Source organism: Callorhinchus milii, unplaced genomic scaffold (genome assembly GCF_018977255.1).
Source record: "Callorhinchus milii isolate IMCB2004 unplaced genomic scaffold, IMCB_Cmil_1.0 Scaffold11, whole genome shotgun sequence".
Classification (NCBI taxonomy): Eukaryota; Metazoa; Chordata; class Chondrichthyes; order Chimaeriformes; family Callorhinchidae; genus Callorhinchus; species Callorhinchus milii.
In genome coordinates this window covers 10129625-10416986 of record NW_024704752.1, presented here as the reverse complement: position 1 = coordinate 10416986, position 287362 = coordinate 10129625, and the positions used below count along the sequence as shown (strand labels likewise).

The 287362-nt window shown below is 42.0% G+C and overlaps 14 protein-coding genes and 2 non-coding genes across 24 annotated transcripts in view; 10 read left to right on the top strand and 6 right to left on the bottom strand.

Moving 5' to 3' along the window:
* Positions 1–229: 229 nt before the first annotated feature.
* Positions 230–5281, bottom strand: LOC103186179 (probable G-protein coupled receptor 148). Its single transcript, XM_007905059.2, has 2 exons — positions 5223–5281; positions 230–2180 (listed from the first exon to the last, which is right to left on the bottom strand). The coding sequence occupies exon 2, from the start codon at positions 1850–1852 to the stop codon at positions 794–796; it is 1059 nt and encodes a 352-aa protein (XP_007903250.2). The 5' UTR covers positions 1853–2180; positions 5223–5281; the 3' UTR covers positions 230–793.
* Positions 5282–5487: 206 nt separating this feature from the next.
* klhl6 (kelch-like family member 6) lies at positions 5488–17522 on the bottom strand. Its single transcript, XM_007905141.2, has 7 exons — positions 17217–17522; positions 14015–14180; positions 13118–13567; positions 10999–11236; positions 9212–9414; positions 8510–8723; positions 5488–6260 (listed from the first exon to the last, which is right to left on the bottom strand). The coding sequence occupies exons 1-7, from the start codon at positions 17474–17476 to the stop codon at positions 5959–5961; spliced, it is 1833 nt and encodes a 610-aa protein (XP_007903332.1). The 5' UTR covers positions 17477–17522; the 3' UTR covers positions 5488–5958.
* A 5158-nt stretch (positions 17523–22680) lies between these two features.
* klhl24a (kelch-like family member 24a) lies at positions 22681–38112 on the top strand. Of its 2 annotated transcripts, XM_042339127.1 has the most exons (8): positions 22681–22796; positions 26153–26234; positions 26896–27863; positions 28889–29073; positions 30765–30883; positions 34586–34774; positions 35194–35382; positions 36182–38112. In XM_042339127.1, exons 3-8 carry the CDS (start codon positions 26944–26946, stop codon positions 36377–36379), a joined length of 1800 nt encoding a protein of 599 aa, XP_042195061.1. In that variant the 5' UTR covers positions 22681–22796; positions 26153–26234; positions 26896–26943; the 3' UTR covers positions 36380–38112. The 2 variants fall into 2 exon arrangements, with proteins under 2 accessions (XP_042195061.1, XP_042195060.1); XM_042339126.1 differs by lacking the exon at positions 26153–26234.
* A 6864-nt stretch (positions 38113–44976) lies between these two features.
* yeats2 (YEATS domain containing 2) lies at positions 44977–97942 on the top strand. Of its 4 annotated transcripts, XM_042339112.1 has the most exons (31): positions 44977–45337; positions 47798–47875; positions 47968–48095; positions 50491–50588; positions 51754–51846; positions 52615–52869; positions 53725–53843; positions 55391–55552; positions 55913–56024; positions 57167–57211; positions 58007–58277; positions 58665–58916; positions 59619–59777; positions 61295–61398; positions 66066–66173; positions 73417–73584; positions 74178–74433; positions 81155–81316; positions 82458–82573; positions 82969–83127; positions 85877–86086; positions 86298–86577; positions 87246–87395; positions 88405–88513; positions 89293–89369; positions 91376–91455; positions 91993–92194; positions 92434–92660; positions 93598–93672; positions 95442–95515; positions 97353–97942. In XM_042339112.1, exons 3-31 carry the CDS (start codon positions 47996–47998, stop codon positions 97477–97479), a joined length of 4350 nt encoding a protein of 1449 aa, XP_042195046.1. In that variant the 5' UTR covers positions 44977–45337; positions 47798–47875; positions 47968–47995; the 3' UTR covers positions 97480–97942. The 4 variants fall into 4 exon arrangements, with proteins under 4 accessions (XP_042195046.1, XP_042195047.1, XP_042195045.1 ...); XM_042339113.1 differs by lacking the exon at positions 47798–47875 and having other exon boundaries at positions 91379–91455; XM_042339111.1 differs by lacking the exon at positions 47798–47875.
* Positions 97943–109702: 11760 nt separating this feature from the next.
* Positions 109703–119534, bottom strand: map6d1 (MAP6 domain containing 1). Its single transcript, XM_007904638.2, has 3 exons — positions 118931–119534; positions 113766–113991; positions 109703–111041 (listed from the first exon to the last, which is right to left on the bottom strand). The coding sequence occupies exons 1-3, from the start codon at positions 119488–119490 to the stop codon at positions 110958–110960; spliced, it is 870 nt and encodes a 289-aa protein (XP_007902829.1). The 5' UTR covers positions 119491–119534; the 3' UTR covers positions 109703–110957.
* A 10728-nt stretch (positions 119535–130262) lies between these two features.
* LOC103176201 (G-protein coupled receptor 55-like) lies at positions 130263–132157 on the top strand. The gene is made up of 2 exons (XM_007889609.1): positions 130263–130443; positions 131187–132157. The coding sequence occupies exons 1-2, from the start codon at positions 130263–130265 to the stop codon at positions 132155–132157; spliced, it is 1152 nt and encodes a 383-aa protein (XP_007887800.1).
* Positions 132158–136888: 4731 nt separating this feature from the next.
* LOC103176200 (NACHT, LRR and PYD domains-containing protein 3-like) lies at positions 136889–147230 on the bottom strand. The gene is made up of 11 exons (XM_007889608.2): positions 147185–147230; positions 146444–146581; positions 145674–145715; positions 143457–145257; positions 142985–143071; positions 141936–142022; positions 140795–140965; positions 140374–140544; positions 139837–140007; positions 137910–138080; positions 136889–137335 (listed from the first exon to the last, which is right to left on the bottom strand). Exons 1-11 carry the CDS (start codon positions 147192–147194, stop codon positions 137167–137169), a joined length of 3018 nt encoding a protein of 1005 aa, XP_007887799.1. The 5' UTR covers positions 147195–147230; the 3' UTR covers positions 136889–137166.
* Positions 147231–153184: 5954 nt separating this feature from the next.
* inpp5d (inositol polyphosphate-5-phosphatase D) lies at positions 153185–195412 on the top strand. Of its 3 annotated transcripts, XM_007904490.2 has the most exons (28): positions 153185–153381; positions 165995–166058; positions 169228–169372; positions 171727–171886; positions 172904–173044; positions 173520–173601; positions 174183–174263; positions 175449–175526; positions 176755–176878; positions 177364–177470; positions 178014–178116; positions 179062–179258; positions 179441–179558; positions 179780–179876; positions 180608–180746; positions 181396–181504; positions 182269–182357; positions 183079–183160; positions 184345–184434; positions 186089–186202; positions 187014–187093; positions 187986–188073; positions 188565–188714; positions 189202–189298; positions 189603–189713; positions 190817–191107; positions 192020–192641; positions 193701–195412. In XM_007904490.2, exons 1-28 carry the CDS (start codon positions 153248–153250, stop codon positions 193701–193703), a joined length of 3696 nt encoding a protein of 1231 aa, XP_007902681.1. In that variant the 5' UTR covers positions 153185–153247; the 3' UTR covers positions 193704–195412. The 3 variants fall into 3 exon arrangements, with proteins under 3 accessions (XP_007902681.1, XP_042195049.1, XP_042195050.1); XM_042339115.1 differs by lacking the exon at positions 193701–195412 and having other exon boundaries at positions 192020–192878; XM_042339116.1 differs by lacking the exons at positions 190817–191107; positions 193701–195412 and having other exon boundaries at positions 192020–192878.
* Positions 195413–198515: 3103 nt separating this feature from the next.
* Positions 198516–203719, top strand: LOC103185753. The gene is made up of 6 exons (XM_007904437.2): positions 198516–198624; positions 199615–199699; positions 200120–200225; positions 200345–200418; positions 201275–201526; positions 202150–203719. Exons 1-6 carry the CDS (start codon positions 198549–198551, stop codon positions 203150–203152), a joined length of 1596 nt encoding a protein of 531 aa, XP_007902628.1. The 5' UTR covers positions 198516–198548; the 3' UTR covers positions 203153–203719.
* A 1819-nt stretch (positions 203720–205538) lies between these two features.
* Positions 205539–221945, top strand: LOC103185652 (autophagy-related protein 16-1). 2 transcript variants are annotated; one of them, XM_007904305.2, is made up of 18 exons: positions 205539–205666; positions 206602–206695; positions 207810–207915; positions 208576–208649; positions 209577–209828; positions 210259–210324; positions 210909–210995; positions 211157–211207; positions 211681–211783; positions 213038–213143; positions 214724–214794; positions 215469–215540; positions 216987–217107; positions 217438–217543; positions 217721–217870; positions 218353–218400; positions 218515–218616; positions 219436–221945. In XM_007904305.2, exons 1-18 carry the CDS (start codon positions 205555–205557, stop codon positions 219527–219529), a joined length of 1815 nt encoding a protein of 604 aa, XP_007902496.1. In that variant the 5' UTR covers positions 205539–205554; the 3' UTR covers positions 219530–221945. The 2 variants fall into 2 exon arrangements, with proteins under 2 accessions (XP_007902496.1, XP_007902539.1); XM_007904348.2 differs by lacking the exon at positions 205539–205666 and adding an exon at positions 207382–207608 and having other exon boundaries at positions 206648–206695.
* Positions 211944–212215, top strand: LOC121849918. Its single transcript, XR_006085405.1, has one exon.
* LOC121849917 lies at positions 213759–214038 on the top strand. The gene has a single exon (XR_006085404.1).
* Positions 221946–224189: 2244 nt separating the features above from the next.
* Positions 224190–237149, top strand: LOC103185595 (S-antigen visual arrestin). The gene is made up of 16 exons (XM_007904213.2): positions 224190–224243; positions 225903–225977; positions 226155–226215; positions 226359–226403; positions 227368–227564; positions 228341–228400; positions 228952–229019; positions 229262–229397; positions 230441–230525; positions 231781–231853; positions 232024–232161; positions 232638–232715; positions 233032–233055; positions 233321–233367; positions 234011–234020; positions 237014–237149. Exons 2-16 carry the CDS (start codon positions 225909–225911, stop codon positions 237093–237095), a joined length of 1173 nt encoding a protein of 390 aa, XP_007902404.2. The 5' UTR covers positions 224190–224243; positions 225903–225908; the 3' UTR covers positions 237096–237149.
* Positions 237150–240882: 3733 nt separating this feature from the next.
* LOC103176199 (S-arrestin-like) lies at positions 240883–251840 on the bottom strand. The gene is made up of 15 exons (XM_042339246.1): positions 251724–251840; positions 251082–251142; positions 250331–250375; positions 249414–249613; positions 249265–249324; positions 248657–248730; positions 248302–248437; positions 247739–247823; positions 246538–246610; positions 245052–245189; positions 244431–244508; positions 243194–243217; positions 241835–241893; positions 241523–241529; positions 240883–240973 (listed from the first exon to the last, which is right to left on the bottom strand). Exons 1-15 carry the CDS (start codon positions 251838–251840, stop codon positions 240883–240885), a joined length of 1248 nt encoding a protein of 415 aa, XP_042195180.1.
* Positions 251841–259195: 7355 nt separating this feature from the next.
* Positions 259196–263662, bottom strand: LOC103176198 (otolin-1-like). Its single transcript, XM_007889605.2, has 3 exons — positions 263416–263662; positions 260380–260388; positions 259196–260094 (listed from the first exon to the last, which is right to left on the bottom strand). The coding sequence occupies exons 1-3, from the start codon at positions 263660–263662 to the stop codon at positions 259196–259198; spliced, it is 1155 nt and encodes a 384-aa protein (XP_007887796.2).
* An 11189-nt stretch (positions 263663–274851) lies between these two features.
* LOC103185510 (sterile alpha motif domain-containing protein 7) overlaps positions 274852–287362 on the top strand; it is a 27691-nt gene continuing 15180 nt past the window's right edge. The window contains exons 1-3 of one of the 2 annotated variants that reach the window (XM_042339123.1): positions 274852–274995; positions 278566–278657; positions 282376–282515. In XM_042339123.1, the coding sequence (XP_042195057.1) occupies positions 278586–278657; positions 282376–282515 (212 nt within the window). In that variant the 5' untranslated portion in view covers positions 274852–274995; positions 278566–278585. Of the gene's footprint in view, positions 274996–278565; positions 278658–282375; positions 282516–287362 lie in introns of those variants that run through there. The other variant, XM_042339124.1, reaches the window with a different exon arrangement.

Sequence of the window (287362 nt, the reverse complement as noted above, 5' to 3'; positions counted from 1 at the left end):
ATGGAGTTAATGGACATCACATAAAACCCAGCACTCCCAGTAATTGACGTGACGTGTTGGATTTGCTCTCTCTACTGGAGGAAGCACAGCTCGGTAAGTAAAGGTCGCAATTTAACAAGGGATAACGATTCTTCTTGCAGGTACTGTCTCTATAATGAAGGTGAACATATGGTATCATTGACATGTGTAACAGACCCAAGGCTAGTGCGGGGTTCAGAGGACAATTTCGTTCTTCAAAAGCTTTTTATTTAAACCTTTCACAAACAGTACAGTCATCCAAGCGCAAGAATCAAACGAGACATCAAATGCATGATCAACTTTACAACCAGTCACATACGCAGGGAATTAACCTAAGTACTGGCACTCTTCAACAAGAGGTAACTAGGAAGTCCCATCACCCAATTGGCAACAGAGACAACTGCCAACGCCTCTTCCTACATGAAAAGGGAATAGGAGTGCATAGGTCTCTCAGCTTTCCCATTAGTTCCCATTTAAAACCATTGTAATGACTACCCAACTCATAGCGATTACAACAGCGAGACAGAGGCGACAGGAAATATCCTTTGCACGTGGAGTGGCGGAGATACAGCACTATCTAACTTTGCAAGAAAAATAGTTGACGTATACTGTATATAAACAAAAAAAAGGAAACGGACATATCATCTTGACAACCGAAAAAAACTCAAGCAGGTTTGGGCAATAATCTTTCCACCTGAAGTCCTCAAACAGATCTTCAAGGCTGTTCCAAACTTCGGGTCAGCCATACGATGAGGGGATAGCTTAATGATCAGCTCTATTGAGAATCCCCATGGCCTGAAATGTACCATGCGTTCATTGAACGCACACTATGTTGTTTTACCAAGAATGACCTCTTGATTCTCTTTGCTATGTCTCTGTATCTCAGCCCATACAAGTAAGGGCATAACATCCGTGGCAGCATCATGAAGACTTCACTGTTAACAGAGCTCAGCCATACTCTTGTACGGTCATCAAGTCTGTTTTTCTTGTTGATCATTAACTCAATGGCAAAAAATAAACCAGGTGCAAAGTAGAGAAAGAACAAAGTAGTGTGAATCAACAATGTTACTCGCGCCCTGGAGTACAGGTTGTCCCAAATCCCCGATCTCTTTGTGTTATAGTAGAGCATGACATAACAATAGATTATCACTGCTAAACACACCAAAGCACCACTTACCAGGAAGATGTGAATGCTTATTACCAACCCATTGCCAAGGGTTTTCGAATCCAGGGCTAGAGGCAGGAGGCATGATTGATGGTTCATCTCAGGGTAGGATTCAACCACCAGGATTACTACTAGGAGAAAGATTGGATAAACCGAGGCAACCACCCAAATAACAATCAAAAGTTTTATGGTCCTTGAAGGGGGCATGAGTGAAATGTAACGAAGAGGCAAGCTAACAGCCAGGAAGGTATCAATAGCCATGAGTGTGATGGTGAGGATAGCACTACAATAACATATGGTTAGAGCTGCAATGAAGAAGTCACAAAGCAACATTGGCATATGCCAGTGAGCTCCATTGCTAATAGACACACAAGAATTCAAGCATAGGAAAACAAGATCTGAAAGCATGAGGTTGGCTAGGAGCAGATATCTTGTCTCCTGCCGAAATTTATTCTTCAACAAAATGATGAAAATTATCAAGGGGTTGACTAATAATGCACCAATGAGGCACACAGCTACAGAAATGAGCAAAAACTCTAGATGCCAGTCAGACAAGTCTTCAATGGCGTCATCACAGTCATTACTGTCCGCATTTGAAATCACAATATCCCCTGATAAAGTAGATATGCTTTCTGTTACGTGCGGCACACCAATTCGCCGAAGTATCATCCTACTGCTGGTCAAGTGAAACAGACGCTGGTTAGAGTCAACATTTGCCTTCGAAATTGATGCAATCTAAATCCCTGTTATTATTAAAATTATCTTCTGCACAGTTTACAATCACTCCAGTTAATGTCGTGGACTTGAGTCACGAAAGCAAACTGCAGTCATCTGTGATGATAGGTTTTCCAAATGATTCAGTTATAGGTCCGTCAATACTTGCTCCTTGTTCATTCTTCCCAAACTCTAAAGCACATCTGCTGACCAATACCAAGCTTCAGACTACATCATGGGAACAGACTATGTAGTCTTCCAATCCATCTTTATACTCTGCATTCTGTAAATAAACAGTGAAATGAATGTATGTAGAACTGGCACAAATAACTATCAAAGCCTGTACTTCTGTGAGGTTTTCAAGATTTTCCTACTCAGATCCATTCTCAGGGGTAACATTTGCCTGAATATTCTGGTGGACCTTAAAGATCCCATGGCATCATTTGAAAAGAAGAAGCTGTTTGTCCCTGTGTCCTGGCCCACAATTGGTCATTTATGGCTGTTTGTGGGACATTGCTGGGTGCAACTTGGCTGGCACATTTTGGCTGCCACAAATCGGCACTGATAGCTTTTCATTAATACCATAGAATAAAGCTGTAAACTCAATTTGACCTACCCACTTGGCTTGTTCTCATTGCCCTTCCCTCTAACTATAATCATATAAATCTCTACTTTCTAACATGAATTTCTAACATGAAGTGGTTGTGGATAGATTGTGTAACTGTTGGAACAGTGCATGAGTTGTACTGTTACAGAAGTGTACAATGTAAAATCCTTAATTTGATTGATGGAGTGGGCTAATGGATCAATTGACCCAGTCCTGTTCTTATGGCCACAAAACAATATCACATTCAGCATTATTTTTCTTTATTAAGCAATCCCATTAAGAAAAATCACAAAAATCTCTCCAATATTTCAAGTGAGGACTCATCAGGGATCAATACATGATTACTTTATTTTGAATGGTAGCTAAATGGCTTTTGAGTTGTAACCTCCTGGTATTGACTAATTTTGTCAAAAAGCAGCTTTACATACCTGAATATTTAATAATCAACTATTTGCCTTTTATGTCTTTGCCAATAAAAATCAATTGAATCTCCATGTATTTCTTGTTTCAATATACATTACTTTGTACCCGTACATCAATTCCCCCCCACCCACCCCCACCATTCCCAATCCCTAAGAAACTCCTGTTGTTAACTGCTGTTTCACATCCCTCTACCAGTCCAACATTTTCAAATTTCCTTCTGCCCCCTTCAAAACTGCTGTTATTAATCCTTAAAAAACTACACTCTCATCTTCACAACTCTTCAGTTATCACTCCCTCTCCAACACTGCCTTTCCAAGATGCTGGAATGCATTGTTTTCATACAGCTTCACTTCTCTTCCACCACTATCTGTATAAGTCCTTCCTATCTAGCTTCCACCCCACCAACAGTACAGAGGCAGAAATGGTCAAAGACACAAATTATATCCGCTCTATATGAATCCAGACCTTGTCCTCCTCAACTTCTCCACTGCTTTTGACAACTTCAACTCTCAACTTCCTTTAAAATCTTTCATCTGTGCTTCTATAAAGTCTGTTTTCTCCAGCTCTGCTACAGTGCTTGCTTCTGCTACTACCCTAACCCAGCCGTGTCTTTCATCCACATTTTTGTCATCTCTAGATTTGACTTTTCCCATGGCCCCCTCACCAGCCTCCCTAGCTCTGGCGTCCACAAGCGCTAGATCATCACAGCTCACCTTGATACTGTTTTATAATGTTCTCAAAGCATTTTCCCTACTGTCAGTATTAGGCTGACTGATCTATACTTTCTAGGCTCTTGTTTCACTCTTGTTTCTGAACATCGTTAAAACACTCCTATCTTGAAATACGGCCAAAGCACCAGAGCTTTTTAAAGTTCAGACATATCTAGTTTTTTCAAACATATTTTAAGTGTACATGAAATAAGTTTGGATTCTCACTCACCTCACTGAGCACAGCCAACAGTAAAATACATTTAGATGTCAACTCTGTGTTAATGTAGTTTGGAACAATCCGCTGATGGTACTGAAGCTCTATCAGTAAACATTACTGTTGTTGACTCATTGGAAAATGTATTGATAACACCAATATCAGCAGAACTAAATAAGCACCATAGTAACTTACCCACCAAACAATATAAAATGATCAAGGCACAGAGGAAGGTTAACATCACTGAGAAGCACGACTGAGGGATGATTCAGTTGTTTAAAGGCGCAATTTGGTTGGCCAATGAATTAATCTTAAATTAATTAATTTTTATTACACAAAAACACAATAACCACAAGTGGTCATTGACGCTAAATCAATTCTGATTTTTAAAGGTCATTCACTAAACAATTAACGGATGAAGATTTAGGGAGGTATAATGAAAGAACCAAGGTAAAGAATTCTTGAATTGCTGAAAGCTCCACTGGGAAACTAGCATTGTCGAGGTGAGCTCTGCTCAATGACTTCCTTTTGTGCTGAAATTATTATAATTCTAAAGTATTTTTGTGTTCCTGAGACTTGCAAATTAATGCTATATTAGTACTTATCTATTAATACCTTTCCTATTTAAGTCTGTGTTCCTGTAGATGTAAAGTCAACAACACATTTATATAATGAGGATATTTAAAACGTAGCTCTGCTTTACTGAGCTGCTGGTTCTTTGGGATTCATCACATTTACAGAACAGGTAGCAAAGACATAAAAGAACAGTGCATGTGCAAACTTATGCATGCAGAGTGGCTTCAAGATTTTTATATTCTACCAGACTATCACTGATCTCTCTCTGCATGGAGGTGAAACAGCGCCCAATACAATGGATGGCAAGTGTATTGGCTGTGAATAACATGAGACAGAATGAGAAGGAATGAGAAGAGACTATTGTAAAACCCTGGCATAAATCCTATCCATTCTACTTGGGGAGAAGTGGGGGAGGGAGGGAGGGTATTGTATAGATAATCTGAGTCCCAAAGGGTAATCAGTCAAAAATTCCAGAATGCCACTTATCTTAATATCACTGGTGAATGATGAAAAATATTCATGGCCCTGGGAAGTGTTTGGGAAGAATGAGCAATGAACAATAGATCAACCATATCTTATGGCTGATGTTCTCGTTGGATTTCACTTTTTGTCTGGTAAATTATGTTTCATTTCTTGCTTATTAAAACTGTTGTTCTGATTTCCTGAAAACCCTATAGGTTAAAAATAAACTTTTTAAACCAATATCAAACTTTATTTGGGAAAATCTGGTGAATGACTCTGCTTTAAACAGCAAGGTCCATGGCATATATTGTTTCAATGGCAGTGTTGACATACATTGTGTTGTACCAAACACATCTCCCCCTTGTCACAGTGTCAACTCTTTTGGTGAACTCTTGTTCTTGTATTCGTTTGGAATTAAATAACACATTATGTTGCTACCAATATCTCCAATGGAAGATTGTGGGTTCAAGCCCCATGTCGGGACCAATAGCTCACAGTCTAAATTGACACTTCAGTGCAGTGCTGGGGTAGGGTTGTATTTTCAGGGCTTTCCTCTCTCAGATGAGGTCGCGTCTGGCTGTTCAGGTGCATGTTACAGATCCCATGGAACTATTTGAAAAGAGAAGAGAGTTTCTCCCAGTAGCCAACAGTCTTCCAGATAAAATGGTCATTCACTTCATGGCTTTTTGTAGGAGATTACCGTGTGCCAATCGGCTGCTGCATCTGCCCAAAAATATATAGTCACTACACTTTAAAATAATTACCAGTTAAGCCCATTGAGACATTAAAGGCAAAATATCAAATGCAAGAATTATTATTTCACAGTTTCCCAATATCTATCCTCAATTTTGCACAATATTCTAGTTTCCAAATACTCAGAGGGCGAATGAATGTTTTTTTTCCAACTAAGCCTCAGGGTTTGCAGCCAGTTCACGGGATACAATATCGTCATGATATCAAAATGTTTCTGAACATATCGGCTGGCTGTGGTGTTAGAACATTCAAATGATGAAGCCCCTTCAAAGGAAAGCCTCTAAGTAAGTGCGTGAAATGTTAATGATCTTAACTGTCAAACAGAGACAGCTCCAGGTACGATGCGTCTAATGTGGGTGTAGGATTTCCTTATGGTAACACTGCCATGGTGTGAGACTCCCCGAGGCAGGACACATTCCTCAGTCAGTTTCTGCTGCTCCGTGTCCCAGCACAACACTGTGGCAATAACTTCGTTCTTTTCATCACGACCCCCTGTGATAAACAGTTTGTTGTTACATGCAGCAATTCCACAGCTGGCTCGTTCATGACCAAATTGTGTGACAAGTGTCCAGAAGTCCTCTTTAGGGCTGTAGCAGTAAAGAGCTTTCATTGCACCACCTGTGAAGAACAAGAGAAAATCCTTAAGTCCTATCTCAAGATCCTCCTTTTAGACTGTGCCTTTCCCCCCTCCTGCCCTCCTGCCCTCCACTCTCCCAACCCCAAGCTCGGGTCTGAAACAGTGATTGTCCAGTGCCTTGGGACGTTCTCCCGATGTGAAAGTGGTTATACAAATGTAATTTTGTTGTTACACTGGATCAGGACCTAATGATGCATAACATTGAACAGGACAGCCCAAGGAGGGAGCTGCTCTCCCCGAAAAGGGTGCGAAAACCACCATTCCTATATATTTCACATATGCGCAGTTGTAAACAGTGAAATATATACTGTACATCCATGCCATGACTTCACACCCCCAATTTCTGATCTGTAAACTTAATTCCATTCTCCAGAATCCTGACTTCCACATGCTTTACCTTGCAGGTATCCATCTCCAAAATTCCATACTTCCCACCAAAGTTCCCACTACCTATTTCATTGTAAACCTATATTAGTGACTCAGACCAAGGTTGTTAAAGAGGGAAGAGACCTTTATGAAAGAGCCAACTTCTTCATGAAAAGCTTTAGCAATTTTTTTTGTAGAAAGATAAACAGCAAAACCATGTGTCAATTTCATCATGCTAATTTACTTTTTCTCATTTTTACTCCAGAGACAACAAATCTCAATAATGTGCGACTAAGAGTTGATTTAGGGACAGTACAACAACAACAAGATTACATTTGTATAGCGCCTTTCACGTCGGGAGGATATCCCAAGGCACTGGACAGTGTACAGCATTTCAGACCTGAGCTGGGGTCAGGGGGGAGAAGGGAGGGGAGGGGAAGAGGGGTGACCAATGGTATGGTCAAAGAGGAGGGTTTTGAGGCGGGATTGAAGAAGGCTAAGGAGGGGGCGAGGTTGAGTGATTGGGGGATGGAGTTCCAGAGGTTGGGGGCAGAGTGGCTGAAGGCTCTCCCGCCAATGGTGGGGCAGGTGGGTGGGGGGAAGTGGAGCAGGTCATAGCCGGCTGAGCAGAGGGAACGGGCGGGTTGGTAAGGGGTTAGGAGGTCGCAGAGATAGGGTGGGACGAGACCATTGAGGGCTTTGTATGTGAGGACCGGGATTTTGAACTGGATCCTCTGAAGGATAGGGAGCCAATGGAGTCGGGTGAGAATGGGAGAGATGGGATCACGGAGTTTGGTGTGGGAGAGGACACGGGCTGCAGAGTTCTGGATTATCTGCAGCCTGTGGAGGGAGGAGTTGGGAAGGCCGACAAGAAGGACGTTTGCATAGTCGAGCCTGGAGGTGATGAAGGTATGAACAAGAGTTTTAGTGGCCTGAGGGGTGAGGTAGTGGTGGAGTCGGGCAATATTATGGAGCTGAGGGAAGGCAGAGCGGGTCATGGCTTGGATGTGGGGAAGAAAAGACAGATGAGGGTCGAACAAGACACCTAGGTTCCTGACTGGCTTGGTGAGTTGTAGTGTGCAACCGTGGAGATTGATGCTGCCAGAGCCTGAGGTGCTGAGGCGCTGGCGCGAGCAAATCAGGAGGGCCTCAATCTTGTTCACATTAAACTGAAGGAAGTTTGCCCTCATCCAGGACTTGATGTCCGACAGACAGTCTGTCAGGGCAGCAGTGGTCCTGGAGTTGAGAGTGGAGGCAGAAAGATAGAGTTGGGTGTCATCCGCATCCCATGTCTGCGGATGATGTCACCAAGGGGAAGCATGTAGATATTAAAAAGGAAAGGGCCAAGGACAGAGTCCTGGGGGATGCCATACGTGACAGTGCGGGGGCTGGAGGAAAAACCGTTAGAGGCAACAAAGTGGAGATGGCGAAAGAGATAGGAATCGAACCAGGCAGGGCAGTAGAGTAGACGTTGGGGGAGTTAGCACAATGAATGGACTGCTTGTTGCTATGAGTGGTCTATGACTGAACTGCGCTTGACACTTCCGTTGGCTCATCTCAGCCAGAAGGTGGTGCTATTGACACACTGCAATACGCCTACATTAGCCTGACCAAATTACTTTACAGCATGAGTTACGGGAATTGAAATCAACAGGAGCAAAATGGTATAAAAATAACCCAATAAACGAGTGTCAGCAGAGCTTCAGAAGGTATGGTTTTTGTGTGACATCCCAAATTGACATAGTGTATTTCACTGTAGATTCTCTTACAGGTGGAAGCTTATCCCAAGCCGTTTGCTCATCCTTAGTACCTGCTCCCACTAGTGTTCTAACAAGGAATATCTAGTAAATCTTGTTCCACACACCTACGATATAAATGTGGTCAATGAATGTGACAGCATTGATGCACTTGGCCTCGATTGGCATGGGTGACTTCAGGTTCCATTTATTGGCTGAAGGGTCATAGCATTGGGTTCGGTCTGTTGCCAGCTTTCCATTGGGCCCTCCTCCAATGACATATAACTTCCTGTTGTAACTGGTTGCAGCAAATGAACTCACATTCAGGAGGAGGGGAGCTACCTGTGGGACAAAAGTAATTCTGGTTACATTGAGTTGCTCAAAACTCACAAAGTGTAATTTTAAAAATTAAAATAACTAGTTCCTTGCTCCTAATTCTTCCCCTTTCCAAGCTGCCTTGCTGGCTTTCCTGATCTGCTTCCCATTCTTTTGGACAGAGTTGTCCAAACCTATTATTCCAATAATGATCAAGAATGAAAATTGTTGTTATAATGGAGTTATATAATAGGAAATTTGTCATGAACACACCTTTTTCTACACTAGTAGAAGAGGTGTATCACCAGTCTATATTATATAATGTACGATGGGTGTGTGTAGATGATTCATCTAGCTATGTCTGCACAATGAGATGAGTTAATGGGTGCAATTCTCCTGTATAATACAGATATAACATTTCTGTCACGCTATACTATAGTTAACATTCACCTTGATACTCATAACACATACATTATACAGTGATACAGTATAAGATGTTTGGCTTTGATACATACCTCAGACCAGCAGTTGTGAAAGGGATCATATGCTTCTACGCTGTTGAGGCGTGTGATTCCATCAAAACCTCCGATGGCATACACCTTGCCACTCAGGACTGCCATCTTGTGGCGCCATCGTCCAGTGTTCAAGTATTCAACTTGTATCCATTTGTTTAGAGAGGCGTTGTATTTCCACACTTCATGCTGCGTTTCTTTACCGCCTGGAAAAGTCAAAGAAAGATTGCTGTGCTGTAGCTCAGTGGTTAGAGCACTTGCCTCGCAGGCGAGGGACTGAGGTTCAATTCCGGCCAGTCGAAACCTTGGGCAAGTTTCCTTACCCATACGCCTGATAATAATCTCTCAAGAAAAAAATTGGTCACTTCAATCCACGACTGTTTGTGGGACACTGCTGTGCACAATTGGCTGCCACATTTCGCCCACAAATATATAGTCAATTCACTTTACAGTATATTGTATGAAGTGCTTTGAGACATCTAGATGACGTGATAAAGTGCTATATCAAATGAAAGAATTATTATTATTAAAAATGCTATTCATTAGCTACTACTGACCTGGAGTGAACACTGAGCCATTAGCCATTTGATTTATACTTACACTTTTAACAAATCAAAGAACCCTTCGTGCTACATTGCACGTGATGCTCTGTTTAGTACTATTGCTGTAAACGAAAAGGCATCATGGAATGTGAATTGGTAGTTGATTTCAATTGCATGGTCCTGACATATAAAATGCAAGACTTAATCTCTTTCCTATTCATTCCCATTGTATAGAATCCAAAAGGACCAAACCACTTCTGTTCACTTTAATAGAATATTAATTGGCCAGCTACTTCCCAGTCACTCCCATTGTATGTATACTGTACTTCCAACCCAGGAGGTCAAACCGGTTGGGGGGTGGGTGGGGGGGAGTGGGACACAATAAATTACTAACAACGTAAATAAATTTTGCTGTTTCCAATTCCTCAGAAGTACTAAGATATAAACTGGAAGTAAAACAGTCTCATTGGACAAAGTATGTCAGGTTATGTCTCAGTGGGGTCAGGTGCATCCTGTGAAATAGCACCAGCATTGACATCTCTGGTAATAGCCAGTCAGTAATCGGGGCAACAGTACTGCTGCCCCTGGGATTTGACTGTTGACTTACCTCTCACTAGTTCCTACTGAGAGTTTCCCCAGTGTTTCTCAATAACAAGAACTGTCTGGTTCTGAGTCAATCCGAAGCAAAGATCATTCCAAAGATTGCTGATTTATTACAAGAAATTTGACCTTGTTTTTTGCTGTCTACATCAGTAATAATGGATTCAGTGCTTTTTTTTAATGGGTTTTGGAACCATTAAGTTGAGGAAAATGGTTCTCTTCTAAACCTAGCTATCCAGTAAGAACGTTAAGCACTTCCAGGTCAGAATCAAGTTAGATGTAGTAAGTTCCCTCTCAATGTCTCTGTCTGGATGCAATGTAACACTAGCTCTAAATTGCCATTCCAGAGCTCTCAGCCATGCTAAGTGGGATAGGCATCCAGGACCACTTCTGACCACCTATCAGTAAACAGTTGTGACAAATAGGTAGAAGCTCAGGGTCAGATTGTGTCTGGGGTAAGGTGAGGCCTATTTTAAGAAAAACTCTTAAGAGTCACTGTGAAAGTCACAGTTTTAGCATAGCTGGGCGAAGGTCTGTAAATAGCTATGAGGACCTGCGAGCTATATGGTGTGTAACCAATGAAGAAACCACAATGTTTCTGCAGGTAAGAAACATTCAATGTTAAAAGGCTGTAAACGTGCAGCTCACCCGAAATGTAAACCTCGTTACGAAAAGTGATGCAAGCAAATTCCACCCATTTCCTGTTCTCGCTCTCCATTTCCTGCTCTGTGATCGGCAACTTTGCCACCTCCAGGCGGCTACGCCGGAGCGGGTCCAGGCAGGTCACCTCCGACACAAATTTCTCATCCTTGGTACAGCCGCCGATTATCATGAAGACCTCGGACTGGAACTCCTGTATCCTGGGTTTTGTCCTTTCTGAAATGATCTAAGAAAATCAATCGCCAGTGTTAGAGTGATGAGCTATGATGGATGACTGCATAAGCTATGACTTGTTAGACATGGAAAGAGCCAACTGCGAGAGCACCTCATAGTGGTAGTCATGATACTGAATGGAATAGAGAAAGTAAACCCAGAACAGTAGTTTTAGATACCCAAATGCAACAGGCAAGACGGCATAGGTTTGGGATGTGAAGGGCAATTTTAGTTCAGACAACATAATAAAAATGATTTTTACATTTCATATAGCGCCTTTTGTGTCAGGAGGATGAATCAAATACTTCAAAGAACATACTGTCAATTTCAATGACTGTGTGTGTTGTAGGCAAACATGAAGCACTTCTTTGCATAGGAAAAGTGTAATAAACAGCTGTAAGGTATGGTGGAGAAGATAAGATGTGGGGTTCATTTTAGAATGGCATGTTGCTGTGATGGGATAACCAGGGTGGTAGGGTGGGTATTCTGCCATGTTAGAGTCATAGGCTGGCCTCCAACTCACTGGCCTCACATAACACTGCTAAAATGCCTGGATTTTGTGACTAGAGAAGAGAAAGAAGAAAGGAAAAATAGCCATGGATTACAACTCCATTAATGGAAGGCGCTCTGTTAAAAGTAAATGTTCCATACAAATAAAAGGAATTATGCACACTATGCACACTATGCATATACATTATTCTAAAAGAACCAGCACCTCTCCTTTCACTTCTCATTTTCACTTCCCTTGTCCAGTCTCCTATCCTGCTTCTGCTTTCACCTCCTGGTTCAGTTTCTCTCTCCTGTGATGTCATAAGATTTGTTGTTTCCTCACCCATATCCACAGGGTCACAACCCCAATGCACAGGTGTTGCTTATGTGAAGTGAAGCACATCCTCATGAGATACACTTTAGTAGCTCAAAGAGCTCGGAATGAAGGCACAGTTGACCAAACATTATAAAATTCCTTCTACTCAATGTACATTTAGTGAGAGGTCCACCTCATACTTACCAGAGTCTAATGATAATAATAATAATCCTTGCATTTGATATAGCGCTTTTCACGTCTTCTCGACGTCTCAAAGCGCTTCACAGAATAGACTGTAAAGTTAATTGACTGTATATTTGTGGGCGAAACGCGGCAGCCAATTGCGCACAGCAATGTCCCACAAACAATTGTGGGTTGAAAATGACCAATTTATTATTGTTTTATTTTGGAGGGATTATTATCAGGTGTGTGTGTGTGTCTCTGTCTGTGTATGTATGTCTAATGATCATCTTGTGACTGTACTTCTTGGAGAAGAAATAGCTGGGGTCTCTAAGGTGGAGTTAGCTCCAAAGTAAAATGCTTGATGAAGGGAGAATTGAACCAAGTCAACTCTACATAGTTATTCCAAAAGTGCAAGCAGAAAGGACTGCATTTTTCCAAGACACTGATCACCTCTGCATCAATGAGATTTGAAGGAGTCATGTCGCATGGGTCAGAAACATCTAATGTCCCTACTGGCTCCAGATAACCTAGTAAGTTAATGCCCTAACGGATCAGATGGTGCTGCATCAACATGCAATAGGACATTTACAAAGACCCAAGGTATAATTTGGATTATGTTAAACTGCACCTGTGATCTCGAGAATATAGACAATCAGCATGAGTTTCCTGGGAGAGACTATACACTTGAGAAACTGCAAACTGTTTCTGTAAGCACATTTGTCAAGCACATTCTCCCTATTTAGTGCCCAAGTGAGGCAAACACTTTTATATTATTCTGTGCATCAGTTGACTGAAAATATGAGACTTTTAAACCCGATGTATGTTTGTAAAATCCAGACCACATTGTAACAAAATAATACTGTCTGAAATAGCTTTACACCATTAAACAAACAAAATAAGTCCAACCTCATTGCCTGAAAGATGGTACATCCGTGCTTCTTGTAAGAGATGGAACACATCTGGATTTTCCCGAATGAATTCATTGCTCTCCACACTTTCAACAAAGTACCAAGGGTCCAGGAGTGGGAAGCGAATGTGCTTTAAGACCTGGGAGAGCTGCTGCTGCCTCTCAGACTCTCGGAAATGCACCCAGCGCATCACTGTCTCAAACACCTGCTCCTCCTCTGTGACATAAAGTTCATCGCTTTGAATAATATCTGACAAGATATCCACTGGTAATTCCAGGAACTCCTCATGGGTCAGCACCTGGGGGAAGTTCTGGATGATGTAGATCTCGACCCGCTTCTTGAGCGACTCCAGGGAGTGAGCGTCCGCCAGTCTGAGGATGCCCACACAGTTATCCGGATGGAGGGCTTCGGTCAGGAAATTGGCACAAGCATCAACCATGCGCAGGAACTGTCAAGGAACAAGACAGGATTTTCACATGGGGGTAACTAGCATGTTTTAAAGAACTTGATTTAGGGGAAAAATGTACACTGGGTGTCTCAGGATGCTAGAATGTGTCCCACACACTCAGGCTACTTCACCCGAGTCCCCAGCCCAGTCACTATGCACTAGTTGCAAGTGAAGGCTGAGAATTTTATCACAGGACAAAGGATTATCAACTCAAGAGTCAGCACCAGCTCAAGATCATCATGACCAGAAAGGACACAATGACTCTCACAGAGCATTGGACCAACCTGGCATTTACAGAAGGTGCCCAGTGTGAGTAGGTCTCTTATGGTTGTGAGGGAGAGTTACTGCATTAGAGTGTGTGGAGTGCTGCAGAAACCAGGCTGTAACACAACAGAGTATTTATGTACATTACTTGGTACACAGGGAGCTCAGTTGGTTTGTACTGACCTGAAAGAGGCTAGCAGCTTCCAAGATTCTCTGTACGTTCTGTTTAGTGATGTAGACTTTGCTGGTGTAGGTATAATCCAATAGAATTTGCATGATATCTGCATCCACTCCTTTAATTGTTATCTTCTCTTCATGCTTCTCCTTGAGGTCATTGCAAAACATTGCCCTAGCAGTCAAAGCAAGCTCATATGTGAGAAACACCATGACGTACCCCATATAACCATCATGGCCACACAGACCCTAGACAATATAGCAGTTGGCTAGCATTATGACCAGATACAATCTGTGTTGTCATAGACTTGCTCCAACCCAAAATAGAGCCTGGTGAAAATTAAAGGATATGATTTTTTTTATCCTTACATTTGATATAGCGCTTTTCACGTCGGGAGGACGTCCCAAAGCGCTTCACAGAACACACTGTAAAGTGAATTGACTCTATATTTGTGGGCAAACGCGGCAGCCAATTGCGCACAGCAATGTCCCACAAGCAGTCGTAGATTGAAAATGACCAATTTAATTATTGCTTTTGGTTTTTGGAGGGATTATTATTAGGCGTGTAGAGTAAGGAAACTTGCCCAAGGTTTCGCCCTCTGCCTGGAATTGAACTCAGGTCTCTCACTTGCAAAGTGAGTGCTCTAACCACTGAGCTACAGGACTCCATTGGAGCATTGGAAGGCACAGGACTGGAACAAAATCACCATGATCTATCTGGATGGACCCAAATACCTTTCCTTCTTCTCGGACCCTTATTGTCTTGTACTCAAGATGCAGCAAACAGTCACTTACTCTATTTATTGGGAACTCCTTACATCCTCAGTTTTTCCTCCCTACATTCCAGAGATGTTTAAAACCCAATCTTGATATTGCCAAACACTGCCTCATAATTTATCTCTCCCTTATTCTTATCACTTTGTTTGTGGCCAGCACTGTTGGCTTTGGCCCTGACATGAGTTTTTTAGTATTACAAATGTAGAGGATATGTTGCTGCATGAACTCAGAGCTGGGAATATACTGTGGGAAAGTTCGCAATTCAAGCATTATCCCTCGATGTATGCATCTTATTTGATCCTCCATGTAACCTACCTCTGACATACTGTGGTTAAAAAGTTACTGCGCTATTCCTACATGTTGCATCAATTAATTACATAGCGCAGACTCCCTCTTGCACCAATGTGTAACGTTTGCACTAAATCTCAGGATCTGGAATCATGTGACATTACTATTGCAATTCATATAATAATAATTATTGCATTTTGATATAGCGCCTTACTGTGTCTTCGATACATCTCAACATGTACAATGTGTACAGAAGTACAATATGTGACACTGATGAAAAAATTAAATGAGACTTCTGACCTGATTTTTTTTAAAAATGTATTATATATACTGTATATCAAAAATAAATCAATAATGGACTAGGCCGATCAAGTCAAATCGATTTACTCCTCTTCAGATGCTTTGTGGACCATCTTGTTTCGTTTTTATCTCCCCACCTACTATCACACCCTCATTCGTTTAGACAGTTGCACAAACAGGATATGGCTTCATTGTCACAAGCAATATCTGACTTCAGTACATTTCAGTGTAAACAAGCAGCATTTCTACATGCTCATCATTGTGTAACATCTACAATGCACACAGTGACATAGAATACTCAGCTATTTCACCCCTTCTTCAAATTTCCTTCCTCTTTAATAGTGCATGGCAAGTAAGACCTGCAATAACGGAACATTGACTGTGTTTAATCTATCAGGAGACTAACATATCTGCAGAGAATGAGTAAAATAGTCAGTTAGATTCTGTCCTTTCATTTCTGGAATTGTTGACACAATATGGTAGATATTATCTCTCAGTTCTGAGACTGGGTGATTGAGCAAGTTAGCACAGTGGGTATAAATCAACAGGTTTAAAATAGCCACTTAATTCAACACAAATTGGCACTAAAATAGTAACGTTACTCAAAGAGGTCAAAGCCATCAAATATCACCTGTAGGAAGTGATATTCATTCATTTTGTCAAACTTGTTTTGGTACCCATCACTGCTACAAATAGTTCCACATTATTAAGCGTGTTTATAATCTGTCTCACACAGTTCCTGGCATCTGGCCTGTCTAAGACAACACAGACAGAAGACACCAATCCCACTCTAAGATGTCACAGCAAAGCTTGGGAGGTAGCACAGTGCTGGAAGTACATTATAAATCATTAACCTTGAGCTTGAGGGAAACAAGTAGGTGTGCTTGTGTCTGAGAGACTCAGGGCATCCATAGGCTCAACACAGGACTGGCCTCATCTATCTTACCTTGTTATCAATGTTAAAATATGTAAAAATTTAGAACATTTTTAAACCAGAATCTATCTAAGTACCAATGGTAGTAATAAAGTAGAGTACAATGTTATTATCGTGCAAACCTTGTCAACAATGTTTTTGGCAGAAGTAGCACTATATATTATATTATATTTATATAACTATAATGTAGCTACACCATATACTATACAATGCACAAAACTATACCATGTGCTATACATTGCTAGAAACTACTTTTACCACTAAACATTCATAGAACCATATTGTACAATATCAAATGGACACAACAGGAACTGCACACTATAGATTGCATGAAATCGCAATGAATTGTTCACTTTAGATTTAACAGTAATATGCTTCACATGGCAAATACAATAGATTTTTAAAGATATATCATATGTTGTGTAAAGAACATGCAAAATCAAGTTTCATTTAGTTTTAAAATTCAAATGCTACATCTCAATTTCCAGGCCAAACAAACAAGCATAAATGCAGCTCGAACCAACCAATGTGGAAATAACTTTTAAACCCTTGTGAGCCTCAGAGACACAACTACACTGAACAATTACACAACAGTGTCAATTTGGGACTGGATATCTGAGGTGAAATGTGCCAATTGCTTGGAACCAGTACTTGAGATCAGTTTGAAATTGAATTCAATTAGACTAAGGACTAAAGACTATTTTTCAATCACCAAACAGCAGTTGCCCATTGTTAGCGAACCTACCTAGTGAGAGAAGCTCACAGGAACAATTGGTTTTAAATTCCATTTTCCATGTTCTTAAAGAAACATTGCAGTATCACAACTGGAGGCAAGCGCTATCCCGTAACCTGGTAGTGGAATCAAATGTCCCCACCGCTTGCCTATTCCCACAGGAAGCTTCCTCTTCTTACCTGAAGTAGCTGCTGGCAGCTGCCAGTACCACCCTGTGACAAAAGAACTCACTGCCATCCACACACAGCACAACATCTGTCAGGGACTTCTCGAGCCGCAGGCTGTCCAAACCACTCTGGAGAATGGAAGACAGCCCGCTGTCATCAAACTTCATTCTCCCGTCACATGAGCTCTCGATCAGTGCACCGACGTCCTGAGGACATTTGTCGGCCAGAGGATTGTTGGACTGGTCAGAGCTGCTTTCCACCACGTCTCCCATATTGCATGCTATCGGACTGCTCCTCTGACTGTACTGGAGACTGAGGTTTCTACATTGCAATGCTGCACTTAACGGATTTCCTGTTCATGGGTCCCTTCTTATCAGGGACTGCAGATGCAGAACAGGAAGAGCTGTACTTTCTCGTGTTTTTCCAGTCACCAGTTCCGTGTATTTTGTATACTTTAGTGGGTCTAATAAAATAGCAACGTATCTCCTTTCATGTTATTGATTACAGTAATAATAATAATCCTTACATTTGGTATAGCGCCTTTCAAGTCACTTTAACGTTATAAAACATGTGCCCCACACAGGGCCAGAATGAAGGTGAGGGAGCACTGAGCATTGTACGATTCTTACCTCAGCTAATGGTCACACATGTATATGGTACAATAGTGCACACTGAAACACTATGGTTGATATTTCTCCTCCTTACTTTGAGGAATCCTATATTGGTTAGAGCCCTCGCCTCACAAGCGAGAGGACCTGGGTTCGATTCCCCGGAGGGCGAAAGCTTAGGCAAGTTTTCCTATTCCATGTGCCTCTGTTTACCTAACAGTAAGTAGGAACCCAGTTGTTAGTCAATTTGCTGATTGCTTTTCTGGGGGTAATAATCTCTTCAAAAATAAAATATAATTTTTTTTAAAAGAAATAATAATTTGGTCACTCAATCCACGACTGTTTGTGGGACATTGTTGTGTGCAATTGTCTGCTGCGTTTCATCCACAAAATATCCAGTGAATTTGCTTTACAGTGTATTCGGTGAAGTGCTTTGAGATGTCTCGAAGATGTATTAAGGCTCTATATCAAATGCAAGGATTATTATTGCCTGAAGAAAATCAGCCCTATGTCACAACTCTCTCCTTTGTCTCTGCAGTAAACAGATAAATGCCTATTTATATGATTATTTATTTATCTATCTATAAGATAGATCGCAAGTTTTTCCAGCATGTGTGACATTTACCCTCTGAACCATCAAGGCAGCTGCTACACAACCTTTGCCAACTTTGGCTGCAGTGTTCAATTGTGTGAAACGTGTAAATGATTCAGTCACTGCACAAACATCTTGTCTCTTGATGGATTGTGTAAAAGACAGGAATGTGGCAACATGCCGCTAATTAATGGTTAAGACTGTAAAATCGTCTGAGAAGATATTCCTCAATTAGAAGAGTGGTGCAAGCACCGAGACATTAACTCCCCCCATATATTTAGTTTCTCTTTTATTAACTATGTGTTATAGATTGAAGTGGAGTCCCACTAAATATAATTGGGAGAATAGCAGAATAGGGGGAGGTCAGCTGCTTGAAAGAATCCAATACTTACACCATTTTTTCTCCCCATCAATTTTATTCTCCTTCTCTCATGATGATGTTGGGATTTGGTTCTACAAATTCTGACCACCTCGAGTACCTCACTTAAGTGACCAAAGTGACTCTATCTTTTCTTAGTCTGATTCACTTCCAATCCCTGACTGGCTCACTTGTACTTTTCCAATTCACTGTCTTATCCAGTACTAAAGGTGGCTGTTGTCCAGATCTTGCAGTTATTCTTCTCCCTCTACGTCAGTGATGTTTGCCTTAACCCCTCTGCACTCTGGTGTACTTATGGGACCCTGTTGGATTGCTTTCTTGTAGAATTGTTAAGACAGTCTGCTGAATATCCTGTCTCACTCTGGGAGCTGCAGCTACATCTCTCTCCCGCTCATCCTGCCTTTTCCAGAAGAAACAATAGCAAAAGCATAACCTTCAACCTGTTCTCTTCCCGAAATTTATAAGGGAAATCTCAGGAAATCTACTACTTCCTTCTATCTGTGCGTTGGGCAGGGGCTCAGTGTCAGAAGACAGGGACATTGAGGGAGCAGCATTCGTAGAAATATTCATTTCAATGTATTTACGGTCAAACAAGTGGAGTCCTGTAGCTCAGTGGTTAGAGCACTCGCTTTGCAAGTGAGAGACCTGAGTTCAATTCCAGGCAGAGGGCGAAACCTTGGGCAAGTTTCCTTACTCACACGCCTAATAATAATCCCTCAAAAAAAACAATAATAAATTGGTCATTTTCAATCTGTGACTGTTTGTGGGACATTGCTGTGCACAATTGGCTGCCGCGTTCGCCCACAAATATACAGTTAATTCACTTTACAGTATATTCTGTGAAGCGCTTTGGGACGTCCTCCCGACGTGAAAAGCGCTAAATCAAATGCAAGGATTATTATTATTATTATTATAAACAATGTGATAATGTAAAAGTGGCATATGACACTGGAATGTGACAACTTGGTTCTAGCAGAAGGAGAGGCTTAGCTCAATTGGCAGTGTTCTTACTATTGATAGAATGAAAAATTGTGAATGTAATAATAAAAGCAGAAAATGCTGGAGACAGAAAGAAAGAAAATGGTTTCAGGTGAGTCCTTTGGTTAGAGAACCATAGCAATGCACAGCCACAGAAGGAGCCAATTCAACCCTCTACCTGCGCTGGCTCTCTAAAAAGTGATCTGTTTAGCCCATTCTCCTGCCTTTTCCCCATAATCAGAAATAAAGCATTTGGGAAGCAGAAGACTTAACATAGGATTAAAAAGAACAAGTCGGCCTAGAGGATTGGGAAGCATTTAACAATTTAAAACCACCAAGTACTGTAATTAATAATACTCCTCTCTTCTGATATAGCGCATTTCACTTCAGGATGTCTCAAAGTGCTTTATTGAATTTATTGTAAAGTGTAGGGCTGAACTTCGAAGGCGAATATGGCAGCCAATTTGCACACAGCAATGCACAACGTGGAAGCCCATCTGCCATGAACACATTGTGAAATTTTGTAGAATACGAAAAAGTTTTCCACGTTCATCTCAGAATAGAGTTAGAAAGCTAAGCATTCATAACACAAAGTCATAAGAAACACATGAGTTGAGCAAGGCAGTTGGAAGGTAGCATGGAAATCCAGCGCAGAACAAACTGTACACTTTCCTCACCAGTCATTTGATTGGGTAATTGTCATTCACTTCAAGGCTGTTTGTGAGACATTATTGTGTGCAAATTAGCTGCCACGTTCACCTACAAATACAGTCACTCCGCAGTTAATCCTGTGAAGCACTTTGAGACATCCTCCGGACATGAAAGGCGCTCAACCAAATGCAAGGATTATTACTATAATGTTGGTTTTATCATTTGTGAGCTATTTTATTTTTGCTGCTCTTATAGAATCATAGAATATTACAACACAGACGGAGGCCATTCGACCAATCTTCTGCTCTGTTCACCATTCACACACCATGCACTGTGTCCGGTAGAAAGGGCAGGTAAGTGAGTCTCTGTCACTGCCAATTTAACCAGCCTGTGCTGGTATCATCCTTCTGATCTGACAAGTGAAATCGACATCTGGAGAAATCTTTGACATTGGGTATTACAGGTGATGCCTGATATTTCGTGCTTGTGAGTTCTTGCTTTACCCTTAGAAAAGATTAGCCATGAACTCGGTCACACTGATCCCTTTTTGAACAATCCATACTGACTGGGAGCTTGGGTTAATTCCTTGCAGCAGCATTAGGTGAGCATGTAACCATACTGGGCTAATACTGAGCAACAAAATGGGTCTCTGATACATCAGTGCAGGCACGCACTGATTAAGTCTATTGTTTTGGGCTTGTTGTGAACCATATAAAGTGTGAGCATTTTATATTGATGTAAGACAGGGCAGAGCTATGGTATTGTTTCGTAATTACTGTTGCTGAGTTGTTATGAACTAATCTTACTGACTAGTGTGACAGCAGTTCCCCGAAGCAGATTCTCTCTCTTCCCTATTTTGCATACCTCCTATGCTATAGTGTCTCTGCAAGGTGATATCAAGAGCTAGTGACTGCTGTACCATTCTCACAGCAACTTGCTATCTTGTACATCTCCGAAGCACCACCAGAGTGTGTCGACATGATAGATATTTGTCATACAGGTCAACAGTTTTCAGAATGGAAAAGATAAACCCTGTGGACTCAGCCTGACTCAGTTGGTAGCACTCATGCCTAATAAGCCAGAAGATTATTGTTTGGGGAGAAGTGCCCATGGGCTCTTTGGAGCTGAATCGACTCCAAGGTGACTTGCTTGGTGAGGGGAATGTCGGAATCAGGTCAATCCTCTGTGACTCTGTGCACTCAAAGACACTGCTGATGATAGACCAGTCAGCCGGGCTCATTGGCTGGGAAGGGCAGGTCGGTCATTAAGAGGGAGGGATTTTCCTGCTTAGCTCCTGGCAATCCTGCAAGCCAAAGCCCTAACGTAATAATAATAATAATAATCCTTGCATTTGATATAGCGCTTTTCACGTCGGGAGGACGTCCCAAAGCGCTTCACAGAACACACTGTAAAGTGAATTGACTGTATATTTGTGGGCGAACGCGGCAGCCAATTGCGCACAGCAATGTCCCACAAACAGTCGTAGATTGAAAATGACCAATTTATTATTGTTTTTGGTTTTTGGAGGGATTATTATTAGGCTCTGTGTGGAGTAAGGGTAGGACTACAGCTGGATAAGCAGCAGGACGCTTCGCAGACAATGCTTTTAGTGCACCTAATGTTCTCTGCATTTAGTGTCCCACAGGGGAGAGAGCAGAAGCGCAAAGTATTGATTCCTTCAAGAACAAATTAGACAGATTCCTGCTGGGAAATAATATCTCAGGATGCGGCATACACTTTCGGGCCAGGACGTGCGCACGCGAGCACGCGCCAGGATGGCGGAAGGCAAACTGGGATGGACCTGGGTCTCCTTTCCTCCAGCCAAAGCGGGCGGGGGGGGGGGGGGGGGGGGGAAACGGTGGCACATGCCATTCCAGAAACAGGAATTTCCGCGTGCGGGCGGCCAAACGGGGGGGGAAGAGCTGCCGGCCCGGCCCGGCCCGGGCACACTGTTCTGCGGGGTGATGGATTTCCGGATACCTGATAGTGGGGAGCGGGTGGGGATGGGGGGGGGGGGGGGGGGTGGGGGGGTTGGAAGGGTTGACCAAAAAAAAAAGGAACCCTTTCTAGTCTGTGTCCCTCCCCAAGGAGGAGGCACTGACTACATAGTCCAGAATGCACGGGGATGGGTCGGTGATGCGATGTGCGTGTGATGCTGATGTTGAGGCTCTTTGTTTAGCTTCAGACAGACAGACAGACACAGGGGATGTGAGTGAGTGAGTGAGTGAGTGAGAGAGTGAGTGAGTGAGTGAGAGAGAGAGAGAGAGAGAGCGGACCACTCGCTGCAGTCACACACACACACACAGCGCAGCGATCGCGCAGTGGGAGACGAAACAACGCATCAGAGGTAACACATCGGCCGCTGCTTCTCTTTCCCCCTTTCGGTAAGAATGACTCCGTCGATGCACTTATTTGGATCTGTTTCAGACAGTACCCCTTTTGGGAATTGTGAACCGACTGTTGAAGAAAAAAAACTTTGCAACTGTTTGCAACGGTGGGGGGGTGGGGGGGGGGGGGGTGGGGGTTTGGGGGAGTGGGGGTTGGGGGGGGGGGGGTGGGGAGTGGGGGGGGAGTGGGGTGTTGGGGGAGTGGGGGTTGGGTTGGGGGGGAGTGGGGGGGGGGGGGGGGGGGGGGGGGGGTTGGGGGTGGGGGAGTGGGGGGGGGTTGGGGGGGGGGGTGGGGGGGGTGGGGGGGGGAGTGGGGTGTTGGGGGGTTGGAGGTTGGGGGGTGGGGGGGGGATGCGGATGGTCGATGTTGTTCGGATGGGGTCGGGGATCATTGCTTCATCTGAAGGCTTTTTGTTTGAATCGAAATGATGCAAAAGCTGTCACTCTCCGCTTGTTTTTGTGTGTGTTGTGTGTTGTCTGTGTGTGTTGTGTGTTGTATGTTGTCTGTGTGTGTGTTGTCTGTGTGTGTTGTGTGTTGTATGTTGTCTGTGTGTGTGTTGTCTGTGTGTGTGTTGTGTGTTGTCTGTGTGTGTGTTCTGCGTTGTGTGTTGTCTGTGTGTGTGTTGTATGTTGTCTGTGTGTGTGTTGTGTGTTGTATGTTGTCTGTGTGTGTGTTGTGTGTGTGGAAGTGCAGTTGTTATCTAATCTCCTATTTAAAAGTGCGTACGTTGACATCCAGCACTGGATCTGGAGTTTAGTTGTGGGGGAAAAATAATCAGATCTGATTATGTGCTCCTTTGGGGGGTAATAAAATCCTCAATATTCCCAATTATTCCAAACTGGGCTCTGACCTCCACCCAGAGAGCGCGAACGTGTTTTGGTGCATTATTTTTATTTCTGGAGAAGCTGCTGCTTTTCTTTGGATGTTTAAACCCATAAACGTGTGTTGTTTGAGCTGCGTGTGGGATTTTTTTTTGTGTGTGCGTGTGTGTTGTTGTTGTTGTTGTTGTGTGTTGTTCTGCCATGTGATCCTCTTTGTTTACGTCGGCGTCTTTAAGGAAGTTTCCAAAAAACAAAGACCGATCAAAAAGGAGAATAAATGACACGTTGTACCATTTGCTCGGGTAACGATTGGGCATTCGGGAGGGGAGGCGAGCTTTTTGCTTAGCATTGCTCCCTCCAACCAGACAGGTTAAACTGAATAATAGTAATAACAATAATAATAATGCATTAACCCATAAATGCTAGTTGTTATTGTTTGACAAGAGTTCAGTACTTTGTCAGATCGGGAGAGGGCGAGCTTTAGCTTCCCAGCAAATGGTCTGTTTTGGTTCATTTCACAGCTGATCCCGAGTTACATTGTTTACTGTGAGAGCAGCTGATGTGGTAACATGCGTGAACGTCAGTAAGATGGATTTTAATCGGTGATAATGTACTGGCTGCTGCTGGCTCCCGCACTGAGACTCAAGTCACCGTGCTGATCAAAAGTGACTGGACCTCAGTGATCTCTCGGCGAATGCTGAGGCAGTGTTGCAATTTCAGGCGCCTTGTGGTTATGATCCCGAGATTCGCTCTAATTACTGCTGAAATTAACCACTGTATCACTTGTTGGGGACTTGGATTATTTAAAAACGCTGAGGACGGATTTCAGCGATTGATTCTGTAAACTACAGCGGGTTGGGTGGCATCGCCCGCAGCCTGGGTCCCACTGGCACATTGTTAGGGATGGTTCGGTCTCTGTCCTCACTGTTCAGGGCTCTGAGACACTATCCTGGACCAAGAACAATATGTAAATGCAAGTTGTTGTTGCTGCTCTGGCTCCTCAGGCACGGTTCTGTGTAGCCGTGCGCAGAAGGTGCAGTACTGTTTATAGATGGGATGGTAGGTAAATACTGTACGTGTTTGAGAGAAGGCGAGATCATATACACTTACCTAAAGTGGTTATTGCAATTGATTGAAGCGTTTCGTAAATTCCAGTGCCAAAGCAGACTGAAAGAATCACAAATTACTCGCAGATTTTTATTTTGATTGATTGATTAAAAAGCAAATGCTCCTCGTGCACAATTCACACCTGTGTAGAAACGCAGAGACATTACATGTACACACCAAGTTTTACAGTACATCCGGGTATCACGTGGGCTATTATTTACACAAAGGCATATGCAAACACGTGGCACACAAAATGTAGAAGTTTCTTCAGGAACAGGAACTCTCGTGTTAAAACAGGCTGCCCATTTGGCTTTCTGCCCATTTGGTTGTAGGGTAAAACTGGCCCAATTAGCAGCTCATCTCTGGGTACTCACCTGCACTAGGCTGCGTGCACAACCCTACCCTCACCAAGGTCGAATGCAAGGATTATTATTATTAAGGTGCATTGTCTCCCAGTTGCCAGAGGAATTGATTTCTAGATCCTTAAACTGATCATCAAATCCCTCCATGCAGCATCCTAATTCTGCAAAGGACTGAAGCACCCACTCTGTCCCACTTTGTTCTGCAAACTCTGCCCCCTCCTCCCACGCCCCCACCCCCAAACTACCAAATGTGGTCAAGCTGTGAGTCACTGGAACTCCCACCCAAAATTCTTCATGTTCCATTCTCTCCACCAATCTCCAATAGTCTTCTGTAAATCTACATATCTGAGTAAGCTTTCGGTCACCTTGCACCACCCCCCCACCACCCCCGCCCCCTTTCCCATCTCACTCATCAATCAAACTTTTCATTGTAAAGAGATTCAAGACGTCCTCCAAGTAGACAATGCTATATATGATACCCTGCGTGAAGGGCGCTATATAAATGCAAGTTGTGGTTGCACAGTCTATAAGAACAAGTTGTTGTCCTGTTAGCATTCATATACTCTATGGTGCAATGTTTTTGTGTTTTTTTTCTGACAATTTAATTAGAAATGTGTTTAAAGTAAACATGTATTACTCACAGATGGGGTAACTTGTGTCCCAGTGCAATGATGCAATCAGGCTCCCGCCTTCTTAATTCCAAGGAAAGTTATATAAAGCTGGTTCTGACAATCTTGTGTACACCAAAACTATCAATTGGTCATATCTGGGTGTGATTCAACCCACAGACCCGTGTCTGATTGGAGGCTGTGATCTGAGTCCACCCACACAGCTGTCTAACAGTGCTGAAGGACACATATAATACATGGTGCAATACCTCAGCATTCAAAGCAACTGTATGGCTTGCTCATGTTTGTTTCTGAATATATAATAGGAATCGCAGTGAACTGCTCACTATTCATCTAGTTGAGGATATGGTTGTTTTGATAAATAATGGCTTGTATTTTTGAGGTAACAGCTAAGGTAATATTTAAAAAATTAAATTAACTGTTTCTTGTACAGAGAGCATTATCTGTGTCCTGGCTGGGCTGCGCTGACCTTGGAGTACTTGAAAGTGCAGAGGGAGTGCTGCATGTTCTAAAATGTAAGCTATGATTCAGGATTTGAAAGGGTTAAGAAAGAAAACCTAGAGCAGAGCACCTAAAATCAGGACAACAATTAAACCCACACAGCTTCCTTCTGCCACTGTATGTCAGCAAACCAGACTGACTGCACGTAACTGAAGCTGAGGGCTCTCTTGTGTGCTTTGATACTTTCATCTTTGTTGATATTCTTATCAGTGAATAACCACACAGTATCACTGCAGTTAAAAACCTGTTTGCAGAGATTAAATCTTGGAAAGATATGGAAGCTGGAAGGTTATACTCAAAGGACCCAATCCTTGTGTCAGGACACTAATAAATAACTTTAGCATTTATACGCAAACCAACAGCTGATTCTGATCACACTGTGACACAATAAGAACTTGTTTTCATCTTGCACTCCTGTAACACTCCCTGTGTACAGTATGTTACTCTTTTATACTGCTCAGTGTGCAACACAGAACACGTAGTATATTACCTCTTTATGCCTGATTTCACTGCTCCAACGTAGAGTAAGAATGAGAAGTACACTACTGTATATTCCAGTGAATTATAGAGATCAGAAGTATTATTCTCTGTATATAGTGCAACCTTGATGCTGCATATCCCACAATCTTTGCTTCATTTGGAAATGTTAATAGAATGTGTTGTGTCTGATCGCAGGGTAACAAGCTCCTTGCTGAGAAGTTGTGGTGAGCAGGAGCACCAGCCATGGTGCTGATTCTGGGACGACGTATGAACAGAGATGACAGTCGCTTCCGTGACTCGCCAGTGACCAAGCGCAAGGTCTTTGAAGTGGACCAGAAGCTGGCTGTGAACCAAGATATTTTTGACTTCTCATCGGGCTCCTCCCACGCGGAGAGCATCCTACAGATCCTCAATGAATTCCGAGACAGCCGTCTCTTCACTGATGTGGTTATCTGCGTGGAAGGTCGGGAGTTCCCCTGCCACCGCGCTGTCCTCTCGTCCTGCAGTAGCTACTTCAGGGCTATGTTCTGCAATGACCACCGTGAGAGCAGAGAGATGCTGGTGGAGATCAACGGGATCTTTGCCGACGCCATGGATCAGTTCTTGCAGTACGTCTACACCGGGAAGGTGAAGATCACCACGGACAACGTGCAGTACCTCTTTGAGACCTCCAGCTTGTTCCAGATCAGTGCCATCCGAGATGCATGTGCCAAGTTCCTGGAGGAGCAACTTGACCCATGCAATTGCCTTGGCATCCAGAAGTTTGCGGACACTCACTCATTGAAGGTGCTTCAGTCCAAGTGCAAGAGCTATGCCCTGCAGGTATTTCCAGATGTTTCTCAGCATGAGGAGTTCCTGGAAATGGAGAAGGATGAGCTCATCGACTATGTCTGCAGGGATGAATTGGCCGTCAGTAAAGAAGAGATCGTGTTTGAGTCAGTAATGCGCTGGATCTATCACGACATGGAGCGTAGAAGGCCCATAATGAAAGAGCTATTGACCCATGTCAGGCTCCCTCTACTGCATCCAAATTACTTTGTTCAGACAGTAGAAGGGGACCAGTTGATCCAGAACTCCCCTGACTGCTACCAGCTCCTCCACGAGGCAAGGAGGTACCACGTGCTCGGCAATGAGATGATGTCACCGAGAACCAGGCCCCGCAGGTGAGTGGAACCTGAGTTTGCCTACAAAGACGCTATGTTGCTCAGGGCAGTACAGTGCTGTATCCTTATCACAAAGAGGAACAAACCTGGTCTGTTTCTGCTCATTTGCATAGAATTACATTGACTGTACAGTATGAAACAGGCCATTTGGCCTAACTAGCCCTCACCAGTGTTTATACTCCACCCCTCCAAATCTTCTCTCCAAATCCTCTCTCCCTATCCCTTTCCCATGCTCTTCTTTTCCCTTCTCATTCATGCATCCATTGAGCTTCTTAAATGCATCATTGCTTTCAATTTCAACAAAGGCTTCTGGCAATGAGTTCCACAATTTTTTTTCAAATTTTCAGTTGATCCATACTGTTTTAGGGTGTTTTAGGGTTGAACTAAGTTTGACGCTGAACACAAAGTGCTTGACAATTACGCGTTCATTTGGATGAAATGCCTGGAGGAAAATAGCAAAAGGGCACTGATGGGACATCAGCTGTTTTGTACTGTTAAAGAGATTGGAACATCTGACTGCCAGACCTGGCTTTTCATTCAGTTTTGCACATTGCAGGTCACTGAGAAAATGCCCCTGACATCTTCATATATTTGTCTATCAGGTGGATGGCAGGCACGAGCAGTTTGGACTGCCAAAGATTTGCCTTGGTCTCACCTGACCCATCTAAAATTATCCACAGATTAAATTCCAGCTCTTTGTTCTAACTGTTGGCATTCACATTATGTGGATAAATTATCCAGATCACTGTACTTGCACTGAGGTCCCTCTCAGAAGCAGCAGAGCTTTCCTATCCTAACAAATTTTCAATCAGACTCAAAATCAGGCTGCAGTGTGATAGCTCTCAACACTTATACAACACCTCGCGACTGAAAGGTGCTATAGAAATGCAATTTGTTGTTATTGTTGTACTCCGCTGCTCCTAGTTGATCTTGTTTTAAAATCCATTGATTTCTGGTGCTTTTCTGCACAGTTTTCTGATTAATGTGGGATTTTTCATCTTGTAATTGTGCTCATTTATTCACAGGTCCACCGGTTATTCTGAGGTTATTGTGGTGGTAGGTGGGTGTGAGCGGGTAGGAGGCTTTAATTTGCCCTACACCGAATGTTATGACCCAATGACTGGTGAATGGAAGTCGCTGGCCAAACTCCCAGAATTTACCAAATCTGAATACGCAGTATGTGCCCTGAGGAATGACATTCTTGTGTCAGGTAAGAGGGAGCATTGAGGTGTTGTTTTTGTTGCATAGAGTGTGGGTTAATGTGCTATCATTTCATCTTTGGGTTAAAATCCGGTAAAACATAAAGAGCTGAAGAAATACAAGAGCCCCTTTATGAGATAATTGTGAGCAGTCTCATGATGGCAGTCTCTTACCTGGCTGCTGAGTGCAAGCTATTCTCTGCTGATATTACCTGTTTGCCAGCTTACCTTATGCGACATGTGATAACCACACATTGTGGATTTCCTAGAATTTCCTAGAAAAAAAAGCGCTCTGTTTAATTGGAGTGTGTGTCAAGTAATTTTTTTTTTTAAGTGAACCATTTTTTTCCAAGAAACAGATAGAGCCTGAGGGAATGAATAGTAAGTTTAAATATAAAGAAACTTGTGAATATTTGGCTGTGAATCTCCATTGTATGTTTATCTCTATGTGTCTTTTTTTGCCAATTTTTTTCTATGGTTGATTTCACTCTTGTCTATTTCTCTGCTTGCTCTAGTTCTCTTCCTCGGGCTCCTCTGCCTGTTTGTCTGTCTCTCACTATGTCTCTGTGTCACCAAGCATCAGATCATCTCGCACAATTTTGCTACCCTAATCCTAATTTGCTGAGGGGCCATATATAGTGCCAGCGTCAAATATCTAGTGCACTTTTACAAACAGAAGAAGTGTCCAAAACATCTCTTAGGGATAAGTGGTTTTAGTTGATTTCTTGAGCTTTATAACAAACGGTGATTCATTTTCAGTGACTTTAAAAGTATCCTTTTTTTTTAATTGAGAACCCAAATTACCAAGTCCCATAGTTCAGCACTAGCAAGGCTGGAAACAAAGGGAGAAAGGGTCAGATAAAAGGTAATAGAAAAGGTAATAGATCTGTAGAGATCAGTACTTTGCCTACCAATGTGTCTTATTTCCTTTTAGTCTCACATCAGTAGCACTGTTTATGCCCCAGGTGTTGGTATTTATTTAGAAATTTCTGGTCTGTGGGTATTGTTTGGATGCCTTGAAGCAAAGACAAGTTAATCAGGAAATGGTCTAAAAAATATATTATGGCTCCATGCAAATTCCTTTTTTCTTTTCCCTGCACCCCATTTGGCAAAATAAAACTCAGGTTCAGATAGGCAATTATGTACAGCGCTGCTCAGACGTAGAATGGAGAAACAAGAATCAGACTGAACTTAAATGTCATATCTTTAGATACCAATAATGACAAAGGTCTATGCAGTTCAGGGTCATGAGCAGGGGAAATGCTGGAGGAAGAAGGCACAGGTTAGCAGGAGGGAGGGTAGGGTATGGATGTACAGGTTAGGTTAGTGTAGCAAGGGAGACTTTTTGAAATCAGGAGAAAACAACAGGGACACCAAATCCTGCGAATAGGCGGTGTTGTCATCTCACTCCCTCATTCCTCCATGATTGTGGCAGACTGCAAGAGGCTACATAGATACATGTTCTATAATAAGGTTAGAGGACTGACAGGATCTGGTGATAGAAAGATAGAAAGTGAAAACCAGTGAAGGAACAACACTGTAGCTAGATTTCAATTCAGATTCTCAGAAATAAGAAACACAAAAAAGTGCACAAAAAAATTGAGTCACATAGTATAATAGCAGAGAGCCTCTGGCACAGGCACCCATTCAAGTTAGACTAAATCATGGTGCTCACTATCTTCCCTTCCCCTCTGTTTGACAGGTGGCAGAATCAACAACCGTGATGTGTGGATGTACAACTCCCAACTCAACATCTGGATGCGAGTGGCCTCCTTAAACAAAGGTCGATGGCGTCACAAGATGGCTGTCCTGCTTGGCAAGGTGACTGGAACTTTAAAGCAACATTCAAAGTTTAGATTTGCTTGACCCTAACACAAGTAAAGCAATGCATAAAGAAACATATTTTTTAATAAAAAATATATAGTGAAATTAATGGAATATTTCATTTACAGTGAAAATTATTCAATAAACTAAACTATTCATATAACCAACTAAATATTGGAGACTCACTTGTTAGAAAGTAATAATGATAATCCTGGTATTTGGTATAGTGCCTTCCACATCAGGACGCCTCAAAGCACTTTGCGAGATAGTACTGTATAACAACAACATCTTGCACTCAGGGTAGCGTCTCAGGCTGATTCCGAGCCGGGGAGGGGGGGTGAGGGTGTCTGGGGCTGTAAGCACAGTTGAAGAGGAAGGTTTTCAGGCGGGACTTGAAATAGGGGAAAGAGAGGGCAGGGTGCAGGGGTTGAGGGAGAGTGTTCCAGAGTTTTGTTTCGGGGCGTAGTGGCTGAAAGCGCGACTTTCGATAATGGGTGCGAGAGTCGAGCAGGAGGCTGGTGCCAGTCGAGCGGAGGCACGGGTGGTGGATTGGGAGGAGGTCGGAGAGGTAGTGAGGTGCCAGAGAGTGAAGGCATTTGAGCACTGTAAAGTCTAATGAATGTGCATTTTGTAGGTGAAGGCAAATTAACAAAGTAAAAGATGTTAGATTGCCCAAGTGTTAGTTCCTCACAGTCTCACAGGTGTATCTGTATAAAGTGTTTGTGACCTTGGTGGTGTATATGCCCTGTATTGTATCCTTTGAAATAAAAGGAATCTTTTTCTAATCTTAAAATAAGATTTTGATGTGCTGGAGTGTGAACGGAGATTTCCTGGATGTGATTGAAATATTGTCCAACGTGTCCAGAGCCCCCCCTTTTCTTCCCCGACTCCCAAGCACTGTCCTATCTCCCCATGTGTATATCTGCCCCATTTTGTCTTGTTGAAGAGTAGCAGGTGCAAAGAACACAGTTGACTAACAGAGCAGCGTGATGCAACACATAGAAAGTGGATGGCCTTATGGATGTTTTGTAACCGTTTGTCACCCGAGGGCAATCTTGGCCTCCTTTCTCACGAACTGGCTTTTCCAGCTCTGTTGTTTCCAGCTCATCTCTGCGCTTTTAATGATTTAAGTTCCAAGTACAAGACTATAATTATTACGTTTGAAGATAAATCCTCCAACACAAGGAAGGATTGCTACACCTGGTAACATGTACATCGCAGACTCTCTTGATAGGTTACCACTGCAGCCAATTGAACGTTGAGACCGACAATAATAACTCCGATATTACGACATGTAAGGGGAATGTAAACTCATTTCACCAGTTATTAAGTTTGGCAGATATATTACAAAGGGAAACATAATCTAGGATTGAAGCTTGTAGGGAAACGTCTCCTTATCATACAGTATAATACAGATAGACGTTAAAGATTCCATGGCACTGTTGGAAAAGAGAGGGAGTGTCTCCCGGTGTCCTGGCCAAAAATCCCCCAAATAAATTGATCACTCTCTCCATGGCTGTTTGTGGGACATTGATGTGTGCAACTGGCTACCACATTGTCCCACAAAACATATAGTGACTCCACTTCAACAACAACAAAAAAATTACATTTATAGAGCACGTCGGGAGGACGTCCCAAAGCGCTGAACAGTCAGATGTCGGGGTACAAGCATGGGGGAGGGGTGGGGTAGGAGTGAGGGAAGGCAGAGAGGTGGGAGGGAGACCAAAGGCACCATCGAAGAGAAGGGTCTTGAGACCGGCCTTGAAGGAGGCGAGGGAGGAAGCGAGGGGAAGGGACCATGGGATGGAGTTCCAGAGTGTGGGGGCAGAGAGGCTGAAAGCCCGGCCACCGATGGTAGGGCGGGTTGGGCGGGAGACATGGAGCAGACCGGAGCCTGATGAACGGAGAGAGTCAGCAGGTCAGAGAGGTAGGAGGGGGCAAGGCCATGGATGGGCCTTAAAGGTGAGGACGAGGTTTGCAGTATATGGAGCCTGTAGCTCAGTGGTTAGAGCACTTGCCTCGCAAGCGAGAGACCTGGGTTCAATTCCCGGCAGAGTGAAATGTTGGGCAAGTTTTGTTACTCCACATGCCTCTGTTTACCTAGCAGTAAGTAGGAACCCGGTTGTTAGTTGATTGGCAGGTGGCTTTTCTGGGGGTAATAATTCCTTGAAAAAAATAATAAATTGATCACTTCAATCCACAACTCTTCATGGGACACTGCTGCGCGCAATTGGTGACCCATTTCGCCCACAATATATACAGTCAATTCACTTTACAGTATATTCTGTGAAGCGCTTTGAGACGTCTCAAAGATAAAGCACTATATCAAATGCAAAATGTAAAGATTATTATTATATGCTACGAGGTGCTTTGGGACGTTCTCCTGACGTGAAAAGCGGTATACCAAATTTAAGGATTATTATTATTTATTTTTAATGGGGATTTTAGCCACAGTATTTGTTATCTCCAATTTTATTCCCCAGTACCTCCAATCAAATGACTTGTTAATTCATATGACTATTCATTATTTCATTGTGTCCTCAAATGATTATGCATGGGGAATAAGGTTATGTATCAGTTTATGACGACTGTCGAACAAAATACATTCACGACTGTCGCGCTTCAATGACAAAGCTCCAAGCAGGTGATTGACTCCCTGTTGTTATGTCAAAGAGGGAGTTCCTGCTACTCGTTCACTCCTGTAGGTTTTTGAAAGGGCAAGTAACAAAGGCAACAGTGTAAGTGTGACGGCTGATATTCCGCTCACACACAACCTTGATTTCAAAACATAAACAGATAAGAAGCAAGGAGGCGGCTCACGCATTCAATTGATAATGCACCCCGAAGCGTTAAACCACCTCCCAGGCAACTGGCCTCAGTGATGTGTTCAAGCAAGTAACCCCATTGATGCCATCTGCACTTGATATTTAAGCAAATGTGTCCAGAACAAGCCGAAACCAGCAGCTTAGAATGATTGAGTCAGTACAAGTCTACTTGGGCCTGTGTGTTTGTTGGGTTATATCTTGTTGCCTTCATGGACTGTGTTGTCCGTTTTCTTTGTGTTGCTCGCTTTGGGATCAGGAGTCTTCTTTCGTGCTGTATGTAATGACCCTCGGTGATTTATTTAGCTGGTCAGGAAATATTCGCGCAACATTCCGGTAAAGTTAGCGTTAAAATATTACGTATAAAATATGATATTTTGGGGATATTAAATAACATTAACCCAATGGAATTAGACAATGCGCTGAGCAACGAGTAAGCTGCATGTTCCAGCGAGTCTAGAGAGAAGGAGACTCTGCAGCTGTTTCTTTTAGACCTGTCTGAGACCATAGCCTTCAGGTAAGGACATGATTCAGCACATTGCACCGTATCGAGGTTGTCCTCATCTGTTGTGTTTCACAAGAGCACACTGAGAGCTCCCTCATTTTACAACCCCACCCGGAAGCACAGTGCAGAAAACTAATGTTTTTTTTTGTATGTGGCTAAAAGGATATTGTATCACTTTGTCTCTCCCCCAAGGACTCAATACTTCTGTGCAAAAGATGAGAGGGTTTACACCATCCTGAATCCCAACTGGAACAATGTTTCAGGAAAGGGCATAGGGGTAACCATCAATGGGACATTTCCAGTCCAATGGAAAAAGTTACAGAAGTCATTCTCTTCTCAAGACTGATTTGCTTTGCTTTGCCTCACTCGTAGGTCTACGCTGTCGGGGGTTATGATGGTCAAAACCGCCTGAGCAGTGTAGAGTGCTATGACTCGTTCTCCAACCGCTGGACAGAGGTTGAACCACTCAAAGAAGCGGTGAGCTCCCCCGCTGTCGTCAGCTGTGTCAATAAACTCTTTGTGATCGGAGGAGGACCTGATGACAACACGTGCTCTGATAAGGTGGGTTTAACACAGACACCAGGTTGCTGACAGAGTTGCAGAGCACTGAATGAACCATTGTTTGGGTGTTTAATGCTCACAATCTCACCTGACAGCACAGTGACTAGGGATCACACTCACCTTATAACCTTTTGACCGGTTGATCACACTGACCTGGTAACCCAGTAACTGGCGATCACAGTGTCCTGATAATCCAGTGTTTTTACAGGACCATGTCATCTGATTACAGTATTGTATATGTTTATTGCTGGTATTTTGTGTGTTCATTGTAATACTTGTTTTTGTATGTCTATTACTGTACTCATCTATAAGTTTATCTGTTCATTGCAGCACTTTTATACATGGTACATGCTTCTTACAGTAATCATATATCATCACTCTTCGTCATTCATCCTCACTCTTTGTTTACTCCTTTACAGGTTCAATGTTATGATCCAGTGACTGATCTCTGGCAGCTTCGCTCCTGCATTCCTATTGCTAAGCGATGCATCACTGCCGTGGCTCTGAACAATCTTGTGTATGTGGCAGGCGGTCTGACCAAGTGCTTATTCTGCTACGACCCAGCAGAGGACTACTGGATGCATGTTGTGACTACGTTCAGTAGACAGGTAATGCATTGTCCCAGACATGTTCAATAAAAGCGGCAAAGAAATAAAACACAAATACTAATATGTGAATCTCTCGCTCACCATCAATAACTCTGAACATCCATTGGTGTTACTCCAGTTCCCTTGCATTCCTTAGTAAAGCCTTCCATCCTGACTGTATCTCTACTGAAGTTAATTTAGTTCCTTCACATTGTCAGGGTTTAATACCTACTCACAGTCATAATTCTGTATTCCTGACACACTGAATTTCTATTGATCCAACTTTATTGAATTGTCACAATTACAAACACTTTCCAGCTAGCACCCTATGTCACTAACTGTATGTCTAATTGTATTATTGCATTGTTGGCCTCAGTAACTGCTTCATTATCGCCTTTATCTCTACTGATATTAATCCAGCTCCCTTATATCATCAGTAACTCCTTCCAAGCAGTATTACTTTCTCTTTTTCGACAATTGTTAATCGAGTTCTCAGTGCTGGCAGCCTTAGTAAATTCTAGCAGGTTTCGCTGATGATATCAGGATTATTGTAGGGAAATCAGACATAGATTTACAAAGAAGTACAGAATGCAAACAGGCCATTGGCCCAAACAGTTTGTGTTGGTGTTTATCCTCCACATGAGTCTCTACATAATCCCTCCCATACCCTTCTATTATATTGAAGTTTGTTGGCTTCCATGGAGTGACCTTTCACCATGGCTCAATAACATGCTTATATTGGGTTCAGTGACTCAGGAAGCCCAGCTAGGATGCAAGACTCCACTATGACTAATATAATTTGTGTTTATTTATCACACAGGAGAGCTGTGGCATGTCAGTGTGTAATGGCAGGATTTACATCCTGGGTGGCAGAGGAGAATATGGAGAAGCTTCTGACACCATCACTTGCTACGATCCAGCTACAGGAATCATTACAGCGATGGCAGCCATGCCTAGAGCTATCTCTTACCATGGCTGTGTGACAATCCACAGATACAATGATAAATACAGACCCTGAGCAAGGAACCTCAGCACCAGCATCACATGCCTTGTCATAAAAAATACTCTCACCCAACAGTGTCTTTCGGAGCTTCAAGAGTGCCTCGACACATTTTAAAGTAGATGTCTTTAGCAAAACCCTCAAAGTAGCCATCTTTTTCTTTTTTAAATTTTATTGCAAAGTACGTTCTGTTATGGCAGTAAAGTTATGGTGCAGTGAATGGTTCTTGTGATGTTAAAATGCACAATGACCTGATGCCATTGCACCATCACAATGCTCTTTGCACGTAGAGTGCCTCCAGCATCATCTAGTTGGATGTTTTGTTGTCTACTGCACATTAAGGCCATGTCACAGACTCTCTAGATCCAATTGAAGATTCAGTAACCTCAGTCTAACCCACTATTTTTGCAATGGTAAAATGATTTTTCTGTCACCTTACTGATGTAGCTGGTGATTCAGAAACCGTTGCTTGCAGTTTGTTCTAACAGTGGAGGGAGGTCTTCATTTTGATTTGGTTACTACATATTCTAGAGATGTTATGAACCAAAGAGACAGAGCCCTCTTTGACCTCATGGCGGGGACTTTAACAACAAAGACTTTGGATTTCTTTGGTGACTTTGGGCTGGTGGTGCTACGGGAAAGCAGAGCAGTGGAGACTCTGGTTGATAAACTCCTTTCTAGTTATTTAGTCTTTGTGAGAGCTTCAAACACTACGTAACTTAACACACGTCTTCAAGTGGATTACATGAGACTTCAGACCTGACTACCTTGAGTGTTGTGATGGGCTCAGGGAGGAGCTGTCTTGCTCTCAGTGATGGGATGATGCACATAATTCCACACGATGAGAAGAAAGTGCACATTTCCTAGAATTTCACCCCAATGCTGAGTCTCTTCATTCTTTTTGTGTCTTTGAGTAAATCGCTCTAAATCGAGTTTGTTTGCTTCAATCCCTCTGGTGCTGCAGTTAGATTGTAGAGATTGTGACCAATCAGGGTTACATTACAAAACATATCTGTAGTCGAGGTTCCCTCTAACATTTTCTATTGGTACTGAGTGGACAGATTATGGTGATATTTAGAAGTACAAATAATAACCAAATAACAAATTACATGCTATATCATCCCTACAATGAGGATAGTGAAGGTTGTTGAACTTGATTCTGGGAACTTATACCCCAGTGTAATGGGACTCTGAGTGTACCAGATAATCCTACAGGCATCAGCACTATACACAAGTAGGGAGGGAGCTGTGTGAATCACCACTATCCCAGGGCAAGAGGGTGCCAGGTCTCAATGTCTGTGGAAATGCTGGTATCACTGTCTGACCGGGGAGTGCCGCTCACTGCTGTAGACAGGTGAAGGTTACCAACCCCTGCTGTACCCAGCACTAGGGGAGTCATGTATGTGAGCAGAGGAGGGTAGTAGCACCTGCCACTGTATATAGGTGCTGAGATGCCAGCCACTGCTGTAAGCAGATACAAGGATGTGCCAGCCATCACTTTACACAGACACAGAAAAACCTCTCACCATTATAAGAGGCTCCTGCACCTTTGCATTCCAGAATACAAAATGTGAACATATTTAGTTGAAAGAAATAGTATTATCCACACATTTATACCCTGTGACATGTATACTGTGTAAGTCATGTACCTTTTATGTATGCTCCTATACCTAGTATGGGTTACATACATAGTGTGGTATATACCAAATAGTATATATATAATAATAATAATTATTATTCAATAGTATATATATCAGTATATGCAAAGATTATTATTATTATATATGCCCCCGTACTATATATAAGGTATGTTTTACATACCATGTGAATTCTTCCCCAGTAATGTGGTGGGTGGGCAGGGAATGAATGAGCGACAGAGAATAAATAATACATTGACTGGTGCTTATTTGATGTATTAGTAGTAACTAGAAGGGAAGTAAATGTCAGATAAATTCTGTGTAGTCCGTCAGAGGGATTGTACTGTTAGATTTACAAAGGGGTCTCATTCTGTGGGCACTTAAATTCATTGTTTCCCACAATCTGTTGTGGGTCTAATTTGTTTTGTATTTGATGAGGGACTGCTGGGCAGTGCAGTACACACATGACATCCAACGCATGCTGTACCTAACCTGGCAGCCTTGATGGAGAAGTGTGGAGAGAGTGTTACTCTGCATTTAACCCATGTACGTTCCTCCCCTCCCCTCAACACCCTCTCATTATATCAAGGAGTCACTCAGAATGCACTTTGTTGGGTCTGTTGATGATTTATTTTTTTCTTAATCGCATTAATTATTTTATGCATTTTTAAAAGCATCTTTAATGTTACTTTTTTTACCTAATTTTAAAGCTCGTTTATATTAAGTTGTGTATCTGATTTTGTTTTACTGTATCAGTAAACAGGAACAGCTGGGATCTTGGGCTAAGACATGGTGCAGCCTGCCAGCACCTGTATGGTCTCCTGTGAGGAGAAGCTGTTGACTGAATTATTATGGTAGCTCAGCTCAGCAGAAGTATTGATGTGTACGGAAGTGAGATCAAAATCTTATTTGAATCACGTGCAGATCTTACTGTGGTTTGAACACGCAGCAGCGTTAGTAAAGAGTGGGCCTTGTATCCAAATCAAAGCAATGTTTGAACATACCTTATAATTAATTGATGCTTGAACGGAATTTGTATTTTAAAATTGCGTAGCTTTCTCGTTGTCCAGTTAGTAAAGCCACTACAAAGTGTGAAACTGAGCCACATAGGTTCCATTTCTAGTACTGTTAAATTGAGCTGACCTTAGCTTGGGCAGTAGTTTGGGGAAGAAACAATTGACCTTGGTACGCCTGGGTTGGGTAACAAAAAATCAACCTCATATCCCCCACCTGATCACTGTCCGGTGACTTATTCAGTAAAGTGTGTCTGTATGAATGTTAGGTGAGGACAAGTTTGGGTCTTCTCTGATCCCCAGGGGTCCATAGTGTCCTGGAAACTCACTGTCTAGATTCAGTGATTAATAATGGCCACTTGGATATCAGCACCCCTTGAATTGCACCCCAATGTGAAGCAACACCTTCAGGAGAGTAAGGGAGAACTAAATAAAAATTATTGCTTAAATTCATGTAGCAAACTTTTTTTTCAACTTTATCAAATCTCTCAGTCGTTGAAGACGGGAAGAACTTTAAATATTAAGGAAATAGCAAGAACAGTGAGTGAGAGGAAAGTGAGACAATAGAGACAGATGCATGTCTTTACTGTTTCATCTCAACCTAAGGAGTTTGCTCTCAGTTGGTGCAAAAGGAATTTTTCAATCCTTATTCAATTTTGTACTCAATTCTTGCAACATTGCGTTGCAAATTTTACACCAGAGAGGATGTCAAACAATGGTTTGTACAGAAACTGGATAAATGCACTGCCTGGAGCAGAAGTTTTATTTAGCATCTAACTCAGCAGTTCAGTAATTTCTTAGTTGTGCAGTGGTAGTCACACATATTTCTGCTGGGGGCACAGACCGAGCGTGGAGGGAAAGGAGAATTACTCCAGCTCTCGGAATTCAGGGTTACCACCTTTAGGAGCAAGGAGAATGGTAAAGCTCACGTTCATGTGAATTGCATTTTGTTTAATCACCGTAATTCAAATTGTGTCGCTGCATTTTATGCTGATAAGCAGAAGGCCAATAGTGTTCCAGGAACAAATTGAAAGTCCAAAATAATTTACTGTTAATACATATTTGTATTCTCTTCCATAGATGACTACTTTCAGCTTTTTGCTCCTGTTTGAGTTCAGTGTTTTTTATATTGTACAGTCCTACCAACTCCGTTTCCCATGTGTATAGAGTGATTGGACTTTGCTATTCTTGCAATCCTCTGCTATCCAGCAATGCAAAGCACAGAACAATGTGTTAAGAATTGTGTTTCTGAAGATCTCTTTGTAAGAAATGGGCCAACATTAAAATGGCACTGACATATTTTCGATTCCATGCCAGTGAATTAAATGTTGTGGAGAGAGGTTCTGCACTGACGAGTGAGGCTATTTCTTTAGTTGCCTGGCTTTCCTGAAAACAAAACTTCCCAATTTCAGGGAAATTCTGCTTTGTGCCCATTGCTGCCTCAGGTATTTCACACATTTTGTTATTTCATTGTTTTTAATCCAAGTTAAGAATTTTTTATTGAGCATATTTATTCTTTATGCACTTACTCAAGATGACCTGGTATGAGAGGCTTAATATGCAGCGATTATATTGAACAGAGAGTTTCCAATTCTTACATCTGCTAAGTACTGTCAGTGTGTGACCTGTGGATACAAATGTGTCGCAGAAGAAGAATTCTCATTAATCAATTAAGCAATCCATTCGCCATATAAACTGTCAATGTTGACCCTGTCTGAACACTGGCAGGGATTTAGAATACAGTTGACATGTGTACCAACAACTGCTGTTGTATCAACTCTCTTCCCAGACTTTTTCTTTAAAAAATTAAAACGTTAAAACAAGAGGCTATGAAAATAATAATGGGCACAATAATGGGGGTGGAGAGCAGCAGAATGGTATAAAGTCCATTTAAGCTTTACTTCTTGGTTAATATTAAAATTTGAACCCCCTCAGTTAGAGTCTAGCCTATAATTCACTCCAAACGATATGTAACTTTGCAAACCGTTCAAACCGCTTCAATAGATTCCAGACTGCAACTCACTTCCTAAAATCATTCAGATGATCAAGATTTGCTTTAAATAACTCAGCGTTGCTGTTTGGTAACTGAAATACGAGCAATTAATGAATGAATTGTTGTTGAATTGAACATTTTTTATTACAGTATGTGGCTGGAGTATTTTTTTTCATTTTAAAAAATCTATTATTTTAGGCTGATTATGCAGTTTTTGCAATATTTCATTCAGATATCCAGGAGACAGTTTGTTTGGCTTTTCCTATTGCCATATGCTGATCATCAATCGTTGAGTCTGACCTGATAGGGTGCAAGCTTTATATAAGTAAAATTGATGTATGAATTCAATGTGATCTGTACCTGAGTTTAATAAAATGTATTGAACTATTGATTTAATAATATACCACAGCAAATTATTACTGTATTATGTTGGTGTCGGAGAGAAGTAATGGGATGAGTCGATCTATCCAATTCAGTAATTTTCACTGGGAAAAAATACAAGTGTTTCCTTTTGTTGAATTAAGGCATTAGAGATTAACATTCCGACCCACTATTTTGAGGTGCTGGGGAAGAGGAAGCTGTACTGCTGGAGGTTTTCACCCAAGCCAATGTCAAGTCAGTGAACACAGCGATTACAGCAGCTTGTTCCCAGCGGTTTGGAGCCTCCAGGTTTGAACCAGCTCCTCCTTATGTTTCAGTCACTTTTCTGTGTGTGCTTTTTGTGTATGTGATAGATGTAGCAGGTCAAATAATAAAAAATAAAGTACTGTTCTTTACAAGCTCTATTGTCACTTATGTATTAATATGGTTATTGCGTTATTGGCAGATACACAGACACAGACAGACACACACAAATTCTTTGTCTTCATTAGTGTAGATAGAGCCTGATGTGCTGAGTGAGTGGATGAAGTTAATGATCCATAATTGCCGCACACATTTTTGTTTGTGTGAGTGACGCCCCAAAGTTTAGCAATTAACGGCCGCGTGATCAATCAACAAGAATTGCAGGTTTGCACAAGTACACAGATCAACGGGAGACCACAGAGTGTCTCAATGTGAAGCAGCCCAACTAAGCATTAGCAGCAAGAACACTGCTAAGGAAAAGATTTGCAGCAGTCAAGAGTACTGAAACTATCAGGGGTGAATAAGATAGACCCACTTAAAATGCAAATAGAATGTTGAGCCTTAAAAGGAGAAACAAATATAACTGGCCGCAGCAACCAACAAGTGATGAAAAACAACTCTCGAAGGGTTTGCTTTCTTCCATTAACTCCTAGAGCGGAGCAGCAGGTATCTGGAGAGCTGCTCGTGTGATGCCTGTAGACATCATAGATAATGCAAAAGGCCAGATGATATTGTGCGAACAGCAGCCGATTATAGTGATTCAGACACATCTAGATGAAATTCGAGGGATTAATATGGTCTGAGAAGAATGGGTAGGGAATTGTGATTCCTTTTCACAAGTCAAAAAATTGCAGATTATAACCAATCTAATTTCTATTGTGACTTTAACACATTGATTAAACTACAGATAAATTATTAATCCTTGGATATATTGTCTTCAGGTCTCTGACAACTCCTTTTTAAAGTTGCTATCTCTGACCATCTTCTGGCCAGTGTTCCCCTTGTGCAGTCTGTTCCATATCTTAACAAAAGATGGACAGATGTAAGGGAGTAGAGTATAAACCGACAGATGGAGATTATATTTCTGTGAGTTAATGTTGTGCCCAGGCACTTGCTGCCAATGGGCTACCTGGCCTTGCTGGCTGTTTGTGGACATTAATGAGTATTGTACAGCTAGTTTATTTGTTGGCAGGCAGCCTGCTATTTTATTGTTACTGCAGTTTAAATCTTAGATGAAGATCCTCGATGTGTGAAATGGTGAATTTAACATGGTGAAAAGGAGGAAGGTAATGTACCTTCATCCCAATACAAAAGGCATCTAGTAAAAAGCATTTATTTGGCTCTCCTTATAGAATAATCGGTAATGCCCGGGTTGTGTGAAACAGAACCATACGATCAGTACAATTCAAGGTGGATCCCTCGTCTACCTGATTTAACTGCTTTCAACTAAAGTAACACGGTAGTAGGGGAATATCTACCCCCATAGGTGCAGATGCAGATCCCTGGGCCAGGGATTGGACACATTATCGAGGATCTGGGTGAAGAGGTGTGGTGTGGGTGTTGGTTGTGGGGGACAGCAACAACAACTTGGATTTAAATAGCACCCCTCGCACAGGGCAGCATCCCAGAGCGCTTGACAATGGTGGAGCATGACACCGACCGAGCTGGGGTGGGGGGGGGGGGAGGTGACCGCAAGCACGGTCGAAGAGGAAGGTCTTCAATCGCGACCTGAAGTTGGGGAAGGAAGGCGGCAAGGCGGAGAGATTGAGGGAATGTTCCAGAATTTCAGGACCTAGTGGCTGAAAGTGGGGCTAACGATGTAGTGTTGGGGATACAAAGGATGCAGTGCTGGAGATGTAGAGGGTGCAGTGCTAGGGATGCAGTGCTGGGGGTGCAGTGCTGGAGATGTAGAGGATGCAGTGCTGGGGGTGCAGAGGGTGCAGTGCTGGGGGTGCAGAGGGTGCGGTGCTGGGGATGTAGAGGGTGCAGTGCTGGGGATGCAGTGCTGGGGGTGCAGAGGGTGCGGTGCTGGGGATGTAGAGGGTGCAGTGCTGGGGATGCAGTGCTGGGGGTGCAGAGGGTGCGGTGCTGGGGATGTAGAGGGTGCAGTGCTGGGGTGCAGTGCTGGGGGTGCAGAGGGTGCAGTGCTGGGGGTGCAGAGGGTGCAGTGCTGGGGATGTAGAGGGTGCAGTGCTGGGGGTGCAGAGGGTGCGGTGCTGGGGATGTAGAGGGTGCGGTGCTGGGGGTGCAGAGGGTGCGGTGCTGGTGGTGCAGAGGCTGCGGTGCTGGGGGTGCCGATGGTGTGGTGCTGGGGGTGCAGTGCTGGGGGTGCAGAGGGTGCAGTGCTGGGGGTGTAGAGGGTGCGGTGCTGGGGGCGCAGTGCTGAGGGTGCAGAGGGTGCGGTGCAGAGGGTGCAGTGCTGAGGGTGCAGAGGGTGCGGTGCAGAGGGTGCAGTGCTGAGGGTGCAGAGGGTGCGGTGCAGAGGGTGCGGTGCTGGGGGTGCAGAGGGTGCAGTGCTGAGGGTGCAGAGGGTGCGGTGCAGAGGGTGCGGTGCTGGGGTGGGGGTGCAGAGGGTGCAGTGCTGAGGGTGCAGAGGGTGCGGTGCTGGGGTGGGGGTGCGGTGCTGGGGTGGGGGTGCAGAGGGTGCAGTGCTGAGGGTGCAGAGGGTGCAGTGCTGGGGGTGGGGGTGCGGTGCTGGGGTGGGGGTGCAGTGCTGGGGGGGGGTGCAGAGGGTGCGGTGCTGGGGTGGGGGTGGGGGTGCGGTGCTGGGGTGGGGGTGCAGAGGGTGCAGTGCTGAGGGTGCAGAGGGTGCAGTGCTGGGGGTGGGGGTGCGGTGCTGGGGTGGGGGTGCAGTGCTGGGGGGGGGTGCAGAGGGTGCGGTGCTGGGGTGGGGGTGGGGGTGCGGTGCTGGGGTGGGGGTGCAGAGGGTGCAGTGCTGAGGGTGCAGAGGGTGCAGTGCTGGGGGTGGGGTGCGGTGCTGGGGTGGGGGTGCAGTGCTGGGGGGGGTGCAGAGGGTGCGGTGCTGGGGGGGTGGGGGTGCGGGGTGGGTGCTGGGGTGGGGGTGCAGTGCTGGGGGGGTGCAGGGGTGCAGTGCTGGGGTGGGGGTGCAGAGGGTGCGGTGCGGGGGTGCGGTGCTGGGGTGCAGTGTAGGGGTGGGGTGCGGTGCTGGGGGGTGAGGGTGCGGTGCTGGGGGTGGGGGTGCGGTGCTGGGTGGGGGTGCGGTGCTGGGGTGGGGGTGCGGTGCTGGGGGTGCAGTGCTGGTGTGGGGGTGCAGTGCTGGGGTGGGGGTGCGGTGCTGGGGGTGGGGGTGCGGTGCTGGGGGTGGGGGTGCGGTGCTGGGGTGGGGGTGCAGAGGGTGCGGTGTAGGGGATGTTCCTGACGCTGTGAGCGGTGTGGAGGCAGCGGCGCGGTGACTGGAGACGGCGGCGGGAGGGAGGGAGGGAGAGGGAGCGGCGGCGGCGGCGCTGTTGTAACTATGGTCGGTGCGGCCATTGCCCCGTTGCCGGGGCCGAGAGCTCAGTAGCTGCGGAGCCCGGACGGAGGGCCTCAGGCTTCCAGCGCTCTCGAGTAGCCGTCCCTTACTCAGGACGGGAGCTGAAGGCCGGGGAGGCTCTGGGAAGAGAAGGAGCGGCGCTGAGCTGCTGTCTGGGAGCCCGGGGCCGGGGCCGGGGCCTGGGCCTGTGCTGCAGGTGAAGCCGCCGGTGCGGAGGTGAGTGTCTGAGGTCGGGCTGCACTCAGAGCCCCGACAGCACTGGGCCCAGACCCTACCCCCCGGGCACCGGCACTGACTGGGGGCTTGTCCGGGGGGGGGGGGGGGCACTGGGGGCTTGTCCGGGGGGGGGGGGGCACTGGGGGCTTGTCCGGGGGGGGGGGCACAGGGGGCTTGTCCGGGGGGGGCACTGGGGGCTTGTCCAGTGGGTGGGGGTCGTGGCTAAAATGGCTCTGGCCCCTTCCTGTTTGGTCCCGTGTCCCCTCCGCTCCACCATCTGCGTCCGCGCTTCCAGCCACTACACCCCAAAGCTTTGGCACTCTCTTCCCCCCAATCCCTCCCCCCAATCCCTCCCCCCAATCCCTCCGCCTTGCCCAATCCCTCCGCCTTGCCCCCAATCCCTCCCCCCAATCCCTCCGCCTTGCCCCCCAACCCTCCCGCCCAGTCCCTCCCCCAATCCCTCCGCTTTGCCCCAATCCTCCCCCCAATCCCTCCGCCTTGCCCCCAATCCCTCCCCCCAATCCCTCCGCCTTGCCCCCCAATCCCTCCCTTCAATCCCTCCGCCTTGCCCCCCCAATCCCTCCCCCCAATCCCTCCGCCTTGCCCCCAATCCCTCCCCCCAATCCCTCCGCCTTGCCCCCCAATCCCTCCGCCTTGCCCCCAATCCCTCCCCCGAATCCCTCCGCCTTGCCCCCAATCCCTCCGCCTTGCTTCCCAATCCCTCCGCCTTGCCCCCAATCCCTCCGCCTTGTCCCCCAATCCCTCCGCCCTGCCTTGACTCGGCGTCAAGCTCCACCACTGTCAAACGCTCCGAGACGTTGACCCGTGTGAAGGGTGCTATATAAATGCAAATTGTTGTTGTTAAAATACATTGACTGCATGTGCCAGAGCCCATTAATAACATTGAAATAATAACAATAAAAATCAACAACAACAACAACAAATTGGATTTATATAGCTCCCTCCACGCCGGACGTCGTCTGAGAGCGCTTTACAGTAACGGATCCCAGGACCGAACCGGGGGGAGGGGGAGGAAGGTGACCAAAGGCGCAGTCGAAAAGAGAGGTCTTCAGTAGAGACCTGAAAATGGGAAGGGAGGGAGACGCAGGGAGTGAGGAAGGCAGTTCCAGAGCCTCGAGGCGTAGTGGCTGAAGGCACGGCCGCCGAGGGTGGAGCGGAGGACTCGGGGGACGAGGAGGTGGCCAGAACCCGGAGAAGAGGAAGTCAGAGAGGTAGGGGAGTGCAGAGGAGTGCAGGGACTTGAATACAAGGGTGAGGATCTTGAAATCGATCCTCTCTGGGATAGGCAGCCAGTGCAGTCTGGCAATGACTGGGGTGATCGGGGAGTGGAGTTTGGTGTGGGTGAGAATGCGGGTATATAATTATACTGTTGTTTATAAAACACGCGGTAACTTACATTTCACAGAAAATCCTGTGATGTGCTTTGAGAGGTCCTCCCAATAACTATATTAGATATGTATGGATTATTTTTACTATTTGAAATGACAACACCAATAGCATTACAATATCTCAATGTTTTGTTGATAATTGAGTCTTTTACAAGCAAGCGTTGCAGCTAAATCACACAACAGGTCCCATAAACAGCCATGAAGCAAACTACCCGAGGACGGGAATTTGCACTCACGGAGTTAGGAGTTAATACAGAGGCCACCTAGTATTCTTTGCGTTACTAACATTCGCAGGGTACACAGAGGGGTGAGAACTGTCACAGTCTTGAACTCCCAATCCTGAATTGTGCGTATTACCAACCAAGCCAAGCTGGTGCCATCATCATGTCACCATCAGCTGATTTCCCCCTTCAAAATCCTGTAGGTTTACTCAATGGTTTCATAGGTTACCTGATGGTTTCCCCATCATTTTAGAAAACTGAAACAAAAATAGATCCTCTACCTGAAGATCCTGAAAAGTGATGGGTTATTATCTCCATCACGTAAGTAGCTTATATATAAGATTTCCCCCAGAGCAAGACAAAGCTTTTCAAGCCCAAACATATCTAGTTGTTCCTCACACCTCATCCCTCTTAACAGTCATGATACTTTCATCTGTATTTCATCTAGGGATGTAATAGCAGCCAGCAGTGGACTCAGTATTCTTGTGCAACAACAACAAATTACATTTGTATAGCGCCTTTCACGTCGGGCGGATGTGTCAAGGCAGTGGACAGTCAGGGATCCGCACCCAAGCTGGTGGTTGGGATCAGGAGAGTAGGGGTAGGAGGGTGACTAACGCACGGTTGAAACGGAGGGTCTTGAGATGGGTCTGGAAGGAGGCAAGCAAAGGTGCGAGGTGGAGGATTGTGGAATGGTATTCAGAGAGTGGGGGCCGAGAGGCTGAAGGCCCACCTGCCAACGGTACAGCTTGACCAGAGCACAGTACCGCTTCAGCATGATTTAACAATGTTCATAAAGCCCAGTATCCTGTTTGCTTTGTGTATTGCAGCTTCATACTGTTTGGAAATGCTGGCAAGCAATAGGAGATCAGAAATACCCTGCCTCATCTCAGTTCGCATAACCACAGGTTGTGAATGAAGACGAGAAACACATGTCTTTTGAAAGTCTTAAGTTAATAAGTAAAATGCTGTATCTCAGTTTCAGTGCTTTTGATTACAGAACAAAGATTTCTTTTGCTTTTGAGAAGATGTCGGGCATTAAACGGAAAATTGAAGACAAGGATCCTGACTATAAAGATATCATGATGGGTCGTCAGAACAAACAACACAAAGTGATTGAACACTCTGGTAGGGAACTGCAAACATTGGCCCTTTTAATCAGGTCAGAAAAGAAAGTGTGTGTGCCCAAACTCTGACAGAATGTTATACTAATTTTAACTAAAAATAAATCACAATCTTGACTTTTACCTTAAACACTGAAATTGCTTGTAGTTTTCTATGTCAAACGTTGAATCGTAATCAACTTTGATAAAATTAAAGAAAACTTATGACAGTTTCATTATAGTGTATTTCCCCAAAGGTTGGAGTTACTAAAGTGCAGATTAGCTCTTATACCATTGTCGTTATTTTTCTTTCAACTCTTAGCATGATGTCTCTGGCACACTTGGTGCACTCATTGTGTATTGGTAACCGGAGTGTTAGAAAATTGTTGTTTTAAAATTGATGTGTGAATAGTTTCTGAGAGATAGTTTAAACTATTAATTCACAGTCAGGATCTTGAGAACTGGGCAGGTAAATTGTGTCTTGTGACTTGCTGGAGACCTGCCATACGCCACTTGGTAACTCCCTGTGTTGTTTTCTGCATAAGTCACAACTAAACCCTTGTTATGCTCTGTGTAACTTCTAATGGGGCTTCTGTTTCCTCTCCTGACTGATGTCCAGTGACTCTCTGCTGGAAAATGTGTGCGTGCATCTTGAAGGAAGATAGGGTCGGGCTCAGCTATCTGAACTCAGCAACAATTAAATTTCCTGCTCATACTAAGCTCACATGTGAAGAACGATCACTTGAGGACGGCCCCTGGCGGTAACTGGCAATAACAGAACGGAACCCGAGCAAAAGTCACTACCTTCAGGCGAGGGAAGGGGGGAAATTAAAAAAAAACTGGAAATTAATTATATGATTTAGGTCTGTTGTTGTCATTTAAACATTGTGTAGAATTCACAGTGTTACTTAGGAATTTAAGGCAACACACTTGCTCCTTGTCATGTGATTTATGATTACAATGTCAACCTCACCTAGGTGATTAACTTTTCCAACTATTTAGCAATTATTTAGTCATGGCTATGAACTGTATAATTTTAGCTGCGGCTTCCTTTAAAAAGTGACTATTAACGGTCAGATTGTGCAATCATGTCTTGAGTAGAACATAAGAACATAAGAATTCCTAGACGAAAGAAGACCAAGGTACATCTAGTTCGCCTTCCACCATCCTGTCAGTTGCATGTACATGTCATGTCCCAAACTATGTACTGTAACCCAAAATATTATTTCCTAAAAGAAATCTATCTAATTTGCTTTTAAAAGAAATTGACACTTTCTGCTTCCACTGTCTCCCAAGGGAGCCTGTTCCATACATTTAGCACATTTTTTTTATTATCGTCAGACTGGGCAAGTGAGGAGTATCAGCATAACGGAGAAACAAACAAAATAGATGTTTTCCAAGCAAAAGGGGCTCATTAAATTTATGTGGAGCCTTTCAAACCAGATTTGGAGGAGGGAGTGGACAATGTTTTAAACATTGAAGAACAAAGTGACTCGAAAGTGTGGATGCCAGGGGAAGAAAGGGTTGAGTTTGGCTTTATCTTAGGATCAGTCAGACCTCAGGAGAGGAGAGAAAAAACATGATTATTAGTTACACATCTGATCTCTAGCAGATATGATATTAGCTTGAAATTTGTTATTACCATACTCTTGTCTTGAATGCAGACCAACTGGTTCCATTTTATAAGCACCATTGAATGATATGTTTGGAAGCAACGATTCCACCAGCACATCATACTGCTGGAGTCGCGTTGTGAAGTTTTTTTTATCCTTTCCCTTTGTTCGTTAAAGAAATTGACAAAGTGATGTTTTTAAAGTAGCACAAAGTGTTAATCAATATTGTTGGTGGTCAAACCCCATTATTGTAACTACCTCACCAGCGCCCACAAGTTTAAAATGTACTGAAGCCTAACCACAAATGAGATGCTAGGATCAAATTGAAAGTTTGGATTGTTTATAAGTAGAACAACAACATGCAATTATATAGCGCCCCTCATCTCTTAACATCTCAGAGCGATTGTCAGGGACAGATGCTGAACAAGGGGAGGGGGAGGTGACGATAGGCTGGATAAGGAGGTAGGTTTTACGGCAGGATTTAAGGCACATAGAGAGGGGTGAGGTAGAGGGTTTGAGAGAGGGAGTTCCAGAGGTTGTAGATGTAGTGATTGAAGGTTTGTTCAGCCTTCATTTGGTGCACTTGGGTGTAGCAGAGGTTGCCCATAAACAGTACTTTTCCAAATGCTGTGGTGTGGAAAGAATTTCCCAAAATGCGTCACTTCCCAAATTCTTATAAACCCCTTGTTTACAAACATTCCCTAACTTTTCCCATATAATCTGAAATGTGTTATTCATACTATGATATTCTATATAATTCTCCCATAACTCATGCACCTATTGTGTTTCTTGTTATTGTGCTTGTAGCACGTGAAGCCACTGTACAGAAGATTGAAGTTATCATTAAGGAGCAGTTTGCTGTGGAGATGAAAAACAAAGAGCATGAAATTGAGATTATAGACCAGGTAAAGGAACATGCACATGTACCAGCTCTTGACCTTGGCAGCTATGGAACTCTTCAGGCTGGTTTGGATACTCTTAATGATACCTTTCTACCTCTCTGACCTGCTGACTCCTCTACCAACCTGCCCGCTCCCTCCGTTCATCGGGCTCCGGCCTGCTCCATGTCTCCCGCCCTACCATCGGTGGCCGGGCTTTCAGCCTCTCTGCCTCCACAATCTGGAACTCCATCCCAAGGTCCCTTCACCTCGCTTCCTCCCTCGCCTCCTTCAAGGCTGGACTCAAAACCCTTCTCTTTGACCATGCCATTGGTCTCCCTCCCACCTCTCTGCCTTCCCTCACCTCTACACCCCGCTCCCCCATGCTCGGGCCCCAACACCTGACTGTTCAGCGCTTTGGGACATCCTCCCGACATGAAAGGCGCTCTATAAACGTAATTTTGTTGTTGTTGTTGTTGTTAAACTTGGTGATGGATTTCCGCATGTGTCAGACATTCAGCTGACCAAATAAAAGCGTTGGTATTGATAAGCTATCAAATGGATCTGTGTGGTTTATTCATTTGATGTTTCAACACACCAAAAAGTGTGATTCTGATCAGTTGTATGCTATTAGACAATTTGGATTTTCATAAAGACAACACTAGTCTTTCTGCCAAGTAGTGTTTACTTATAAAAAAGAAAAATGGAAATGAAGTGTGATTGGTACAACAGATTTCCTAGTAGCATTCCTCTGTGAAAGAAAAATCAGCTTTTTTTGCAGTACAATTATAATTTAATCATGCTTCACTAAACAAGCAAATGAGTGGAGTCCGTGATCCGGTATCTCCCGCTAGGAATTGCTCAGTAATGTCACTGGAGCTCATTGTGGCGGAATCGTAGGTTCAGGTTTCAGTCTGGCTGTGTGGAATAGTGTTGCAAAATGCACAAAGTGGCCCTCAGACACTGCTCGGAATTATGGCGATCAAAAAAAGGTTAGCAAGAAACTATTCTTGTGGCACAAATTCTGCTGCTATAAATTAACCGAGATATCTTTCAGAAACTACTAGCTTCCTAACTGTTGACGTACTCCCAACATGAATGGTGCTATACAAATGTAATTTTGTTGTTTCAAATTGTTTAGCTTCTAGACTGAATAATCCTTTAATATTTGGTTGCTTTTGTCTCTCCAAAGCGCCTGAATGAGGCCAGAAGAATGATGGATAAATTGCGGGCGTGCATTGTAGCCAACTACTATGTATCAGCTGGGCAGCCCAAGGTGAATGAGGTGAGCCATTGTTCAATAACTCTTTCCTTCCCCCCGATTCCCCAACCCAGCCATGTTATTTATGTATCTGCTTACGGAATTGGTGCTATAAGAATTTCTTACAGGAGCCTGTTTTTTTAAATAATATTTGTCTATTAACCTTTTCTTACTAAATCACTATTTGAATTCTGTCCTCTATTGTACATTTTTTAAAATAAAATTTGCTTGAAAACTGCAAACATAATAATATAATAATAATAATAATAATCCTTGCATTTGATATAGCGCTTTTCACGTCCCAAAGCGCTTCACAGAACACACTGTAAAGTGAATTGGCTGTATATTTGTGGGCAAACGCGGCAGCCAATTGCGCACAGCAATGTCCCACAAACAGTCGTAGATTGAAAATGACCAATTTAATTATTGTCTTTGGTTTTTGGAGGGATTATTATTAGGCGTGTGGAGTAAGGAAACTTGCCCAAGGTTTCGCCCTCTGCCTGGAATTGAACTCAGGTCTCTCACTTGCAAAGCGAGTGCTCTAACCACTGAGCTACAGGACTCCACAAACAATGCAATAACATACAATGCAACACAAATGTAGATATATATAGTGCCTTTCACATCGGGAAGATGTCCCAAGGTGTTTGACAGACCTGCCTTAGCACAAATAGCATTATAACAGCAATTTTGTTTTACCCTGAATCAAAAAGCAATCCTTGAATCAGTTTATATCTTTGCTGTCTCAGTATCATGCCTAAGGCTGACGTCTGCAGTGTGCTTTTCTTCAAGGGTCCAAAGTCATACGATCCTACTGTCTTCAACCACCCTGTCATCAAGAAGTTTCTGGAATCGCCTTCAAGATCATCCTCGCCGGGCAATCAACGCTCAGAAACACCATCCGCTAACCAGTCAGAAACCGATTCAGTCACCCATCAAACGGACTCCTTTTTGGATAAAGAAAGTGACCAGGAACATCAAACCACAGGGAATGAGGACAGCCAGTCTAACAAATCAGAGAAGCGACCAGGGAGGAACACTGGCCAGGTACAGAAATTGAGTACAAGAAAAAAAGCGCAAATCAGAAATAAAACTTGATAGAATTTGCCCTGCAGGTGGACCTTTGAAAAAGACATATTAACTGCTCAGGTGATCTTCATCAAAGACACTCCTGTGTATTAAAAAATCTGTTAAAAAAAAGCTGAAGTGTGCATTGAATTTGCCTGGAGCAATAAGGAGGTCAGAGTGGGAGCGGTAATTGAATTTCCACACCAAACAAACCCAGAAGTTTTATTGTCTTAACAAAAACGCCCAGGTTAGGTGTCAGCTGGATAGACACAGAGTAAACTCATTGCCCTATAAAAATGGACAATAAGGGGTTAGATATAATAATAATAATAATAATCCTTGCATTTGATAAAGTGCCTTTACCAAGTCTTCGAGACGTCTCAAAGTGTTTCACGGTATATACTGTAAAGTGAATTGACTGTATATTTTGTGGGCAAAAGGGTAATGTAGCACAGGTTATGCAAAGTAAATCCTGCTCACAATGTGCCTTACACTCAATTTCAGAAGATCACTTTTCTTTCCCACACAGATTATTCTTTAGCTCACCTGAGTGAGATTACAAATTCAAGGAGAGTTTTATGATGTGACCCACATCCGTTAGGAACTGGCTTTAGACTGCCCACTCTCATTTTACAAGGAAAGTGGAGAATCATTCCATCCGTCTTGTTTGGAATCAAATCAAAAGTCTCAGGAGTGAAATAACTGTGTAATTACTCCTGCAGACTCCTCTCTCAGGGGACGAGAAGAGGATGGTAAAACAGTGGGATGGGAATTAGAAAACAACATTATCAGGAAATTCAACAAGTTATTTTCTCTGCTCCTGCTTTTTCTCAGGAAACCTTTGGAGTGCCAACTCCACAGGAAATAGAGCAGCGGTGCACCTACCTCACAATCAACGAAGACCCATCGAGACTTTACATCAAGAAGACGATCGTGGTTGGCAATGTTTCAAAGTTGGTGTTTAATGATTCTTCTCTAAAGCTTAGCTGCCGGTTTATTATTTCTTGTCGATTTTTTTATGCATTAAGTGGCTTAAGAACAGGCTGCACATGAAGGCAACCATTCGGAGGCCAGAATGTGATCACTAATTTTACATTGAGAAATACTAGTTATGCGGTGCCAGGCTTTATCTTTAAAATCCTGTTTGCATGAAGAAGAGCAAACCGAGGGAGGTAAGGAATTACACAGTCGTAGTTCTGGGAAAAAATAAGTGACTTGGAGACAGTGTGTTGGTGGATTTCGGCTCTCTGATTTCGCATTTGCGTTGATGTCATGGGCCACATGAATGAACTAAATTCAAAGCTGCAACGGAAGGGGGCCTTTGTGCAGATTTGTATTGCAGTGTCAAGTCATTTATGATGAAATTATTTCTTTTATCGCTTCAGATAGGAAACAGGCATTTCACCCACTTTCCAACTTTGCAACAGATTACTGTTTGCGATCAAAGTCTTAAAAAGTATACTTCGTCACTACTTGACTTATATGCCGAATTTTCTCGCCAATTCCAGGATTTAAATTTGATGAAGAATGACCTGTCTTTGGTCTCTTCACCATTTGATGTTGACAAAGCCCCATTTGACCTCCAACTCGAGCTTATTGACCTGCAATGTGATCCATTGCTTGCGAAGCAATTCAAATCAGTGCCGCTTCCCAGGTTTTACGCCTCTCTTAATGAATATACCTTTCAAAAAATAAAGGCTCATGCCCGGAGGATGCTTGTGCTGTTTGGATCAATATACATATGCAAGGAAACATTTTCTGTGATGAAATTCAATCAATTAAAACATAGATCTGCGATGACTGATGACCACCTTGCAGCAGTACTCCGCATTGCAAACGGAGACGATGTCTGACTTCAATTGTCTGGTTAACGCACATCAGCGCTTTCATTCTTCCCATTGAGTGAGCTTCTCACATTCTCATCAATATGTGAATAAATGAATAAATATTGAATAAATGTCTGCTCAATGACTTGTTTTTAACCTAATTTTAATGAATGTCAATTATATAGACTTTATTTTATGTATGTACAATTGTAAAACTTGATTTTGAGCTATTATTAAGCATTTGCATCTATATTAAGTGTAACCCACGAAGCTTACCAAAACTCTTGAAGTGGGCCGCCAGCCAAAATAATTGCCCTGGCGTAAAGAGTGGATAGAGGAAGAGGTGTGCCACTTTGTGAGGAACAAGATACTTTGGAGAAGCAATGAACATTATAGTGTCAATAAAATAGAGAGAGAAAGAGAACAAGTGAGGTAGGAAAGATTGTGATGGAATGAGAGGAAGCCAGAGATGAGGGAAGTATCAGCTATCAAATGATAAGATTTTTATTCTGTCCTGCCGAGCAGTGAAAGAGGTGCAAAATATAAACTTTTTAGTAAACATTTTCCCAAAGAGGTTAGGCAACGCCAAGGCTAGGCAACTTGCTGTCCTAGTTTGAGAATGGAATTTGATAGATTTTAGTTATGTTAATTCCTTTTATTTGTTTGTTTTCCAGGTACATTCCCCCGGATAAGAGAGAGGAAAATGACCAGTCCACCCACAAGTGGATGGTTTATGTGCGAGGCTCTCGGAAGGAGCCTACTATTGATCACTTTGTAAAGAAAGTTTGGTTCTTCCTGCACCCAAGTTACAAACCAAATGATCTGGTAGAAGTCAGGTACATTTTTAACATCTTCACTATGGTTCACTCTCGAACCTTCATTGGGCAGAACAGGGTCTGGATTCAAGTGTTTAAAATTCCTGGACAAATCAGTATGTTACCAGCAGAGAGGTAGAACCAGGATATAAGCAGGACAAAAATGTACTGTAAGAATTCAAGAAACTAAAGGTAACTTAATACTAAAGAGAAAAAGGATTCTTTCTACTGACTAGTGAAATCAAATTATCAGAATCCAATTGTATTAGTTTAAAATACATCTGACTGTTCAGCCCTCTTCTTTCTCTTCATGCTGTGAGTTGAGTTGGTCAGACGCTATTTATTTTAATATCGATTGTTTTTTATTCCTTTTGTTCTCAGTGAACCACCGTTTCATTTAACCAGACGAGGCTGGGGTGAATTCCCTGTTCGAATTCAAATCCACTTTAAGGACTTGCGGAACAAGAGAATTGACATTATTCACCAGTTGAAGGTATAGCAGTTACATACAGATCAGGGAAATGCAGCTCAGATGTATTTACTGTTATATACAGCAAGTGCATTCAGGTTAGTTATATAGGGAAGCTATATAAATGTAAAATTGTTGTTGTTGAGGGTCAATGTTCGGCAAATGCAATACAGTAACTTGATCTGGAAAAAGTGGGTGTGAAAAGTTTTTTTTTTAAAAATGTTCCTTTCCCAGCCTTGCTCACCTTTTTTGAAAATAGAAAACACTATACAAAATAATTACACGATAGAATTGCTCAGCAGTCAGTGCCTGAACAATGATTACAAACCATGTAGAACTATTAAGAGAAAAGTAAAGTGGCGCTATATTTTGATTGCCAAATGTAAAAGTATGCCAGCTTCCAAAATCTCATGAGTTACTCCTAACTTGCCGCTTTTCTTGATGGGAGTTTGAGAAGGGAATCCTAGCTCCTGATTAATAGGGTATAGGATTTGATTGCTGTTTTGGCAAGCGTGTTTGAGGGCTCAGTGAAAACAGCACTTTTGTAGGTAGTTATCTATAAAGTTTAGCTGCATTGATTTAATGTGGAGTCCTGTAGCTCAGTGGTTAGACCACTCGCTTTGCAAGCGAGAGACCTGAGTTCAATTCCAGGCAGGTCAGGGCGAAACCTTGGGCAAGTTTCCTTACTCCACACACCTAATAATAATCCCTCCAAAACCAAAAACAATAATAAATTGGTCAATTTCAATCTACGATTGTTTGTGGGACATTGTTGTGTGCAATTGGCTGCCGCGTTCGCCCACAAATATAGTCAATTCACTTTACAGTGTGTTCTGTGAAGCGCTTTGGGACATCCTCCCGACGTGAAAAGCGCTATATCAAATGCAAGGATTATTATTATTATTATTAAATACAGCAAAAACTGTTTGGTAAGGGAGGTTAGGTTTGGTTTTAAAAAAAGGCAAATTCTAGGTAAGGTTGTACTATTATCGAGCAAGTTAGCAGATTTCCATGACAATTTTACCATGAGTAATCATTGATTTTCCCAGAGGGTTACTTGTTGAGGAAAAATATGATCTTTTTCCAGTTTGTGTTTTGTTGACAGCCAAAGACACAGGACTCTTGTTCTGTTCACTAACCTGATGTTTGATGTGTTTTTTCAACAGCTGGATAGAACATATACTGGTTTGCAGACACTTGGGGCAGAAACGGTAATTATTTTTTGCTTTTCCAATATACAAGTTCAATCTCATCATCACTCTATGTCGACATAAGCCATTCCAGTGTCAGGAATGAAAATCCGGTCTCGAATTTTAACAAATATATTGACCTTTTTCTTTTCTCTTACTCTCCGAGCCCTAAAGGATTGAGATCACTTGTAGCATTACACTGATACCCTGGCTGAATATTGTTTCCTTATAAATATGTCTTATGTATGAGAGCGTGTCTTTTTCTGTGGTGTTGTTGGAGTACATTGACTCAAAATGCTCTGCTGGCTCTGTGTGTGCTTCCTTTTCGTTCAGATCTGAATGCTTTAATAATAACAATCCTTGTATTTGGTACAGTGCCTTATTATGTCGAAGGACATCTGAAAGCGCTTCACATGATTTACTGTGAAATAAAGTGACTGTATTTATAGGCAAATGTGACAGCAGAATTGTGCATAGAAATGTGCCATAAACCGACATGAAATGAGTGATCAATTATATTTGGGGGATTATTGGCCATGACACTTGGAGAAACTCCTTCCTTTTTTCGAATAGTACAATGAGATCTTTAAAGTCTATCTGAACAGGCCAACAGGACCTCGGTTTAATCCGAAGGACTGCACCTCCGACAATGCAACACACCCTGAGTACTGCATTGGAGTGTTAACTTAGACTAGTGTGAAATCAAATCCCAGTGTGGCATTTAAACCCACAATATTCTGACTCAGAGGCATGGAGCCAAGCTGACAATATGTTGAATTTTGTAATGAAATTGTTCTGTCTTTCTTTCTGGAATAGGTGGTGGACGTTGAACTACATCGTGACTCCCTGGGAGAGGACTATGTTCCTACAGCATTGCCTTCTTCTGCTTCCACTGCACTGCTCCTTTCGTCATCTTCCTCCTCTTCTTCCTCTTCATGCAGCAGGACCCCGCAGTGTGTCACACCGACTCAGCCTGTGCTATCTGCCACTCTTCCAATGTCATCAGCAGGAGTGTCAGTGTCCTCAGCAGCATTCAGCTTTTCTGGGAAGCTGCCTCACGATGCCTTGGGCTTATTTTCAGAAAAAGGTGAGATTACTCCAGGTGTGAATTAGAGGTCAATAACCAGCCCTCCGTCGTTGTAGAGTCTATATTTCAGTGCAGTAGAAATATGTGATAATATGACTACAATCCAAATGTAGAACCCATGGATGTCTAAATAATTTCTGGAACTATGTGAAGCGTATTGAGACTAAGTAAAGCTCAGGTTCGCTGTGTCACTGTGGAGGCCAAACTCTGATCAGACAAGAGGAAGAGGCATGGGAAGGTCTGTTTTAGGATTGCAAATGTCACCAAGCGCACGATCAAATGAATTTGCCTATATTTGTACAGCCCTGGGGAAGGACACTTTAAACATTTGATTGTGCAATGATTGTGATGTTAATGTACATTCGTTTCCTTATTTTGTATTTTCAGTTAAAATGGAAGTTTTGGTCAAAAGCGAGGCCGTGGGTTACCCGAGCCATGTGGTGCCCTCATTGCTGGAACGAACACCTACCAGACCAGTGGTCACTCAGAAGCTGACATTTGGTTCACACGGCAATTCTGCTTTCCAGCCAATCACAGCTAGCTGCAAAATCGTTCCTCAAGGGCAGCTCTCTCCGAGCCCAACAGACTCTCCTGGGAAATCATTCCAACCAATCACAATGAGCTGCAAAATTGTCTCAGGTACACATTCACCATGAAAGGTCTTAGAACTCCAGCAGTTATCAGTAACACAATAGAATATGAATGATAATTCAAGAGATAGCAGCACAATTTCATATGTAAAAGGGTGAGGGAGAGCAAGTGATCTCACTGGGTTAGGAAATTGTGAATCAAGTCAGGAAAGGGACGTGGTGAGTAAAACTGGAATGTAGGAGGAAGCAGAATAAAATATTAAATTCACATCTGAGACAATTGCACTGCAGAGGTTGGCAGAGCAACACATGTATTGTAGATGTATTTTGGTTGGGCCAAATAGCCTGTGTCGATGTAGTATCGCTCTATGTAACCATCACACTGGGATTGGAAATATATTTTTATATCCCAGCAATATGGAATTGAAGGTGCTCCTGCACTTGTTTGGATATGGAGAGGTGAGATAGATTTATTGCCTGGGATATAAAATGGTAATTACATTTGATGGATAAGATTAGTGGGATATTTCATGCCAGCCACTATAAATCCTTCAAGAATAATTACTGGTGGAGTGATACTTTTTGATTGGAGACAAGAAAAGTATGGAGGAATAGCATAGTGAATACCAGTGATGTGACCTGTGTAAAACACAGTGAAATGCAGTTATGTGACTGAAATAACAGCATCAGGAAAACCAAGAGAATTATGCCGAGCGAATGCACTAATTGTTTTGTGATATTGTTGTTGTAGGTTCACCAATCTCTACCCCATGTCACTCTCCTTTGCCTCGTACTCCGACTTCCACTCCTGTCCATATGAAACAAGGATCCTCCATCTCTGTCATAAGTAACCCCTACATTATAGTAGACAAGCCTGGACAAGTGATTGGAATGGCAACATCAAACACAGGTACAAGCCCTAACTAAACACACACAAGCACTAAATAAAGGTGCTTGAACACACTTACTGTTTAGTGTGTTTCTAAACAGTAACCGATTTTTGTGAAGCACAACTGTGCTGTTCCAGGACCTACTGTATAATTCAGCTGGTGCTGACGTTTTCCTGCTTATTTTCTGGCTTTCCTTGATGCAATACAATTTACATTTCAATAGCATCTTTCAGCCAACCTGCACCTAATTCTTTCTGGAATTAAATAAGCAGGATATGTCCCTCAAGGGAGACAGTGCGCATTCCATTCCAACAATCTATCTCTGGGATTTCCATGTGTAGGTGGGATGCATGGAAATCTCATTTTGGTTTGGATACTCTTAAACATGATGGTGGGTTTCCACAGGTATCAGACACCCGGCTGACCAAAAAATTAACTTTCACATTGGGAGGATAACTCAAAGCACTTAATGATGCAACTTTTGTTGGCAAAGCAATTTCCTAGTGGAAGGGTAGAATAAAATTGCCCTGTCTTTGAGTAGGGGCAATTGCAGCAATACAAACACGGATAATTTCCTCTTTATTTGGAGTAATTTGATTTTGAATAAAACAGCTTTACATTGGAAGTGTTCCCAGACTATTTTTCTCTGAAGAGAATTATCCCATCAGATAATGAAGAATTATTAATAAGTATAGAAACTTTAGAGCACCGGGGGAACAAAATTTAAGCTTGTGAGTGCTGGTTATTATGTTCATTATTAATAGAATTAGTGAATGCTTATAGCTGCGTAATGTTTACTCTGTCCCAAAGGTAAGGAGTCCTGTAGCTCCGTGGAGTCCTGTAGCTCAGTGGTTAGAGCACTCGCTTTGCAAGCAAGAGACCTGAGTTCAGTCCCCGGCAGGTCAGGGCGAAACCTTGGGCAAGTTTCCTTACTCCACACGCCTAATAATAATCCCTCCAAAAAAAAAAACAATAATAAAAAAAAATTGGTCACTTTCAATCCATGACTGTTTGTGGGACATTGCTGTGCGCAATTGGCTGCCACGTTCGCCTACAAATATACAGTCAATTCACTTTACAGTATATTCTGTTTGGCACGTCCTCCCGACGTGAAAAGCGCTATATCAAATGCAAGGATTATTATTATTATTAAGGGACTATTTGGAGTCAATTGAGTGATCTTATTTGTGCATGTCTAACATGATACACACAAAGCAAGGCTGGTTTGTCTTTTGGCCCATTAAATAAGATTTTTGCAGTTACATGTCTAGCACACAGCCATTGTATTATGCTGCAGGTTTGCTAACTCTTGGAATACAGGGCAGTGGTTTCTCTGATGATACAATGTTTGAGCTTTGACAGATTTGCTCCCACTGTCTGAGCTGAAGTAAGGAATGTAATCAAGGCGGTACAACTTTGTTAGCTTCCAACAAGAGAAGGGTGGAGATTGAGATTTTAATGGCTGACCCATTCCTTCACCTGAAATTTTAATGTAATAATTAATTGAGATTTTGGTTTGTTAATTTGTTTGCTGCAGGGAGCCCCACAGCCAAACAGTCGGGGATTGCCCAGCTTTCGCAAGGCACAAGGTCCCCGATTCCAAAGATCCATGGCAGCAGTTTCATAGCAACAGCTGTGAAGGTAAGAGCTTAATTTTGGTCCTGAATGTCACAGTAAAATAATTTGTGTCTCTTAAAAACTAGCTTTGTTGGAGTGTCCGTTAGTTTCCTTATTCTTGTTCATTACCAATTTTTGCATGGCTCTGGGAGCTGATCTGATGACAGATCAGATCAAACAGCATTAATGCAGAAATTGGTAATGGACAAGAATAAGGAAACCAACAGACAGATTGGTAAAATGGGCAGAAACGTGGCAGATGAGGTTTAAATTTGAGAAATGTGAAGTGTTACATTTTGGTAGGAAGAATGAGGAGAGGCAGTATAAGCTGATGGTACAATCTTAAAGGGGACAAATGAACAGATACCTGGGGGTCCACATAAGCAAATCTCTGAAGGTGGCAGGACAGGTAGATAAAGCTGTTAAAAAAGCATATGGGATACCAGGTTTATAAATAGGGCATAGAATTCAAAAGTCAGGAGGTTATGTTGAATATTTATAAAATGTTGGTTAGGACAATTAGATATACGAACATAAGAAATGCTAGATGAAAAAAGACCAAGGTCCATCTAGTTAGTCTTCCACCTTCCTGGCAGTCGCATGTTACAATGGTTGAGGCCTTCCACCTTCCTGGGGTCGCATTCTCACAATGCTTCTGAGAAGATCAGTTTAATCGTTCAGCGGGTTCTTCCTTCTGCAGTAGATACCTGGTTAGTATAAAAAATTAACATGTTAAGAAGTTAGTGAATAACAGTCAAATGATGGTGCCAGGAGAACAATGTTTTCTGTTGCGTGACAGTTCAATCATTTCCATACACCTTACAACCTACTTGCATAACCTGTCTAACTGTGAACTAGTGATTCCTTGCCAATTTATTATTCTAAAAGAATGAAGTAATATTAATTTATTTAAATTTTCAGCCATTTTAGTTCACATAAATGTTGCCATTCGTTTTCCTTATTGTTGTAATCCAACTGTGCAGGTCTTCAGAAAAAAATAAATCAGCTTCTCACCCAAGGGGCTAAGTTACATGGGGTTATAATTCCCCGGGTACCTTGACTAAGTGACCACTTTTTGTGTGAGCCTAGCAGTGAGTGTTGAGAGGGTATACAATACTACTTAAAGTAACATATACACCAAAAATATTGAACTGCTCTCAATGAGCTAATCTGTCCCGTTAGTAAATGGGCTACAAATCTTAGTTCATCTGAATTAGATTTTATTTAGCTTTTTTTGGATTTTTCTCCTGACACTCGGATAGCTTGTGGTGACTGAGTTTCATCCCTGTACACCTACAGTTTGGGATGAACACCAAAGAATGAAAGCAGTTATGGCTGACTGGCATGTTAATTAGTAAGTACCCCAGCCATTGCCCTTATCTTAATCCTTACCCTAACAGTAAATGGCCAGCCTGACCCGCACCCAGCCCTGCAACCTAACCCTAAAGAACAAACACGCAAAAATCAATCAATGTTAATTAAACAACCAAAAGCCCAACTAAAACCTGTTTTAACCTCTCTTCCAATACAAGAACCAAAATTATGCAAAATATAAAACCAGGGCGTCCAAGTCAAACAAAACCCCAAATAAGTAAAAAATAATCCACTAGGAAATCTCCAATAAGCAAAATCCCCATAACAGGGAGTGTAAATTGTAAACACCAAACATGGAGACTAATTTTTAAATGTTGGGAATCAAGGAAGAAACACCACCGTAACAGCCCAACTCCAACCACTGGAGATATTGGAAACACAAAGTTGTGTTTTAAGACCATCTGAAACTTCCAACCCTAGTCCTTACTCTCCTGATCCCCAAAGGTTTCAGCATGAACATATTAAAATGCCGATAGAACATATCTCAGAAATATAAAACTTGTCAAACAACCCCAATACCACTGGCATCTCTCACACAATCCACTAATGAACCCAATGTGAAATGCCACACTGGGCGTTAGTTGTATGACAACTTACACGCATAAAACATGGCATTTCATTATGTGTCAATTGGCAAATAAAGATCAATGAGAGTTTTGAAAACAGCAACAATATATTGTTACTTGGAAAATATTTGTATTTTGCAGAACCAGAATAACCGGGACATTCATTCATACCTAGAAGCCATTCTGGCTCAAAGTACTTCCAAGCTTAGTCACCATAGAAAAAGATGAAAGTTTGACGTAAATTCCCACATTTTCAAAAAGTAAACTACAGATGTAACATTTCTTCATTTCTCAAACCATATTGGTTCGTGCTTTAATAAATTAACTTTTCAAATGCTCCCTAAGTGACAATATACTATATAAATGTAGTAGTCCACAGTTAGTTGATTTGTGTAAATTCAGGCTTTACACAGGATAACCTGAAGAGGTGGAAGAGCGAGGTACCGGCAACAAGTTTATTGTTTGATATATATTTACTTAGAATGTACTTCAGGTATTCAGATCTTTACCAAAGAAGAGATAAAAGATCAACAAGTTTATTATTCGGTATCCTGGTATTGTGAAGTATATTTCCTTATAATCTACTTCAGTTATTTTGTTGAAGTTACCCTCACGTTATAGCTTGGTACGCACGTTGGGTGCAAACTTTCCTTATAAAAGTAACGCTGCATACTGTGTGGTGAGTAAAAGGCAAATAATTAATTCAGTTTAACTTCACTCCAGTGATAAGCACAGACACGATGGCCCGAATGGTCTCCTTCTGTGCTGTAATATTCTACGATTCTATGAAAACATCAAACCAAACAGCACGTCTGTCAGAGCTAAATGTTTTTTAATGATGGGCATCTTCACTCACTGAAAAGCACCACTTTTTATTTCATGGTTAAATGGGTACAGGTGTCCATTTAAAGGCAATGGATGCTGTATTGAATCACTTAAAGCAAAATCGAATAAATAAATATATGGTTGGTAACAGAATTGGGTATTCTAGGCATAGGTAGATTGAGATATTCCATGGGATGCAATGGATTCTGTGCTTCTGGGTGGGGAAGAGTATTGTCCACAGGAGGAAGGGTGTGTGTGGGAAAGGATGACTATCCTGGAGATTTTACTTTCTTATATTTTGGCATCAGGGAATATCTATGCAATACTTTCCCCAGGATCTAGAGTGGGTGTTAATCTATGGGTGCATGTGGTTTCTGTAAGGAACAGTCTTAAAACTGTCGTTTCCTTTGCATGGTGGATGGGAACCTAGCTGCTGGCCCTCTGCCATGTTTTAAAGGCAGTTCTGCAGATGAAAGTTGGTTTTGGTGATTTTGGTCTGTTTCTGAGATCAGAACCATGGTGTACCACTGAGTTGCATTTCTTTGTTGTCTTTAATTTAATGGCTCCTGCGGCAGAGAGAATGGCAAAAATGTGTGTGACATTGTTTCCACTGCTATGTGTGTGCCTGCTGACAGCACCAGTCAAGAATATACCTAAAAGAGTCATCCTCATGCCTTCTTCTGCTAAGCCCATGCTGCAGTGTATCCTGAACTTTCTTTGTTCTACAATTAACATTTTTTTTTTTTTTGGATTCCGTGAGAACTGTGCAGGAACCAGAATCAGTTGGGAATATTTACATGTTTGTTAAGTGAAACTGTCCAGCCAACTTGCTGTTTTGCATGAATGGAATTAACTCCCCGAACTAGTACTGGTGCTTTGTATTCAGCCTTCCTGCTTACCCTGTTATAAATGGGTGTTGTTGCAACTTGCCCTGCTATAGGAAGGGAAAAGACCCATAAAGCCATTTTTTATTCACAAAGTAAAAATTTCAGTATGTTTCAGTTTTATTCACAATCTGTATTTTCTGTACATTATCATTCATTTTACAGCAGGTAGATTTTGGGATGTATGACTGCGCAGTACGTATGATCCAGAAGCAAAATACTTGAAATACAGTATATTCTATTCTTCCTCCTGCTTCAGGTTGGCTTTTGTGCAGACACATTTGTGAAATCTCGGGTTCTACCATATTGGATGTTTTTTGCTCAGAGCTTCAGGAGTGTTCCTTTGCCCCCAGTCAAGCTCCTTCATTTAGTGATTTGCCTTTGTTCTGATATTTTGATTTTTATTCAGAAGAAAATTAAGAAATATTTTAATTGAAGAATGTTTTTATTCTGTTTGAAAGGCCTGTGTTTTGTTTTACCTGTTTACACACTGTTACAGAACTCTGTAATTAGCTTCAGCACTTTCTTTATTCTTTTCCTTTGATAATTTTATTTAAAATATGAAAGTGGATTTGGATGCTTGTATCAGCATCTGGGAGAGGAAGAAAGAGGATTTACTGCCCTCAGTTGTGTGAGAAAACACAGTAGCAACTGAAGCATTCATTTTAGGATTCAGTAATTCTCAGCAATATTTCAACTGATATTATTTTACGCTCCTTGCCACTTGCTGCTGCAAGGAATGTAAAATCTCAAATCCATCCACCAATTTCCAATCATCCAGCCATTGCTGTTCAATAGCAGCATCAGTTAGACAGATGGATATATATCGGTCAAGCACTGCACAGCAGTATAGATACTGTACATGGTTAGATCATTGGGCTGTCTTCAGGGTGATGTGGTTACTGTACGGAGATTTGGGATTTCTGGTTTGAAATGAACTAGTCCACAGATACCCAAGACTGCTGAAGCTCCTTTCTGTGCTTTGCAATCACAGACAGAAACAGCCTGCAAATTAACACTGGAATTTGGTGTTTGTTTTTAGCAAGAAGATGCTCTGTTTGCAGCCATGCCACCTCTGTGTCCTATTGGAAGTCATGCAAAGGTGCAGAGCCCTAAACCAGTGACTGGAGGATTGGGTGCCTTCACCAAGGTGAGTATTGGAAATAATTGGGTTCAGATCTTATGGTCTTCCACTGGAGTTGTTGGCCACTTGAAACTGTAGCAGGTATATGGAAACCTTGGTCTCTATGGGTTGCCTTATTCTGTTCATTTTTAACTCATGCTAAATTGGGAGGTGGTGACGAATTTGGTGTGTAACACGTTCTGCTACATTTTTGTTAAAACACCTGCTCAATGTGGTTTCACCATTACAGTGGTGATCGTTTTACATTCTGTCTATTGCAGAATACTCTCTTTCCCCTTCATACACTAACACACATGTGCTTTATTAATTCTGGTTTAATTAGGGATAGTGGGGAATGGGTATCAATTTGTGATTTAATCTGGGAACTTGATTTTATCCTTTAACCAGGGCTCGTGCCATGGTTTATAAACTTTATGATGTCACTCACTGTCTAACACATGCAGTTGTTTGCAGTTTGACGCACACAGTCTGACACAAGCAGTCACTCGCAGTCTGACGCACACAGCTATTCATAATTTGTACGCTTTGTAAAGTGGCTTTGAGCTATATTTCCAACTTGGGAATTAGATGGCTATTTATGAAAGGAAAATATTTAGTTTCTGATTTTGCGTCTGCTGTGTTCTAACCTGATGCCGAAAATATATTTTGGCGAGCTTGAATATTTAGCATTCTGAACATTGTAATATTGTAAACTCATTTTTGAAAGAGAAATAGTCATTTTTCATTTCTCTGATTCAAAATTACATTTTAGCCTAAGCAACCAGCTTGTGGTTTTGCTTATATAGGCAGACATAGCTGCTTTTGCTATTATGTGGAGTCCTGTAGCATATTGGTTAGATCGTTCGCCTTGCAAGCAAGAGGACCTGTGTTTCTCTGTAAGGTGGCAGGTCCCATAGCTGAAGTCTCAGATTGCAAAACTGAGAAATACCTCTTACAAGGCAGAGGTTTTTAAAACTGTTTGTAGTTTGCCTAAGTAAATAGTACTTTGAAATTAAAATGCTCTCCATACTACCTTTCTCCTTGAAGTGAATAGCTGTTTTAATGCAGAATCAGAATACTTGAATAGATGCCATGACCTTTGCTCTACCACAATGACTGTATCTTTTGCCCTGTATCCTTTAATACCCTGTATGTTAGGTCAGGGTATTAAGGGATATGGGGCAAGGGCGGGTAATTGGACTTGAGGTACAAATCAGCCATGATCTTATAGAATGGTGCAACTGGCTCGAGGGGCTGAATAGGTTACTCTGTTTCTATGTTTCTATGTTTTCAAATATTTATGTTCTGAATGACAGGTTCTCTCCTCAGTGATTTAAATATATTTAGATGATCAGAAAATATTGTAAGCTAAAATTGTAAACAGAGAGGATGTTGAGCATTGTGGCCTTTCTTAGGGGCAAATTGTGCTGTTTGATGCCCATATAATTGTCCTATTAAATTTACAGCCATGAACATGAATAAATTCCAATTAATACACACTGGCCTGCAACAGGCAGTCTTGTTGTTTGATTGTTGTTGCTGGGGAATGCATTTGTATCATAAACTCATTTCTGCTGATATCACTAAGCAAGGGTGACGTTCGTTCTTCAGGCCCTAACTTTTCAGTCTCAGTTGTACAATGGTGAGATACTGGACAAAGGCAGGGAACAGATTGAAGAGTTGGGTCCTAGGGATTGCTCAAGTGCAACTACTACCACAGGGTGTTAGAACAGTGTAAGGGTGGTTGTCAGCAGCATGTGTGCCCTTCCTGTTCTTCCATCGCCCACAAATATACAGTCAATTCACTTTACAGTGTGTTCTGTGAAGCGCTTTGGGACGTCCTCCCGACGTGAAAAGCGCTATATCAAATGCAAGGATTATTATTATTATATGTGAATCTAGGAGATCTGAGAAAGCAGATAAAATACTGTACAGAGCAGGAAGGTGATTGGCAAAAAATGGAATGTAAAGCTCTCTAGCCATTTACTGTATTATTTACAGGGAGTTATTTCTTAGTAAAATTGTTTTCTTTCATTAGTCGATATAGTTGCATTTGTTCTAATTTTACAATCTTATCTTACGATTTGCGGATTGAATTTATGGAAGTAATGAAAATTATTGTGAAAATTGCTGTATAGAACAAATTCAAAAAATCTTTACATTTAATATAGCGCCTTTTATATCTGGAGGATATCTTAACGTGCTTCACAGGATTCACTGTAAAGGATCGTGACTGTATATTTGTAGGCAAACATGGCAGCTAATTTGCAAACAGCAATTTCCCACAAGCAACCATGAACTGAATAACAAATTTCTATCCGGAGGAACTGGTGGCTAGGACATGGGAAGAACCTCCCTTCTCTTTTTGTTTGGTGCCATGGGATCTTTAATACCTAAACAGGCAGAATGGACTTCAGACATCCAAAGGTTAATGCCTCCAATAATGCAGAACATCCCTAGCACTGTATTGGTGTATCAGGCAAGACTGTGAATTTAAAGTCCCAACGTGGGGCTTGAATCTCAACTTTCTGTCTTGGAGTTGACAAGTAGATAATTTCTTCCAGATAGATGTTTCTCTTCTGCTTCTGGACATGTCTCGAAGACATGAAAAGTGCTGTATCAAATGCAAGGATTATTATTATTATATTACAACAATAGATAGTGTTTATGGCCAGATGTCACAAGCGGGTTGCCAATGCACAGTGAGTATTCTGGTTCCTGCTGAGCGTAACTGTACAGGAATGCACCTGCCAAATATTTACAGGTGCCACTGCCTTTGGAAGAAAAGGCAAGTGTTTGTGACCAGGGTCATCAGAACACTGTCAGTTGGAGCAGTGTTCAGTGTATCAATACTCCTACCTGCTTGCACAACATTGTATGAAAGGGGTTGATGTTTCAGTATCGAGCTTGTGGCCAGCTTTCTTAACCTTCGGAAATGCTTCAGTACATTTTAAAAAGCCAAGTAAAGGTCAGGCTTGTGTCAATCACTGTAAACCTTGCTCAGTGTAAGTCTTAGTAGCTCCCCCTCCAAATAATCAGACTAGTTCCTGGAACAGGAATTGTGTTGGGCAATCCAGCTGCTGCGTATCCTACATTGTAAACGATGCCTGCAGTATGTTTAGATCTGAGTTTTTCCTTTTGAAAGAGATATCATCAGTAATGTGCTGGCATTGATGCACCTTCATTTTTGTACCCTCATGCTTTCCTGTTTCTAAACGTGGCTGACTTTTCCAATGATGTGCGGAAATCTGGCATGTTCACACCATTTAAAAGTCAAAACAGTCACATGCAATTGTTTTAAAAAATCTTTGCCTTTGATATAGTACCTTTCAGATTGGGAGAACAACTCAAAGCATTTCATATAATGCAGCAGCCAATTTGCACACAGGAATGTCTGATGAACAGCCATGAAGTAATTAATCAGTTTTATTTGGGGGGATTGTTGAGCAGGACACCAGTGGAAACTTCCTTCTCTTTTCGAGTAGTGCCATGGGATGTTTAACAACAAGTTGCATTTATGTAGTGCCCTTCACACAGAATAGCGTCTCAAAGTGCTTAATGGTGGTGGAGCTTAACACCCACATGAACAGGTAGAAGGAGAATGTTTAACATCAAAGGATAGTAATAATAAACCTTGCATTTGAGATAGCACCTTATCACATCTTTGAGACTTCTCAAAGCACTTCACAGAATATACTGTAAAGTGAATTGACTGTACATTTTAGTAACAACAACAACAACTTGGATTTATATAGCGCCCTCCACGCCAGACGGCATCTCAGAGAGCTTCACAGTAACGGACCCCGGGGCCGAGCCAGGGGGAGGGGGAGGAAGGTGACCAAAGGCGCGGTCGAAAAGAAAGGTCTTCAGCAGAGACCTGAAAATAGGAAGGGAGGGAGTGAGGCAAAGGGAGTGAGGAAGGGATTTCCAGAGCCTCGGGGCATAGTGGCTGAAGGTACGGCCGCCGAGGATGGAGCGGAGGATTCGGGGGAGGAAGAGGAGGCCAGGCCCGGAGGAACGAAGTATCTACAACAGTGCAGCCTCCCCCGGCACTACATTGCCTGTGTTCAAAATCCTGACGTGGGGTATGAACTCACAATCTTCTGATTCAGAAGCGAGTGTGCTACCAACTGAGCCAGGCTGACCACATCATTTTTTTTTGATTGAGAAAATTGGAAGGGAAATTCAACATAAACACACAGGGTTAATATGTGTTTGTGCTGTATAGTCAGTCACAAGACAAGCCACGTGGAGGCTTTGTGCAGTGCTGTGGGGTTCAGAGCTCCATCTTGTGGCAGAGAACATTGCAAAATGGGCCCAAGTACGTCATGAGTTTCATGGAACAATGAAATGATTAAAAACCTTTCTGTCATTTTTTGTCTGACCCTTAAAACCGAGCTGCACCTTTTTTTATGTGACAGCTGCATTGGCTGTCACATAGGGTCACCCTGTCTAGTTTGAGGTTTACATTTTTATGCGAAGTTACTTTCTGGATGGAGCAAGGTTACTTTGCCTTTGTTTTAACAAAAAGTAATGAGCTGAGCTTGCCTCTCACTGTGCCTTACACTTGATTCTATAATTCACCAGCTTCCAGTTACTGGAACAAACCCTGTGGTAATACGGGACCTCAGAAGGGAAGGAGGCTGATTAGCACTGTAGTGATGCAAATCAGTAACGAATAAAAAATCTAATTTGGTATACCACCTTTCACATTGGGAGAACATCTCAAAGCGCTTAACAGGAGGTTCTGTGAAGTGTAGCGACTATGTTGTGTGAGCGCACTGTTTTTCAATCTCTTGGGTAACAAGTGTTTTGTTGGAAACGTGTTGTTATGTTTTTACATTAATAGGGCAGTTTTTGACTTGGAGTTTCTTACTAAAATGAGCACAATAACTTTGTGGGCCACACCCCCAATTGTCATTACAACAAACACTAATCTATTAGTTGCCCAACGTCATGCCAGAAAGTGTAAGTATCATCTCCTCAGGGAGCTGTCTCAGAATTTCCGATTCATCTTCCATCCCCATGAAGCCCAGCCGTTCCATGGCTCTTCTCAATTCACTTCTCAATTCAATGGCCTTGGTCAGAAAGAAGCCCATCTCAGACCAACTCACTTTACCAACATAAATAGAAATTGCTTTTTAGGTCCTGTGTGGGTACCAATGTACACCTTGTTTCGCCCATAAAATGTATAGTAAATTCACTTTACAGTATAATCTGTGAAGTGCTTCAAGATGTCTCAATGACGTGACAAGGCACTATATCCAATGCAAGGATTATTATTATTATTCAAGCCACGAAAGTGAAAGTTCTTCCAAAATGACCAAGCTTTCACTAGATTTTTAAAAAGTGTTCCTGATGGCAGCTTTTTCAGCCAAGCATAGCACACTTGCTGAATCTTAACCTGCTCAGAGATGTCTGAATTAGGTCAACCTGTTGTATGATTTATTTGCAGTTGAGAATGCAGTGAGTTGAATAAATCAGAGGTAGTTTATTCCAGCTAATCTTCCAGTGGCAATTGGGGGTGCCGTGGAGTGATTATAATGTGGAACGTATTTCAGTGACTGCTTTGAAGATCTGTTATTGTAACAATTAAACTGCCTCACCTGACTGACTGCCTTTCTGTTGAAAATGATTTATGTTCAGCCTCCAGTAAAACTTGACATTGTAATTTTTGCTGAACTCCAGTTTAACCGGGGTTGTCTCTTCTACAATGAGTGCCTCACAGGTTTCCTGACCCCCTTCCACTAAATTCAGGAAGCAAGATGAAGTTGCGTTTGTACTACTTCCTTGTTCCTCATTTACTCCGTTGGTTGAAACGCACCGTACAGACTTTACTGAGATCATAAATTTGAAGTGACTGAAATAAATTCCACATTATACCAGCTCTACGCCACCCCAATGAGCCCTCACTGTTTATTGTGGGGTAATAGTTGTGCGCACTCCCCAGTGTTGATCGAGTGCCTTGAGTGTTGGTTATATGCTCCCGCTGGTTGCCTGCTCACAGTAACATAAAAAGTGCCAGTTGAGAGATGATACATCTGGCAGCGTTTCAATAACAGAAACTCTGATGGGCCTTGCAAAATGGGTCCATAATTACTATTGACATTTATGCTTGGTAAAAGCCAAGGGCATAACCTTGTGCTTAAAGGGAATCGATGAATTATAAAACAGGAGTGAGATTGGTGTCACTGATAATGCAAAAGAGAAAAATAAGACTTGAGGGAAAGTATACCGTGAAACTGTACTTAATATTCAGGAGGTGTGCAGAGGAAAAATTCTACTTAGAGTAAAGGGATTTTTTACATCTTTTTGAAAAAGCAATGCTTTATTTCACAGTAATTGTAGTGTGAATATCTTTGCAAATCTATGTTGTGCCGAATTCATTGACTTGTGACTTTCTTTTTAAAAAGAAAATGCGTGTACAGAGATTTTACAGATAGCTATATAGAGATTACAAAATCCTGACCTGAATTTAATTAATAGTTAAACGCAAGAAGCCAACAGTTGTCTGAACCATCAGATTACAATTACCTGGAATATTCTGTAAATGAAGTAAGCAAGTAGACCCTCTGTATCTGTCACTGATTTTGCCAGTGTCTGTAAAATGTGATCCCATGGCTAGTGCATTATAGTATAATTTCTTAGACAGCAAGGGTTTGCCAGTCTGCACAGCTCAATATTTTTTTCCCTACAAATCCAAGGCATGATGGCATTAATCTCCAAAAATGACTATTATGGTCTAATGAATCTGTTATGTTCAAATGAGAATTAATGAAAGGTTGTGGTGCACAGTGGATTTTTTCAGCTCAGACTTAGAACAGCATAAAATATGCAGAGAACCATCACTTTGATCATCAGTAACTGAACAGCAGGAGTTGAATTTACTCTTGGAACTTTTTTTTTAAAAATTACATCATCGACAAATCAACATCTACTTATGTAAACGCAGTAAACGTTTTGGGATGACTTATTTGCTAGAATTTGGAATGATTGGGGAGTGATGCAGTGATGGGTGGAGTGATGCAGTGATGGGTGGAGTGATGCAGTGATGGGGGGAGTGATGCAGTGATGGGTGGAGTGATGCAGTGATGGGGGGAGTGATGCAGTGATGGGGGGAGTGATGCAGTGATTGGGGGAGTGATGCAGTGATGGGGGGAGTGATGCCGTGATGGCGGGAGTGATGCAGTGATGGGGGCTTTTCCTGAGATGTGTTGCAGTGCAGTTAAATTGTGAATAATGCAGGCTTGTTTCTGGCTGCTTTTTGTAGGTCATCATCAAACAAGAACCTAGTGAAGCAGCCCCACAGCAGACAGGGGTCACATCTGTGAACGCTCAGCAGGCAGTGCAACAGTTTGTTACCATGAAAGGTGGGCAGATGATTGCTGTCTCCCCCCAGAAGCAGGCCAGCGCGACAGGAGCAACGACACCAACCAAGGTACAACAGCCCAGAGGTGCCAATGAAGAGCCAAAACACTGCCAACCGTCAGAAAATAGATCAACATTGGTGTATTCATTTTTGGCTGGGTGTGAACTCAATAATAACAAACAAATTCTGTATTTTCTATATTATTCATAGGAGTAGATAACAAGACCTTTGATGTAAGGAGGGGGAAGAGTGTGTAGAATAGCGCATTTAGAGCAATTATTTAGTGTAAAATAAATAGCCAACACAAATAGTGGTAACTATGTAGCAGGTTTAATATTTACCGCTTCTACTTTAATTCAGCTTACTTGGACTGCTGGGCTGAGTAATTGATCCAAGGTAGTTATTCTCAATATAATGAGCACTCCCTGTTTAAAATCTGAGATGTTCATGACCAGGGAGGAAAGGGATATGAAAATGATTGATAATTGGTTCTTATTTAATACTGTAAAAATGCTGGCACTTATGACAAATGCCAAAAAAAATGCATAAAACTATTTTGTTAAATGCTGAGGTTAGCCATTGCCTTTTCGATTCATTGGCACCAACGTTTTTCATGTGGCGATAGCAATGTGTAAAGCCCAACTTTTCTTCTTTAACTGCAGGTGGTTGGGATCCCAGTGGGTTCTACCTTGCAGCCACTGGTGAAGCAGTCAGTGGCGTTGAGTAGCGGACAGATAATTGTAGCCAAGCCTGGCTCTGGAGTGGCCAGATCAGCTGGACAGAAACAGATGTTGGCTCAGGGGGTGGCAAAGGCTGTGGTTAGTGGGACCAGTGGAACTATGGTTGGTCAGCCAGCACAGGCAATTACCAAGGCCCAAGGTTCATCTGCCATCCAGAAATCGGGAACTCAAGGCTCAGGTAGGGAGAGATGTCTTTGTGAATTATACTTTAGTGAATTTACCAACTGTATCTGTGCTCACAGAGCTTATTTTGGTTGGGTTTCATGCTGAAAATCTATAATTGGTCATCATCAGGGCAATAGCTTTCTGATCCGAGAGGGGATTGATAAACCAGTTAAGATATAAACATAGGCTTGTAACTGATGCCTTTTTGCTCCTAGTTGTACTCTCATTGGTGCTCCATTTACTGCTGTTCTGCCAAAGAATCATTTATATCATTTGATAACATTTTGCTCCTTTTTGTTCCATCTCATTTCTGTGTATTTATAAAAAAATGAAAATCAAGTGAGCAATGAGCATCACAATTTCTACACTATTTTATTAGTTCATTTATTTCTTTATTTTTATCCTTTATTTTTTCCTAGTTTCATGCCTTTCCTCCAGCTCTGCTAATAGGCTTGTTTTCAAGTACTTGTCTGTCTCCCTCTTAAAACACACAAATTGATTCTTGACAACCCACTGTGTGAAGAATGATCTCTCGAGCAAACCACATAGCGGCACTGTGTTCAGCCACTGGAGGTTGTATTGCCGAAAATGTACATCCAATTATTTAGAATCAATCCACAATACAATGCAGTGTGGTGGTTGGTGTTAAAATCCTATCTATATTCCGTGACAAAGATAATATATAAATAATATGCAATGTCATATTTATCCTTTGTGTAAAGAGAACAAAACTAATGATGGCAGTTTATGGACTGACTCAAGGATTAGTGTGTGTTTCTTATGGAGGTTCTGCTGATTTTATTGGGTCTGCTTTGCATTCTCTAAATAAGTTATGTTTCTTTATGCTGCTTCATGCTTTATAAAACATAAGCAATACTTCTGCCAACTGCAACCTTTGCCTCTGGACAAACAGTTGCTGTTTACGTGATCTATTTGAAGGATGACTTGGGAGGACAGGCTGACACTCAGAGCATCTCTATTTTTAGCCCTTAAATTGTTTTCAAAGCTTATCCAGTCTAGATAATGATCAAATCAATCCAGTTTAGTCGGAAGCTAGATTTACTGGCTGCTGGGTACTCTTCACACTTTTGAGTCAAACTATTATTTATTCTGCATCTCAAATTTGGCAGTGTTCTGTTTTATTCAAAGTATACCTTTTTTAAAAAAATGCAAGTGATCTTTGTGTGGGGCTTTGAATATTCTATCTTGCCAAAAAGAGAATTGCTTCAGTCTCCAAGGATTGTGTTCCCGTCCACAGTACTGATTGTGGCAGTCTCAGGGTTAATTACCAGCCACTTTTAGACTGTTGACATAGTGTTGTGTTTCCTGTATTCTACAGTATACAGTCTGTGAAGGAGTGGGACTGGATTTAGGCCTAGGGAGGGCTGCTGCTGACGTATATGTAGTTACAGCTCAGAGACTGTGCGTAGCACATCCTGCACTTCATTCACTCCACAATAGGCAAGGTGACTTTCTGAAATAGTCCTGTCTGAAACCTTATTGTGTTGACTATAAGAAGAGTTTGTAATGCAGTTCTTCTGTTGCAGGAAACCTTACTATGCTTTTGTTTAAGACAGCAAGGTGTATCACGCCACTCACTGCAGTTGTATCATATCAGTCAGTGGTTTCCTGCCAGTCAATACCTCTAACCTGTAATTCTAGAAATCGTGCCCATAGTTTTCAGGTCTCCCGGATCCAATTTATCTACACGATCATTTACGTTTATGAATTGTAAGAGAGATCCCAGCACAGAGCCTGGGGTGCCACTATCCTTGCCAATTCAAGAAACATATTTACATTCCCACATTTCATTTCTGTACTTCAGCCAACTCCCATTCTTGCCGCCACTTTACCTTTAATATCCCAGGCCCCAATCTTCATAACAAGAGTTTTGTAAAATCACTTTTTGAAACTCCATGTATAGTAAATCTGGTATGTTTCTTCCGACGTGAAAGGCACTATGCAAATGTAATTTTATACTGTATTCTTCCCTTGTTTACAGTATCCTTAAAAAAATGACTCATAGGTTACGTGGGAATTGCCTTTATTAATAATAATAATAATCCTTGCATTTGATATAGCGCTTTTCACGTCAGGAGGACGTCCCAAAGCACTTCACAGAACACACTGTAAAGTGAATTGACTGTATATTTGTGGGCGAACGCGGCAGCCAATTGCGCACAGCAATGTCCCACAAACACTCGTAGATTGAAACTGACCAATTTAATTACTGTTTTTTTTTGTTTTTTGGAAGGATTATTATTAGGCTCTGTGTAGAGTAAGGAAACTTGCCCAAGGTTTCGCCCTCTGCCTGGAATTGAACTCAGGTCTCTCACTTGCAAAGCGAATGCGCTAACCACTGAGCCACAGGACTCCACAAATCCAATGATCACTGCCCCTTGTTTGCCCATATCGTTCTATGTTTTAACTAATGTTATCCCTTTAGCGAAGTGTATTTGACTGGCCTATAGTTACCTGGCATATATCTGTAACGTTTTAGCACAATTTTTGTTCCAGGCCTCCTGACCAACAGCAATTGTTCTCATGTTCTGAAAACACTGTGTTTAGTGCGTTAAATTGTTTCTCATACGTAATTGCCATATCATTGGCAGCCTTACCCCGCACTACAGTTAGGGTGGAGGGGTCTGTTTATGAATGCGTGTGCGTAACATACTCAATTGTTGTGCCGCAACAGAAGTTATTATAATAATAATAATACTTGCATTTGATATAGCGCTTTTCACGTCCTCCTGACGTGAAAGACACTCTATAAATGAAATCTTGTTGTTGTTATTGTTGTTGTCTCAAAGCGCTTCATAGAATATGCTGTAAACTGAATTGACCGTATATTTGTGGGCAAAATGCTGCAGCCAATTGTGCACAGTAGTGTCCCACAAACAGTCGTGGATTGAAAATGACCAATTTAGTATCGTTTTTGTTTTGGAGGGATTATTGTTAGGTGTGTGGAGTAAGGAAATTTGCCCAAGGTTTCGCCCTGCCTGGAATTGAACCCAGGTCTCTCACTTGCAAGGTGAGTGCTCTAACCACTGAGCTACAGGACTCCACACTCTCAAGTTCTGGCAACTCTCCAGAGTGCAGTGCTGTTTGACACAGCTGTAAAGCTTAACATAGTACATTTAGAGCCACATTGGCAGATAATAATAGATTATTCTAAATAGAAGCATAAACCTCAAACAGGATAAGGCAACTGAACTCATAGCTCGCTCCTTTCATGGATTATGTTGAATCTGTCCTAGACTTTGATTTAAGGGAAAGTGTTTCTCTGCTCCTAAACCTCCATTCTTCAAGTATAGCTGGTTGGTTTCCCCAAGTAGGTCGCAGAAGCACAGAATCAGTATGTTTATGAGACACGTACTCACCTTTGTCTACACGTGTAGCTATGACTATCAAAGGAGTTAGCTGACATAACAGTAGTTGCTTTTCTTGTACATGTGTCCCACTTATCCTACTTAGCCACTTCTTTGTGGGGAGAAAAAGTCTTTAAATCTTATTGTCTTGAAATTTTATTATTTAAGTCCCAAGTTCTATATTCACAGTCTTGGCTGATTATCTTTGACAACCACATTATTGATGGGGTTGAGGAAGAACCTGGAGAATCTCAGTCCTCCAGTGAGTTCAGCGAATCTCTCCTTATATAATAGAGCCATATGTCCAAGACATCTTGGTTCTCCTGCTCTGAATCTCTGCATTGCACCAATGTTCCTTTTTAGGTTTGCTTTGATTCACCACTCTGCTCCTTAGATTCCTGTCAATTCCTTCTGGGGTGGAGGTCTGAGAACAGAAATTCATATCAGGATGCAGCTCACGTTCCTGATGTTAAGCTGCTATGAAATCTTCATAACTAGGATCAGGAGAAGCATTCTTTTCCTCCACCCTCTGTATATGAGTTGGGACAGGAAGAGAGGGTGGATAGAAGTAACTCAGCACTTGAGTGCTTGAAAGCCTCAGAAAAGCACTCAACAGTCAGATAAATGACCAGAGTCCTCTTGCAAATGGCGAGGCAGTCATCTGCCAAGTGGACCTTTCTGTTGTTGTGCAACTATTGTAGAAACCTTTGGAGATCATTGCATCCCCTATCTCTGGAAGTGAAAAGCTGATTTATTTCCCCCTGCTTCCTCATACCCCGGTGGTGACACATCGACAAGAGCAGACATGCAGCCCAGGTGGGGCTCATTGCACAGAGTTCCGTAAGTGGCTGAAAAATACTGCCTCATGACACTCATTATTTTGCAGTCTTTTCTGGGTACATATCGAAACTGGTTCCATCTCTTTGTTGTGCTAGGAGCCTGTGTAAGTTCAGGACAAGAAGAATGTACATCACTTCACAGGCATTGTCACCACTTGTAAATGTCATTTTTATCTTTGACTCCACTGTTTGTCAGCAGTCTGTGGAGGTCATTACAGCCAGATCCCACTCCCATCTCCATCAACAAGCACATACACACATTCCACCAAAGATCACTTGATTTAACAACAAATTACACTTGTATAGCACCCTTCATGTCAGAAAGGAGTCCCAGGGCGCTGCACAGTCAGGATTTTTTGGACCCAAGTTGGGGTCAGGAGAGGTGGAAAGCAGTACCCACCATTGTTCAATACTTTGGAATAAAATCAAGTCAGGTCTGTTCACAAACACAGCAAGGGTTTCAGGTTGTACACAAGATTTGTCTTCCCTGGCCCAGGGTACTGAGGCAACTGTAGTACCTTTGACTCTCCGAACACAGCACAAACATCCTATTCTGAATAAACTCCCTGAGGGAGGGAAAGGTTTTTATTTTAGTGTTGCTCCTTAGCTTGTTTTCCAGTATAATGTAAAGGTCATGAAACGTTCAGTCCTGGTGCAGTCTCTGGAGGTAAACACATTTCAGCATGGCTGTGATTGGGCTGGTGGGTTGGCAAAGTGTTGATGTGCTTGTTGGCATTGCGCCAGTCACAAGATGCAGAGCATGTTGAACTTGTCCATCTGCTAGATTGTTCAGTTCCTGGTCAATGCCATAAGCATAGGAAGACAAGTGTATTACCAGCTGTAACTTCCCTTTAGTAAATTGTGCCCTCTGGTGAATATAACTCTTCATAGCATGAAGAGATACATATGAAAGCCATGGAACTGAATAGCTGCCTTCAGCACGTTCTCAAATGTCAAGGGACACATCAACGAGTGCAGAGCCACTTCAACTCACCTAAAGTAGGATTGGCTTGTTATTGCACACCCACATTTCATGCAGTTGGAGTGCAGAACATGACAACATTTTTACACTTCAGGGTACATCAGTTGGTCACGTAATAGATCAGTAGTGCACCAATTAAGTCAGTTCGCAAAATCATTTGTTTGATATCCCATGATCCTGTTTTTCACAAAGGAGAAAGACAGTGAACTGGTTAGTTGACGGTGTTTGATTGAGAACTCTACTTTGGCAAAGATTAATAATGAATTAGATCTGTCTAATTACTACATGCAAGTTACTACATCTGGCAAAGGCAAATTCTACATATTGAAATGCTTTGTCAAAATGCGCGTACATACAATGTTGCTTATGCAGTAGGACAAAAAAAAATCTTCAACCAAAATCTGGTTAAAGTCTTGGTATATTAAAAACTTTGTGCCTTGTATTATATTGTTCCTAATCTTGTATTCCCACAAAATACTGGATACCTGAAGAATATTAATTGAAAATGAGCTTGCCCATATGGAAAGGCTGTATTTAATTCACTGTAACATGATCCAACTGACTGGGTCAACAGCTGTTAAAGGAGAAAGGTCCCCAAGCCATAAAGCCTGTTACAGTATCAGAATGGTTTTATGTTAGACGCTAGTCAAGGATTGACAGGCTCTCCTGATCAGGAGAGTTCTGAACTGCGTAGACATACTTTCAATACATCTTTGGACAATATATGTTCAAAGAATTTCTTTAGTTCCATAATGCTTCAGCCTCAGAGATGTATTGGAGAATAATGCCTCATATATAGATGATCAGGAATGGGTTATGGACTGGATTCTAATCAATGGTTTTAGATCAATGGTCTATTATGTATGTCTGGGTGTACATATACTGTAATTGATATCTTACAGTAAGTTACAGGCAGAATCTAATAACTAATTATGAATGGGTTACATTAAACAATAATGGATCTAGGGAATGTTTAGAAGACAGCCATTTATTTCACTGAAGTTTAAGATGGCATAGACCTTGGGAGCAAAGTTTGAGTGAACCATGGTTTGACCTTAATCCTTAAGTAAGATCTCGGCCTTGAAATCTCCCCTATGTTCGCTACTGTAGTGATTTGTACCCTGCAGTTATTCTTTGCTTCTTCTTACCCATTCACAGTTATCTTCGTGGGCAGTGATAACTGTGCAGACTTTCTGTGTGATGGCGTCAAAGTTGTAAGATAAATAATTGAGACGTTATTGCTGTATTTGGAGTTGTTGCTTTTATACATGATCTGATATGTATGTTTCAGAGCCAACACTGTTATCTGTATAAGTACTGTAACATGTGGGTAGTATTTGTGACAAAATCACTCAGATCATGTATTCATACAATGTTGATGACTGAAATCTTCTTTTTCAATCCCAGCAAACACAAAAATCTCATTGCACTTTGTACTGACTTGTAACATTAATGTTTTATGTCATAACTGAGTATACAAAATATTTGCTATATGAAATGTGCAAAGATTATCAATCTCGAGCCTGACTTATTTTCAATCCTCAGTTATGGCTACGTTGCAGCTTCCAGCCACTAACCTGGCAAACTTGGCCAACTTGCCACCAGGCACCAAACTCTACCTGACCACCAATAGCAAGAATCCTTCCGGCAAAGGCAAACTGCTCCTGATACCCCAGGGGGCTATTCTGAGGGCTGCCAATCCAGCAAGTAAGTTCCAGATTTGGCCAAAGAGGCCCTTTTGTATCTCAGTCAACCTCACAGAAAGCCAGGAGCAACCAAGAAACTCAAAGCTGCTTTATTCATTTCATCCTCTATTTTCAGGGGCCTATCAATTATATGCCATAGTGAAATGATATCCATTGGAAAAGTCATTCATCCCACTGGAAAAGCAGCAGGCAAGGGTTAAATCTCCTGTATTACGACACTAGGTTAAACCTCCTGTCTCAAGCTGGTTTAAACTCCTGTGTTAATAGACTAGGATTAAACTTCCTATGTTAGTGTTAGCTCAGGAGGTAACAAAAGGAGGTAAAAGGAGTTGTAAGATTTAGTCACTATGTAAAATGTAAAATATTCTTCACATTGCTTATTCAGTGCACTGTGGTAGGTATTGTCAGACCAACACCTGTCAGGCATTTCTTCTCCACTGCTACTTTCTATAGCAGCTAGATTGCAAATGCTGCAAAGATCGTAAATTGGAGATTTATGTTTGTAGGAGCAATTTATCGACTTGTTGTTCCCATTGGGAAATGTAAAACATCCAAACTGATCCAAAAAGATAAAACTGATTGAATTAAAAGCAAATTTTCTCCTGTTCAATGTGCCCCTCCTGAAGCTGATGACTGATTCTGGGATTCACTTCTTTTCCAATCAAAACTCAACCACGCGAATGGAGATCAGGAACACTTTGCTTATAAAATAATTAAAACCAAAATGCTTCCACTAGTAACTATTGTACACATGCATCACTCACCAAGAGTGATTGATTTAATCCTGTTACATGTGGACATTAACCATGTAAATAAGAACATAAGAAATAGGAGCAGGAGTAGGCCATTCGGCCCCTCAAGCCTGCCCCGTCATTTAATAAGATCATGGCTGATCCTCTAACCTCATTCCATTTGCCCGCCCTATCCCCATATCCCTTGATCCCTTTAGTTTTTAAAAATTTATTGATGCTGTACAGTACAATGCAATGCAGTAAACTGCAGGAACATCTTCCAATGTCAGTTAAAGTGCCATCCTGAGATTGGCACTAAAGGATCTCTGGTAATGATGGGATTACGTTTTCACTGTCTCAATGCTTCTCTCTTTGTTGGTTGAGATTAAATTTGTGATATTCCTATGTCAGGTCAACAGGTGCAGGGCACATCCACCAGTACAGGTGCTGGGACTCAGGGTGCTGTTGTTGGTAGCTTGCCTCAGCAACTATGTTATACGTCATACATCCTCAAGCAGACGCCACAGGTCAGTGCTGTCACCTCTTGCTCAATCTCTGCAATTTATTTTATTTATTGCTTTCAAATATTGTACAGTCAGCGATTGATTTGTTCACGGATAGGTTTTTGATGCTTTTCTCCCCCCCATTGAATGAGTTTCTATCCACTGTTTTTGGATTCTGTTGCTGAACCCAATTCATGATCTCACTTGGTGGTTATTCCTGGTTTAGCTGATCTCAAATGGGTAGCAGTTGAGTTACAATTGGTCTAAGCAACCCTGAACTGGGACAGTACTAAGGAAAATCAGCCAAGGTTCCCAGTCCTCATTGGAATCTAGTGACCCTCTGAAGATTGTGGATACTGAGTGATATTGAATTGTTTGTGTTTGAATTGTTTTTCTGACGACAGATATTGATTTTTCAGGGTACTTTTTTAGTTGGTCAGCCAGTGCCTCAGGCCTCTGTGAAGCAAAGTGCTGCTGGTTCCATTGTCCCCAGTGTATCATTACAGGGGTCATCATCCACAGCCACACCACAGCAGCCAGTCCGAGTGTCTGCAAGCCAGAAAGCAGTCCTCACACAGGTAAACGCCATCTTCTGTTAAAGCTTAAAGCTTTATTACTTGTTTAACAGGGGAAAGGACACACAGGAGACCAGGGCTACATTGATTAGATGAACTTGAAGCTTGGACAAAAGCTGAATAGTCAGTATCCTCAGAAGAACATAAACTGTTGCCCTGTTAGCCTAGCAACAGGAATGTTGCAACATCTGATAGGATATCAGACCTACTATATTACCAGGCTAATCCCTAGTGTTAATAGGAACAACAACAACAACAACAAGATTCCATTTATTGAGCGCCTTTCACGTCAGGAGGACGTCCCAAGGCGCTGTACAGTTGGGTCAGGACCCGAGCAAGGGGGAAATGGTCAGGGTGAGGGGAGGGAAGGGAGGGAGCAAGGGGGGGTAGAGAGTCGAGAGGGGAGCTGAAGGCACGGTCAAAAAGATATAAGGCCTTGACAAGACACATCTCAGAGTTGTATAAGATACTTAATGGGATAAAGTAAACTGAGAACAATACTTTCAGATATGTAAGGTCTTTGGCGAGATCAATCCAGTGGAGTTGCATTCAATTCCATTTTCAAGGTTTAATAATCTGGCATTTGATAGATTGAATTGAAAGAAGCATAAGGTGGAAAAGTTCCATCTGAGGGGAAGTGAATTCTGCAGGAAACTGTTCCAAGCATGAGAGAGATTAATAACATGAAGGAAATAGCTCAGGAATTGGAGCTGGGGTTTATTATGAATAATTGTAACCTTTCGAATGTGACCCCAGTGAAGAGGTGTCCAGAAGCAAAGATGGAAAAGAGCTTGGGGTGATTATTGACTATTTGGCTGATTAACTAACTAATGTGAAACTGTTATTGTCAAGTCTAGTCACGTATTGGGATGCATCAAACAAGTCACTTCAACCTTCAGACAGCCAGTATGTCTACAGTGGTGGTTATAAATATACAGAACAGGAACACAGCACTGCCATTCATCTGCTTGCCCTAAAGTAAAAATAATCTTCTTATCTCTCATACCCCTTAACCAATATGTTTGCCAAACAGTCCTTTAATCCTGCTTGAATTTGCTGAAACAACCTGTCTAAACTGCTTGCCTCTGGTGTTGTCTATTCCACATATTTATATCTATGTGCAGAGGAATTAAATATGAACCATCTGTGAATAACCTTCCGTTTTCTGATCTTGAATCCTTGCCCCTTGTTTTACATGCAAGTGGGATTTTTATGTCTTTCTCATCATACAAAAGTAAATCATTACAAAATGCATTTATTGCTTATTTAACTAAACCTTACATTTAAAATATTACTTATAATTATTTAAAAGTTTAAATGCTAACTAATTAAAATAACGGCAGTAGCCTCACTGAGTAGCAAGACTTGAATGTTGCCCCATGTGGCTGCAGTGCACAAGGTGTCCTGCTGGTAGCACTGCTGACTTGGGAACAGTTGATATATTTAGTTTTGCCAGGAGAGACACTGCAGCCTGAATTCAAGACGCATTTCTACTTTCAAAAGCTCCTAACTTTGTTTTCTTTCCAGCTCCCACTTTGCTTGAAAGGTTTATTTTTACAGCTAAAGAAAAGCTGATGATTGATTGATGGAGTCACAATCATAGATGTGGTCAAGTCAATCCCTAGATAAACATTTTGCATGTAAACCGGGTCATGGGAGACAGAAATTTACCAACAATTTCCTTTGAATGATTGTATCCAGACAAGTGAATCCTCCAGAACTGCTTAAAGGCTAAGTTTATATGGATCACAAGTGAAGCCACATTTAGTATATTGTGTGCAGTTTTGGTCTCTGAGAAGAGTACCAAAGATGATTCTGTATTAAAAATGAAAAGAGTATCACAGAACTAAATTTGTTTTAATACAAAAAAAAATTTGAAGTTCATTTTTTTAAAATGCCAGCAGAAGCCAGTAGCTTATTTCATTTGGATTCTTATCGCGGAACTGGAGGACACGAGTATAAAATTAATAAGCCTCAAGCTTGACTTGAGATCAGAGGAATTACATTTCCCCACAGACTAGTGGATCTGTAGAATAGACTCCCAGCTAAGGCAGTTAATGATGTGCTCATTAGCTCATTTCAAAAAGAACTCCATTTAATAGCGGGTTAGCCTCAGGATTCGAGGAGCTAACCTGTATGTGTAATGTGGGATCTGCATTCAGTTAGCTCTTCTGGAGTTTTGCTTGGGGTACTTTGATAATGAGACAGTATCTTTGCAGAATCTTTCCTCTGGAGCATGAAATGGAATTGATCCCATTATAGAGTGTTTTGTACATGTGGTGTAAGGAGTGGGATTGATGGGTCCAATGGCCCATCGAGCATTCCATGCTTTCTTGTGTCCTAAATGTAGATACAATTTAATGGCAAGATTTCAGCATCTGATCTTGTTTGTGACATTATTATGTTGCCAAGCAATTGGCTTCCCTTTATAAAATAAATCAGACCAGTTTCCAATGTCCATACACCAAATCCACTTGGTTTCAGTATTTTGTGCAAACTGCGTTCAATACTCCAAATGTGGCTCTAGCAGTGATCCTTTAAACAGCCATGGAGCATTCGCTCTCCAGAGTGAATCATTCGGTTGATCATTTTAAGCGTGATGTGTGAGATTCTCGTCTGGGTTATTATCACCACAGCCTTGTACTTGGCAGCTTTTTCCTTTAAGCACCACTTAGTTTATGATTTCACCTGAATTTTTCAAATCACTGCCCTGAACTCCCTTCCACCCATCTGTTACCCTCATTTGTGACAGGTTGTCCCGGGTGGTCAGGTACCGTCTGTGCATTCAGTCGCAGCTCATTCTCAGTCATTCGATGGAGCAGCCAAGTCGCTGTCAGCAGCTTCTCCTCTGTCACAGCCTGGGACCACCACCCTCCGAGTGTCTGGTGGTGTCATTACAGCAGCTAACACTCCAATGTCAGTCACAGGAACAGTGGGACCTGCCCCTTCAACAACTGTGCAGGTAATAATAATAATAATCCTTGTGTTTGCATTTAAAACATCAGAACATCTTAGTCATTTTAATTCTTTTTTAAAATTGTAAGTTATTTGCTTTGATTTCTGAGGGTCTTTTTCGGTAAAGTGATTTGAAGACTTAAGTTGTTTTCTTTGTTTCAATTCGAAACCTTGGAGTAAGACCAGCAGTTTCTGACAGCAGTTCCTCTGTGTTGCAGCTGGAACTGAACAGCCCAACTTCAGTCTCCATCCCTCTAGTGAAAGCCTCTGGTCATCAGCAGCCACTCCTCATGACACAGGGACAACTTACACCTGGAATGCTGACCCGCACCATCACTGTTGGTTCCCAGGGAGGGCATGTGATGAGTTTGCAACCCAGCACTTCAGCAAGCAGCAAGATGACCAGTTCTGTGGCGTCCAGTGCTGTGACCTCTCTGGTGACCAGCGTTTCTGCTGGGACAAACACCATGGCTGGAAAAGCTGCAACTACAGTTTCTGGTAAGAGAAAAGGTTTATTAAACCATTGTATTTGACTTACAGGGGAGGTTTGCCCTTCTGGTAATCTATAAGTGCTGAGTCATTCTCCAAGCTTTCTCTTCACACTCTCTACAGTTGGACATTGCAGAGAATCATGTTTTCCCTTGTAATCTTTTCTTTCATTTGTATTCATTCTGAGGTCTTGCTATGCAAAAATACATATTCAATTACACATTATATGATACATGCAAATAATGCAGAGCATCTTGCATAGTTTTGGGATGCTAATGCTCATTAACTAGTCCATGGGCACTCTTTGATGGATCTTTGGTGCAGGAGGTCCATTAGATAGTGGATTTTGGTGGGTTTTGCTTCCAGTAGGGGCTTGCCAAGATTGTGAACGTTGGTGTTTTAGTTGAAGCTGTGCCTCTTTACAGCTGTAGGGATGTGCGGGTGTAGAATCATCTCTACAACCCCACAGAAAGAGCAAAAGGAATCCAGAAGTATCCTCTTGTGCCACTCCAGACACCCTGACAATGTGGTCTGCACTAACAATGGCTCTGGATTCTGTCAGGCCCCCACTGATGTGCAGTGAAGATCTCTCACAGGACCCTGACTTCTGCTCCATCTGAAGCAGGGATCCTGCAGTTTTAGTCTGAGGTTTTTAATCATAATCTGCTTTTCCTTAGGAATGCTGAAAATCCAGTCGAATCAGTCCTCATCCAGCACCCAGCAGGCTATGCTGACCATCCCCGCACACCAGCTGAAACAGCTGGGAGTCAATACACCTGTGGGAGGCGTCCAGACCCTTCTTGTACCAGTACAAGCTGTCACCAAAGGTAAACCTACATGGGGACAGGGGTGTTCCCAAGGATTTGTGTGAGCACATTTTTATGGTTTCTGGTGTGTGTGTGTTTTGTGTGTGTGTGTGTGTGTGTGGCACAAGTTCACTCCTGGCCAATATTTCTTTCTCCATGTATTCTCATTTGCAAGTCCACTTCCCTCCCCTCAAACAAACGAGCAAGGTCAGGCAGTACAGTGTGAGGAGCACTGGCCTGAGAGCTGCTGCACTGTTATGTTAACTGTCTGTTTATAATAATAATATACAAAATATGTTGTAAAGTGAATTGACTGTATATTTGTGGGCAAAACTCGGCAGCTAATTGCGCACAGCAGTGTCCCACAGTCGTGGATTGAAAATGACCAATTTATTACTGTTTTGTTTTGGAGGGATTACTATTAGGTGTGTGGAGTAAGGAAACTTGCCCAAGGTTTCGCCCTCTGCCTGGAATTGAACCCAGGTGTTTCACTTGCAAGGCAAGTGCTCTAACCACTGAGCTATAGGACTCCACGAGTCCTCAGAGCATCACACCAAGAGCACCTCACTTGAGGCAAGGTCATTTGCAACACTAACAACACTGATTATTGCTTTGAACACAATGATGGAAAGTGACACGCAACTATTCCATTCATTGATTTTTTTTTGGCAGAGGGATTGCTATTCGTATAATGTTGAATGCACAGAATAAATTTTGTTACACTCCCCAGCACTTCATTTATTTTTCTCCCACTCTTTAGATTCTCCAAAGATGTCTGTACAATCTGTACCGAGGCCTTTGTCAATCTCTTATCTCCAAAGTATATTCATTAGTGAGAGCCTCCTAACTCTAGCTGAGTCGGGAGGTAGCCAAGGCAGTGACCCAAACATGCAAATACTAATAAAACTCAGCACAAAGGTGCATTAAAATTAAATCTTTAACAAGAAAACCACTCTCTCATTCAGCATGGTAACAATTCTTTTCAGTGTAAAAGTCTCTTGATTGTTATTTGTTTTTTTTCTTTGCACAGTGAAGACAGAGCCTGATGCTACAGGACCTTGTTTCAGCCCTGCACTTCCTGCACTAAATACCGTAAAGGTTGAACATGGAGGATTGGAAGGGACTTCTGACATTATAGAGTGAGTGTGTCATTTTACCATAATTAGCATCTACCTGACGGTCTAGTTGAGTTTAGGAAGTTGTTACCAGTTTTTAACCTTTTGGAGACTGAATGACTGAAATATTTTGTTACTTCATTGGAAATCCTACCTAATGGCACAATCAATCAGTACATTAGGTGGCGTGATGAAGCTAGCCACAAACCCACTATATGTGCTGTCTTGCTGAGCTCTCTCTGGTGACTTTCTTTCTGGTTTGTGTGCGCGCGTGGGTGGGGGGGAGGGGGTCCCTTGTTCTCACATTAACTGCCAGTCTGCGAATCTATCTCCTTTTCTAAACACACATTATAAGAAATGTATAACTTTTGCTTGATCTGAGAAACGATACACTATCATGGAAAAAAATAACATTGACTTTTCATGTACATTAAATCCAAGCTTCCTTTTCCCGGTTATGGTCTCATTTGCCCAGGTTACCAGCAATTTATGACTTCTCTTTGTTAGGCTAGAGGGGACAGTAATGTCCAGTTTACTGTATTTGTGCCAGAAAAACAAATTGAAACATTAGCAAAAGCATTCCCTTGCCAAATGCAAACTTCATAAACTAATGGAACATGGTCATTTAACTAATGGGTAATTTTGTCAGTTGGAATCTTGTTATTGACTGACAGTTCTGTCTCAAAAGCCACAAACTGCATTGGCCTGGATTCTTTATATTACAAGATTCTCTGAGTGAATTCAACATTGGTAATGGCACTAATATTGAAATTAACCAGCTCCTGCTTCTATGTTGTCTTTAGCCTTGAATACATTGAGAATGAACACCAGCTGCTGACAGCCATCCTAAAGAAAGTGCCACTACTGGTGCCAGAGAAGAGTAAGTAAACATCTGTGGAAGGTTGATGTGGGCGTGGAGGGTATTGGTGATGGAATTCCCTTCCAATTCCCTCTCAGTAAAAGATTTGTTAGTTGCGCACTTTCTCACAGAATATGCTGTAAAGTGAATTGACTGTATATTTGTGGGTGAAACATGGTAGCCAATTGTGCACAGCAGTTGAAAATGACCAATTTATTATTGTTCTTGTTTTTGGAGGGATTATTATTAGGTGTGTGGAGTAAGGAAACTTGCCCAAGGTTTCGTCCTGCCTGGAATTGAACTCAGGTGTCTCACTTGCAAGGCGAGTGCTCTAACCACTGAACTACAGGACTCCACATTTAAGCTAGTTTCACACTTTCTTAACATACCAGTAAAGTTGTTTAATTCAATTATGATAGAGAAATTATAAAAATTAGTGTTCCCAAGTATTCTGAAATCTCTTGGAACAGTGTAGCAGGCACTCTGCAGTAGATTATCAAATGCAAGGATTATTATTATTATTAGTGCATTCCACTACCTGGAGATTATCTGCAGATTAACAATTACCCCACACTAATTATTCTGCTCATTGCTTTTTTATGTGGTCTCACATCCCACATTGCTAACACCGTTCAGAACAGTTGATTATATAAAAAACTGAATTTACACAAATAAGTCGTAAACTATAAACCCAAGGTTGCTATTAATTTAATATATGTACCATCTAATCAGCGAGATTATCTTTTTGCCCTTTTAAAATGATTTTTGTCTGTTCGAAAGCATCAGTGTCCATTACACAAAGTGCATCTATTTAATTCTCTCTCCAATATAAGATTTGTGCCTCAAATAGACATTTCAGTGACATCACATCTGCTCAAACAGTAGGAGATTGAATCTCCTGCAGGTTTAACCTGAAAGATAAATATTTTTGGTGCTGATGGAGTTATCAAGATTCCCTGTCTGAAGACGTCACTAGTCTAGAAATAGATTGCTTGTACACATTTTAAGACTTAACACATCGCTGCTTTTTCTAAGTGGGTCAAATGTGTTAAAACAAATAGAAAATCTATTAACTTCAGCACCACAATGTGCAATAAACTTTCAGCCGAAAACCTCAGCCCAGTGTGCTGCTCGAGCAATCATTTTGAATTAAAACATTTTAAACGCTGAGGGTATTTCAAATCCGTTGAATTTCCCGAGCTTAGAAAGCAATGCGGAGGATATTGGAATGGCTGTCAGTGAATTGCCCAGTTGTAAATCCAATCAAGTTTAGGAGCTTGAGTTGCAGCCTTAAGTTCACTGATAAACATCCAGTGATATCCATAATATGTTGTGCATAGTGGTATGTCGATACTGGCTGAAAGAGTTGATGTTCCAGGTGCCTCAATGAATGCCGTGTTGTGATTTGGGTTCTCACAGCATGACTTTCATATTGTTATATGGAGTGTGTAGTGACAGCCTGCTATGAAACATGTATGAAAGCATTCCTGCGCAACAATGTTAGACATTATGTAGGACAAACTCAGTGAACCAATGTCATTCTTTGAATGAGCATACATATTCTTCAATTCTTCCATTATCAGATTCTTGACCTTGTCTGAGGTATAGCTGTGTTAGATTCTATCATGAATGCTCTGTTACGAATGTCCCAGTTTAGGCTGCTTTCACTCACCAGGGAATTTGGCTGTATGTTTGGCAGAGTGCCTTCTTGCTACCAGAAGTAAAATGTTATTCCCACATTCACTTAAAGAGAACATAAATGCTTCTCACATTCTGCAAATAACTGATGAGGCCAGATTTGGAATCATACTGTATACCTGACCAACCAAAGGGACATTGAGGACATTGAGGTGTTGGAGAGAGTTCAGAGAAGAGCAATAAATTGATGCTCCATCTTGACAGGCTTCTTTGAAGTGTTCCTGTGGATTAATTGTAGTAAGTAGTAAGTGGATTTCACTCTTGAGTATTGATGTGAATTGTTACTGAGTATTGATGTGTATAACATGACTGCTTTTTCCTTCCACCAGCAGAGGATTCCCATCCGTTCACCGCTACGTCTCTGGAGCAGTATTACAGTTGGAATATTGGGAAGCGGAGAGCATCGGAGGTAAGGAGGGTTGTTCGGTAACCCAAAAGAATTCCTGGAAGTCAAACGTTTGATTCATCCATCAATATCTTTGCACTGTCGTAAGTGGTTATTACGATTGTTAAAGGAATGTTTAATGGAGCAGTGCAGATGGGACTTCACTCTGTCTCCTAACCCCTGCTCTACCAGGCCTGGGAGAAGAGTGCTGGATTGCAGACAGTAGGTGGGGAGATCATCGATTTCTCAATGCTAGCATTCTTTGACGAGATTAAAGTCAACCTACCAATTTTTTAAAAATCTCTTATATTTATCTGCTATTAAAGAATGGGGGAGGGGAAACATAAGTACTGTATTTTCAATCTGAAAAACTTAACGCTATAAAAGACTGAAAAGAAAAAGCATTTGATTTCTTCTTGAGGACACTTATTTGGGTGTTTATAGTTACGGGGGAGGATTCCAGATTGAAAATAATTTTCTACTTTCAAAGTAAGTTTGTGTGTGGTCTGTGGGATACAGTAATTGTGACCAAACTCTCGTATGGCCTTTCTCCTTGTCTAGTGGCAGCGAGCAGTTGTTGTGAGGAAGATGCTGCAAGAGGTGGTAGAGACATGTCCAAGGTTCAGTAGCATTGAGGTGATGAAAACCAAGCAGATTATGTGGTGGTGCAGGCAGCGAGCTTACACGCCCCCTGACCCCGAGACCACCATGTCCGAAGAGAATTCAATAGAAGACATTCTAACTCAGATCGACAATGAACCAGGTTTGTTCACTCTTTACTTCAATAGGAACTTGGATGATTTCTCATCGAATGGCTGGATGGTTTATGCCCAACTCCTTTCGAAATAATTGTACGCTTCATAAAAGAAATAGGTTTTTGCGGAGCGCTCCAATGGCTCTGGCTAAACCCGCTTCCTGATCAAGCGCAACGATTGTTTTATAAAAATCAAATTAGGTCCTGGGTGAAGGGATTTTGTGAGCGTGTTGGTCCTCTTTTTTCAGAGTTCCCGTGCTCGTACAGCAGTGCTGATGAGCTGTGCCACAGGTTGACGGAGGTGGAGAACATTCTGAAAACTGAGCCCGAGAGTGAGGAGGAGTTGGACATTGTGGGTGTGATGGAGCTGACAAAAGTCAAAGTCAAGAAGGAGCAGGAAGAGGAGGATGAAGAGGTCAAATTCTACATGGGCATGATGCCAGCAATGGAGTTTGCCAGAGACACTGCACAGCAGGTAAGGGTGAAAAGCTGGTGCACAGTCATCAACACATGTTCACAGGAAGATGTCATTCAGTGACATTCTATTTACTGACAATCCCCAAATATTTATGTGTAGTGCATCCTCTTCTCCCCATGCCCAGACATTACACTGCTGGATTGTTGAGGCATCGTCAGCAATACCTCTTTTTAAGATGAAGCAGCTTCATCAGTAAGAATTGTAATGAACTTTCTGTTCAGTGGGAGGAAGTTTAAATGGACAGTTTGAGGTCACTATTGGAAGAATTGGCTAGGGAATGAGACTGACCACATGAAGGAGGGCTAAACTGTTGTCAGTGAAATACAACAAATTATATATAATAATAATAGTTACATTTGATATAGCACCTTATCACGTCTTCGAGACATCTCAAGATGCTTCAGCGAATTTACTATAAGATGCAGTGACTATGTATTTTGTGGGCGAAATTCTATTTATATAATGGCAATTATGTAAAAGAACTTTTCAAAGCACTTAATAATCGAGCTTAATGGCAAAGCAGGGGTGTGAGTGAGCAAGCTCTGGAGGTTGAAGGAGAAGGTTTGATGATTCATTGGATGTGATGTTTAAAACTAAGCTGAATGCAGTTGCAGCGAGGAGTTGTGATGTTAATTGAACAAGCCAGAGGAAGATAGGCACTGGTGTGAACCGAAGAAAATAGCTTCAAGTCTTATCAAAGTTGAACTGAAGAAAGTTACAGCTCCTCCAGTACTTGATCTCAGAACTAATGCAGCTTTGACCATATGTATCAATTTGGTTCCTCTTTCAGGAACACTAAGTCATTCCTCAGCGCTCATCATTAAAACAATCACTGACAAAATAACTGGTTGGAATCCCTCTTACCTTTGACATTGGCTGAATAAACACCTATTAAGAACCTTCAGTTGAAAGTCGAATCTTTGCCTCTTTGTAGATTGGCATTCATTTTGAGCCTCTGGAGGTGGAGAAGAATATGCAGGTGCCGGTGATTGAAGATATGATTGTAAAGGTAAGAGTCAGAGCTTGGAGTTCACTGCAAGGCTACATCACACTCCAGTTGGACAGGGCCCATGTCGCCAGTCACTTGTGCAGGAAACACAAGCATTCAGTCAGCTTGAGTCACAAGCCTGAAAGACTTTGTGGAGTCCTGTAGCTCAGTGGTTAGAGCACTCGCTTTGCAAGTGAGAGACCTGAGTTCAATTCCAGGCAGAGGGCGAAACCTTGGGCAAGTTTCCTTACTCCACACGCCTAATAATAATCCCTCCAAAACTAAAAACAATAATTAAATTGGTCATTTTCAATCTATGACTGTTTGTGGGACATTGCTGTGCGCAATTGGCTGCCGCGTTCGCCCACAAATATACAGTCAATTCACTTTACAGTGTGTTCTGTGAAGCGCTTTGGGACGTCCTCCTGACGTGAAAAGCGCTATATCAAATGCAAGGATTATTATTATTATTATTAAGACTGCAATTTAGGGAGTGCAAGGGAAAGTCACCTGGCTGCACTTGCTGATAGCAGGCCTGAGGGGTTATAAAGCATGCATATGAAATTTAATAGTAATGTAGATGTGCCAGTGATCTGAAATGTACAGAATATTCCTGTGCTGAATCAATCATTAATAATCAGCAAAGGATGAATTCTACAGGTTGCTTCTATGTCTGGGTGATAGAATCTGAGCTCAAACCTCACTTTCACACTCTGGTTTTCCCCAGAGATGTACAAAATAGTCTTTCATAATAAAATAGAAATTCTGTTGTGACCCGGAATGAGGAGATTGGAGTGTTCCCAGGTAGTTTCACTGAATATAGGTTGTCCTTTTGCAGAGAGCAGTACAACAGCAGCACGCAGCTCTGATTTCTCACTTCTGTCTGAGAATTACATACGAACATAAGAATTAGGAACAGGAGTAGGCCATTCGGCCCCTCGAGCCTGCCCCGCCGTTCAATAAGATCATGGCTGATCTATTCTAACTCCACCTACCCACCTTATCTCGATATCCCTTTATCTCTTTATGTAGAATTGGACAGCAATGAATGTGAGAACCTGATGCTGGACATTTCATTGTTCTTCGTTAAAGTAGAAGAGTAATGGAAGGAGGGAGAATTTTAAAAACGTATCCCCATCTATATTATATTAGATAATTATACAAAAACTGACAAATCATGGGCTGTCACCCCACTAGATAATTATTAGATATTTCACCTCTGTGGTTTAATATGGTACTTATCAAAATGTGTAGTCTTTATTGACTGTATCATTGAAAGGGATGAGTGAGTGGAGCTAGACAGGGGTGGAGTGGGCACACTTTTACTGATGCTCTGTGCTTTTTCTCAAATAAAGCTTTTGGGAAGTGATGGGAGCAGTTACCATCTGCAGGATGGGAGCTGCAGAGAGCTTCTCTCAGTGATGTACCAGCCATAAACCCCAGGCTGATTTACTGTATGATTTACTAATTTAATTCCTTCAGATGAAACATTAAACCAAAATCTCTTCTGTCTCTTCTGGTAGTTTTCCTGGATGTTAAAGATCCACAGCATTATTTCAAAGAAGAATATGGAGTTGTCCCAGCATCCTCGCCAATATTCATGTTCGCCAGAAGAATAAATCAGTTGGTCATTTATCCCACTGTATATGAGATTTTGCTGGCCTATTTTAGTCGTATTTGTCCTTGTATATAACAGTCACTACACTAAGTAACTCAGTAAATAAAGTGCTTTGAGACGTTCTAATGTCATATCAAATGAAAATGATCACTCTTGTCTCTTTGATGTTTAGGCTACTGAACAGTTCATAAGTGAGATTCTTCGAGAGTCTTTGGGCATTGCATACCAGGGAACTCCCCAGAACAGGTACAGTTCATTTTTTTTCTTTCGAAATTTTCTCCTCTCCTGAAGGCATTGACTCTTGTGGACACACATTCCTTGAGATCTTCAGGACCATATACTGTGTCTCTGCAGGGTATTGAACTGTAGAGGGCAGCATCCTGGCTAAACCCGATCTGGTCTTCACACAATCTTCATTGAAATATACTTTCCGCTGCGGAGAGCGCCTTATAGTAATCAGCAGTAAAAACGTTGCTTGATTTCCCCACCACCCCATGGACCAAGGTACCTGAGGTCATCTTTTTCAGCCCTTCTACATCCAGGCTGAGCTGAGCTAACTCAACACAGTCCAATTCCGCAGCCTTCTATATTGCTAGGTGATCCCCTTGGCCACTTTGAGTCCGTGCAATCTTATTTCTTATAGAAACTCTGTATAGTAAGTACATCCTCGCAAATATAGACCATTGCAACTTAAAAGCAATTCCATATTGCAGCACCTTGATCCATTTAGATCTAAAGAAAACAATTTAGATTGAACTGACCATACTCGAGCCTTTTTAAGAACTTGCTTCTAAACTAGTGCTTCTAAACCGGGTATTACACAGAATTTGCCAGGAAATCGTTTTTCTCATTCTTGGCTAGGAACGTGTTTGGAGCTGGCTGGTACTGTTCTTGATTCAGGAGTAAACCACAGGGCAGTAGTTCTCAGTTAAATTGGGTTGCTTATTAAAGATTTTATGTAACACGTTGGCAGATGGTGACACAGTTTGAAGTGGGAGGACTTTTGACAGACAGTGTTGATTCACTTAAAAGCAATATGGTTCATCTAGAGTGACTACATTAGTATTCCTGTTCGAAATCAAGCTTTCAGTAAGAGCTCCAATTTAACTTGACATTTTTCTTTGGCCTTTATTTTAACATGTTTATTCAAAGTGTGTTCATAGAATCATAAAATTATACAGCACAGGAGGCCATTCGGCCCATTGTGTCCATGCCGGTTCTTTGAAAAGAGCTATCCAATTCAATCCCACTCCCCCAGGCTCTCCCATAGCCCTGTAAAGTTGACCTCCCCAAATAATTATCTACTTCTCTTAAAAGTTGTTATCGAATTGGCTTCCACCACCCTTTCAGGCAATGCATTCCAGTTTGTAAACTGGCTTGGAAAACCTATTGAACCTAGTGTTGTAAGAGTACTGGATCAAATTTAGAGGAAGGATCAAGACACATCGTACAAGTGAACCTTGAAAGATGAAAAGTGTAGGCGAGAAAATGATCAAATTAGAATCGGTGTTTAGGTGATAACTGGCTTGTCATTTAAACACTTGTAGTTTATAAGAGGAAGTGAAGATCGAGCTAGAACCCACATGGACTGTTCCCAGAGAGCAGACAGGCTAATGAACTGAAAACAAAAATTGTCTTGAGATTGTGTCAGACAGTGTGTTGTCTCTGGTCTTTTGGAATCCGCCCACTGTGTAAGCATGTGCAAAGCTCATATTTCAGAGCTGCTTCTCTTTTCAAAGTTCTATACTATAAAGAGATACAAAAGTCAAGCTCTGCACCCTTTGCTAAGATTGCTTTACAAGGTCGCACACTCCTTTACACAAAGGAGCTTTGATAGTTACTCTAAATGTTCTTCAGATACAAATAATCAGATATTATTATTAAATGTTAAGGATTTTCTATAAAGGGTGTAGTTGGCCAGGGACGTAAAGTCTGATGACTCTGAAGCTTGTCTGAGTGTTTACTGGGTTGTGGATTATTCAATTCTGAATGAATGCTTCAGTCAGGATAAGAAAAAAATACAAGGCAAACAAGAAAAGATCCGCTTGAAAATAATGAAGCCTTTTGTGTTTTATTTCTTCAGAACACCCAAAGAGCTGAGTGTAACAAACATTCACCAGGCCATCTGCAATATTCCAGGTTGCGACTTCCTCACAAACAAGTACATGGGTATCCTGATGGAACAGCAGCCTTTGGAACAGGAACGCTGACACTTATCCCCCATCCCTGCTCTGAACCAGAGACTTGGGAGCTTGTCAGCACCTGTCACTCTCATACACCAGTATGTTTGTGGTGTGTGTCACTCCCACAGCAAATTATACAGAATGACTTTTTAATATCGAGTACTGTAGTGGCCATTGTTGTAACTTGTTGCTAACACTATGGGCTGAAAGCTCCAGATTGTAACCGGATTGTGAAGGAGTTTGCTGTACTCACAGTGATTAGCCAGCTGGACACAAAGATTCTCTTACTGCAACACAGTTTTCATGTTTTCACTTTGTTGACCAGTGGGAGAGGAAATGATGGCAGCCACCTGATTACAATGTTAATGGCAAGTTTTACATAATGACCATCAAGAATACAAACCCAACAACTGAACCAAGATTGAAGAACATGGAAGAGTGCAGCTGAATTAATAAAGCAGCTGATTAAATAAAGTTCTATTAAAATGAACGAGACTCGCAACCATGCCTGCAATACCACACAAACCTGCAAAGCACTTGCGCTAGTTGAAGGTATTACCCCTCTTCCACCTCTCCCACCCCCCCACCACAAGATTGTTAGAAGACTGTAGACTAGTAAGTGTAATGTGATGGAGTCCAATGTCTTGCTCAATTGTGGATTGTTGTTTGCTGCAGTAAATGGCTAAGGTGGTTGTTAATTAATTCTATGTAAGGCTTTCTGGGGAGCAGACACTATGGGTCTTGCCTAAACCACACTACCTGTGCTGCATCTGGCCTCACAGTACTTGAGGGGACATTATAGATCGTGTTCCATTTCCTCACATGAATGAGCACAAAAAATCACTCAGCAGATTTTTTTAAAATAAGAAATCCATAGACCAACCAGCATAGTCTAATCTTTTTTATTGTACAGTGCAGCAATTTGCAAAGGAAATTACTTTAATTCCAATGCAATTAGAGGTTTCTAAAGGTTGGATATTAATAAATCATTTTCATCAATGTCTGAATAAGTGAGTAAAACACTGTCACTGGCTATCCACTGGATACAAAGAATTGTGCTTCAATTTCTAGGTCAGCTTCCTGCGAGGATGTAGTGAATTGGCTGGAAGTACAGAGGCCATACTATTTACCCAATGAAGACAAATAGTATGGCCTTATGGTTCTTATTTTGAACTAGATGTTCCACACTGTGATCATCCATGCTGAAACTTCTTGCAGGGAGTTCCCGGTACCTTATACCCATCCAGTGAAGGTTCAAGCCTGCACTTGTCAGAAGTCAAGTAACCAACTAGTAACTATCCTCTTTCGGAGGAAGTGAGCAGAATCTCCATGGAGATACTCTGGCTCCGCGATGACATGTTCGACAACAGAAGGTTGGAATCAAGTCAACCCTCTGTCACTATTGCATTGATAAATTTGGTTCCTGAGCCAGGCGAGTCCACAGTACTTCAAGGCACTGCTGGTGATGGAACAGTCAGTCAGGATTGTCAGCAGGACTTGGAAGAACACATCCCCAATATTGTTCCACAACTGAAATTTAAGTAAAAAGAGAAATGTGTGGTATTCTTTAGTAGTTGGATTAGCTCTACTCATTGTTAAGGACTGAAATTGATTTTAAAACACATCCTGCTTTCCAAAAAATGGTTTGCTACCACTTTCACTAATCCCTTAGTTAAGCATATTTTGTGGATACTCTTCACTGCTGGGTATCAGGCTGTGTGCACAGTGCAATTACTTGGTCCTGTAACAATGATACATTGTTCACTCTGCCCTGGAAGCTGCATTATTGCAGATACCCATTCCTCTACCTCATTTCACTCAGTAGCAGCAGATTATAATGTTTTATTCATGATGTGCAATTTTCAGAAAATTATAGGAAACTTTTTAATCTGATCATTTCCAAACTCAGAGGAGGGGCAGTCTCAGGATTGAATCATAACATAACGTGTAGGAGCAGGAGTAGGCCATTCAGCACTTCGAGCCTGCCCCGCCATTCAATCATGACTGATCTTCTAATCTAACTCCTAATAACCTGACCCTGCCTTATCCCCATAACCCTTAATCCCTTTTGCAATAAGAAATATATCTATCTCAGTCTTGAATATATTCAAGGACTGAGCGTCAACAGCCCTTTGGGGCAGTGAGTTCCATACATTCACCGCCCTTTGAGTGAAGAAGTTCTTCTTCACCTCAGTGCGAAAGGGCTGGCCTCTGATTTTAAGGTTGTGACTCCTGGTTTTAGTTTCTCCAACCAGGGGAAGCAATCTCCCACTAATTTTACAGATATTATTTTTGCTTGTATTTTAAAATTTTATTCTCTACTTAAACTCCCCTGATCCTCTGTTCCTCTGACTTATTTTCTCAACAGAGTGTGGGTAGGTTCCTGTTAATGCACCTCTGTATCCAGGAGGGCTGATAACCGCAGGGTTTAACATTTTTTATGTGGTTAGTCGGGTGTCCATCACCATGCTTAAGAGTATCCAAACTAAAACAGAATTCCATGCATCCTACCTACACATGAAAATCCCAGAGATTGATTATTGGAATGGAATGCAGACTATCTCCCTGGAGGGACACATCTTGCTTACCCAATTCCAGAAAGCATTAGGTGAAGGTTGGCAGGAGCCATAGTTTTGTTTGGCAAGCATTCCTGCAACTTGTCCAGCTGGGACCACCCTACCCATCAGGGCTTTGGCTTGCAGCATTAACAGGATCTGAGTGGGAGGATTCCCTGCCCCCCCCCCCCCCCCCCCACCCCAGTGACTGGTCTGCAAACCTTTTCTCCCAACCTTTTCTGTACTTCCATTCAGCACCACCTAGGTAAGATTGAAAGCAGAATGGAATAAGGAAATTTGCCTAAGGTTTCGCCCTGGCCAGGATGAATTCCCCTTTCCTCCATGTTAATTTGTAGGAGCACATCAATCCAATTTGTAAGAGCTTGCGTTTCACTCCGTTTTTAAATATTGGATAATGTCTACTCCAGACTCAATGCTGCTAGTACTGAGGATTGACAGAGCCAAGGACACAGGTTGCAGTCTCACCCGTCAACTGAGGAAGTGTGCTTTGTAAAAGTAATACAATCTCAAGAATGCTTCTGAACAACTTAGATCCACAAATCCTAGCCTTTAAAATTGTAATGCCTCGCAGGCATTTCTTGTTGATTCAAATTATAGTGATGACTAATATCATTACACTCCACAAGACACACGCAAAGGCACACTATGCATTCACCCACACACACTTTGAAAATGAGGCACCGCCTGTATCTGATTAAATGTCAGGGATGGGGGAGGTTGTTTTAACAGTCATTTACAGTATCCATGACAGCGGGAGGGTTGCGTTGTAATTAATCTGATCTCCCTGAGCAACTGAAACCTAATTAACGTTTTGCTAAATCTACTCATTTTTGTTTAGGAAAACTTTCTTCCAGTTGCTTAAAGCTGACAATCAGTTATACAGAGTCTCGATCTTTAAAACATCCAACTTGCCTTTAACTTGTAGTGACCAGGTTCTCACTGAACGAGATGTTCAACCAAAAATCTGCGTAATGCTGGGGAAGGGAGTTTACTTTGTTTTTCCTTTTATCAGAGACACTTCAGATTGCGCAGCATCAGGAGATTCTGCAGTCATCCAAAAGAGAAAGGATTCTATTTATACTGATTATATTAATAATAACACCTTTGAGACGTTTCTAAGCTCTTCGCAGAATATACTTCAAGGTGAATTGTCTGTATATTTTGTTGGTGAAAAATTGTGCACAGTAGTGACCCACAAACAATTATGGATTGAGTGAACAAATTATTTTTTCTTAATTATTTTTTGAAGGATTACTACACCCAAAAAATCAATCTGCCAATCGACTACTGCTAGGAAAGCAAGGATGTGTGGAGAAAGTACACTTGTATAAGGTTTCGCTCTGCCTGGAATCAAGCTCAAGTCTTCTTGTTTGCAAGATGAGTGCTCTAACAGATATGTTACAGGACTCCACAGTATTCCTTGATAATTTGAATGTTAATAATTAAGATAAATCATCCTCATTTTTAATCCATTTTCTTCCACTGCTGAAAGCATTGATTTCTTTCTTCTGTCTGCTGGATACAGAGTGCTTGGATCCGCAAATGCTAGCCTCTTAAATCATAGCTCCCGGGTATTTCTTGTTGATTCAAATTGTAGTGATGTCCCCCAGTATGTCAGCCTAGGTGGTCATTATTCACTGGTCATTCTGACAGGCCGTTCGTCCATAGGGACATCAGAGTGAAGCCTCACTGTTGTAAGAATCACTCGATTAGCTTGATACGCCATACCTAAATTTGGTATAATGTAACTCAACGAAATCTCAAAGCAGCTTAGGTTTGGTTTATCCAGTTTCATTGTACCGAATGTAAGGATTATTGTTAAGATTCTAAAAAATTCCTAAATGAAGTGCTGATGATGGAGTGTGTAGTAAATGTCATGGAGCTTGCAATGCTATCGGATCATTTGTGCTGAAGGTGATCTGGGCTGTTTTATTGGATTTGTAAATACTGTCATTTCAATTGGTGGGTTTGCCTCTTATGCTCACAAACTCATTGGTAGTAGTGTGGTTACTAAGGAAATATGTATTGCTTATTCAGTGCTTTTCTGTTGAGAGATAGACTGTTTAAACAAGCAGTAGGATGGTATATAAGGAATTAAGGGAATTCAGTGAAAATCACTGGTGCTGGATGAAAGTAGCTTTATTCTGGTCAGGAATAAGTAGCAGAATTTTGCTCTGTGTTCCCTTTCAGTGGAGCATGTACACTTCCATCTTTCAGAGAAACACCTGGCTCTCCCCATTCAGTAACAAAAACATAAGGTTTTTATGGGTACACTCAGCACGTCACGCAGCATCTATGGATAAAAGAAAGTGAATCAGCGTTTCGGGTCCATGACCCTTCGTCAGAACGACTCGAAACTTTGACTCACTTTCCTTTCTCCATAGATGCTGCCTGACCTGCTGAATGTTTTCTATTTTTGTTTCATATTTCCAGCATCTGCAGTATTTTGTGGGGTTTTTTCTCTTCCCATTCGGTGTCTGACCGCGCTCTCCCTGGCTCTCTCATGGTCACATTTGCTTTCTTGGCAGAATGTCACAGCACAAATATGTTTTTCTTATCCTGCCTTATCTACAGAATGTTCACAAAGTCATGATATCCTCATTTTTTTTACTACAGTGCACTGACCAACAACTGAAACGTGTGGAAGAATGTTGCTAAGTGTATTTAGAAGTATTTGACTGTATTCAGTACAAGTGTTTAACTGTATTTAGACATCCAGAGGACAGTGTGAGCGCTATCATTTCATGACAGATAACGATCCATCCCATGTTCAGTGCGACATCTTTTGTATCATGGATGGGGTGATTAGGAAGTTACTGGTATCGCACATTGTTACACTCAACTTATCTACAGCAGAAAATAACAATTAGATGTATGAGAAAAAACAGGGAGGGGTAACAGGACTTTGTAAACACCTTGTAGAATGGGTCTGTGGTGTCGGTTGGGTGGGGGGATTAGAGGCTGGAAAGAGGGTTTGACAAGGAAAAAATCAAAAGAATGACAATCTGGAACATCAAGTGGAAATTTGTTTTCATTCCCTACAAATTGGTGCTGTTGTGTCAGGTTTGCTTTGCAGTTTACAAATGTAACCTCAAGCTTTGTATATTTGATAGCCTGACACAGAGCATGTATAGAAAGCAACTCCCTGATGTGGTTCTAATTGGAAAAGTTCTCCTGGGAAATAGCTAATAAAATGCACTATTCATGAAAACCGCAATGTTGTTGATCTCACAGGAGCGGCCTAATAAACAGGAACTTCCCAAATATGTTGTGTTAACTGCAGCAATTGGACTCAGAATCTTCCAGCAGTGCAGAACATTAAAGGCAATGAAATCATAAACTCTGATTCCTTCAAATTGATGTGATCACAATGGCATTTATCTGCAACCTGTTCTAGCACCAGAATCAATCTGTGAATGGTGATTTTTTTACCTTAATAAAATATTGATTTCCTGCTGCATATTGGCCTCCTCTCTATGAAATAGGTGACTCATTCCAGGGTATGATTGCAAATGTGTTGGATGTTCTACTTTCGATTTATACTGTGAACCTCAATGGTGTGTAATTGCCTATGGTGAAGGCATTACAGCTGAGTTGAATTCCTCACCCAAAGTCTGCACACATGCAAGAGGGCAGGGGTCATTGAATCATAATCAGGAACAGCAACCTTGGCTGAATTGTTATCCCAACCCCAGCTCAGATGCGCTGAGGCCATTTGAGGGAACTTGCTGTGTGTAAATTGGTTGCCCCGTTCGCATACAAAATACAGTCAGGACGCTTTACAGATATTCCTGTGAAGTACTTTGAGACATCCTCTGGACAAGGCTGTACCAAATGCTGGTATTATTACGTTATTATGCTTTAAGTCAATCTGTAGAGTTATTTTCTAAGTGTTTTTCAGTGATGGGTCAGCCAGATCAATAACACTGCTTATGTTACATATGAATGGATGTTACTTTTCTTAGTATGTTCGAACTTCCTAAAATAGCCACCTTTTGCAGGAGGTTGATATTTTTGTTCACCGGGTATTTTGTCAAACCATTTCTCATAGTCTTAATAACAATCCTAGTTGCACCGATGATTATAGGTTATTATTATTACTATAAGCAACTTTATCTCATTGTCCAGGTAATACAGTATAAACTGGCGACGGAACCTAAGACTTTTCTGCTCTGTCTGGCTTCCTGCTGCATCAGGCGGTAAAGTTACCCATTGGGGAAGTGCACAGAAACCTTATTTGACCCATTGATTGAAATTGATCCAGCAAGATTAAATAATGATTATGTCATTCGTCCATTATTTGTCTATAATGGGCATCTATTTGGATGAGCATTGCATTGAACGCTCCCTATCTGTCCTGTGGCACTGTGTGTAACAATGCTCTGAGATGTATTTAAATCTGCTCTGCTTAGGGCATCCATGGCAGCTGCTGCAGCTGTGGACTGCGGCAGGCTGGTCTGGGCAAAGCTGATTGGTAAGGAGAGGATGAAAAGAAGCCTGTGTTAATGCGGTGCCAGGAATGATAAACGGGATCCTTGTGTTGCTAGGAAACGTCTCATTCTGCAGCCGCCGCATCCTGGTAGAGTGAACCACTGACACCGGCACAGACTGCAGCACTTGCAGTGAAAGCTTATTTTGTTTAAGGTCCTAGAGGGGGGGAAGGGGGAGAGGGGTGGGGGAAGGGGGAGAGGGGGTGGGGGGGGAAGAGGTATGTATCTCCTGCCCTGCAAATTGACCCAACTGCTTATTAAACATTGTCTGTTTTGGGACTGAAAAGATTAATTCCCAAATGTATTCTGAATATTCCACAGCTGGCTGGTGGGATGGGGGTGTGTATATGTGTGGGGGGAGGGGGAGAGCACAGATCAATGTACCGCAGTAAAGCTGGATTCTGTGCTCTACCTCCTCACTAAGTAATCGTGAACACGCGTGCAATCTGTCTTCCAGTAAAACACAAATAACCTGTCAAGGGGCAAGAGAATAATGCAACCAGCAACACTGTGACCCTGGAGGCAGGAGGCAGCGCAGTGATTGATTGATTGATTTATTTCAGGAGGGATTTTTTTTAACCTTTTCCAGTCCCTACGGAGTGGCGGTGATGCTGTTACAGCTTGAATTTAGACAAAGAACAGTAGTTTTTCGTATGTTTATGTGTGATTTCAATACAGGTTACAAAGGAATAACATGCCTGGGAGACAGCATAGGCTCTTAATACAGTTAATTAGGGGTGGATAATAAACCTAGCTGAACCTTTCCGTAACGAGCTTTAGCTCACCCACGGAGGAGCATGACTGTACCTCACAGTTACACGTTAGTCAGTAACAAATTTTTATATCCGCCCACAAAATACAGTTACTGCATTTTGCAGTGTATCCTGTGAAGCGCTTCCGACATCTCGAAGACGTGATAAGGCACTTATCAAATGTAAGGATTATTCTTATTATATAATCACACAGGCGTGTTATAACGCACATGGTGTTTATGTAATAATAATTCACTAATTATTGCTTCTCTGAAAATTTCTCATTCTCCCTCCCAAACTCCAAACAGACTCAAGTGTGTTATAGTGTAGCTCAGGTGTGTCACAGTGTAATTGTGCAATAGTATTTCACAGTGCAACGCTGCTTTGTTTTAGAAGCTTTGTGCCGAGAGGAAAAGCTACAGCTGTGATACCAGATAAGAGATGAACTAGATTCAGATATGCCCTGGGCCAAGTATGTTGGGTGCTCAATATCCAAGCTTTTTACAACATGCACCATTCTGTACTTTGGCTCAACCAGACTGAACTGAGCGTCAAAAGCTTTTTATTATCTGTTATTTCACGGTGCTCTTTCTCCCTGTATGAGTCTTTATCTGTTCTCTTACACACACACAGCATCTCACAATCAGTCTCTTAGTCTCTCTCACACTTTGTGTGCTACACTGTTTCTTTGTCACACATGGTGTCTCACACGTTGTCTTTCACTCAGTCTAACTCAGAATCTTGCTCGCTTACTCTTTTTCACTGTCTCATTGTTACATCTGTCTGTGCCTTACTCTTTCTCTTGCACTTTCACCACCTGTATCTCTTGCACACAAATTCTCTCCCACACTCTTGTCTAATTTAATCTAAATCTCACTCTCATCTAATCTGTGTGAATGCAACGGACACCTATAATTCTATTAGAAAAAGTGATACTTAAGGCATTGGCATTTACAGAGGGGCAAACGGCTGCCAAATTGGATTGTGTTAACTTTATCAAATGAAACAGCAGCTGTTGGGTATAAAAGGCAATCAGAAATTTGGGACAGAGATTCCCTCTAAATTTATATATGCCTTTGGTGTTGATCTACTCCCACCCTATTAGTTTAAAGTGACGACTGTCTGATTCATGGGGAAATGTGATGAAAACCTGGATTTGGCTTACACCTAAACCAGGCTAGGTGGCTGCATTCACTTTTATATCACTTGCACCACCTCCACCAACAACAAAATTAGATTTGTATAGTGCCTTTCACGTCGGAAGAACGTCCAAAGGTGCTGGACAATCAGTGTTTCGGAACCGAGCTGGTGGTCGGATCAGGGAGAGCAGGGGAGTAAGGAGGGTGACCGAAGGCACGGTCAAAGAGGAGGGTATTGAGATGGGTCTTGAAGGAGAACATTTAAATATCAGTAGAGCCTAGTGATTCCTTGCTGTATCACCATCCCAGATTCCCCTACAGTTGTAGCAAGCGGTGCCTTCCTGCCCAGCTCATTGTGTAGCAGTGTCAATTTAAACATATACTGGGAGGATGACTCCACATTAACAAGAATGGCTTTTTTTTAAGTAAGAGCTTGGACCTGAGACTGCCATAGTGGATCTGTGCACATCTTATATGGTCTCAATGGTGAAATCACTTGATCATTGATTGTTCCGATCTCGACATCCAGATAACCAGTAAATTCCACTAATTTAATCTTATCATAATGTGAGGTTTGGCCCATTTTTGGTAAATATTAAGCTTGTGTCATAATCAAAAAAGCAAAGGAATTTATAGCACAGAAGAAGCTCAGGTGTCTGTGTTGGCTCTTGGGAAGAGCAATCCATTCAGTCCCACTTACCTGCCTTTACCCCAGATCCCTGCAGATTATTCCTCTGTTGATATGGAATCTGCCTTGACCACCATACCTGGAAAGGCACTTCACATCCTAACAACTCTCTGTGTAAAAGAAATTCTCCTGATAGCCTTCTTTATCCTCTTGCAAAGTGAATTAAATTGATGCCCTCTCGTCATTGAATCCCGAGCAGTCCAAATAATTTCCTCCCATCTATTCTATAAAACCACTTATAATTGTAACAATATCTAGCAGGTTTCCCGTCAACCATCTATTCCAATGAAAATAGGCCAGTTCTACTTGTCAGATCATTGGTCAAACCATTCATCCTTGATATCAGTCTAGTAAATCTCCTCAGCACCTTCTTTATTAGTTCTGACATCGTTTCCCAAATGGGGTAACCAAAATTGGAAGCAATACTCTATAGTTGTATTCTAACTAATGATTTACACAGGTTTTTTGATTTTATACTCTATGACCTTATTTATAAAACCTGGCTTTGATTCCCTTCCACTCCTCTGATGACTTGAAGAAAACTGAGATCGCAAGCTAAACTGCAACTACTTTATTGGGGGAGGGGGTCAATTATATTAATGATATGATAGATTACTGTATCTAGAACCAGTGTTATCTGGTGTTTCTAACTCATCGTATCCCTGTAAAATGAAGGAATTACATTGAGATGATTAACAAAACTGTAGATCTCTCTTCCCTCCCCCCCTCATATACAGCCATGCATCCTATGATGCTGAGTTGTAGTTTGTCTCCATGAACAAAAAAAAGTGAAATTGTGAATCACTTTGGGCATTAATGTACTGCATTAACCCAGCCTTCAGCGATCACTGCTTTGTAATAGTGCCTCAAGCAGAAATAATCCTTTAATGAATTGTATGAATTAAAAAAAGGCTTTGAGAGTAAGATGAAAAGTTTGCCATCTCTTTAGATGTCTTGCTCCATAAGGAATTCCAAATGGATTTTAAGAAAATCAGTTTGAAATGCAGAATTGCATTGATAGCTGAACAGGGATTTAGTCAAAGGAGATGAGGATGGTTATATTTCTATCAATGGTTGGATATCTCTTTTCCTCAGTACCTGGCAGATGGGACTGTCACTATGGATTACTTTCACCCCCGAGAATAATAGGAAGCCTGCATGCGGGTTTGTTAAAAAGATCCTATTGGATGTTCACTGAGCTTCGTTGGCATTGCTTGGTAAGAGGCCAAAGCAATTTAAACTGTTAGTGTTTACTGGATGAATGCTTCCTGTTAAAGATCACATACAGTCCTGAATGATGTAGATATTGAGCACTGCTCTCACAATTACTGGGTCGAGTTGCATCCCCCACAGGAAGAGCCGTGAGGAGAGCAAATGTTACTGTAACTCCCCACCATCCAAACTGAGAGGCTCCAATGGGGATCATTTGAGGCTATATTTGAAGTGTGCTGCTGTGATCTTGTGGGAAATACTCCCCAGAGATGTTATAGTATCGCTCCTTCCCAATTGTTTAATTGGGGGAAAAAAGCAAATTCCCACTGTGGCTGTTTTTCTCCTTCAGAACACAGGGGTGCTAGGATCATTTTTCCCATGACGCCACCTTAGCTGATATGATCTATTTTGGTATAGGGCAGGAATCAAAAGCAGGAACCTCCCTGGTTTGGACGCAGTGCCTTTTCCAACTGAGTCATTGGGGGGTGGGAACCTGAGTAAGGTTCATCCCTGGGTTACTGCTGCTCACAAATCAGGGAAAAGCTGAAGGGAGTCTTACTAGAATGAGGAGTAACCATTTAATATTTATTTGGGGCCTTGTCTGACCAGTTTCAAACAATGTTGATGATGTTTTAAGAGGTTACCTCTGGCAACTCTCAATGCACTGAATCAGCGTCAGGGTGAGATCTCACACAGAGTAACCTCCCATACTGCTGCCCCTGGGGGAATAGGGTGGAGAGAGAAAGATAGAGGGATTAAATCTCTGAAGTAATTAGAACAGCTAATTAGACAGAGCAGCATTAGGCAATTTAAGGCTGTAACTGACCTGATATGTAATGAAGCTCTTTAGTTTTATTGCTTTTGGAGAACATTGACTGTTCTATCATGAACAGGGCGATGAGCTGATCTTTTATCTGGTGCGATTAACTCAACTTTCTGTGCAACTCACATTCACTAACAAATAGTTGATCAAGCAACTCTGTGCTTCCCTCTCAGACTTATACAGGCCCAGTGAGGCGTGTACGAGGGAGATGTGTGACATGTCATTTTTGTGGGCTCTTCATATAAAATACATGGGATAAACATATTAGCCTAGATGCAAGCTGGGATCAGCCAATTGCAGTGTTATGTAAAGCTCCTGGTGCAAGCAAACTATTCCTGAGCTTCTTTTCAATGGCAACAAACTGAACATAAAATTAACACATTTATAAAGACATTTTTGCTGATGATGAAAATCTGAAATCAAACTAGAAAATGTTGCAAATTGAAAATTGTTGAAAATGTTGCAGCTCAGGATGTAAACAAGGACAGATTAGCGGTGCAGATGTGAAGTGGAATATCATAGTTAGTTCCTCAGTAATCAAACCTTTCAAATAATAGAATGAAGCAAAAATACAGGTATAAACAAGGGTAGTTTATTCATTGTACTAGCTTCCTAATACACATTGCTATCCTGTCCTATTCCATGCTAGTTCTATCCTGTTTAACTTGCAAACCCAGCACAGTCACACAATAAAGGATAGCTTTGCAAACCGACAGTCTAAGGGCAATACCTTTGGGTTCTATTTTGTAGCTATAGCAGTTGGAGATCTGAATCTCATCATTGGGTCCCACTCTGAGACCTTTTTTCATCACTGGCTTGTGCAGGGATCCCAGCTGGTGAAACAGTAAATGGGGGCTTGGTTAGAATAGACAGCTCCCAAAACAGTGTATCGGGACTAGATTAGGATAGACTGCACACAGTCCAATGAATGGGCACGAAGAATAGACAGCACCAGTATAGTGAATGAGAGGTTTCGAAATATACAGCATCCAGCATGGCAAATGGGGATTCAAATGGCACCCAGGGCAGTGAATGGAAACTTGTTCAGAATAGACTGTCACCCAGTGCAATGGTTCCACCAATTGGAGGTGGAGAGTTTAAGCAGCATTAACAACTCAGGTGGAATAGACTTCACTGCCAGTGAATGGCAGCTATGATGAATGGCAATCCTGATGCCTTAACCCATCTGTCTCATTCTCAGTTTTATTTTCAGATTTTTATTATTGATCACCTTAAGCTGCTTCTTGAATTAACTAGTTGCAACTCTCATGCCTGGTAGGAATGAGCAAGAAATGCAAATATGAAAAATGTGTGGGAAACAGAACTTTAGAGACATTTAATAGACCTTGGACAGAGCAATTGAGGTCAGCAGGTGTGTGCAACCTATAACAGTGTCTCCTTTTTGCACAGTGCTTTGAATTGGGGAGCATTTTACCACTTTAACCAGTAGTTCCACCTGCCAATTCACTTGGTAAGGAGACACGGTGGCAGTGTTCGAAAAATCCACCCAGAGGTTTTATTTTCTGGCTTATTGCTTATCATCCAAGTCTCAGTTTTGTAGATAACCAATCTTATTTTGTTCACATGCACATAACACAAACACATTAATCGCTTGTTCAACGTAAGTCCCCTTCAATTTTGTAATTCACTGTAAAACATGAAATATTAATCAGGCAGTCATAAAAAGCCATCTGCCAGTCACCATTGTCCTTCCACTCTTTGATGCTCATCATTTTTGCATAGTGTGTTGTTGCTTGGGTTGAATAGGATAGCAGCTGCCTGAAGTGTGAAACCCAGGTCCTTAAAGGGAAAGCTGTGCAGGGCTTTAGATATTCAGCACACGTGACCTGGTCTGGAATACAGCTGAGGAGTTCGATGATGGCGAAAGCTTGGTCTTCACAACTGGTTCCTTAAGTAAAATCAGAAACAATTGAAGGAGCAATGCTCACAATCACACACCCAATCCTCACTTGGCACTAAAATGTGTCGCTTTCAATTCCCAACTTCTAAATTTGATGCTTAGCTACTTAGCAACTTGTTTTCTTAGTTTTGCCAAAAGCAGCATGTGGAATATACACAGAGAAAGACAAATATTTTAGTGCTTAGTTAATGAATATAGTATGCTATACCCACTAACACATTGTTATAGAAATTACACAGGAGTGTTATACTCACTAACAGTGTTTATTATGAAATGTACATGAGTGTTAAACCCCAGTAATGCACAGTATGAATCTCTCAGAGAGTGAGCTCTCAGTCTAAGGTTTGCTAAGGGAAGAAGCATGTAATCCAGGTTCATGCAATCACAACTGGGGATAATTTATGTCAGAAGGAGGCCAGGGGATGTCGAAGCAAATAAAAATAATCAAAAAATCATAAGAGCGGTTCAGATAAAGAAGGACCTTCGGTCCATTTGATTTCATCCTCACAGAAAACCCATTCTATTGTCTTCCATACACAACGTCAAGTGACCTTTAAATGTTTAAAAACCTGGCCTCAATCACCCTTGTCTCGTAACCTGTTCCGGTTGTAATTACAATTTGAATAAATACTTCCTCGTGTCTGCTCTGCAATTGCCCTTTGCAACTGTAAGTGTCAATCTTCTTGTTCTACTGTCCCGATACATCTGAAAGTATTACCTTGGGTTTACTTTCTCAATCACATTTAAAATATTGTAAACCTCTCTAATGTCCCTTTTCAAGAAGTTTCTTTTCAAGACTGAAGAGCCCCAGCTTGTTTAAATGTTGCTCATAGCTCATTCTTCTAACATTGGGGATCATCTTTGTTGCTATCCTCTGTACTGGCTCTAAGGCCCTAAGGCCTGTGCAGCCCCCTAAGTCATAGTACTCCAGGGGCAGCCTAACCCGAGCACTGTACAACTCGAGTATGACTTGCAATTGAGGAGGAATGAGTGACATTGCAATACTTGATGTTAAGTGCTTCATAGTATATTCAGTTAATATTATGTAACACAAAGTTGCATGGTAGCGACATAGGTGGTTGGATGGTAACCAGAGGATAAAGAGAACTAATGTGGCCAGTGTACAGGTGTCTTTGACAATGAGAGATCAACTCATTTATTTATATTACACTGGAAGCTTGTTGGCTGCTCAAAAAGCAACTGATGGATGTTGTCCTTAAAGAATAAGAAGCCAATCTACCGAAGGGGAAACTGACACTCGATTCTTTGATTTCAAGCATTTTGAAATAACAAGTAAGCAAAATGCCAAGTATATCCTATTTGTTCAAACATCTGGCATAAGATTAGTTCTGTAGAAGCCCAAAGAAATGCTGACAATTGCAGGGCCATTTGATCACTGAGTCAGTCCTGCATTAGTGTCAGTGCCAACAAATTGATTTTTACTGTGCCGATCCTTTCTGAGCCTCAGTGGGCTGCTGGTAAGTTTAGAGGAACTGAGGTCATTTAAAAAGTTACTTTGAAAGACTATATTTTCTGAATTTGCCTACAAAATGCACAAGTCACTTCACTTTACAGTAAAATCCTGTAAAGGGCTCTGGGACATCCTCCCAACATGAAAGTTTCTCCATCAAATATTGTTATTAATATTATTATTTTATTATTAGATCAGAGCCAAGATTCAGGTATCATTGACATCAATGCACCAGTGGGTTCTTGTAACAGATAGCAGTGGTGAACACGGGCATTGGATAGTGATCAGAAAGAACACTGAGGCCAAGAGTGTTCCACTGTCTTCCCAACTGAGATCAAATGAGCACAGATTTGAAATGAAACTTGGAACATGCTATTTGGGTAAATTGCTGCCAAGTTTCGTAGTGAGGAAAAGTGTATTAATGCACACAGAGTAGAGAAAAGCAGAAGATGGAAAATAAAATGACTATTTAGAACATTTGGTGAAAAATCTTGTTAGCTGCCAGAGCATTTTTGTTAAAAAGCTTTGACTAGTTTTCCAAAAAAAATCTGATATTGTTCTCCAGTTTTGCCACAGTCTGAAAACTATTATTGATTTCAAAAATCGACTCTGCTGTTTGATCAGATGCCATTCAAGTCCATCAACACAAGTCCAATGTTACTGATTTGATTTTCCAACAGGCCATTATTCCAATTTAATTACTTGGAATAAAACCAATCCTTTTCTTGCCCATAAATGCAAAGGCACTACTCAATTAGTGCTCTAAGATATATATGTAGACCACACATTGGCGTAAAAGGACAGGAGGCTGAATAAGACAGTACAAAATGCATTGTTACTTACTAGATGGATGGTACATAAGTGCAATTCATACAGTGTTCGTCTTTCAATCTATATTGTATAATCTAACCCTGAACAGTCAGCTCTACTCAGCTCTTTGATTGTACCCATGACTTCACATGCTGAAGTCACAGGCACATGCTGTTGTCAAATAATTTTCAAATGGCCTCAAGCTTACTTCCTAGACATGCTTCTCTGGACAATAAGCTCTGAAAATCATTGAATTTTACACCTACAACACTGGAGGGTAATCCACCTCCGGAAAAACACAAATTGAATATTTAGACACCAGAAAGCAACAGTTTTTTTTGCCAGGTCCAGTGATGAAAGAAAGAAAAGGCTTATCTTGATGAGAGGGTTTGTTTTGATCTGTTAAATGGTTTAACATGTACTGTACTTACTGAGTTCTCTGTCTTTGTTAAGTTGCCAGTCTCTGCAACTGAAGCTATTTGGTTCTGAGATCTGCTTGATGAGACCTGGAATGGTTCCACACGTCTGAATGAATCCTCTGTGAAGGCTGCTCTATAACTGCTCTCCAAGATGATCTTATCTTCTGGGGGTGTGTATGCTTGTCTTATCTTGACAGGTTTAACAACTTTAACTCCAGTCCAGGGCTGGAACTCCTGCCTGAAACAAATAGCGTGCTTTATACCAATTGTTTGTAATGAAGGCCTCTTGTGAGCAAGGCCACACTGCATGCCATGCCTTGCTCCCAAGGAACATAGTCAAGGTTGATGATCAGGCTGCTGTCAACTGGGGATTTGAGTTATTCTAGATGGCTCAACTAGTGAAAATTTCACTCCAGCATTCCAACACAATCCATCCCTCAATATCAAAGTACAGGTATTCATATACCGGATGAATCAAATGTTCTTACTTGTAAGTCTATATGAGATGTTTAAACTGTATGCTATGCAGACGTTTACACATATCAACTCAGTGACAAAAACTTTCACGAGCTCTGATGAAATACATCTCCTGTAATAGCTGCACAACTCTCAACGAATGTTGTCTTTAAAAAGAAAACATAATTAATACTTTAAAAACTCTGTCAATAAGGATTTCTGATTCACTCTATATATGAGTGTTTCTCCTCTCCTTTTCATTTCCTCTTCTAAAGATGATGACACTGACATTTGGTCTGTTTTAAGTTACCTATGTTGTGGGATAAAATGATTCCTTAGCACAGCACAGTATTTTAGCAAGGATATTAATGTAGTGCTGCAGTGACCTAGCGGACGGAGGAAAGGTTGGTACTGCAGTTTTGTTTGTGAGAATTAACATTGTTATATAATCCAGTGGATAAGGATCAATATTTGAAACACTGAGATTTATTTAATTTATTAGGATGAATAATTCAAATTCTATGTGAAACCAGTAAGCAAGGATGACTATTACCATGTGATCCAGTTGATAATGATTTTTTTTGGCCTTGACATACTCCTTAAGTCTCCACTTCCAACCGCAGGAACTGAAGTTGAGAAGCTAAGATTTGCTTGCCAGTTCTAGAGTGCACAATCTTTGCCAGGGTAATGATGTACACCTACTGAGGCCTGCAATAACACTGGTATGTCTTAGCAGAAGCCAAAGCAGCAGGAAATCAAATTATGCATTGGAACTTAACCACCTAAACTAGCATAACACCTGCTCCATGTCCTGCTTGTGACTTACATGGTTATTAGGAGACGGTTGGGAAAAATCCCACTCCAACATATCTACAATTCTAAATCCAGTTGATGAGTCATATAGGCTATTCATATATTTATAGTGGCCTGCAGTATTGCAGACTGGCTTGGATCAGTCAGGTATTGCTAGACTGTGGTTCATTTTCCCTTCAACTAGGCATGTCTCCTTGGAGCCAGGACAACCACAGACACAAGCCCTGTGTAGCTGCCCCAACGAACATAGTCGAGGTTGATTATCGGACAGCTGATAAGTGGGTATTTGAGCTCTTGCTCAATGGCTCAACTAGTTGGAGGTGTGCAATTTCAGTAGTAGTTGTTTCATATAGTGTATCCAAGAAATCTCGGATAAATAGTGCGTGCCTGGAACCCAGAACTTTAATATTCATTGTCATGTGCCTTCCTTATCAGTCTTTTAAATTATTATTTCTCTTAAGTCTGGTGGAGAAATCTACACAGTGGCCAAGCAAATTAATGTTCAAGAACTCCATTTTTGCATACCAGCGTTATCTAATAAATGTTTTATGCACACCCTTGTGTCAGGAGCTTTGGCAAAAGACATTATAATAATCAAATAATAAACCTTGCATTTGATTTAGCATTTTTCACATCTTCTTGACGTCTCAAAGCGCTTCACAGAATATACTGTAAAGTGAATTGACTGTATATTTGTGTGCAGCAACCAATTACGCACAGCAGCGTCCCCACAAACAGTCATGGATTGAAAATTACCAATTTATTATTGTTTTGTTTTGGAGGGATTATTATTAGGCCTGTGGAGTACGGAAAGTTGCTCAAGGAATTGAACCTAGGTGTCTCGCTTGCAAGGCGAGTGCTCTAACCACTGAGCTACAGGACTCCACATTCTCTCTCTGTGACTCTGACTCCAGTATCCAGAGTGCAGTTTTCTATACACCAGAGCCCACCCTTCTTGCAGCTGCTTTCTTTTACACCAAATCCACCTCACAGATTTGTCCTGGTCTCACATAGCCTGCAGCTATACTATTTTAAATGTGTAAATCACTTTTTTTTTTACTGAGAGCATAAATAATGTATTAGGTAACTTAGAAACCAACATATGTAAGAATAATGCATAAAGCCAGAAATTATATCCCCCAATTTATCTATCTGTTTGTCCAAGAGGGCACAAGCCAGAATTTCAAATCAACAGCAATATTTTGGGATTACTGGTCTACAGCAATAAAGTCTGGAGACAAAGTCAAGTTCATGGGGGAGGGGGGGATATTTCTTTGTCAAAGCCCCTTGCAAGAGGGATGTCTATTAAATATTTAATGTCAAGCAACCTTGGAACATAACATTGGCTTTCACCCTCTTGAACATGATACTGGATATATCTCTCCACTGCCCTCTGCATAAAATACTTAAAGCATACTTGTTCACATTTCCCCTAGGAAGATAGAGATTATACTGGACTTTATGAGTACAATAAACATGTAATTACAATTACATGTAGCTCACCTATATCCTTCGGAATCCAAAACGCACCAATACCATTGCCTTTCAAGATTTTTTCTCTAATCTAAACGTTTGTATGGAGTCTCCTTGCAGCTTAGGTATCTTAACATATTAATGTGGTCACCTGTCCACCTGGCGTTTGTAGCCTCTTCAACCATCGCTGTATCAACTCCAGCGATGGTGTAGCCCCTTCAACTTCATTATAGCCTTCACACTCCCAGCATGTGGAGCAATACAGAAGTGCACACAATAGGCTGTGGGGCTTTGGGTTAGTGCTTTCTACAAGACCCTATCATTTTCTATAGACTCTATCCTTCTGGTTATTTCCTCAAATTTTGTTTGTTTTCTGGTACCATCTGGAGGGTTTCAATGAGATATCTGGCAGTACCCCCACATTATTTTCCTGGACAACCTCAAATAGTCTTCTGCTACAGTATATCTGTTTGTTTTAAATCCCTCCATCGGTGTCATGGTTTGACATCATTGCTGTGCAATGTCACTGCTCGCTCTCGTTTGGGTTTCAAAATGTTCAATTGCTGAGATGACAGGATGCACACAGGGAAATGTAGAAATGTGCACTGTCTCCTCGGTGTTGCATATCTAATGCTCATTAGTAAAGGGTGTTCGAGCTTTGTGTAACAGAGCATACATGCTCAGCAGCTTTGCAGGCTGTGTTTCAAGGGAAACAACAGAATCAGCAGATTTATCACGAGGAACTGGGAGTGGGCGCTGTGAGCTGTGATTTTCACAGCTTCTGCGGCTGAAGAAAAAAAATGATGCTGCGTGGGAATTTAATGGAAAAAAATATGAAACCACCCTCCCTGACAATTCGATAATTGCGTTTCTCTGCGTTCAGCAACCTGTTCAGAACCACACATTCATCAGTTTGCAGAACAGAACAAGAACAGGTTAAAGCTGGTGGGTGTTTATACCTGGCTGATTGTTGAGGATGATTTTTGGGGCCAGAATGACTTGATCCAGCCCTGCATCTTTATTCCTCAATACAATAACATGTCACCATGACCCTGACACAAGTGATCCAATGACATATTTGTACTGAGACTATCATTTTATAAGAAAATTCAGGGTTTACAGGTACAGTCGCAAAGCTGCCAATTTACTGGTGTTTTTTTCGCCCCAGTGTCAAGGGGTTCCACCCTTTGAAATGTTCTGAGTTTTTAAAATAACAAAATCTTGGGTTTGATATCACGTCTTCCAGGTGTCTCATAGCGCTTCACAGAATACACGTTAAAGCAAATTGACTGTGTATTTTGTGGGCGAAATGGGGAAAATAAATCAGTAAAGTGCCTGCTTTGTGACTATCTGTTTTTTTTTAAATCCTCACAGACAGTACGAAGGGAATCTGCAGTTGAACACTGCAAAGTAGCATTGGAAGATGTGGTTACACATCAGATAAAGGACAGTGGACTCGCCTAGAATCACTCCTTTTTTGGATCAATTTTTTAAAAAAAACTGCATTTCTTTTGCTAATTTAATGCAAGGACATATTTTGCTTGCAAAGGCATTCCATGCAGCATTGAGCATCAAATTGCTCTTTTCTTATAACCTCCAGAAATTAGCACCATGACTGACAATCCTTTGTTTTTTTCCAATATAAAAATGGTATTATCTCGTTAATTTACTGCAATCAAATCATTGTGATCTGAGAACTCTTAATTCTCACACATCAAAAAAAAATTGGTCATATCAATGACGGGTTGTGAGACACTACTGTGCGTAATTGGCTGCCAAGTTTCGCCCACAAATATAGAGTCAAATTCACTTTACGGCATATTCTGTGATGCGAGTCGAGATGTCTAGAAGACATGAAAGGCGCTATATCAAATGCAAGGATTATTATTATTATTATTATCTCTCTTCCTGAGTGCAATGCACTGTCGCCTTATTCAATGTCAGTCGGATTCGCTGAGCGGTAATTTCCAGAGATTAAAGGGCATAAACACATTCATCAAAGGGGTTGCTTAGGGAATTAAGACAAAGCTGGCAAATTTCCAGAGTTGATTTGAGTGACATTATTGGGGACCCTGGTCCAGATCCAACCTCCTCATCGCCCCCCAACATAATATAAACCGTTTGAAAACAACCGTACAGAAAAGAAAAGTGCTGCAGAAAATGTAAAATGATGCCACGAGAGCTACAAACAGTGCGGAATGTACAGATTTGAAAGCAAATGTAAAGTGCGATCTCGGTGTCTCAATTAGATCCCGAGAGATCACTGATTTTCCTACGTGGTGTGTGAAAGGTGCCCCAACTCGGGGGGGAAGGGATCAGGTGTGTGGAGGTGTGGGGGGGAAAAAAAAAAAGCATCTGCAGGTTATTGGAGCTTTGATCGGGGCGAGTGCTGAAAGAACAGCTCCTTAACCAGCAAACGCCCCTTTGGCACTCACCTGTAGGAGGTGGTTTTCACCGCTGGTCTGATCTCCTCCTCTCTGGTGTGTCTGCTCACCGGCTCTCTCGGGCTGTCCCGCCTCTCAGCTGCTCTCTGCTTATCTCCATGTGTCCCGGGGTGGAAAGTCTGAGCGCTGGTGCTGTGGGAGATGGACAGCCCGTCCTGCCCGCCTTTGATCCAGGGGTAATTTGCCTTTTTGGGGATGGGCCAGGGCTTGAAGTCCAGCTTGTACTGGGTCTCGCTGGAGAAGGGGACCTCTGACGGCTGATACTCCTGTCTGGGTTTGCAACTCGCCTCTTTACGCACCTTCCAAGACTTGAAGTCGTGCTTGGAGACGGACTCCTGAACGGGAGGTTCTCCAATCCTGTGATCTGAGGCCAGAGCCGGGCTGCCGTTCAGTGCCGAGTCGGTGGGGACCTGCTGAGCCACCGATCTCACCTCCTGCTCAATGATTTCCGAATAGTTCTGGACAGTCAATGGCACCGACAGGTCAGACTTGTCCAGTTGGTTCCAAAAGCGAGATAAGCAGCACACCCTGCTGATGCATGGCCAAGCCATGACCCAGACCCCAGCCCCAGACCCCAGACCCCAGACCCAGACCCACACCGAACAGCAAACAAACAAACAGACAAACACCAAAAAAAAAGAAGACAACACAATATTTCAACTTAAAATCTCAGCGCTGTTAAAGGTTTCCCCCTCGATCCTCGCTGACCAGTTTCAGCATCCCTTTGCGGAGTGCTGGAGGGGCCCCACCACCGCGTCCGCGTCCGCAATTTTAGCGGAGAGATTACAGAGCCAGCGCATGTCTGCTGTTACTGCTGCTGCTGCTTCTCTCTCTCTCTCTCTCTGGCTGTGTCTGTCTGTCTGGCTGTCTCTCTGCTGTGGGTGAGATGCTGCATTGCAAACCCAGCTCACGTGGCCAAGTCTCCTGGAACATCCATCCACCCCCCCCCTATCCCCCTATTCCCCCCACCCCCCTCAGCCCTGGATGGACCTCCAGCCACCCCAGCCCTAAAAATACACCCTTCGAAAAAAAAACCAAACTGGAACAGCCATCTCCAGGCGCAGTCCCAATTCCGTCAACAGATCTAAGTAATCCATTCTCTTTATTGTCCAATTCACTGGTCTGCAAACACAGTGAGGGATCACAGCGTCTCCTGCAGTTCATTCTCATTGTATTACAATGCAACCGTTAGCAGCCCCGCGGTCACAGATAAATTGGGCTCTGTTAATACAGTTGACATCATCTGCAAGACTCCAAGGAGACCCGCTCTAAAATTCAAAGGGGACGAACTCTTTGCTGTTGGGAAGTGTTTGTTTGCAGCGGAGATGGATGGTGTTTGCAATTTAAAGCTGAAACTGTGTGTAGCTGGTTATACACGATGAGGTTAGGTAAGAGAGAGGCAACGATCAATTCCATTTGAAATAGATACACCGACTGCACTGGTTTATCTGCTGCACTTCACTGGGACCGTTCTGTGTGGCTTCCACTGAGCACACGGTCTGTGCACCGCTATCTTCCCGAGGGAGTCAGACAGCAGCCAGTCTTTGCAATGTCTTTGCAAAAATCCAGGATCATTGCAATTCCCCCCCTTTTTTTAAAAAAAAAACACACAAACGAGATGCATAAATTCCTAAATTCCCCAACAGACTCACAGACTGGGTATGAGACCAGTTGTGAAATCCTCTTGTTAAAGGTTACTGAAGGAGGGGTGAGAGCTGTTCTTTCAGCACTAGGACACTTGCACTTAACTCAAAAGATGTTTCTCGGTGTCTCTCTTGTTTTAGCAGTTTGGCCTCCAGCAGAGAGGTTATCCTTGGTTTGGCCTTATCTCTTCATAGCATTTACCAGGATAAGGGAAATTAGTACACTGAGCAATTGCAATTCAATTCTGCCCCAATGTTGTGTAGAACCTGCAGGTAATCCTTTCAAGATCCTCACTCTAGTGTTTAAATCCCTCCATTCCTTGGCACTCCCCTATCTCTCTAACCTCCGCTCAGCAGTACCCGCTGCCTCCATTCTACTGGGTTCGGCCTCCTCCGTGTCCCCCGAATCCTCCGCTCCACCATCGGCGGCCCGTGCCTTCAGCCAGTAGCCCCTGAAATTTTGCAACTCCCTCTCTCAACCCCTTCGCTTCGTCCCCTTCTATCCCATCTTCAGGTCACACCTGAAGACATTCCTCTTTGACCGCACTTATGATCACCTTCACCCTCCCCCTGGCTCGGCCTTCGGCTCTGCCATTGTTAAGTGCTCTGAGACACCGCCCAGCATGGAGGGCGCTATATAAATGCAAGTTGTTGTTGTTTTTGTAATAAGGTAGCTTTCTAGTACCTGCTCCAGTGGTGGTGGTAAATTCAAAAATAGTTGCCCAGTAGCCATACTTGTTCTTGCTCTGAGCACAAATAATATTGGCGCCCTTTGCCCTCAGCAAAAATACCTTAACACTTGTATTTTTCTTTGGTAACTTCTGTTCACTTGCTATGTTTATGTAACATAGCAACACCCCACAACAACAGCAACAACAAAATTACATTTGTATAGCGCCTTTTACATCGGGAGGACGTCCCAAGGCGCTGGACAGTCAGTGTTTTGGACCTGAGCTTGGGGTCGAGATTGGGGAGGGTGGAGGGCAGGGGGAGAAGCAGGATGATCGAAAGCATGGTCGAAGAGGAGGGTCTTGAGATGGGTCTTGAAGGAGGCAAAGGAGGGGGCGAGGTGGAGGGACTGCGGGTTGGAGTTCCAGAGGTTGGGGGCAGAGTGGCAGAAATACAAATGCCCAGTATTTGTATATCTCTCAAAAATATGTTTATTATCTGGAAATTGAGCGGCAACACCAAATAATCCTTGTATCACATTTTGTTTATTACAGGAAACCTCAAACAAATGCCACATCCAAATAAACAACTCTAAAGGTCACTCAGCAATCATGGGTTGCTTCAATATGCACAACCCACTCATAGTCAGCCCTTGTATCCATCTTCCAATATGTGTGATGTTTTCCCAAAAATCCAATCAACCCAGCCATTTATCTCCCAACATATATTACTGACAGATCACCTATCTTAATTTAGGGAATTAATACTGTAATTCTTATAATAATAATAATAATAATCCTTGCATTTGATATAGCGCTTTTCACATCGGGAGGACGTCCCAAAGCGCTTCACAGAACACACTGTAAAGTGAATTGACTGTATATTTGTGGGCGAACGCGGCAGCCAATTGCGCACAGCAATGTCCCACAAACAGTCGTAGATTGAAAAATGACCAATTTATTATTGTTTTTGGTTTTGGAGGGATTATTATTAGGCTCTGTGTGGAGTAAGGAAACTTGCCCAAGGTTTTGCCCTCTGCCTGGAATTGAACTCGGGTCTCTCACTTGCAAAGCGAGTGCTCTAACCACTGAGCTACAGGACTCCACACAATTCTTATTAGTTTCAATACATTAACAGCAGGTTACATTTATATAGTGCCTTTCATATTGGGAGGGTGTCTTATAAACACTATACACAACTAATACTGAGCTCAAGCCGGATATTCAATATTATTGAATTCTCAATATTAGTTTTTTTAACACATCTGCAGATGTGGCCAGAGTAGAACCATTACATTGTTCTGTTTTACCTGTTGTTTAAAATAACTCTGTTATGCACACTTTCTTTTCTCTCATAGCATTGCATTCAGTGCTCCATTTTACAAACCGTATGGAAAGAAACATTGTCAATGTCAACAACAACTTGCATTTATGTAACCCTTATCAAGTGGTAGCATCTCGAAGAGTTCCCTGCATCAGCAAGTAGATAGGAGATTCACAGAAACAAAACCTTTTCAGACACAAGTAACCAGAGACAGACTTACAGATTATTAGTAACAGCAGTGCAGGCAATGGACTGCAACCATGTGAGCACTTGCTTTTTTTTTTGTTCGAAAGCTGCTGTTAGAGTCTACCAGCTTGGTGTAACTCAGATAATTTAAAGCTGAAATGAAAAGATGAGCTGTTAAACTTTTGTTTATTAATAATAATATCCTTGTATTTGATATAGCACCTTATCACATCATTGAGACTTCTCAAAGTGCTTCCCTAGGATATACCGTAAAGTGGTTTGAGTGTGTATTTTGTGAGTGAAACACTGCAGACAATTGTGCACAGCAATGTCCCACAACAACAACAACAACAACAACAAGATTCCATTTATAGAGCGCCTTTCACGTCAGGAGGACGTCCCAAGGCGCTGCACAGTTGGGTCATGACCCGAGCAGGGGGGAAATGGTCAGGGTGAGGGGAGGGAAGGGAGGGAGAGAGGAGGGGGGAAATGGTCAGGGTGAGGGGAGGGAAGGGAGGGAGCGAGGAGGAGGAAGAGAGTCGAGAGGGGAGCTGAAGGCTCGGTCAAAGAGAAAGGTTTTGAGACCGGCCTTGAAGGAGGAAAGGGAGGAAGCAAGGCGAAGGCACTGGGGGATGGAGTTCCAGAGCCTCGGGGCTGAGAGGCTGAAGGCCCGACCACCGATAGTAGGGCGGTTGGGGCGGGGGACGTGGAGCAGACCGGAGCCAGAGGAACGGAGGGTACGGGCAGGTAGGTAGGGGGATAGTAGGTTGGAGAGGTAGGAGGGAGCAAGGCCGTGAATGGCCTTGTAGGTGAGGATGAGGATCTTGAAATCAATCCTCTGGGGGATGGGGAGCCAGTGGAGGCGAGCGAGGGTAGGAGTGATGTGGTCCCGAAGCCTGGTGCGGGACAGTACACGAGCTGCAGAGTTCTGAATGACCTGCAGCTTGTGGAGGGAGGTGGCGGGAAGGCCGGCGAGGAGAGAGTTCCCATAGTCCAGCCTTGAGGTGACAAAGGCGTGAACCAGGGTTTCAGCAGCGTGAGGGGTGAGGTAGTGCCGTAATCTGGCGATATTCCGGAGGTGATGGAAGGCGGTGCCAGTTGTGGTGCGGATGTGAGGGAGAAAGGACAGCTCAGGGTCGAACAAAACGCCGAGGTTCCTGACTGGCTTTGAGAGGTGGAGAGTGCAGCCTTGGATGCTGATGGTGTCAGCGCCTGAGGTGCGGAGGCGCTGACGTGAGCCAATCAGGAGGGCCTCGGTTTTTCGCACGTTGAGCTGAAGAAAGTTGTCTCTCGTCCAGGACTCGATGTCGGACAGGCAGGCTGTCAGGACATCGGTGGTCGTGGAGTTGAGAGTAGAGGAGGAAAGGTAGAGTTGGGTGTCATCCGCATACATGTGGAAGTTAACCCCATGTTTGCGGATGATGTCACCGAGGGGGAGCATATAGAGGGTGAAGAGGAGGGGACCGAGGACAGAGCCCTGAGGGACACCACATGAGACAGTACGGGGGGTGGAGGAGAAGCCATTCGTTGAGACGAAGTGAAGACGGTGGGAAAGGTAAGAGCTAAACCATTCAAGGACAGTGCCTTGAAGGTTGAGGTGGGAGGACAAGCGGTGGAGTAGGATAGCGTGGTCGACCGTATCGAATGCTGCCGATAGGTCGAGGAGGACGAGGAGACAGAGGGAGCCCTGGTCACAGATGGTCAGGATATCATTGGTGACCTTGACCAGGGCAGTTTCTGTGCTATGAGCAGCACGGAAACCTGACTGAAGGGGTTCAAAAAGAGAATGGGTGGAGAGGAAAGAGCGCAGTTGGGAGGCGACAACTCTTTCCAAGACCTTGGAGAGAAAGGGGAGGTTGGAGATGGGCCGGTAGCTTGATAGCTGCGACGCATCAAGGGAGGGTTTTTTCAGGGTGGGCGTGATGATGGCAGTTTTTAATGGAATGGGGACAGAGCCAGAGGAGAGGGACAGGTTTATGATGTCAGTGATGTGTGGGGCAAGAAAATGGAGCTGGGAGATAAGGAGTGGAGTGGGGATGGGGTCAAGGGAGCAGGTGGTTGGTTTTAGGGATAGGATGAGTTCAGTGACAGAGGGTGGGGAAACGGGTACGAAGGTGTGTAGGGGAGGATGGGTAGGAGTCGGAGTGTGGGAGGGAAGGGGTGGGTGGTGGGTGGAAGTTGGAGGGGAAGTGACCGCGGAGCGGATTCCCTTGATCTTGGATTCAAGGAAATCCAGCATCTCCTCGCAGTGAAGGTTGGAGGAGATGACCTGCGCGGGGTGGCGGGGGGGACGGAGGAGTCGGGATGTGGTGGAAAACAGTAGCCTGGGGTTGTTCTTCGCCTCCAGGATTATCCTGGAGTAGAAGGACGACTTGGCCGAGGCTAGAGTGGAGCGGTAAATTTTGAGGAGGTCCAGCCAGATTTGTCGGTGGACCGTTAAGCCGGATTTGACAAAGGTGCGCTCAGCAGCCCGCACCTGGCATTTCAGTGAGCGGAGGTGGGTGGTGTACCAGGGGGAGGAGCGGGAGTAGGAGACAGTGCGGGAAGTGATGGGGGCAAGAGTATCGAGTGTGGAGGAGAGGATATTGTGGAGGAGGGAGAGAGGAGAAGAGGGGTCGGTGAGGGTTGAAGGCCAGAGGGAGAGGAGTTCAGAGGACTCCAAGGCATCGGTTAGGGATTGTGGGGGTAACTTCTTCCAAGGGCGGTAGAAGATGGTGGTGGGTCTGGTGGAGGTGGGGAGGGGGGTGGAGGTGGTGAAGGAGATGAAGTAGTGGTCGGAGATGGCCTTGTCGGTAATAGTGACATCCGAGACACTGAGGCCCCGGGTGATCACCAAATCGAGTGGGTGGCCGTGACTGTGAGTGGGGGAGTTTATGTGTAGGGAAAGGTTGAGTGAGGAGAGCAGGGAAGAGAAGTCTGTGGAGATGGAGCAGGAGGGGGTGAAGTGTAGGTTAAAGTCGCCCAGGATGATGAGGCGATCAGAGGAGAGGCAAAGAGATGTGAGGAGTGTTGAAATGTCAGAGATGAAGGTGGGAGAGGTTTTAGGGGGCCGGTAGAGGAGGAGGATTTTAAGGGAGAGGAATGAGGGGTGGGAGAGGGTGAGGTGCTCGAAGGAGGGGAAAGAGCCAGAGGAGTAGGGGGATAGGGCAAGTGGTGTCCTTGAGATAAGGGCAACACCACCGCCACGGCGGTTGGGGCGGGGGATGTGGTGGGAGGTGTAGCCGGGTGGCGTGGCCTCCGTGAGGGGGAAGGTGTCGCCTGGGGTGAGCCACGTTTCTGTCAAGGCCATGATATCAACGTTCTCATCAAGGATGAGATCGTTGATGACCAGGGCCTTGTTGCAGAGGGAGCGGACATTTTGCAGTCCGATGTGGAGGGAGCGGTTGACAGAAGGGTGTGTGGGAGGGGAGGGGGGTCCAGGTTGTGAGGCAGGGGTGGGGGAGATGGGGATGAGGGAGGAGAGGTTGACTCCCCGGGTCTGTGTCCGGGGTGGCTGGCGAGAGTGGTGGGGAATGGGGCAGTCGGTGTGGCTGCTGCTGGACAGCCAACGCCGAGTGCCGCGGTGAGCCCGGCGGAGGATTCCCAGACTGGAACAGAGGGAGGTTGTGGGAGGGTCAAGTGGGGATAGAAGACGAGAGGGACGGAGAGAGAGGAGGAGAGAGCGGGAGAGATGGAGAGGGGGGAGGGTTTGGGGGGAGAGAGGAGGGGGGAGGGAGGGAGGGGGTGAGGGGGCTCGGGTCAAAGCGGCAGCCATAGTGCGCACGCGGGGACCGGGAGCGAGCGGTCAGGTGGATGGCATTATCCCGCAGATTGGGGCATCGAACCCAACAGGACCATAGTGGGCTCTGATGTGAGCCCTGGGGGGGGGGGGGGGGCGCGGAGGGTTTTTTTTTTTTTTTTTTTTTTTTTGTGCGCGCGCACTCACCTGAAAACTAATCTATGACGTCGCAGTTCCCCGCTCCGTCCCCTCCCCCTAGCTGCACTCGCTCCGGCGTCGAGTTTAAGTACCTGGGTCAGTAGGCCCAGGCTCCTCCCCGCGCTGTCCTGCTGCCGCTCCCCGACTGGCTGCACTCGCTCCGGCGTCGAGTTTAAGTACCTGGGTCAGTAGGCCCAGGCTCCTCCCCGCGCTGTCCTGCTGCCGCTCCCCGACAAACAGTCATGGAGAGAGTGACCAAATGTTTTATTTGGGGCCTGTACACAGGGAGAAGCTCCTTTTCGAATGGAATCGTTATCATTCACTTGAACAGGCAAAAGGGACCTCAGTGTAATGCCTCATATGAAGAACTGCACCTCCGACAATGCAGCACACCCCCAACACTGCATTGGAGTGTCGGCTTAGATTGCATGAATCCAAGTCCTGACGTAGGCCTTGAACGCACAACCTTCTGAGGCAAGAGTGCTACCATTGTGCCAGCCTGACACAGGGTAGATTGCAAGGTAGTTTTGTTTTCACACAGCATATTTTACAGAGGGAACTTTTGCAAGTGATAAATGAGTTCTTAAGTATTTAATAGTCTTGTTGCATACTTTATCTGTAAAAGCTTTGGATCCTTAAATCGGAAGCAGAAGCTTTCAGAAGCTTTCACACGGTTGGGCATTGCTGTATACATGCCAATACAGTGTTTTTCTCAGATACGGAGAAATCAAATAGAGCCCAGGCTACTGCAAAATATCCATGAACAAACTCCAAGATGCACCAGGCCCTGCTCCTTAAAGTAGATCACTGGAACAATCTGGCAATGAAGGGTACAGATTGGAATGAAAACGTTCCTCTGAAGAGGTAGAATTTTTTTTTCTGTGGCTGAATAAAGCCATTTGAACAGAAATAATTCCCCTTTGACTATATTGTTAATAGGAGAACTTGAGTACGAATATACAAGGAAAATGAGATTTTTGTTCAACAGAGCAGTGCAGCTACAAAGCAATTGATGTTGTATAAAGTAACTGCTTCAGAAAGGAGATGGGTGAAACATTGTTTGGAAATTGAATTAATTGTTTTAGGGATAAGCGAAGCTAATGTTTAATGAAAGTCATACTTCCTGTTCTGCTACAAATTAATTTTGTATCAAATTAATTCTTAAAATGGATTGCTGATGATAACACTATTTAATGTGGTACAGTTTGAATATTCTTTATTCACAGCAAAGTTTATAGAAATCAGTGGCATTTATTAATTGATCCATATAGCAACCTTTTTGACACGATAGTTTGGAAATGTGTCACTTTCATTATTCGTCAATGACGTGCAGCACAAAGATATTTTGAAATATTCTGATTTGTTTCTCGAATTGAAAGGATGTGGTTTCAGAGATGGAAAAGCAGAAAAATTCTATCTTTTTAAAGAGAGATTGGCGAAGCATAATATTATTTGGGTATTCAACTAACCAGCACTGTTTGTAGGTTAGATTTTACACATATCTAACTGACTCATAGTTCATTCTGCACATATCCTCATATAAGACACAATTTGAACTAGATTGGAGATGTGCCATCATAAAAGATAGACTTTGCAGTCTGGCTGTTTGCAATGCCTTGAGAAGGTGGTTTCCACAGGACATTGATCTTTAACAATGCAGTAGAAATGCAGATGGTGCAGATTGATTTACCCTCCACTTAGAAATTCTTCAACCCTTCCCTTCACCAGGAGTTTGACATTATCATACAACCAACTCCTTAATAATGTTAAAACTAATTGGCATAGCTTTGCACAAGCTCTTAGTTGCCATGCGTGGAGTTCTCCTCGGCTCCTGGGTGAGATCAATTGGGAGCCTATATGAAGAAGATTCTTTTTTATACTTCCATTTCAAGATTCTTCTAAACTGGATTTGTCTTTGGTCAAGTTGACCAAAGACAACTGTTTCAGTTGTTAATTTTCCTCTGGGTAAAGAAACACTTATTGGTGTCTATCTTGTAATGACCTTTTGCAACTACAAACCTGCACCCTCTTGTTCTTCTGTCTTGATACATCCAACACTATTGTTGTAGTTGCTTTCTCATTATTGTTATATTTTTCAATACATTTAAAATCATGTATACCTCTGCAAGGTTCCTTCTGAGACATCTCCTTTCCAAACTGTAGATCATTATCATGTTCAATTACTACTCATAGGTCATTCCTCTATCTGGGGATCTTACTCATTGCTCTCCTCTGTCCTGTCTCTAGGCCCTTGGTAGTTCCCTGATACTACCTCCTACTTCCTCCTTGTACAGTTTCCACTCTTCTTTCTGTGAAGCATTTTGAGATATTCACCTCCATGAAATATATATATCCTCCTATATATGTAAAGTGCTGTTGTATAGCCTTTTGACATGTGAAGGGCGCTTTATAAATGCACGTTGTTGTATAAATCCCTCTCTGAATGCTGTAACACTATTTTTTACCACTTATGGCATTGAACTTCGCCTACAATAACTTAAGCCAGTGTGAACCATTCATTTCTCACTGACTCATATTCACTTAAATTTTCCGTTTTATTTCTTATTGCAAGAAGGAACGTGTTGTTTGACTTGTACTAAGATACTGAACAAATAAATGTTTTGCTTCTAAAATTGAACAAAGCTGTCACAGTAGCCATCGTCGAGTGGTTTCTGTCATTAAAAGCTAAAGATTCTGAAATAGTTAAATGCATAAATGGTCTCAGTGTCTGCACGGAAGTGGAGCACCTTGTAAATTGTTGCAGTCACAAAATTACAAGTACAGTAGTTGATAAATTAATTTCAAAATTTGAATAGAAAATTATATTTTTCAGTTTTAAACCAAGAACTATATTCAGTTATTTATTGGGGCTAGTAAAACGAGATTAAATAGTGTCTGACTGAAACTGATAGACTGGCTGGTATTGAGTGTTAAAGGAATCCGGGAGGAAGTTATAAACCTGTGAAAATGAGCCAACGTGTTTATTTTTAACTGTAGACCATCCAAGATGGAGAGTCGGTGTAAGAAAATAGCTTGTTGACAGTGGTCACAGCTACTGATTCCCCTGATTCGTTAAGGATTTTGGACAGATTGCAGATACAACAGACCATGTAGAACTTGGTAACTAAACATGGGTAAAATGTGTCACTTTTGGGCTGATTTGTCTGAAAGTCAGTGCGAGAATTTCAAACACTTCTGGTTGCTGCACCTTCAGTGAGACCACGTCTAATAGTAAAACTAGATCACACCTGGGCCTTCTGAGCTGATTCATATTAACAAGGATTATTAGTTATTTTTATACATTAACCACTCTTGCTTTTCTCGAGAATCGAACAGTCCAATTTGCCAGGGTTGTAAAGCTTCGTGGCCCGTTCTGTGTGCTGTGTGTTTTCTAATTCCCTGCCACCTCATGACTCGCTGCCAGTATTATCATCTGATCTAACCGGCTTTCATTTTCATACACTCATATGACTAAAACATCCACAAAAGTCAAAATAATTAACCACTGAACCCTCTCTCAGTCACGACAAGGTGGTACAGTTCACTGGCTAAGGCACGGATTGGAAACAATGGTCAAAGTTTAGAGATGAGCTGCACCTGCTCAGGCACAGAGATCGGCTCAAAACCGTTTCGAAATGGCCATGAAGTGCCAGAAGATCACCTGCAAAGCACACGGAGCAGCAAGTCAGCAGAACAGGGAATGGCAAAACCCGAAGCAAGAAAATGGAACCAGACTCTTAAATGGCCATGGAGGGAACCAGGAGAAGGTGGGACACATGGTAGATTTGTTGATTTGTTTTGCTGAAATGCGCATCAATGCTGACTGCCGACAAAACTATGGAGAAGGACAATAAACAAAAGGATGTGGTTAAAATATCTTGCTAAACACACCCCGCCCCCCCCACCTATAAGATCAAAAACGTCAGTACTATAAGCGCATTCGCCCTGCAAGATTCCCATTGATCATAGTCTTGTAAGTACATCTATATCTTCCATGTACTAAATTAAATCGCGTTTCATGTAAATAGATAGAATTCTAAGGATTTTAAATAGAAAGGATACGTTTTGACACACTGAGGATTGTGTATAATGAGTAATTATGTTTCTGTGTCAAGCGAAACACCTAGGTTTTTCAAAGCATTCGACTCCTATTAAATTATCATATTATCAATGCTTCAGAAATGTATACAGGGATGTAATTCAAATAGAGATGTGAATAACATAGCACTTCATAAGAGGGGCTGATCAAAAGTCAAGAAACGGGCATGCATTTAGCTGAATTGCCAAACATGTAAGCTTTGAAAGATGCCTCTCCGTACTGAGTAAAATACATAGTTGTCAGTTGCACATTCAGAATCCTTAGTGTAAATTTTAAATAACTGCTTTGGCAGTTTGGGTGGGAGGCCAATGAAAGGATAGTGAAAGAAAGCGAGAGAGAGAGTGAGATAGAGAAATGAGATGTGAGTTAACAGTTAGTGCCTGGGCTCTAAGGTACGTTTCCCCTTTGCAGGATCAGCCTCTCCCAAGGCCATGAATTCTACCCAAAACGTGTGCCAGGTTGCGGTGAATGAGGAAATCATCCAACTGGTGGTGTACATCCCCACCTTTATCCTCGGGGTGCCTTTCAACCTGATCGCCCTTTTCTTCTTCTGGTTCAAGATCAAAAGGAGAACCGAGTCAGTAATATATATGAGTAACCTGGCGCTGGCCGACATCCTGCTGTTGCTCTCCCTGCCTTTCAAGATGTATTACTCGTCCTCCCGAAAGTGGCCCTTCCACATGGCCTTTTGCTCCTTCGTAGAGTCCCTGTACTTCGTCAACATGTACGGCAGCATCTTCTTCATCTCGGCCATCAGTGTGGATCGCTACCTAGCCATCATCCATCCCCTCCGGGCCAGGGTGTACCGATCTCCCAGGAACTCCGGGCTGGTCTGTCTCGCCATCTGGATGTTCATCTGGCTGGGGAGCATCCCCATCTACAACTTCCACGACTCGCCGGGGTCCAACGGCTCCATCATCTGCTTTCATAAGTTCTCGGACAAATCGTGGAACTTCTGGCTGATCGCCTACGTGGAGTTCTTTGGCTTCGTTACCCCGCTCGCCATCGTGGTCTTCTGCTCGTTCAGCATCATTCGGAAACTTTTGCAGAAACAAATCCCTGTGGCCAGAGAGCACCAGACTGTTGACTCCTGTGTCAGAATTGTCACTGCCAATCTGGTGGTTTTCATATTTTGCTTCGCACCTACCCACCTGGGGATTTTGCTTCAGTTTCTGGTGAGGCGGGACATCATTGGAGAGCATCTCTGTTCGACTCGGCAAAACATCAGTCTGTTTATCCAAACGGCTATGTGCTTAGCCAACGTGAACTGTTGCCTGGATGCAATCTGCTACTATTTCATTGCCAAAGAATTCCGGGACCAGGGCTTACGCACCAGGAAATCCTTGCTTTCCGTATTCACTCTCAATGAAACGAGTGTTTAGCCATCTTCGCCGAGTTATTGCTGGACCTTACTGCGGGGCTTAACCCATCCAATATCGTACTCTCCACTGTTCTTTCCATAAACTGTTTCTGTCCCTTCCAGTTGCCTCTAACCACTTACTGCACAATTCCTACTTGCAGACTCGTTGTTTCTGTTCGGTTCCTGGTGGAAGGTTAGTTCAGTAGTTACAATCAATTTTGGAGTGAATCCTGATGACTGAAAGTTTTGGTCTTAAAGTCTAGTAATATAGTAGAAAATGACGTTTTCTCGCTCGTGAAATCTCAGGGGAATCTGCGGAAGTCACTTAGACCAGTGATAGTACAAGTGTCTAATAATGTGTTAACCCACTATCACCTGTAATTGTTGTGTGTGGATCTATTCAACTGAATGAATGAACGAATGAACTGATCACAGTTGGTTTAGTTGCGGTGTGGATGAGAAGCTGGGAAAAAAAATTAATAGGGAATATTTTAATCTCCATACCTTAGAGCAGGTATCAAAATCAATAAGAGTCCAAATTATTTGTTCAAATGATTGAACTTACTGAAGGGTCTTTCCTCGAACGTTTAATTGGCACAGAATCTGCAGGCGTTAATGCTCCATATGAACCTCCAGCCTTCCTAATTCCGCGTCTTAGCCTCTCCATACACTCTTTTATTCCTGTCTTCCTCATCTATGCAATGCTCTACTATCTTAACGTGGATTTGCAGAGTTTTTAAAAAATATAGATATATGTCTGTGCAAAGCCCAAGTTGTGTAACAACTCACCACAGCTCTTACTCTGAATCCAACTCGACCACTGAACCAAATCTCATCTGATGTTTCTCAAATGCGTTTTTCTCCAAACAAAAAAAAAGGAAGGACATCCTCTGCTTTGAATCTCGTCAAAACGAACTTTTTCAATTGTATTTGAAAACGGGAAGTGTTTGTAACCACTCGTTCAAACCCAATTAAAAAAAAAAAAATCACTTTATTTGAAACGTATGAAAGCTGCAATATTTGCAACTTGAAAGAGTCGATGTTTATTCCAAAATCCCCAAAACGCAGTGTACAATGATAAGCATTCGGTAAAGTAACTGCCTTATCACATGAAAACGTTTCATGCTATTTTCTGGATTAATTGGTTAGTTAATTAATCCATTAGTTTAATTAAATTTACTGCCCTTTGTTGAGCGTCGGTGATACACCAGTTATTACACGTGAAAATATATATTTACTGAAAGATATCTTTACTGCAATCTAACTACCAATCTTTGATTAAATGCATTTATTGTATAAATAGGATTGAAGGGTTAAACTCTTAATATTGCAGAGTTGCGCTGTCAGAATTTACCCGAAGTGGAAGTACCGATCTCACAATAGCAGTTATTATCAAAATAAATTTTGATAATAAATTTCTTTGATTTGATTTGATTTGATTGCTTTTAAGATGAATACCCAACACAGCACAGCATTGCGTTTTCTGTTCTTTTCTCTGCCATTTAGACCTGGGACTTTTGAGCAGAGTCTTTCTTTACCTGTGCTGCAAACTTTGATTTGACAATTTTTTTTGAATTGAATATATTGAGATCCGAACAAAAGAAATGTCGCTGAACCTGACACTGGTTGTGTCCCACAGTTGAGAGACCTGAAGCAAAGTGAAACACAGTGACTGGTGCAAAACGTAGTGCCCAGAGACCAGCAATGCCTTCCTATCTCATTTTACATCACTAATCACCATCACAAACATTTTTTTTTGTTTATGCAGCGAAATTTGGTATTTGCAACTGAAATTCTAAAAATACAAATGAGAAGTGACACTTTGTCGAGAGATCAGCGGGTCCACATATGCATCCTGTCGCCCATTCGTTATTATTGCTGTCACTGGTTCCCTGAACTCTTATGTAACACACATAAACCTTACATGCGGGTAGTTATCTTTTTGGATGAATGATAAAAGGAACAAAAAAAAGTCACTTTGCCTACAAGGAATCGGATCAAAATGACGATCAACTCATTTAGTTGTAAATGAAAAGTTTGATTTTGATCATCAGGTTAGTTGGCAGCTTAGAGAAAATGAGTGCTACTGATGGTGCCAAGGTACTTGTCTTTGACTGATGGCAAACCCACTTCTCCTCCAAAACCAGCGTAGGCGTTCAAAAGGAGAATTATGATTCTGATATCTCACCAGAATTCGTTAAGTTGCACAATAGCACACGAGTTTCATTTGTAAGCACCTTTGATGCAAATTGCAGCAAAGTGCAGGATAGACCAAATGTATCAAGAGATTATTATTTTTTCTCTCTCTCTCTCTCTCTCTCTCAAGTGGACTGTTTTTTTTCCCCTGATATGCTATGATCTTTTACAGGTCAGTTTTTTAGTGAACTTTAAACTCAAATGTGATGAGAGTAACATTCGCTTGGTGTCAAAGATAGAATTTGGAAAGTGAATGCATTTGTTAGTGCCTTATTTCAGGCGATAAATAATTATTGTGCGATTTTAGATGGTTTAAAGAATTTAATGCATTGGACTTAAATATTTCAGTATTAGAATTAAATAATCCTTGCATCTGATATTTCATGGTGGGAAGATGTCTCAAAGTGCTTCACGGCATTTACTCTAAGGTACAGTGACTGTATTTGTAAGTGAACGTGGTAGTCAATTTACGTATAGCAATGTCCAACAAACAACCAAGATGTGAATGTGAACAAACAGCCAAGATGTGAATGAGCAATTTTTTCTCAGGAATCGTTGGCCAGGACACTGAGAGAAACTCCTTTCTTTTTTTTTCGAATAGTGCTATTAACAGGCCACCTGAACAGGCAGACATCAGTTAACATCTTATCTAAAGAACAGCATCTCCAGCATTAATTGAAGTGTGAACCTAGATTCTGACCTCAAACCTGATGTCGGGTTTGAATACTACTAATATATAGCACTTTATCACAACGTTGAGGCATCTCAAAGCACTTCACAGAATATATTGTAAAATGGATTGACTGTGTGTTTTGTGGGCAAAACGCAGCAGCTAATTGCGCACAACAGTATCCCACAAACAGTCGTGGGTTGAGTGACTTATTTTTATTATTATTTTTGGAAGGGGGAAAAGGATTGTTACCCGTGGAAAGTGATCCACCAGTCGATTAACAACCAGGTTCCTACTTACTGCTAGGTAAACAGAGCCGTGTGAAGTAAGGAAATTTGCATAAGATTTTGCCCGGGAACTGAACCTCCGGTCCTCTCCCTTGTGAGGTGAGCACACTAACCACTAAGCTGCAGGACCTGCTTACTCTGAGACAACAATGCAACCAACTGAACCTGATGATGCTGAACTTTGATGAACGTTATGCATGACCAACTCTGTGGGTTATTTCTGTTGTTTTTGAGAAATTACTCAATCTGTACACTCTCATTTCAGTGTCAGTATAGAATTGTACACAAAGAGACAATGTTCCCGCTCCACTCTGCTTCGTTCGGCTTTGATACAATTATTTGCTAAATTTTACTGCAAAGAAAGGTCATTGTGGTGCAACTGCTGTGTGCAATTGGCTACCACATTTCTCCTACAAAATATAGTCAATCCACTTTACAATATAATCTGTGAAGCACTTTGAGATGTCTCATTGATGTGATAAAGCACAAGGATTATAATTGTCACTTTCTAGTAGGAGTTATGAATCAAGTTTTTTATCTCTCAGCACATCCTTAATCCAGCATATATGAACAATTGTAAAATCCCTAACACCGTATAGTAATGGTACTGATAAAGTAATTTGACTATTGACTGGAAATCTGGCAAAATAAAAGCTCAAAAATGAGACTTGTATATCCCAAGAGGTGGTGCAAAATTGTTTCACTCTCTAGTTTGTTGAAGAGTCAAGATAATTTGAGAGCATTCTAGGTTTTGTCTTTAGTAATCATGGGGTGTGTGAGGGGAACAGAAATATCATTAGAACTTGAGTAACTGACTTCTACACCTTACCAGACAAGGACATTGAAGCCTACAGTCTGATTATGTTCATGAAGGGACAGAATGGTTCAGAATGGTTCAGAAAAGAGGAAAGATTGGTAATTATGATTATCAACTATCAAAAATGGGCCAGACATGTTAGGCCTAGTGTGCTTTTTCTGTATTAGAAATTCTTACACTCTTACGTGCATTTCAATGGCATGTTGACAGGGTTTGGGTAGTGGAAGGATGAATTATAGTTAGCTGAATAAGCGCTTAGTCATTTTGACATGTTCTTGTGAATTTGAGTGACTCAGTTTGACACATTCAAATATTTATAAAAGACAATTTCAGTCTGATACATTCAGATCATGATTCAGACAATTCTTTATTTTGTGAGATCTTGTACAAGGGAATGTTTTATTTTGATTCATAATAATCCTTGTATTTGATGCAGTGCCTTATCATGTTATCAAGTCTCATTTATAGTATTTATTGTGATGCGCAGTGGCTGTATAATTGCATATGAATACAGCAGCCAATTTGTACAAAAGTTACCCATAAACAACCATAAGTGAATGACAACTTATATCTAGAGATTTGTTCACCAAGACATGAAAGGGACTCCTTTCTCTTTTTAATTGTGTCATGAGATATTTGAGTTCACCTGAACAGGCAGGCAGGACCTTGGTTTAATGCCTCATCTGAAAGACTGCACTCCCTGACAATGCAGCACTCCCCCAGTATTGCATTAGAGTGTCAGCCTAGACGATGAGCCCAAAGTCCCAACATGAAATGTGAGGCTTAAATACACAATGTTCTGACTCAGAGGCAAGATGGCTATCAACTGAGATAGTTGATCTTTGGTCCTTCCAGTACTGTTATGAGCTGTCTTTTATATTTCTGTATGTTGCTAATATTGCTAATTCATCTACTAAAATGCTTTGCAAAAGTGAGCTCATACTAATATTTTTTGCATTTTATGGCATGTGTACATTTTGATATAAAAATATGAAGTGGTAAGGAACAGCCCATCACTTTCTCCAGGTGTAGTGAAGGGAAAGGCTTTATTTGATCCTGATCTATAGCCAGATCTCACAGCTGGAGTTCTTTTGTGCAAAGTCCTGGGCTTTCACTCCTGATTCTCCTAGGTCATTGCAACGCAGATCCAGTAATTGGAGTGTCTTATTCACTGTAAGAACCCACATCAGATCTTCATAGCATGCAGTGGTCAAACCATTACCTGTCAACCTGCAAACGCAAAAACACAAACACTTGTTAGCTCAGTGGGTTATTTCGTGACCCACCCCACAAATTAATATTTTATCACCAGTACTAGTGAAATTGAGGTCTACCTGCAGAGGAAATATAGAGATAAAGAGTGAAAACACATTCTCTTAAATTCTCCTTTTCGTCTTCTTATGATTATCATAACCTTGTCCCTTAGTCACTAACTCCCCTGCAAGTAGAAACAGCTTCTTCCTATTTACCCTGTCAGAACCCTTCAGCCTTGGCCTGTGAGGGAAGGGCACTTGTAATGAACCATAAACAGGAAATGTGGGTGTATGGTGAAGTTTATTACAGCAGGGTCTGGGCAGCATTTATTCTGCTCTCATGCTAAAACATTTTCTAGTTGTTTCCAGGAGTGCGATTGAACATAGAGCTTGTTCTGAGATCCAGAGCAGACTCTGCACTGAGTCTGGCTGAATGGCCTGCTGCACTGTAAAGTTTTATGATTCTAGAATGAGTTACTTTGAAAATAGAGACTTCAAGCGATTTACATTGAGGATAACACGTTGGAATGAAGATGAATAAAGTAGCTTACCTGAGTTCCTGTATCATGTAGGTCGGCTTTCTCAGTGCCTCAAAAAGCAGTTTAACTCCTTCATCCTGCAGGTTGTTGCTGGCCAGGTTAACTTCTATTAAGGTGGAGCTGGCAATGAGACCATCGGCAAGATCCCGGCAACAGACTGCTGTGAGTCCATTGCGGTACAGTCTACAGCAAGAAAAGAAACACCAATGAGACAACACAGGCTAAATCTGTAAATTGTCACAAGTGACTCTGTGCCTCCTTGGACACCTGGTTCATCCTACCACTTGCATTCTAAAAGCGGAGAGAATGGTGGTTGTACAGTTACTGTCTGGAAAAATAAATGGTTTCATTTTCACACACCTAGCCAAGGGAGAAGGAGAGAGGCCACACTCATATGAATTTACCAATAATAATAATTCTCAATTTGATATAGCAGTTCACAGGGTGTATTGTAAAGACTATATACCTTGTGAACAAATGTGGCAGCCAATTTGCACTCACCAATATTCTACAAACAGCCCTGAGATGAATGACCGAATTTATCTGGAGGATTGTTGCCCAGGATACCAGGAGAAATTCCTTTCTCTTTTCGAACTGTGCTGTGGAGTCTTTAATGTTCCCTGAACAGGCAGATCAAAGAATTGTAACAAAATGGATTTCTGATGTGGAATAGTTTCCAAACAATTTCAGGTACAGGATCAGGAATGTGTGCTTGAGATCAAACAAGGAGGTGTGTGTAGAGTGTTTACTTGTGGTGGGCTTAACAGAACAGAAAATGATTTAGCACAAGAAAACTTATCAACAAACCACCTTACCTTACCAATCAGCCAGCACTCAGTGATGTTAGATCAAGGGTGGCGGCTCCCAGATTACAAGGATTGCCAGCTATACTTTTACCGGCAGAGTTAACTGTTTGCATTTTGGAGACAGTGCTTGTACCTTTGTTTGTGTAACTGGCATTAAATCTCCTGACAACAAACGGAAAACCAAAGAGCTACCATACTGCATGACTGTCAAAACACTTTTTTCTGAGCTTTAATTCCTCTGACGCATTACTTTATCTATAAATGTTTACTCACCCTATCCTTTTTCTGCCCTAAATCTATTCTAGGAAATACCTACACTCCCAGGTACTACTCTGTGATGCAATGGCACTGAACTGAAATAGATTTTAAATACTGTTTTACATATTTTCAGATAGCTACCCAACGTACAAAACTCTAGGAGAATACAGTAAATCCAACTGAAATACATGTCTGTCCCAGTTGGAAATGTGAGTCAACAGTTAAGTTTCTACATCAGGGCATGGCGAGCTACACTGCATGGATGTAGAACAGTATTCGTACTGCATAACTGTTCTCGTGGAGTCCTGTAGCTCAGTGGTTAGAGCACTCGCTTTGCAAGAGAGAGACCTGAGTTCAATTCCAGGCAGAGGGCGAAACCTTGGGCAAGTTTCCTTACTCCACACAGAGCCTAATAATAATCCCTCCAAAACCCAAAACAATAATAAATTGGTCATTTTCAATCTACGACTGTTTGTGGGACATTGCTGTGCGCAATTGGCTGCCGCGTTCGCCCACAAATATACAGTCAATTCACTTTACAGTGTGTTCTGTGAAGCGCTTTGGGACGTCCTCCCGAAGTGAAAAGCGCTATATCAAATGCAAGGATTATTATTATTATTATAACAGGCTTTTTATCTAGAATAATACACTACTATGTAGCATGGCATAGAATCAGGTCAGTCTCTAATACTCTGAGCATGTAGCGGATCTAGAACATGAGAGAACATTGATTGGAATAAATATTGGATGCCAGAGCATGAATAAAAGGGAACATTTCAATCATAGAAATCTAAAATGTCCATTAACCACTTCATTTGTTAAATCCCAATATTCTAGACCTTTCACATTTTCACACATGACGTTTTGCTATTTACCCAAGAGTTTCGAGTTTGCAGTTGGGGTTTACGAGTGCTGCAGACAGTGACTGTAATCCCACATCTCCAATGTTATTGAAGCCCAGCTCCATTTCGATCAGGCTTTGCTTTGTTCTGAGCATGGAGGCAATCGTCTCACAGCAGGCATCTGTTAAACCAGTGTGATGCAGTCTGGAAAGTGCATAATCTGAAAACTCAGTAACACAGGTAGGACGTGGAACCATAGGATGTATAATATAATTTAGAGAAAAAGAACAGTAAAAAACCAAATAGAAATACCAAAAAGGAGAATTGTGCAAGTGAGGCAGAATCATGAAATCTTAAATTGTTGATTTCTACTGATGGTTTAACAAGTGAATAAATATTGGAAGAACAGCAGAAGACTCTATTTCCACATTTTCCACAACGATTTCACATCACATCTCATTGCATGCATAAGAACAGATGAATCTTTGGGAAAGTCCATACTTCCCACACAGATCAGATACAATCAGATATATGGAGAACATATAAGAACAACAGAGGGGAATTGCCTACCTCAGGTTTTCAATTTTACAGCCACTGTTCCTAATCGCATCACAAAGTTGTTCCACACCCAGGTCACCTATCTTATTGTCTCCAAGATCCAAGCTTCTCAGTGTTTGATTGACTTTTAGCGCCTCTGACAGTGTGGTGCAGCAGCACTCTGTGAGTTCATTGCCCCACAACCTGCAGAAGTCAGAATTGCTGTGAGTAGAGAAACAATTGCAAAAATCTACAGAGATCAGAGCAATTGTAAATAGGGGGAATGATCGTGAAAAACTAGAGATCAGAGACATTGTAAATAGGAAAGAAAATATTTCAGTTAGCACAGAGATCATATAGTAATGATATACAGAGATCAGGCACCCTGCAAATATGGGGAAAGGAACGTACAACCATTTACAAAGAGCAATATAAAAGCGCACTGTTCACCAACCCGAGAGCTTGTATCTCACAGTCAGAGTCTTTCAGAGCATTTGAAAGCTGTGCGACCCCTGAATCACTCAGCTTGTTGTATGCCAGGTCGAAATCCTTCAGGATTGGGTTTGTCTTTAAAATGGAGATGAGGTCTGCACAACACTCCTCGGTCAGATCATTGCTGGACAGCCTGCACACAGGAAGGACACCAAGACGTTTGTGAAGAGTAACATCTATATCCTAGATTTGAAACTTTGTGACCAACTTTAAAACTAACTCTGCGTCTTCTGTCCTCAACGTGCCAACCATCAACAATGCATCACAGCTTTTTTTGGGGGGGTCAGCTGGATGTCTAATACCTGCGGAAACCCATCACCATGCTTAAGAATATCCAAAACAAACTGAGAATTCCATGCATCTCATCTACACATGGAAATTTCAGCGATAGCTTTTGGAATGGACTGTGCCCTCTCTCCCTGGAGGGACACATCCTGCTTACCTAATTCTGAAAAGTATTAGGCACAGGTTGGGCAAGAGCCAAAGCTTGGGAACCCCCAGAGGGTGCATTGGGGTACTGCTAGAGTCTAACCAGTTTAAATCGCATTGAGAGCAAAAACTTGAAAGGAGATTATTGGGTTCTTGAGGGAGGAGATGAGCATCTTTTAGTGCTTTGTAATGATTGCGTATTATTATTTTATGGTTCAGGGGAAGAGAGAGCAGTTTTGTAACTACTTGAATGGAGTGACAGTGCTAGCAAATATCCCTGTCAGATTCCTGTTCATGAGTATATATCACCACCTTGTGGCCGACCACAACAAGCATCTGTTAGATTTTAACAACACATCAGAACATACAGGACCCAGAGATAATGCTGACACACATCATCTCTCTTTTGTATTAGTAATTATTTTTCAGCCATGATTCCGCAAGGACGACTTTTTCCTTGTTCTTGACAATCCCCTTATGAGACACGGACACCTGAGCGAAAAAAATAACATGCTAGCCTCCTCTAGGCCAAAGTTTAGGTAGGCTATCAGTTTATTATTTGTACTTCAATTTCAATAAAACAGGTGTATTTATTGAAACTTTATCCATGAAATATTTCCAGCTGTAGCTCATCAGCACTGCCTAGTGTTCATTGTTGTGAAGGATTTACTTACACAAGTTTTTCCAGTCTACAGCTTGAACTCATCAGTGCCGCAGATAGTTTCCTCAGCCCAGAATTTCCGAGTGAATTATTGGTAAGGCTAAAGCATGAATCATACAAAAGTTAAATTAGTTGCTTGGTTAGGAGTGAAGCTTCATTAGCTCTGGGAGGAACATTAACTATCTAGGAATGAGAGATTACTTCAACTGAGTTCTCTTTCACTGCAGTGAATGAGTCCACTCAGCTGAATCCAATTCATCTTCTGATATAATTGTTTGGTTGGCATTGGTTTGATACCAGCGCTGCGTTTGAATGGTGTGCTGCCGTGAGGTGTTACAAGATTGCAGGTCTGGAAACCCCACACAGGAGTGCATAAGCTAAAGCAGTGTATCGATGGACATTGTAGTTGTACGATATCAACCTGTTCGCTCCCTCCGCTCGGTGGGCACTGGCCTGTTCCATGTCCCCCGCCTTGCTTACCCCACCATTGGTGGTTGGGCCTTCAGCTTTTCTGCCTCCATTCTCTGGAACTCCATTCCAGAATCTCTCCTCTCACCCCCTCGCTTGCCTCCTTCAAGGCCCGTCTCAAGACCTTCCTCTTTGACTAAGCCTTCAGCCACCTTCCCAACCCCACCGCCCCCCCCCCCCCAACCCTCCACAGCTCTTGATTCCAACCCCCAGCTCAGGTGCACCCCCTGCCTACACAACGCCTTGCGATGTCCTTCCAACAAGAAAGGTATAATAAATGCAATTTGTTGCTGTTTTTGTTGTTCTAACTACAGCGTGTGGTGCAGCAGTTTTATTGCTACCATCAATAATAATCATATGCAATCATCTTGTCCAGCTGGTCTTGCTGTAGGTGCCAATTCTAAATCGCAAGGAAATCAGTAATGTTAGGCTGTGTGTTTGAAACTTTTCTGAATCACATGCACTTTGCCAGGCCTTATTTATATTGTGTTTTATAACTGTGGTATATTCTGGTGCTGGCCCTTTTTCCTTTGTTGTAAACTCCTCCAGTGTGCTAAGCTGTACAAAGACTTACTGCTCTAAAGTGCATCTTACCATAATTCTTTGATCTGGTTTTTGCTGGAAAGAAGAAGAGCACTGATAGAACTGATCATTTCAGGGTCCATGATGCTCGCTGTTAATCTGCAATTACAAAAACAGCGTCAATTACTCATTGTTTATGGTATCAGAAAAAAATGTCAAGGTTTGAGTTTCCCGAAAATATTTCTGCTCTGGGAATGTGAAATGCGAGATGTACACACGTGCGTTATACATTGCACAGGTGTCATCCTCCCACCAGCACTCTAGTCAGAAGGTTGTGGGTTCAATTCTTAGGTCAGGACTTTGAGTTTATCGTCCAGACTCACACTTCAATGTAATGTTGGTTGCATTATCGCAGGTGCTGTACCTTGGATAAAATGTTTGATATTAATTAAACTCGTATCAATTTGCCCATCCTTCCCAGCAGCAGAAGGGCCAATAGGCAAGAGAACTAAAATGATACACCACGAATTGAAGGACTACTTACGTTATATTTTGGAAGAACTTGATAACTGGCAGGAGTCTTTTTAACCCATCTGCGGATGTTCTGTACATTGATAAGTCAAATTCTTTCCTTTCCCCATCTGACATTTGCAAGACAAAAGCGAGGGCTGAATAGTCTGCAAGCGAGAGCTTCTGGGATGAGAGCACTCCATAGTCTAGAGACTGTTGGATCTCATTGATGACTGACTTCTCCTTCAGCTCGCTTAAACAGTAGAAGATGTTGATGCACCTCTCCGCAGGGATGTCTGATTGAAGTACCTCCTTCATGTAGTTGACAGTCTGGAGCAGATCATCTTTCCTCTCATCTTCGTGCGTTAAGAGTCCTTGGAGACATTTTTGGATTTGTTTTCTTCCCAGCCCACATAGGAATCGGAGGAAGAAGTCCATGTGGCCAGTGGGGCTCCTGACCACCTTGTTGCAGGCATCCCTACACACCTGAAAGAAGCTTGGAGCTGAAAAGATGCCCCAGAACCTCTGGAGCAAACCAGCAGCAAACATGTTTCTCCCTTCGTTGTGATAGGAAACAAAAACGTACAAAGCAGCAAAGAATTCCTGAACTGTGGCATGGATGAAGGAATAGACCTTCCTGTCTGAGAGAAGGGTGTACTCAATGCAGTGTTCCTTACAGAACGCCCCACAAACAGATGTGATGTCAATGTTGAACAATTTCAGATCTTTCTCGTAAAACACAAAGGTTTGGGAGCAAAGGTAGTGGAATGCCAGCTTTCCTAGATTGAGTATCGCTTCCTGGTTTGACAGCAACAATGTGTGGCTCTTTTCAATTCTCTCCTTTCCATGGCCACGGTGCTCGTGGTGATATGTCACCATGACCACTAGAAAGTTGGCATAAACTTCGGTTACTGACTCACCTCGAAACATTTTGGCACGAGGAGACTTGAATACATGCTCTAAAACTGTAGCCAATATCCAGCAAAAAGCAGGGACGCAGCACATGACAAAAAGGTTCCTTTGTTTCTTCACTACTGCTATGATTTTCTTGGCCAGATGTCTGTCTTCGCATTTCCTTCGGAAGTATTGTTCCTTTTCTTCATCGTTAAACCCATGGATTTCCGTCACTCTGTCAATGGAACCGGATGGGATCCAGTACTTTGCCAATGGCCGGGTGGTGATCCAGATGGATGCAGAAGAAAGCAGCTTGCCTTCGATCAAGTTTGTCAACAATGATTGGAGAGGAACTGCTTCTGCTACATTGGAGCAAATTGGATTCCTTCGAAAATCCAGAGAAAAAAGACTTTCGTCCAGCCCATCAAAGATGAATAGGGACCTGGTTGACTCATCAGCAAAAATATCTTTCAAATGTTTCATACATGGGTAATATTGTTCTACTAGCTGGATCAGACTGATCCGGTTTTCTGAAATCAGATTGAGTTCACAGAAGGGAAAGGCAAATACGAAATGAAATTCCTCATGAGCGTGGCTCATTGCCCAGTCGAGAATGAACTTCCGAACAGAAACGGTTTTGCCAATACCCGCAATTCCTCTAGTAACAACCACCCTCGGTTTCACTTTGCCGGGCAAGACTTTGAAGATTTCTTGTTGCTTAATCAAATCAGAAAGCAGTCGCTCATGGCTAGGGGATCCCGAGCTGATCTCAGCTAGTTCGTGCTCATAGTAGACCTCGCGTTCGCCCTCCGTGATCCGAAGCTGTGTGAACCTCTTATTGAGACACACACGCTCCCCTGCTTTCGCTGTGTATTCGGTCATGTATTCAAGGCGTTCCTTCAGAACTTTTTTCAGATCCTTTGTGATTTGGCAACGCAAATCTGCAAATAGAACGGATGAATAGTTAAGCATATAAAATATGCCCTTTTGAATGATTCAAAAANCTTTTAGCTATCTCATGTACCGTTGTGGTCTCATGCAGAATGTATAGCTTTCCCCGATGGACATTACTATAATAAGGTCATGTAAAATTAGAGTTAATGTTAAGCTTGCATTGTAATGATTCGCATTAACTATAACAGAAAATTGGAATTGTGTTCAGTTAACATTGTTCTATTTGATTTATGTATTTGAAAAAAATGTATTGTTACAAAGTATGTTAATGTTTTAGAGATGTATTTCTTCCGTTTGGAGGTAGAGTACATTAGCTACTAAGTGAAGCTACTTTCATTATCTCAATAATGAATGCAGAGTGCATTTGCAGTCCGTAAGATTTCTGGCTGGTATGCTGACTTACTTGAAATATTAGGGGTATCAGAACTATTATGGCAAGTACCATCTGGAAGAAAACCAAAAAGAAAATGTTCACATTAAATTCAGACAAAGAGTGGGTAAATAATAATAATCCTTACATTTGATATGTGCCTTTCACGTCACAAACACATCTCTAAATGCTTCACAGGAATTCCTGTAAAGTGGTGACTGAGCATTTTATAAGTGAGAGTCAAGATAATGCTAAGCTTCGGTTTTAAAAATTTGACAAATAGAAGAGGAAGCAACTGAATTATAAATAATAATTAACCCTTTCATCTGATACAGTACTTTGTCACATCACCAAAACGTCTCAAAGTATCTTCACAAGATTTGCAGTAAAGTGTAGTGACCACCTATTTGTAAGTGAACGCAATAGCCAACTTGGGCACAGCAAAATCCCACAAACAGCCATAAAATGAATGATTGCTTTTATCTGAGGGATTGCTCTCCCGGCACTACATTGGAATGTCAACCTAGACTATGAGTTCCATATTGTCGAGGTGCTGGAAAAGAATGAGTTAGAATATCAAAAGGCGTGAGCTTGACAATCTCTGTTTATTTCGTAGACGATTGCGGTTATATTTGTTTTGAAATAGCCATTTGTTTTGAGCTCTCGGAGATGCTACCCCTCGTAAAGAGTGCTATTTCAACACAAGTTGTTGTGGTTGTAGATTCGGAAATCTGACTTCTAATCTACAAAGTAATAATAAACCAAAATAAATGACAATTTACTTTAGTGCATGAACAACTTACCCCGTTGCCATTGGTTACCAGAAATCCCCACGTTTATTGTGATGGGCATGCAGTCAACAATGGAGTTCTCAATCACTGGTGAGATGATGTTAGACTTCATTTCCGCCTTTACTGACATTTCTCGTGTTGCATTTCTCTCTGGAGGAATCAAATTTTTAGATTCAATTGTTTTATTTATTTTGAGAGAACGGATTTTGTGCTCGATAAATAGAGACAAGGTCTGGGAACAGAAAATACTTTTTTACTCTGCACTCATTTTTCTTATGAGAAATCCCAGGTCAGGTTCAAAATGGGTTAGGTACAGCATAAGCCACCTCACAGGCTTGATGCAGGATAAAGCTCCCAATTCTGTGCCAGCCATAACTTTACAGCAGCAACCCCTAAAGCACATTTCCATTTCAACTGTAGTCTTTAAGAAACTGTCAACTTAGCTACAGCAAGTGTTACATTTTGCAGATCTTCTGTGATAAGGGTTTTGCCAGAGTGCAGGGAAACACTGAAACGATTCAATCCCTTTCAGTCCATCAGTAAAATAATAATAATCCTTGCACATGCTATTGTGCCTTTCACATCAGGAAGATGTCTCGAGGTGCTTCACTGGATTTACTGCAAATAGTTGCTGTGTACTTTCTAGGCAAGTGTGGCAGCCAGTTTGTAACCCGATTTGAAAGGATAGGGTGCTAAACCACTCAGTGTCCCAGTCATCTTTTTTTAATCTGTTTCCCAATTCAAAAGGCTCACCTCTTGCCATGGTGATCAGCTTTGGTTAATCTCTTCAGTCGCCAAGATTGAACGATCTACTGTACGGTTGAGCTCTGTAACAAAAATTCACATTCAGATATGATGGAACCCTCTGTATAATGGCTTAATTTGTGCATTTGCTCAATATTTGTGAAAGAAACAACAGGCATCAGCAGAGTTAATAATATCTGAGCGAGAAAAAAAGATTAGCTGAGGGGAGGTCTTAGTTCATTTCTTCTTGATGTAATAATAAAAATAATACTTATATTTGATACAGTGCCTTTCATGTCAGGGAGAAGTTTCAAAGCACATCACAGGATTTACTGTAAATTATAATGACCGTGGGATTTTTAACATCTGTTTGGATAAATGGGACAGTCGTTTAATGACTCATTCAAAAGATGGCACCTCCAAAAATGCAACACACCTCAGGCATTGCACAGTGCGCAGTGTCAACTGAAGTGTCAGAAGTGTCAAATGGGTTACTTGTGACCCATTGACTATAGAATCATAGAATCATAGAATTGTACAGCACAAAAAGAGGCCATTCAGCCCATCAAGTTTGTGCCGGCTCTTTGAATAGAGCAATTAATGTCAATCCCACTCCCTAATGACCCAAATATCCCAGTTAGAATAGACTGTAAAATATGCCATGTGGATGGATGGCACTGGCAGAGGAGGGGGTTTATTTACAGTGAGTGCATGAGCATATAATCTGATGAGGAACTCCAGGAAATGAGCTCACAAGTAAGCTTTATCCTGCAGAATGTCACAAATATTACTTTTAGGTTTTATTTTTAAAGTTGCTTCCCTTTCTCACGCACCATTTTGTGTTGTAAGAAATAAAACATTGGAGCAAATGGGGAAAATAGCAGTAATGTTGCTCTGAAATGACAAATAGTCATGTTTAAACTAATGTTTAAAGTATACGAGGAAACAATTCCACTGCTTGGTAAATTTGGAGGAAATCATATTAAAAGCTTTTATCAACCTGTGAAATTGAATGAAAAAGCTAATTGCAGCCTTTATGGAGTGATTATTTTGGGGGGAAAAAGACTCAAAAGGAAGAGTTGCTTAATGATTTATCTTTACTCACATTTTACCTTTAATCCCCAATTTCAATCCTGTAGATTTTCATATTCATATTCATCATTCAATGTAAAGTGAATGTGCTGCTACACTTAGGAAACTGCACCTAGTAGACCCCACTGGGGGAAAAAACAACTACTGTGCCTCAAAAAGACAAGTCCCAACTAGTCTCCAAGTTCACCGGACAAAGCATTTTGAATGCAGCACTGCCATGAAATTCACCCTGGTATACTGAATAGATGTGAATATAAGAAAGGACACCATTTAAAAGAAACAATGCATTCAATGGACCTCAGAGAGATTGTACTTACAGATTTCAGCGATACTGGAAAACTTGAACGGATGCATTCTCTCAGGAGAAAATCTCTCGTTCAACTTGTATCATGAGAAAGAGCTGATGAGAAAAAGTCTGACTTCCTGCCTTCTGTTGTCTCTTGACAGTTCCAGTAACTATGTTGTATTACAGCTAAGAAGACCACACAATTTCCTTCCAAGTAAAAACAAGCCAAGGTAATTTACCCTATTAACCAATCACCTTGTTCATTCAAGAGGAAACTGTATTTGATAATTAAAATGAATACGAAATGTATGCTGATCGCAACTTATGTGTGGTTTGACTTTGGGGTGTGACACGTGTCTTATTCTGTAATCTCATCATCAGTGAACTTGCCAATGAGTTGAAATATTTCTGCAGTATTTACACAAGGTAACAGCTCCTCAAGCTTCCAAACCCCAAGTGTATAACAAGGGTTCCAGACACATTAGAATCCAATTGATCTTATAAAAAAAATTGTAAAACAAAAGCTTGCAGAACACTTGTGAAAAAAATATAATATATTTTTTTACAAAATTCGGAAGTTCTGATTGGCATTGCAGTTCCCCTATGGGAGATTGTGCAGTCCTGCAGCCTGATGCATGTCCTGTATCCTTTTCTTAGACAGAAAGAAATCTAATCTTCATCTGTCAGACAATTTTGTTTCAAGTTTAATATCATGCAAAATTCAGGAAAATTCTGAAATTCAATATTAATTTGGAAACTTTTTTTTAAGAGCTGCGGAAAACCAGTTTCCAAATTAAGGCTGAATTGCTAAAGCACTTTACAGTATTTACTGTTCTTTCTATTTAGGAGCATAGGAAAAGGAGTAGGCCATTCATCCCCTCAAGCCTATTCCTCCTTTCTATTAGATCATAGTTGATCTGTACCTCAACTCCAATTATCCCCCTTTTCCCCATATCCCTTTATACCCTTACCTAACAAAAATCTATCCACCTCAATCTTGAAAATTTGAATGGATCCAGCATTCACTGCCTTTTGGGGGAAGAGAGTTCCAAATTAAAATTAAATTAAAATTAAAGAGTTAAAAATGAAAATGAAAGAGTTCGAAATCCAAAGAGAGCAAATTCAGCAGCCATCACCGAATGATCAATTTATCTGGGGGATTGTTGTCCAGGACAACGGGAGAAATTATTTTCTCTTTTCAAATAGCTCTATTGGATCATTAGGGTCCAGGTCAACAGGGCCTCAGTTCAGTGGTTTAGCTGATGCATGGCACCTCTGGTAATTCTGCATTGCAGCGCTGCATTGCAATGTCAGCCTACGCTGTGAGTACATAGTGGGGCTTGAACCCACAACCTTCTGACTCAGAGGCAAGATCGCTGTCAACAGTGCTAGGCTGCCAGGCTAAACCACCATAGCAATCAGCAATTTAAATAATAATAATGCTTGCATTTAGCACAGCGCCTTTCAAGTCAAAAGGGCGTCTCAAAGTACATTTTACAGCAGTGTTTAACATGAAACAGTTTTTAACAGTTGTTTTTCTCCATATATGGACTCAGGGAACTTACTGTGTTTTATGTACAATCCATTTCAGTTCCCTTTAACTTCCTGTTCCATTAAAAGCATTTCCCTGACAGTTACATTTCCATCGATGTGAACTCACACTGTCCCCCACTGTAACTTCATTAATTTCTTCACATTTTCTGACACATTCAAAGTGTTAATTTGAGTTGTTTGTATTTATATTCGTTCTGGATGTTGCATTGGTCTGAATCAGCCCGAATAAGAGGCAAGGTTCTTTCACACTTATGGCTTCCAGTGGTATTTTCTACTATTGAAGTGATGAACACCCCCGTTATTTATTTATGTACTTCGTAGTGTGAGCCAAGAGAGCTGGCCAGGTCTGGACAGAACAACCAATGAACCGTACTTTCTAAACTTTAGGGAAAGCAGTTCTAATTTACCTTCAGTGGATGAGCTTAAACACAACTCTACGCACACTATATTTTGTGTGCAATAATTTAGAATTTTAAGAAAACTCTCCTGTAAATACTTACACACATTATGTTGAAGTACAGATCTATGGTCACCTTCCATGGCATTAGTTAACTGGCTGTTCTTCATGTGTGATCCCAGACAGCATGGGGTGGTGTGAATCGACCATGAGAGACATGACCTTTTAGCCCTCCCATTAAAGCATCTTCATAGTCTCTTCTCATGTCGGAGAACAGCTCAATGTATATCATAGGATTTTCTGTAAAGTGTAACTGAGTATTTTGTGGGTGAAAATAGTAGGCAATTTGTACACAGTAGAATCCCACAATAAGCCATGAAGTGAATTTGGGGGGAATGTTGCCCGGAGCTCCCTTCTCTTTTCAAAGAGTGTCATGGGATCTTTAACATCCACCTAAACAGGTAGAAGGGACTTCGATTTAACATCTCATCTAAAGGATGGTGTCTCCAACAACTCAACACACTCCTAGCATTGCATTGTCAACCTAGAGTATAAAGCCTTCAAAGTCCAAATGTGGAGATTGAACCTAGAACCTTCTAACTCAGAGGTGAGAGTGCTATCATTTGAGTCAGGCTGACACCTTCTCAAGAGTGAGTGGCTAAATCAAAGGTCAAAGCAGTCTGAGAACAACCACAACCTGCCTGGTGAGTTCAACAATAACAACAACCACAACAACAACAAATTGCATGTACATAATTCCTTTCCAAGGATGATCTGTAGTATTGGCACAAGCTGGCTAACTAGAATTATAAAAGGAAACACCGGTAGAATTGTCACAATCTCTGATGAGTTGCTCTGCCAAGACTATTGTGTGAGCCCATGTATTTAAGTACTTGAAACCCTCTATGGTAAGAACAAGATTTTCACAAACCCTGTGCATGGTGGCATCTTACTGTATTGATGAGCTGGCTGTCCGCAGGCCAAGCAAAACATCCAAAGAATTGGGACAGTTCAGGATCAAGGTAAGGGGTAAGTATCGATGGAGACGCATGAGCACAAACAATGTTAAAAAAAAAAGGCAGGTAACATCTTACCAGATGTGGTTGTGTGGTCAGACTGGTTTGTAGTTGGTACAGTACCTTTGTTCTTGACATTGTTGTATCTGTACTCATACATCTTTTAAAATGTACAATAGGTTTGCAACTGAAATAAGGAACCCAGGCCTTTAAAATACACAGCTGCTGCACTAGTGAAAGGACATCACTCAAGTGGTGACCCTATTGCTGTCCTTACCGATGACTGACCTGTCCCTTCCCTAGGGTTTATTCATTGACATTTACGACATTCTGCCAGGCATGGCTCAGCATTTAAACAACCCCAAGTTGCTTATAAATCCAATGAGTCCATTTTCTCTTCGTGTCTCCACTGCCATACTTCTGAAAACATTAATTCCTTTCTGTTGAAGGAACGATTCCATGGGTGTTGGTCAGAGATCAATCATAAACTCAAAGAGGAAAAGTAGTATTGATTACTTGGTTTGCAGGTGTACATTATGTAGAAAATGACTGGTTGGAGTGTGTGTGATATAGAAAAGGTTGTAATGTAGGAAATGGCTAGTTGGTAATAATAATAATAATAATCCTTGCACTTGAAATAGCACCTTATCACAGTGGTTGAGATGCCTCAAAGCTCTTCACAGGACATGCAGTCACTACACTTTACAGCATATTCTGCGAAGCACACCGGTAGAAACTCCCTTCTCTTTTCGAACGGTGCAGTTAGATCTTTAACATCCACCAGAACAGGAAGATAGACGGACATCAGTCGTGAACGACTCATCGGAAGGAGCGCGTCTCCGACGACGCAAACATTGGAGCGTCAACTTAAGATGACGTGCTCCGAGTGGGGCCGCAAGCAGCGCGTGGGCTTTTGGAGGGAAAGGGGTAGGGAGGGTCGAGGTGCGCGATGTGTGATGTGGTGGGGTGGGGGGGGGAAGGGCAGGTTAGTGACTGTGTGATGGAGAGAAGTGGGCAGGTGGGGGGGGGGGGTGGGAAGGGCAGGTTAGTGACTGTGTGATGGAGAGAAGTGGGCAGGTGGGGGGGGGGGGTGGGAAGGGCAGGTTAGTGACTGTGTGATGGAGAGAAGTGGGCAGGTGGGGGGGGGGGGGTGGGAAGGGCAGGTTAGTGACTGTGTGATGGAGAGAAGTGTGCAGGTGGGGTGGGAAGGGCAGGTTAGTGACTGTGTGATGGAGAGAAGTGGGCAGGTGGTGGTGGTGGGGGGGTGTTGTTTGACTGGTTCCCACGGGAGGAAAAGGGGTAACTTTGCACTAGTGTGTGTGTGTGTGTGTGAGCTGTTGGCAGGAAGAAAGAGGCACTGGTTGGTTTGCAGTGCTCTATATATATACATATATATATGTATATATGTGCGTGTGTGTGTCTGTGTGTGTGTGTGTGTGAGAGTGAGAAACAGGCAATAGCTTCAATGTGTTATATGAGGAAGTAAAAGCAGAGCCCAGTTTCCTCGCAGCGCAGGAAAGGGCTGTTTGCTCGGGGGGTGCGGTGCTGACTTTCATCTCCAGGCACTTCTACCCCACCCTCTCCCCCCCCACCCCCACCCCTTCCCTTACACCCACCACCCACACCCACCCACCCACACCCACCACCCATCCCTCCCTCAGTGGGGGTGGCGGGGAGGGAGGAGGTGGTGAAGGGGTTCGAGCTCAGGGCTGTCGCTGACGGAGAGGATGTCCGACTCCTGGCAACACGGGACCATCACCCGCTCCCGAGCCGAGGACCTGCTCTCCAGAGCAGCCGAGGATGGCAGCTTCCTGGTCCGAGCCAGTGAGTCCATCTCGGGGGCGTACGCCCTGTGTGTGCTGTGAGTGCCCCTCTTTTCTTCTAATCTTTTTTTTTTTTTTTGGGGGGGGGGGTTTGGGGGTTTTTTTTTGGGTTGCGGAGAGCTGGAGGGTAAGGGGGTTTGGGGGTGTGGGGGTGGGGGGTGGTGGGATGGGGTGGGGTGGGGGGGGGTATTAATGGGGCAAACCTGTTAGCCTCAACAACAACAACAGCAACAGCCCCCCCCCCCCCCCCCCACCCAAAAAAAAACTTAAGCCACTGTTGGTTTGTACTTTGTTGTAGACCCCGGGGTGGGGGGGTGGGTGGGTGGGTGGGTGGGGGTGAGCGGTGAGGGGTGAGGGGTGGGGGGGTGGGTGAGGGTTGGGGGGGGGGGTGAGGGTGGGACGGTTGGTTTCGAAAGGTTGTGTTGAGAAGCTCAGGCGTTTTCTGCGCACGCCGGTAGTTCTTTTTTTTTTTGTTGCATTTTTGGCTTAACTCCTTTTAACTTTTTAACTCTGTTAACGAAAAGTAATAAGAGCGTCGGTCATTTGGTGGTGCGGTCGGTACGCAATTACCAGATCCTGAGCGGTGGTGGTGGTGGTGGTTGTTGTTGTTGTTGTGGGGCGGGAGAGAGAGGGAGGGAGGGGGGGGTAATGGGTGTAAAAACCCTGCCTGTCTTTGCCTCCCTTCTCTCTCAGGTGCCCAACAGGTGTAACGGTTCCTTGTACCTTCTCACATCATTCCTGGTTGTTGCTCAAACAGATTGCCGCTGTATCCGCTGCGAGAATGTTTTGCGGAGAGCGGAGATCCAGTGGGTATTTAAAGCGCAGCTCAGAGACAGGTTCACAGTGTCTGGCTCTGGCTGTGGGTCTCTTCCATTGGGATGCAACCAGCCATGCTGTCAGGAACAGCAGACAGAGAAGCCCCTTGAGCTGTCACTAGTCACAGCCCTCAGGAACAGCGTCCAAGCCAACTTCTAGCCACTCGTTGGGTTTTGCTCCAGGCGGAGGGGCAGAACGGCCTTCTCCTGTGATTCCGATATCGCCACAATGCAGTGTAGGCGAGAAAAGAACTCTCAGAGAGATCTTTCAAACAACGAGAATCTTTGCATTTGATACGGCGCCTTAATCACGTCGTCTCTCAAAGCGCTTCACGGGATTATACTGCAAAAAAAAAACACGTACTGTGTGTTTTTGAAGGAAAAGTGGCTAAAACACTTTGAAGGAGTTCTCGAACAATTCTCAGAGAAAAATTCGGACAAACCGATTGCAATTAATATGTTCAACACAAACACAAGTTGGAGTCCTGTAGCTCAGTGGTTAGAGCACTCGCTTTGCAAGTGAGAGACCTGAGTTCAATTCCAGGCAGAGGGGCGAAACCTTGGGCAAGTTTCCTTACTCCACACAGAGCCTAATAATAATCCCTCCAAAACCAAAAACAATAATAAATTGGTCAATAATAAATTTTCAATCTACGACTGTTTGTGGGACATTGCTGTGCGCAATTGGCTGCCGCGTTCGCCCACAAATATACAGTCAATTCACTTTACAGTGTGTTCTGTGAAGCGCTTTGGGACGTCTAGAAGGCGTGAAAAGCGCTATATCAAATGCAAGGATTATTATTATTATTAAGTTCCACTAAAAAAGGAACCAAGATCTCAAAACAGGAAGAGAACAACTTGATCAAAACTGATTGCAATACTTCACACATCAAATGATCAGACTATGGAACTGACTGCAGGTGGGAACACTGCCAGTACATTTAAGACAAAGCTGGATAGATTTTTTTTTAGCTCAATAGAGAGTATCATAAGGTATTTTCAAACTTTGGGACAGGTCAGGTATATACCAAAAGTCTTTTACAGTCCTCTTTATTTCTATACAAAACTTACCAGCTTATGAAAAACAGTTGTTCTGTATTGGATGCACCGATCAGACCATCGACAATAGGTTAAGAGTAGGTTCAGTGACTTGGGACGTCCTCCCGACATGAAAGGTGCTATACAAATGTAATTTTGTATTGTATTGGGGAGCCTGCGGTAACTGAGTGACTCAAACAAGTTCTGGGAACCTCAGGGAAACATGGCAAACCAGTTAAATTAAGCACTTTATATCACACAATGATCAGTCTATCTTAATATCTGGTCCAGTGCAGGCCTTGGCAATGCAATGAGTGTTCTCTTAAATTAGCGTTAGGTTTTTGTGAAGTTGCATTAAAAATGATATATGACGCCCTTGACCTAACCACATTGTCATGCATTCTGTTGTAAATGACATTTAGCTGTGGGTCTTGAATAGTGAATATTTTTCTGTAATAATTCAGCTTCGTACTGTGCTGTATTGAAGGGAGTTTCTCTCGGTATCCCGACCGGCACTCTCCAGATTAAAAAATGTTCATTCACTTCATGGCCGTTTGTGGGGAACTGCTGTGTGCAAATTGCCTGCCACGTTTGCTTGGACATAGTCACTGCAGTGTATTCTGTGAAGCTCTTTCACACATTTTGGTTACGTATTAACATACTAACTATATCAAATACAATGATTATTTATTTCATGGATATAATAGTGCGTCCTCCAGCCACTTTGATTAGATAATAATATTAATGATAATAAACGTTACATTTGATATAGTGCATTTCTTGTAGGGAAGACATCTGAAAGTGCTTCATAGGGACCCTGGCCACAACTCCACCAAATAAAATTGATCATTCATTTCGTGGCTGCTTGTAGGACATTGCTAGGCACAAATTGGCTGTTACATTTGACTGCAAATAGAGTTATTGGACTTCACAGGAAAATCCTGAGAGATTAGGGGTAAACCGATTGCATTTAATACGTTTATCATAAGTTCCACAAAAATGAACCAAGGCCTCAAAACGGAACGCGTAGATCAAAATTATTACAGTACTTTGCACAGATCAGTCTATGGAAGAGACTGTGGGTGGGGTCACTGGCAGCAAATTTAAGACGGAGCTGGTTACTTTTTTTTAGCTCAAGAGACAGTATAATAAGGTATTTTCAAACTTTGGGATAGGCAAGGTGTACCGCAAAGAGATGTCTCAGCCATATGATAAGGTGCTGTATTAAATGCAAGGATTTTTATTGTTATTTACTGTGAAGTTTAATGACTGCATTTTGTAGGCAAATGGCTGATAATGTTTCACACCATCTCTATTATAACATCATCCCATGGTTTCTATAGTTGCTACAAAATTCCACCATTGAACTTTTCTCTCGGTCACCTCCCACATCCTTCTACCTTTGTCACTCCTCCTTTCAAGTCTTCACACACAATTGTACTATTCACTTAATACCTGGTATTCCCTGATTCTACAAGGAGAATACTTAGCAGTGTTACTTTCTGACATGACCTCTATTTCTTCTGAGAGTCTAGCAAAGTGCATGCAGTGAAAGCAGCTCTCAGATTAAATGTCCACCTTTAAACACACATTAATGGGATTTGAATTTTTTTTATCCTTCCCCTACACTATCGACTTGCGTAGAGTAGTGGCATAAAGTTGAGTTGAATCTGAAAATTATAATTTGCAATTGAACAGCTCACAATCCTGGGTTTGTTTTTTTTTAGCTTTCTGATAAAATTTGGTTATAAGCAGCTCTTCATTTAAAATGTATGTGTGGTGTGTGGCTGCTGCATTAATACCTTTAAACTCCACCCTCACTGATATGAGCTGGTTTTTTCCTTTAACGTCCAGCTTTAGAGTTTTGTTTTGAACTTTTGAGTTCTTCCCCCCCCCCACCCCCAAGTCTTCCGATTGTAGCCTGGCTGAGAGACACACAGCCAGTCAATGGCCAGGCCTCTGAGCAGCCGCTAGCAACAGCCTGACTCACTTTCATCCTTTTTCTCTTCCTTCCTCGTGTGGTGGATCGTTTGTCTGATCCTTTTGCTGCCAGCTGCACAGAGCTGGGAGCTCCTTGCGTGAGCGGCGATGGCACAAGCCAAAGGTTTTGCACGAGACAAAACCCACACATCAAAGCACTAACGAGCACTGTCGTCCTCACCATTCATCCTACAACTCACTATTTTAACAATATCTTGTCTTAGCCCAAAATTCTCCAAATAAACTAGCTTTCTCACTTCATGGCTGTTTGCATTACATTCCTGTATGCAAAATTGGCTGCTGCGTTTGCTCACAAAATACACAGTCACGTCATTTTACATTATAACACATGAAGCACTTTGAGTCATCTCAACGGCTTTATCAGACCCTTTATCAAATGCAACGATTATTGTTATATTATTTTAATGGTTGGTAACAGAACCAAGGAACTGAGTGTATCAGTGGTGCCTCTTCACTCTACAATAGGTGCTCAGTTTAAGGCACAAAGTGTCTCCAGGCAGCAGTGAGGTGGATGAATCAGTCCAGGATGCATTTGAACCCAGGACCAAAACCCGTTGCTAACTAAGTCCTACAAATTCCCTCCATAAAGATCTCCAGAATCTGACTTGCTTTTTCAATAAGCAAAAAAAGAGAAAAGAATACATTTACTACCTTTTTGTTTATTTTATTGATTTCTGTGATCATAATGTAATATGGTGCATGTTATGTCAGGGTGCTCTGTGCCCTGGCTAAATTGTCCGTTTCTGGGCTTAACTCGGACTTTAAAGTCTATTCTGTGAAGTGCTTTGAGACATCTAGAAGACGTGAAAAGCGCTATATCAAACGCAAGGATTATTATTATTATTATAAGACTTAAAACACAGAAAGATTGCTGTCCAGTTATGACTGAAAAAAGAAATACTCATTGTACGTTGCAGCTAGCCTGCCCAAACAAAAAAGAGGAAGAGACAGAGCAAACAAAAAACCCGAGTGAGAACAGAAAGGAGAAGTGTTTGTGTGAAAAGTCTGCAGTAGAATAATTGTACAGAGGACCCTCCCACCTACCCCCACCGCCACACACATACACACAAACAGGAGATGTATGTGTGGGGCAGGTGGAGGGGGGAAGCAGGCATGTTCATAGAGCCTGTGGGATTATTCCAAACAACGCAACCCATTGTCCAGGAATGGTTGTCTTTAGATTGCTGAACAGGCAGCTCCAAAACAGCAGGAGCTCCTTAAGAGGGGGAGGAGGAGCCCCTTAATATCTCCTTGCAACCAAAGCATTGTCTGTGTCCAAATGTACTTACTAAACAGGTAAATGTTGGAGCTTTGGTTTCCTGAATGGTTCATTTGGTAAGGGCTGTGTCAACACGGACCTGCACCATAGATGTCTGGGCTGAGCTGTCCGATCTCAGTTGGAGACACAGTAATTGGTCTCAGTATCCCTACACTAGCTAAGAGTTCCCGCTCTCTTCACTATCCATTGATTCTGCTGAAACGTCTGCATGGATGGATGTCAACTAAGGTCAGATTGGCCTCACCCTTGAGTTTATTCTCCTCATGCATCCCATGATTGCATCTCCTGGTGACAGTCTCTGTCCAAGCTCACATGTAAAGCACAACTACATGGGTGATGCACCAAAGGGTAGTCAGTGTCCATTGAAAAGACATTCAACTCAGAGGCTGTTAAACTGTCCTTTTCAGACCCTCTGGACCTGGTTTCTGCATGGCAGAAACAAAGGACTTTTTTAGGAAGTAAATTATTTTGTTTTTCTGATATGTTCATTAATTTTAAACCCTATTTTTAACCTGAAATGGAAAGCCATCCCGAGTGAATATCGTGCCGATAAATATTTGTGAATTGTAGCACAGAGACACAAAATCATCTCCCAGTGGGACTCGATTCTTTGTATTTATAACTAGATTATTATTGTTTATGGAAATTAATCTCTGGACAATGTGGAAACATGATGTTGAGGGGAAGGTTGTATACTCTGCAGACAGGAACCGTCTCCCGAGAGGAGAAAGTACAGACTGAATTTCTAATTCAGGAGATGTTTGTTCCATTGTCAGAACATCCCTGTCACTCCCTATTGTATGGGAATAACAGGTCACGAAGACATAATCCTGGAAAACATACCACAAAAAAGACTCAACCATTTTTGCTGCAACAATAACTTGTATTTATATAGCACCCCTTGTGAGGCGTAGCAGCCCAGAGAGTTTTCACCTACACTGTAGTTACCTACACACCAGGAATTGCCTAATCAATGAGAAGAGACCTAACATCCATTTGATTTGGGTTCTTAATTGTGTTCCAGCCAGGGAAGGATTTTAATTCTGAGCAAGGAATGATTCTAGTTCCAGGAAGGGAATGATTCCCAATCCAGCCATTCAATAATTTTGGTTGCTTAATCAGTCCTGGACAGTGAATGATAAAAGAAAATTGAGGAGCCACAAGCAACGAGGATGTTAGCAGATTTTTAAGTTTAAAGTATGAAAGTGGAACTCGAGGATGTGGGTTTAAGCATGAACAAGTCTGATGTAAGATAATACTCATAATAATAATTTGGCATAGTGCCTTTCAAGCTGGGAGGAAAGTCCAAAGCACTTCACAGGGTTTCACTGTGTTTTTATAATGGGGCCAGGAGAGCGCCTCCTCAACCCAGTTCAGAATCCAACAATAACAACAACAACTTCTGTTGAAATCAAAAACATGATATATCAATTCTTGAATTTGATTCCATTTCAACAACTTGAAATATAGTGCCCCACACACAGGGTAGCATCCCAGAGCGCTTGATAAGGCAGAGCCTGATGCCGAGCTGGCTAGAGGAGGGAGGAGGAGGTGACTGTAGGCATGGTCGAGAGAAAGGTTTTCTGATGCGATCTGAAGACGGGGAAGGATGGGGCAGGGTGGAGGGATAGAGGAAGAGTGTTCCATAGTTTTGAGGTGTAGTGGCTGAAAGTGCGGCCACTGATGATGAAACAGAGAACACACGGGACAAGCAGGAGGCCGGAGTCAGTCGAGCGGATAAAGACAGCGGGTAGTCGGTTGGGTAGTAAGCAGGTCAGAGAGGTAGGGAGGTGCCAGGTCATGATGGGATTTGAAGACGAGTGTGAGGATCTTGAAATCGATCCAATGTCAATCAGTTGAGATGTACACAGGAGAGAGATGGGCAACTACTCTGAGCGCTCACAGCCTACTCTGAACACACTCAAACCCAAATTATGGAATCAAGTTCAAGAATTGCTGTACCATGTTTCTGATTTGAGAATAGCACAAACATACTTTCATGAGAAGGTCATCAATATTGGTCAGTAATTGACTGGATTGCTTTGAGGTTGTTTTGTGAGTGTGGTTGCAAATATCTAAAGCTACAGCGAGGCCCCGAACCAGTGAACCTACCAATCAATACACTTTATTTACAATCTGTTCCAAAAGCCAAGGCCAGAAGATTACACTTCCACTCTCCAAGGGGCTATCCAACCTATGATGTGGCTAAAGCATCAATTTCTTGTCCCAGTCACTCAATTCTGCCCATTCTCTCTCACTGTTTTCTTGCTCCATTTGTTTTATTTTCGAGGGCCACTTCCAGCTCTTTATCCACACATTGAAACTTGAAAAATACCTGCTTTTTGTTGAGTTACATAGAGTATTAAGGCAAGGAAACAGGCCATTCGGCCCAACCACTCCATGCCAGTGTTTATACTCCACACAAGCCCTCAACCCTCCTATTCCTTTCTCCTACCCTCTCTATTCCCTTCTTTTTCACGTTTTATCTTGGATACATTCTCACTCTCTGCTTCTCCAAAGACTCTTGTTGGAGATTTTTATAATTTTAAACAAATATCAATTTACTCTGACATCTGTTTTACTAACAGCCGTGAAGCTCTAACTCTTCTTCTGGTTTCAGTTCCTTTTTTGCTTTTTGCTTCCTCTATTCACTGGCTCACAAACGCTGAGGTCTGGGGTACAATTTTCTCAAAACTGTATCCATTGGTGTCAATTTGTGCTGTGAATTTGGGGGAAAAAAAGATCAGAATAATGTGATTCAGATTGAGGATAATTTGAGGTTAGCGAGGCTGTAGGATTGAGGAGAGTGCTCATAATCTGGCCTGACACTCTAATGCCATGTTGCATTGCTGAAGGCAATACTGTATTTCAGCTGAGGTATTAAACGGTGCTCTCACCTGCCTGTTCCTGTGGATATTAAAGAACTGTGGCACTATAGAGAAGAGCGAGGACTTCTGGTTCTTGGAATATATATCTCTTTCTTCAAAATCTGATAACCTCTCCCACCCCAAAAAAAAACTGTTCCGCTCCAGCCTTTTGCATTTCCCTCATGCCCTCGTTCCACCATCGCTGGCTGCGCTTTCAGCCACTACGCCCCGAAACTCTGGAACACTCTCCCTCAATCCCACCAACTTGCTCCCTCCTTCCCCATCTTCAGATCGCGGCTGAAGACCTTCCTCTTCAACCATGCTTACCGTCACCTCCCCCTCCCCCTGGCTTGGCATCGTGCTCAGCCATTATAAAGCACTCTGGGATGCTTCCTTCCACGAAGGGCACTGTATAAATGGAAGTTGTTGTTGTTGCCTTTCATCTCATTGCTGTTTATGAGATGAACCTGCAGCAGATTAACAGCTACAACTATCAACATAATAGTCTAATTTGTCTGCAGTATTTAGTATTTTATATACTTTGATGTTCCCTTTTAACCACATTCTTTCCAGCCTCTAAAGCTTAACTTTCTCTAATTTTTCTTCATAGCACATTCTCATTACGCTTTGAATCAGGCTGAATGCTACTCTCTGCAACTTATTTCAGGCGAACCTTTTGTTATTTTCAGTCTCTAAGTTCTCTCTCCCCTGCTGAGCCGTTTGTGTGTTGTAAGGAAGCAGGCCTTCACTGCACTGACTCCTCTGTGCGTCAGCACCGGTGGGACTGAGTCTCACAGGAAACCACAACTACAGATGCAGGCACCGAATCGTGAAAGTCTTGCATCTTTCACAACCAGAACGCTCGGAACCCAGGGGGCTGACTAGCGGGTGATGTGGGACCACTTGGCAAGAGTGAGGAGGTCAGGACAGGTGTGACCGTGACTCCTGTCAGAAAACTGAACTCTCGACTGATCTACTTCAGGTTACTGTTGATCTCACCCTCCCTTTGCTGACACAAAATGCTGTCTCCCTCCCTCGCGTAGAGAGCTTTAAGGTGAAGGATCCCTCCTCACGCCGTTCTCCTGGGTTCGCTTTAAAAAAAAGTAGGCTATTAATCTTGGAAGACCATGAACTCCCTGTAGTTCAGGCTCGATGGGCTGAATGGTCTCCTCCTGTTCTTGTTTTCCTGTCTACCCACGCATTGAATAGATTGGGTGGAACTGTCATAAACTCTGTTGCTAACCTCCAACTACAGAAACGTTTGGGTGTGGGTGTACATGTGGGAACTTATATTGGGATAGCTTGGAAGTCAGAGGAAGGAGTGGACATCACACATCAGTGCAGAGAACTGGTGCGATTGCGACTCCCATCTGGAATCTGAACTCAAGACTGATCTACATCAGGATCCTGTTGGTTTTTCCTTTCATTTTTATTGTAGAGAAAACATCTGGACAGATAAAACGTTCCAGTGCACATGTGTCTTGTTTAGAGTTTCACCTGTCTGTGTGTCTGAGTTAAAATTGGAAAAAAATCTGAAATTATCTACTACTTTCAGGGACCTCTGAAGGCAGGGATGGCAATCCACAATCTTAGTTCAGTGTGTCAATGAAATGGTTTTAAAATGAAGATGGACACTTCATGGGATGTTCTCCCGAGGTGAAAGGCACTATATAAATACAATTTGTTGTTGTTGTGATTGTTGCCACTATCTGTGCGCTTGCCTTTCAGAACTCGCATCCATCAGAAGCACCTTGGGGTATACCAGGGTGGGAAGGGGGAGAATAAGCAGTGGCGGGGTTTGTGTCACCGCACAGATTCCGATCAGTGCTCTGAATACAACAGTGTCAGCACCCCACTGTCATCTTTCATACCAGTGTGTGAAGTGTTACAGAAATACAGCCGCCCCCATCAAGCTAAAACAAGCTACATAGATATGACCCAAGTGCCTCAGCAAACAACGCCTGGGCCTCTCTTTCATTCCCCCAAACCGTGCTTGTTTTTTGTGGTTACTGTGCATAATCGACAATTTATCTTTCTTGTCACAATTTCTGTTAGTTTTGCTATCCCCACATTAAAGATACCCGCAGTGGGAGTGCTTGATATGACAGTACAGAGGGAGCTTTACTCTGCACCTGAACTGCTCTGTACCTGAATGTGTGGAGCTAGATGTAAAGCATTATTACTGTGCACCTATGCAATAATATTTCTTTTCTCCAACTCAGTAGTGGGCACCGCAGATTTTGTGTGATATTTCCACACCAGCTTCTGAATTCTTTTGACATTTAACGTTTGACCTTTACAGTTGGTGCCAAATTCTGGGCAACGTTGGGTCCGTTCGTTGAAAAGCTTAGAGGTCACTTCAAATTTAGGTAATCGTGTAGCATCCCTAGAGAAGAATGTATTTCAGAATGGACTGGATGCAGAGTCAGGGATGAAGGGATCAATAGAATGCAGCGATTAAAACCACAAAGTGCATAGACCTGACCTGAGGAGTCAGCACTGTGATCACAGCAGTAAGATGTTTTATCAGTTACCTACACATTGTGGGATCTCTGCAGTAATCATGTTTACTGGCATGGAAATGTGAGGCAGAGAGATGTACAAATGGTGGCAAAACATGCAGTTTCTTATCACCTGCACAAGCCCAAAGTCAGACCAAGAGATTACCACAACAACAACAAATTGCATTTATATAGTGTCATTCTTATCACGAGGGAGTCCCAGGGTACTAGACATTGAGGGGTTTGCACCTGAGCAGCAGGTGGGATCAGAGAGGTGGAGAGAGATGGGAGTGGAGGAGGGAAGATGACCAAAGGCACGGTTGAAATGGAAGGTTGAAAAGATGGGTCTTGAAGCCAGCAAGGGAGGGGACGAGGCGGAGGGGCTCCGGGATGGAGTTCCAGAGGGTGGGGGCAGAATGTTGAAGGCCCGACCGATGATGAGGAGCAGGCAGGGCAGGAGATGAGGACCAGGCCAGTGCCTGCAAAGGGGAGAGACCAAACGTGCAGTCATGCCCCAGTCAAGCCTTACTGTAAATATCAACATTGCTGGCCTAATTGAAGGATGAGGAAGCAGAGACTAAAGTCCATAGCAAGTAAGTCAGTTTTACAAATTTTGTTCAAAAACCATAGCCTGTGAGAAGTTCCACAGAGCCTCTTGTCTAAACAGCTGGAAATGTGACTCCACTCTTTTTAACTGTAACTACGCATGTCTCAGACAATTCCTATTGGTGGGGCATTTTGCAAATTCAAAATGTAATTTTTCAGCATTTTCTGAACTTCTATCGGTCTTTCTCAGACCAGGGTTAAGATTGTTTTACGATACTTTTTACTTTCTGCTTTACATCTCTACAGAGTGGCAGCCAGGACCTTTCGAAACTGCTGCAAAGGTGTATTCCCCCAAACACGTTCCATTTATTTTTTAAAATGCAGTGATCATCAGTTTGCATTCCCAAACCACTATTTCTTGTTTTACCTTGGCCGGACAGTTATTTTTGAAAGGGGTTAGGTGACACAGCAAGTGAATTCATGTCATTCAGAAAAATAAGGAGATACAAGAAATCTTTTCTGATGGGTCTCTCTCTCTCTTGCTCACACCTCCATTAAGCAAATCAGGACCTGCTGCACATTCCTTGCTTCCGCTATCCCAACAAACCTTCAGCTTTAACTCTCTGAAATCCCCTTCCTAAATGCCTCTGCCTTGGCCCTTTATATCTGTTGTTCAAAGCCACCTGAAAACTTATTTTTCAACCATCCCTATGGTCCAACCCTTCCTGCTCTGTGTCTGGCGACATCTCTGTAAACTCCTTTGAAATGTTACCCCATGTGAAACGTGTTATATAAATCCAGTTCACCTTCAAAGCCCCTCCTTACCTCTGTGACCTCCTAACCCCCTACCAACCTGCCCATTCCCTCCAGGCTCAGTGGGCTTTTTGCCCTGCTTCAGATCCCCCACCTCGCCTGCCCTACCATTGGCCGGTGGGCCTTATGCCATTCTGCCCCAAACCCTCTGAAATTCCATCCCGCACTTCCTTCGCCTCAACCTCTCCCTTGCCTCCTTCAAGACCCATCTCAAGACCCTCCTCTTCAACCGTGCTTCAATCACCCTCTTTCTCCCCCTGCCCTGCACCCTCCCAATCCTAATCCCCAGCTCGGGTCCAAAACATTGACTGTCCAGCGCCTTGAGGCGTTCTTCCGATGTGAAAGGCGCTATACAAATGTGATTTTGTTGTTGTTGCTGTTGTAATGTGTCACAATTGCTGTCTCCAGTGAAACTCTGGAAGTAGCTCCAGGCTGATGTGAGCCCGCAGGGAGTTGTGTGGCACTCCATATTATTCACTTATTTACCTTCAGGCTCAGCCTTTGGTTACGTAAATAACCATAGAGTGAACCTAAACTGGTCAAACTAGGGTATGGAATGCGTAATAAGTCAGCTCACACTCACTCCCTTTCAAACCATGCAAGAACCAAAAGGTCTGGGAAGCAAGGAGTTAGAGTAGGGGACAGTAGGAAAAGTGAACAAGTATGTGCACAATGGCTTTAATGGAGCTGTAGCACCAATTAATGATGGGCGTATGCTTTGACGTGAGGGAAATTAAAATCTGTCTAAAGTACATTTTCTATCTCATTTCTGTTTCTCTTTTATCTTTCAGTTATCAAAACTGCGTCTACACATACAGGATCCTTCCGAATGAGGAAAAAAAGTTGACTGTTCAGGTAAGCAACTGTAAATCCATGAGATTTTCTCATGTACTTTGGTCTTGTGAACCCAGAAGAAAACCAAGCCATGGCAAGATTGGGGGGGGAGGCAAGCACATGGTTAAGTGTTGGCTGCACTCCCAGCCATTGCAGGTAATGCCTTGTCACTGTAGCCTTTTAAAAAAAGAACTGGCAAAAGATCTGTTCAAGAACCGTATTGGCATATAAAGAGAGGCAGGGATCATGGAAATACATAATGGAACTTTTTTTTATTGGTGTATCTAATTTGTTTTAATGTTTGCCCAGCTGGCATGTGCCTTTCTCTTCCTAGTCCCCATCATGCTTTTGCTGGGCTGTGTTGCTACCTGTGCTAGTTGCCCTACAATATCCCACCCAACCAGCTGTTCAACTGTGAGGGAGTCACAACTAACTGCCTTACGCACAAACTACCAGTAGAGGGTGATGGAGTGGGATGAGAAGCAGCAACCCTGTCCGGTTTTATCCTCCCTAACCCAAGGAAACTGGGGTCCAATTTAGTTTGTGAGATGCCATACTGCCATCACACAAACAAGCCAGCATTGTTGGGAGTTTATGGTCCATATAACACGTGTTCACATTTGGGGGAGAAAATTCTACCAACCTCCACTCCTCCCTGAGATATTTCACATTAATAATCATTGCAGTTCACATTTCCTTGCATTGCAACCTGTGCTCTTGTAATGAACATTTTTGCTGCCACTTACAATTTGCAAAGGACACCTAAGCTCTCGCCTCCAAGAATCAGATATGTTAGTGCCTTTGTAGGATGCGACAAATTTGCATAAAATTGGGCTAAATTACCATACGTTACTGAACCCTGCAAAGTCCTGTAAATAGTTCAAAAGCAATAATATGATATTGTGTTGAGGGCAGCAATGACTGAAGGTAATAACTGGCAGAGGGTTTGGGCAGGTGTGAGGGGCAAATGGCTAAGGCGCTCAGAGGAAGAGAGACTGAACAAGCATGACTGAGAAAGAGTTGTTAATGGAGCAGAGAGTGCAAGGTTGCTATGAGCTGTTTGTTTTCTTTAGCCTGCTCCATAGGCCATTTGTTGTCATGGTGCAACATGAAAATGGGAGGGTGCCATTGGAGCTGCATTTGATTACCCCAAGGGCTGGATATTCCTGCTGAAGAGTGCTAATCATATGTAATTGGCAGAAGCGCTTTGAGACGTCTCAAAGATGTGAAAATGCGCTATAACAAATACAAGCATTATTATTAGTGTTATTAGTGACGTGTGAATGTTCAAAGTGCCTGCCCTGGAGGCTAGTGTGGGTGGGTGCACTCAGACAGCTGTTTCTACTGGTGCCTTAGCATTCTGAGGAAGTAGATAAGCAGCCTGACCGAGGAGCTGAACATAAGCACACACTGAAGAGGAAGAGGTTTATGTGGCCAATTCCTGTACAACAATCCAACATTCTGTAACTGTATAAGTTTCCATTACCATCAAGCAAATGCCCTCATTTGCATTTCATATATATCTGTGTGCAATGCGTTTTCAGCCAGTAGCTTTCCTCTCTGTTTTGAGGTTGAAGAGGGTTTATTGACCAGAGGGTTTCTCTACACAACAATGGTAACAGAGACTGGGCTCTGTGTTTGAATCTCAGAAGTCTTTGCCCCCCAACCTTTCCTGTCCAGTTCCATTGAAGTTATTTAGGTGGAAATTGAAGGAAAATTATGCCTGGAATGAAACAACATGGTTGCTTAGCTCCCGAGAGCAGCAACTGTGGAAGAGGTGCCTGGCAACTGAAAGATTCCAAATGTGGTTGCCTCAAAGTGTTATCACTTAGTTTGAACCAGCATGAGATTGTGATGCCAATAAATAAAAGGAGATTTGATGAGTGTGACGTAGGTAGGGAAGAGACCTGGAGAAAGAGAGGATTACTGCATTGCTGAAGAGAGACACAGGGTTTCACAAGATGTGGGCAGAGTGTGCACTGGAGCCATTTATGCCCCTTTCACTGTAATTGCAGAGTGCAGTGATTGCCCGAGTGATGCAGAGTCACTCACTCAATGATTGTACAGTGATACAATATCTGCCAGTGAGTGATTGTACAGGGTGTCCACCAAGTCCTCTAACCACGCTCCCACCTCAATAGCAACTTGAGACTATGGAGGAGCTGAAACAAGCTGTCAGAGATGTATTTCGCCTCCTCACTCTATCAGTGGGCATGTTGTACCAAACACGACAATGCATCATTATCTGCCATGAAAATGATGGCACTCACACTGTGCACTGTAGAAAAAAAAGGGGGGTAACATGACTTTGTGGACATCCTGTAAATTTTAGAGTGTCAGTGAATGGTTCACTCTGAATGATTGAGATTATGGGAGTGACGTGCATCAGGGCTTGTAAACAGTCAGCATCAGCCTGAGAGGACATACTGCCAAAAGGGATGAAAGTTGTTGTAAGATCTCCATTTTTGCTGACCGTTTTTTGTAGTTTGATTATTTTGTTATTTTTCCGTTCCTCATTTCAGCAACCACAGCGGTGCGGTGAGATCTAAAATTAAATTTTAGTGTAGGTGTAACGCACGCTGTCTCCTGCAAACGTTATTCCAGCCCCCCACCTATAGCGTTCACTTTACAGCTAGATGAGAGGTCTCTGTGGTTACCACATGTGGGTCCAGAAATAGAAGAAATGACCATTGCTTATGTTGATACGGTTCCGTTAGGCCTCAGACCTGCAACAAGGATAAGAATGTAAATCAAGCAATATTTTAGGATATAGAGACAGAGGGGTAAAGTAAGGGTATAATAATGAAGTGGTAGAAAGTACGAGCTGGCCAACCAGTAGTCTTGTGTGCAGTTGTGGTGTCTGTTTTGTAAAAAAGGGAACTTTCTGATATTGGAGACGTTATAGCTAAGGTAAATTGATGTACAGGATTAGGGGGAAAAACTGGAAATCCATCTTTATAAAATGTTATTTGAAAAAAGTGAATCCCACTTTTGGAAAATACTCAGGCTGGTCAGTGTTCAATTCACTCCTTCAGTTAGAGCTGCTGCACTTTAAATATTTGGCTCAATAGCTTTATTTTTTTGTAACTTGTGAAAGGAAAATCTCATTTCCTGTAAAATATCTCATTTCATTGGCTATTACATCAGAATATGTGGAAAGATCTACAATATCCCTGCTGTTTGTTTCCAGGCCTCGGAAGGAATCAAAGTGAAGTATTTTTCGAAGCTGACTGAACTGATTGACTATTACATGAAGCAAAACATGGGGCTGGTGACCCACCTGAAGCATCCAGTGGAGCGAGATGAAGAGGTGGACCTGGAGTATGAGGAAATTGGTAAAAAAACACTACTCTTTTTATTCAGACTGCACTTATTATAAATATCAGATTAAAATAGCGTACTGGATCCACCTGATATGAATTACATCGCCCAGTGTGGTGCTGAGCCACATAGATCTGGAAAGTCCCAGGTTCACTTCCTGTTCTGGATTGAACTTGTTGAGCTCTGGTTGAAGTGCTGCTACATCTTGAATTAAATAACATATTGTGAAAATGGCAGGAAGGGCATTTATCAGCTCCTTACTCCACACGCTTCTGTTTACCTAGCAGTAAGTAGGAACCCAATTGTTAGTCGATTGGCAAATTGCTTTCCCGGGGTAATAAAATAATTTGATCACTCAATCCATGGCAGTTTGTGAGACTGCTGTGAGCAATTGGCTGCCGTATTTCACCCACAAAATATGCCGTCAATTCACTTTACAGTATACAATATGTTAAAAGGCTATAACAAATGCAAAGATTATTATTGTACAACCGGAGATTCATCTGTCTTAACCGCAACCAACACCTCAACCCGAGCTCAACAAGTTCAGTGCAGAACAGGAAGTGAAACTGGAACTTTCCGGATCCAAGTAGCTCAGTATCACACTGGGTGATATTCGACAATGCCTGAATTTGGGATGGGAAAAAAATCAACCTGATCACTATCGAGCATCCTCTGCTAGAGAGTGCAGGTTTGTGGTCTTTGAGTTTGTTGAGCTAGTTGGCTGTGGAGTACTTACCTGTTCAGTCTGTTAGAATGAGAAATATTATTGCTTAAGATATTATTTTCATTCAATTAAAAATCCTTATGCAATTGTTAGTCAGTGTTGGATTGACTTGCACACAAAAAGCTTAATCAGTGTCAGCTAAATTGTAGAGTTTATGTCTAAGCATGTTGGATATTATGAGGTAGTAATTTCCTACAGTTGAATGTGAACAAGACCGAGGCCCTCCTGATTGGCTCGTGCCAGCGCCTCTGCACCTCAGGCTCTGGCAGTGTCAACCTCCATGGTTGCACACTTCAACTCACCAAGCCAGTCAGGAACTTAGGTGTCTTGTTCAACCCTCAACTGTCTTTTCTTCCCCACATCCAAGCCATGACCCGCTCTGCCTTCCCTCAACTCTGTAACATCGCCCGACTCCTCCACTACCTCACCCCTCTGAAACTCTTGTTCATGCCTTCATCACTTCCAGGCTCGACTATGCAAACGTCTTGCTTGTTGGCCTTCCCAACTCCTCCCTCCACAGGCTGCAGATAATCCAGAACTTTGCAGCCCATGTCCTCTCCCGCACCAAACTCCGTGATCCTATCTCCCCTACTCTCGCCCGACTCCATTGGCTCCCTATCCTTCAGAGGATCTAGTTCAAGATCCTGGTTCTCACATACAAAGCCCTCCATGGCCTCTCCCCACCCTATCTCTGTGACCTCCTAACCCCCTACCAACCCGCCCGCTCCCTCCGCTCAACCGGCTCCGGCCTGTTCCACGTCCCCCAACCCACCTACCCCACCATTGGTGGGAGAGCCTTCAGCCACTCTGCCCCCAACCTCTGGAATTCCATCCCCCAGTCACTCCACCTCACCCCTTCCTTAGTCTCCTTCAAGTCCCGCCTCATGACCCTCCTCTTCGACTATGCCATCGGCCACCCCACCTTCCCCGCCCTTCCCTTCTCCCCCCCTGACCCCAGCTCGGGTCTGAAATGCTGTACACTGTCCAGCGCCTTGAGACATCCTCCCGACGTGAAAGATGCTATACAAATGTAATGTTGTTGTTGTAGTTTGTATAACTTTAGATGAAATGTTACGTGGAAATATCAACATTGATATTAACAGTTAAATTGATTCAGAAGTAAGAAATGTGTTTATTACAGCTGCAGCTCTCTTGTTTGTTGATGTAACAGTCCTACATTGTATTAAGACAAATTAGTTTATAGGTACCATTCTCAAGGACAGTCCCAGCTTCTTTAAACCAACCAGAAAACTATCAGCTAGGTGGGGACATGCAGATTCGCAAGGACCATCCTGATGTTTAAAAAAAAGTACAATTATAAAAGAGGTTGAGCTAAGCTACACTTTCTTGAGTCAGAAATGCTTACTTGAATGGTCTGTTCGAGTTAGTGAGAGAGGGACTGCGTTTTTTGCTCCTCCGCTTTAAAAAAGACAGAACTTCTATTCCAGCAATTCTATCAACATTGTAAAAAAGTAAAAGAGAAGAACAGAAGAAATGCAATGATACGAGAATAAAGCTGCAACACAACCGCTAGGGATTCTCGACTCGAGAATCCATTCTCGACAACTCAAATGTCACCAGACTTATCCTAGGGGTTAGTAGCAGTATCTAATGGCTTCTTATTTCAAAATATTCCTTCAGACCCATTGGAGGCCCGGGTGCCTATTCCCCCTCGAAATTTTCCAAGTCCTGACGTCAAAGAGGCTTTGAGTGATTCTTCCCCAAAGCACGGCAGTGAAAGTACAAAACCACTGCTGTCCGACGTACTCATTCAACGCTTCCAACAGATTGACACAAGCATGTGAGTATAGTATGGTGTGTGACTGAGTCCAGGGGATTTTACTGTGAGTGATGTTTTGGGGAAGAAAACACATGCTCGCGTCCCCATTTTTGTTTCAGTTCTTTTAGCCTCCTTCCCTTCCTCTCTCTAGGTTGTGATTCCAGGTCAACCACATACATACGCGTACTGTTTCACCTCTGTCGTCAGGGAGATTTCAAATGCAGAACCAAACAGTTCTCCCATAGAACTGAGTTATTCTAGACCATGAATTGGAATTAGCCCCATTGTTCCTGGACCAAGCTAAGAAAAGTGTTCCACAGAGATCTCACCCCTATCCAGTGAACCCTGCTGAAAAGTAACCACCAGCCCCCCCCACACCACTATCGAAGGCTAAGGCTTCAGTTATTATGCCTCTCTCCCTCCATCTTTCCCCCTGCTCTGCTCTATTTTTAAATCCCAACTTAAAATCCAGACATTGGCCTATGTGAAGGGTGCTACATAAATGCAAGTTGTTGTTGAGTCATTCACAGAAATTCTTACGAAAAGCTGGGTAGTTCTATGGATAGTTTGGGGGTTTTATTCCCCATGGCTGTATTTCCTATACAGTTTGAGTCCCCGATGCTGATGTTCGAAGCTAAGAAATGAGTGGTAAGAGCTTTCTCAAACCTGGCTTTGCCAGACAATCAGGAGCCCAGATCTTATGACAATCACCGAGCCTGCCCTGGCGGCCCAGCCCTGTGTCCACAAAACTGCCCACAAAACAAATGGTCTCAGCAATAACAACTTGCATTCACATAGCGCCTCTCGTGCAAGGTAACGTCCCAGAGCGCTTTCACTTTCAGGAAGCTTTGCTTGAAGTGTGCAACATGTGGGAGAACGGTTTGTTTATTGGGAATGTTTTAGATAAAGGGAGTGTTCTTTCCCCCTCCCCTCTTCTAGATAGGGGGGGAGAGAAGTTATTCTGTTTTAGAGGTTTGCCCTCTGCCTGTATACAATTGTGGGTTTGCGCTGCAGTGAGTTTTACATCCTGTTTTCCAGTGTTCCCCGTGAATACATGAATGATCTTGAAAATTACCTGCGCATTCATGTAGTGACTGATGCTGAGGCAGTGCGGGCTGGAAACACCAACCTGCCTCAGCTGAAGAAGCTGCTCTGCACCATCTGCAAAGGACTCAGCAGGTACAGTGCCAGTCACTCTCGACACTCATCCTTCACAGCACATGCACTGCTTTAACATAGTGCACAAAACTCTCACACGGCACTTATTACTATGTACAGGACCGTCTGGTTGTAACCTGATGATCCGGGGCCATAAATTCAGACGACTTTGTTTAAAAAAAAGGTGAAGAAAAATGGCCACTATCCAGGTCATCGGGTTGTCATGAACTGTCGCTGACTGATGTCACATCCTTCACTGAAATGACGTCAGCTTCATGGTGCAGGAAGCAAGTGTCAGATCCACTCGTATCTCTGGATTTGCAGGAAATCAGCAAAGGTTCAGACATGTTTGAGAATTAGCCTCATGGACCCCGACTGGCAAATCTCCGACTCTGTTTCACTATTGCAGTCTGTGACTCCAGGCCCTTGTCATTAGGGCATAGTTTAACTCTATGCTGGTGCCTATTCTAATGCCTGATTTTGGGGTGTGTTTCAGTGAGCTGAACCGGACTATGCCGATGCTGGAATCTGTGCAGAAGCTATTTGACCAGCAGCTCAGTGGACGGACACGCACTCAGGTCAGGTATAGGTATAACGTACAAAATCAGCAATTCAGAAAAACATTTCTTTCCAAAATCCTCTAAAGGTTTTAGTTAAATTAGGTGCAACAAATGACCACCCGAACCCGAGGCTCACAACGTCTAGTTTTCTCCCCACGGGCACATGCCTCTCTGCTACTAGTTTGACCTCCTCTTGCTGGGTGCTGTTCCACAGTGCCCACCAGTGCCCCACCCAAGTAGCCATTGTCCATGTGTAACATTGAGCGTCAGTGGCCTCCCAACTATAGAAAGCATCAAGCCTGATCTCTCACCACCCAGCTACCTCATTAACTCCCTAGGATTGCCAACATTTCTCAATTGCAGCATTTGCACTTGCACTTTGTTATGGCCACAAAATACACAGTCAATCCACTTTACACTATATTCTGTGAAGAACCTTGAGACATCTTAACGACCTGATAAAGTGCTATATCAAATGCAAGCAGTATTATAAATGAAAAGTGCAAATGCTGCAATTAAGTTGACAATCCTAGGGAGTTCATATCTGCAGTTTTGAGTCAAGAGGTAGAAGCTAACTGTATTTCTATGTTTTCTTACAGATTTCCAATGAAACCAGTGCCAGCCTGATCATACCAAAACTCATGGAACTGACCAGTTGCCTCTCATCAATTGAAGATCTGGTATGTCTACCTATTTGTTTATTGAATAATGAGTTATCAGGACACTGTAAATATTGAATTCAAGGAGTGAGTTATTCTATTGTCATTTCACCCACATTTGACAACATAAATCAAGGTCCATTGATGTCCTGACCACGTGCCTTTTAGACATCAAGTCCTGGATAAGCCTCAACTTTCTTTAGCTAAACAAAGACAAGATAGTAACCATTCTCCTCAGCTCCCACCATTATCTTTAGCTTCATGCATCTGGCTCCCATCTTCTCCACTTTCCCACCTCTTTCTCCAACTCACTAAACCAGTACATAACCTTAGAGTCCAGTTCATCCCTCAACTCATTTTCCTCCCTCACACCCGGTCTAAGACTAAGACTGCTTTACTGCATCGCCATATCACCTGCCTGCGTCCCTATTTCACGCCCAATGCTGCTGAAACCTTCATTCAACAACAACAACTTGCAGGATAGCTTCTTAGAGCGCTTAACAGTGGCAGAGCCTGACTCCGAGCCTGGGGAGGTGGTCGAACAGGAAAGTTTTCAGGCGGGACTTGAAAGAGGGGAAAAAGGGGGCAAGGCGGAGGGATTGAGGAAAAGTTTTCCAGAGTTTATGCCTTCATCACGCCTAAACTTGACTTCTCAAATGAGCTCCTCACTGTTCTTCACCATCCACAAGCTCCAGCTCATTCAAAACTTAGCTGTCTGCATCCTTACCCATACAAACTTCATATGCTCATCACCCCAGTCCTTGCGAGGTTCCACTGGCTACCAGACCTCCAATGGATACTTTCCCCACCAAAGATCCTTACTCTCCCCTCCAAATCCTTTTATACTCAAGCTCCTCCCTACCTCTGTGATCTTCTCCAGCTTTAATCTTCTGCTCGCTCTCTGTGCTCAGCAAACTCAATAATAGTAATAATCGTTGCATTTATAATAATCTTTCCTTGCATTTGATATAGTGCTTTTCCCATCTTCTAGATGTCTCAAAGCACTTCACAGAATGTACTGTAAAGTGAATTGCCTATATATTCGTGGGCGTTTGATGTAGAACCTTCACATCAAAACATCTCAAAGAGTTTCACAAGATTTACTAAAAATGTACAGACTGTGTATTTTGGAAAAATGAACTTACAGCATTGAATGGACTGAAATGAAAGTGGATTCTAATTCTAATCTGTAAATACTCTGTGTAGGTGAAACATTTCCTGTCCGATTGCTCAGGATCAGGAGGCCAGCGTCGACGTTCTGAGATTCCTCCTGTTACGTTCGAGGTGGGTGCTTTTCATGAACCAGTAAAAGGCTACTTTGAATGGATGTGAGATCTGCACTTCCATTTTATGGTCAGCCAGCTATCTGACACATGCAGTCACCTATGACCATGCTTCAGAGTATTCAAACCAGACTGAGACGTGCATATATCTATGGCACTTATGCATAGAAATTTCTCTGTACCTGGAGGGATGCACCCTGCTTACCTAATTCTGGAGAGCATTTGGTGCAGGTAGGCAGGAGCCAAGGCTTGGGTTTGTGTGTTTGGTGTGCTGGAGTTTAACCAGCCAAAACCTTGCCATTGAATCTGAGCCTGGTTTTGAAATATTGACCTACAACAATATGCAAAAGAAGCAAAGCCTGTTTCTTAGATTGAATGGAATGCCAGGAAACACGGAGCAAAATGAGGCTTCAGTCAGTAACTCCACAAGTTCACGGGCACTGAGTGTGAATGTGTTTGAGATCACACTCCAGCATCTGCGTCCTTCCTGCTAATATATTGACTGCGGTATGAAGCATTACACACAGTGAGAGAGCTGGTGAATGAAAAATGCAGGGCAGATTTGCAGTGGCGTTAAAGAGACCTTATAATAATAAAAAAATCCTTGTGTTTGATATAGCGTGATATCATTGAGACATCTCAAAGTGCATCGTAGGATTTTACAGTGATCTATCATGACAATGTATTGGTATGAAATGATGTCCAATTTTATTTGGGGGATTGTTAGCTAGGATACTGGAAGGAATTCCCTTTTTTTGAATAATGCAAAGCAAAGCAACTATTTAACTCAAACCTCAACAAATAGCACTGATTAACAGGCTGACCCTCTGCACATGTAATAATAATAATTCTTGCATTTGAAATAGCACTTTTCACGTCTTCTAGCCATCTCAAAGCCCTTTACAGAATATACTATAAAGTGAATTGACTATTTCTGGGCAAATTGCAGCAGCCAATTGCACATGGCAGTGTCCCACAAACAGTCATGGATTGAGCAACCAAATTATTATTGTTTTTTTTCAAGGGAGTATTATCCCCGGAAAAGCGATCCGCCAATCGACTAACAACCAGGTTCCTACTTACTGTTCAGTAAACAGAGGTGTTTGTAGGTGTATATATAATATGTGTGCTATCTATTTATTTTAAGCGCTAGTGGATCTGTTCATCAAGTTAACATACGAGAACGTGTATACTCTAGTCCTAAGGTATGATTCTTTGTTCTTTTTTAGGTAAAATCGGATGGTTTAGGAATTTCAACAAAAATATTTCTGAAAGTGGATGTAGAGAATGGGAAAATGTTTATTAAAAAATCGAAGGATGGAGCAGAAGACAAGTATTATGGCCAGACAAAAAGTAAGACTCTGGTGTATTTTTCTCTGCTTTAAATCTAATAAGTGTTGTGAACACCAAATCTGTTGTCCTGTTTAAGAGATTCTACGATTGATGCAAAACTAGTGATCCCTGACTGTATTACCGAGAAACTCACAGAAACCAGGTAGGTTTGTAATAAGTACAGAAATATCTTGATGCATCCTGTCTTGTATGAAAACTAAATGCCTGAATTTGAGGAACCATCCAAACGAGGCATTAATTGATTAATAAAGGGAAGTGTGATCTTTAACTTCACCATTAATTTGTTATAAGTTCTGATTTTAGTAAGTGAAAAACAGTCGTTTAGGAAATTGAAACAAAGATGTGGGTTTGCACATGTACTTTCTCACGCACAGAATTCCCAGTTTCAGCACTATCGGGAGGTCGGGCACCCTCACACAGCGAGAGAGAGGGATACATGGTGGGTCCAGGTTTGAAATGTCTCATTGACGCCCAATATCTCTCAGTTTTGCAGTTAATCAAATCACACAAGTTTCACAATAGGCTGGTTATCGTGGTTGGAAGTGAGAAGGAGAAGACGCTACGAAAGGAATATGTCTTTGCGGATTCCAAGGTCTGTCATGAAAGTGGTCACACAACACTGCAACGTCAATTACTTTTGCCCCATTTATTCCTTTGTATATCCTTTTATATAAACGTTTTATATAGTCAGGGAGAGCATGTGCTGTAAACACATTACTGCCCCTCACTTTCACGATGTCGTACAGTGGGAGTATAAGGAGAGCATCAGTTGTTCTTTGTTAGCGACTACATTGCTCTGAGATGCTATATGCTCAGAAACGTTATTCTATATGAAGGGCGCTATAAAAATGCAGGTTGTTGTTCTACCTGCATGTGTAAGACCAATGCTTTTCTCCCTAGTGTCGTGGCCAACAATCTCCCCTCCTACAAAAAAAAATTAGACATTCACTTCATTACTGTCTGAGGGACATTGCGGTGCGCAAATTGGCTGCTGCGTTCAACCACAAATACTCAGTTACTTCACAGTAAATCCTGTGACGTGCTTTAGGTGTTCTCTCAAAGTAAAAGGTGCTATAACAAATGCAAGGATTATTATTATTACATTAATGTAGTCTGTGTCATGCTGTGTCCCTAGAAACGAGAAGGCTTCTGCCAACTCCTGCAGCAGATGAAGAACAAGCACTCAGATCACCCAGAGCCGGATATGATCACACTTTTCATTGGAACATGGAACATGGGTAAGGCCATTGCATCCCAGCCTTCTAACACAGAATAATGTCATTCCAAGCCTCAATTGGGAATAAGTGTACAGTATGTGGGTTCTCTCTCCCGAGTAATTAATTTTAAATCTTCTGTTTAATTACTGATTTCATGAGTTTCTGAATACCTTTTGTTAGATTTGTCTCATTCCCAGAAAGTATCCTGGTAAAGCCAAGGGACAATTCCTCCTGACTTATGTGTACGTTGCTTTGGAATGCAGTTTTGCTTTATATTTTGCTTTGTAATCCTTATTCGTTTAGATGGGAAAGTAATGAAGTGGTTTTTCCTGCGTGCTACTAACGCTAGTTACTGTCTATGACCAACTCTTTTAGTAGCAGCACTGTTCTATGTAATGCCTGAAGCTAAATATCTCATTTAATCTGTTTGGAATTACCTCTTGATTCTCATCTGACTTTAGACTGAGTGTCTGCCAATGAACTGACTTTGGGCTCTGAGAAATGTTTCATTTCCTCTTTTGACTATTGCCCCATAACATCAATTACTCTGGGACTCTACCCTGCATGAGGAGTGCTGTATAAATGTAAATTGTTGTTGTTTTAGAGGCTGTTATTTGCTTTATAATACGATCCCTATAATCTACATCTACACTGAGTGTGTTACACTATAGCATACATGGGATCGCTGTTTACACTATAAAATGGACAGAGTTTGCTGTTTACCCTATAATATACATGGGGTTACTGTTTACACTGTAATATGCACTGGGCTGCTATGATCTTTATTACTAACACCTGAGAGCCTTTACTTTTATTAACACTTCGGAATAATGTGTGTGCCATTATATAAGACCTCTGCTTCTGACTGGGAGCATACACTTGTCAGCAATACAGTGGGTTTGAGTACTCCAGTTCTGTGGTCTGCACTCAGCCATGTTTTAGTAACTCCTTTTTACTCCTGTTCAGGTGATGCCTCCCCTCCCTCGAACATCAAGGCTTGGTTCCAGTCCCTGGGGCAGGGTAAAACACGTGACGAGACTGCTGTCTATATCCCATATGATATGTATGTCGTCGGAACTCAAGAAGATCAGCAGGGTGACAAAGAATGGGTGGAAATTCTCAAAGCCACGTTGAAGGACATCACAAGCATAGACTTTAAACACGTAAGTATCGTGCTAATGCTTTACTATCGGGGAAGCACCCATCCCTCCTCGTAGTTACTGCGGGACAGGGAGAAACAAACTGACAAAATGATCAAACCTCCTTGTTACCCAGCATCTAAATGAAGGAAAACTAAATTCTGCACCTCATGGATCCGCTTGACAATAGTCCTTTTCCTCCACAGGTAGTGACACAGACTTTGTGGAACATTCGGATTGTTATATTTGCAAAGCCGGAACACGAAAATCGCATCAGTCACGTTTCTACAAACAGCGTTAAGACAGGAATCGCCAACGCTCTAGGTAAGCAGAGCCAGAACGCGCTGCTTGCTTTGGGATTTTGGAATCTCCACATGTAGGTGGGGTGCTCTTAAGTATGGTGATGGTTTCTGCATGTGTTAGACACCAATAGAACGTAAACCTGCCTCTACTCTGCCCCATTCAGCATTCACAGAATTATTAGAGTAAGTGATGATTGAATAGTAATTGTTTGTGGAGTGTTGATTGTTAACTTGTGTCTTCAGGTAATAAAGGTGCTGTGGGAGTGTCCCTCATGTTTAACGGTACATCCTTTGGATTCGTCAACAGCCACTTGACATCAGGAGCTCCAAAAAAGCTCAGGTAACAAGAGTCAAAAGTTTGAGGATATATTCTAGCTCCAAAACGGTAGCTTCCTTCTAATTAACACAATGGGGGTCTATCAAGTGCATTTTGGTAAAGTCTACTGTCCAAAAAAANGTGTTTAAAGGCTTGTTTAAATTGGACATTAATGAATTGTAGTTAACAATCAGTTACTGTAGAATGTTAGCAATATGGCAAAGTAATGTGTTCAGCACTTACAATAGGTATAAATGCATCCAGACATCTTTATTGCTTATTATTACAATGTGCTAATTGCTTGTGGAAATGTGACTTGTGGTCGGTGTGTGGGTTGGACTGTGAGCTTAATAATAATAATAATCCATGCATTTGATATAGAGCTTTTCACATCTTCTAGACGTCTCAAAGCACTTCACAGAATACACAGTAAAATAAGCAGGAAAGAGTGTGCTTTTGGAATACTGTATGTCCAAAATAGAAGCTACTAAAATTGAGAAACAAATCCAGACATCCACCTGAGATTCTCCAAGGTTTTGAAAACGGGTAGATATTACCCTGTTGTGTGGTTAGTCATCACAATATGAAGAAATACCCTTACTGAATGCTGTGTCTTATCAAGTGATTGGTGTTTGGAGAAATTCCACAAAAAACATTTTATTCAGTAATTTCCTTGATGCATCTTTTGCTGAAATGCTGTGTGAAAATGTTTTCTGAAGCCAGTCCTATTTGAATTTGTTTTCTGTCCCTGGCAGACGGAACCAGAACTATATCAACATTCTTCGCTTGCTGACACTGGGTGACAAGAGGTTGAATCCCTTCGATATCACCAATCGATTCACCCATCTCTTCTGGCTGGGAGATTTAAACTACAGAGTGGACTTTCCAGCATCGGTGAGAGGCTTTGAGTCATCATATGCATTTCATTAATAATCAAGTTGTTCCTTAATTTCCTCTTTCATGTCAAAAAATCCTCTGCTCCTCGATATTCTCAACATTTGATAAAGCCTCAAGCTATCCAACACTGCTCCAATATCTAGCATTTCTCTGCACTACTGGACAGAATAGCTTGTTTTCAACTGTGTTCTTGCTTTTTTTGATGTATCAATACTACTATGGGTTCTGCTCCACTGAATTCTCCCCCTTGTTTCTCCTCCATAGATTTCCCTTCCTGCATGGTGCAGTGAGGAATTTCATATCTCGTAACAATATACGCCTGCAGGAAGGTGCTTGACTAATAATTATAATAATAAATTAGTTAAATAGCCACAAGGTCCATGTCAAATCAAAGTTGAGGCAAAATAACTATTTCTACTTCATTCAGAATAAAAGCTGATAAAGAAAATAAGAACCAAACCCTATTTTTTTNCACCAGTGAAATGTTTAAAAGATTTGCTTGCATGAGTGCAGCATTAGTCTTGCAATGATTAAGATATCTACAGATAAACAAGCCCTCTAGCCTTGATCCTACTCACTGCTAAAATCACAACGTACACTGTCAATAATGAATGACATGTAAAGTAACTTGTGTTGGTTGGTACAGGAAGCGGAGAACATCATTCAGAAGATCAAACAGCAGCAGTACCAGGAGCTGCTGGTCAAGGACCAGCTGACCTTGGAGAAGAACGACGGGAAGATTTTCCTTCAGTTCCGTAAGATCACATTCTGATAATAAGCAAAGGGCTGGGTTCTGGCCTATCCCTCGATGGCGATGGTGTGGGTGGAGGAAGAGTGCAATTAGTTTTCCTGATTTTATTTTTGCCACGAGCTGATCCTCTCACCATTGCTTGCACAACCTTTTTTGGGAGGGGGCGGTGGGAGTTCCGTGCTCTGGTGCTGATGGTATCAGATTGCCAGCCTATCCTTTTAATTCAGGATTGATCCATCACCCATAAAACACTACACTTTAGGGTATATCCAGTGAAGCCCTTTGCGACTTCCTCCCGAAATGGAAGGTGCTTTATTAAATGTAAGGGTAATTATTATTATTGTTATCATAAAGAAACATTTATAATAGAGAAAATAACATGCCTTAGATAGGAGCAGGTTTCTCAGACTCAGTGGGGAAATCCACCACATGGTGTCGAGCCGTAAAAAAAAAAAACGTGTGAGATCTGCGGTTGATTTGTTAATTGGTGCTGATTTCAGTCAGGTAGAGTTGCACCAGTTGGCTTGTTATCAACATCGCAACTATACCTGATCATGTCCTTCTGTGTACATGAGAAGGACATGATCAGGTGTGGCTGTGATGCTCTCCACATTGAACGATCAGCGGATACTCACTGTTCAGGATCATAATTGGCTGCTTGGGCAGGTTCTGACTCTTAACCCTGACACCATACTCTGCACAGAGAGTAGGAGAGTAAATTGGAGAGATAAAAGTCAAATTATTGATGGTGAGCATTTCACGTTCCAGAGGAAGAAGAAATCAACTTTGCTCCATCCTATCGATATGACCGGGACACCAGAGAGACCTACGCTTACATCAAGCAGAAAACAACTGGAGTGAGTACATATGCTTATCTTCATCAGACATAACGACTGCGACACTGCAAGCGATGCATAGCTGCAATGCATTTGTGACAATGTATTAAGTGCCTCTGTACCCTGAATGGCCTCTGTGTCCCCAAATTCCTACTGCCCACCATTCTCGAGCAGGGCAAAACCTTAAGCAAGTTTTCTTACTCCACATGCTTCTGTTTACCCAGCAGTAAGTCAGTACCTAGCTGTTAATCGATTGGCGGATTGCTTTGTGGGGCTAATAATACCTTCAAAAATAAATAAATAATACTAAGTTGGTCACTCAATGCACGACTGTTTGTGGGACACTGCTGGTCTCAATTGGCTCCTGCATTTCACCCACAAAATATAGTCAATTCACTTTACAGTATATTCTGTGAAGCGCTTTGAGACATCTCAAAGATGCGATAAGGCACTATGTCAAATGTAAGTATTATTACTCTTGGAAAGGCATAGCAAGTTTAAACTGGGCGATAGAGCAGTGTTCACCATGGGCTGCCTACCATCAACTGAAGCGCATCTTTGACCAATGTTTGAGGAAAAGTCAAATGCTGCCCTGTAGCTAAGGGCAGTGCCGTGACATGCATATAGCATAGGGAGAATATCAGGACAATAGAAAGAGTTGGAAATGTCTGGAACTTTATACTACAAGATTGTTAGATTGATTGTTATCTTCTGGATGCTGATTTTTATCTTCTCCCTGCAGATCAAATTCAACCTGCCATCATGGTGTGACCGAGTGCTGTGGAAATCCTACCCCATGGTTCATGTCATGTGTCAGTCATACGGTACGGAGACATTTGCCAACTTCGTGTGTGGGCTGCCGACTGTCTCAGGAGAAACAGCTGGTCTTGTGCTCATGTGTTTCATATCCTTTGACTTTAATACATTGGAGTTACAGTGAGCTCAGAGGGAAAAGTAACCTATTGAATGTGAATCATAGGGAAAACAGATCATTTTTTACAGCTAATATATAGTTACCCCAGGTTTACTATCCGTGTTTCCTTACCATGATAGCCTATAAAACGAGCACAGTGCCAGCAAGTGGAATCCTTTTCCCAGGGATTGTGTAACATACACTTAATCCATCACATCCCGTGCTGATTACATGCATGAGGGCTTACCATTTGCTTTATACTATTTGTCTGTATCTTAGATTTTATACGGTCACATACCACTAAATTCTATTAATAATGGATATTACAGCAGAACACACATACACCTTCTGAACACCTAAATTCCATTATTTACTATCCAACATAAAAACTAACAGTACTGTATGCACACTATTCAGAATTAAAGTGAAAGTTCTTTGCCCATTTGAGCAGCTCAGTTCTTTGACCTTTTAACCGCCTCATACTTTGTGTTGAGCACACCTTTCTGAGCACACAGGTACTCAGTGATTCACTATTCTTCCCTCCTCATTTTTAAAAAAATGTCCAATAGGTTTGCAGAGAATTGTTTTCTCTCTCAAACATATAAACCACAGATTTGCCTTGTGCACAAATGTGATTCTTCAATAGATACACATACAAGTGGAGCCCGCAGAAATACATGCGCTCAGCTAGCTAAGCACTCATGAATTGAACAGCATTACTGATCTATGGCAAACAAGGGTCTGAGTTGGATGATTCTGATTTTGCACAAGGATAAAGCTCCATCACCTTGGGCCCTGCTTTCTCCCTGGGTCTTTTCTCCCAAGGACCTGTATCTACAACAACAATAAATTTAACTTGTATAACGCCCTTCACATCGGCTACCAGTATCTTGCCATCACAGAGTAGCTGAGTTCAGTCATTGCCTGTTAGGGACACAATAACTGTGTTCAAACCTCAAATAAGAATAAAGTTGAGGGATATGGGGAAAAGACCTGGATCTAAGGATAGGATCTTAGGATATGGCTATGTTGGATGGATCAAATGGCCTGTTCCTGAGCTGTACCTTCTTTGAATCTACGTCGTTTATGTTCCAGGCTGCACAAATGACATCATGACCAGTGATCATTCACCAGTCTTTGCAACGTATGAGGTGGGAGTCACATCGCAATTTGTGTCAAAGAACGGTTAGTAACTGTCACAGCTTTCCGGTAACTCTTCAGAGCATTACAATGAGATTTTGCACCAATACAGGATTTAAAAGGGGGCACAGGGTTGTTGGTCAATTAGCCTCTAAATTATATATATGTTATATATATTATAATAAAACGACAATGCCTGTCTGCCCTTCAAGAAGGATCTCAATAACCAGTTGACGTAGAGACATGATTTATACCTTATCGGAAAGGTCTTGCATCTAGGAGTGACATAGGCATATTTGTTTTCGGGTATCTCCTATCATTCATGAATTATTTTCAGTTTTACGCTGCAGTTACTCCTGGTGGCTTCCAAGTCAAAGTGGCACTAGGCATCATGTATTGCAGAGCAGCACGTAGCCAAGCGGTGGAAACAAAATAAAGAACACAGACTAAGCTAAGCCACAGCAACAACAAATTACATTTTTAAAGTGCGGAGTCCTCCCACTGAATTCTCCCAAAAGGAGACCTCCCACAGGCCTCCTCCCAGATGAATATAGATAAATAGGAAATATCTGTCTGTGTTTTGTCAACTCCATTATCAATTCCATATTGGACCCTTTGGTTGCAAGTAAAGCTGCAACGGGTACACCTAGTTTGAAGTAAGCACAGAAATGGTGTCAGGCCTGCTCAGTGGTAGCACTTGCAGCTCTGGGTCAGAATGGTGTAGGTTCAAGCCCAACATCGGGACTTAGAATCACACAATGTAAACTGAAACACTAATGCAGTACTGTGGGTGTGTTGCATTGTTATTGTCATTGCCATTGCATTGTCAGAATATTATAAATATTGAAGGGGGAATATTGTCAAGGATTTGCGAGGAATTATTTTTATTAGAGTAAATTTGGGGGTTGGATGTATTATTTTCTCAGAGGGTTAGCTGGGTGGTGTAACTCTCATGATGGGATTATAATTATAATAATAAAAATAATCATTGCATTTGATATAGCAATTTATCATGTTGTTGAGACATCTCAAAGCATTTCACAGAATACACCGTGAAGTGAATTGACTGTATATTTTGTGGGCAAAACACAGCAGTAAATTGCACATAGCAGGCCCCACAAACAGTCCTGGATTGAGTATCCAAATTATTTATTTATTTTGAATGGATTATTATCCCAGAAAAGCGATGTGCCAATCGACTAACAATTAGGTTCCTATTTACTGCTAGGGAAACAGAGGCATGAGGAGTAAGGAAACTTGCCTAAGGTCTCAGATTCATTGTGTATAGTCTATGGAAGGAGTTGCCTTAACGGGCTGAATACACCCTCTTCTTATTATCGTATTAGAAATTTTGCATAGCTGGTTCTGGCTGTGTAGATTGCAATGGAGGTGTTCCAGGATTTCCCCCTCTGGAAGGTCCTTTCAGATCACTCTTTCTCTGCTGGCGCTCATTAAACCAAAAGGAAGATCACCATACTGACCAAGAAATGATTCAATAAAATCAGTATCCCTCTGCTCCATCCGTCATTCTAACCAGGGTCTGTAAGGCAATGTCAAATGGTGAGAGATTTAAAAAACACAGTGAAGTATGTAAGTTGAAATACTTGTGAATGTCCAGAAGATGAGGTTGATATGGGCTTCCCCGCACTTCATTTGTTTTGAGTTGCAGACCACGTTAACAGATCTGATTGCTTCTTAGGTCCGAACAATGGTGACTCTCAAGGCAAAATAGAATTTTTGAACTGTGAAGCTAAGCTGAAAACAAAATCAAAGACAAAGTTCTTCATTGAATTCTATTCGACCTGTTTGGAAAGTAAGTAAACCTTGCCTATCATTTGCTGTGGGGATTTGTAGCTACCCTTCCTATCACTCAGAACTATCTGCCAGTGTCTGTGTAATTGTGCCAATGCTTCAACTGCTTTTATCTCACTATCTGTATGGAGCTATTTACCTCTTTTGTCAAAACCAGTGGACAGATGTACCAAGCTGAGTCTGCCCATGCACTAACACTTTGTGCCCATGTGTATGCCTGTCTGCAAACAAGCCAATCTAATTTGCTGGAATTATATCACCGTCCTTGGTATCTGTCCACATTTTACCTTCCAGTACTGCCTGCAGCCACTTCTATTTTGTTCTGCCCATGGGGTCCAGGAAACCACCTATTAGCTTGGGATGAGCTGGTAACATTTTTTAATAGTGTTCCGAAATGTGAACTGGACACCAGTTTAACGTCTACCTCTGGGTATTAGTTATAAAGATTTTTAATACAACTTTCATCAATGGCAAAGAAAACAAACAAACTCATGATCTATTCCTGACCTGGTCTGTTCCTACCCTGCCACTTGAAAAAAGGTGACTAATCTAGCATGGTCTGTATTTGTACAGCTTTCAGTCACTGGGCTTGAGCCCATAGTTACCACTGTACTACGGCTAATGGAGTCTGTACATACTCAGTGGTGCTGGGCCTGTTCTATCCAGTGGCAGAGCTGTCTGCACATAGTCAACAGACCTGCATATTCTGCTCATTGAATCTTCCACAGAGAAGTATTCACCTACTTAAATCTACTCTCGTGCTTTTCATTCCTCCACTGAATACTCTGCTACCAATTGTCTGCTCCCTGAAGGTGTTGTGAAGAGTGGTGAGGGTGAAAACCAGGAATCCAAAGCCGGAAATCTGAATGTGATATGGGGCTCCCTCCCCCAGGTAATGTGCTAATTCTCCTATTCTCCTGTTTCAAGGATGGGGGTGATTGCTGCTTCTCACTGAGAAAATCCACATGTTTAGCTTCAGTTCACTCACGTATTACTGCAAAGTAAGGTGGACAAGTAATGTTGTCAGCATTTTTGATTTCTCCACCCCAAAATGAACTTTGCCCACTGTTTATGGACGGAGTTTGGGATCTACGATGTTATTTTCTTATTGTATGTCCTGTGTGGTCAGTCATGTAAAGGTTGATTCTTTCTACCAATGGATCAATAGCACCTCCTCACAGACATAGGGAGTAACCCTCATCTTGCTGAATAAAGAGCAATGCCATAAACCAAGCAAAATAAATGCTGTTGGACATGTGAAAAATTAGCACCATCTTGTGGTGGTGATCGGCATTAATTCATTGCAGGACTGAACGGGCATCTCTGTAGCAGGACTCCAGATTTGGCAATACTCAAGGCTGGCTTATTGTTTGCAGAAGAATGATGTGGCCATTTCACTGGTGCCTTCAGTTCAGATTTGCATGTGCAGAGTGTACTAATAGAGTGATAGAGCATGGAAACAGGCCATTCGGCTAAACTATTCCGAATGGCCTGCTTAAACACACATTGTGCTGAAAAAAATAAACTGGGTTCTTTCAGATAAGTCAGGACTCTTTATCAGGTACTTAACACAAGCAATCTTTTAGTTAAATGGCAAATCTCATTATAAACATTTAGTAACGATACTTGTGGTGGTATTAGCATGGCGATAGGCATCTTCTTTGCTATCAGCGCCTTGGGACGTCCTCCCGACTTGAAAGGCGCTATACAAATGTAATCTTGTTTGTTATTACACCAAAGTAACACCCAGTTTCCTCCTCTCTATTTCCTACCTGCATCTATAGTTAACACCTATTATCTCTGACCCGGAATATTTACTGGATCAACACATCCTGATCTGCATCAAGTCCACAGACAGCTATGAGTCCTATGGTAAGTAACTTAGGAAAGAGTAAGTTAGAGGGGATGGTGTGAAGAGCCTATAAAGCATACATTGTAAATATAATTAAATGACTTTTTTGTAAGTGAACGTAACAGCTAATTTGTCCACAAATACCCATGAAGTGAATGACCAATTTTATCCTTGGGATTGTTGAGTGGACATTCTCCTTTCAAGTAGTGCCATGGGGTCTTTTACTCCACCTGTATAGACATATAGAGCCTTGGATCCATGGATCCATTCAAAGGACAGCACTTGTTTTAATGCAGGACACCGGAGCCATTGAATTGGAGTTTCAGCCTAGACTCCATGAGTTTAATATGTGGCTTGAATCCACAACTTTCTGACTCTGAAGCAAGGGTACTACCAACTGAGCTAGGCGATTACACTTAATGGGTAATTTATGAATGATTTATGTCAGTCTGGCCTCGATACTGTAATGTGTTTCATTATTAATCTTGGTCTCTACCCATCCCATGTGCAGGAGAAGGTTGCATTGCATTGCGAGGGGAGTCCCACAGCCCCGAGGTGGCTTTCAACACATTTCTGACACACCAGGGAGAGGAGACTGGCGAGTTCCAAGGATCATACAAACTAACCACTTCAGAAGGAAAACAAAGAGAACGCACTTATGGTTATTTTTACTTGTTAATTTTCTCCTACTTGCTCAGCTAAATGTTGTCATCATCTCAACAGAGCTTGCTCAGGAGTGATCGCTGAGGTTGCAAGACCAACGAATGTTTCAGTGGTTGGAATGCCTGCTTTATAAAGAGTAATAACAGGAAGATGTTTGCAAGTCTTTGAACTCTAACTTAATTTCTACTGCCAGTAATTTGAGACCAACTTTTTATTAAACACAATGTCTTGATTAATTGTATGTTAATTGACAGCCTCTCCTCACTATTATTTGAAGCATTTAGTTTCTGCCCTGAGTAAAAAAAGAGTTCTAGACAAGGACAGCTCGATAAGAGACAAGAACAGATTAACAAGTAGTTGAATTTAAAAATCTGAAGTTTATTTATAGATATAATTTGAAAATAAGAATTTCACTGTTGGAATTTACTTAGGAGTTCGAAATTGGGCTTTTTTTTTCTTCCTTCTGATATCCTTCTTCATTACAGATTTTATAAAATTGGAAAAGGATGAAATGATCTCAATGAAACATACAAAAGTGAACAATAACATAGAATTATCCAAATGTGTGGATCGGTCGGCGAGGTAAGATGCATTGGGCTTGGTATTTCAGTTAATTAGTTGATTCTTGATAATTATGATAATAATCCTTGCATATAGCGCCTTATCACATCTTCGAGACATTTCAAAGCACTTCACAGAATATACTGTAAAGTGAATTGACTGTGTATTTTGTGGGCAAAATACGGCAGCAAATTGCGCACAGCAAATCATGATTCTGAGTGCCAACAGATCGATGCAGAGCTCTGATCAGCTCTCTTGAACAGAGTCATCTGCGATGGCCATCACTCTGTTGTATAATGTCTGCGCTTTCTCCTCTGGTCCTCAGGGTAGCAACACGAAATGCTCCACAAATAATGGCCGAGGAGGCAGCAGCTAGAGCTCGAGAGAGAGTGTCGTCACCGTGTCCATTAGATACACCATCCAAAGACCCCTTAAGGTATTTTCATTGCAAACCAGTCTGCAACAGTGTGGAACCAAGTGGCACGGCCCTTTCCTTTCTGAATCGCTGGATTAGGATCAGACAGAGGGATAGTAAAGCTTTCCATCTCGAGGCTGTTTAAAGTCTGAGGGAAATGGAATCTGTGGATTTGACTAAATATGAGAATATAGAACAATGTCCCACCCTCCAGCGTCTTATCTGCCATTCATTAAAAATGCCCTTAAGGGAATTGGAGGATTTTATGGGATAACCTAGTGGTGAGTTCCATCTTTTCAGTGCCATATAGAACAAATTACACCTGTGTAGCACTCTTCACGTTGTAAAGATGTCCCAGGGCACTGGACAATCGGAGGTTTTGGACACGAGCTGGAAAAGTTGGGGTCAGAAGGGGAGGACCGTAGTGGGGATGGGGGTGCGGCCGAGGGCACAGTCGAAGAGGAAGGTTTTCAGACGGGACTTGTATAAACAATGAGGCGATATTGTCTTATATCCTTCATGTCCAGTGGGATGATTCCATGGATTATATTTCCCTTTAGGATCTTAGGCATGTCTGTAGTAACTCGGGGCATTTTGGATTGAGTTGACTAGACAATCTGGCTCATCAAGGAGACTGAGTTTAGATATGTTTTTGACCAAGCAAGTCAAGTCCCTCATAGGAAGAGTGGTCCTAGCTAGACAAATAGGAAGAATGTTGGGCCAAGTGCTTTTTTTTTTCTGACCCACAAACTTCTAAGCTCTGTTTGGACTTGATGCCTATTTTCACCAAAGTACATTCGGCAAAGCAAGGTGATGATTTAGACCTGGGTGGTCCATCTGGCAGGCCACAGGCTGCATCTGGCCCACCTGCTCCCTCCATTACCTGTTATGTTTCTGGTTGAAACACAAAAATATTGCTTATGCAGCCCGCAGAGGGTAGCCAAAAGATTGGACCGCACATTTAGACAGCAACGGGTTACAAAGATGAATGTGGCAGAAGCTACAGGGAAGAACAAATTGAATCTAGCTCTTGTCTGTAGGTTTCCTGTAGTTAGTGTTGGTCTGTTTGACCACCTATATTCTGTATATATATTTATTCTTTAAAATATTTCTGGCCTGAACAGATTACCACAGTTCATGCCCTGCCTGTCATCTGGTATTAATAATCCAAACTACATTCCCGTGGGCATGGCCCGCCAGCCACTCCCTGTGACACCTGCAGGTGTAAAGCAAGTACCGTCTCCTGACCAGAAGCCCTCAATGTGGGCCTTTGATGTGCCTCCAAAACAGAATCCTTCAATTGCAGGAAGAACTGACAGCTCCCTGACTTCATCCAACTACTCCCCTCTCTCTCCTAAGAAAGTCAACCAGATGTCACCTAACAGAGTTTTGGCATCCAAACCTCAGGAGCCAAGGTAAATGTTTCACCTTCAGCTCGGCGCTCCAGCTGGCTAGCATGTTTGTGTACCACCACATAGTGGTACAAAATGTTCACCCAAAGTTTCCACCTCACTACCACTGAGCTCCCAGGTAGTGGCGAGGTCACTCAGGCAGTGACCTCCCCCCTGGAACTACTGATTACCTCAAACATTTTTTGCCACATGTATTCAGTGTTCTAAATATTATACAATTCCTGCATGCCTAGGAGGAAAGACATTGCACATGCAGCAAACTGGCTTCAGGAGGAGGCTAGTGCACTCGGGAGTATACCCATGCCCCTGTTTAGTGATAGACTTTGGCAGAGACCAAGACCTGAAGTGAGGTGCTTATAAACAATATGTGGGATTGCATCATGTGATAGAGAGGAACATGGTTCACTGATGTCCAGTGTAGGACTGAGCCATACCAACCGAAGGTCCAAGGTTCAATCCCTGGTCTGTGTTGAATTATCTGATCTCAGCTAAAGTAGCAGTAAAGGCACTGCAGTTGGCTTCAGCATCTCTGGGTCAAGAGGGATAAATCAGCCCAGGTCTCTGTTCTCGAATGTTATCCTTGCTGGAAAGTGTGTATGCATTTTGGATGAGCACACCATTGTGCTCAAAGTTTCCACCCTACCACCACTGAGATTCCAGGCAATGGCGAGGTCAGGCATAGGAGGAATACCATCTCCATAGTGTCAACTAGGTGTGGAGGAACATTGTCAGAGGCCTACAAGCGAGCCAGCCTGACTGTATATACACTTACAGGTGTTATAATGGGCTGGGCAGAAAGTGGGGATAAATTAGAGGAATGTAAAGGAGATGAGGATTCTAAAAATGTTGTTGCGGCTTGCTGTAATTTTTGTTTCTTTGTTCTGTCTCTTTACGTATATATTTTTTTAAAAAAAGCTTCCAAGAGAGTCCCTGGGTTAAACAGCACACTGTGAGCCAGCCACAGCCAGACACTCCACAGCCATTACCACTGCAGGACTTGGAGATGTTTGACAATCCTTTATATGCGTCTTTCGTCCCGAAACCCAAACTCAACCTAAGGAAAGATCTGGAAGTTCCAAGAGGAGCAAGGAAAGAGGTCCCGCCAATCCCAGACCAGACTGGGACGAGCAAATATGTTGAGACTCCAGGAACCAAGCCAGGCAGCAGGCAACTGCTCCCTCCTGTACCCCAGCCTCGAATGCGGTCATTCACATGCTCAGAAATGAAAAATCCAGTCAGTGGAAAGACACATGTTAAACAATCATATCATGCATTTATGGAAGATAATCCCAGACTTGGGGTCAATTTATTAATTCCAAGTCACTTGAAGCAGCCTATGTCTACTCCAAAATCAGAGTTGGAGCATCCGTCCTCTCTTTCCAACCAGGGGCAAACAGTTAAACCCCCACTTCCAGCCAAGAGCAAACAGGTACTAGAACTACAACATTCTCAGAAAGATTATAGAGAGACTACAGAGCTGCCAAATAAGACCAAGCACCCCAGCACTGAGAACGCAGCGCAGCGATCTAGTGTATCGGTAAGTCAGATCTCCGAGAGCAATGTGTCAAGTGTTCAAACATTCAAGACAACAATCCCCAAAACATATCTGCCCTGTATCACTTAGCTTTGTAATACATTCTAACACCTCCCCAACCAGAGTGAGGAAAGACCTGTGTTCACACACAGACTTCTATTTTCTACTTCAAATAATGCATGGACAATGCCATCCAGATACACCACAATGGTGACACTGAATTTCAGTGCTGTTCAACCATGGGAGAGAATCCTAATCAAGCCTGATCCTATTCACACCCATACACTGAATGATCAGGATCAGTGAAAACGGGAACACTAGCCTGTTTTGCTTCCCTAGTCAACAGCCAAATTATAAAAACAATTTGGATATTAATCCCAAACCACTCCAGATAGGCTCAACCAAGCTTGTACTTTCCTTTATTTTCTTTACACTGGAGGTCACTTTTTGTCATAAACAGTATAGCTGGGAGTGATCTAGCACAAACAGTTTCCCGCCACATATTTGGACTGTACATGCGTCCGTACATACTCCAGGTATGAACAAGGTGTGCCACTGGGTGTCCAATTACCAAAAGAAAAGATTTAAAGTTTGCTCAACATAAATTTCATGTCTCTAAACCACTGCTCCCCCACCCCACAAAGAGGTAAATTATTTAGGTAAGCAACTAAGAGGCTAGGGATATCATCTCTGTTTAATCCTACATTTTTGTTGAAATTGCTTGAACTTTTTTTTTGTGGAATCTTCTCCTAAAGTCTTCCTTTATGGAATATATGACCTCAAAAAATGAATTTGTGCTTTCAGAAATTTGGACCAAATGGCCTATTTCCTTGTTCTAAAGTCTGATGCAGTATGAGTATGGCCAGACCCTTAACTCTCCATTTCAGAGTGTTAAATAATGGAACCCAAGTGTGTGGTTCAGAAGCTTCTCTGACAGTGAAACCTATGTCCTTGCCTTAGTTCCAGCGCCTTGGGACGTCCTCCCGACATGAAAGGCGCTCTATAAATGCAATCTTGTTGTTGTTGTTGAGTGATGCTGACTCCTGTTCTATTTAATTTCAGTGACCAAGATGCCTTTCGTAGCAGAGATATTTGATCCTGGCTGTGAATTTTTGGAAAAATGAAGAGAATCCCTGCTTGCCCCAGCTTTCTTTCTCAATGAATGTAGCTTGTGGATGGTGCAGGCTTGGGTGTCAGAGGCAACCTTTGGCCAGACCCTTAACTCTCCATTTCAGAGTGTTAAATAATGGAACCCAAGTGTGTGGTTCAGAAGCTTCTCTGACAGTGAAACCTATGTCCTTGCCTTAGCCCCAAAAGCAAGGGGTGTGCCACTGATATATCAGATCATGTGTCCAATGTCCTCAAAGGAAAGTCCAAACCAGCCTTGGTCTGTCTCAGAAGTTCAGTTCAATGTTAACTGATTTGAGGACAGTTCCGTGCTACGGTTTGAAAGCAGTGCAATAAGTGAAAGCAAGGCTGTATCTCGCTTCAGCTCATTGCTTGGGTTTAGCTTTTCTTTTGCAACCGCAGATTGTGACATAATGACTAAATCCCACCTTAGATCACAAATTCTGCTTTTGTTCTGACACCATGTAGCTAAACCCTTTCTGCTGCCTTGGACTGTGGACTGCTCCCACCTCTGCAGGAGGATGCACCAAACACCTTTACAAGAGCCCAACAAACTAACCAATCAGGAGAAATTTCCATCACAAACCTGTTGGTGGGGGAGTGAACTATTACAAAACTTGGTTGTACAAATGGTCGATTTTTATACATACTCTAAACCTTCCTTGCCTCTAGGTTTATTTATTTTTTATCAGCAGGTGTATGACACATGTAGAAACCAATTAAAATTCATTAAAAAGTATCCAGATCAGACTGAAGTCCACATACAAATGGAAATTCAAATGAAAATTTCCTACAAATGGAAATTTCCCTGTGTCTGGAATAGAATACGCTCTCTCTCCTGCTTAACTTATTCTAGAGCTTATTAGGCACAAGTTGGTGAGAAACAAGACTTGGAGAACCAAGATTGTGTGTTGGGGTACTGCTGGAATTTAACCAGCTATAACCACAGAGCTTGCCAGATATTAATATGGATGGCTGACGATGGGAGTATTGTTTCTGCATTGTGAAGTGGCTGTGCTCATCCAGCAGGAGTCCTGGAATCAGATCATAATAATAAGTCTTGCATTTGATATAGCACCTTATCACATCATTGAGACGTCTCAAAGCGCTTCACAGAGTATACTGTAAAGTGTATATTTTGTGAGCGAAATGCAGCAGCCACTTGCACACAATAGAGTCCCACAAACAGTCGTGGATTGAGTGACCAATTTTTTTTGAGGGATTATTACCTCTGGAAAGAGATCCTCCAATCGACTAACAACTGAGTTCCTATTTACTGCTAGATAAACAGAGGCGCGTGGAGTAAGGAAATAAAAAATTAAGTTTGCTGCTCCTGACTAGAAGATTAAATGATTGTGTGATAAGTGACCTCAGACCTGCCCATTCACCACCCTCTCCTGTTGTAACCTGCACAACACCATATTATTTTGTGAGTCTGCATCTCTTTGACATGCATACTAAGAGTGATGGCATTAAACATATAGCGCTTCAGATCCATTTGCTTTATTCCTGCATATTTAAGATTACCTAAAAATTGTTACATGCCTGTTGTAGACACATCTATTGGTGTCAAGTTGAAGTGGATTTAATGTATTCAATCAGAGCTCTCAGGAGCACATCTACAGGTGCAATAAAATGTGGAGATTGACTCGATTTTTTTACTGCTTTATTATTTCAAATAATATTTATTGATTTGGCCTCTTTTAGGTTGCTGAAAGACATGAATAGGCTCCAGGAGCAAAAGGTGGAATAATATTCCAAACCCAGCACAATCATCCCTCACCATGATAGAGAAAAACCTCCTGTACTGTAATGTCCCTTCTCTCTTTGATACACTGGGTGAATTATCTGTAAATTGGTGCAATGATGAGCCACCAACATTTGATGGGCCTTGTATTGCAAAATATCACCCTTTGAAATCTCAACTCATTGAAATGAGCATCTCCTTATCAAATGTCAAATCTTACTGATAAAGATGTGGTTTGCAGATAATGACATAGTGGCTATCCCGTACCATCGCAAATCTGCATTAGTAGCAAAAATAGTTTGTGCTGCTTTTTAAAACATCGCAATTAACCAATAAATGCCATAGAAAATAACAAATGCAATATCCTGTTTTTACCATAGATGGACCTTTTGATTTGAACCTAGGCCAGGAATCTAAACAGTCAACGAGTGCTAAAAAACAACTTAAAGAAAAGGACATTTGTGGTATTGCAAATAAAAATTGTTGCCTTTTTTGTTGAAGTAGGTGAAAGCTTAATGGTTAGTTTTCATTGTCTGTTTCAGAATCCGGCTCAAAGTTAACTCAATTGCATAAGCTCCATGCAATTCTAAATGCTTAATGTGAGAAATGAGATTTTGTTAATTTAGGAAACAAATTGTCCCATCAAGCTATTGCCAGGTCAGGTACAACAAGGTTAGACACAGAGCAAAGCTCCCTCCGCACTGTCCAAACATGAGTGATAGTTAAAAGCCAGTGTCCGCTCCCAAAACACAACACACTGCAGGAAATGATTTTTACAGATAGATTACAAAAACAGTTGGGCCAAAAATGATAAACCTTTTCTATCAAAAGGACAACAAAATGTGGTGCCCAGTGTGAACTGCAAGAAATCATCAAGGTCTGAAAATATAATGCCAAACCAGGAAGTGGGCCCTTCTTCAGTTATATCTTGCTTTTTTGTACACAAACTAGTGCAGGGCTAGTCTGACACTGCCACATTTACAGAAACTTTGAAGAAGTCTCAGAAATCCGAAACCACAGGAGCTATCAGCAGCTTATATCTCTACTTGTGGTGCAGTTCAGACAGAGGCGAAGGGTAAAGAAAGCCCTGTGTAACCCCAGCCAGAGATGATGCATTCAGCCATCAACTTTTTTCCTACGTCTGTGACATCACTGGCAAACACTGTTTGATTTACTTATGGTTTAGAATGAGTCGAATTGTACTTTTTTGTGTGAATTCCCTGCCTACAAGGGACAACCAGTGCTGGGGAATTGAATTCCTAGGTCAGCTCCAACATGGGCTTGACAGAATTTAACAAATATCAGTAATTTTGAGTGAATTGACTCCTTCAAAAAGAAATGGATAATTATTTGGTTGAGAACAATTTGTAATGGTGAATACAAACTCGTAAACATTATCCCAAAGGACAGGTAGGAGTGAGGAAAGGGAAAGAACTTGCACTTTCTTCTCATACCGTCGTCTCTGAGCCCAAAGATTGCAGGTTCGAGCCCCACATTGAGACTTTTGACTTTGAGTTCAGTATCTCGGTCAGGGATCTCCAACCGGTTGATCACTGCTGGGTGGCGTTCTCACAGATAACCAAAAAGCCAAGAGGAAGAACAGAACCTCGTAGTTATTGAGTCCAATTGAAAACAAAGCCCAGATGCCCGAAGTATTTCACGCATCTCGAAATAAAAATCTAAACTTTTTTAACATTTTAAACTGGGCTAAAAATCGTTCTTTCCTTGGTTCATTTTTTTTTAAAAACGCGTGCGAGATGCCACCCGGTCGGGAATCAACCGGTTGGGGACCCCGGTCTCGGGTGACACTCCAGCGCGGTGCGGTGCCAGGGAGGTGCAACGGTGTGGTCGGGAGGTTGGCGCTGCCCTTTTCAGATGAGGTGCTAATGAGGTATCCGCGCATTGTACTCCATTGTGGAGTCCTGTAGCTCAGTGGTTAGAGCACTCGCTTTGCAAGCGAAAGACCTGAGTTCAATTCCAGGCAGAGGGCGAAACCTTGGGCAAGTTTCCTTACTCCACACAGAGCCTAATAATAATCCCTCCAAAACCAAAACCAATAATAAATTGGTCATTTTCAATCTATGACTGTTTGTGGGACATTGCTGTGCGCAATTGGCTGCCGCGTTCGCCCACAAATATACAGTCAATTCACTTTACAGTGTGTTCTGTGAAGCGCTTTGGGACGTCCTCCTGACGTGAAAAGCGCTATATCAAATGCAAGGATTATTATTATTATTGCCAGTTGTCGGCGAAAACATTCACAGTGCTGGGGTTGTTTCCCCCCCCCCCCCACCCCACCCAGGCTGGAGCAAAATGACCCGTTCAAATGTCTCGATCGCATGCTTCCATTTTTTTTTTTGGGGGTGGCTCCACGCTGCGCCCCAGTCAAGCTGCGCGTCAAAAGGTCGCGCCGGGTTTGAAGCGCCGTCGCGGCGCACCACCAAACGACCCCGAAGAAGGCCCTACGCCCGAGGCGCTGCGCGGCCTCCGAAGGCCGTGACGGAGGCGGCGCTTTTTTTTGGGCGAGTCGGGTCGGCCGGTTCTTTCGTGTTCTCGGAGCCGGGAAAACCCCCGTCTCAGACGGACATGAAAGATCCCGTGGCATTACTTGACAAGAGAGTCGCCCCCCCACCTCCCCACCCCCTTCCCCACACCCCCCACCGCCCCGCAAAGCGGTGGCCAACAAACACCCCCCGCAGCAGCCACACGTGACGACAAACCAACACGTGGCAACGAAGGCCAACGGCCCGAGCGACCGCCCGCCTCCGCCAACCTGGCCTTTGCGCAGGCGCGGTCTGGTCTTTTAGGTGGCCGGACAGGACGCCTGAGCGAAGGGCGGCTCTGTTGCTGCTTTAGCCATCGCTCAGAGAGAGAGAGAGAGAGAGACACGACGGCGGAGCGGGGACATACCCGCAGCGTCGGTTGCGGCCCGCGGCTGAGGCCAGTAACCTCGTCCCCTTCCAGGTGCGTGTGCGCCGGACAGGCTGAAGGACCCTGGTGTGTGTGTGTGTGGGGGGGACGGTGATGGGAGTAAGATGGCGGAGCAGCAGCAGCAGCAGCGGCTGAGGGAGAAGCTGGAGCGGCAGGCGCTGGAGGCGATGCTCGGGACATGTAGGTGCCGGGGATACCGGGAGGGCAGCTTGTGAAGGGCTGAGCCCGTAATATGAAGGAACCGGCAGTAAATTCGTATCTCCCAACACCCCGGGCCCGGCCTGTGAGGCCCTGTCCCTGTCCTCACTCGGTATTCGCTCGGGTTAAGGTGTTCCTTGTGTCTCAGGTTCCCCTCTTCTCACGGCTCTGAGCCCTTTTCGTGTGTCCGAGTCCCCAGGCACCTGCTCTCCCACTGTGCCAAACTGGCTGATTATAATCATATTCCTTACATCTGATACGCGTGGTTGGAGGCGCCCCACATATAAGGATGATTATTATTAATCTGGAGCACCTCTCATGCCTGGAGTACGCTTCCAAACCACGTCCCGGGCTGAAGTGTAGAGGTTGTTCCCGTTGTAGCCAAACATTATCTCGTGAGCATCACCCAAATTGCAGTTTCCAACAGGGATCACTGGATAGTGACCATATGCCTTCTCTAGCGTAATTAATTGTAACTCCTGTACTGCTCCAGCTGAGATCTAATTTAGCACTGATGATGCGTAGATCTGGGACTTTCTGCCAGTCTTGCTCATTTGGCAGTATTTTGCCTCTGGGTCATCAAGGTGTGCATTCAAGTCCCACATTTTAACTTGAGCTCACTGTAGACTTGACTGTTCAGTGCAGTACTGCAGGAACACTGCATTGTGGAGTTGATGTCTTTTAGGTGAAGTGTTAAACTGATGTCCCATCTACCTGCTTTCAGGTGGACTAAAGATTAGAATTACAGATCCATGCCCTGACAGCTTAGTTCCACCACTGTAGGACGTGTCCCATGTTCACAATGGCAGATGTCTGTGCAATCAACTCTGAGGTGGGCTTGAACGATGAATTACAGCATAGGAGACTAGAGTAAAATACATGTAGGAATTATTTAATTATCGAGAGGTTCATGCAAATATTTCAATAGATCAATTTGTGAAATCATTTCCATTTGACCTTTTAATTCTTCAGACAGTAAGCTACTGGACAAATCAGACCTACAGGCTGTTTTGGCTGAGAGACTTCAAAGTGAGAAGTGTGAACTTCAGAACATCAGGTATAGCACATGTATCAAATTGGACTTTAGGTTACAGAATTGACATTACAGGAAATGCTGTGCTATTATATGCAGGCATTGATGTCATACATAATGTGTAACTTGGCAGTATGATGTGTATGTCTGTGTAAGTCTGTAAATTTGGTTCTTAATCCAAATATCAATATTTTAATTATGTTGGCAATAAAAAACACTGTATCTGTAATGCAATGTATCTGATCTGTTGATCAGTGACCTGGTGCTGTACAAACCTGTATTGTTGGTGGAAGGGAAAAGTTTTGTAATGTCAAATTTATATTGATTTAACTCAGTTTGAACTCATTGTAACTCAGTTATAATTGCTGCGCATCTCAAGATACTCATTCGTGTACAGAAATTTAATTTCTAGCACTTGTTTTTTCATTTCTTTCTATAATGCAGCCCAACACTGGACAGGGTGCCAGATGAAACACTGCTGGAGCAAGGTACCCAGATACATATCCATCAGCAGGTGGAACTCAGGGAACTCTATCAAAAGCGTGGTCATGTATGTCTGTCTTTTTCAATTGAGAAACCAAGAATAAAATGTATTCCTTTAGATTTTAGTTTAATCATTGTTCAGTGATGTGCACTGTTGAATTTTATGTTTCCTGTGTTCTCACCCAGCTTGCACAAAGCATGATTGAGCTCAACAGTAAACTGCAACAAAAAGACCGAGAGATTCAAACCAATGAGGCAAAGTAAGTCTGGAATTTTCAGCTTGTCTTTTCTGAGATTTGAGAGAGGGGAGGGTTAATTTGAATTATAATTTTCCATAGAAGAATTAGCGATATAATTTACATAGAGTTACACAGATTGTTAATAGCTCAGAAATGGGCCATTTAGCCCAATTCAAATGAATAAGAATAATCCTTACATTTAATATAGCGCCTTATCACATCGTTGAGATGTCTCAAAACGCTTCACAGAATATATTGTAAAGTGGATTGACTGTATTTTGTGGGCGAAAATATATGCATCGAGTTTCTTGTTAAAGATAGTTGTATTGCACCAGACCACTATCTGCTATGCTGGCTTCTGTCTTGCAAAACCTATCGTAAAATCCTCTTTCCTCCCTTAGAGTTTCGGGCAGTGTGTACCCAGATTAATGTCAGTTGGATATCAGTTGGATTCTTCATTTACAGTGGGTGGAAGCATGCACAATCAAATTGTTCTTACCTTTTAGCTGGAATGATCCACTGAGGCAGAATTATTCTAGGCATGTTCAAGCATTGGTAAAGCTTGTACCCTGGAGAAAAGAGTAGCTATGGAAATGTATGTAAATGTGCTTTGGCCTCCAAGTTCCATCTAATGTAACTTGTAATATATGTGAGAGGGTAAATGGAAATGGAGTTTAGAATTAAATGAGCACCAATTTGTTAGATTCTGTCTCTCATTCAATATTTCTCCAATAATAAAAGGCAAAAAATACATGTTGCAGTTTCTTATCAATGCAAGTCTTGCATTTCATTTGATCAATATAAATTGACAGGAATTGTAAAAGTGATCAGTGGGGCTGCCAGTTTCTATGTAATTCCTGTCAAATGATTTCTTTAGAATGGTCGAATACCATAAGCGAATTAAGAAGCTGGAGACAGAATGTCGTGAACTGAGAAATAATCTACAGGAGTTGGAGCGAGCCAATCACACACTTAAGAATGAATACAACACACTGCAGATCACCTTCAGCACCCTCGAGGAGAGCCTGCAGAAAATGGCCGATGAGAACCACGAACTAATCACACGGTGGATCACGGAGAAAGCACAGGACACCAACAAGCTGACTGTTGAGAAAGAAAAACACGACAGGTAAACTGATTGTGCAATACTGGAAGTTCAACTTTAATTTGCTATATTCCCAAATTACTTTGAGAGACTGTAACCTTAAGAGCAAGTACTGTGAATGGTAAGAATTTATCATGATGTGATGCAGATAGCTTATTTTAAAGCAAAATGTCGCTCTATGGTACTGTACATAATGAAATTCAGTTTGTGACTAAGTAAGGTTTTTAATCAGTCTTAATACTGGTGGAGATGAGGCAAGGGAGGTGTACACCATTGTTAACCAACAATATGCTGATCCCAGTTTCAGAAATCGTAACACTGAATTCACCACAGGGTGTAAACACAGCTCACTATCCCATGTCATCACCAGTCATGTCATCTTGAAGCCAGAAAGAACTACTTTGCCTCCCCCCCCCCATATCGCAATGGACTAGTCGCATGTTGTTTATCAGAACTGTGACAAGTTTGGGTTTAAGCTTTTTCCCTGGATCGGTAGTTACTACTAGGCATGCCCTTTTGTGGAAAGTTTTCTGACATCTCTTGCCTTTAATAGTGTGCCAAGTAGGAGAGAATAAACACTTGAGAAAATGGGTAAATGAAATGTAAATTCTCCAAGGTATAAATACTTATACTGATGTTTTCGTCAGGCCATTTATCCTCCTAGGAAGAATTGGGACAATGTCTTCAGTGTCTATGAACCCAAAACGCACTGATCTTCCTTTAGCTGAGAAGGTGAAGGTTGTGGCTGCTCTGCAGGGACATAAAGCTTCTTATGCCTCGGTTGCAAAGATATTCAACATTTCGAAAAGCCAAGTCGGACGCATTAGCCAAAACAGAGAAAGGATTCTAGAGGAATGGAGACAGAATGCAAACCCCAACAGGAAGAGGAAAAGAAAGGGGAAGGACATTGAAGTGGAGGATGCTCTCTTGCTATGGTTTCAGCAAGCTATGGTTGAGGGAGCTCGCATCTCTGGTCCAATGCTGAAGATGAAAGCAAAGGAGTTTGCGGAAGACCTGGGCCACGATGACTTTGAACCCACAGATGGATGGCTCTCCAGGTGGAAGACCAGGAACAACATTGTTTCTAAGAAAGATTGCAACGAGAGGCACGACATGGACTGTTCTGCGACAAATGGGAGGGGGTCTGAAATAACCAATGTGGGTGGCATGGCCACAGCAACGGAAATCGCTCGTAATGTGACTTTATTTAGAGCAATCCAGATGCTGTATAAAGCCTGTGAAAACATGCAGAACAATCCCATGAACCATCTTAACAAAGTTGAATTGAAGAGAGAAACACCCAAGACTGATGCTTTGCAATCTGAGGGTGAACTGACCTCTGATGACATTTTTGCTTCTTTAATGACTAAGCAGGACAGGCAGCCAGACGTCAAACAGGAGGATTTTTGCGCTGTAGCAAAAAGGCCAAGACTGGAGGCTGCAGTGAAGGAAAGCATGGCTGATGCTGCAGTAACAGATTGTATATCTGATCAATCGATGTGCACAGCAGCTGCTGTAACCAATGTAGAAGCGTTGGAATGCGTCAGCAAACTGGAAAATTGGTTGCAGCTTCGAGGAGCTGTGGGAAACTGGGAGCAAATGAGAGAAGTACTGAGAGAAGTTCAGACTGTGGTAAATTCTGCTAGGTAGACTTACCATGTTGATTCTTTTCACTACTGAGCCAGATAGCAAGCAGTATGCATAACATCCACTCCTCTTAAAGGTGTAACTGATTATCCAGTAGTTTTTTATGATAGTTACTTGGGATATATTATTCTACTGAAGAGGAGTGAGTGTTTAAATTATGTTGGTTGTGCAAAAAATTAATTTATTTAGAGATTTTTTTTATATTTACAATAACCAGAACATTCAGTAGAGTATAGAATGTATAGTAACTGGACTCCAGCATTCAGTAAATGAGTCATTAGACTGATCATCTTTAACTAAAAGATGAATGGATTTGAATTTGTGAAACAGGCAAATAACTCAGTACAGAAATTGCATTGTATGTATTAACTTTAAAATTGCTTGAATCAAAGGAACGTTTTACTACACAATTAACAGACTTCCATTCAAAGAATGGAAGAACACTGGGTTATAAGTATAAAAATAAACACTAAAAAGAAGTCTGCGACAGGGAATGAAGTGGCTGTACTACAGTATACGTGAATGCTTGATTCCTGTTTTAGGTCAATAAAATTGTACAGAGACCTGAAATATGACTGGATTTTTATTTGTGATGTAGCAAAGGCTTCAGTTAGATTGCAACTGATCAAAGGTTAGAATCCTATTTTTAAGAACAGAAATGCTAGGCGAAAAAAAGACCAAGGTCCATCTAGTTCAGTTTCCACGCGATCGCACTTGTGTCCTGCTATAATTGGGCTCAACACACCTAAGAGGAACAATTAGCCAGGGCTCCTGCTTTTGATAGCTATCATGACACTCCTGCTGAAAAGTGTGTGTGTGTGTATATTGATGATGACAGATTTGGGCTCAATGCTATTTCCATCTAAGTGTCCGCAAGGTACTGGAGGGTGACTGCTACATGGCACACTTTCTAGTAGCAATCACTATATGAGGAGTAGAAAGCTGTTGATTTTTTTTGTGTACAGCTGGGGGTGGACAAGTCCCACTGCTGTATAAACTGACATCAGTAAACTCAGCAATGGACTCGTAGTGAAGGTTGGGACCTATTGTGGTCCATTTATCCACTAAGCCATGAGGGTAGCTTGATTGGTCAAATTTATTTAATGAAAACATCTGCCACCATCTTGTAATCTACACAATACTTGGCACGTCAATGGAGATGTGACTCGGTATGCTAAATTAACTGCTTTTGGAGAAATGCTGAAGCTTTTTGGCCCATGAATTTCAACAGCATTATTGCTGACTTGATCCCGGATCGAGAGCCTGGTATTTTTGCTAAATTGTAAATGTCACACGCAATATTTTTGGACTATTTTGAATGTCCGTTGATTGCCCTTTACCGCTGTGACACGCAGTATGTGGACAGTTGTTCATACCTGAAACAGTAACAGCTTGTATTTTCCTAAGAGGCTTTTTCGTGGTATGTTCCGAGAGAAAACAAAACACACGTAACTTTAATAATAATAATCCTTGCATTTGATATAGTGCTTTTCACGTCTTCTAGACACCCCAAAGCGCTTCACAGAATATCCTGTAAAGTGAATTGACTGTATATTTGTGGGCGAAACGCGGCAGATGGAGGTAGACAGGTGGAGTCCTGTTGCTCAGTGGTTAGAGCACTCGCTTTGCAAGTGAGAGACCTGAGTTCAATTCCAGGCAGAGGGCGAAACCTTGGGCAAGTTTCCTTACTCCACACAGAGCCTAATAATAATCCCTCCAAAACCAAAAACAATAATAAATTGGTCATTTTCAATCCACGACTGTTTGTGGGACATTGCTGTGCGCAATTGGCTGCCGAGTTCGCCCACAAATATAGTCAATTCACTTTACAGTGTGTTCTGTGAAGCGCTTTGGGACGTCCTCCACGACGTGAAAAGCGCGATATCAAATGCGAGGATTGTTATTATTATTAGATGACTGCGCGCAGCGGTGTCCCACAAACAGTCGTGGATTGAAAATGACCAATTTATTATTGTTGCGGCTATCGGACGCCACGCCTTTTATTTGAGTTATTTGGACCAAAAAAGCCTCCGCTTAACCGATCAACGGCCACAGCGGCTCAGGGGCGCGAAGCCGCTCCCGACCGACCGCGGGCGGCGCCTCCACCGCCCATTCCAACAGGGCGCATGCGCCTTGGGAATCCCCCCCCCCCCGCTTATGGGTGTCCAAACAGCTGCCTGATCGGCCATGTGCGGAGGAACCCCCTCGCAAACCTACGAGAAGCAGCCGGACATCACATTGCGGCGGCGGCTTTAGCTTTCGCGGCGCTTTTTCTTTTTTTACTTGGCTTCGCTTTGGTCCCGGGTGGGGGGGCGGTCAGGCCGAGGCGTTACGCGCCGAAAGTGAAAGTGCGGCGCCGCGCGGCGGTTGCAAAAGGCCCCCACGGCGGCGGCGGCGGCGGCAAGATGGCGGCGGCGGCCCGGGTCGGGGAGCGGCGCTGGAAGAAAAACATCGCCGAGCAGCTGCGGCTCCGGGACCGGGTCCAGCGGCAGGGCTTTGAGGACCTGATCCAGGCGTGTAAGCGAAGGGAAGGCTGAGCGTTGAGCAGCGGCCGGGAAGGGTGTCCTCTGTCACCCCTTGGACTGGGTGGTGTGGACGTCACCCTGTTACCCCGTGCAACCGAGTAGCCCAGTGGGATAGACGCTGTTCTATCTCAAGGACCGAGCAGTGCCAGTGGGTTAGACGCTGATGTTTATCTTTAGTTCCGAATAGAGGGCTGCGGGGAAGACACTGGTGTAGAGGAATCGTCCCCTCTCTACTAATCGTATCCACCACAACCGGGTCACAAACAGACGAGAGCTGTGTGATGATGATGGTGGTGGTGATGATGATGATGATAATAAGAACGATCCTTGCGTTTGACGCAGCATCTTTAATCACATCAGTGAGACGTCTCGATAACCGTTTCACAGGATGTACCGTAATGCGGGTTTTGATGGTGTTTTGTGGGTACAAGCGCGACCTGTTGGGCACAGCAGGCTCCCGCAAACAGCCACGGAGTGACCAATTTTATTTTGGGGGGATTGTTGGCCATGACACGAGGAGAAACTCCCTTCCCTTTACGAATAGTGCCGTGGGATCTTTGGCATCCACGTGAACTGGCTCCAAGGTGACGTGCTTGGCAACGGAATGTCGGAATCGATCCGGTCCTCTGGTGGTTAGGTGTTGTCTAAGCTATGTTTTAAGACCGTAGGAAGACTGAGAAGGATGAGTCTTGAGGTACATGGGAGGATAATGAGATTGAACAGGGCATGGAACAATTTGATTTTAAGGTCTTGTGGATCTGTAAATCCTTATACCAATAAACATTTGTAAGCACTCCAAACTCTTAATGTCTCCCACAAATCGCCACCACCTCTTCCTTCTCAGCAGGAATAGGAGCGTACGAATTGTAATTTTTTGAGGATTTTTTCAGCTTTTCCCTTTCAAAGAGTAGCATCTTGTCTTTACAGACAATAAGCTTCTGGAGAAATCCGACTTGCAGACTGTCCTGGCTGAGAGATTTCAAGGAGACAAATATGACCTTCACAATAGGCATGATATTAGGTATGGTGTATGTGTGGTCCTTTCACTTGTCAATTTTCTGGTGCCAACTTATTTTCTGACCATTCGTGATTGATGTATCCCCTCAACAATGTTTTCCTCTCCTCCTTCACTCCCTGTGCAATGTGAATTGGCACTTTGTAATCAGACACTTGATGGAATATGAGAGCAGCCCAGGTTGTTATTCGCCCTCTGACCACCAGCAAAACAAAAAAAACCTCATTGCACTTTTAGACTGACAGCTAAAAGTCAATCATAATCTGCTTTATAGTGCCAAAGACCATTGCTGTGTCTTTTGCTTGTTCTGTACATTTATGTGTTTAACCCTGTGGAGGCTTGAAATGCAAGTCTGGCATATAGACAGTGCTGGGATCTTTTGCAGCTTTAGGTTGTTGAATAGTTAAAAAGCAATGGGAGTGAGTTAATAGGAACAACAATGTACAGAACTGGGAAAGATCATTGTGGGGTTTATCTGGCCATCGTCCTAACTTGATTTATACACCAGAAGGCTATTTAATTCTGCCTTGAAGTTGGTGTCTGTGGTGGTGGCACCTGGTCTTATTATTTAAATCTACGAAAAGTTATGCTGAATCAAATTGATTACAAAATAACTGCTTTTAAAGAGGAACTTTCATGCAGTGGAAATTCTCTTTGTTTGATATTCATCTTTTTCTGTGTTGAATATACAGGATCAGTAAAGACCACTGGGGGTCCACATGGCCAGTCAGAAACATCTGTACAGCTTAAAACAAAATTTGTAGTGAAATCATTGAAATTGTAGAAATTATTTCCTACAGACAAGAGCACACAGAACAACATTCTCCTTTAAGCCACACCCATTTCAGTTTCACTAAACACGAAGGCGATACTACTGGGGGCAGCTATAATGTCTTTGCAACACAGTTGGTCTAAGCAGGTAAGTACAAGGACCCATGGTGGGAGGCCTGGGTTGATGGGAATTACTGCGGCATTGAGTGCTAGTTCCCCTTTTAGATTAACATATATAATGCCAAATATTTGACCGTATATCTTCATTTTTAGTATGCCTAGTTTGAAAAGTAAAAGTTGATCTTTGTGTGTTCCTCAAGTTAAGTTTTTGTTCTTTTTCTCACAACAGTCCAGGCTCTGATAACATGCGGAATGAATCGCTGGCTCAGGAAGTTTCCCAGATGAGGATTCGCCACCAGGAAGAGCTCACCGAACTGCACAAAAAGCGCGGTGAGGTGTGTGTGCTTGCATGGGATCCAGTCAAGTCTATTTCGCCTACCTCTTGTCCAGTTTTGTTCAGAGGGTTTACCGGGATTACTGCTCCTCTGAACTTTCCTTTTTTGTCCCTTCCAAATACATTGCCTCACAATCTCTGCAACCCCCTTCATCTTCATTGTGCTGAATTCAGGCTCCTCGCATCGTCTCTAACTCTTAATTTATATTCAACCCTGGACTTCTTCCTCCAGAATATTTTAGCTGCTACAGCAGCACTAAAAACATTGTGTCCTATGCATTATTTCACAAGTGCCGGTACTGTTGAGCTGAATGCTGCTGTGAAGAGGTCCTAAAGACATCATAAGAAGTTAGAGAACATCTCAAAGCGCTTCGCAGAATTTACGGCAAAGTGTAGTGACTGTGCACTTTGTAGGCAAATGTGGCAGCCAATTTCCACACAACAATGTCCCACAAACAGCCATAGCGGTCATATTAGAATATGGGCTAAGATATTTAAGTTGCTTTTATATGTAAGACAAGATATTTAGGTTGTAATCTGTTTGATGACAGTTCCCTTTCTCGTAACATGGTCTGTGTGCAGTGCAATGAGTACCCCTGTATATTGGCACTTGTATCATGCTATTGTTGCTTGCTGATTATTGTGTTTGTTTTCCTCTCAGCTTGCGCAAAATGTAATTGACCTCAACAGCCAACTGCAACAAAAGGACCGAGAGATCCACGCAAATGAAGCAAAGTAAGTCCCGACATGATTGAGTTGCAAAAAACTGTTTATCTTATTCTCTAATCTACCCTTCCCTTCTTTCAAACAGTTGTATGTGAGTGTGTTCCAATCCTTGTTGCTTTTACACACTCAACGGCCCATACATGTTTGAGTAGGGCAGTTCTCACGTATCCTAGCACAGCCATTGTGCTTCATATGAAATAGCTTCTGGATCAGCAGGGAATCCCTGCTGAGGGCTCTTCTGAAGTGAATGTGGCACAGTTCATCTTCAGCTTTGTTCTTCTGAAAGTGTTGAAGCACAGAATTAAAATTGTTGTTGTCCTCTGAGGGTGGGTTAGATTTCAGCAAAAGTGCTCAGCTCTTCATTGTGACTAGACTGAGCAGAGACTGGGCAATTCCTGGGAGAGGTTGGTTCGTTTGACCCCTTAGATGAGGACTGTGCTGTGGGAAAGAGCAGATCACACTGGAACTGCCAGTGATTGGCATCTTGACGTATGTTGTCTAGTGTCATGCAACAGATTTATATCAACACATCCTTTTCAGTTTGGCAGGTGTTTCTATGGGTCATCTAAATTTGGTAACGGAAGTGGAGGAGAGGACTAAATACTTTCAGTATGAAAATAAGTGAATGGTTTTATTTATTTAAAGGCATTGAGGCACCTATCATTTGAAGTCTCAACCTTCACATTAACTCTACCTACCTCAGCTATGGGGCTACCGGTAAATACCTCAAGGAAATGGGAGAAAATCTCTTCCTAGGAAATCAGAAATATTCCACAACCTAGTTGCCTAGTTTTATTGGGGGTGGAGGAATATTTTAAACAGAAAGCATTGATTTTTGGCCTTGTTCTGTCAACACACTATGCAGTGTGCCAGGGCTGAAACTTTCAGAAAGCGTCTCTATTCCTAAAGTATTAGTTTTTCAATTTGCTTTTTCAGGATGCTGGAATACGAGAAGCAGATCCAGCAGCTGCAGGTGGAGTGTCAGGACCTGCGGAACAACCTGCAGGACCTGGGACAAGCTAATCAAACGCTGAAGGACGAATATGACGCTCTGCAGATCACATTCAACGCCCTGGAGGAGAAGCTGCGGAAAACGTCTGATGAGAACAGGGAGCTGATCACCCGGTGGATGGCTGAGAAAGCGCAGGAAGCAAATCGGCTGAATGCTGAAAATGATAAAGATACCTGGTATGTTATGTGCCTCAATGAGCAACAACAATCTGTGCTGCCACAGTCACTACACATTACAGTGTGTCCTATGAAGCGCATTAAGAAAAGCACTGCATCAATGCAAGAATTATTATTTATCAAGCAACTTTCACTTGGATAACAGTTCGGAGTACTTTACAAAGTCAGGGTCAGACGCCATGCAAGGAGGAGGGGAAAAGGGGAGCACAATCAAAGAGGTAGGTTTTATGCAGGGATTTAAAGACAGATATGGAGGAAGCAAGATATGGGGATAGAGGGAGGAAATTCCTGAGATCAGGGGAGTTGGAGCTCAGCTGGGTATAGTACAGGTGTGGTGTTCCATCACTCCACAGCTTGCAGCTCAGAGATTGCAACTCTGTTGGCCAGGACACATGTATTTCCATTTCATGATTTTTTTTTACTTGTGTAGGAGACGTCAGGCCAAACTGAAAAAGGAACTTGCAGAGGCTGCCAAGGAACCATTGAATATTGACCCGTGAGTTCATTCAAAGCCATTGATCTGACAGGTTCAACTTAAGCACAAGGTTTCAACCTACACAAGAAACAAAACCATTGACTTTCTGGGACCACTGCAGGCTCCAAGCCACAGAGACCCTGGAGGAAATTGTCTTCAGAGATTTAAGTTGTTCATTTTTGGAATGACCTAGAACCCACATTAAATCCACCTTAAACCAATACACAAAATATTTCAGGAATAATCATGAACATTTATTTTATCTGCTATCAGTGGTTACCTAATCAGGGTCTGATCATCCAGTGGTTAGCTTAGAAAGTACAACAGGCAAATCAGTTGAATGCTCAAAATGTGCTCCTGTCCTTGTGTCCTCACTTACTCCTCACAGTTCTCTTCTCTACACCCCAATTTGGCCAATTTTCTCACCACTCCAGGGAAATGCTAGCTCTTGCTTCAATAGTTTCAAGAATGCACACGTTTAGGCAGTGAGTGTTGGCAAGGTATTCACTTTTGGTGGTTCGGGTGAAAGGGTTTCAGCTGAACCAGCTGTGGATTCTGTGGACATTATAAGGTGGGAATTAACTGCAATTTTGCATTTTTCTCAGTGATGATGACATTGAGGTGCTGGGTGAGGAAGGCCCTGACACAGGCAGCGAAACGTCACCCGTGCGAGGAACAAATAGGACTAGTAGGTAAGCACAACATGGTAGAGGCTAGGGGTGGGAGATGGAATCGAGGGCTACTAATCAAAAAGAGATCTCAGTCCTGGCTGCTAGTTAATGGAGCGAACATGAAGGGCCAATGTTTACACTTCATTGTCTCACACTGACTGCTCTTTACCTGCTCTCTATAGGCGGACATCACAGGCATCTGGACTCTTGGATTCTATTACTAATATTTTTGGGTAGGTTGGTAGTTTTTCTCCTTCATTTCCCTGTATTTCTTTGAAAAGTTGTCTTCATTAATATGATATCACATATGAACCAAGGTACAGCAAGTTTTTTTTTACTTTTCATTCTTATTCCTGATTTTCTGTCTTTATATTCACCCACATTCAGTCGCAAGCCTGCATCTAGGAAATTGTGACCATAATAGTGAGGCAGGACTTTACCCTTTTAAATTTAAGATTATACTACACGAGTTGAAACAAACTGAAATACATTAGTATCAGCAAATTCAGCTGAGAGTTGATAGATTTATTTCACTATATAAGAGAATATTACACTGTTATGTTCGAATGGGACTTGCAATGGTCTTTTCCGGTCCTGTGCATCCCTATGCCTTTTGTGGCTGCTGTCTGACTGGGGTTTCCAGACAGGAGATGCGTCCTGGAACCAGAATACAGGCACTGAATTAGAAATATGTGTTTCATCTTAGAAAGCGTTCACCCACTTTTCATGGGATCACGACTGAGGCCACAGAGTGTCGTACGGGACCTTGCAGCGAGATGCGACTGCCCAACACAGCTCTCCACGTGTTTGTGAGTATTTGTGTTTTAAATAATAATAATCCTTGCATTTGATTTAGCACCTTATCACGTCATTGAGATGTCTTAAAGCACTTCACAGAATAATGACGAAAGTGTAGTTTGCACAGAAGGTAAAATGGTCCTTCTCTTCTTCAGGGTTAAACATAGCAGAGGTCGGTGATGATAAGTAAAAGGTCTGATTGCTCCAGGGCACGTTCCCAGCACCTTCGCTCCCAGAAGCCCCCGTGCATTTCCCATGCTGCTCTAGCTGTGCTGCGATGGCAACCGGGGGACTTCTGACAATAACTGATGCAGCTGCTTCAGTCCATGTTTCAGAGAGAGATTTGGATCACGTTCACAGCGGCATCTGACAAGAGCTGTCACTCGGGGCACCGGGTGCTGAGGGCAACTCTGGTGCATGACTGCAAACCACAAGCTGAGACCTCTGCTCAGAGAATTGGGAATGAGGTTAGATTGTGAACTCAGTGCAGTTCTGAAAAACGGTCTCAAGAGCTTATAATAATAATCCTTGCATTTGATATAGCACTTTTCACGTCGGGAGGACATCCCAAAGCGCTTCACAGAACACACTGTAAAGTGAATTGACTGTATATTTGTGGGCGAACGCGGCAGCCAATTGCGCACAACAATGTCCCACAAACAGTCGTTTAAACAGCTTAGTTTAAATGGAGGTGAGAGAGTCAGAAGGTTTGTTCCAATGGAAGGAAAGGCCAAGTTTACGATCTGATGAACCTTTCATTGAATGTTTTCTTTTTATTGTGGGGTTAGTGAGAAGATGGAGCATGGTGAGCTTATTTCGAAAAGGGTATAAAGGTCAACGACTGTCAGTAACTAATAATGTGTGTCCACCCAACGAGCTGGAGAATCCCAACATCCCCAGACATCTAATTGATGAGGAGTTGGGCACAAAACCAACAGAGGTTCCATGTCTAGGAATGTGAATGGACTTCCCTCCTCTTTCCCCTCCCCAGCTCACAATCCATAGCAAGGGGTACAGACTTTCCCTGGGTGCGGGAGTGGAAGAAGAGAACTTCTACATTGCAAGAGAGATGGAATGATGGGAGGAGGGAAAAGGATATTCAAACTTTTTGATTTCCATATTGCTTCCCTTTTAATGTAGTTATGATTACACGAGCTGGGTCTGTATAGACAGGGATTTCTGTCAAGCTCACTGGAGCTTTGTTTTACTTGAGATGCTGCTATAGAAACCCATGGGTTTCTGTAACTTTGACCTTTTTTTTTCAGGACGCTCATGATGGGGAGGTGAACTCAGTCAAATTCAGCCCAGCCTCGCGGGTGGTGGTCACTGGCGGAACAGATCGGAAAGTTAAACTATGGGAAGTCTCTTTAGGTACGAGCAAGAATCTTCGCAGTGCACCATTGAGCAGGTTAAATGTCACTTCCTGTGCTGGATCCCGGTACAAGCCAAGCCAACCGAGATAGCAGAATGAAAACTGACCAGCAAAGGTGGACATCCTGCTTTTATTATGCTAGAATAGATTTCAACAGCCTTACCAGGAATTGAGGTGTTTGTGGGGGAGGGTGCTTTTATTCTTGCTCAGAAGATACAGGTATGTTTGTCTCATCCTGTGTGTTTACACAGTAGGCTTGTTATCGGGACTATTGCAGACTTTCAGTTTTCGCCAGCAACACAAGCCCCACATTGCATACAGTACAGTTACTTGGCCTTTGTCTGCAGAGGACGTGTCGAGCGTAGCAAGGATCCTGTCATGAGTGGCAGTGTGAAGGGACTTTACAGTGTGAATGATGCTTATCTGCAGTTTGGAGCCTTATTTCTGAAGTTAAAAGTAAATTTTCTTCAATTTGCAAATAACTGAGCAGATTTCAAAGTGAGAACGGACCTATTACCTTATTCTGTATTTTCTGACACATTTATATTGAGTCCAGATGATATAATCATCAGTTATTGTACTTCTATTTATATTTTAATCCTGCAGTGTACAGAGGTCGGTGATGATCAGTAAAAGGTCTGATTGCTCCAGGACACGTCCCCAGCACCTTCGCTCCCAGAAGCCCTCGTGCCTTTCCCATGCTGCTCTAGCTGTGCTGTGATGGCAGCCGGGGGGCTTCTGACAATAACTGATGCAGCTGCTTCGGTCCATGATTCAGAGAGAGATTTGGAGCATGTTCACAGCGGCATCTGACAAGAGCTGTCACTCAGGGGCACCGGGTGCTGGGAGCCGAGTTATATCTGGCGCATGACTTAAAGTTTTCAAGCTGAGACCTCTGTTCACAAAGTGAAGCAAATTTCAAATTTCTGCTTCCTAGTGAGGAGAAATTGCAGTTTATCTACTGTGGGCTCTTCCTTTCCCTTAGACATGCATCTTTCTCCTAGGCTGTGCACATTTGTCTATTGAACAAGACCACCTGTTATTAAGCCTCACCAGGTCTCTGCTTGAGGCTTTCAGGCCAAATTGGTTTGTGGTGATTATCGATAGAATCAGTTCTTCCATTCTCAAGCAGCCATTTGGCCTCAAACCTCACCACATCCCGGCACAGTTCAGCTTAGAGCCAACACACTTGAATCTGTCAGAGAATTTAATGTAGAATTTCAATCTTGCTTCCCTAAAACTATATCCTGTGCTTTTCAGCATCATATGAACCATTCAGTAAGTAAGTAACATCAAAATTATTTTGAGTTCCCATTAAATAAATTAATAGCGATAACCTTTAAGATATTCAAGTACTTGGAGTGTACATATACACTCTGTAGTACATGGTTGTGTTTAGCTATGAATACATTGGGCCTGTGTCAAAATGGTTGCTTTAGACTGGAAGAATAGAGTTGACTTGTTTTGGCATGGAGATTGGATGTGATGTGAGGAAGTGTGCTGTGTGTAAGCATTCTACATTTTATGTGGTGCAAGTTGGGAAGTTTAGTGCTGAATTTCTTTTGCTTAATTGACACAGGAAAGTGTGAGTTGAAAGGATCTCTAACTGGGAGCAATGCTGGAATTACAAGTCTTGAATTTGACAGTACGGTAAGTGTTTGCCATTTGTGCTCAGCGAGATGTTTGATGTAGGAAACGGAAACTCCTATTTCAGGTGCCCAATATCTGCTTCGAGGACACACAGATCGTGTAAAGTAAAGCACAAGTTAAACACAGAATAAAACTCCTTTTATACTGACCGTGAAGCATTTCAAGGTGAAATTTTCCATTGCTCAGGCCAGCCCTTGTATGATCCCCTCTGAGAGAGATTGTCTAATTAGGAAAGCTTGTTCTATGAGCTGGGAACTGGGTTAAAATGGTCCAAGCACAGCGCTTTCAGTCTCCCTCTCTCCTGAGCCTGAGTTGGTGGTGGCCGTGGTGTAGTTTTTGATCTTTCCCAGTGTCATGGAACGCCCTCGAGTTTGCACTGATATGTCAGGGTTTCAGATTTGGTGGATAAACATGTTCTCCTTTTGGTGTCATAAAACTGTTTATGAATTGTTTGGACAGCTCACCGTCTTATTCAATGAAGAGTAAGCAGTAGTTACTATAACCCTTTCTGGAGGTTGATCCTAGGTACAAAGTATGACAAACTTCTATTTCATGGCCATGAGTCTAAAAATTTTTGTTCAAAAATGTTTTGGCTGCAGGCATTGGCTTTCCAATGTCACATATTATTAGGTTATTCTGTGCAGTACTGACCTTAATGCTAAGTGTTTTTCTAGGGTGCTTACCTGTTAGCAGCCTCCAATGACTTTGCCAGCAGAATCTGGACAGTGGACGACTCCAGGTTACGAGTAAGTAGTAAGAACAGAGCGTGGTTTCATTGGCACAGAGAACGATGATCAAGGTCTCGTGGTTTTTTAAAATTCAGGAAACCCTAAGCCATGTCTGTACCCCTTCCTAAAACTCAAATCAATGCAAGTAAAGGGACATTTTGTCACCTTTAGCAGAGGACCATTATCTGGGAGGAGAGAATATATTGTGAATTGAATGGACTGTATATTGTAGACGAAATGTGGCAGCCAATTGCATACAGCATTAATCTAGAGCTGGTTATATGTGAAAAGCAAAGCAGTGAAGTACCTACCTTTTTGGTGTTAGTCTCCAGTAAGAAGGGGAAGATTGAGCATTATTTTACCTGTGCAGAGACTGCTGCTGATGTGGGTTCTTCTGGGATTTATTGTGATTTTTAATCACGTAAATAAGGTGTCCTGATCTTTAAAGGAGGGAAGGCTGTGAACGGGAAATGATTAAAGTTATTCTCTGAGGCTAACAGTGCATAAATCTAATGCTTCAATTGGGGGGTGAGCCACACTGAATGAGCAGTGAGGAAGGCAATACAGAAGATTATCATACAGAAGTCGGTGATGATGAATAAAAGGTCTGATTGCTCAAGTGCACGTCCCCAGCACCTTTGCTCCAGCAAGCCCCCGTGCATTTTCTATGCTGCTCTAGCCGTGCTGTGATGGCAGTAACTGATGTAGCTGCTTCAGTTCATGTTTCTGAGAGAGATTTAGAGGGTGTTGACAGTGGGATCTGACAAGCGCTACTCAGGGACACCGGGTTCTGAGGACTGAATCTGGTGTATGACTGTAAACCACAAGCTGAGCCACCTGTTCCCAAGATTTGGACTCTCCTAGGGAAATAATTCTTTAGAAGTCAGTTAATCCACGTAAAGGTTATTGACCTAAAAAAAGTCATTCAATACTCGATTGTTGTGGGACATTGTTATGCACAATCGTCTGCCGTGTTTCGCCTACAAAATATACAGTCAATTCACTTTACAGTATATTCTTTGAAGCTCTTTGGGACGTCTCGAACATGTGATAAGGTGCTCTATCGAATGCAAGGAATATTATTGTTATCTCCATTCTTCATATATTTATGTATTGTATTTGTCTGCTGTGCGCAATTGGCAGCCGGGTTTCACTCACAAATAAATAGTCAATTCACTTTACAGCATATTCTGTGAAGTGCTTTGAGACATCTAGAAGACGTGAAAAGCGCTATACCAAATGCAAGGATTATTATTAACTTGTGGTAGTGTGTTACACATCGTAATAGCATGTGTGTTTAATAAAAAAAAATCTTCTAGCTGCTCCCTCTGGGCTTCTATGAACAACCATGAGCTTGTGTCCCTAAATGCCAATTGAAGAAATCTAAGTAAAACAACAGAGGATTTGATCCCCTTTGTGTGGAGTATTTTGATTTAACTTTGTTTGCTTTCCTTTACTTACCAGCATACCTTGACAGGGCACAGTGGCAAAGTTCTGTCTGCAAAATTCCTTCTGGACAACGCCCGGATTGTATCAGGCAGCCACGATAGGACCCTCAAACTCTGGGACTTGAGTCGTAAGATCTGTAAGTGCTTATTATAATTTTAAAAAATGTAAACAAGTGTGAAAGAAGCTGCCTGAAGCTGGATGTTCTGCTTTTCCTAAGCTTTGGATTCCCCTGGGGAGATGCAAATGCTCTAAGAATAGATGCAAGATGCATAATTCACTCACGTGCTTGGATAAAATCTAATGCACTTAAGTGTTTTAAGTGATTAAAGTCTTAAGTGATTTATGAATGTCAGTTATGTGAACCTGAGATTGTGGATTATGTTCTCTTCCCCATCATTTAAAAAAGTTGAATATTGTTTTCTCTAGTTCACCTCTATCTCTTTACCGTTGATCATTTATCTTTCAGGTATAAAGACTGTGTTTGCTGGCTCGAGCTGCAATGACATTGTTTGTACAGATCAATGTGTTATGAGTGGGCACTTTGATAAGAAGATTCGCTTTTGGGACATCAGGTGAGAATCTTGTTCATCTGGCTTTCGATCTGGCCTGTAATTCCAATTATTTTAAAAAAAATAATGAATCAGCATGATCAAGTACGGTGTAGTTTTATTGTTTAGTCTTCACATTATGGGGTGAGCTTTTGTTCCCTCTGTTTGTTGAGTAATTGCTTTGTGTTTTGTCATATCTAGAACAGAAAGCATTGTGCGTGAGATGGAACTGCAGGGCCGTGTGACGTCCCTAGACCTTAGCCCCGAACGGTCAGAGCTCCTCACTTGCTCCAGGGACGACCTGTTGAAGATCATTGACCTGCGGACGAACGTTATACGGCAGACCTTTAGGTCAGTGTAAGACAGGTACAATCTTCCTCAGGTTGTTAGATGATGTCAGTATCCCCAACAAATTGATCTGTTTTCTCACCCGAAATGCCTTGTGTACTGATTTAAGAAACCTTTTACCTACTTCACCAGGGCCGGGTGGGTCCAGGCCATCGTTAAAAATCAGCCACTGCGGTAATTTGTAGCTTGCCAGGCACAACGCTTGTATGATGTGATCAGGTACAGATTATTGTTACTGAGGTAGTAAGCATGATGATCACCCATTGATGGGTCTGGTGCCAAACTTGCTCATTGAACAAGTTCTTCACTGTAACCCAGGCACTGTCCAGAAGTATGAGGAAAAGAAAGTCTTATAATTTCCCAAGCAATTTATTAAACTGTAAGATAATTATGTTAAATAGAACACGGGATATGCAAATACTGTAGTCAATTATGAAGGTGGTAAGATTTTTATGCTGCCATTTACTCGATCGTTATCTTCACAGTACGCAAGGATTCAAGTGTGGGTCTGATTGGACAAGAGTAACATTCAGGTACTGACTTTGCTACCGATGATCTCTGTTGATTTTATTGTATTTTGATGAAAAGAGAAACGCATACTCTGATCCCTTTCACTGGATTACTGAATTGTGATTTTTTTTTTCCAGTCCTGATGGGAAATTTGTGGCGGCTGGATCCTCGGATGGAGTGCTTTACATATGGAATGTGGAATCTGGAAAAGTGGAACGAAGCTTAGGAAAACACCACAGGTCTGTGCTGGTCTGTCACTGAACAGCTGCTGGCTACTCTTGAGGGAGCTCTGGAAATCTATTTGCACTGGTTCAATGAAATTAGGCTGAAATAAAGACATCAAGCTTGTTGGTTCTTTAAAGGAGTTGTCAGAGCAGAACAAACGCCACTTTCAGCACTGGGCTCTGAAACTCTGGGGCTCTCAATCCCTCCACCTAGCCCCCTTTTTCCCATCTTCAGGTCATGCTTGAAGACCTTAATAATAATAATAATAATAATCCTTGCATTTGATATAGCGCTTTTCACGTCAGGAGGATGTCCCCAAGCGCTTCACAGAACATACTGTAAAGTGAATTGACTGTATATTTGTGGGCGAACGCGGCAGCCAATTGTGCACAGCAATGTCCCACAAACAGTCGTAGATTGAAAATGACCAATTTATTATTGCTTTGTTTTTTTTGGAGGGATTATTGTTAGGCTCTGTGTGGAGTAAGGAAACTTGCCCAAGGTTTCGCCCTCTGCCTGGAATTGAACTCAGGTCTCTCGCTTGCAAAGCGAGTGCTCTAACCACTGAGCTACAGGACCTTCCTTTTCGACCATGCTTACGGTCTAACCAATGTTCTATACACAAGCAAATAGCTTGTAGAGAGATAGAGGCTTGTATCCTTAATGCTTTTCTCTCCCCTCCCCCCCCCCCCCCCACACACACACATGTTGGCATGTTTTTTGAAACTCCCAATAATTTGAGTGTTGAGTGGATTGTTTTAACTTCATTTGATCATAAAGCTACTGGATATTTGCAACCGAATCACTTATCCTTTCCACTCTGTCCGATTTAGCTCATCGATAAATGCAGTGGCGTGGTCACCATCTGGGGAGTTTGTGATCAGCGCAGACAAAGGAAACCGAGCAGTACTCTGGTCAGAACTGTGATTGAGCCCTGATTGGGAGCAGCTCTTCTGTGAGATGCACTTTCTGGTCACGGCGTGGGTCGTCAGCACTGAGCATGCTCCACTTTACAATGCACAAATGGAGGATGGGCATCTGCTGTATATAAGTGACTGCTGCAAAGATGCTAAGACAATGTTGTGAATTTTTTGTACATTTGCAATTATTTGCAAGAAGTGTAACTTTGCCAGAGTATATTGCTTTTTGAAACCGCACAGGATCTGTGCTGAGAAACCAGCTCTTTAATTCAAGAACGTATTATGTTGCTTCCATACGTGTTCATCTGGAACATTGGTTGAGCTGTCTTTACCTGCAGTGGTCAGGAAGGATATATAGTGGTTCCTGCCTGCTCGTCCGTCGTTGGTTTCATTGAGGACAAAGATTAAGGCATGCTGCTTGTACCTTTCTTTCCACCACCCAGTGGCAAGTACAGTGGATACTTTTAACATTTGATTTCTTGACCGGCGAGGGAAGAAATGTTCCAACCGAGAGTTATTGGAAACTTTTATTTAAAAAGTGTGAGCTGGTTGTGGTGGGTGGGAGTGTTGCAGAGAGGCTTGAATTTTCTCCCCTTCTCTACTGACTTGTTGGGCAATGGTTCTATTGTGCAGTTGCTCTACAGTGATAGGCTGCTTGCCCTTCTGGGAAACACAACTGGGTTTGAGCCTTTCCAAGTTGGGGGTGGGGGGGTTTGGGGGGAGAAGGAGGAGCGTCACAAAATAGCGATCAGGAACAAAGACGTTTTTTTTAATTGAAGTTAACTAGCAGCCCAAACATGCTTGCTGAATCCAAAGACTTGAGGAAAGGTAAGCGTACGTCGTGGATCAATCAGATATCATTACGGATGTTTGTTTCATGGTGCTGGTGGTCCCTGGAAGGTGAAAGTCAATTACCCAGACGCAGACTGCTTTTTTTAAAAAAAGCAGAATCTTCATCAAGTACCTGAACTATCTCACTTTATAAATTGTTTGAAAAAGAACCGTCTGATTTCCAGTAACTGTTCCAGCTAACAGAATGGGTGGTCCACAAAATGGGAGGTCAGAATAAGATGTGCTGTTCCGACAATTGTGGGTTGAGTAGGGTGCATCCTACCCATGCTATATCGTACCTTTGAATGCTTCATGGGACAGTATGGATGGAACTTTACTCCGTGTTTAACTTGTTCTATATTTTATCTGGGAGCCCTTGATGCTGAAATGGAGAGCAAAAGTGGCAATGAGTTTAAGATAACACTAAGTTAGTCTCTCCAACACAGTGTTAATAATAATCTAGGTGTCTAATTCAGTGGATGATGACAGCACATTGAAGTGATCGGATATGGGTTTCCACTGTGGCAATTAATAGGTTAGTTCCAGATGAGAGATGTGCTGTGTGAGCATGCTGGAGCAGAGCCATATGTGAGGACGGGAAATCTGAGCAAGACCCCAGGCATTCCCTTCTCTCTGGCCAATAGCATTCTGTTTTTATTGGTTGCAAGGTAAGTTATGGTTTGTAAATCCGAGATGACCACAACCTCTTTTAAACATATGAAAACAATGAAAATAAAACAAAAAATAAAATAAGTTGTGTTAATCCATACTGTAGTTCCAGACCCATTCTGTCATTTCATCCCCAGACAAAGTTTTGATTCTAGCCTTTCCTCTTAAAAATAAGGAATGCTTCTGCTGCCAGCACTTGTGTTTGCCAAATACAGTACATCTGATATTACAGTGTTAGAGAATAATGAACATGTTTAATGAAGGAGGGAACACTACCCCTTCTCTGAAACACACTAATATATTGATGTGTCTTTAAATTCCAGAAGATGGTAACCTTATCTGAGCACAGACCCTCTGGCAATGGCAAGCTATATGGGTTTAGCCTGTTAGACTCCAGCAGTACCCCAACACACACATTGGGGTCCCCAAACCTTGGCTCTCACCAACTTGCGCCTAATACTCTCTGGAATTAAGTCAGCAGAATACATCCTTCCCCCGGGAAAGAGTGCACATTCTATTCCAATAAATATCTTGGGAATGTCCATATATATGTGGGATGCATGGATCTCTGGTTTGAATACTCTTAAGCATGATGATGGGTTTCTGGCTCAGCTGTTTAGATGTGTTAAGAAATTATATCTATCCCATATAAAGGAAATGCATTTCTGGTATTGATTGCCCTCAGGGAGCAAAGAAACAACTGGGTGTAAAAGATCTATTGTCTGGTGTACTTAGTTAACTGCTGTGTTTAAATTGTTTCCTGTTTATCGGTGCTTTTTGAGTGTCCTTCACAACATCTTTTATTTTCCTGCTGAAGAGTAGCATTCCCTCTTGTAAACCTCTTGTACTCACCATCCACCTCACTGCCTGGCATTGCTGCTGAAGTGAAACTTCTTTTTAAATAAAGTAAGTTCTGAAAGCTAGTACCATCAAACTTGTATCTATTTATTTTCAGTTGGCCCATGTACCAACTTCAAGGGCAACAACAACAAGATTCCATTTATAGAGCGCCTTTCATGTCGGGAGGACGTCCCAAGGCGCTGTACAGTTGGGTCAGGACCTGAGCATTGGGGAAATGGTCAGGGTGAGGGAAGGGAGGGAGCGAGGAGGGAGTCAAAGGGGAGCTGAAGGCACGGTCAAATCTGTAATTTAGAAGAATATTTATTGTGACTAAAGCAACATTCTCATCTGAGGAGCGCTCAAAATCGTTTTGCAATAGATTACGTGAATTTGAACAAAGTCCATTTAAATTGGGGTACAGAATGCTTTCATAAGTGATGTTCTTTGTGTCTGAGACCACAAGTGTCAATAATAATAATCCTTGCATTTGATATAGCACCTTATCACGCCTTCGAGAGTCTCAAAACGCTTCGCAGATTATACTGTAAAGTGAATTGATTGTAAATTTTGTGGGCGAAGAAGGGTATTCAAACGGGAGCATCGTGAATAAGATACCTACCAACGTCCACATAAGTACCTTTTCCAGGTGGGGAGGGTAGAAATCAAGAGCAGTTATAAACTGCTCATAAACTGATTCCACAAACAGTTCATTGTGTTATTGAACAGAAGTGATTGTTTTATAAAATTATATTTATTACTTCCAAAGTGTCACACTCTGGTATGTTTCTTGGCCTGTTATATTTGGCTCTACTATTCACCCCCTCACTGATCCCAGCCCCTTCAGACTGAAGGAAGTCCTGATCAGAGGTGCCGCATGAGGAGTTCGATGAATGCAGCAGGAGTTTCGTAGATTCCACTAATGCACAAACTGGTGAGTCAGGAAGCTGTGGATTACAGACCGGATTACACAGGAATTCTCAGTCTGTCACCTTTTGAGTTTAGATCTCACTAGTGGTGAAAATCTGCTCGGCTAATTGTAAAGCTATTCTTTGAAGGGCCACGGGCTCCGTACCACATGATACACCCCACACAATGCTTTCATATTAAGATTTTTGGGGTCCCCTTATGTTTCTCTCTCCCCCCCCCCCCCCCCACCGGTCTCTGCTGCAGGTGGAACGATAACAACAACAAGATTCCATTTATAGAGCGCCTTTAATGTCGGGATGACGTCCCAAGGCGCTGAAAGTGACCATTCTTCAGGTACCATCCCAGTGCCTTTAAGTCTGGGGCTGTTTCTGTTTCCTTAATACCAGTTGTAATTTATAAAATAAAACTAAGATACTTATTTTAGGCTTCTGTCTTTTGATGGGGAGGGGGGAGATTTTCTCTTGATTTCCTTGCAATATGTTCTATTTCCCAGCTGATTGGGCAGTTGTCTACTCCCAGGTCTCTGCCGGGCCCACGTAATAATCCTTGCATTTGACATAGCATCTTATCACGTCTTCGAGAAGTCTCAATGCGCTTCACAGAGTATACTGAAAAGTGAATTCAAGGTATATTTTGTGGGTGAAATGGGCAGCCAATTGTATACAGTAGTGACCCACAAACGATTGTGGATCGAGTGACCAAATTATTTTTTTTTTTTTGAAGGGATTGTTAACGCCAGAAAAGTGATCCACCAATCCACTAACAACCGGGTTCCTACTTACTGCTAAATAAATAGAGGTGTGTGGAGTAAGGAAACTTGCCCAACGTTTCACCCTGCTGGGAATCAAACCCAGGTCCTCTCATTTGCGAGGGGAATGCTCTAACCACTAAGCTACAGGACTCTACAGTTTCAAGAGGACCCTGTGATCAAAGTCTGTTGTGTAGTTTTGATTGATCAGTTCTGACAAGGGCATACTTGCTTCCTCTGATCTCTCAGGTGTTACCAAAGGTAGGTATGATGTGTTAGAAATCTGTTGCACGTGATGCTTTTATTGAGATTATATCATTTTTGAAGTAATGTCACATGGGCAGCAGTGCCCTTGGTGAGAATTTGCTGACTTTTTTTATTTATGAATATAATCTGCTCAGGGCACAGATTTACCATGACCTGTAAAAGGATTATGGAGATTAAAAGATATGAATAGAAAATATGTTTGTATCAGGTGGGTAGCAGGCCACATGCAAGTCTCAGGCTATAAATGCTTCCTACAGCTTCCCTTCAGGTAACAGTGTTTGGCTCCTGACACCCTGAGAGGAAAACTTACTCTTAAACTGACCGAAGGCCCAGAATACATCTGCTAGAACACTGACTCGGTTGACATCCTTGAAAAAGTACGTTTTGGGGGCATTTGCTCTCTCACATTCGACGCTTTTGTTGAGGCCAACTCCTTGAGGTAACTGTTGTACTTTTCATATTATGTTTATTCCCTCAAGTAAAAAAAAAAATAATTTGGTCGCTCAATTCACGACTGTTTGTGGGATCCGTTACTGTGAAGCGCTCTGAGATGCCGTCCGGCATGGAGGGCGCTATATAAATCCAAGTTGTTGTTGGACACTGCTGTGCGCAATTGGCTGCCGCGTTTCACCCACAAATATACAGTCAATTCACTTCACAATATATTCTGTGAAGAGCTTTGAGACGTCTAGGAGATGTGAAAAGCGCTATATCAAATGCAAGGATTATTATGTTTAGTTTGGCTCTACTGTATCTTATTTTCTAACTTGCACAAATTTGGAGGCTGTCTTGGTTAAATGAATGCATACACATCAAGGAACTTGGATAGTACAAAACTGGTTCTTACTGGGCTGAGTGAGAGCCATTCCAATATTGCTTAGGAATCTGCTGCTCTGGCCTGATTCATTCTCAGAATTTACAGCATTTCAAAACAGTGTGCAAATCATAACTCTTAAGGAATCCTTTACAGATTAAAATATCCTAAAGGATATTGAGTTAAATGCATGGCAAACATTTAGCAATGGCCTTTTAAGCTGAAGAGAGCTGCTCCTATGGCGCAGTTGCTAAAGTCACAAGCCACATTTTAAGGAGTTCTCCAGATTTGCTTTCCAGTCTCTATTCAGTTAGTTGATCTCAGCTGAGGTGGGGACCCACAATTGACTTTACCCTTGTTTGTGGAGAGTAAAGCTCAGCTCTGATGCTCTCACAGTTTAAATGCGTACTGTCTGAGGTCACATTTGTAAGTGAATAGACATTCCTTGCGTTTTCTACTTGCATACCTTCAGTAATTTTCAATGGGAATCGATGCTCTTTCCAGAGGAAAATGGTTTATAATCTCCATGCTAATCATCCTTTGACACTCAGTAGCCTGGTCACTTCGCCAGTTGAGGAAATTTCTCTTAAGATTTGTAGAAAACAAATTAAGCGAGTGAATTGCTCTGAATCCGGGTTATGGATGGTTCATTGTTCACAGCCAGTCACTGGTGACTCAACCGGGCTCACAAACTAAACTCATAACTTTGTCCAAATTGTTGTCTGTGTTGTAGATTTCTGTGGTTCAATGGCGTGAGTTACGCAAATGACATTTTGCGTAGATCAAAACCCAGACCCTTTCGGAACCATGTACATAACTCCTAGAGACAAGATGCGGAGCAGGACAGGAGAGGCCTGGTACCAGGGTTCCTGCATTCGTACTCAGGCAGTGATGCATGTTGTAGAGGAAATAGAAGCAAATGAGAAGAGAATAATTGAAGATTGTAATGCAGTTGTTTCGGGGTATAATAAGGGCAGTGATTATCCTGCACATATGCTGCATTTATGGGATCATTACTCTCATCGTCTGCCACCGATCTCATAGAGGAGAATTATATAAACTAACTAATGTAAAACCAAGCCGGCTTTAATGACATCAGGATAACATAAGGTGTTACCTAGGTCACACAGGCAAAGGCAGTTGTAATTTGTTCTTTAGTGTACAACATTCGCCTCCAGTTGGACAAAATGGATACCGCTTGTTAACTACTAGGGGCTGGACCTTACATAGTTATTTGATTATTTTGGAATGCATGCCTATCAATATTTATTATCATTTTTTCAGACTAAGATGAGTGCTGCTGGGAAAAAGGTATCCACCAAGCAAGTTGTCTACAAAAAGACATCCAGGGACAAGTCGGTAAGAGATCCTCTTTTCTTCTCCATTACCTCCTTCTAAAGGCTTTCTCCCTTTCCTTTGGCCATGTTAATTCTGGCTGATGACATCTTATCGACATAACTGACCAGCAGAAATCAACTCAATCTGATCTCCTCCTATTTGTTCTGTTGATGTAACCAGCTCTTACTTCTTTCCTAGGTTGCAATGTACTTGGGAAAGAGAGACTTTGTGGATCATCTAGATCATATCGAACCTGTGGGTAAGTGAAGATCACTAAGTTCATTTAGATATCATTTCAGGTGGGTTTAGTTAGAGGGATGTGCTATCATTTGCATTCACGGCATGTTTGTGTTACTCCAGAATGCCTGCTGATCGTCACTAATGCTGCGCATTTCTCTGCAGATGGTGTGATTGTGGTGGACACAGGCTATGTGAAGGACAGAAAAAGTGAGTCTTAGATTAGCTGGCATCTTGTTAAATCAATGACCTGGGAAATACAGTATGTTCAATATGTTGATGATATAGCGATATGATATAGACTATAATGATATTACATGGTCACCACATAAGAATAATATGAGTGGTAATCCAGTCCCAACAGGTCTAAAGTTACAAACTTCAATTTGGTCCTTGGCTTGGGTATCCATAGATCCATAGCAATTTATGGTACAGAAGAAGGCCATTCAGCCCATCATATCTGTACCAGTGGACAACATGTCAGTTTGAAACCTACTGTTAGTTTGTCCTGAGTTGGTGGTTCTGGCAAAAGTACACAAAGCTCCATTAAACAGCTTCTGAACATTAAACACACTTTTGCAGATACTGTCAGTGCTTCACTAACAATAAGATTGGAATTTGATCCTGCAGACCAACTGGAGGATCAAATTTACTTTAATTGTGATTCTTGTGTTTGTCAGGGTGAGGGATCTTCGTGCTGGAACAGGGAGCATTTTCCAATTCTAGGCGATCAGTGTGAGCATCAAGCTCACAACTCCCAAGTCAGATATTACATGGGTTTGAGACAGAGGCAAGCTCCCACTGTACAGCCCATCAAAGGGCCTCAACCCAATCTGAGCAACTGCCCTTACTGCAACAGCGTGAGGTTTTCTTTTACGCCTGCTCCCTATGAGTGAAACTCCAAATTAATACCATGTTAATAGCAGCTTTGTTTGTGTGCCAATCCTCTGTAGGAACTGAGTAGAGACTGTTCAAATGCCTTACAAGTACAATAGGGCCTTTACAATCTATATTCTTAATAAATTATGCAGAAAAATATTCACCCAGGATCTTGTTCCATCCTGTTCCGTCTTTCCTTCTCTTGACTCCTCCAGACTCTGGGTCCTTTGTGTGTAACGACGATCTGTTTGGCTACTCTTTATCTGATCTAATGCTTCCTTCACTCAATCCTCAGTTTACTGCAGACTGAGCTGCATTTTCCACTATGGCAAGGAGGATATGGACGTCATCGGCCATCCATTCAGCCGTGACCTGTATGTGAGCACAATCCAGATATACCCTCCTACCGAGGAGACAGCCCATCCCCTGACCAAACTGCAGGAACGACTGTTGAAGAAAGTTGGAGATAAGGCTTATCCCTTCTGCTTCCAGGTAATAATAATCCTTTCATTTGATATAGAGCCTTATCACGTCATTGAGACATCTCAAAGTGCTTCACACAATATACTGTAAAGTGAATTCACTATATAATTTGTCGGTGAAATGTGGCAGCCAATTGCACACAGCTGTGTCCTGCAAACAGTCGTGGATTGAATGACCAGATTATTTATTTATTTGAATGGATTGTTACCCCCGGAAAGTGATCCACCAATTGACTAACAACCAGATTCCTATTAAACAGAGGAGTCTGAAGTAAAGAAACTAGCCTAAGATTTCGCGCTGCCCGGGATTCAAACTCGGGTCCTCTCACTTGCGAAGCAAGTGTTTTAACCAATACGCTACAGGACTGCCAAGTTTGGTTATATTATTACATTTGTAGTTATGGATTTGTGGTGACCACCACAAGAATCACAGACTGGGTATGCTTGGATAATAATAATAATCCTTGCATTTGATATAGCGCCAAATGTCTTCACGTTTTCGAGACGTCTCAAAGAGCTTCACAGAATATACTGTAAAGTAGATTGACTCTATTTTTGTATGTGAAACATGGCAGCCAATTGTACACAGCAGTGTCCCACAAACAGTTGTTGATTGAGTGACCAAAATATTTTTTTTAAATTTGAAGGTTTTTTTTGAAGTGATAGAATTTTTCTGTTAAGTTGTGTCTGTTTCCTTTATTTTCTACAATATCTGATCCTCTTAAATAAATTTCCTGAATTCAGTTACTCTGACACCATCAATGTTTGTGCCTTTTCCCTTGACAGCTCCCAGACCACCTTCCCTGCTCTGTCTACCTCCAACCGAGCCCCAGTGAACCAGATAAGGTGAGATCTGCTGGAACCTAACCTGCCTCATCGTAACATCATTGAAAATAACTCAACATATGTGAAATGTGATCAATATCCATCATTAGTTTGAGTTTTCTAAAGCATGCTGATGCCAAATAGTGAGAAACACTGGAATCAAATCAAGAAGTTTAAATGGTTTATACATAGAATAATTGAGTTATATGCATTCTAATCAAGGGGTTCAGATAGTGTCAAAGAGTGAAGCAGGAAGACGTTTTTGAACAGTCTTGGGGTTGCTAGGGAGAGAAAGATATCCAGAATGTCTTTCATGATCACTATTCAGTGGAAATTCATGTGAAGATAGGATGAATAACCTGCTGAAACACATTGTCTAGGCTCATACATAAAGAACAGGCATTTTGGTGAGATAACCCAAAAAGTATTTTGAGATGAATAAAGAGAATTTTTCAAAACAAAAATAAAATAATGCTGGGGTAGATTTGTGTCTGGCTTGACTAGCAGAGATTTTGTAGGAAACCTTCATTTTCCTAATATTTCTGACCCTTTTGCTTCCTGTTCCCCTTCAGTGCTGCTCCGTGGATTTTGAGATTCTCAGTTTCTGCGTGCAAAGTTTGGAGGATAAGATCCATAAAAAGTAAGTAATCAGGACTATAATGAAATATGTTGAATGATTTATGTCTCAAACTCAAGAGGGAATTGATGTTTGTCATGGGAAGTGGAATTTGGACAGGTAGCCCACAGTTATCTTTCTGAGTCCTATACGTTCTGTCGATAACAGTACAGGATGCATACAATTATTCTACAGACCTCAGTCTTGATCAGGTTTGGGTTCCCTGGATTCTTTCTAATAGATTTTTTTCCTGAATCTTTTCCTAGGAGTTCCTCACGTTTGATGATCCGTAAGGTGCAGTTTGCTCCGGATAAATCTGGGCCGCAGCCAACTGCTGAGATAAGCCGGCACTTCCTCATGTCAGATGATCCCCTGCACTTAGAGGCATCTCTTGATAAGGAGGTGAGGGGGCCTACCCAATACACCTGCTAATCTCGCAAAGATCTGCTCTTTAAATCAGACATACAACCCTGTTTTAGCATTTTCTCTCTGTCGGGAAGGTGCTGACTCTTGCTAGTGTCAATGAGTGAACCAGGAAGACTTTTTTGGACAGTCTTTGGGTTGCTAGGGAGAGAAAGATATCCAGGATATCCGTACATGATCACTAATCCCCAGTGGTAATTTATGTGAAGATAGGATGAATGAATCTTGCTGGACTCTTGCTGACGCTACCCCATGCGAAGGGCACTATATAAATGAAAATTTTTGTTGTGTAGTGTTTTGTTGCTGCAGGTCATCCTCATCCTATTAGTGAATCTTTCAATACAAGCCTATACAGTGATGTTGGCTGGTTAATTAACCACAGGGAGGGGGAGCAGTGAGCCTCAAATGCTTTCCTAGTTAAGCTAAGCTAAATCACTATCTGGAAATCAAACGTGCGACCATCCATTCTGTTTTCCCAATGATGCCCCATTTAGATAGAGAGCCAGTTCTTTTTCAATGAGTTATTCAATACATTGTTGGTGTTGATTCCTTTATAGGGGAGTTTCTTCAACAAATCCACAGAAGAAAAGATCCTTCTAAACTGTCATCCTTTATTTCTCTCACACAATCTAAATCAAACCACTTGCTTACATCTAGACCACATATGCCTCTCATCACCTTATTGACAATACGTTGCATTTATAACATTGTTCACACAAAAAAAAACTCAAAGCACTTCACAGAGATGGAATGGGACCTTGGTTCATTCATCCATTAATCTTCTATTCTCCAGTGAAAACAATTTCACAAATCTGTCCTCACAACATAGAGCCCCGTATTTTACCATCATCCTCGATGCTGTTCTTTCAAGACTCTACAATGCATGAACTTTATCATATATTTAGTTCATTTCCGACAAATATTCCATTGGGGAAACCATTGACAAACTCATAATTGGTCTGTTAATTGAATGTAGTAACTGAAGAGATGGCTCTCTGAGTTTGCATTGTGTTCTTTCACAGACTTACTACCACGGGGACCCCATCAATGTGAATATCAAGGTGAAAAATAACTCCAACAAGTTAGCAAAGGGCGTCAAAGTATCAGGTATGAGCTTTACACTTGAGGATAGGGTCCAGCTTGACTCCCAGGTTGGATGGAGGTCTGCGTATCTGCAATCATCTGTTTGAGAAAATATATTTTTTTAATCTCTAGTCCCATTTGCCTGTGATACTCTTTACCACCTGTCCATAGAGGTTCAATCGGATCATACAACAACAGGTGTAACTAATTACACTAATTACTAATTACAGGTGTAACTAATTAATTTGTGGAGTCCTGTAGCTCAGTGGTTAGAGCACTCGCTTTGCAAGTGAGAGACCCGAGTTCAATTCCAGGCCGAGCGAAACCTTGGGCAAGTTTCCTCACTCCGCTCAGAGCCTAATAATAATCCCTCCAAAACCCAAAACAATAATAAATCGGTCATTTTCAATCTACGACTGTTTGTGGGACATTGCTGTGCGGAATTGGCTGCTGCGTTCGCCCACAAATATACAGTCAATTCACTTTACAGTGTGTTCTGTGAAGCGCTTTGGGACCTCTCCCGACGTGAAAAGCGCTATATCAAATGCAAGGATTATTATTATTATTAATTGTGAACCCAAAATATGTGGTTTGCCCACCATAATTAAATAGGTTATCAGCACTTGTGAAATATCAATAATAATAATATGAATAAAGAGTTGAGTTCACAAGCTGTGCTGTGAAATAGCGATTGTTCTTTACTGGATAGTGATTATTCATTACTGGTGCCTACTAGGGATGTGATTTTCACTCTTCAGAAATCCCAACTGAATAGTCAGTGATTTGGAAGAAAGTTGACCCAAAGGTTAGTTTGCATAACTACATACTCTGAAGCAATGAAGGACTGATCCCTGATATCATTGTCAACATAGTATAGAGGAATATAACAACATCAACAATAAAAACAATAACGTTGAAAAGTCCTACCAAAACGAAATGTAATTTCTTGTTGTTGAATACAAGAACATAATTTAGGTTCAGCACTTGTCATTTGTTGTTGTTTTTATTACCAAAATGATACATCTGTATGGTGCCTTTCGTGTCGGGAGGACGTCCCAAAGTGCTGGACAGTCAAGGATTTGGACCGAATAGAGCTGTGTCACAAATCGTTCATACCATCCATATGAATTTCTGACTTTTCAGTTAAAGACAGGCTTGGCGTGGACCTGTTTTTCCTTTCATTCCCATTAGCTTCTTAAGATCAAAGAGTTTATTTCTGTATGAAATTGCTTGCGTGTGTTTGCTCAGCGTTTATCGTGTGTATTTTCTTTGCCGTCAGTTGAACAATTGACCCAAGTGGTGCTGTACTCCAAAGACAAATACGTACAGGAAGTAGCAGTGGAGGAAACAGAGTAAGTGGACTCTTCATTTACCTAGAGCAGCTGGGAGCCCCTAAACCATTATAGCCCATAGATGAAGCACAGCTTTGAGCCACATTGCCAGATTCTCTTCAGAGTAAGTCAGGAGAGGATGTACTTTACATGTGTATAAGATTTTGTTTGATTATTAATGTTTTATACAGTGAGCAGGTGGCACCGAGTGCTTCTCTCTGCAAAACCTACACTCTCCTGCCATTAGCTGCCAATAACATTGAGAAGCACGGCATCGCATTAGATGGGAAACTCAAACAAGAAGAAACCAACCTGGCGTCCTCTACCATGTAAGCCAAGTGGCGGCGGGGGTGGAATTGGTTTGGGGTGTGGTTAAATAGCTTTTCCCAGTGATTCAGTATCCAATCCCATAGAGATAGCAGGATCAATCAGTCTTTGCTGAATCAACTGATCTCAGTAGTGTGTGTGTGTGGTGTGGGGATGCTAGCTACTATTGGCCTCAGTGTCCTGGCTAAAGAAGAAGAGTTAAAAAAGGTCCCCTCTTCTGATTATTATCAATGAGTTTGCTGCAAAATAAATATATGTATATGTGCTCGTGTGTGTGAGGCAGAGAGAGGGAGAGTATTTGTGCGTACGTGCAACCATTGCCTGATTAATGTTCATCAGTGATGTCTGATTGTGTCACTGGCATTTCCAAGTATGTCAGTACTGTCTCCTACTGTTGATGCCATTTGCACGTCTCACCATCAGCACCTTTGCTGAGTGTCACAGTGGAATACTAGATTGGCGTTATTTTCTTTTCCAGGATAAAGCCAGGAGTTGCCAAAGATGTTCTGGGAATGCTTGTCTCCTACTCAGTCAAAGTGAAGTTAACAATACCCGGGTGAGTCTCTTTTAACTGTATAACTAGCACCCCGTAAGTGTGGGGCTAAAATAGCATGCCATCGTATTGTGTAGATCAGTGATGGTCAACCTTTTTGTTTGGCCAACAAAACAAATTCTTAATTGAATATTTTTTGATATATGCCGCAAAGCTAGAAATATTCTATCAAGAGAAAACTGGAAACAAAACAGTGATTTAAAACAAACCTAGTGTGAATGTTCAGCTGGTGCCACTTCTTGATGGTCCTGAGGGTACTTGCATGCTTTAAATAGAAAAGCACAGTAATATTAATCTCTCTGTGTTTGCTTTCTTGCAGTGTGTTGGGTGATCTGACAAGCAGGTAAAGTTTTAATATCATGTGAATTTCTCCACATTCATTAGTAAATTGTTGACTACACAGAAAGATTGTCTGTGATTTTAAGTGGGGCATGTTAAATGCTCTAAGGCGGTATATTACTTTTATATTTACACTATTTTAATGCAAGCTGTTAACAATAGCCGTGAGAAACGTTTTGAAGGAGCAGGCTCCCGCTGGGGCCCTGTGCTTTGTGGTACAGTGTTTTAAAGGTTGGCTTTGCTGAGACTTTTAATTTCTTTCCCTACAGTGACGTAATAGTGGAACTACCATTCATGCTCATGAACCCCAATCCTGGTAGGTACTAATAGTTATGGTGGTAAGTCATTGTGGGATCTATGAAACACATGGCTGGTTTGCCAAGATACTCTGATCCTGTGTTAGGATTTGTCTAGAAGTCAGCGAAAAGAATAAATAATTTACACGTTTGATCACTTCATCCACTTTAAGCAGTTTATGCTACAAGTTAAACGACAATATACAGCATTATTCTATTATACATTCAAAGACAGCAGAGAATATGGTGTGGGCAGAGGAGTGGGGAGTGCTGATGTTGGTAGGGTACATAATACAGAAAAATAGTATCTCTTTTAACCATTTACTGCAGGTTTAGAATGTGCTGATGTGTTCCACTTATTCTGTAAATTCCTCAGTTTACCCAAGTTGATATAGTTGATATAACTCTTAAAATTAATTACATTGATGTCCAGTTATTCCTTATGCACTGTGCTTGATATAGCAGAGTAAGTGATTGCAGTTTATAAAATGTTACTATTGCGGTGTTTAGACTTTAATGGACTACACAAGTGTTAATCTGAGTCTGATTTGGTATAGATTCCTTGACTTCATACAGCTCCATGTATGTTTGTGTGTGTGTCAGTCTCACACTAATGATTATTTTTTATCTCTCAATCTTTCTCCCTGTTTATTCCACCTACAGATACTTCCAAGTAAGAATCTTTTCTTGTTTCTTTTGTTTCTGGTTGATTGGTAGAATGTTGAGGAAACGGGGGCAGGGGTGTGGTGTTTACTGGTTGGGTAAAGTACCTGATCTTTGCGCTTAAAGGGATTTCTATACTAAAAAGAGATTTCCTCTCTATAAAGTACAGTGACAAGATCAGTAACTACTAATTAGCTGAATTGTACACCACTTTGATCAAAGCTCGATTATTTAAAAATAAATTTGATATTTACATAAAGTACCCTAGTTACATAACTGCATCTGTTATTGATTAGAACTGGTGAATGTAAATCTGCTAGAATCTTTTAATAGCTGTTGAGAAATACGTCAACCTTCACTGAGGGTAGAAAAGAAAAACAAGAAATAGTGCTGAGGTGACACAAACATTGGGCCTTATAACCCTGCAAATTGAGAAGTTTGAGGTAGTTGAGGAGTTACACAGTCTAGAGATTTGAGCCTTCAGATACTATGCCCTTAATCTCTGGAACTCTCTCCTTCTACCCCTCTGTTTCTCTCTTTCTTTATGACCAATTTTAAAACCCATCTCTCTGACTGTGCCAATGGATACCTCGCCCTTTCCCTTCCTGTCCAACTATGTCTTTGTAATGCGTTCCGAGATGTTACCATAACTGAAGGGCACTATATAAATACAAATTGTTGTGGGGAAGAAAGGGTTAGTATAGGAGATTAATCTTGATTTCAACACATAGTGGTTTAACTTGTGATATTCATAACAGAGATGGGAAGAGCTAATTTCACCTCTTTCATTGTACCGAGAGGTCATATTGGGGTCAACTGTGAGTGATTTCCTCTCCGTCCCTTTTTATATTTTGGAACATCTTGAAAATCACAATTTAGCACTTTCCATGATTTTTGCAAATATTGCAATTTAGATCTGCATAAGCATGAAAGGAGAAGCACAAGCATTGAAAAAGCTTAGGAGGAGCAAACGAAGGAAGTTCACGAAACAGTGACTGACTATTGGGAGTAGTGTGCTTTTAGTTTAGTTACTTTTTATGTTTAGTTACTTTCATCTATAGTTACTTCTGTCTGATTGATCTAAGAATAGAATTCTGAATGAGGAACAGTCACAAATAACTATTGGAAATGGAAGAATGAAGTAAGATACAGTGCTTAGGAAGTTGTTGATCTTACAAGGTGCTTACCCTGAGAATTTATTTAACTGGTGCATTATACTATGTGTGCCTCGTATCACAGCTCTCTATTTTGTGTCTATCGACTGCACTGCCTTGTGTTATTCAGCTTATTTTACTGAACCCAAACTTGCATGTGTGTCTAATTATTTCCAATACCCTCAACAGTAACTCATCTCCACACTGTCAGTATCAACCCATCGCCACACTCTCAACATTTCGCCCACAAAATATACAGTCAATTCACTTTACAGAATATTCTGTGAAGCACTTTGAGACCTCTCGATGGCGTGATAAGGCACCAAATCAAATGCAAGGATTATTATTATTATAAGAGAGGTTTGAATAAAGAAGGTCCTTTGGCCAATTTACTTTCAGATTCCCAGGATGACCAACATAAAACAACAATTTGCACTTATATAGCGACAACCATGCAGGGTAGTGTCTCAGAGTGCTTAACAATGGCAGGGCCTAACTCCAAACTGGGGAGGTGGCCTTAAGCATGGTCAAAGAGCAAAGGTCTTCAGGCGGGACTTGAAAAGGAGAGAAGGGGCAAGGCAGAGGGATTGAGGGAGAGTGTTCCAGAGTTTTGAGGCATAGTGGCTGCAAGCGTGACCTCTGATGGTGTCGAGCGGAGGCGCCGGGTGGGGATTGGGGAGTGAGGAGGTCAGAGAATTAGGGAGGTGCCAGAGAGTGAAGGGATTTGAACACGAGTGTGAGGGTATTGAAGTTGATCTGTTCGGTGATGGGGAGCCAGTGGAGCCTGACCAGAACTGGTGAGATGTGGGTACAGAGTTTGGTCCGTGTAAGTATGCAGGCAGCAGAGTTTTGCATAAGCTGGATCTTTTGAATAGTGGAGCTGGGGAGACCGGCATGGAGTTTGTTTGTGTAATCCAGGTGGGAGGTGACAAACGCATGCACAAAGGTTTCGGCTGCATTTGGGGTAAGGTATAGGGTCGGATACCAGAGAGATCTGCTGCAGCCACCAAACATGTAATATTCACAGGTTCCTGAACCTGGAATGCACAGTATCTCACCTATGTGGCTCAGTGCTCCACCTGGTATGCTCCGGGATTGTAGAGTGACGGAAGTAAAAGGGCAGCATTTTGCACTCTGGCTGATGGGACCTCCATTATCTGATAGCCTTCTGCTGCCTGGCAGTACAGATGGTCTTAAGTGTAATTGCTTTGCTATGAGCCTGGCTTCTCAGGGCAAGTACAAGGGGGCACCATCTCCTGAGATCCTGATGTTGTCCTGTTGTGGTTGCCCTGAGGACACGATGGAAGAGGCTTCCCAGCAGATCAAGGGAAAGGATGTTGATTGGAGTTAGATGATGATAAGTGAACAACAGATCACAATGAGATTTTGTAAGGTATAGAAGCTCATCCTAGCTCATTATTTTACTTCCCTAATTCAGGGACACTGAAGCCATTTGTAGCAACTGGTACCTTGCTGAAATCATCTATCAGCACGGTAGAGATTCACACCTGCAACCTTCTGATTTGTGCAGCTCAGTTCTGTACCAAGCTAAATATTGCACTTAGTATTGTGGGATATACAATATACTGTTTTACACAATTGGGAGATATACTGGAGTATGCAGCTAATCCTCATTTTTATTTGCCATCTTATTTTTAAAGGAACATTCAATCTTATAAACAGGAACAACTACTGTGCTTTAATTTTGATCCTTGACAAGAGTTCTCATTACGGGATGTACTCCCCAGAGGAGTACTGTAGCTGTTCTGTGCCTGTTGTTTGTTTGCTGTATGCCAAGAGCTTGTGAAAATGGCTTTTCTAATTCCAACTCTACTGAATTTGTCTCCAGAGATGAGGAAGATAATGAAATGGCCATTGAAGATTGTCCAGATGTCCAAGACGCAGCGGATGGGGAGGCCGATGATGATTGACAGCCCTGACTAGCCGTGTACCATTTGATCACTTGCTATCACACAACAAAGAATAATGCGCTTAGTGGGTGTAGCCTCTCTAACTTTTCTGCTAAGAAAGGATTAATTTATTTAGTAACTTTGGTTTGACCTGAGAGAGGTTGAGGAAATGTTCCCTTTGGATAAATCTTTTCTGCAGATTACAAGGTGGGTTATGGGTTTGTTAGCAGTTGTGTTCATGTGGGTGAATGTTCTCAAGTTTCATGGCAACGTAAATGTGGAATAAAACCAACAGGTGAAGTAGCTTATGAGCAAGCAATGTTTGATATCATTAATGTGTTTAGCAGCTTATTGTGAAGAGCAGACAGACCATTTAAGTATATCCAACACAGATTGGCTGATGCTTTCTGTTGTCCATAAGCAGGATATTCAGAATGTACCCAATGCAATGCACCAAACCACCCATCCCAACTGGAATGAAACCACTCTATAAATTCAAGGATTTCAAATGTGACAGTCTCGAAGTATAGAAATTTATCAACGATCATTCTTTCCGTCTGGAGAATCTTTCAAACTGCTTATGTCCCATAAATATACATAGCAAGCAGAGCAGAATGGCCCAACTGTGAGATATGTATATGGACTGCTTTGAGATTCACTGGCACTGTCTCTGGTATCCATTATTCAGTATCCAAACCACCCAAATCCCTTGCAAAAGCTGGCTTTTAAAACAAATCAGTGATAAACTGTCTAAACTCCTCAATTCCACTTTGTAATCACGCGCAGGTGTCATTATACTGTAAAAATAAATCACCTGAACTCCTCAACAGGAGGGTTGGTCTTCAGGAAGGATGAAGTCAAATGAGCCAAAGAACCCATTCAAAGTAATTGAGTGGAAGTGAAATGGATGAGATTAAAGATTTTCATGATCCTGAATGAGGAAACCCTGGTGAGTTGGGGAAAAGATAATTTCAGAAACTCTGACGCGGAAATAAGATTCCAGTTTGTAACACTCTCAGCTCAGGTGAACTTTTAATATGCTTGTAAATGGCATGAATCCTAGGATTAGATTCTAGTGTGTATGCCTGGACATGTGTTTCTCTGTTTATTACTGCCTTTGACTCCAGACATAGCTGTTGAAGTTAGCCACAACTCAGGCATTAAATCAGCACAGAAACATAGTCAATGCCATCCCCTCAGCTCTAAACTGCAACTGTTTCGTGCAATGTTCCAAACAGTTAATTGTTTCAGAAATTAAGATGCGCATTATTGATTCATTATTTATTTAAGAGTTTTAAAATTATGGTTATATTTCCTGTTTTATTAGAGATTGTTAGTGTGCAATAAAAATATATACAAATTATTTGTGGTGCTAAAATGTGAGTACTTTCTCTGTCACCGGAATGTTTAGCGTTTGAATGAGATTACAATTCAACGCTCCATTCCAAAAATAAATGATAATATAAGCACATTCATACTATGATGTACCAATGTTGATTGACACCTACTTCTCATCATTCATTCAAATGCCTCAAAGCACTTCACACAGATTCCTCTGTAAACTGTAATGACTTTTATATAGAGAAATACAGCAACCAATTTCTGCCAGCAACGCTCCAAACAGTAAGGTGTTGAATGGCCAAATTATGGGAAATTTTTGGTGTGTTTTCACTGTTAAAGCCCTCCACCATCTATCTCCGCCCTACCTCTGTCACCTCCTAACATGTAAGAACAGCAGCTTGTACTTAAGTAATACAAAATTCATAGTCATTACATTTTACAGTATATAATAATAATAATCCTTGTATTAGATATAGCGCATTATCATGTCATTGAGATGTCTCAAAGTGCTTCACAGAATGTATTGCAAAGTGGATTGACTGTATTTTGCAGGCAAAATGTGGCAGCCAATTGTGCACAGCAGTGTCCCATAAACAGTCATGGAGTGAATGACCAAATGTTTTTTTTTGGGGTGGATTATTACCCCCGAAAGCATTCTGCCCATCAGCGAACAACTGGGTGGCTACTTACTGCTAGGTAAACATATACCCCATTAAGTGCTTTCCTCCTAACATGAATGGTGCGATATCAAATGCAATTATTGTAAGAACATAAGAATTAGGAGCAGGAGTAGGTCATTCCGCCCCTCGAGCCTGCCCCACCATTCGATAAGATCATGGCTGATCTTCAGACCTAACTCTAATTACCTGCCCTATCCCCATATCCCTTAATCCCTCTATTTTTAAAAAAATCTATCAGTCTCAGCCTTGAAGATGTTCAAGGAACATCTACAGCCTCCTGGGGTAGTGAATTCCATAAATTCGCTATCCTCTGAGTGAAGAAATGTTTCCTCAATTCTGTTCGAAAAGGCTGACCCTTAATTTTAAGACTGTGACCCCTGGTTATAGATTCTCCTACTGGGGAAACAGTCCCTCAGTGTCTACTTTATCCAGCCCTTTAAGAATCTTATGTGTTTCAATAAGATCTCCCCTAATTCTTCTGTACTCTAGAAAATATAGCCCTAGTTTATTCAGCCTAACCTCATAGGTCAGTCCCTTCATCCCAGGAACTAACCTAATGAATCTACGCTGCACCCCCTCGAGGGCAAGTATGTCCTTTTTTAAATAAGGAGACCAAAACTGCACACAATACTCTAGGTGCGGTCTCACCAAGGCAGTATACAGTTGCAGCAAGACTATCACTAATCTATTAAATGTCTCAAAGTGCTTCACAAAGTGTAGTGATATCATATTTTGTTGGAGAACACACCAGCCAATTTGTACACAACGATGTCCAACAAACAGGGATAAGTCAATGTCCAGTTTTATTTGGGCAATTGTTGGCAAGGCCACCAGGAAAAAGAGATAGAGTTTAGACTAGTCAGCTTTCAGTGTGAATAATAAACATTGAAAGCAAATATTTCTATATTTTTTTTATTTTATTCTTATCTCTAAACGTAGACACTAAAAGCAGCTTCAAATTGACTTTAATGGTCACCTCCCTTCCCCTCCCTTCCTTTCTCCCCCCCCCACCCCGACCCCAGCTCGGGTCTGAAATGCTGTACACTGTCCAGTTCCTTTGGACGTCCTCCCGACGTTAAAGGCGCTATACAAATGTAATCTTGTTGTTGCTATTAATATAGATATGATGAATCAATAACTCTCAGCCAACAGTCTTTGAAACAACTGAACTGCTATGGAAGTGTTCCAATCAAGAACAGTGGATGGTACTAGCTATGTGTCTTGTGCTGGCTTGACTGACTGAGCCAAAAGTCTCCGCTACCTGGCCGGTGAGCTGGCTGCGTTTGAATGGAGATTTTAGACTTGACTCTCTCCCTTATCGGTCAGTGCTGAGACAGGTCAAAATACTATCTGTGCCCTTTCAATCTATTCCATTGTATTTCAGTTGGTGCATATCAGTGTCTCCGACACAGCACATTTCCCCTCCCACTTCCCTCATTTGCATTCCTCCTAAGGTTTATTCAGTAACAAAAGTGAAGTTGCTCCTCTGGGAAGTCCTCGCATTCCAATTTAAAATTCAATCTTATATTACATTTTGCATTAACTGACTAGTGTCCTCTAAGTGATAGGCTGGAGTCTGTTGCCCATAAGTATCACTGATATCGTTGCCTGTTCCTAACTGGTGCTGTGACAACTTACACTTAGCATCAAATCTCTATCCACCGTAGGATTTGAAACAATTCTTTCCATTAAACATCCATGTGTCACGTCGTTTTTTTCTAAATGGATAGCTAGATTCTAAAGGGGCAGCCAGCATTCTGCAAGGAGGGTTATGTATCTCAGTCATTTTAAGGTGATTCCTCTCCATCCTTCAGATCTTCCGTTACAGCCATTGGGCGTCTCTGACCGAAATCCTCAAACTGGATCTCATCGTCGTCCCTGAGAATGGAAAGTCAGCAGCACATAAACCGAAAGCAGCTATAATGATCAAGCTATCAAATGGCCTGTGTAAAAGAGCTTAACAAACAGTCTGTAGACAGCATACAGGTGTGGTCATCGGGTGTGCACAGGTGTGAACATTGGGATAAAATGGCAAAGTGGCATGAAGAAAGTAAGTGGAATTTATTTCAATGGCAAATGTGTTATTTCTTTTTTGGGTTCAGCAAATGTTTTGGTTCAAACAAAAAATTAGCTGGAGTTAGATTAGAAGATCAGCCATGATTGAATGGCGGGACAGGCTCGAAGGGCAGAATGCCTACTCCTGCTCCTACATGTTATGATAAAAAATAGTTTTGCCCACAAATACAGAATCAATTCACTTTACAATATACTCTATGAAGCGCTTTGAGACATCTCAATGACATGATAAGGCGCAATATCAAAATGCAAGGATTATTATTAGTATTGTTATAATAACGGCTCAAAATTACAGCTCCGCCTTTCATCACTGCAAAGGAAATGCTCAATCAAGTAAATACGGGTTCTTACATGTCTCCTATCAGATGATCCATGTCAGCAAGAGAAGAGCCAAAGAAAAGGGAGAGAAAGAAAAGATGAAAAAAACGCATAGATTAGTGATAGTTCGAGGAACCGAACATGCACTTTTAACAGCTTTTTTGCAGAATTTTGTGCTCATCAAAGTAAACAATATTGGTACAGGGAAAAGGAAAACCTTTACATTTAAGTCAGCAGCCAACACTCCAAGGCTAAGTGCAGTATTTAGTCAGACAATGATTGTATTAGAAGCCAACTGTACTCTAATTCAGAAAGCCTTACCCAACTTTTCCACTAGATACTTACCAGTTTGTGTTTGTGGATTGGGATTCATGAGCAGGAATGGAATCTCCACTGCAACATCACTGCACATAAGCACATAAAAAAAGGACTAAACAAATTACAGTTCAGAAGCCTTCAAATACACATTCAAGTGAAGGGGAGGGTTTCGAGAACAACAAGGATGATTTTATAACTTAGAGCTGATAATGCAGACTGAAATGAATATAGTCCATGGGGTTGGGGTTGCTACCTGTGGACGGAGGTAGTATTGGAGATATGGGGATTGATGCTTTTTTTGGTTATTTGACTTTTGAGGTTAGGAAATCTCAATTAATTTTGCCCAGGACACAATTTTCTATGGACTGCAGAGGGAGGAAGTTGATGGGCCAAATACCCTTTTCTTGTTACTTCCTTATGTTTGTTCATCGTAGAGCAATTTCAAGAAACGCACGTGAATTCATGAGTAATTTTTTTTAGCTCTCCTTGAGGAATTGAGCTAATCCAGCATTCAGCAAATTCAAACATAGCGTTCTATTTTATGTCACAGCATTATTTGGATGATGCTTTGCATTGCCTAGGGCATCCGTTGCAATAAAGTTGCCCTGGTTACTGCTGTTTTGTACCTGATGATTAGAAAAATACAGGGCAATAATAATATATGAGGAGGGGGCACGATTCCTGTGTAATACACAGAAACAGTTCCTGGTCCCTCTTATATACTCGTGTAGGTTACTATCTCCTTTATACACACAGTGGAAGTGGGGAAGAATGTTGCTATTTCTCCATAATATATTGCACAATCATAGCCACTTCCTGGAGTGGAACTGTATGATGTTAAGATTTTTAATGGTTAAGTACCCTGTAGAGAGAAGTATATGACTTGAGGGGATTGTGTATGTGTGTGAGAGGGGAAGATGCAGGTTATGATACCAAAAAAAAATACCATTTAGAAAATGGGATTGGCCATGCAGAACATAATGTTCTTTTGTAGTCTCATCCCTGTGTACCTAAATCAACGCAAGAAAAACATTTGGCTTCTAATGAGTGCTAAGTGCCTACAAATACACTGTCACTCCATTATATAGTAAATTCTGTGAGGTGGTTTGAGACATCCTCCCAATGTTGCACTCCGAGATGCTGTTCCGCATGAAGGGCACTATATAAATGCAAGTTGTTGTTGATTTGAAAGCCGTTTTACAAGGATTATTTTGCAGAAGCCACATTTTCAACAATCTGAATGTCTCTTGTTTTATTCTCTGTTCGAGGCGCTCACCAAATAGCATTCCATTTGAACATCTGCTCTGATAAACTCATCAAATGTGCACACAAGTAATTATTGTATAGATTCCAAACACCACAATTTTCAATGACCTAAATGCTTACCTGAACATAATGTCACCCAACATTCTGCAAAGTAAGCAAAGGCAAAATCTAAATTAGAAATACAGAGATTAATAATATTGTGCTCCTGATCAAATTTGTAAATTAAATGAATTAAACTATTTTAAGAGGTCATCTGTGGCAATAAAGTTGCCCTGGTCACTGCTGTGTTGTAGTTGATGATTAGAAAAATACAGGGCAATAATAATATACGAGGAGGGGGACACGATTCCTGGTCCTTCTTGTCTACTCGGGTAGGTTACTATCTCTTTTACACACACAGTGGAAGTGGGGAAGAATGTTGATATTTCTCAATAATATATTGCACAATCATAGCCACTTCCAGGAGTGTAACTGTAGGATGTTAGCATTTTAATGGTTAAATACCCTGTAGAGGGTACAATGAGGGTACTTGTTTCCGTTATAATCTATGGCGCTGACATTTCATCCGGACTCAAGTTCAAATCCAGTCTAAATATATACATTATTTTGAGCGACACAAATACATAAAGTAAATGAAATGAATAGTAAAACTAAGCTGGTCAGAGTATTGTGGAGATAAAGTTCAACCCACCAATGGCTACCTCTGTTTTATCCTATGGAATGTATAACTCAAATATTCACTTGTGCTGGGTTCTTTGCACTCCTTCATTGAGACTCCTTTTTAATTATTTTTCACTTTATCTTTTCCCTGGGTTGCCTCACCTAGTCCCAGGCCTGGGCTAACACCATTCTGCAATTGGCTACTGGCACCCACATGAACTTAGATAGAGAGACTGTGGGTTCCAATCAATGGCGATTTCTAAAGGAATTTCTTGATAAAGAAACAAGAAATATGTCACCACATCAGTCACATCGCACACGGCAGCTCTGCTTTGACCCAATCTACTTTTTAAAATGAGTTCCCATGGGTCGACGTGATGTAATTTAGTTACCACTTGGAATCTATTAAGGAATCAAATTAGAAATCATTGCATTTTATATCCCTGGGCATTTGATCCGCTTCCCTCTCTGTTAGTCTTCCCAGTCTATGACTGAGACGGTTCTGATTGGTAACTCTCCATACGGACAAAAGTGACCTTAAACTCTCTCTGATGGCATCAACCAATTGGCTAGTCAATGAACTTTTAGAGCACAGGTAGAATATAACTTTATTGTGGCAGACAAGTCATATTGAAAAATTGCTTTTTCTGGGAAAGCTGAAAGGAAGAAGGGGGAAGGATTTGCAGGTGACACTCACCCTGACACTACCAACTTCACCTTCACTTTGTAGGAGACGAGAATTCCCCAAACTTCCCTTTCAATTCCTTCCTTTAAGCTGGAAATAGAAAATAGGGTTAGACTGTGAGCATTGTGGGGAAGACCTAGGTAACGACTTGATTAAGAAATGACCTTTTTTTTATTTTTAAACAAATAATCCACAGTTTATGTCAAAGGTTTAATGGTGGCCGTCTATTAATCAGGGAACCATAAAGTAGGTGTCTGGCAACATCTTTTACACAGAAGAGTTTGAGCTTGTGAGTGAGAGTAGACTTCAGACAATGATTTCCAGAGACAGTTTTTTTGGGGGGCAGTGGGGACAGAGCACATTCTTTGTAATATTTATTAGATATTACATTTGATAATCTTAAAAATTCAATTGAATCCAACTGCTTTCCAACAGTTATAAATACAAAGCAAAGAGAAATTTGTTTGCTATAATAGTCATCTTCTGTCTCAGGTGCCACTGCTCTGGTCCTTTCAATGTTATTCATTTCATTAGTGATTGCCTAGTTAAGGAATGCCTTTTTAATTTAATCAGGAAAACATTAAACTGCAATACTCAACATGGCCAGTGGACAGTTAAACCTTCATCCCTTACATGGTGGAAGAAGCCAATTGGGTGTCCTCATCTTTGATCTTCCCATCCAGAGCTACTCCATGCTTTTCGCGGTTGTTCTCAATCAATGGCAAGAGCGTGTACTCCTGTTTGTGTTTGCTACCTGGAGCAATCTGTTCACTAAACAGAAAAACAGTTATAAATAGAACCAAAATGTGTCATTCAGACTTAAAATTCTAGTCTTTATGAAGCAAGGGCAGGTAAGGATCTCTCTCTATTCAATGGAGTGCTATTGGGAATTCTTCACAGGTTAGCAGAAAGCTCCCCTATTCCTAGTTTAGACATGTGGAACAGACAAATAACTTCAAACAAACACAGTTAACACTTAATAGTTAACTACTTGAAGAAAGGATTTGAGAAATTTCAAGTTGCGAACTTGATTTAGGTATAGACTGAGATCAAATACTGCAAACTGTGCAAGGAGGTAGAGGAACAACACATCTGTATTGAATGTGGACATGCCAAGATAGATCACTGTTTGGGAATTTTACTGAATAGTGAGAAGGAAAGAATGCTTACACAGAACATTCCTTCAGATTTTTGAATGGATGGGTGTCTTGGTGGAAATTGATCATGGTTAATGTGAGTTTGATAGGCTGACTGGTCCTTCTCGTTTCATGCCTCCTTATGTTCTTAAATGTTAGTATATTTAAAATGTAATAGCCCGGGATATTTAATGGGCACTACACTAAAATACTTCTTTTTTTTTACCTTCACCCCTCTCCCACCCCTCCACATTCACAAAAAACATGGAAATTCACTGAACTTAATATGTAGAAAAAAATCTTTGAATTTTTTTTTGAGAGATTTACCAGTGAGTCAAGACTTGAAAAGTAAATTTTGTTAACTGGCAGTTAATGTGGATTTAGGAAAGGGAGGTTCCTGTTTTAGCAAGCTGGACAGTTTTGTATTTGTTACTGACAAGGTTTGTTGAATTTTACTGCGTTTATAATCTAAAAATAATCCTTGCATTTGGTGTAGCGCTTCTCACTACTTCTCGACGTCTCAAAGCGCTTCACAGAATAGTCTGTAAAGTGAATTGACCGTATATTTGTGGGCGAAATGCGGCAGCCAATTGCGCACAGCAGCGTCCCACAAACAGTCGTGGATTGAAAATGACCAATTTATTATTATTTTTTGTTTTGGAGGGATTATTATTAGGCTCTGTGTGGACTAAGGAAACTTGCCCAAGGTTTCTCTCTGCCTGGAATTGAACCCAGGTGTCTCGCTTGCAAGGCGAGTGCTCTAACCACTGAGCTAAAGGACTCCACATGGCGTTTTTAGAACTCTTTTGACATCTGCACATTGACTGGCCAGAGAACACATGAGGCCCACAGCAACCCTGGCGGTTACTGCCTCCTCTGGAGATGGAATGAAGAATGTACTGGTGACCACCACAACAGGCAGCACCTCCACCTCATTTAGCTTCCAAGCTGTAGTATTAGTGATGATGTTCCGGTTTACTTACTTCACTTCATGCATAGCCAAAGTCTGGGAGTACTTGTCATTGGAGTACAGTACCACATTGGCAATCTGTTCAACTGACAGTTAAGAGAATACATGTGACCAACTCAGCAACAACAATAACAACAACTTGCATTTATCTCCACACCCTCCACACAGGGTAGCGTCTCAGAGCACTTAAACTCTGAGTGTGGCAAAGCATAAGTATTATATGATGAGTATGAATTTCTTTATCTTTACAAAGCAAAAACAGGAAGAATAGCACCTGACAGACAGCACCTGACAAGGCTCACTTCTGCACACATGTTAGACACCATAGACTACAAGCAATATGAATTTGCCAGGTCTTTGATAGCTGAGATTAGGCTTACGTAGCTCTGGTATTTGACATAAGGACATAACAGCATGGAGTTAGACAGTCTGATAATAATAATAATAATCCTTGCATTTGATATAGCGCTTTTCACGTCGGGAGGACGTCCCAAAGCGCTTCACAGAACACACTGTAAAGTGAATTGACTGTGTATTTGTGGGCGAACGCAGCAGTCAATTGCACACAGCAATGTCCCACAAACAGTCGTTGGATTGAAAATGACCAATTTTTATTATTGTTTTTGGTTTTGGAGGGATTATTATTAGACTCTGTGTGGAGTAAGGAAACTTGCCCAAGGTTTCGCCCTCTGCCTGGAATTGAACCCAGGTCTCTCACTTGCAAAGTGAGTGCTCTAACCACTGAGCTACAGGACTCCACCGAAACTCATATAGGAACAGCATGTGCCTGCCTAGTAGAATCATCCTGACCATAGAAACCTATAAACAGTAGGAGGCCATTATATAGTGTCAATGTTCCAATGAAGCCATTCCAATAATCCAAATCTCTGTGAAACTATATAATTAGCAGTAAAGTGAGTTAAACACAGCATAACTTTCAAGAAGCTTTGAACTGTAGTTACTGTGTCTCTGAAGTGCTAGTAATTATCTTTGTTCTACTGATTTTTTTCTGCTGGATTTACACTGGACTACAGATCACCTGCACTACAACATCTCTGTCCCTGTAATAATGTAGAATGACTTGGGTTTGGAAGGCTTCCCTCGGCCTACCTAGCATAACATTGGAATTGGTTCATTTTAAGTGGTCACTGAAATTGAAAAAGCGATTTAAAAAAAAACAGTTTTGTCTCTTAGGATGCAGTTCTTGTCCTTACCAGTTATTTTAATTTTCTTCACAGTCTTGTTAGAATAATTCATTACATCAACACTGACCTGAATGGGTTCATTGTGATAGTAAATCTGTAAGAGAGGACATCACATGCTCAGTTCCAAGGTTTCTCAATTCAATTAGTTTGCACTGACCCTGGGTTAGGTAGAGAGGTGTGCTGTCTGTAGGAAGTGATACTTGGAAAGTCTTCTGGCACATTGTCCTTTCATCTGTGCGCCTGAGCTCACGCCCAACCCAGCCACATGCAAACTCAACAACAAAAGATGAGAACTGTCTGTGATTCAGCACAGATTTCAGAATAGTGAACTGTGCGATGGGTCAGATACACTGCATAATATCAAACTAGACTTGATGCAGCAATGTGTTCCAATTCATGGAGTGACCTTCAGGAAAATGGCCTGAGTTTGGGCTCACTTACCATATACCATTTAATAGAGAAAAGATTGCTGTAAATTCTAAGCAAGAAATAGCTGCAATGCAAAATATTTGGTTTTCATTGCTTGAGTAAAACACTCTGAAGGCAGTCAGTGTTGTCCTATGGTCACTCACCTCTTTGTCAAGTGAGACTTCCAGGTGGATAGGCTCATCGGACATGAGAAAATGTCTGATTGTCTTTGCCATTGGATGAAACGTTGGTTTATCTGGAGCAAACTGCACCTTACGGATAACCAGATTCACAGAACTCCTAGGGAAAGAAGCAATTGAGAAAATGTATCAGCAGGGACTGACTTGAATATTATATAGGTCCTATGTCAAGATATTAACTTCAGAAGTATGAAAAGGGTTTCAAAGGAGGAATGTCTGTTGGGCAAAGCAACAAAATGTCCGAGGACTGGAAACCAACTCTTTGGTAGCATAGTATCTGATCCATAACTTAAACCAATGAGAAGGAACATTCATTTACCTTTTAGAGATTTTCTCATCGATGCTCAGGCTTTTTGCACAGAACGCAAGAATTTGAAAGTCAACACCACAGCACTGCAGAGAAAACAGAAGAAAACTGTCCTGAACAGAGTAGAAAGGGACCAGATTATTGTTCAGTACTATTTACTATTATTATTTAAGGTGTCGAGAAAGTTATTAATAGTAATAACAATTCTTGCATTTGATACAGTGCCTTACCACATTACTGAGACATCTCAAAGCGCTTCACAGAATATACCGTAAAGTGAATTAACTATATTTTCTGGGTGAAATGTTGAGTGTGGAGATGGGCTCATAATGAGAGTTCTAGAGACGAGTTAATGTTCAGTGTATTGAGAAGGATTAATGGTAAGTGTGTTGCGATGGGATAATGTTGAGAGTCAGGAGATGGGTTAATATTTAAAATAAAGAGATGGATGTATGAATGGCTTTTGGTCCTAACTTATTGAATTGTGTTTTTATCACCAATGCTCGATCTTATAATTTTATAGCATTTTGTTCTATTATTTTACATGTGTTGAAGTAAATCAGAGTTATGTATACTAGTTGTGTGTTCCCTCTGCCAGCTGTGTTTGTTGATGGTGTTACCTTGTCAAGGTTTTTTAGGCCGACCTGTAAGGTTATCGAGCAAGGCAGGTAGTCTGGGAACTGTTGAGAGTAAAAACAGAAATGTTAATGGTGCCAGAGGATCTCGGAGAATACAGTACAGTGGGTTTTACCCAAGAAGGGAGAATTACCTGAAAATTGAATGGATAAGCATTATCTCCAAATTTCTTTATCAGACGTTCCTGCATCTTAGTTTGTGTTTTGGGTTTTCCTTCTGGGGGTGGGGGGTAAATCTGGATAACCTTCACAAATAAATCTCTCTGGAACTTTAAACCACAGACTTCCATATCTTCAGGCCCATAGCGGAAAGCACAGACCAGCCTGCAATAAACTGAAACAGAAGAGTAAGCATTGAATTGGTCTCCCCAGAAAGCAAGATTCATTAGTCTACTTGTAAGAAGAGAGTCTCACTAATCTTGTGTTTGTCTGATTTTAGATTTGTTTGTGAATCAGTTTTGAGGTTTGTATACATTGGTGGTTCAATGCCACAATGTGATGACTTCTAGTGCTTAAGGATCTGTTTAACAACAGTATTTGAGCTTACAGGGTTACATACAGTTTGAGATGAACAAAACCTTTATGAAGCACAACAATTTCTGGATTGCTGAGCTTGTACGGAGAGAATATTTTGTGTGGTTTGAAGGAGGCCAAGTTTGAAGTGTCGAGATTTGGGAATGCCCTCCAGTTTACTGCAGTTAGTACGAGGCAACGGGAGGACAGGGGTCGATAATAGGGTAGGTTTTATATGGCTTGTAGAAGGAGTAGGATTGATGGCTGAACGGACATCCTTTCAACTTATTGCTTTGTATTATGTCCATGAGCTGACTGAGACAGCTGACTGGCTCAGTGTGGGCCGACAATCGAAATGTGGAAAAGAACTTTCACACTTACACCACCGAGCCAGTCCAAATCACACAGATAGAAAAACCAGAAAAACGTTTGGCTTTTACATAAACTGAAAAACATATGAATTCAAGAGGTCCTAACTGAAGGTTTCATGCTTGGCAGCTATTTCAGAAGGGCTTGTGAATAAAGCTGAATTGCCTACCTTTCTTGGACTTTATGTAGCCGGTGTCCAACACCAGAACGCCATCTGCAGAGAGACCAGCCAAGATGAGTCATCAAAACTCTACCCAGCCTCACCTTTCCCTGGAGTTTTGCATTCTACCTTTGTACGGAGGGTTACTGTGCTTTATACCTGCCAGGGTAACAAATTATTTGTGGTATTATATCTACATCTCGTCTACTGACCTGTACCTATAGTGAGTATAATGTGCACTGCTTGTATAGTATATACAGTGAAGTAAAAGTGAGTACAGTACTTATGTCATTTACTTCCCTCGTGCCCTCCATTCCACCATCGGTGGGCTCGCTTTCAGCTACTATCCCCCGAACCTCTGAAACACTCTCCCTCAATCCCTCCGCCTTCCCCACTCCCTCCCCATCTTCAGGCCATGCCTGAAGACCTTCCTCTTCGACCTCTCCCCAACTGGGTAGCTGCCCTGCATGAAGGGGGTTATATAAATGCAGGTTGTTGTTACGATTCAGTTCTTGTTGTGTACAGTGGGGTCTACAATTTGGTATTTGCATTGGGATTCAAAGAGAATTCATCAATATCAAATCCTTACAGGAACTATATGTACATCGCACAGATGGATTGGAACGGTCTAACAGACTAATGGGCTCAGGAAGCAACATGTTGGGGAATCGCTCCTACGATGGTAACAAATTATTTTTGGACCCAAACTGTAGTAATCTCTGATACCAACCAGCAGCATCTCTCAGGACTTCATACTTACCCACAGGGTCAGCGTGAGTGACATGATCCACAAAGTCTCTCTTTCCCAAGTAAATAGCAATCTGTGAAAGAGAATATGCTGTTATAACATCCTTTAAACTGGTGAAGAGGGAGACAGTGATATGGAATTATATCAGTGGGCTATTTAAATATTGGTACTGTATGCCTCAGCTCCGATTACTGCTAGAAAGGCTTTTGCTGACTTTCCATGTACTTCTGGATCAGATTTATTGGAGCTCAATGTAATCTGTCATTATTCCAGTTAAGGATTACTTCTGTTTGTGTTTACACCAGGTAGTGATTCCCTTACTCTGTGTTTACACCAGTTAGGAGTTCCTTACTGTTTAATTTATTTCAGTGCTATATTTATGTGCTTTATTGATGTATTCAAGTAAAATAGATTAAACCACATTAGAATAGAAACAGCAGAATACATTCCCAGGAGAGTACTCTCTAAGTTACCTGACCTGCTTCTTACTTTTAACATCTCCAAGTATGGCAGTATATTTTTCTTGCTCTAGCTGTCTATGAATAATGTGTACTAGTTCCATATAATATAGTTCATGTTCTGTCAGCATCCTGCCTGGATGGAATAGATAGAAAGAACAGGATAGAAGGAGAGAGATGAAGTGAACATACTCACCGACTTGTCACGGGATGTCTTTTTGTAAACAACATTCTTGGGAGCTGGGATTGGAGGGTTGATCTTAGCAATGACCAGACTGGGAACTGGGTTCTTCATAACCGTGGAATTACTCATCTTCTCAAGTGCAAAGTGATAGAATCGGGATAGTCACCTGGAGGTCAATGAAGCTGAAAGGACAAAAATTACACAACTAATAGCCCTCTTGCAAAGAGCATTCTGAATGGACAGAGGCGGTTAAGTGGAGTGTATACATATGTAATTTGGTTGTTGTTGTTGAGGTACAGGTCAGCCATAATCTTATAGAATGGTGGAATAGGCTTGAGGGGCTGAATGGCCTACTCTTGTTCCTATATCCCTATGAACACAGAATTGGAACGTTCCTTTTGTAAAATATTTGCTATGTCACTCAGTAGTTTCCCTTAAACTGTTTAAAACTTCCTTTATCCCGCCATTCTTATTCCCATAGTGGTCACATTAAAGATCATTGTCATCAGACAATTGTTTTAATTTTAACTTCATATTTTCATCTTGTATAATAATAATAATCCTTGCATTTTTGATGTAACGCTTTTCACGTCGGGCGGACGTCCCAAAGCGCTTCACAGAACACACTGTAAAGTGAATTGACTGTATATTTGTGGGCGAACGCGGCAGCCAATTGCGCACAGCAATGTCCCACAAACAGTCGTGGATTGAAAATGACCAATTTTATTATTGTTTTTGGTTTTGGAGGGATTATTATTAGGCTCTGTGTGGAGTAAGGAAACTTGCCCAAGGTTTCGCCCTCTGCCTGGAATTGAACTCAGGTCTCTCGCTTGCAAAGCAAGTGCTCTAACCACTGAGCTACAGGACTCCACGATTTTCGGATCCCTCATTAATTTACTGTGAGAAGCTAATGACAGAAGTGGCTTATCCAATTTAATAAAGAGGGGCAGAGGCATAAACTAAACCTTGATATAAAGCCAATGGGTTATTTTACTCTTCCCACCATCAGTATGGTGATAAACTTCTCACTATTGTTAAGGTGATGAACAGCAGATATTGGTGAGAACCATCTGTATGAGGGTGGTTGACAACTTACAGAAAAATTTAGCATGTGTGGGAGGAATTTGAGAAAGATCTGTTACCAGGTATGAGGAGAATGTTACGTATGGTATCAGGCCTGTACATGAAACGGTAGCATTTATTTGAAATAGACTATCCTTCACAGTGAGTAGCAGCAGTAGTGGAATAGTACTGAGAATAAAGTTGTGTAGTGTACTAATCTTTACTTATCCTCTCTATGTCAGTGAATACTACCCCAGCTTTTACCCTTTCAACTAGATCCTCTCATCCCTCGTATCATCCTTATGAATCCACTCCATGGTTCCGATATCCTTTCACCGCAAAATTATTTCAGGCCAAATTTATCTATTGACTTTGAAAGTGTTTCTCACTATGATGCATATGAAAAACATTTTCCTATATATTTGATCTATTTTTATGGAGTCCAGTAGCATAGTAGTTAGCGTGCTCACCTCACAAGCGAGAGGACCTGGGTTTGATTCCTGGACGGGGCGAAATCTTAGGCTGGTTTGCTTATTCCACTTACCTCTGTTTACCCAGCAGTAAGTTGGAACCCGGTTGTTAGTTGATTGGATCTTAAGAAATTGTAAGGAACTGCTGGCCACAATTACCCCCACAACAACAACAAGATTGCATTTGTATAGCGCCTTTCACGTCGGGAGAACGTCCCAAGGCGCTGGACAAAGTACACACAAAAAATACAGTCAACTCCAAATTATTCAGTGAAGCGTATTGAGGCGTCTCAATGATGTGATAAGGCACTATACCAAATGCAGGGATTAAGTATTATCATTATTATTTTATTATTATTATGAATGTTCATTTTCTGCTACACCTTATGCTTCCACATGGCATCAGCCACCTTTCCACTTCCCTGCCATCTGACTGTTCAGCGCTTTGGGACATCCTCCCGATGTGAAAGGCGCTCTATAAATGTAATTTTGTTGTTGTTGTTACAGTTGTTGCAAACATTTTTTAATACTGACGGTGAATCCTTCAGAAAGACATGAATTCTTAGCAAGTCCACAATCGCAAATGAATTTTCCAAATGCGTCCAATCAATTGAATTCACGATTCTATCATTAATTCAAAGAAGCATATTAAAAAAGATACATTAAAATCAAAAGGTGAACACTTTCATGATTTCCCTAGAACTATTTACTTGCCAAATTTAAAAGCGGTTGACAAATGTGTTGACAAAACCGATAATTGACCTGAGCATTGTTCAACAGTGATAACTAGGCTGATTCAAAATAGAATGTAAAAGTTAGTCAGGGTACCTCAAATAGTTGTCTTCAACAATTGTACAATGAGAGAGAAAGCAACTCCCCAGGATGTTGGAGGGTTTGAAGAAATTTTCTACAATCACTTTTTCCTACAGCAGATTGTTGCAAAAGCTTCGCTCGATCAATCCTGTCAGCAAACCTTTGTCTCGGAAGAGGGGGAGGTATAATAAAACCTCTAAAAGCTTCAGGTTAACTGTTGCACCACTCTGTAATCAGTGTACGTACTATCACCCTGAGCAGATTAGAGCATATGATTACAAAACAATGTCAGCAAATTCTCACCAAGGTTATAACTGTCCACGTAATGAGACTTTACTAATCATATATACTGTAATCTGCTGAAATAACAGATTTTCAACATTTCATATAACCCCTTTATTGCCCTTGGATCTTAATGAATGGATATATTACAAGGGATTTTAGTTGTATAGATTTCAAATCCCTGTCTTTTGTGCACTTCCATCTTCTTACTCTGTTAAATCTCATTTGGTTGATGGATAATTCTGTACTTTAAAGTGTATTTTTAATGCCGAGCTGACAGCTGTTGAGACTGTTGCTTCATGTCCCTCTCATTTATTTCCACATCTATTAGTTTTGTGATGCTCAATGATGGAGTTCTTTAGCTCAGTTCAATTCCCGGCAGGGCAAAACATTGGGCAAATTTCCTCACTCCACATACCTCTGTTTACCTAGCAGTAAGTAGGAACCTGGTTGTTAGTAGATTGGCAGATGGCTTTTCCGGGAGTAATAATTCCTTCCAAAAAGAAAATTGGTCACTTCAATCCACTACTGTTTGTGGGACACTGCTGTGCACAATTGGCTGCCGCGTTTCACCCACAAAATATACAGTCAATTCACTTTACAGTATATTCTATGAAGCACTTTGAGACGTCTCAAAGACATGATAAGGTGCTATATCAAATGCAAGGATTATTATTATTATTATGATAATGTTGGATATTCCACCTTTTCTGGGAGATTGCGTCACTCTATGGAGACGTGTTTTGTAGGTGGACGGTCTTTCCCCAGAGATACCAACTGGGAAACTTCATCATGTATTGTTTTGCTGCTGTTGTTTGCTGCTTCCTTCCATCACATCTCCAGATCAGAGCAAAGTTTGAATTCAACATCCAAAGATGGGAAGTCAGAATATTTTCTCGTCAGTAGGTACCAGTGAATACATGCATTGAAAGAACTTGACCCCTTTGAGCAGAGTGTTGCGGAAGCTGCATCCTTATTCAGAGAGACACAGGTCCACTTACAGAATCAGCTTATACACTGTTGCAGGTGAAGATTGGTCACCAAAAATCTGCAATAATTGATGGAATACAACAATCTGTGTCCAGCGTGGAATACAGTAAAATTCCATCAGGTGATGATGAATGTTCTTTATTTTTCATGTTTTGATTCTCTATCAATTGAGCCCGAGCTGATCTACCGGTCTCCACTTTCTGCTGCTATGTTTGGTGTAATATATATATTTGGATGTGGTCTCTTTCTCATTGTGTGCTAGCCATCTTGAAACACCCACAATGATGGCTGTCAGAATAAAGTGGTGTATTAGTTGTGTAGATCTCAGCAGAAATCTTGATACATTCAAAAATGGCGAAAATTCTGAAATCTTCACCAAGCTATCATAAGAACATAAGAACATTAGAAATAGGAGCATGAGTAGGCCACCTGGCCCCTTGAGCCTGCCCCGCCATTTAATAAGATCATGGCTGATCTTCTAACCTAATTCCATTGACCCGCCCTTTTCCCATATCTCTTAATCCCTTTAGTTTTTAAAAATCTAACCTGCTAAATTATTCTTACCTAGCTGTTTTATACTATCATATAGCTATCCATTACCTCATTGATCCACAGCAGTACACCAGCACACACTCTGCGTACCCCAAGATGTGGCTCTTGGCAACCTGTGCCCAATACATTCTGCAATTAGATAAGCAGGGTGCCACCCTCTGGGAGAGAGTTTATAATCCCATTCCAGACAAAGGAAAATTGGCAGATGTAAACGGCATAAATATGTGGAGCTCTCAGTCTGGTTTGAACAGTGTTAAGCATGGGGATTCGTTTATGTATGTGTCAAACCCTCAGATAACCAAATAAAATACTGAATAGAGCTACCACTCTTTCACTGTTTCATATTGAATGGGGCTATTTGCTGTAGTTTAACTGCAACAGCAAAATTATTTTAGGAATTAGATGGCTCATCGGTGAGTATAGTCTAGTTTATGACGTAAACTTGCAAGAAAGATTATCTGCCTAATCCAGTGGTTAATCTCTATCTACATGTCTCATCATTGTTTGTATTACAAAGGTCAGCAAGATTCACTTGTGAATTAAAATGGGCACCATCTTCATCAACAAGGCAAGCTTTGGCAAATCTTGAATGTAATCTAATGGAATAATTGCAAATACACTCCGATGTCACAGACTTGGGAGGAGATAGTGATGGGATGACACTCAGATCCTTTCCATCCACAAATTAAACAAGACCATTTCATGTCAAAATTACTTTAACACGTGTACATTTATATCATTTGCTCATTGATACAACTTGCTTATAGTGCGTTCATAATTCAAAGAATCATAGAATCATAGAATCGTACAGCACAAAAAGAGGCCATTCAGCCCATCGAGTTTGTGCCGGCTCTTTGAATAGATGTTACATTTTGTTCTCCCAACCCTTCCTGCGTCTCTACATTACTTTTACTACTGTATTCTGGAAAAAGTGACTCGCTCTAATCAGCCTGGGCTGTGGAGCAAGGCTAGGGAAGTCTAGGAAGTGGTAGCAATTATGTAGAACAACAAAAAGATTACATTTGTATAGCGCCTTTCACGTCGGGAGGACGTCCCAAGGCGCTGAACAGAATACAGCATTTCAGACCCGAGCTGGGCTTGGGGGTGTAAGAGAGGGGAGGGGAATGGGCGTGGCCGATGGCATGGTCGAAGAGGAGGGTCTTGAGGTGGGACTTGAAGGAGGCTAAGGAGGGGGCAAGGCGGAGTGACTGGAGAATGGAATTCCAGAGGTTGGGGGCAGAGTGGCTGAAGGCTCTCCTGCCAATGGTGGGGCAGGTGGGTTAGGGGCTGTGGAACAGGCCGGAGCCGGCTGAGCAGAAGGAACAGGCGGGTTGGTAGGGGGTTAGGAGGTCGCAGAGGTAGGGTGGGGCGAGGCCTTGGAGGGCTTTATATGTGAGGACCAGGCCGACAAGCAGGGCGTTTACATAGTCGAGCCTGGAGGTGATGAAGGTATTAACAAGAGTTTCAGTGGCCAGAAGGGTGAGGTAGTGGCGGAGTCGGGCGATGTTACGGAGGTGAGGGAAGGCAGAGCGGGTCATAGCTTGAATGTGGGGGAGAAAAGACAGTTGAGGGTCGAACAAGACACCTAGGTTCCTGACTGGCTTGGTGAGTTGTAGTGTGCGACTGCTAGTTCTTATTGAAGTTCCAGAATTCTGTCAGATCTTTCTCAGCACTTGCAAGTGATAACGCCCATCACCATCTTCCCCTGGTTAACCCAGTTAGTACTGTGAAAACATACGGGAGTAGAAGGCTTTATCATTCATGAGTTGTGATTCCTATTTATGTATCATTTCAGAGCATCCAGAATTTGTCAGATTGCTAAATACAACTTTAATTTCGAAGCTGGCTTTCAGTAAGCTATTTCAGAGCTAAAGAAAAAAAAACTAAGCCTGAATTTTAAAAATTTTTAATTTTTAAAATTTTTTAAAAATTTAAGAAAAAGGATACTTTAAAGTGTTACATAGATACGGACCCAGGTGTAATTCCTTCCTAGAGGTGTGTTATTATTCAGGGTCCTAATACAACAGTTTCTCTGGATTACTACATTATAAAGGGAAATATGATTTGGCTGATGCACAGCAAAGAGCCTGATTTATAGTTTCCACAGTATAAATCACATCAGATGGGTGCAGTGACTCAGCTTCTCTTGTGCGTCGCAGTGCCAATGCAATTTAACATAAATAACATTTAGGTACTGCTTTTCCTGTGAGGACTCCCACAGAAAGGAATGGTGTCAGTTAAACAGAAATTAAAAGTCCAACCAACCTTATTTTTCTCCTCCCTCCTCCTCCAATTATTTTCCCAAAGCACCAGTCAGTCTTTGGCACCTCACCCACATGTCTGTTCTTCGTGGGTGGGACAGACAGAGTATTGGCAGGGTCTTTAACCCCAGAAAGTGTCCCAGCCAAGGTCAGTGCTGTGCTCATCAACTTTTCAATGGATCTCTGAATTATTTTTGCTCTGTCTAACCCAGGAAATTAAGGTCAATTGTACATCTCCTCTTCACATTCAACTGATTTCAGTACAGATCTTCAGTCCCGTGTTAGTGAAAAGAAGTAGTTGGGGAGCAGAAAAGAAAACTATGAAAACATTTAAAATGAATAAGATTTGTGCATTCCCCACCCCAAATAAACAGAAAATGATACCACATATGTTTTAATATTTTATTCTAAACAAAATATCTTTCTAAATACCAAGTACATTCATATGAAAACATGTTTTAGATAAACTGCAAGACCATACTTCCTAAACATATGGATAATTGGATGTCAGAACGGTACATTAGAATTGATGACTTCTGTCCATCTACACCTTTTTTCTAAATGGAGCTAACCAGTAAACAACATCGAGCACAGCTGGTAGGCAAAGTGCCTCAAAAGTAGCCTGAATGGAATCACGTCAAAGAGCTAGCAGTTACTGCCAGATAGCATATCATCAGCATATCTCAAATATGTTTTCCTTTGAGATTTACAAAAGCAAGCAAGCATAGGGCAGGAATAGTTGGTGTTGCTCAGATTTGGAGTGAAAGAATTCAAAGAAATAATTATTATGTTTTAAGATTCCTAATTAAAGTGAGATGTAACACCTTCCTTGCCGTGTAAATATCTAAAGGACTAAAATGCCTTAACTTATGACTTTGCAGCATATTTCAATCAATACGTTAATATTTGGGGGGGAAATAGTTAAGCCTAAATGGTAATTACAAATGATACTGTGACTGCAACAGATGAGAGGCTATTTCAGTATTGAAATTGATGGATTTGTCCCATTGAACCCTGGGTTAAGGGAGATTAAAGGGTGTTTATCATAAGGATTTCATTTACCAAAACCATCTTCATTAAAATAACTGGTAGTGTCATCATAATAATAATCAAACGCCCTGGAAACAACCTGGTTACAGCTATCGGGATATAATAAGAAGCCACTGAATGTGCTGTCAGTTTCTGAACTTGCATACATTCCATTATCAATGGAATCCTTGACCTGTAGCCAAATCTTGTCCCCACCAGCAAGGTATAGCACTATCATTTGAGAGGCCTGATCTTTGGTAGCAATGTTAGCAGTTTTAACAAGTGTTTCACGATTTTTAAATAGTGCCATTTGAATGGGATGTTTGGATATTGACAAATGATAACTAAATACATAAGTGCCATTAACTGGTGCTGTGTATACTCCAACTCCGGGATTAAAATGTTTTTGATTGTTATAGAAAACGTTCCTGAAAGGAATTGGGTAATATGGATTTGGAAAGCCATCTCCTATAGCTCGAGCAGCAGAGAAAGCAGACTGGACTGTAGGAGAACAAGGACCAGGATCTCCTATCTCACCCATGACACCTTTTTCACCCATATCCCCTTTCTCACCTTGAACACCCTGTGGCCCCATGTTTCCTTGGGGTCCAACATCACCAACATTTCCAGGTTCACCTTTTTCTCCATCTACACAGTCACAGATACCTTGCATTCCTTGGTCACCTTTTAGTCCTTTACCTCCTTCATCACCTTTTGATCCAGCAATTCCTTGTTCACCTTGACTACCAGGTTGCCCATCAATTCCAGGTTCACCCTTGACTCCCATTGGACCAGCTAGTCCAACATTGCCTTTCTCACCCGTATCTCCTTTATCACTAATACAGTCAGATGGACATTGACCATCCATTCCTGGAGGTCCTTGTCTTCCTGGAGATCCACCGTTACCATCAGTTCCTTTGTCACCTGAAATTGGAAATAATTGAAGAATTAGCTTATTAGCAGATGCTGGTCAAGGCATATGTTCTGCACAGAAGGGAACCATATGATACCTATTTTTCTAAATTGCCCATTTTTAATCATCCTAAATTCCAACTTTTTTCCTACACCCTTAATGTGTCAAAATGCAAGTTACCTCCAGCCTACACACATAATAAACTAAACCTTTCACTGATTTACCTTTAGGTCCTCGAAAGCCTCTAATTCCTTGAGTCCCTTTGAGTCCAAATCTGCCTCTTCCCCCCCGAGTACCTTTTTGCCCTAGAAGTAGAAGCAAACAAAATAGTCAGATTATGTGCAACACATTCTGAATATAACAAGCTGCTTTCAAATAGGATATGTTTTTATCAGGTACTAACATTTCATATGCACGAGCTAAGCACTAGAGAAATCATATGAAGGAAACATTTGTTACATAAGAGCAGACAATTTATTTGAATTTGGTACTGAAAGAGTGTCATAAACTATTGATGCATTAGTAATGAATCTCTGAATGTTGCCTAGTGTCTTATTTTGTATAATTTTTTGTGATTAGAGAATTTAAGGCATCTAATTTGCAAGCTATAATATTCGCCAAATGGTATTAACCTGAATGATAGAGTAAATGACCAAATGTTTGTAGTAAAGATATAGAAATTTGTGTTGTCACTAAGATAAATCCATGACATGTTGACTATTCTGTGAGGGGTACATTAAAAAAAATCATTACTATATTTACAACATCATGAATGTTATAGTTGCTTCCTAAGCCTGAGAGCCATACATCACTGCTCTGACGCTTTCAAAAGGAAGTTCTTGTCCCAGGCTAACACATCCAAAAGATAATGCATTGAATATGTTTGTTAATTTCTGTCAGTAAGTGCAATTCAATTGGTTTCTAAACAAAAATATATTTTAGGATTAGATGGTACTCTATAACCATGTGGCCAAGAGGGCAGTAACATGATTGAAGTCAGCAATTTACTGCAAGGCGAATGGGGAATGCAGACCTATATCCAATCATTCTTTAGTTAAGGTGAAATAAACTTTCAGAGTTTGTCATCATGGCTTTTAACAGAAGGCTTGTGACTAAAACTGTGGTATATCATGAAATGGTTCAGATTCTTGTGAACAGCAGGTAATCTACAATGCATATTGTATATCACCTTTAATTTTTGTGATTGTTTATTACAATGTATGGAGAACAAAAAGAGGTAATAGGTGCAGACCTTTCATTCCTGTAAAGCCCCTAGGACCTCGATACCCTAATCTTCCAGTGCTTCCTTTCTTGCCACGATAGCCTGGTCTTCCTGCCATACAAACAAAGTACGATGATGAGTTTATTCACTTCAAGAAAGTGGAGTGCATGGCTCCATAAAAACACATGGGTAATTTTGAAGCCAGATTTCTATTACAATAAATCTCAAATAAGTCGTATCAGTTGGGACCATACATTTAATATGCCTTATGCAAAGCATGAGTTATGTCAAATCTGTATAGAATATAAATTTATTTTAAGACTGCAGAACTATTGACTGAATTCAATAATTTGTGCAAATTCTGAAACTCCAAGCAAATAGAGTAAATTTAGACCCAGGTAGTATTTCTCCCTGTAAAGAGTATGAATTATATTGTAAACTCACGTGCTCAAAACGAATAGAATCTTTACCTGCAGTATTAATGGAACTGAAGACTGCAGAGCAAAGGACACAAATTGGCAGTCTCATTGGTACAACTCATGTTGTCAATTCATAACATGTCTACAACCTGAGAGGTGCCTCTCAACCCAACAACCTTGTATGAACATTCCTACAGTAGTCGTCATTTTAATATGTTGATTTATGGATTTTTATTCATATTTAGTTGCACAATTCATTATGAAATCGGCTGAATAGGAAAAAGTTATGTTTATAGAGAGGAGTAAACCCGCATTTAATGAGCCATGACAATGTGAGGGTGGAAAACTACTGTGGAGAGATGTACAATTTCAGGAATGTAAGGCAAGACGTGTGAAACCCAACTTTAATTAGCAGGAACTCAGCAGAATACACAATTGCAGGTTTAACATGGAGTTTATTTTAAAACATGGTGTCTGTGCATAAATATATGTATGTCTTTCACAATTGGATTGCAAGTTCACCTATCCTAATATCTATTTCTAATGTTACACTATTATTCCATTAATGATGGAAATTGTTGCTATTTACTATGAAACAAACATTACAAAGTGTTGCCTGAGCCGGCATAAATCCTGAGCATTTCAATGCCTCTCTATAAAAACAACATACAAATGTAATACCACATGTTCTGGATGTGTGCAATTATGCATCATGCACTGAACTCTTAAATCAAGTGTTGGGCTTTTTTTTTACCAGCCAATAGAATGAGGAGCAGAAATGTAAATCAGGCTTACTGCTACACATTACTCTACTGCTGGAAACAAAGTTACCTTGCTTCGAATTATAATGAACGTTTGTTACGTACAAGTATTGGTGTTGCATACTGGCCCATGTCCGAGCCTAGATCATCCCAATATTAAAATTGTATTTAGTTGAATATCTTAATAGGAATCTTTGTGGAGTCCTGTAGCTCAGTAGTTAGAGCACTCGCTTTGCAAGCGAGAGACCTGAGTTCAATTCCAGGCAGAGGGCGAAACCTTGGGCAAGTTTCCTTACTCCACACAGAGCCTAATAATAATCCCTCCAAAACCAAAAACAATAATAAATTGGTCATTTTCAATCTACGACTGTTTGTGGGACATTGCTGTGCGCAATTGGCGGCCGCGTTCGCCCACAAATATACAGTCAATTCACTTTACAGTGTGTTCTGTGAAGCGCTTTGGGACGTCCTCCCGACGTGAAAAGCGCTATATCAAATGCAAGGATTATTATTATTATTATTAACGTGGTTCAGTCGAATTCTTTGGGGTTGGGTTCACCTATAATTTTAAACAAAAGAGCACAGAGTAGAACATAATGTCCTTTTACATCTTTGTCATTCTTCTTAATATTTAATACTTGATAGTGACAAAGTTTACACGTCTCCTTGTAGTGTTTGTGATGAGTTCATCATTCAGTTTGGGAAATGTGATAATATGTGTCTATAATTCCAGTGCACAAACCAGCTTGTGACACCAGCATCAGCCAACTTGTGGCATGATCCAAAACCCATACTCGCAGCCTGCCCAAACATTACATAATTCACTCACAGGAAAGTCATTCAAACCTAAAAAGGTTAATTCAACCACAATTCCTGTTCAAGACTCGCATTTATTAACAAATTCATTGTTGATTACTTCTGATATTGTACCTGGTGGTCCTCTGTCTCCCTTATCTCCTTGGGGTCCATCACTCCCTTTTGGCCCTCTGCAGTGCATGCAGACACAGTATGATGGCACCATGTCCGTACTGTAAGGGTACTCTTGATCGGGAACGGGACACAGATTGTATTCGAAAGCCGGATCTGAGAAATCACGGGATTTTGGTATGGTATCATTGTCAGGAGACTGAGCTTCCGCTAACAAGAACACAGACAGTAGTGCCACAACATGCAGCATTGTAACACCCATTTACAAACCTGGTGGAGAGAAAATCCAGAACTAATTATTTATAGCACAATCATTGTGACATAAAGACCAAACACATTAGATATAATATATTGAGCAAATTTGTTATCCAAGAAAAACTATTGTTGAAAATTAACTGGTAATCCTGCAGCACTGCCCAGGTCATGTACTTTCGATGATTGAACTGTACCTTATTTACTCTCTGCCTAAAAGTAAGACAAATAGGAATAGTTTATTCCACTGTGTTCATTTATTATCCTATTCATCCATCCCTCCCTCTGCACGCTCTATAGGATGGCCAAATAATAATAATTCTTGTATTTGATGTAGCACTTCATTCCATCAAAATGTATTCAAGTGCTTCACAATAATTACTGTTAAGTATAGTGACTGCATTTTTGTAGGTGACCCCAGCATCCAATTGGTCTCAAACAATGTCCCAAAATAGCCAGGAGGTGAAAGACCAATTTAACTAGAGGATTTGTTATTTAGGACATTGGGAGAAATTCTCTTCTCTTTTGAAATAGCCGAAGATAGGCAAACAAGACCTCAGATTAACATCTCATCCGAAGGATGGCACCTCTGGCAATGAAACACTCCTCAACACTGCACTGGTCAGTCAACCATGAGTTCCAAATTCCCAACATGGGACTTGAACCTACAACCTCCTGACCCAAAAGCAAGCATGCTAGAACTGAGCCAAGCTGACACTAAAGGCTTTTTTTCTGGCTCCTTGCTTTCTTGCTTTTATCCATGTACTGCCAATATGCTGGGTACTCAGAAAAGCTTGATAATAATAATCCTTGCATTTGATATAGTGCCTTATCACGTCTTCTAGACGTCTCAAAGCTCTTTGTGTTTTATGAGAAAAAGACCAGGAGCTGGTCTCACATGCCTCCTAGTGACTGGACAGTGAAAACATTTTATTTTAGGAACTACAAATAAACAGCTTCAAAGTCTGACAGAATTCAAAAAAAGCAAAATTCTGCATGCTCTGAAATGCTACAAAAATGCTGAAATATCTAATAACTGGAATTACTCTCCTGCAATACATGTGGGAGAATGGATTTACTGCTAACAGAGACTACAGGTAGAAGAAGATTCCAAAATCAAATGGAATGGTGTACACTTCAGGGTAATAACCAAGAGGGCATTTTACTGCCCTCTGAACATAGCTACAACCTTCAGAAATATATCTTCCAATAAAATGTAGTAGTTGGGGATTAGCAGTAAATCCTTTGTGATTTTATCTAATATCTGGACTTCTCAGTCAGGATATTTGCACATAAGCTTTAAGCACTGGATGTTGATATGTTTGCCAGGATGGTCTGAAAACCACTGCCGTATAAACATCCTGGAACAGTGAGCAATTAACCAGTTAAGAACTTTAATTGTACCTCACTGAACTTCACAATATCCTAAACAGGACAACTCTGGTTCTCTCTGACTATATCAATGGTGAGTTCTTCTCAAACATTTGCCAAACTTTGGCATCATCACAACAACTTTTCTAAACCTCAACATATTTGCCATCCCTTGAGCAACAGCACACTTCATGGTAGCATTTGTCCCTAGAAAGCTGGCATTTGGCGATGAGTTTCCATTAAAAACTTTGCTACAGAGGGATTCAAAATATATTATGCAGGAATTACACAGTGAGAATATTTACAGGGGCTATAGCTGATGCAAATCTCCACATTGGGTGCATAAAATGCTATATCAAATGCAAGAATTATTATTGCCACAAAAATAACTGAGATGGACTATGTACATTGTATTTACGAAGTATTTTATCTCTATGTATGTAGTATTTCAATTTTATTCACAAGAGATGATGAATGTTATTTAAATTGATTAAGTGCCCGAGTTAAAAATCAAAAGTTGATTTTTAATAAAAATTGCTCTTACCTGTTGAGACGCAGATGTCTGGAACATTAAACCTTCCGCTAGATCTGACCTAACAACTTGTGCAGCGTTTGATTTTATAGACCCCCTTTCCCAGGTGATGTTATTATGCATCAAAAAAACTATTCAAAGCGACCTAGTTACAACAATAATGTAGAATTGGGGCATTTTCCCAGAACTTTTTTTTTAACAAAGTAAAATGATGCTTTATTATTATAATCATTAGGCTCAAATTTCCGCTATTACTCCATCTTTAGCTTGATGTTGGAGAAAAGAATATGATAAATATCTGACCTGGTTATTACATTTAAGTATAGGTTACCAACTACTGAACTGTTGCAATAAGCCATTTTGATTCCGTAAATTTACAAAAGATAATTTGACCTCAAAGGGGAATTTACTTCATCTTTCCAATAAAATTATTGATTTTGGTTGGGGTGGGATTCATGTTACATGAATTCTAACAAATAGATTAATTATTTGTCGAAGAAATCTAGTTTTGGCTGCTGTGTTTGCCTATTAAATGCACACACTATACTTTACAAACATCCTGTGAAACACTTTGACATGTTCTCTCATTCCGAAGGCACAATATCAAAAGTAAGGATTATTACATATTTACCATTAGTGCTATGCTGGGCACTTTCTTACAGATAATAAAGGGTAAACTAGGATGGGAAGTCAAAAAATTGGTTTCAAGAAATAGTCTTTGAATCAGTACTTCGGGATGTCTTCTCGATGTGAAAGGGGCTATATAAACTAAATTGTTGTTTTGTTTGACAACAACATCTTGTTACATCAACTTAAATCACCCGTTGAATGTAGTACAGATAAAAAGATTCAAGAATCCTTGAGTCACCGATAAGTCTGATTGTGAATGAGGGTTCATTATAATTAAGTTCTGAGTTCCTACAAATAAAAACCACATTGGAAGAAGTTAAATATGATAACTGATCATCTGAAGAGATCTCATGAATGAAAGTTTCATGAACACATTTTAGCAATACTCTACTCCTCTGTGAGGAAGATCATATTTGACACGAAAGATACAAAGAATAATTGGATCAGTTAGAGTTAGGCTCTGGCAGCATCAACCTCCATGGTTGAACACTTCAACTCACCAAGCCAGTTAGGAACCTGGGTGTCTTGCTTGCACCTCAACTGTCTTTTCTTTCCCACATCCAAGCCATGACCCGCTCTGCCTTCCTTCACCTCCATAACATCGCCCAACCCCACCACTACCTCACCCCTCAGGCCGCTAAAACTCTTGTTCTTGCGTTCATCACCTCCAGGCTTGACTGCGCAAATGCCCTGTTTGTCGGCCTTCCCAACTTCTCCCTCCACAGGCTGCAGATAATCCAGAACTCTGCAGCCCATGTCCTCTCCCGTACTAAACTCCATGGCTCCATCTCCCCCACTCTCGCCCGACTCCATTGGCTCCCTATTTTTCAGAGGATCCAGTTCAAGATCCTGGTCCTCACCTACAAAGCCCTCTGTGGCCTCTCCCCACCCTACCTCTGTGACCTCCTAACCCCCTACCAACCCGCCCGCTCCCTCCGCTCAGCCGGCTCTGGCCTGCTCCACGTCCCCCGAACCACCTGACCCACCATTGGCAGGAGAGCCTTCGGCCACTCTGCCCCCAACCTCTGGAATTCCATCCCCCAATCACTCTGCCTCGCCCCCTCCTTAGCCTCCTTCAAGTCCCGCCTCAAAACCCTCCTCTTCGACCATGCCATCGGTCAGCCCCCTTCCCCTTCCCTCCTTTCTCCCTCCCTGACCCCAGTTCGGGTCTGAAATGCTATACTCTGTCCACCGCCTTGGGATGTCCTCCTGACGTGAAAGGCGCTATACAAATGTAATCTTCTTGTTGTTGTTAGTTGCTCATTGCTGTCCATTTGCAACTTTTAAACCTTCACTCAGTTTCATTTATAAACTAGTCTTGGCTCCTCTGTTCCTTTTTTATCCTCTATTTGTTTGGAATCATTTTCAGGTCAGGCTCAAGCAAGACTCTAATGGCAATGTTAGATGAGCCACTTTAACAACAATACCTGATCTTTTCACTGGGCTTTTGTTGCCCCAAATATGTTAGGAGATAAATTTAATCTCAGGAAGTTTATTAATTATTGATATCATAGAAGACTATATCCCCTGAAGCAGACATTCCTCTGTCAATTCTATTAGCATGAACTGTTTCTTAAATTGTACCATAAGAATAAAAACTGTTTCCCTAAGATAGTTTCCCAGATCTCCACCATCAAGATTATAGCAGAACTCACCTATCCCCAAATGATCTGAAACTTTTCTAACCTAATACACTGACACCCCCCACCTTCCAAGAGCTCAGGTTGTCCTTACAGTCACAAGCCACTTATTGTAAAATCTCCCCATTTGAATAAGTCTCAATTTATAGATAGAACTACCAACTCTTTCCCTGCCAATCCCTTTCCTTCTTGACCAAGAAAATAAATCATTGTAAACCCAACTCTGGTTGTAATCATTCAGTACAAATTAAAGTATGTTCAAAGTCTTAAAGGGGCATTCTCTTCATAAATTAATGAAACAATGTGTGGCAAACCTTATTTGTTTGTGAAGGAGATGAGCCAGAATAAATACATATTATTTGTATATATAACGTAATGTGGAAATGATGTGTTGATAATTCTTAACAGAATTGGCACCATAGTGTTACATTGTGTTACATTATTTACTGAGTTACTCACATGCATATACTTTATGTTGTGTTACAATGTTTATCGTGTTATAGCTTATACAACATTATGCCTCAGTTCATACCACAGTCACATACTGTTAGTTTATTTCTGATAATTGATATGGCTGTAATTGATAGTGTTGTACTTTAGATTTTAGAATGTTTTATAGTTTCGTATAAATAAGCTGCTTACATCAGTCTCATTGACGGTTCATATCCACCATATCTGTTGATCTATGAAAACAAGTTCATTTCTATGAGCTTTTCCTTATAACTTAGAGATAAGAGTTCTAAACATTCATCAATGTGCAATGTAACTTTGAAAGCAGCATAACTATAATTAAGCAAAAGAGGGATAATCATGCAAAGGTTGGGACATTTATGGATCCTGACTGTCTCTATTGGTCCATGCATTTGGCAGTGTGAAGTTGCAAGATTTTTCATTCCACAATCTCTTTCAACATATTTAAATGCCCTTAAGGAACAACATAAAATATTCTGCCCTTCAATTCAGAAGCTCAGAACAATTTCCACAAGCACACTTTTACTGGTTAAACTAATTTGATATTCTTTTTCTAGATAATGTATTGTCTGTCCATACAAAGTTGTTCCATTTTTATTGTTTTGCCCAGAGCAACATTGTCACTGACTCCTTGTGTTTTTTTTTTGTCTTTCCTGTCTTCACATACTCCTTTAGCCTTTTATGTGAAAATTGATTCCAGGCTGAAAAAGATATGCTCCTCTATTCTTTCTTTCTTTAAACTATTGTCAACTTGTAAAGTCATTGAGCTGGGTGACTAATACTGTTTTTCACTACATGCAGCATAAACCTCTCTTGTGATTTAACTGTCTTGTTTTACTTTAACACGATATATGAGAAAGCCTACCTGAAACACACAGACCTTCCTCCTGTAACACTATCAAGTCTTTATTCCAGCCACACCCAGGCATATTGGTTCAGATTCCACCAATGATGGTAATGCTTATACCCTCAACTTTTATTAGCACTAACAAAATCCAACTTTTTAATCTCACAGACCGTTCTATGCATTCTATCCTAATTATAATCAAATTCCCTATTGGGTTTCCAGAGCATACAGATGGGTGAGAGCAACAGCCTAACTCTGAATCACGTACACGATTTGTGGCTCAATTGTGCCTCCATAACATACAGTTGGATAGTCATTAGTAGTTGCACATTATTGGTCATTAAGTTTAAAGTTTAGCTCCTGCAAAGGGAATAAAAAGGATGCAGCAAATATTCATTCACCCAATAATGTGGAGTCCTGTAGCATATTGGTTAGAGCACTCGCCTCACAAGCGAGAGGACCCGGATTTGATTCCCAGGCAGGGCGAAACTTTAGGCAAGTTTCCTTACTCCACATGCCTCTGTTTATCTAGCAGTAAGCAGGAACTCAGTTGTTAGTCGATTGGATTGCTTTACCGGGGATAATAATCCCTTCAAAAAAAATAAATAATAAATTGGTCACTCAATCCACCACTGTTTGTGAGATATTGCTGTGTGCAATTGGCTGCCCGTTTTGCCCACAATTCACTTTACAGTGTATTCTTTGAAGCATCTCAAAGACATGATGAGGCCCTATATGAACTGCGAAGATTATGATTATTATTATAATTGGACTCTTAATACTTGGCTTTTAATAACTGCTAAAACCACACACAGTGGAATTCAATTATTTCAGCAAATATCAAAGTGTGCATTTAAATCCGTTGTTTGAGTTTGTGGGTTATATGGCTTTGAAAAGTATGATATTCTGTTAAGTATCTAAGTATCTGTTTGACGTGTTTATATGGCATGTTTATAATGCTCCTCACATTGAGTTTTCTAGATTTAGAAGGAGTTAAATTGCTCCAAATAGGTAACCCTTTAAAACCTAAGAGAACACTGGAAATTGGTTTCACAAATCGATCTACACAAAGGAACCACTGTGAGCTACAATTTCCCCTTGCTGCTGCCAATATTTAATGAAAACCAGATAAGATAGTGGCCAAAGCATTGAAACTTGCATCTTGACCTGGATAATACAGTGCTTATGTATGCAGGTTGAGCCAGTTTGCATAACCCTGGAACCCCCAAGCCTTTCAGACAGTGGCTTCCTATACGATTCCTTCTGCTGCAGTATAGATGCCCTCATCACTCTGAAAGCACTTGGGCCGATCGTTAGACAATCTAGTTCAACCTATTGTTTTAATGCCGTAGCAATCTTTGCATTTGGCATAGCAACTAAAATATAAAAACATCTTAAAACTTTTCACAGGGAATTGCTGTAAAGTGTAATAACTGTTGATGTGATGTTAAACCGAGGTCCTGTCTGCCTGTCAGGTGGACGTTAAAAATCCCATGGCTTTATTTGAAAAGAGAAGGGAGTTTCTCCCGGTGTCCTGGCCAACAATACCCCAAATAAAATTGATTATTTGTTTCACAGCTGTTTGTGAGGCATTGCGGTGTGCAATTGTGTTGCTGCATATACCTACACATCCACAGTCACTCCATTTCGCAGTAAATCCATTGAAGCGCTTGAGATGTCCTTCCAATGTGATAATCCTTACATTTTAGAGAGCAATTTATTGCACTGTATTTGTAGGTAAAGGTGGCAGCCAATTTGTATACGACAATGACCCATAAATAGCCATGAAGCGAATGACCGATTTTATCTGGAAGATTGTTGGCCAGGACACCGGAAGAAAATTCTCTTTTCAAATAGTTCTGCGGGATCTTTACCTCCAACAATTCAGTGCTCCTCCAGCACTTCACTGGGGTGGAATGTCAGCCTCGACTGACAAGTCAAAGTCCCAATATGAGACTTGAACCCACAACCTTCTGACTGAATGGTGAGAATGCTCCCAGCTGAGCCAGTATTAATTAACTTGCTTGGCTCTTTAATAACATTAAAAAATTGACATGCTTGTGTTTGAAATTCGGTGTTTGTATTTTAATGGCTCTGATGTGAAGCAGGGAGCATAAAATCAGGCTACTGTTCTTCTGTCAGCATTAATGTTCAGCCATATAGAGGATTTCATTACAACACAATTTACATATATTTTTACGTCGGGATGATGGCAGAAAGCCCTTAAATCCACCAAATATAATAATAATCCTTGCATTTGATATAGCGCCTTATCATGTTCTCAAGACGTCTCAAAGAGCTTCACAGAATATACTGTAAATTGACTGTCGATTTCGTGGGGCAAACGTGGCAGGCAATTGCGCACAGCAGTGTGCCACAAACAGTTGTGGATTGAAGTGACCAATTTTTTTTAAGGAATTGTTGCCATTGGTAAAGCGATCCAGTACAGCAGCAATACTTGATCACTAATACTGAGTTATAAGTTCTGACGAAGGGTCATGGACCTGAAACGTTGATTCATTTTCCTTTCTCCATAGATGCTTCCTCAACTGCTGCGTGTTCCCAGCGACTTCTGTTTTTGTGATCACTAATACTGTTGTGCCTATGCTTTGCATTTTTACTTATGTTTTTTTCGGAGGAATCACTGTAAGCAGTGCAAGTGGAGACCTCTTTTTCATTATGGACCAACCCACAGTGGTAAAAATACCATATCCCACTGTGTAACACCAGCCATTGTAAAGGGATGTAACAGAAGATTCCGGTTTGGTGGCAGTGTTGGGAATTCGACATCACAAATATCATAATGTAACAAGTGCTTTGTCCCTCTTTTGATTGCATGACTCTAAGTGTGTAAAGGTAATTTTACTAAAACTGGATCAATACTTAAATAATAATCCTTGCATTTTTGATATAGCGCTTTTCACGTCGGGAGGACGTCCCAAAGCGCTTCACAGAATATACTGTAAAGTGAATTGACTGTATATTTGTGGGCGAACGCGGCAGCCAATTGCGCACAGCAATGTCCCACAAACAGTCATAGATTGAAAATGACCAATTTTATTATTGTTTTTGGAGGGATTATTATTAGGCTCTGTGTGGAGTAAGGAAACTTGCCCAAGGTTTCGCCCTCTGTCTGGAATTGAACTCAGGTCTCTCGCTTGCAATAATAATAATAATAATTATTATTATTATTCGCGTATTCAACACGAAGCAATAAGAGTGCTGCTTTGGAGGGTTTATTAAACCACTGCTGTTCGGATTTAACGGTGGCAAGAGAGCGTTGACCGAGAAGAAATTAAGGAGTCTGGACACAACACTCTTTGCTGAGCCTATGCTCATAGTTCCGACAATTTATTAATTTAAATTTAAATGATAGAAACACACTCTCTCTCTCTTTATATATATATATATATATACACACACACTGTAGAAACCAGCACATCAATTTTGAATGGTTTAGAAACAAGTGAGATCCCCCCAAAATAATAAACCTGCATTTAAAATAACGAATACACTTTGGAAGGAGCGTTTCAAGTCACTTTTTTTTAAATTCTCTCTCTCTGTGTGATGTGTGTGATGTGTGTGTGTGTGTGTGATGTGTGTGATGTGTGATGGTAAAAAAAAAATAGATTTCAATTAAAAAGCAGAGGGGTGGGGGGTGCAGACACACACACACACACAGAGAAGCATTGACAGGGTCTGGGCTTGTAAATCACTGTCAACCTCTCTTCTCTCTGCGCAGCCACAGGGCACGATTTCACACCACCAAATAAATACAATAAAATCAATCAATCAATCAATAAATATAAAACACACAGACGCGCGCGCGCGAGAGGGCTTTTACGATGGCCATTTGACGAGGAAAATAAATGTCATGTCTGTTTAATAAATAAAATAAATAAAAATAAATAAATAAAGCCGTGTTCGGTGCCGCTCTAATAATAATAATAATAATAATTCTTGCATTTGATATAGCGCTTTTCACGTCGGGAGGACGTCCCAAAGCGCTTCACAGAACACACTGTAAAGTGAATTGACTGTATATTAAACAAACAAACAAACAAACAAAAAAAGCTGTCGAGTTAATGGGGGGAAACCCGAGCAAAGACACGTCAACCGCCGATTAAAGCAACGTCGGGGGTCGGGGGTGGAAGCGGCGGAGAGAGAGGGAGAGAGGGAAGGAGTGAAGGGAGAGAGGGAAGGAGTGAAGGGAGAGAGAGAGGGAAGGAGTGAAGGGAGAGAGAGAGGGAAGGAGTGAAGGGAGAGAGAGAGGGAAGGAGTGAAGGGAGAGAGAGAGGGAAGGAGTGAAGGGAGAGAGAGAGGGAAGGAGTGAAGGGAGAGAGAGAAGGAAGGAGTGAAGGGAGAGAGAGGGAAGGAGTGAAGGGAGAGAGAGAGGGAAGGAGTGAAGGGAGAGGAAGAGAGGGAAGGAGTGAAGGAAGAGGGAGAGAGGGAAGGAGTGAAGGGAGAGGGAAGGAGTGAAGGGAGAGGGAAGGAGTGAAGGGAGAGGGAGAGAGGGAAGGAGTGAAGGGAGAGGGAGAGAGGGAAGGAGTGAAGGGAGAGAGGGAGAGAGGGAAGGAGTGAAGGGAGAGAGAGAGGGAAGGAGTGAAGGGAGAGGGAGAGAGAGAGGGAAGGAGTGAAGGGAGAGAGAGAGGGAAGGAGTGAAGGGAGAGGGAGAGAGGGAAGGAGTGAAGGGAGAGGGAGAGAGGGAAGGAGTGAAGGGAGAGGGAGAGAGGGAAGGAGTGAAGGGAGAGGGAGAGAGGGAAGGAGTGAAGGGAGAGGGAGAGAGGGAAGGAGTGAAGGGAGAGGGAGAGAGGGAAGGAGTGAAGGGAGAGGGAGAGAGGGAAGGAGTGAAGGGGAGAGGGGAAGAGAGGGGAAGGAGTGAAGGGAGAGGGAGAGAGGGAAGGAGTGAAGGGAGGGAAGGGAGGAGAGGGGAAGGAGTGAAGGGAGAGGGAAGGAGTGAAGGGAGAGGGAGAGAGGGAAGGAGTGAAGGGAGAGGTAGAGAGGGAAGGAGTGAAGGGAGAGATAGAGAGGGAAGGAGTGAAGGGAGAGAGAGAGAGGGAAAGAGTGAAGGGAGAGAGAGAGGGAAGGAGTGAAGGGAGAGGGAGAGAGGGAAGGAGTGAAGGGAGAGAGAGAGGGAAGGAGTGAAGGGAGAGGGAGAGAGGGAAGGAGTGAAGGGAGAGGGAGAGAGGGAAGGAGTGAAGAGAGAGAGAGAGGGAAGGAGTGAAGGGAGAGGGAGAGAGGGAAGGAGTGAAGGGAGAGGGAGAGAGAGAGGGAAGGAGTGAAGAGAGAGGGAGAGAGAGAGGGAAGGAGTGAAGGGAGAGAGAGAGGGAGTTCAGGGGCTGCGTTGGAGCCAAACAGGAGCCGCAGTCGCGATGCCCGACATCAGTGCGGCGGTCACTCGGGGACACGGAGCCGCCGCCGCCGCCCCCGAGAATCCCCGCGGTCACCCGCACCGCCGCCGCACCGCACCGCACCGCCTCTCCTTCCCGCGGGGCTGTCAGACACCCCCCGCCCCGCGCACACACCCGCGGCGGCGGCGGCGGCGGCTGTGTCCGGGGCTGTGGCTGTGGCTGTGTCCGAGGCTGTGTCCGTGTCCGGGGCTGTGGCTGTGTCCGGGGCCGTGTCCGGGGCCGCCTCGGGTCAGCTGTCCAGTCCGGAGCTGCGGTGTGACGGGGCCGAGCCCCGGGGCTGTGGTGGAGTGCGGCGGCACCAGAGGGTTCCTGTGTGTCGGGGCCGCGGAGGGCAGTGTCGGTGTCGGGGGTTTGACCCCCAACGAGTTCCAGTGCGTCAGCGGCCGAGAGAACGCCGAGGACTGGGAGCGCAGCGTCAGACACCGAGAGGTGACGGCCCCATACACCGCGTGGGGGGGGGGGGGGGGGGGTGGGTGGTGTGGGTGTGTTTGTGGGTGTGTGGGTGTGTGGGTGTGGGTGTGTGTGTGTGGGTGCGTTTGTGGGTGGGTGTGTGTGGGTGTGTTTGTGTGTGTGTGTGTGGGTGTGTGTGTTTGTGGGTGGGGTGGGTGGTGTGGGTGTGTTTGTGTGTGTGTGTGTGGGTGGGTGTGTGTGTGGGTGTGTTTGTGGGTGGGTGTGGGTGTGTTTGTGGGTGTGTCTGTGGGTGTGTGGGTGGGTGTGGGTGTGTTTTGGGTGTGTGTGGATGGGTGTGGGTGTGTGTGTGTGGGTGTGTTTGTGGGTGTGTGTGGTGGGTGTGGGTGTGTTGTGGGTGTGTGTGGTGTGGGTGTGTGTGGGTGTGTGGTGGTGTGTGTGGGTGTGTGTGGGTGGGTGTGGGTGTGTGTTTGTGGGTGTGTGTGTGTGGGTGTGGGTGTGTTTGTGGGTGTGTGTGTTTGTGGGTGTGTTTGTGTGTGTGTGTGGATGGGTGTGGGTGTGTTTGTGGGTGTGTGTGTGTAGGTGTGTTTGTGGGTGTGTGTATATATATATATAGAGAGAGAGAGATACATAAATGATAATAATTTGGTCACTCAGCCCCAGCGCTGTTTGTGGGACCTTTGCTGCCCCACGCAATTGGCTGCTGAAAATTTACAGGGAATTTGCTTTACAATAATAGTAGCAATAGTAGCAATAATAATAATAATAATAATAATAGTTAACCCTTGCAATTGGATGCAGCGCCTTATCACGTCTTTGAGTCGACTCGAAGCGCTTCTACGGAGGATACCGCAAAGTGAATTAATTGCCTGTTCATTGCGTGGGCCAAAAGGCGGCAGGCGGTCAGTCAGTCGCGCTCAGCCGTGTCCCGCAGACCAGTCGAGGACTGAGTGACTAAATTGTTTTGGGATACAAAGTGTCGACGACGTGCTAAGGCGATATATTAAACGCAAGGAATATTATTATTATTATTAGTGGTGTCCGAGCCTCGGGCTCCACAGACGTGCTTCACTTCACCTCAACCCTTTACAAGCTGATTTTCAAATCTTTTTATATATATATATATGTATTTTAAAAATCTATAACGATATTGTTTTTTTTCCACAACAAAGATAATTTGCAGAATTATCACTACGTGGCACTCAAACATACTTTATTTTGTGTGCGCGTGGACAAATAAAAGTCCAACGGTGATTCGAATGGCACTGTCTCCGTGAAGAAGTGTCTTGTTCTGGTTTGTTTGGGCGAGAGGGAGAGCTGCTGTCACCTGCATGTTCAGGTGCTGGCTATGTTTGTGTTTCTGTACAAGTGGAAAAAGGTTTGGTACTATTTCCGCTAATATAATGTGCTTTTAAAGTCAGATAATCAGGGCCAGATAGCATTATGATATGTGCATGTAAAAAGGAGGATAAAATTAACCGATGCGAAGTGACCTAATTGCAAATGAAATAGTGATGGATTAAAAATTAATCAAATCAAAGCCTCCCTTCCACTAACTTTCATTCTGTCTACTGCTGTATTAGTTCATTTTAATAAATTCCAAAATGCATTAGTGCGTAGCTGGGCTAAAAATCCGAAAAGTGGTACAAAACCTCCAACCTAGGAAAATGTGATTGGTTTTTAAGATCGGCCTCGTGTCGTCGTCTTCAGGCAATGAATGTGCCCCAATAAGAAAAAAAATCATAAATTCCTTCCCTGGAAATCCAAACATAAATATTTATTCATGTCTAACTTGCCATACTGTAAATCAATTGCAGTTAGTGTATTGGGTAGTGCAGTGTATGAGCAATTTTGTCAGCCAGACCTGGATTTGAATCGAGCAAAGAGTGATAGCACGAGTCCTGTATGAACAATGTTGAATGGTCTGGAACCAATTGCTTGAGGCTGAAGGCTCACAGTATAATTACTGGTTGTTTGGCATCCCCTGACATTAAGGAGGGAGTCTGTAATAATCATAATAATAATCCTTTCATTTGATACAGCGCCTTATATTGTTGAGACGGCTCAAAGCACTGCACAGGATACACTGTAAAGTGTATTTTGTGAGCGAGATGAGGCAGCCAGTTGCACACGGCAATGTCCAACAAACAGCCATGGAGTGAGTGATCAATTTTATTTGGGGGGATAGTGCAATGGGATCTACAATATCCACATGAACAGGCAGATGGGACCTTGGTTTAATGGTCTAACAACTCCTCTGAAGTGTGAATGGAAGTACAATAGGATCTGACGAAAACGTTGCAAAACATGGGCTATTTTATAAATTAGCACATGTATTACTTATGTAGGAACTCACGATTGGACATTAATTGAGAGTGGTTAGCAAATAACAGCTAATCGCAGAGCACACAATGTGAACCTGAACGCTAATTACAAGGCTAATGAGATCTTGTGTTAAACTACAGCCCAGTGATTCCACACACAGGTACCTCGTCTGCAGGCACTGTGCACACAGAATATATTATAGCATTTCCACGGTAGAGAGTGACCTGAGAACGCTGCAGAACTAAGTCTGCCTGTAAATTCTCTAAAGAGACAGCATTATCATAAAACAAAGTGTGCTAGAGAGGGTTTGTGTCCCGAGGTCAAGGCCTGAGATAAAAACACCCTGAGTGAGAGACGGGTATGTTGACATCTGAGTGAAAATGTTGGATTGTGGAGTTGGGAGAACGTTCATTGTCTTATTGTCAAACTTACTAGTTTGATGGTAAGACAACTGTAACTCAATGGTTAGAGCACTCGCCTGACAAGCCGGAGACCTGGGTTCTGTTCGCTGCAGGGCAAAATGTTGGGCAAATTTCCTCACTCCACATGCCTCTGTTTACCGAGCAGTAGGTAGGAACCCAGCTGTTAGTCGATTAGCGGATTGCTTTTCCGGGGATAATAATCCCTACAAAACAAAAGAATAATAATTTATTCACTCAATTCACGATTGTTTGTGGGACACTGCTATGCGCAATTGGCTACTACGTTTCGCCCACACAATATACAATCAATTCACTTTACATTATATTCTGTGAAGCGCTTTGAGAAGTCTAGAAGACGTGAAAAGTGCTATATCAAACAAGTATTATTATGACTACCACAAAGAATTCTGCATAAATGTCTGCTTCGAACCAGCATTTCAAAATGTATATTCGTAAGTTCAAATTTTGCCTGACGCATTAGTACAGTAAAACTCACATAGGTCTTATCTTTATAAATTGTATAAATGCCTAAATTGTGCCTTTACCCAAGTCCCATTCTGTTTTCTATCAAAACCACTTGGAGTTCTTTACACTACTCATATTATTCACCTCCTTTCTTTACACTATTTGTATTATTCACCAATTCGTAACACCACTCCCCTACCTCCATTACTTCCGTGCTTACTTGAATCGCAGGAAATTATGTCCTTACCAGTCGATGCATGTTCCTTCTGTGAAATAATCTGCAATGCAGCCATTAATCTTTCAGTGTGCCAGACTAAACGCTATAGCTACTTTTAATTTGTGTGTTGTAGGTTCACTGATGACTGTGTGACTTTTGCAGGTAAAAGTCTCAAGTGGTTGATGGCTAGAGGAATCCTGCGAGTTCATCCGTCCACTTGTGACTGGATTGGTTGTCAAGTTTTCCTGCCCTTGGTAAGAAATCTGAAAGCTTAGCTTCATAATGTGCTCAAACTCCTAATTTACTGTAAACCGAAGAAATCTAAGAAGCAGTTATGATGCTGAATCATCTCCAGGGCAGTAATTTAGGAGAGAGTATTCAAAATGAAAAGGTCATTTTTCTAAAGCAAGACCCCTAGAAAGTAGCATAAGTCTATTTCTACTTTATTGATTCATTGACTAAAGAAGCTTTATTGCTTTTGAGATATATTAATTGAATGCAGAAACCTCAGAACATCATGTACTGATCATAGTGGTTTCTTAGGAAAAGCCTCTAATTTCTCTAAAATCACTATTTGTATTTTCCTGCTTTCTGGTGCTGTTCTCTTAATACTGTAGCCCTTTACACCAAGTCGGATTATGGAGAATGATTACTCTGTGTTATGTGTGGCAATCGCAGTCGAGGTTTACTTTTAAGGATGTAAAATAAGGTAGGTTATTATGTGTTTATTTGGTATAGACTTAAGACAGTCCAGCATATGACCAGTTAGGTTTGATGTGCATTAGCAGGTATGTTTGGCCTTTGCCCAAACTATACCCTCAAATCATATAGTATTAATCATTGGGCAAGAAGGTAATAAACTGAGCTACTGAATAAATGTGTACAGTCACTCAGACATGTATAACATATAATTATAAACAGAAACATCAAAACTAGCCGATTTATTCATCCTGATAGTGAAGCACTATTTAACATACACAAAAGTAGCCACACTTTAACTATTCTCCTACATAAATCCAGGTCAGCAATTTAGATTCTGACCCTCTTGGCATTTGTAAGAACTACTTATTAAAAACATAATCCTCGAGTATTTGTCTGAAAACGACAACCCAGGCAGCATAACAAAAATAGAAGTTAAAATCTTAATAAAATACATAAAAGGGCACCTGGTTACTTGATTAGGATTACCATGTTTTCCAATGTTAAGGATCTAATATTAGCAGGGTTGAGCAACCTAAAACATGTTTTTAACTTAAATGGATCTGCAAATGCAACTCCCCAGAGTGGCAGCAATCCAATGTGCCAACTATGAGAAGTGTAGATTCATATATGGCAACAAAGCAACACTAGTTAATCGTTGGTGCTCTTTCAATAGCCCTGCTCACTTATGAAACAGGTAGTGAGCCACTTTTCTTCCAATAAACTAGTGAGTAATTGCAGTTTAATACCGCTCAACAAAAATAGCACGTGTGGCTGCCTTTGTCCTATCTCCTCAATTCGAAACTTCGCAAGTGAGCTCAGACACGGCACCTGAGTTGGGTTTATATAAGTAAATATACTGCCTGGGGTAATCCTTGCTGTGACTTGTAAACCTCCCTGTCCTCCAGCACTTTCAACTCGACTATGGCTGCAACACAAATGCTTGCAGTAAGTAAATGCTAAGCCTACTCTCTGAACTGTAGTTGGATGCTCATCTATTGATGTAACTTCACAACTTCAGAACGCTGATTTAATCCTTATTTAATCTTCAATCCTCCCGTCCACATATGAGTAGCTTAAAGAAGCGGTCACTGGATAGATATCAGCTGAGAGAACTTCAGCTAATTTTCCCGCTTTAGCCTGGGGACACTAAGGCCAATAATAATAATAATTTTTTAAATTCCTTATACTTGATATAACGCCTTTCACCTTGGGAGGACGTAACAAAGCTCTTTGCAGGATCTATTGTGAAGTGCAGTGATGGTGTATTTCGTAGGTGTATTTTGCATTATAAAGTTACAACTTCCACTCTTGGCAGAGCTCAGCTGAGCTAAGCTAACTTAACACTTTCTGGTGTGTATGGTTTAGTCCATTACCTACTAGACCATTTGGGAAGTGAAATAATTTTGGTTTGTTTAACACGAACACTGTGATATAAATCTAACACTTGCTGATCGTGGTGTCATGCATCCTTTTGACAGAGCTACTTGGTCTATAGCCTCTTGTTTTGCAGTGGAAAGAAAGCTTGCATCGCAAGGGAGTCGATACTTTTTCTCAGTTGACAAGGTTGTAGTCCAGCGGACTTCGTTTTTTCAGTGTCATTGGCTGATCTGGTTTTGATTAAATACTTCATAACTTAATCAACACGAGCTGCATTGTATTACCTTCTGCAGATTAAACATATGGAATCCTTGTTTCACAAACCAGGGGAGGGATTTCACGTCCAAACACAGTCCAAGCAGCTTTGTCTGTAACCAATAATGAAAATGTGCTGTACTTACATGATTTAACTGATCATCTCTGCATTTTGTATGATCAAGTTACATTTGGCGCACCCATCTGCAATTTAGGCTGATATAGTTGAAAATTGCAATTTTACTAAATGTTTTCAAGAAACATCCAGACTTGCAAACAATTATTAATGCGATGTGCGGGCACCAGTATTACATGGAATGGGGAAACGAAGGAAGGGAATCACCTGGTAAGGAAAGGGAATTTGAGGGTGTTGACCAAAAGCACAAGTCGAATCATGTCACATAATATGACAAACAATACATTTGCATTGCTGACAGCTGTACATCTTTACGTATCTGTGAAAGGAAAGCCTGGAAGTCAGTTGAGTCTTGAGAAGTTATAACAAACTGCACTGCAGGGCTCCATAACCTGTTTTCACATTAAACATGACCCACAGGGTATTTTGTTGAGATTTTATGCAATGCTTGTTTATGTTTGATTTACATTGCCTGACGTGGTTAGATAGATAACAATAACAACAACTTGTATTTATATAACACCCTTCACATGGGGTAGTACCTCTGAGTGCTTAGATGTGATTATGTTGTACTGTTTTTCAAAAGAAAAATATATTAACTCTCAACTAAGCAACAGTTACTGCAAACAAGTTGATAAACCACCAAATTCCATTGTTTCTCAGCATCAGAGTAAGACACAGGATTGAGACTGTTTTTATTGTTGGGTATCGTCATCAATCCATTACATTTGCCAATTAGAACCCTGTGTTCCCAGGCATTCAGTTTGCTCATTCATTTCACTGAAGCCGTCACAACTTATCCAATGCTAAATAGTTTGTATCAAAGGAGACATTTCAGAATGAACGACTAAGATTAATTTAATTGATTTGTGTCAAATCAATCTCATTCATCAGTTAGGAAACCTTTGGGATTATCTTGAAAAATCTTGAGCTGAATCTGTAAGGTGTCCATTATTCTGAATATACCTGAATAATTTTTGAGGTGTTTTACAACCAAAATGATTGAGGGAATGGATGGTCTAGACTATGAGCAGCGACTAAGTAAATTGGGCATGTTCACACTGGAAAAGAGAAGATTGAGAGGCGACATGAATGCTGTTTTTAAGATTCTAAAGGGGCAAAACAACATAGATCATGACAGGCTGTTTCAACTTGTCTAGAAAAGTAAAACCAGAGGACACGGCCTGCGATTGAAAAGGGGTAAATTCGGAACGAGTCTACGCAAACACTATTTCAGTGAGCGAATAGTGAACCTGCGGAAAAAGCTCCTTAGGGAAACGGTTCAAGCAGGAAGTGTTGATTCTTTCAAACACAGATTAGATAGTTTTCTTTTAGGAAGTAACATTATGGGATATAGTATAGAGGTAGTTCGGGACATATGTGTATGTGACCGCCAGAAAGGTGGAAGGCAAACTAGATGGACCTTGGTCTTTTTTAATCTAGCATTTCTTATGTTCTTATTATGTAAAAGATAGCTTAACTGCTCCTTTTTTTCCAAACAGGACCATGATTGTCTAGTAGAGCAGCACCCTGCCTATCAAAGCTACTCCTTCGTACAAGGAGAGCATCCCTCATTGGATGGAGATTGGACGGATGGGAAACAGAAGGAGTATGTCTGGCATTCAGACTGGAACCACAGAAGGTACAGATGGCTTGACTAATAATCAAGGTTTTATGCTACCTAATTACCGGGTAATAAAAGTCCCAAACATTGTTTAATATTAATTAATCACATTAGTAACCTTTTTTCATACAAGGTTAAATCAATACTTAATGCAAACTATATCCTTTGAGGGTCAAGTAACAAAGCTAATTTGTTTTGATTGTGTAAACGGCGGCATTAAAATTAAGTTTTTTTTAATCTTTTGACGAAAATGCTCTATCACTTCTCTTTCTCACAAAAACACATAATAACAATTTGTTGGCTAGTTTCTTCTTGCAAAGGGACTAATTGTTCATATACTTTGAAACTGCTGGAATAATATTTGTTTCAAGTTTTCTCAAGCAGTATAGCAGGCTTTGTGAAAAATCTTTCATGATGAAATGGTACAGTTTACTTAAGCCAAATCATAGCATGGTGAATGTGTTCAGACATAAGATTTGGAGGATGAGTACATTTTAGTGAAGCTGCACGTACATTGTGGTGCAGATGTATGTGCTGGGAAGGAACTGGAAGCTGCTTTATTAAAGTTCCATTTTCCTAGCAGTTGAATTAAAGGATACAAAGACATACTGAGTATTAAGGTTGCTATGTTATACTGTTGGGCTGAATGGGAAATACTTCAGTGGGTCTATTTTACAAAAATATAATTTAACTCTGAATGTTAAAAATCCACTGGACCTACTGCCACAACCATGGGGCCCTGCCCAGTGCAGTATTAGGCCACAGACTGAAAGATTGTACATTTCCATCAAAGTGTGGGCTGAGCTTATCTCACCCACGACAACAACAATAACATGTCGGGAGGATGTCTTGAAGGCTTCACACAGTGACTCTGGAGGGGGGTAAGCAAAGGGGGAGAGGGAAGGTGGTCAAAACTGAAAGGATGGGCATGTTTTGAAAGCCGAAAAGATAGGCATGTTTTGAAAGCCGAGAGAGGGAGGAAGCAAGGCAGAGGAAATCTGCAGTGGAATTTCCTAGAGTACCGATGGAGTGGGTGAAAGCTTGCCCAATGATGTTGGAGCAGATTAACCAAGGAGCATGTAGCAGTCCAGTGTTTGCTGAGCTGCGAGAGTGGCAGTAGGGTTACAGCTGTTGCAGAGGTACGGTGGAGTGAGGCTGTTGAGGATTTGAAAGTGCGGACGAAGATCGTGAATTTGATCTGCTGGGAAATGGGAGCCAGTGGAACCAAACGAGGATGAGGGTGAAGGCCGCGTGAACGACAACAACAGCAAATTACTCTAGTTATATCCTGATGGAAGGAGTCAAAAGCCTTTAGGGAAAGGGGAAGGAAGAATTAAAAAGAACTATCAACTGTTCTTACTTATAGCTGTGTATATACATAATATATACACACTTGATGTTAACTACATTTGGGTTGTGTATGATTTCTATATGATTCTTTTTCGTTCATGTAGATTGTGGTGAAAAATATAAATTTTTTAAAATTCATGAATATTAACATTTTTGGAATTATTCTCCCATTTATTTTATAGAGAAACTGGCATTTCCTTTCTCCCCTTCCCCCATGTTAATGTAAGCCTGGAAACACTGAGGCTGCAGAGTTTATGAAACCAGTTTTGTTTCAGGATTTTGTGGAAAACGTTCACCCGCCCAAACCCCCAAAAAATCTGCATTGTACTTTTTAAAAGTATTATTATTCAATCAATATGGTATGAGTGCTTGCTTCTACTACTGGTCTGAGCAGTTCTTAAGGAGCATTGTTAGAGTATAGACCATGCTATCATGATAACCGTTACTTAAAGGCATGTTAGTGGGCTTGCGAACAACAAATAAGGTGTTGTAAAGGCATGAAATCAACACTGGAATTGGTTCAAGGTGATATTGAAACTCGTTGGTCAAAACTGATGGATGCTATACATTTGAATACCTTTCATGATGATCTGTTTGGCAGCTGCAGTTCAGTTTCTCCCATAATATACACCAGCAGCTGATTTCTCAGCATTCTGACCGGCATAGAGAAAGGAACATTCATGCAGTCGATCACAGCAATAAACATCTAATGACATTACAAAGACTGTGCATGATGCTATCGAAATTGCAGAACTCAGCCTGTTTACTTGTCACCGAGGTTCTGGTTTGTGGAGCTGTGATCTAAAAATCATACCCTGAATAAATATGTTGAACTCGTAAAGGTCATCTTGAGAGGGAGGGCGATCCCTATCTCCAGAATGGATGGCTGAATTTTGTACTGTGTTCCGCAGTATTTGGGAACTTGACCAGCAAAACCCAACTCATCCATGACTTTGCGCACTGTTGACTGAGATGTTTGATGGAAAAGCATGATCTCTGTTTTGAATATTTGACATTATTTCAAAATATAATTGCATTTTCTGAAAATTGCGTTGGGAACCACTCCATGTCTGTAGAAGCCACGTTTTACCCACAAAATACACAGTCACTCCACTTTACTGTACATTCTGTGAATCGCTTTGAGATGTCTTCCTGACATGAAAGGTTCTATATTAAATGAAAGGATTATTATTATAAATCTGCCAATTGCCCAGAAATGACAAGATCCACCCACACAGTTCTCCACAATGGGGAAACATTGAATGGCCAAAATATTCCAGGCATGACTCAACCGTTGAGATGCACAATGTATGCAAAAGTAGCGTGGAAAGAATCTATGATTGCATGTATAAAAGGGCATAGAAATGGAAAAATCTGGAAGCTTTGTACTTAAATGTAGCTAACCAATTACAAGTCGAAATAGTAACACTGTTTTTTGTGCATGTTGTCTAGGTTTCTTTCTTGGTCCCAGTACCTCTCTCTCTAGCACTGAGTGGTAAATCTACGAAGTACTCACAGGCAGTCTGTGGAATTAGAGGGCAAACTGTCATCTTAAAGCAAGAATCTGTGCAGTTAATCCCAATGTTAGCCCGACAATATTCTTAATGAGGATTAACCCTGAGAAGCTTTGTGACCTGTACTATTTTAGTAACCGGCTTCAAATATACAATGTTTGTCTTATGCAGAGCAGCATTACGAAGATTTGCTTACCGTAAAATGAATCAGAAGTTTAGAATTTAGAATAGTGTAGAATTTGCACTATGCCTTTCAAAAACAATATTTTCCATCTTGTACCCAGCTGCATGATCTTAATCAGCAATGGAACACAAATTGGTAATCTCTACAATAATCTGCCAAACATCTCAAATATTAACCAAGGATTAGGTAGGTAAATGTTGAATCATGTTTATCGGCTTAGGCGCTACTCAAGTAATTATTTCATGTAACTCATGTAAGTACATTTCTAGTGCCGTGTAAAGAAAAGAAGAGTATTGGAGCACAAACACAATGATGTGGGAGGGGAGATCAAGGGGAGCTAATAAAGATAAATGGTATTTTCATCAAAGCCAATTTTGTTTTTAGCAAAGGCCAACCAACCTAACCACTAGATAGTGTTTTGACTTGTTTGTGAGATCGCAAGGAGGGTGCAACAAGTTTCCGACTGTGTGATGCCAGTTTTCAATGCTGGCTGAATGACTTTGACTGGTGAAGGCCTCTTTTTCACTGTAAGTTCTTTGCTTTCTAGTTTAACTCTTTCTTAACGTTTTCTACATTTAAATTTGTAATCTGTTCTTTAAAGATCCAGATCCATTTTAATGGATGATTATGGAATGCCTAATTTGGAGCATATATTTACACATTCTTTCCTCCTCCTCACCCCTCCCAGTACTTACCTGCTAATTATTCAGTTACAGGCTAGATTCTCGCCCAATTAGTTTCATGCTGAGAATTCTGTAAGAAATCTTAAAAAGATGTGTTTTAAAATAAATAGAATTAGAATACCCATGTTTTATCCATTAGAACAAGAGAACATTTTAGATAATAGCTGGCCTGAACCCTACTCGAGAGTTGGTTTAGTATCCTCAGGGACCAGTTAACAAACAAAAGCATTGTGTACTATTCACGGGTGATCAAATAGCACTGATAAGTGCTTTAGGACGACCTCCTGATATGAAAGGTACTACAGTAAACCTCATAAGTCGTATCAGTTGGGACTGTACATTTAATATAACTTATGCAAAGTATGAGTTATGTCAAACTTGTGTAGAAATAAACTCTTGCATGGGACTTGGGCAAATATACAATCTAGGCGATTGTACGATTTATACAGATCAGGCGTATGTGAGTTTTATTGTATATAAATGTAAATTTGTTTTGTAATGTGTTTTACACAGCCCTGGTTGATTGATTTTTTGCTTGTAGATTTGAAAAGACTCAGTGCCATTTTCACTCATCGAGAGAATTCCTGGGGGTGGTTGACCACACCTTAGTGCCGAAATGTGATTTGGTTCTCATGGGACTGGGGTGGGGGGGGGTGTGGGGGAATGGTATGTGAGGAAGCTTCTGTCAGCGTTGCACTAGATATTGTAGCCTGAGGTGCGAGTTGTGTAATTCAGAGTTGGCTTGTTTCCGAGAAGGTGTCTGAAGAAGGAATTGAAAGCTATAATTTTATTGAATTTTTTTTGATGGGATGAGCGATTTCAGTTACAGCTAGGAGCTGGGCTGCTACCAGAATGGCTGAAAGCTGATGTTTGTATCGCTGGCGAACCCAGGGTTGCGTTGGTAGGAGTGTCTGGGCTTTGAGGCCTACTTCAGCATTTTCAGTTGTCTTGCAGTAAGCTTTTTATTTGTTCAAAAGTGTTGTGAGTTTTCTATATTGCTGCGAACTTAGACCGAAATGTTTCTTTAAAAATAAGTTTTCATCCTACAACAACAACTTGCATTTATAGAGCGCCCTTCACTCGGGGTAATATCTCGGAGCTCTTAACTGCGGCAGAACTTGATGCTCAGCCGGG

Coding starts and splice junctions, on each gene's coding strand:
- LOC103186179 (XM_007905059.2), bottom strand. CDS start 1,852: ATGATACTTCGGCGAATTGGTGTGCCGCACGTAACAGAAAGCATATCT.
- klhl6 (XM_007905141.2), bottom strand. CDS start 17,476: ATGGGAGACGTGGTGGAAAGCAGCTCTGACCAGTCCAACAATCCTCTG. Junction 13,568..14,014: donor AAGCTGCTAGCCTCTTTCAG/GTCAGTACAAAC, acceptor GTTCCTTGACAG/TTCCTGCGCATGGTTGATGC. Junction 8,724..9,211: donor TTCACAACTGCTGGTCTGAG/GTATGTATCAAA, acceptor TTTGTCCCACAG/GTAGCTCCCCTCCTCCTGAA.
- klhl24a (XM_042339126.1), top strand. CDS start 26,944: ATGGTGCTGATTCTGGGACGACGTATGAACAGAGATGACAGTCGCTTC. Junction 30,884..34,585: donor TGGCTGTCCTGCTTGGCAAG/GTGACTGGAACT, acceptor CCTCACTCGTAG/GTCTACGCTGTCGGGGGTTA. Junction 35,383..36,181: donor TGACTACGTTCAGTAGACAG/GTAATGCATTGT, acceptor TTTATCACACAG/GAGAGCTGTGGCATGTCAGT.
- yeats2 (XM_042339111.1), top strand. CDS start 47,996: ATGTCGGGCATTAAACGGAAAATTGAAGACAAGGATCCTGACTATAAA. Junction 51,847..52,614: donor GGCAGCCCAAGGTGAATGAG/GTGAGCCATTGT, acceptor CTTTTCTTCAAG/GGTCCAAAGTCATACGATCC. Junction 88,514..89,292: donor GGGACTTCTGACATTATAGA/GTGAGTGTGTCA, acceptor TGTTGTCTTTAG/CCTTGAATACATTGAGAATG.
- map6d1 (XM_007904638.2), bottom strand. CDS start 119,490: ATGGCTTGGCCATGCATCAGCAGGGTGTGCTGCTTATCTCGCTTTTGG. Junction 113,992..118,930: donor GTGAAAACCACCTCCTACAG/GTGAGTGCCAAA, acceptor TATTTGTTTCAG/GCAGGAGTTCCAGCCCTGGA. Junction 111,042..113,765: donor TAACAAAGACAGAGAACTCA/GTAAGTACAGTA, acceptor ATTTTACTTAAG/GAACCAGTTGTGAAGACCAA.
- LOC103176201 (XM_007889609.1), top strand. CDS start 130,263: ATGAGCTGCACCTGCTCAGGCACAGAGATCGGCTCAAAACCGTTTCGA. Junction 130,444..131,186: donor ATGGAGGGAACCAGGAGAAG/GTGGGACACATG, acceptor TCCCCTTTGCAG/GATCAGCCTCTCCCAAGGCC.
- LOC103176200 (XM_007889608.2), bottom strand. Junction 140,966..141,935: donor TGTAGACTGGAAAAACTTGT/GTAAGTAAATCC, acceptor TCCTGTGTGCAG/GCTGTCCAGCAATGATCTGA. Junction 137,336..137,909: donor TACATGATACAGGAACTCAG/GTAAGCTACTTT, acceptor TTGCGTTTGCAG/GTTGACAGGTAATGGTTTGA.
- inpp5d (XM_042339115.1), top strand. CDS start 153,248: ATGTCCGACTCCTGGCAACACGGGACCATCACCCGCTCCCGAGCCGAG. Junction 179,259..179,440: donor CAAGCATAGACTTTAAACAC/GTAAGTATCGTG, acceptor TTTCCTCCACAG/GTAGTGACACAGACTTTGTG. Junction 189,714..190,816: donor CCATCCAAAGACCCCTTAAG/GTATTTTCATTG, acceptor TGGCCTGAACAG/ATTACCACAGTTCATGCCCT.
- LOC103185753 (XM_007904437.2), top strand. CDS start 198,549: ATGGCGGAGCAGCAGCAGCAGCAGCGGCTGAGGGAGAAGCTGGAGCGG. Junction 198,625..199,614: donor GGAGGCGATGCTCGGGACAT/GTAGGTGCCGGG, acceptor TTAATTCTTCAG/ACAGTAAGCTACTGGACAAA. Junction 199,700..200,119: donor TGTGAACTTCAGAACATCAG/GTATAGCACATG, acceptor TCTATAATGCAG/CCCAACACTGGACAGGGTGC.
- LOC103185652 (XM_007904305.2), top strand. CDS start 205,555: ATGGCGGCGGCGGCCCGGGTCGGGGAGCGGCGCTGGAAGAAAAACATC. Junction 211,208..211,680: donor TCTATTACTAATATTTTTGG/GTAGGTTGGTAG, acceptor GTTTCATCTTAG/AAAGCGTTCACCCACTTTTC. Junction 218,617..219,435: donor AGCTTAGGAAAACACCACAG/GTCTGTGCTGGT, acceptor TGTCCGATTTAG/CTCATCGATAAATGCAGTGG.
- LOC103185595 (XM_007904213.2), top strand. CDS start 225,909: ATGAGTGCTGCTGGGAAAAAGGTATCCACCAAGCAAGTTGTCTACAAA. Junction 232,162..232,637: donor AACCTGGCGTCCTCTACCAT/GTAAGCCAAGTG, acceptor TTTCTTTTCCAG/GATAAAGCCAGGAGTTGCCA. Junction 233,056..233,320: donor TTGGGTGATCTGACAAGCAG/GTAAAGTTTTAA, acceptor CTTTCCCTACAG/TGACGTAATAGTGGAACTAC.
- LOC103176199 (XM_042339246.1), bottom strand. CDS start 251,840: ATGAGTAATTCCACGGTTATGAAGAACCCAGTTCCCAGTCTGGTCATT. Junction 251,143..251,723: donor AGACATCCCGTGACAAGTCG/GTGAGTATGTTC, acceptor TCTCTTTCACAG/ATTGCTATTTACTTGGGAAA. Junction 250,376..251,081: donor CACTCACGCTGACCCTGTGG/GTAAGTATGAAG, acceptor GTCTCTCTGCAG/ATGGCGTTCTGGTGTTGGAC.
- LOC103176198 (XM_007889605.2), bottom strand. CDS start 263,662: ATGCTGCATGTTGTGGCACTACTGTCTGTGTTCTTGTTAGCGGAAGCT.